We start from the raw sequence: 232,500 nt of genomic DNA, 5'->3' as shown, positions 1-232,500 counted from the left end.
CAAATGGCATACTTGATAGTTTTTATTGACACAAAAGATGCGATATACCACAATTGTTTTACAGGTTATTGTATTTTTAGTTATTAAAAATTTAATTGTTGTGTATGTGTAGAACAAACTACAGAGGGTTGTGTATGCATTGTCAAAGTATTTACTGCAATATTACCAGTAACTATGAAAATTGAGAATATCTGGCTTTTCCATTGATATACTGACAAGTAAATTAATATATAGTATAGAGTTTAAGTTATTTTTAATCATATTAACTAGGTAAATATTTGTTGTTCATCAAGTGGATGAATGGTATATTAATGCATATATATACTCGAGTTTTAATTTTTGTGGTCTGTGGTCTGTATTTACCCAATAATATGTAGGCCGTAGCTTTTTGATGAAGTGTTTGGCGTGTAGTTTCTCATTGCACTTTATTTGTTGCAGGAAAGTGTGCGAATGTTGGTGTACGATGGAAGAAGCGTTGCCAAGGGAGCATAACAAGTGAAACTTCGTCAGGAGAAGAAGACGCGCAACAGCAGCCACACAGATCTGTGAGAGAACGAAGATCAATTCATCACACTCCTGAAGCAGTCTCTCGTATATTGACGCGCTTGGAGAAACAGCAGCAGCAGCAGCAGCAGCAACAGCAGCACAGCATTGAGGACACCTCCTCAGGGAGCAGTAGCAGTGGCAATTCGACACCAGATCACCGACCAGTGCGGCGACCACACAGGAACAGTAAAGTACAAAACCTCATTACCCCAGGGCATCTCGAAGCTAAAATTAGTATAGGTGGTAGCACTGATACCGATACCAGTGTGAGTAATAACAGTAAAAGTGATACGAATTACAGTGGCAGCAGTAGTGGTAGTAACAGTGCAAGTAGCACCAGCACCAGCAGCAGTAGCACGCCGGAGCCTGAATTACCCTCTCGGCCTCCTTCAAGAAGAGTAGCAGCCGCTGCAGCTCTTCGCCACCAGAAGCCAAGTAGCCACAGGCTCAGGGGCAGCAAGAGAGCCAAGAACACTGGAACGCACCGTACCCGTCAGAGATGGCGTAGTGTTTCCCCAGTGACATCAGCTGGAAGCCCAACAGAGCTTAACCATTCTCGCTCTTCAACTGCTCACTATGCTACCAAAACTAAGAATAATGATGAAAATGTGAACAGTGCTGCAAACTGCGAGGACATTGGTACAAAGAGTCAGAAACGCAAGTATAACAGTCCAAATCGGTTATCAAGCAAGAACCATAACTGTAATTCAGGTCGAGATATATTGCGAAATAAAAAAGATCCCTTAGTTGAAAAGATACCTCAGCATTGCCGTAACAACGAAAGCAGGAAGGAACCGTCTGCTCATGTGTCTGATTCTGAGTCTGCAGAAGATCCTATTGTAGTGGTGTATGAAAAGACAAACTTTAAAAACAGGATTGCGAACAACAAAAAAAGTCCCAGTGATTGTCGTGCTCCCAGTACTAGAAGTAGTTCATTAAATGTTACAAAGTCCGTATCTTCCACTAAATCTCTTACCCCTGTATCACTAAGCAGGAATGAAATATCGGAAAGAATAATTAAGCATAATAAAACCCCTGAAAGAGAACAGCCTTCCCGAACATCATCATCAGCTAGAACTGGCCTAGATGATACACAGTCCACTGCCAGCAATGAGTCATCAAACCGAAGGGATGTCTCTGACCTTGCTGTTGTGAGAACGGATGCCCCAACCGACGTGAAAGATTCATCCTTGTTAAAAGGGTCACCTGTGAAAGAAGGGGAGTCATTGTCATCGACCATTCTCAAGGCGTCTGCTTGTGAATTGGAAACAGAGGACTCTTTGTGTAAACCCATCATAAATGTTAGTAGTCCATCAGATCAAGATAGTTTATCTCAGCCATCCCTTAATGGGCAAGATACTTGCAAAGCCAAGAGCGTAACTAGAAACTTGATATCTGACTCCTTAATATCATCTGACGAAGGACCAGATGACGAACTAAAGCGCAAGTTAGAAACCTCAGTTGATTTAATTGTAGCGTCCCTGAAAGACGAGTCGGAAAGTGAGAATTTGTGTGAATCTGATAAAGATTTAGCAAAGAAGCCAACATTGGAGTCTACTCCTCAGTTGGAAATTTTACCCTCTACCCGAACACCTTCTGACACTTCATGCACTTGTGCATCTTCTGGTAGTGCAACCAGTGATTCCTTAATAACTACAACAGCCATAGTGAACAAAGGTAGTGTTAGTCAGGATCATGAGCAAAAAGCTACTAGTGTTATACGAACAGTTGATAATAGTTTAAGTGTAATTGCTAGCCATTATGATTCAACCATTGAGAGTGGCATTGGGGGCCAAAATCTTAACAATGTTGTGGTGAGCAGCACTGCTGCAGTTTGTGGCTCAGTTGATACAATTAGTATAGTGACGACTGTAACAAGTGTAACCAGTGTAAGCAGTGTATCTGTAGTAACGGGCACCACCAGTGCCATTGTTAGTGCACCTCATGTCATTGGAATTTCAAAGCCTCTGGAGAACAGCAAACTGAACATTAGCAATAGTAGTGTTGCAGGCTGCTTTAGTAGTAGTATTAGTGATAGTCATAGCAACAGTCGTGGTTGTGCCGAGGTGGCGGGCGTGGTGAGCGGGCGGGCAGTCACCATCACAGCTACGAGCGGGCCGGGGCCCACTTGCAACACTCGTGTGGCCTCACCACCTTCGGTCAGCATCACGGCAGTGGTGCGCAGTCCTGCCCACCTCCAGCCCGCCAACCCTGATCCTGCCCACCCTGCCCCGCATCACCATGACGGGGCACCTAACACATCCCTTCATCACCAGCTTCAGCCGGCCAGTCATCATCATTACCAGCATCATCAGCAAATACAGCAGCATCAGTCTCAGCAGCTTACCACTGCATCAGCAGCCTCCAGGATGGATCACTGTGACGGCTCTAGTGACTCTGGTGTGAGTGTAACTGAGCGTTCTGTATCACGCTCGTCTGTGCTCAGTGATGACAGATCGTCTTCAGCTGAAGTGAAGCCCAACACACCAACTCCTATAACTCCAGGTCAGATTAAACCTTCACAACCGGCACTCTCGTTGGATCGTAAGGAACCCATACGTGTTTATAGAGATCCATCTCTCTTGTCCCAGTCCGAGCACTCTGTACGGCATATTCATTCGGTGCAGCATACCAGTATGTCACAACATTATCCAGGGGTGCCACCCCCTCACCATGCAGCTTCAGGAGCAGCTCCGGTTTCAGGGGCGTCACATGCCCCTAGCCATCATGGAGCACATGGTCAGCCTCCTGTATCTTTATCACATGGATTACCCCCAAATTTGCCCTATTCACCTCATCATCCTGCTGCAACAGCAGGAGTACCAGCTCCCATGCATTTACCACATGGTCTCCAGCAACCCATTCCTCCTGGATTATATCCGCCCCTTTCACACGATGTCTGGAAGCTAGGGCCAGTGCCTCCTATTCCACCGCATGCATATGCAGGCCTTCTCAGCCACCACCCAGAAGAAATTCTTCAAATGGAACGAGCCCGAGAAATGGATCGGGAGCGTGCCGAGCGTGCTGAGAGGGATAGGATTTTGAGGTGAGTAAAATTCAGCGAGAGTCTTTTTTAGTATTGTCCTCATATAGAACCGTGCTATTAGTATAATTTGTGCAGTAAGCAAAAGTAAAGTTGAGCCTGTCCGGTATTACAGGGAGAGGCACTTTGCATGAATGTCAGTTAAGTACACTATTTATCCCTGTCAGGTATCGAGCTGTGCATCAGTCTCTTTTATATACTCAAAAACTTGAGAGCCTTCCTTACTCTTAACCCTTTCACGGCATTCTGGTGACGTGAAAATGCTCAAAGAGTAATAAAAAACCTGCCACAATTATTTTTATATCAGGTAGAATTGAAATAACATTTGGATGGGAATTGTTGTGGGATTGTGTAACTCATGAAAGCAGGGCCTATTTTAAATAGAAAATCAATCCAATTTGCCCTAATTTTTCTGTCGGGTTTTATATTTGAAATAAAAGGCGTTGGTAGCAGTAATATACATTTATATTTACTGTTATTTTTCATCTTAGAGAATGTTTACAGAAGGTAAAGAAATGTCTGTATTTAGCTAATTTCACACATTTTATATAAAAAATATGTCGTGGTTTTTGTTTTTAAACATACTGTACACGTAACTACAATTGGCTGTTATATGGGGAGGTTTACGGAAGTTTTTTGGAAAATGCTCCTACAGATATTGTAGGCAGTTTGCACTAAAAAATTTGAGATTTTTTTGAAAATAGTTTGTTGTTTCCTAAATGAGTGACTTGAAATTGGTTAGTACAATTGGCTTGTACTCAGCAGATTGTTCAAAGATGGCTGTCAAGACTTTTCTCATGATCTTGCATTTGATTTCTCTCATAAATATCACATTTACATCTATTAATAGATGCATTAATAGATCCAAAGGGCCTGTGTAAAGTTTTGAAATACAGTATGGGAATGATCCTATGACTAGCAATGGCTATGGTACCACCAACTTTAGCCAAAATTTGTAGTCTTTTTGGCCAAGCATTTGTGAATGCTCCCTGAGTCAAACCTAAGGAATCTACAGAAGCAACATGCCACCACTCTAATACATATAAGAAGTCTGGTGAACTTGTAGTTCGTGAAATACACCCATTAATACTGCGCTCTACCAAGCAAAATGTCTCACTTTAGTCCTTTTTTTCCATGATAAGTGATTCATGTATTGGCCCACACAAGTGATTCAGGTGACCTTTTTGTCACCAAAAGCAGCCTACATCATGGCCTACACTGGTGATTTTGGTGACCCTTTGTCACAAACAGCATTCTGTCTGTTGGCCTACAAGTGACACAGGTGGCCTTTTTTCACGAAAGACGATATGCGTATTGGCGTACTCTAGTGAGTGATCCATGAAGTGTGCACAGAGAGCTGTATAGTAAATTACTGTACAGATCGTAATTTAAGGAGTGAATAGGGTAGTACTGTATTTAGTGCTGTTCACTAATGTGCAGTATAACATCAAAGTGAGAAACAAGTGAATACCAGATGGGAAACCCAAAAATTAATGAAATCTTGCGTAGCACTGTACTGAACATTGCAGTACCCTTTCCATTCTCTGCTTTATTTGTGAACCCTTTTTTTAGTTACATTCACACTAAGGTGTGGTGGAGTTTGGTAATGTACCCCTTAACACTAGCTCACCTGAATCTTGAAACAGACAACCAAAGAAAAGAAGCAGACATAAGTTTCTTTAATGTTTTACAGGAGAACTGTTGCCGATATTACTGTATGTCTGAAGTCGAGTCAGTTTTCCATTACACAAACAAATTTTCTTGACTGAACAGATGATTGGTGATTTGTAGCGTACAGCTGCTTGCCTAATTTAGTGCATCGCTTGCCAAAGCATAACCTGTCTATGCATGCATTGGTGTAAACATACATGCATTACAGCCAGTAAACTCGACTTGAGGCTGACTGCTTTGCAGACCTTGCTGAACCTGGTTATTTCAGTAGGAGCATCATAGATGTTTCATCATCATCATTAGCAGCCTAGCATTGGCATCAGTGGCAGAAGCAGCAGTGGTCTCTTCATCAGACTTGGTCTGGTACCCAGGATCACCACTGTCCTTCTCCAACCACTTATGGGCTGCCCATGAGCTAGAGCCCATGCTTAAATAATGTCAGCTATATCTGTAACCACCTCCTCTCATGAATTATGTACTTGTCTACTGCTGTCCAACTTTCTTGAGTCATTGTTGGAAACCATTATCCTCAAAACCTGGAAATTTGCCTGTAATATTCTTCTTCTTCTTCGTTTAACATGCTTTTTCCCATTTTTCATATGGGGTAAGCACGATGCCTTCTTTTGAAGGACTTTGATTTGGCGTTGGGGTAGGCCGTAGCCTCGATCGGCTGCCCTGCCTGACATCACTTAGACCCCAGTAGCACATGATTATATGTATCATACCAAATCCCCAGCTCCCTTTCTCCCAGCAGTGAGGAGACTTGAGCAGTTAGGCCGACAGAGGCCGACAGTTCGAGATGTGTGAGGTGTCTGTTATGTTTTTAGATGATGTTGGAGTGGCTTTGTTTGTGTGTGTATTAGTCTGTAACACCCATTTGCTTTCAGCAAACCTATCCATTGATTACATACTTAATCCCGAGGTGTCTACACGGATAGCAAAGTGTCTGCCTCTCTGACCGGTCGGCTGCGGAATTGAACCCACGCCACAGACTTCTATGAAGTCCGAGGCTGCTGTTCTGCCGACTGAGCCATCGAGGCTCTGGAAATTTGGCTGTAATATACCCTAAGTTATACAGCCTAAATAAAGCATGCTCCAAGATGTACAGTAGAGATATTCCAGAACCCTTAATTGTGGTAGTGTCCCTTCAGCCCATAGCTACACCTACTATTTAGCCTTTAACTCTACAGTACATCCATCCTGTCTGCCATCTTTCTGTCTTACTTCTCTAACAATTGCATCTTTGTGCAATTGTGGGGCTTCTCCCCGTTTCACTTTGTATTACTATTTTTTTTTTTTTTTTTTTTTTTTCCCTGGATCTTTAGCTTGTTGTCCAACCACTCAATTCCCACTTTTCACTGTCTTAAGCACTGAATGGCTGGAAGTGCCCCAATGCTTGGTTTTACAGTAAATTTCATGATTCATTTATTCCAAATAAAATCCCAGTTGTGGATCACTGACTTGGGGGACTAGTTTCTTTATTTCTTCAAAGAATGTTCGCATGATTTTCTTAACTACTGCTCTGTCTCCTTTTTCTTACACCACTATCGTAAGGAATCTCCGTAAGTAATATCTCTTTTCTGCCTCGGTATACACCACTATCACCGAGGAATCGCCATGGGTAATGTCGCTTTAGCTGCCACAGTAATGAAAAGGTCCATTGGCTTGTGGGTGGAAGTTGTTCTGAGGAGGGGAAAAAAAGTGTTTTATACTGCTGGTCTCTCCAACTAACTCTTGCATGGCAGAATGCAGGTGCATTTCTGATGTGCATTAGAGCTTTTAGCTGTTCTTGAGGAGTACCACCTTCACTGTTTTGTAAGAAATGACTTATTTACGGAATTTTCAACAATATTGGCTGTGAACAGTCTAAAGAACAGTACCAAGTTATGGTAATGAAGTTATCCCAAGTTTCAAAATCCACTCTGTTTGTACATAACTAGAGTTGGGGGTTAGGGGTCCCCGTAGGTCTTCTGCTGAGTCATCACAGCAAATTGAATGGCTCCCCTATGTCCCACGCACGTGGAGAGAGACTTAGCCTCTGATCATTTTGCCTTTGCTGCTCATTGGTGACCTTTAAACCTTCAGATCACACGAAGACAGTCAGTTATCCCACAAAGATACTGAAGCTACTTTGAGTGTCTAATCACCATAGATTTCAGCCTGTGTGTAACAAGGGGCTTTGCACAACATCAAACAGACACGTTATTTACCAAGCTTATCAACCAGATAATCTCGATCTATGACTTGTCAACCACCAGGGTACAGTATTAGTGGACACAAATAAGCAGAACAAGGCAGTTTTATCTATAGAATTTGGAACTACTGTAGTTAGTGAATCATTGTTGACTGCTTTAGGCAATAATGCTGAAACTAAACTTCCTCTGAAGCACCCAAAGCCTTGATATTAGTCATACAGTTTGTACCATGCCAAAGGTTGAACTAGAGAGCAACCTTCAGAAGGCTTGAAATCTTGTCAAACAGCCACAGAAACTTAACACCCGACACATCGTTGTTGATTTAACACTTAATGGTCTCCTGGTCTAGCCCCTCAGTGCCATACCTGCCGTGAGACAGTAATGAATCATTGATGTTCAAGTTGAACCTAATACTTTAGTCTGTAGTGGCATGTTAACAACACTGAGATATGCGTACACATGGCACGGGTATGAAACTACGTAAAATCACCATTTTTGCCGTACAGTGTACATATGCTTCAAAAGGCTACTCTGCAGTTTATACCTAAACAATTGAGATATACATTTATAATTTGATTATCAGCACTGTAATACTAATAACTTTAAATTACAAAACCTATTGTAAACAGTACAGTAACTTTAAATTACAAAGCATATTGTAAATAGTACAGTATTAAGTTACTAATTTTTGCACGTAAAAGGTTGATTTTACTGAATTTTTGTTTGAAGCAAAGTCGAAGAATAGACTGGGAGATTTATGACTCAGTTTAGTTAATATAGATGGCAAATAGTGCAGTTTGTAAAAGAAAATAGTTTCTTACTTTTATTAGTAATAAAATGCAGCCGAATAAAGGATTGGTTATGTATACATTCGTTTTGTAAGTGGTGTGTGGTCTAAAACAAAATCTGCAATACATATCTAAGCAAGCTCAAGGCATAGGTTGGGAGTTTTGTGACTCATTAGCTAGCGTATGAGTCTAATGCTCCCGTATATTTGACAAATTATAAGACTATTTATTAATTAAAATCATGTAGATGGAAAATTTCCAGTACATCTGCCCTCAGTGTTTGCTCTGCTACACACGATGAGTTTTCTTGTAAATTATCACTCTGTGTTTGACACAGTGTAAGCATATATATATATTTTTTTTTTTTTTTTTTTTTTTTTATCGTTAAGAGGGCATACCTTTCATGCAAAAATTTTAATGGTGTGTTGTTGTTACAGAAAAACTGGATAAACAAATTTCCATACGGCAGGGTACTTGAAATGAACGTGGATGTCATTTGAAATTAATTTAGTCATCTTGTACATGAAAGGGAAGAGTTATTATTGACAGAGCAGGGGATTGTTGCACATGTGCTAGGGGTTGCTTCTATTTGCTTGGTAATCAGAAGGCCATGGAAATAAGAGTGGTGGTGCCCTAATAGGAGACATGAGGCATTAGGAATGAGTTTGTGATATTTGAATGTTAATTGCAAGATCTTTCTAGAATACAGTGGACCCATGGATTCGCAGGGGATGCTTACCAGACCCCGCCTGGAATCGCTAAAATCCGCGAATACTTGACACCCCCTCAAAAAATGCTTATACCCGAGTATTTTAATAGTTTTATCACAAAAAGTGCGTTTTGTCATGAGAATATGAAAATAAAGGAAATAGTGAATATTTGTCCGTGAAAAATACTGCGAATAGGCGAATTTTCCACGAAATAATGCGTACATATGTTCCATAGAGAAACCTGCGTGGCGTGAGCACGCGAATCTGGGAGTTCACTGTGAACCTGTTAAATGAAAAAAACATATATAGTATGTGAAGTATTTATGGAAAAGTTCTTATACACTTGGACTTGGAAAAAATAGAGTTTGTTAGAGAACTAATGAAAAAGTAAGTTCAGTTACCGTGATATGGGCAACACCTTCACACTCCGCACACACCATCTGCCCTTAATCTCACTGTAATTTCACCTCTCTTCAGTCTCACTACTCCCGCTAAACTTCCTCTCCTTCTCTTTCCCTTATATTGGTGTATGTTTCTGGTGTCAGCCGTGACATCATGGTTCAAGTTATGTATGGTAGGGCCTTATTCCCCCCCCCCTCTCATTGGCATCATTTTCATTTCCATAGTTTATTTCACTAATTTTTGTTATTCATGGTCTCTTTATTCATCGTTCACTTTCTCACACCTGAGATATGGTTACTGTTTTTTCTTGGTGTTATATGCATACGCATATAGAGAGGCACCACCAGCTACTCTTCGGACCTCTTGGCCTCTCATAATGGCTTCACTGGCGAGAGATTATCACCTCTATCACCTTATTGACTACGTGTAACAGAATTATTAATATTACTACACATTATTACGTATTAATATTATTATTATTCAGAACGTGAACCCTGTTTATATGGAACAAGCACACAGGGACCATTGACGTGAAATTCATGTTTTCAAAGAATAGGTGTTCTTTTGAAATAAGTAACAGAAGGTAATAGGAAATGCAGAAAGAAGAGATGAGTTATTATAGGATATTAATGCGCTGCATCTTCGTTTGAACCTCTAAGGTTCCAGTTGCACAATATCCTCAGGGAGACTGTGCCACAGTCCAACGGTGTGAGGCATACAGGAAGTTCGACAACGAGGCACAACTTAAGTTTTGAATCTTGCAAGAAATATAAGCCATACCTCGCAATGGGAGAATTTTAGAGAAGGGTTTGTCACCTTACCCTCATATTTACACACAAGCCAGCTTTGTCAAATCACATATTGCTGTCTTATAGTTCATACCTCTTTGAGAACCCCTTTGTAATGTCGGGCTCATTTCCCTGGATACCTATTTTGGTTGTGGGCTGTTGGACCCTGCGAAACCTTGCCTTCTTAAGGTTTGTGATATCCCTGGCTTGGGTGCCTACAGACATTGGTTGCATATTACTGATATGGTTTCCCTTGTATGTATTTGAAACGCATTTTAAGTTGTTAAGCAACTTTTTCCATGATAACGTGAGTTATTCTGTTATCTAATCAACTCTGATACCGTGGTCTCAGTTTTTTGCTGCCTGTGTGTGTGTGGTCATGTTATCTTTGTAGTGTTCGAGATACTGTTGAGTTTCGTCTAACATTCAAAGGTTACCTGGGAAAATTGTTGACCCCAATAGAGTTCTTTTATTCCGCCATTACGGTCAGTGGATATGAAGTGATGGATAACCTCCTTTGGAATGAAGACTTTTTTTTAATTACTGAAGTAAGCATCTCATACGGTCCAGTGTAGGTACTAGTGAAGTTCTTTGCAGCGTCCCATCTGCCCCTAGCTGCGACCCCTTTCATTCCTTTGTAACTCCGTTCTTATTCTGTTTCTTCCATCTTACTTTCCACCTTCTCCTAACAATTGTTTCGTAGTGCAACTGCTTTGAGGTTTTCCTCCTGTTACACCTTTCAGACCTTTTTACTGTCAATATCCATTTCAGCGCTGAATGACCGCAGAGGTCCCAGCGATTGGCCTTTGGCTTAAATCCTGTATTCTATTCTATTCAATTTGATTACAAGCATAAAATTATAATGTAGATAGATAGGCCAGATTGATTAAATCCTTATGCTAATACACAGCTAAGATTTCAATACTTTTCACTTCGGCCATTTTTCCCGAGTCAAGATATTTCTTTTGACCAGAAAGTATAATGTATGGAAGTAAGGGTACAATAATGCAATGTTCAATTCAAACTATGTGCTTGAAGGATTCAACGATGACATCTTTTAGAGTCTCGTAGGATTTGAATTATACTTGAATGCGTCTGATCATTGTCTTCACGAAACTAACCTCCTTCACCACAAACTTGCAGATCTGGTATTGATCTTAATGCAAAGGTAGGCAACGTGAAATTTTATTATCCGTACCGTAATAGATAAGAAGGGGGAGTTGGTGATTTGGTACGATACATGTACTGCTCTACCGGGGTCTAAGTGATGTCAGGCAGGGCAGCCGATCGAGACTACGGTCTACCCCAGAGCCAAATCAAAGTCCTTCAAAAGAAGGCGTCGTGCTTATCCCATACAATAAATGGGAAAAAGCACGTTAAAAGAAATAGAATAGATATCGTTATTTGAAAATGGCGGACGTTACCTACGACAATTTCTTTTACATACCACTTGACTAGGAATAGTTGGTAAGACTTGGTGTGTCAGCAGTTGCGCCAGATCTTGGGTTTATTATTGTTAGCATCGCTCCACGAATCCGTCTGTTGCCTTGTTTATGAAGTGGATCAAGTTCAGAAGAGGGAGATGTGTTTGGCCATCATACTCAAGTTATGCTACTGTAGAGAATTTATTACTGTCGAGTAGAAGTGCCTCTACCTCCTAAAATTTATTCCCTTTGCTGCAATCTTATTTATATTGTGAGTGTTAGGTCATGAGTTGGAGGTAGGCTGTGATGCTGCTTTGAAGTTACCTTAGCCGGCGGCTCTTACGACTCCAGCCTTTGTGAATTGGCAGAATGTTTGTGTCACCCCTTAAGCAGATAACCCGGTACTCTTCGTGTACACTTCTTCGTTGGGTGAGCTAGCACTCTGCTGGCCGCGAGTTCGAATCTCCGACCGGCAAGTGAAGAATAAGAGGAATTTATTTCTGGTGATAGAAATTCATTTCTCGCTATAATGTGGTTCGGATTCCACAATGGTTGTATGTCCCGTTGCTAGGTAACCAATTGGTTCTAGCCACGTAAAATAAATCAATCCTCAGGCCAGCCTAGAGAGCTGTTAATCAGCTCAGTGGTCTGGTTAAACTAGGATATACTTTTTTTCTCTCTTCGTGTAGCCTACTTTAGTACATCGGTGGTTGGAAGTGTCATCGAATTTAGGTATCTGTGGTAAAAAAAAAAATGTAGATTTGAATTGAATTGTTTGTTGGAAAAGATGAACTACAGATAGCATATCACGCATGTGAATTGCTGTCTCAGTACGGCTGACTATAAATACAGCACTGCATATTTAAAAGACAAACGATTGATGGTTATCAAAGAGTAACAGCCAGAGCGCTGCAATTTGTTACGAGACGATAATCGAGGTTGAAACGAGAACGCAATTTGGTGTCCATTCATTCCGCCTCGAACACTCAACAAGTACTTTCATCAGAGAGAGAAGCATGGCCATGGAGTTGGCAACACGTCACCTTGCGTCATTAGGTTTTCAACAGGAAAGCAATCTGACGTCACTTCATTCCACTTGATATTCGAGACTTCCAACGAATCGCGCCCAGATCTTTGTATTCATTTAATGATGAGTGGCAACGCGCGCTGCTGCACATTTCCGTATTCAGCAGAAAGTGAGAAGAATGTTGCTTTGTATGTTTACATCAGCCTGGTATATCGGTATGCCTTAGGGGTATTTCCAGTTGCTCAAAAGTATTGTATGCAATTAAGGACACAGTTCACAGCATTTATACCCCCAGCAAAGTCCTAGTTATTTTGTAATTCAGTTTCTTTTCATTGACACAAAAATAGTTGGACTAAACGAAAGACTAACAGCTTACTGACGGGCATGTTTAACGGAATTACTATTACTCTTGACAGTTGTTAGAAAACTAGGGGTTCAGAATTGAATAACCAGCCCTGTTCATTGTTACTACGTGAGACCTGTCATTCCTTCTCGGTAATTCACTGATTCGTTTGTATGTAAATTTTATTCCTAGACCATCTCAAGTATAAGATCATATATGTTGTAACTACGGATTTCTTAGATCTTCGAATCTCTCTCTCTCTCTCTCTCTCTCTCTCTCTCTCTCTCTCTCTCTCTCTCTCTCTCTCTCTCTCTCTCTCTCTCTCTCTCTCTCTCTGAGTTCGTTTGTACGTGAATTTTACTCTTAGACCATCTTAAGTATAAGATCATATATGTTGTAACTACGGATTTCTGAGATCTTCGACAATCTCTCTCTCTCTCTCTCTCTCTCTCTCTCTCTCTCTCTTCTCTCTCATTATCAGTAATCTGGGTCTCCTAGAAGTTTAAGTTGTAACTTTTGCAAGTGAACTGTTCATCGTCGTGCTGTATATTTTTCAAATTTTTTAAAATTTTCATAATGCACTTAATTTTGTTGAAAGAAAGGCTTTCTGTTGTGCGTAAAAACAAACTTCTCCTCTCGAGCAGATTCCTGGGATAAATTGGTACAGTAATGAGAAATTGGTAGATTCTGACTATTTTGACCCATGTAAGTAGCAGAAGGGTAGGTATCATGACCCGTATTAAGTAGCAGCAGGGTAGGTATTTTGACCCATATAAGTAGCAGAAGGGTAGGCCTACGTAGATGAGTGGATGATAGTCGGATTCTAAAGTAACGTATGGCGAAATGCCGAGGCAAGAAGTAGGCTACTCTTCGAACAGAAGTTGAGAGAGGGTCCATTGGGTGGAATCCTTTTGGGAGTCTTTGTATCTATAACGGAATTCTTCCAAAAAAATTTTTCTCTTAGCTATACTAACAACAATCTGCATAGCTCCTTTTTGTCATCGTTTTATAGATCCTATGTCTAAACAGGCCTAAATGAATTGGGTAATGTAGTCTTCCCCTGAGCGTAGATAAACAATGCAACCTTTAACGAGGACAGATTTAAACACTCGAGTAAGTAATCGCGAAAACTTTGATCGCTGTGGAACACCAGACGACGTAGCTTGGGTCTACTGCTCCCAACTTAGTCCAAAGATCTGCTACTACTAGTAGCTTTGAATGCTGTGAGATTCTACACAGTAACAAAATCGAAGAGGACTTGACGGTCCCAAATATATATACTTCCATTAAAACCGAATATCTGTGCATCAGTTCCACCACATGATAAAAATGCCAGTAAAGATTCCTCGTGCGTCATATTTTCACTCATTGTCTAAATTTAACCCGTGGAACTAACTCCTCTCTCTGCATCTCGAAATATGATACATTGTTTAGCCAGAATATAACCGTGGTTTTATTTAGCCAAAATATAACCGTGGTTTTATTTAGCCAAAATATAACCGTGGTTTTATTTAGCCAAAATATAACCGTGGTTTTATTTAGCCAAAATATACCTGTGGTTTCCTTAACAGCCATTATCAGAAAACAAAATATAGGCCCGCATTTGATCCTAATCTGTATTGTGATCTCAGGCTAGATACTGTATAATTGTTTTCAAGTGCAGGGTGCTGTGTACTTAATTGTGATATAGGGAACGGCATAAATGAGATATAGATGTGAGTAGACATTTATATAAATTTAGTACTCATAAAGTATGAGCGGAATAAAAGTAAAATTGTATTTTGTAAGATAATTTTGAAAGTGAGAAAGTTGAACCACTGGAAACGTAGGTCTTTATGTCGTTATAGGATGATGTACAGAACCTATGTTTGCATTGTTGGATTTAGTCGAAAATGGACTGGTATAAGATCGATAAATAATTGTAGAAAACCCTTGAACTTGGTGGGTACCTTTTCCCTACTACCATTAATTACTTCTGTCTAATCTTGGGCGCTACCAGTTGCACAGAACATATATAATACAGAAACTCTTGAACTCAGTAGCTAGGATATCGTGTAGATGTGTTGTCACTCCTACATTAACTAACTATAAGGGCTCCTTGTGAAAAATGATGTGACTTGTGTGAAGGAAGACTAAGCAACTTCTTTACTGAAGCAACTTCTTTACTGGAATTCTTTGAGATCTGACAATAGAACCATCTCATTGGACCAAACCAGCTACTTCATTATTACAGAATGTTAATAATTTTTAGGACTTAATATTGTGAACAGAAGATTATCAGTCTTAGGAATATATTTTTTAGGACTTAATATTGTGAACAGCAGATTATCAGTCTTAGGAATATATTTTTTAGGACTTAATATTGTGAACAGATTATCAGCTTTAGGAAAAGTAGTGCAGTGTAGAAGATGCACCTTTTAACTTTAGATTTTAATTAGTTTTTTTTTTTTTTAGGTCTAATCTCAGGTTATTGTGTGTAAGTTTACGTACGTGTAACTGAAAATAACCATCGCATAAAGTGGGAATTTAGAATAAAAAAAAAACCGTCTCGACCCCTCAGCACCCCGACAGATAGATGTGACTTGACCGGGTTCAAGTCTTGAACCTAGTCAGGGGTGAACTGAAGGTTGCCATGTTTAGTCATTTTTGGGCTTTTTCCCATTATTGTTTGGCAGATGCTAAATAGGCAGTTGTCGTCTCTTGAGAGCGCACAAGGTTTCCTTTCCCTTCTAAAACCTTTCTATTAAGAAAAGCTGAATAACGTATGGTTTGTTCAGTCTGTCCGTCCTCTGCCTGCATCGCCCGCTTATGAGGGCTCACCGCATTCCCACTTTCTCTCCACCCCTTCGTTTCTCTCACCCACCTCTTCCCCAGTCACCAGTATCCCCCCCCCCCATACCACCCCCCACTACCATCCACTCAACCCGACACCTCCCCTGCATACCCTGGCTACTTGCCGCAGTAACAAAGTGGCCACAAAAACCCGTCATACGAGCACTCGCTGGCAAACCTATATCCCAACCCTGTTATATGGACGTCGGTTGTATTTTCCCTTTTATCCGATAGGGTTGGATTGTTCTGTAGTTGTTCGTGTCGTCGTTTGTACCGTAGAATATTTAGCGGCAAATTGCGGAAGTAACCGGAGTGGAAGAGGACGTGTCCGACACTTTCCTCGCCGTCTTGGTGAGGCTGTGATTCCAGGGGGAAGAGGCTGCAAGAACAAGTTACCTAAAAAGGGTGTGTGTTCAGGGCGTGTTGTACACTCACTCATGATACTGCTTATTCCTTCAACCTCTTTTTGCTCTCGATCCGCATACAAACGCACGTATCGGCTGTCGGTTTTTCACGTACTGTAGTAGTTTGCTTACTTAATCCCAAAATGGGTCCAGCCATTCAGGTTAGGAGATCATCTAATTAAGTCCAGAGAGTGAAATACAATGTGATATATTTTTTTTCATACTATCTACCTTTAGCGATTAAAGAAGTAACTTCTCCCATAACTTGAGATGTTGCAGAGTTTGGTCCTATAGCCTTCACTAGTGTTATCTGGTTGTAACCAAGGCAGTGCTTGCGCATGAGCCAAGAAAAACTTCAGTCATGATGAGAGAGAGAGAGAGAGAGAGAGAGAGAGAGAGAGAGAATCATTTGTGCCGGTTGCTGAGAACCTGGCCAAGGGCTGTACATTCGCCCGTGTATGTTAATAGAAACGAAGTCATGAAAACACTCGTTGATACATGCTTCCTAATAATGTTTTGTGTATATTAATCTTGTTAGGCTAATCAGTACGGTACACGGCTATTCAAACTCTTAAGATCAACGAAATCCCTCGTTTTCTTTATTGTTAAAACCTATAATCGCCTAATTTGGTTGAAATATATCATTTCCTCAATCAAGTTAGGCATGACTTAATAAAGCGTAGATTGTGTGAAGTGAACGCGTCACTTCATCAAAGTTTTATGTAAATAGGACTAAGTACCGAGAGCTGTGCAACGACTTTTTGAAGGAGGCTTGACTGTATTTGCTGGGCTGTGGTGCAGACTATATCAAGTAAATGAGAATTGCCGTTGATAACGATCGTATTTTTTAAAGTTCGTTTATGGTTGTGCCACCTCTTTCCAGAAAGATCAGACGAAGCTGTAGTCGAAAGCGATACTATGATGCCTCACGTTGTGTTTGTAACAGCGTCAGTGTATCTGTGTCTTGGGATACATTAGTTTTGTAATAAAGGTTCCCAGAGCAGCTGGCATTGCCGTGTTTAGTCACGTTGCCATTCCAAGTTCTCGTATGGGTAAGTTAGTCAGTCTGAATGAAGATTATGAAGGTTACACTGATTAAGCTGCCAACATTCTGCTCAGGTATCTCTTCATCCTGGCTGCTTCGTATCCGTATTGTACTTCCTGAAAGTATTGGATACATTTTACACTACCAGTGTTGATTTTATAATTTCTCTCTCTCTCCACACAAACTTTACACACACACACACACACACACACACACACACACACACACACACACACACACACACACACACATATATATATATGTTGCAGAGTAAATCATTAAAAGATATCTACCATCCGGTAGGTCCAGTATGATGACCTGACACTGGTATTGATCCCATAAAATAAAATTTGTTCAGGTTGTCGGCTAAAACGGCTCCACCTTCGAGGGCTGGCAAAATGTGTTAATCAGATAGAAGGCATTCACCACCGCGTCGTATAAAGTAAAACTTGAACATTTGTTTTGATTATATTCTAGATAAATCCCTAAAAGAATTAAAAATAAATCCAACAGCAACTCAGAGCCAGTCAGGATAAAACGGGAAACTCCATTAGGAACATTAAGGTCAGAAGAGCAAAAGTGAACAAAATCTGTTCATTTTGCTTTCCTCGGGGACTTCACCCAATTGTTCACGAGAAAACACCTGTCATGATATCAAACAGAAGCCGTATCCCCTAAAGGTGTGGACCTAGAGAAAAGACAGTTGTCACTGCCTCGTTCACATTGCGCCAACAGCCTCTCCTTAACCAGAAATTTGAAGAAAGACAAAGTAGAAGTGAAAAAATGCGAAAAAGTCAGTATCAAAGAAGTCAGTGCCACACGGGGGCGAATGGTTACAACAGCATATAGTATAAGTGTAGTCTTTACAGAATGACACGTGATTTAGTCTTTACAGAATGACACGTGATTTATATAAGCAACAACCAAATGAGAAGAAGAAAGAAAGGGTTGTACCACATACGTACATATTACATACATACATACAGAACGTTTGATATGGACACTCATTCAGAATTGGGTAAACGATGCTGCTACTGAATTGCTCGAGTGTCATTAGACTCATGTTTTAGCTACTGAATTGCTCGAGTGTCATTAGACTCATGTTTTATTCTTCGATGTTGATCATTTTAGTATTTAAAAAACTGCATTTCTTTTGGCGGGAATTGTTTAAATGGATACAGGTTGTGAATACAAACCAAGCTATAGTATCGTGTGTGTCGTGAAAAACTTCACCAGACAATGAATGGCCTACCATATAGTATAGTACTATGCTGCTTTTGTCATTGTCTCGGAGTTTCTAATTCTCTATCGCACCTCAGTAGTTTCAGCGTGTCATTAACCCATCGTTGTATTTCTTCCATGTGTCCTTTGCCGTACAGTTGTTATATCAAGGTCAATCCTCCATATAGGCCTATCGAGAAAATTCTCTCTCTCTCTCTCTCTCTCTCTCTCTCTCTCTCTCTCTCTCTCTCTCTCTCTCCTACGCGGTTGTTTTAGTTGTATACCAAAGTTTTGATTCTTGGAAGCGTGTGGGGTGGCTTCCTAGAGCTTGAGTCAACTGCCTTCTGTTATGATGTAGGCTTTATTTTTAGACGTCCCGTGCTTGATGTACAGTTTCTTTCATTTTTTACATTTCAGTACTTTGCTGCAAGCTTTTCGTCTTTTGTATAGACTTTCAGCGAGTTTTTACTAATTTATAATATAGCAGTAATTACCAAAGTTTACCTAGATTGGGGTAAAATATCTTGACTGCAGATACCCCGTAGCCAAACTGATGGAGAATGTATTCCACGTAATGGAACGTGGAGTGGTGTGCCAATTAATCTTTTCAAGAGTCAGACTGAGTACTGTATTGTTAAATTATTTTTTCAAGATTCACACTGAGTACTGCATTGTTATTCTCAAGTCGTCGTGACTTAGTGCAGAGGAAGAAGTGGTTAATTTTATTACGATCTATTTCTGTTTACTTCACGCAGCTGGTAAGCCTGCAATTGACCCAATAATACAAGTGCAAGATTATGCATTCAGTGATGAAAACACGTTCTTCACGTTTGTCTCGAATGGTTTAGAAAAAGCCACACGACACAAAAAAAATTTAAGAGAGTAAATACAGAACAGGAGCTCTCGACCTTCACTCAGGTCCTCTTCAGCTGTGCTGAGAAGAAATTACAAAGTTTACAGAGACATTAAAGCACAAGTACATAATTTTTAAAAAGGCAATTAAAATGGAAACTGGCAGTCTTGGGGTGTCTTCCTTGACCATCATCATTTCTTGAAGTCGTCCTCTTGTCTTTGTATAGGTAATTAAGTCTTTTGCTGGCCTAAGGAGCAATTTCTTCTAAAATATCCAATTGTAGGTTGGCTGTCAGGCATATCAATTGGTCTGTGAGAACTACTATGTTGAAATACAGCTTACGAAAAACTGACAGAGCATCTTTCACAGTCACAATTGACGAGAGCAACCAGATTCGCTGAACAGCAGCACCAGTGCAGAAATGCGCCTCGCTGTAGAACTTCTCTGTTCCAGAGGTCCTTTAATCCTCTCACCGTCGGACTGTGGAACAGCCTCCCAGAGGGTGATGCGCAATTGGAAATTCAGAATTTCAAGTGAAAATGCAATGCATTACTACGCTAGTACTATTCTTCTTTCATTTTGATACATTTTTATCTATTTTTTTTTCTTATTTTATACGTGGTATCTCATCTCCCCCTACTTCCTCTTTCTTCTTCCTAATGAACACCATATGCTTTGGAAACTTGAATCCAAGTCAGTGGCCTCTGTGGACTTGTTCCATACGAATAGGTTTCATCTACTGAATATAATAATAATAATAATAATAATAATAATAATAATGTCATCATCATCATCATCTTAAATGAACCATTGTTACTACCCCAAGAATCTTGTAGAAATTTACCATCAGCGTAGCTCCACAAGGATCGTTAGTAAGCACTTGATATGTATGTCCACAAATTAAGAAGCCATCGGTGTGCATTTGCTTGTTGATGGCTACTTCTCCAGTAGTGTTGTATTTTTGTAAGAAAACGTAAATCTGTGGTAATTAGGATCTTTTTTCATATTTATTCACTAACCTATTGAGTTCAATCTTTTTTTTCTAATTTATTTCCAGTTATGGTTTTTCTCCAGTTTTATATGATGTTTAAACGTCATCTCGGGCACAGATATGTGGTTCAAGGTCTCTTGTGAAAGTTCAAGGTCGTATGGATTTACTCTTTTATTGTTAGGTTACACGAGTTCACTTTTAATACCATTTACAATATTCAAGTTGTATACTGGTTCCATACGGGTATTTTATGTCACGCCTCATCCTCCTGAGGATTGAAAATAATACAATGCGTTTGCTCAGTGACGTCGCCTTTACATCCGCTCTCAATCCTCTCTTTCTCTGCTCCAAGAAGGCTTCTTCTTCTCTCTTCTATGGATTCGTTTTCGGTTACTGTTGTGTTGCAGGCGAACTCGTAACCACTCTTCGCGTGTACTTTGGAAATCCATATTGTTCTGCTAGGTTCACTAGCCTCTCCCCCTCTTAAGGTTTGGCACCCCCTCCGTGGTTCTTTTCTTCCTGATTTGAAAACAATCGTTTGTTCCCAAATTCCACTCTTCATTAGTAATGTGTTCAATCTCGGTGTGTGGCCTCAGCATCAAGTTTCAAGAGCAGACTTTGATCTTTAGAAGTTAGCTGTAGCAGCGTGTTATTTTTTCTAAAAAGTAAAGTTGGACAGCTTGCAGGCCATGCTGCACTTGTTGCTGTTATTTGCCACCACCTCCCCCTACCCCCCCTTGTGAAAGGACGTTGCCGCCGGCCGTAAGAAGAGATACGAAATGCTTGAGAAAGTAGGGTGGGTAGGTAGGCAAGAGGCTTGATCAGACTGGACTCAGCAGACTAAGGATATTGATTAACCGATCTCGCCCCATTTTCCTGCTCCTGTGCTCAGTGTATCAGTGTTCTGCTTGACGATTCGAGGACCTGAAGATACTTTGCAATGCCTTTTGACTCCAGGAATTTATTTATTTGTACAGCTATTGAAAATGTTCATGTAATAAGCCAGAAAACTTTCTTACACTGTGGCTGGCCCAGAGATTTTCCGGCGTCAGAGTTAGAGACACGACGAATCTATAGCAGTTTCACCTAATTTTGGATCTTTTGACGCTGAGCAGGAAAAGTGCGAGGAATATTAGAAACTTTTCTGTTGTTCCTAGCACTTTTCCTGTTAACAGTATTCTATTATTCCGGGCAGCTTTTGAAGCACAATCGTATGTATGTGGCTTTGCCTAATGCTTACTGTATTTTTTTATATATATACTTGTCATTTAGGGGTGTGGGCGTTTGTTTTATGGTGGCTCTGATCACCGAAAACTTTTCACAACATGGGTTTGGAAAAGATGGGATACAGTGCCGTAAAAAAGGACCTTATGAGATTCACTAGGGATAATAGCTAATTACTATTAGTGAGGATGACTTAAAGGCGGAAATGTATGTATCTATGGTTTAGTGATTTCAGCAAGGATTTCGATATGGGGCCCTGGTGAGAACTTAGGTGCAATCCTACACTAAAGTGAGATTATAATGTTGATATTATTATTATTATTATTATTATTATTATTATTATTATTATTATTATTATTGTTATTTGTTTAAAAGAAGAATTGAAAGCTTGGAAAACGCCGAGATACGTAGAAATGGTAAAAAGTTTAGCGTAGATGAAGAGTACACCTATTGTTTTGAGATGGTTTGGTCACGTGGAAAGAATGCAGGGCTATTTCTTGGCGCAAATAATGGAAAACTCGGAAGCATTACAGCGGTAGCGAGGTTCATTGACTCGGTATATGGTTGGAGTAATTATAGAAAATTAGAATTGATTAGGGCTTATAGAAAGAAGGTTTTGGTGAACCGAATTAGATCTGGGTGAATATATAATATGGAATGGGACATTGTATGAACGTGAACCCGAGAAGAAAACTCACAGTAGTTTTGTGTTAGTTTATCAGCAGAAAGATGAAGTATAATGAAAAGTAGAGCATACGAGGAATAAAAACATGCTTATAACGTTTGAAGGAGAAGGAGACCCTAACGACAGCGAGGCAAAGGAACTAGGAGGATAAATTTGTGGTTAAAAGACCCTGTAGGAAGGGCAGGAGGATAGTATTATTGTATAAATTAACCCCACATGAAATGGGAAAATGGCCCCGAGGAGAAATCTTTCATCATTGTTTCGTGGGTTTCACGGCAGACACAAAGGTATTAGTTTGTGGCATTTTGGTTTAATCGTGTATTTTAGAACCACGCCTGAGGCAGTGTTGCTTACTGAAAGAATATCTGAGAAACTGGCAGTGTCTCCTTTTAGTGCTCGTAGAATCAACGAATTGGCCATTACAAATGACGATAGGGATTATACTATGGCGGCCTTGATACTGCACCGACCTTGAGTTTTCTTAATCGTAATGTTCTGACGTATCTTCGCGAGTTGCCAATTAGATATTTATTACACTTGCGTTTGTCCGATTTCGCTTGCATCTACATCGTGCCCTTGACTTTATTACCCGAATCATTTTACGTCACAAAAAAATGCTTCTCTGCAAAATGAAGATACGTGTTCGTGACGATTATTGGCTAGTAAAAGAATGTCTGTCATTCTCGTTCTCCGCTGTAGAGGGGTACACGGGAAGTACGAATATTGAAGAGAAAGAAACGGTTCAAACTCGTAGCGAATTTGAAGGGACAATGGCTTTAGAGATACGCATTAGAATGAGTTTGCTCTTTGGTCATTTGGAAGGGAACGCGTTTTATTCAATTGTCTTTAGCTTTGTCAAGTTGCGCTTGAACCCCCAACGGTTCTTCAACTAATGTACAAACATTTGGTTAGCTCTGGAAAACATGTAGCTTAACATTTATAGATTTTTCAGAAGTTTTATGTTAACGTTTATACCTTGAGAACTGCTTTATTTATAGGCAGTGGGTCCTTAAAACAAAATGACCTTTCGGACCAGTCCCAGCTGTTAAGAGATCAGAAACGACTCGGACCTAATCGCTTCAACTCTGCTCGAAGCCGATCAACCCTTAAGCCTCTGTTTATATTTAGCCTGCTCTCATTTTTTGGTTTCGTTCGTTTGGTTGTTTCATGGTGCCTCAGTCTGGTGCACGCGAACTCGTGGTTCTACCATCCTTGGACAGAGGCTGACAAAATCACATTTGCTTGAATTTTGGTAAATTTGTTGGCAGGATGCCAAAAAATGCCAGGAAACTTGCTGTTGTGACGTACCGTTCACGTCTCTGAATATGGAATCTTTGTCGGCAACTCTTTCAAATATTTTCATTAGGGTTAAATCTCTCTCTCTCTCTCTCTCTCTCTCTCTCTCTCTCTCTCTCTCTCTCTCTCTCTCTCTCTGAATCATAGTTTTTCCCTTTTCTTGACGTTATTCTTATTATTGGTCGACCAAGGAAGTGGTGTTGTCATGATGTGTCTTGTTGGGGTCTCAGCTGGGAAAAGCCAGGTAAAGAAGAAGAAGAAAGAGAAGCAGTACCTCTGCCAAGGGCTGCCTGTGCCAAAGGTGCTATCTCCAACACACGAAGGGCTGGGTATTTTAGACTTCAGCCACACTGTGTATTTGATGCCTCTCTCTCTCTCTCTCTCTCTCTCTCTCTCTCTCTCTCTCTCTCTCTCTCTCTCTCTCTCTCTCGTATTTTGAAACGTTTCTCAATGTCTTGAGATTTGGTCCTCCTCAGTTGCAAGACTTGAGTAGTTGTAGGTCGTAGTGACCCCATCTTCAGTAGCTAATGTATACTCGTATTTGAGATATGTGTTTTATGAGCTGCACGACGACCTTAAACCTATTTCTGCACCCATTACCATTTAATTTGTCACGGGCGCTTTTGCATGCTTTATAAACCCTTACGTTTAATCGTCTTCCCGTGTTGGGTCGTCCCATGTTGGAAGCGCGGATGGGAAAAGAACTTGTAGAAAACTAAACAAAATTTTGCGCAACATAAACGTGATTCACAGGGGGCGGGGAGGAGGGAGTGAGTGCTGGAAGGTTCGCATGTAGGTGACCGTGAGCTCATGTACGGCATAGGCTTTAGGCAACTTCACACTGGCCCACTTCCGGTACTTGACTGTTCCCTTAATCGATTACACCTCCCTCTCATGATTTCATAACCTTGCCTTAGCTGCGTCCCCGTTAACGCATTCATTGAAGTATTTTTTTTTTATTCGTATTGGTGATACCGAATCTAATGATGAGAGGGAGATAACGATTGTAATGCGTATCGATATTGCGACGCACTTACGCGTGTTGTGTCTATTTACCTCTTGGAAGACTTTATTGTTGTAGTTAAGTCCTTGACTACACCGAGGGCCAAAGTATATGACTCCTTGTACCCGCGGTGACAAGGGTCGAACGTTACAGCGGAGAACCAGAAACTACCAAACGCGAAAAAGATGAGATTCGTAGTAAAGTCCTGCTGTAAATTACGCAGCATCTGAAAGATGCGTGATGAGTGACGGTGTTTTTGCCGTTGAAACCGCTGGCACCTTCTCTTATTTTGCCGGTATCTAGCACCCTTGGCTCGTAGCCAAAGATAACTGCCTACCAAAGTACCCATGCCGCCAATGGCTTCTTCTTAGCATGTGCGTGAATTTAGGGGAAGATTACCCTGGTACAACTACGCAAAAGGAGTAGGTTAGTGGCTCTCTCTCGTGCCAGACCTTCTGTATTTGATTAGCCCTTTTGATTTTTAAAGAGTAGTAGTTGATGTTGTTGTTGGGATAAGCGGCGTAATATGAGAATCTGTAACCATTTCCTGCGTCATCTCCGGATCATCTAGTTCCCTCCAACAGGTCGTTGTAGAGATTTTCATTTCCCTTGTGAAACGTTTCTCATCGACCGCCGGGTTAGCGAATAGTCTGCACAGCTACGAAGAGTTGAGACTTTCTTATAATTAGCGGCGTTGACACGTTTCTCATCTTGCCGAAGGGAGGTATTTGATCCTAATCCAAAATGGTACACATTCAGGGTTAGCCACACGGTTAAGGTTAATCCTGAAAATGGACGTATTCCAGCGTACCGCCCAGCTGTTTGTATTGGCTTGCAAGTGACTTCGATTTTAGGTAATGTATTCATATACATACATAGGCTATATATATATATATATATATATATATATATATATATATATATATATATATATATATATATAGTCTGCTAAAAAAATGCAAAAATCCATGAGATCATCATCACCTTTTTTCCTGAGAAGTTTGGTTGGCATAAAGAAAATATGGCAATAGGGTCTGCTCCAACTTTGGTCTTACGAAACTGTGGTTTCTTCATGGGTAAACCAATCGCTGGAACCTGCTGGCATTGGCGTTAACCTGAGGGAGCAAGTGTGAACTTGACTGATAATGTACAACTCTTAGCGTAGTGTCTCCAGACTTTCCAAATGGTAAATTATTGGTACCACAGTTCCGTCTCACGTGCAAACCTGGCGTCACGCTACTGGAAGGTGAACCTTTGTAGTATTCTTCCATGTGTTGGTTATTTACTGCGATGATTGGTCAAAGAATTTTACCAGAAAACGTGCTTGTGTGAATCACTCTCATTACACAGTTTTGCCTGAGATGATTAGAATACTCCAAGAATAGTCTTAGGTTATATAGGGTCATTGCTAGGGAATAGTGCTTATCTAGTCACATGAGATGATGCCATTACTTGTGTGTATAAAGTTGCCTGTTGTGTTTCAGCGAAAACCCATCAATTTTTGCAAGGTCAGCTTTATTAAGGGGCGAACAACAGTCATTCTAACTGAGTTGTTGCCAAGGTACTGTCAGTTGAGTACAATGCAAGTCTTCAAAAATAAGTTTGTCTTCTTAGGAGGCTTTCTGTACCCTGGCAACCACCATCAGCAGGTTGTTGGAAATGGCCTTCGGTTTATTCACTTCGGAACATTCTCATATCTCATTCCTTCACGCGCAACGTATCATACTCTTGCGATTATGGTAAGGTTTTGTAGTCTGTCTTAGATTAATGTGAACTGTTTTTCTGAGAGAGAGAGAGAGAGAGAGAGAGAGGTTGTGTAGGAGAGTTGGTCGTCTTTGCCGCACAACGGTGCACGGTTGGGTAAGGGGTTGTCGAATCTCGCCAGACACTCGGCAACCCCTCCTTTGCATCACAAGGAACAAAAGGAAAAAGGGTTACTCGTTTCCTCTAGATATGTTCATATGTGGTTATATATTTCTGTCCATGTAGGAATTGATACGGCTGCATTGGGATTTCCCGTGTTTTGAGAATGTCCCATAAAATGAAATCCAGTGTATGCAGTAAGGGTGCTCTGCCTGGGTTTGTAGGTGGTTGGGGGGGGGAAATGATAGGAGTGAGACACACTGGAGGGAGATAGCTAGACGGGATGTTGGGTTTTGGGTGGGGTCTCCCCAGAGGAGAGCGACCTGGCTACAAGGAAAGGATCTCTCTCTCTCTCTCTCTCTCTCTCTCACTAACAATAATAATGATAATATTTTCAAAGCCCTATCTTTGAAGTACTGTCGTGTCAGTAAAGGGACTGGATGTGGGTAATGAATTCTTAAGGTTATATCATATGGTTTTGTTATTTCATTCATATTAATGAAGCATTTTTGATGATTCGGAGAGATGTAGATTTGTGTGTGTATGTGTGTGTACGTTGCTGCTGCTGCTGCTGCTGCTGTTCCCTACCCCAGGCGTGGTGTGTGTGTCCCCACCATTCCTGTTCCTCCCCAGACCCCTCTGTCTGTCCCCACCAATACTCAGTCACCCCCTAGGAGCGCCGCTCTCCGGCCCGCGCCAGCCAACTAACAGCACAGCCACAGCAGCAGCAGCAGTCTCGCCACAGTGGACATACGGGACGGAGTGTGCTTTCAATTTCTCCTTAGGAAAGTCCGTCTCTAGTGTGATTTGAATCTAGACAAGTGCCGTGAAGACATGCCTTTGTGATGTGTAAGTGCTCGGTGATGTGAGTGAGTGCAGTGTTTTCGAGAATTTCCGAAGAACACAAGTTGGAAAGTGAATGAAGGTCAGAGAGGAAGGCCAAGCTAAGCGTCGTTCGTGTTTGCTGCTGCTGCTGTTAGAGGAGCCCCAGCGTGGTGTGGAAGCCTATAGAGCTTTGGGCTGCTACTGGCCATGAGTCATTTAAAGGTGAATATACAGTGGACACCATGAACTGTGTGGCTTAGTTTTGGTGTGTGTGCGCGCCTATGCCTCCACGGGTGTGTGTGTGGGTGGAAGGTGGAGGGATGAGTACGGTGTCCTTTGTTTGGGGCGTGGGCAGCTGCTGTAACAGCACCAGCAGGGCTCTCTCTCTCTCTCTCTCTCTCTCTCTCTCTCTCTCTGTCGCTCTCTTGCTCCCTTCTACGTCAATATTTGTTCCAACATCTCTCAGTGGCCCCTTTTCGTCTTTTCTTGCGTTGACGCATTCCTGCCCAGTTGTAGCGCTCGTTATCTTGGAAGGAAACAATGCAATGGGAGTGCGGCGGGTTGGTTGGAATTAAGGCCAGCTCCCGGGATTGATCATATCGTTGATGATGTACAGCAGAGGGGAGGAGGAGGAAGGAGGGTGGGGAGGGGTTCTGTGCTAGCCTAGTCAGCCAGCCACCTTCCTGCTCACATACACACAACCCCCGAGCCTCGGCCAGCATTCTTCACTCACAGCAATCGATCACCACGCCGGAATCACCCCTTTAGCAGCTATGGGGTGATACTGGAAGCAGCAGCAGTTTCCGATGAGAATATGCAGGAATTATGCGAGATTTAACCCCGCCAGCTGTTCTTATCGTTCGTAGGGTTGGCCTCAAAGAATGTCTTGGTGTCTCCCAAGGAAAGAACAGACCAGGGTCGTCTTGGATGACCGAAGCAACTTGGTACGGTGGTTGTTGAGTTCGGTTACGCGCCTTGCTTGCTGTACCATAACTGGGGAGCAGTTGTATTGATAAAATGTTCTGACAAATGGTTTTCTTCTCGATGTACAATGGTTAACATGGGAACGTGATGAAGATTTGTACTTAGCTGGCTGCCAATTCACAAGCACTTGTGTTTTGCTATGCATATCCCCTTTTCGCCATGTGTGATCATCTGAAGAGCTGAGACTGTCGCACACCTACTGTTGTTTGGGCGCCTTAACCTAAGTTTGTGAATGCTGATCAAAATTCCCAAAAGAACCTTTGATGTTACATTTGGAGAGAAACCTCGCAGTTGGCTAACCTCATTGGCGAGGCGGCCAACCCCAGATCTCCACAGCACTTTACCGTTTTGCTAAACGTATTGCAATAGAGTAGGCTGGCTGCGCATGTTTGAATGCATTTATCTTATCGGAAAAAAAGAGCATTTGAGCTCTTCGAACGTTAGCCACGAGGTGAGATAAATATTAAATTTATAAACATGATTCCCTTGTTCATAAATCCGCAGTGGTATTGTTGCATCTTGACCCTGAGAAATTATATATCGAAAACAGATTTATTCTCTCTTTGTATTAATTTGTATCTGAACACAATATTGAGACGTCTTGATCACCGTAGGTTGGTTGCACGCAAGTCACATCCTAGGCAACTTTTCTAATTGCAGAAGAATCCGATTTTACTTAGGATGACACATGTTCCAGTTTGGTTGGTTGACTGAAAACGTTCAGTATTGTTGAATTCTTCCATTTCATTTCATTGTTTATAATTGTAATAATGTATTAGTGAAACACTTGTGAAACAGAATGAACCTAGAATAGTGCTCTTTTAATTGACGTAAACGCCTCGAGGAGTGTCAAAATGTTAATCTCGTTCATATTTATATGTGTATATATATACACACATTCACATATATATATACAAGCCCGCTCGCAAGAGAAATAAATTGTTCTAGATAACTGGCCGTGGTGCCGTGGCATCTGCAAAGATATCTTCCATACCTTGTTTTACCAGATGGCCGAATCAAACAAACAGCGTTGTCGGTTAGGACATTACACAGCATCACTCCAAATGAAAAGCAGTTGTATTTTTTCATAAATGTACCATATCTTTAGTTGTTTCTTCTGATTAAAAAAAAAATGTGCACTGTACTTAGGGTGCAACCCCCCCCCAGTAAAAATTTATTTCCTAATTTTTAGAGGACATTTAGACTAATTTTGGGTATTCGGGTCGATTCTGAAGCTACGCGTCAAATAGAATAAAAAAAAAAAAAGGCAGTTCTGTTCCTAGATGTAGGTAAAAATATATTCTGGGCAAACTTACCTTAAAGGTGGCCGATTGGAATAGTCTTCCTTTGGCATTGGGTTGGCGAGACGTTTTCCCTTTGCTGTAACGTTGGTTTTGATATTTCAGAACCTTTCCTTTGTCGGTTGACAACCATGGCAGGTTCTTGGTAGGGTGGCGGAGGGGTGCTAGCTAATCCGTTTGCAGAGACTCATTTGAAATCGATTAGGCGACTTGATTGCCAAGAAGACCCTCCTAGACGATGACGGTGGTAGGGATTATCGTTGTTTGGATTTCGTTATATAGGTGATGTGCTTTGGGAGTAGACAAGTGGGTGATGGTGAAGTCCTTCCCATGACCTTCACAAACTCACCTGCCCTCCCCACCCCCATGTCACTCCTGCCGCACACACTGCCTCCCTCCCGCCCTCTGCACTTCAAATCCCCACCTCCCCCTTTTCATTGCCGTTTTAGATCCTTAACATTTTAAAACAGCGACGAGCGTGAACACTTTCGGTTGAATTTAATTCTCTATCCTAGGTGGTCGGGACTCAGATTGTTTCGGCGAATATTAACAGTAAGGGCTTGTTGTATACGTTGAAGGGGGTGAGAGGCCGAGATTTCCTTAGGCAAGATGCAGACGTTTCGAGGATCTTAAACCGGTTTGGAAGAGAGTGTGGAAGGTGTGTTTAGTAAAGAATACAATGCACTGCTGCATTGCTTGTGTTCTGAACGATCGAGCCAAGTACGCTTTGATTTGTAACATTGGGGAAGAAGCAGAGGTCTTTGCTGTGTTCAAAAAAAGAGAAAGAACTTCAGTATCAGTTATTACAACAAAAAGTTGTAAACTAAAGAGAATAAACTAACATGATGCTCACCTTCGGCGATTAGGAATGGTCAAAGAATACACGCGATTTTAATTCTGCTGAAAACATTCGAAACTTATCTTTATTGTGGTTCTGTGAGCTTCGAAGGCTAAATCAATAGTCGTAAGGGTTTTACGTGTAACTCCTGTGGACGTACTATAGAGGTTGTTCCTGGGACATGAGTTGTGGTGGAGAATGAAATACATTTAGCATTCGATTGGAGTCCGGTCATGTACTAGGCTTATAATGATTAAGAGACTGGAGAACGACTGTAGTAGAAAGAAAAAAATGAAAGGCTATGGGTTGAATGGCGGCCGGGGGTGTAGTGGTTTGCATTACGTCGGTAGCGTACCTGTGAACTAGGTTTTGAAGTACAGTAAATGGTGTGGCTGGGACCAGCTTAGCAAGGAAAAGGGATAGGTATTTCCGTTGGGTCTTGGGAGGGATGGAGCGTGAGGTGTTTGTTTTCGTGGGTGCTCGTGTATCAGTTGATCTTTACATAAAACCTTATGTATGTATGATTATGATATATATATATATATATATATATATATATATATATATATATATATATATATATATATATCCCTAACTACTTTTTGTATTGAAAGAGGAAAGGATGATTTGAGCTTATATAGCCCTAAATGTATGCCTATACCTGTATCTTTAGGTACTTTGAAGTTAGAATTTGAGTTGTATAAATTTCACGTGGTTTTAAGGTTAGTGTGCCCCCTCTATTCTTATAAGGTTAGATACTTCCATTTTAGGGGGATAGTGGTGATGTGTATTGTATAGTTACTCTAAGTGTTCGTATTGCAGAACTGACAAGCGTGACAAAACATAATGATCGCCTAGGCTTGGAACAAAACACCCCTGTGTATGATTGTGTGCAACTGAAGTACGGAGCTATGGGAGTGGAGCCATTCTTTTTATTTTTTGTAGAATCAGTAGTATAGTAACTCTTAAGACAGTTCGTATAGTTCATGATAGATACATTTTTTTTAAGGCTTTAGCAAGGAGCAGGGTTTGGTGTTAAAGTGTTTCCCGGAGTAGCGGTGACCCATCGTCACAATTTTGTACTGGTTGCCCAATTTAGTTACTTAAATGCCACAAAGCTGTTCATCTTGCTGGCTTTTATATCGTGAATTATTACGTGACCTCTAAGTCCACGCTGAGTAATGGTATGGCCGTCCTCTTTATGTGATTTAATTGAGTATCGTGATATGGAGGTAGAGTGCTTATTTATGCCTGCTTTTATAAATATAAGCATCAGTTTTTAGTACTTGTAACTGCTGATTGTGCAACATTTCCCTTAACTTCTTGGAAGTACTTAGTAGTGTTTGTCTCCCGTAATTAACGCAGGATTAACCTTGACTACGCAAGGCGAGGAAACCCAACTTAATTTTCTCGTGGCCGGTTCAGGATTAAATGCAGGCAGTGTTATACCCTCCCCCCTTTATTTTTTTTTTTTTCAAAGCTTTGAGATTTTGTGTTAGGCTCTTTTTTTTATTTATGCCGTGTCCACGCCAGTTATAAGGGATTTTAAAGTGCCCGTGCTATTCGTCTTATTAAAGGTAGAGCCCGTGGTCAGATTCGCCATTTTATTATTAATGGTAAACAAGGGTTGGTGACTTCAGTCGGAGAGCTTGTCCTGACAGGGGTAGGGTCAGGGTGGTTAAGGAAGACCGTTTGTGTGTCCAATATGCTCGAGCTGAGAGAATGTAGTCGCAAGAGAGAGAGAGGGAGATGGCGTGGTGTGGCTTGACCTTGGAATGTCCTAGCTCCCTCAACACCGCTGCCACCCGCCATATCTCTCCTCTCTCTCATTCCTCTCTCTCTCTCTCTCTCTCTCTCTCTCTCTCTCTCTCTCTCCTCTCTCGAGCGCGCGCCTTCGTCCTCGTTATAAAATTGCCTTGTGCTTGCTTGTCGTGGAAAGGTAGTTAATATTGGTTATTGAATTAGTCACAGCTGCATTTCCATAAGAAAGTGCGTCGGTACGGCAACACTTGTGTAATAGTTGTTTGCCATTTTATTAGTTTATTTTTCCTTTTTTTCGGGGCTTCCCTGACGAATTCGTCGTCAAGTCGATCTGTAGATTGCTGTGTGTGGAATATTTAGCACGATCCAGTTATTCTCAATTCAGTTGTAACCAATATAGGCAAGTAGACTGTTTGATTTAGTTTTAATCAAAATAGGTGGACGAAGTTTCATGTATTCTGTTATATACGTTACTCTTACTTTATTCTGTAAACTGAGAATGGGTGTGGAACTTTCAGACAGGCCTTGGTTGTGAAGGTAATTGGTTTTTATTCCTTATAGATATGTCTTATAGTGATGTATATTCCGAACAATTCTGTCCAAGGAAGACAGGGTTGTGTAAGTGTTTAGTTTAGTTTTTTACCAAAATGTGTTGCATGTTTCCATTCATGAGTATGATGCACATATTATTATTAATAGTATTACTATTTATTTATGTATTTATTAATAATAATAATAACTGCTGCTACTTGTCAGCCTCCTTCACAGACGTGATTTATTTTTGGATGAATGTCCGACATACTTAACCAGCTAGCATGTGTTTCCAAGGCTTCTTATCCCACATGACGTAGAACTTTTTGTTTTAACCTCTTCTGCAAAATTGGCGGCATTTGGAACCCTGTGAAATTAATTAATTTGAATAAATTCTGTCTATCTCTGTTTGGGGGGGGGCAGTTGCTGGGTCATTCTAGTTGCGCCAAGGTGCAGACATTTCGAATTGATTCCTTGCAACTCTTGTGATGTTCTAACACCAAGGAAAGTTTAAACTTGCATATTTTTGTAGTCATGACCATTGAATAGGCTACATGAAAATGTTTGCCAGTTTAAATCAGTCATTGAAATATTTCTCATGCAAGCCCCTTGGTGGAAAAAAGGTTGCAAAATGTGGAACGAGTCTTGCAAACGGTTGGTAATTGTTGGCCAAAAGCTTATGTTCTTAGAATACTGAATAGTGTTATGTTTTTTTATCATTGTGCCATTTTTTTTTATTTTTTTTTTTTTTCACTCCCAATCGGTGTTTTCAATATTGAAACTAATTTTGCAGGGAAAGGCGTGAGGCAGAAGCCAGGGAAAAAGAAAGGGCTGTTAAGGAGAAGATGGAACGTGATAAAATAGAGAGAGAACGCAGGGAACGGGAGGAAAGGGAGAGAAGAGAAAAGGAAAGGCGAGATCGAGAAGAGAAAGAGCGACAGCAGTATCAAGTTGATCAGCACTTCAACAAATCTTTTCGGTTGGCGCAGCAAAAGGTAATTTGATGTGAGGTGTTTTTTTTTCGTAACTGTTACACACCAAGTCTTTTTTTGGACATCAGATAAAAACCACAGCTTTGTTAAAATGTACATTAATGAAGCTTTTATAACAGTTGTGTATTATGGTTAACATTGTTACATACGTTAGCACTGTCTTGCACACAGATTTATTCAGTGCATTCAGCTGCATTTTTGTACAAGGAAACAATCCCTTGATTATTTGCACATTTATTTGTACAGTATATTGCACTACATTATATCATTCACAAGTATTTGAATATGTAACACACTTGACACTTCTAAATGCTCAGCCCAAGTAGTGGGACTTAGTCCCTAGAAATTATGCCCAAGTAATGGACTTAAGTTTCTGGAAATTTTGCTCAAGTAGTTGGACTGTTCTACAGATTTTGCCAGAGTACATAATTGGACTACATTCCTAGAGATTTCATTTCGTAAAAATATGGTCCAAGTACAGGAGTTATTGACACTCTTCCCAGGGATTTTGCCAAAGTATTGTATGTAGTGTTTCTAGAAAATTTTCCCAGGTACAAGGATGGCCTCTGTCCCTTAAAGTTTTGCTCAAGTACCTGGAATCAGGTCTTACAAAATTGTGCCCAAATAATATATTTGGAATCAGTTCACAAATTTTCCCCAGCATTTCGAATCTCTTACTGTAAATTGTATTTTAAGTACTTGGACTGTAAGCTATACACTTATTTTCCGGATTTTTTTTTTTTTTTTTTTTTTTATGCTCATTATTTGGATGCCAATGGGATACAGTACTGTACTTTGGAATTCCGAGTACTATATATTTTGTATGCTTAGCTGTTGCATATTTAAGATCAAGTAAGAATGACAGTGGTCACAAATCCAAATTTTTGTAATGACACTTACAAATATGTGCAAATTTTCTCTTTACAAATTTAGACAAACATTCAAGAGTGTAGTTCCCTTTTACATTATCAAACATATTTTCCATTGTTTGCAGTAAAACATTTTCGAATATTTTGTCATGGTGATTACTTACAAGTAGATGTTGGTATATTATAAATCTGGAAACCTGAAATTGTTGGGGATATGCATTTCATCTCTATAAACTTTCTTGCTAATATACATGGAGTTATTCAAAAATAATATGTGGTCTTTGCCCCTTTCATCTAAGTCAAAGATGGAAGGAAACCATTAAGATAATAGTAGTTGTCTTGCAGCATTCAGTTTTAGTCCATAATAAAAAATAAAAAAATTATGCGGTTAGAGTATTGTTCCAGGCACTTAATTCATATAGCAATAATGTAGTAAGGCCTTGTTTTCTTGGTAAGCAGTCAAATTGTAGTTACACTTGAAGGATTTAGTTTCCTGCTTTGTTTCCTGTAAGTGGCTTGAGCTCGATGATATTTCTGTATATCGTTTGGTCGCTGGCACCCAGAGAACGCACGAATCCTCTGTAGATTCGAGCCAGATATCTTCTGTTAGGCCAGTTACCACCAACCTCGCCGTGCTTTACCCTCATCCAGGTTTCCCATGGTCTTCCACCTTCCCTGTGTCTTTAGATCACCACTGTTGTGTCTTTGTGGTATCCAGCTAACTATAAGCTGCGCTAAGTAACTGTTCTTTACTGAACTACATGGTTTGTTTTGGTTAAGTGAAGGAACCAACATTTAAGAGACTAAGAACTGTATAGTTATTGCATCTATAATGCGTGGCTGGAATTCAGTACTCAAGGTTCTTACCAAACCTTCATCCGTGACTTGATTATTCGCATCCACTGGGACATTGTAATTGAGTTTAGTGTTTATTGGTGTTCCTGTCCTCTAATATGTCGGGATGTTCTTATTGTACCATATAGAGTACTTGATTTGCCTAAGATTGGAAATAGTGTTAGGCTAATTCTTTCAGACTAAATTTCCAAACTTATACTTCGTTGGTTCTTTTCTCAGCCTTGGGATAAGGGAATTAATCATTGTTACTAGTCATAAAATTTAAAAATTTTATGGCAACATTGTATCCTTGACAAAATCAGATGTGCCTTAACTGAGCTTTTTTTGTTTTGGTGTGGTTGATATTTTTTTTAATGGTCAATTACTGGTTTGTCAAGTATGTCAACTGTTGCATCTGTATCATGTGCAAGGTCATGGTCTTTATTTTTGTCCTTGCTTTCAGTGAAACATGGTTTCTCCCCTTGTTTGCTTGTCACCTGATGATCAGACATGAAAGCAGAAGATAAAGATGTCAGTATGAAAGCAGAAGATAAAGATGTCAGTCTGTTTCCTTATGAAATCTGGATTTACCTTGCAAGGTTTAATCATTTTTCCATCAAAATCTTATCCAGAATGGGTTTTTGATATAGGGTTACTGTATTTTAAATGGCAAATTATAAAAATTATATTGAACATATCAACGTATTTATCGCATTACAACATGAGATGGGAACTTTACGGTCATGTACTATATGCTTTATAGTAATAATTTTTATATTTCAAAATCATCAACTGATGAGTTTTAGCGGCGTGATCATATCTTATGTGATGCCAGTTGATAGCTAAGTACTACCGACATCTCACTGCCATTAGTTGTGAAATGAAACAACTGGGAGATACATTTTTGTAAATTAAGAAAGTGGGGTTTAGAAATTGCGGCCTACCCTTATCTAGCAATAAATTTTGAATTAAGTAAAGGTGTTATTTCTCTAAATTTGGACGTCATGCATTTCTTCAGCCACGTCTACAACTTGTGTAAATTTAGTGGTACAGTTGACCCATGCCTAGTCACTGTTCTGGATTCGCAGATGTTTTAGAAATATTCACTAATTATTGTATTTTCATAATTTTGACTAAATGCATTTTTAGAGAATTTTTTTTTGGTGTTTGAACTATCAAAATAGGCAGTTATATAAGCATTTTTAGGGGATTGTCAAGTATTCATGGATTTTAGTTATTCCCCGGGGTTGTTATTCATCCTCACAAATACCAGGGTCAACTGTCTGCTGGTTTAAGACCTCTCCTTTGCTGGAAGGATGAACATTTATTTTGATTTTACTTATGGAAGTCACCATTGAGAATTAGCAAGTCAACAACTGTAGAGCAACATTTAATGATGTGATATAGTTGAGGTAACTAACTTCTGCCAACAGCGGTTTCTCAATTAGGTTGTTGATATCAGGACTTGCTTTTGTTAATATCAGCATTTTGCACAAAATAAGAAGTGATTGTTAATTATGAGAAATAGCAATGAATTATTAAACAAACCATAGCTTTGGTAATGCAGGTTGAATGTATGTTGGTTGGCATTTATCCTGCTGAATGTTTAATTTGAGGCTTACTTTTAAGTAAGATGTATAGATAGATATGATTTGTCAGTTGGCACTGCTGGTACTCTGCGATGATTATTTTTATAGAAGGAGTAATAGTAATATCAGTAATGGTAGTGATTCATAAAGCAATAGTGATTATGTAGTTTAAGTAGGACTACGACGTAATTAACCATAAGGCATTAAAGTAGTCCACAGTAGCAAGTGTTAGGGATAACATTAACCTATTGGAGGTCAGCAAATATAACCCAGTATGATTTTTTAGAAAATTTTTGCATGATTGATATATATATATATATATATATATATATATATATATATATATATATATATATATATATATATATATATATATATATATATATATATATATATATAACAAAAAATTGGTGCTTTTTGTTTACTGTCTTCTTTGGAAAAAGTGCCAAAATCAATCCCATTTTCGGGTTTTCAATGATTTTCGGTTATCAATACAACCTCAGAATGGAACCCCACCATAACTGGGGACTGTTTTGTATCTATACATATATATATATATATATAATATATATATATATATATATATATATATATATTTTTTTTTTTTTTTTTTCTTCATCTGACTGCCACCAACCACCCTCTTAATTTCATTGGTAGTGATCAGAACTGTTGACAGTTCTTACTTCGGGAAGCCTCAGGATGTTGATTTTCTTTGTATGTTTTGTCAAAGAATCCAGTTTTGTGGTTTTGATGCATTTGAGGGGATACATTCCTTCAAAATAAGGAAAGTACCTTTCTTGAGGTCAGCAGTTGAAACTATTTCTGTTTCTTTGCTCTATCTTTTTACTTCATTTATTCGTAGTTACCAGTGATATGGTGCATGGTTTTGCAACCCCACACCACATACTAGTTGAAAGATTAAATAAGCAAGTTGATGAAGATGTATTGTTTTTGTACAATATCTTGTTTTTTGTGCACTAGTCTTGCAAAAGGTGGTTCTGATTTGAATGAAGATTCTTTAGAAGGATTAGGTAGATTCTCAGTACATTTTTGCTCAAAAATTGTTGTAATTTTGTAAATTTATGATGTATGTTTGATTTGTTATTGAATTTCACTCTGTACTAAAGGCAGAAAAGTGTCTAGGCATCCATAACTAGCCTGTAGGACATTTTCCTTAGGGTATACTATATATAAAATGACTTTAGTTGTCGCCAAGGAAACATGAATAATGGGTGAATCAAATCTTACTGTTTTGTCCATTTCTGCAAAATAGTTAACATATGACCCAAACTGGGAAATGGTTCTGTTAATTTTATAGTGAGTTTGTATTGTAGGTGAGGTTTTTCACGTAGTGCTCTATCAGTGGCATTGTTATATCAGAGTTTGAGTATTAAGAAAAATACAAAGAACATGAAGGTCACTGTTACTACTTTGAGAAATTCCACTGTATATTATTCTAATGGAAGTTACCTAAGTGGGATTTATTTTTTTGTGCTCTGTATTGTAAGTTTCCAGTTCATTTTTTTGCTAATTCTAGAAAATTTTACAGTAACAGTAATATTGTGTAATTTTTGAGATTGATTGAGCTGTATTTTATTCTCAGCTGAATGTTTTAATATTAAAAATTCCTGTTAAGGACTATTACTACACTTTCATTTTGTAATTGGAAATCCAGAATTCTAGCATTCATTTATAAATTTTATGCAATAATCTAAGTGCAGCTAATTCTTGATTTTATTTTGTGGATGTGGTTGAGATGACTTAGGCTTAACATTGGGTGGGGTCACTTTGTCTGATGAGGGGTGTATGGTTTGTTGTAGCATGGTGGAGAGAACGTGCGTCATTTGCCAGCCGAGCACCTCAACCAGGCTTATTACGTCCACGGCCTGACCAACCATCATCCCTCCAACCACCCATCTCACAACCACTCCCTTCTTATGACACAACATAGTAAAGCCTACCAGGCTCAAGCTCATGCTCAGGTACGACAGTGAGCAGCGTGTTCGTTCGCTGTGGCTACGACAGTAGTCGTCTTTTTCGTATGTGTGTACACTACTAAGATAGGACATGAAGTTAACATTTGTTCTTTGTCAGGCTTGGCAAGTTTATGTCTTGTTATGACGGCAGCCAGTCATTTTACCTTTTGTGAAAGACTGTGTGTTGCACAAAATAAAAGGGGTTGTGGGGAGTGCAATACTGTATGCTGTTTAGTGTAACCAACAATGCCGTATGTGTAATGTCTTGTTATTGTACTGTAGCCATTGAATGGGTAGCATGAGCAGTTGCATGTAAAAGGTCATCGTATACTTAGGAATGATTCCGTGAGGCATGAGAGGGTCATTGCTGATTTATCTGCTGTTTGTAGCTGGTTTTAAAATTTGGGGATCCAATTTAGAAATTAACTTTTGGGTTACTGCTTTAAATGTGACACACAATGACCGTAAAGCTTCTGTCATTACCGTTAGTGGTATTTATGTACAGTATTTGTGCTTTGAAGCGGGGTTATATCATTCTGTTTAGTAGGTTTATTATTAGGTTTTGAAATTACATTTCACTTAACACCTTGAAAAGAGATATAAATTTTGCATTTTTCATTCTATCCACTTTCTCTGCCAGCTTCTTTAACCTTTGATATGACTTATTGCTATGCACTTAATGTTATCAGGTATTTTTAAGGAATAGATCATTTGCATTGATACTTAAAATAACTTAATTTCAATTTCAGAAGGTGGCAGCAGGATGGAATCCACTAGGAATGGGGAAACCTGAAAGGGGCATTGATACTCTAGATGAGCGTCGTATTCTGGATCAGAGGCATGAGGAACCAACTTTACGCCATGTTCGTGAACCAGAAAAGATGGTGCAGGAAAGCATATACAAAGCTTTCCGTGACACTAACACAGACAGAGGCAGATATCCTCCTCCAGCACATACAAGCAGTAAACCACCTAGTGAAAAGGTAGCAGTGTCTGCAGGATTACCGAAGATTGCAGAGCCAAGCTTTAACCTCAGTTATCCTTCAAATTATATCACCAAAGAAGCCAAGCTTCCCCATTCTACAGAGAGAATCACTTATAAACAGTACCCAGATCATCGTGATAAGGGGTCTGTAATTATTCAACCAGAAATCAAATATGAAAAAGCCCCACCACCTCATTCTGTTAGTCCCAAACCCCGACCACCAGAAAGGTCTAGTCCATTCCCACCTGCCTCAGCGTACAAAACCCATGACCCATCCTCATCCATGCACAGAAGTAGTACCTCGCATCATTCTTCTTCTTTGCCCCATAGCATAGATCAGACAAAAACTAGACAACCTCAGTCCTCACCACATTCTACTCCCTCACCTGCTCATCCTGATTATTGTTATCCTGCTGTAGCAAAACCCCCTCCAACTACGTATCCTTCCAATTTTATTAATGCAGGGCTGGTTCCCAATCCAATGCATGTGTCATCAGTTTCTGCTAAAACAAAAGTCAGTTCACCCCCACCGCAAATGTATGGGAAACCTGGTATAACTACGGGTACTCCAGTGTGCCGTGTTGATTCAAGGCCTTCTCAGCCTATTCCTTTAACTAGTAAACCTTCCGTTGGTGTACCCCCTCCTGCTCACTCGGGGAGAGGATCTCACAGTGAAGCCAGACCTCCTATGCCTCCTCATGAGCAGAGAACACCATCATCTATGGACAGAGGAGTACCATTTGATGCTCGTATTTATCCGCCCACAGTACCTTCTCCGCATCATAAACATGTCGTAGCTCCTGGTCCTCCCCCTCCTACAAGGATGCCACCCGTTTCCTCACCACATGTGGCAACCCCACACATTCCTCCACATCCGTCACCTCATCCTTCTCCACAGCCGACTCAAACACAACCTCTAGATCTAGGAACTAGAGAAGATACAGCCTCTCCAAGTAAGAGGCGTACCCAGACACCTACTCCTCAAGATCCAAAGAAGCCTCGGTATGAAACGAGCAACACACAACCACTGTTAGCCCGGGTTTCTGAGCCAAGTCCATTGTATCCAACAGCTGCTACAACCATAACTACCGTCGAAAACACAGTGGCATTGGCAGCAAACCTTTCAAGAGTATCAAGCCCAGCTTCTCGTCCGCCCAGCCATCCTCCAGCCGCCACTACGCCAACACTCCAACGAACAGAAAATAGTTCTTCGCCTGGAGCTAATAAAATGACAGAGCCTGAGAAATCATGTAGTCCAGGTCCTGCTGGTGGCTATGTGCACAAACTCAAAAAAGCTTGGCTTCAGAGGCATGAGAGTGGTGTGGAGATTATTCCTGCAACAACCAGTACATCTTCGCCAGGTCTTTCAACTAGAGTAGCAACACCTCCTCCAGCTAGTAGTAGTAGTACGCCTGCATCTTCAAAACCAACTGCCGCCACCACCACTTCAGCTGCAACGGTCAAGTCAGAACCTAAACTCATTGCAAGGAAGCCAAGGGTAGCCAATAACATACCTAATGGGCATAGGGAAGATGTTAAAGATGGGGACTCCAGCTCAACAGATTCAGAAGGGAGTACTACTCAAAAGTCAAAAAGGGGTACAAAGGGAAAGAGAAAAGTGAACATTGCCAAGAAAGGTAGTGATAGTAACAGTGATAGTGATAAAGATAGTGATGCAAGTGAAACGGCAAAAAATTCGGGACGGTTATTGAATAAAGTGGATTCTGAACCCAAAAAAAAGCGGGGAAGGAAACCAAAAACAAATCAAGAGAAAGAAGAAGGTCCAAAGCCAAAAAAATCCAAAGAGGAGCCCCCACAAAATGATCCTCTTCAGAAACCTCCTGTGTCTCAGCTCAAGAAAACAGGTGAGAGCTTCTTGCAAGATGGATCATGTTATGAGGTGGCTCCCAAACTGCCTAAATGCCGTGAGTGCCGTTGGACTGCTCATCAGAGAAATAAAAAGATGCCTAACATATTCTGCCGATTTTATGCTTTTCGTCGGCTTCGTTATACAAAAAATGGGCAGCTTGCAGTTGCAGGATTTTCTGATCCTATAAAAGATGTTTCAGCAGAGGATTTGAAACTTTGGGTTCCAGATGTTGATAAGCCTCCTGAAGATCTTGATGTGGATACAAGCAAGTTTTTGTTAACACATGTTGGAGATCAGTTCTGTGACCTTGTTGAGCAAGAAAAGGAAGCAATGGCTCTACATATGGGGGATGGTAAGGTTTAGTTATCTGTTTTGTGACTTTTTTCTTAAATACGGCTTATGAAGATTACAAAGTGTTTCTCTTATCAACATTGCAAATTTTTATAACATCCTTGTTTAATAATTATTTACCTAATGAAATTATTTGGTTTTTCATATTTTATTTAAATGGAAAAATTGTAGCATTAAATTTTTTGTTTTTCCATTGAAAAAATTCAAAATGGAGCAGAAATCGTTCAAAGCCTGCTGCTAAGGAAAGCAGCTGGATATTATTAGGTACAGGGTTGTATGATGCTAATGTTAAACAGTATTTGTTCTCTCGTTTATTTAGAGTTTTATAAGCCCCACCCCCACCCGCTGTGCATTGCGGTTTGCCTGGTTTCACTTGATAATAGATAGTATTTCCACTGGACTTTATAGGAAATTTTTGAAAACATTTAAGCCAGCTGACATTCCAGTACAAGTTATGCATATTCTAATTTCCTGCAATAAATACAGTTTATTTTTTATCTCTTGGATTAACAGTGGTATACTAGTAATTCGGACCAAGTCATTGTTCAGTGGTTCTATCGTGTCACAGTGGTAAAATGTTAACCAGGGAAAATTATGTCATTGATTACATTTCAGCAAGATTGGTCACATTCCCTATCTAATTCATATTCAGTTTCCATTTAGGATGTTCAGATAAGGACAGTATTATTAAACTCAGTTTTTCATAAGGCTTCTTGAATTTTTAATTCCTTATAGTAACATTCAGTTTTATTAATGTTGTTACCATGTACTTCACTGAATTGATTAGTGGATTTTATTTGATCAGATTAATGTTCTGTTTAATTTTGTGTGTAAATGTATGACCTGAGATAGAAACAACTAAAATCTTCTGACCACACTTGATCTGCTTCAATAATATTAGAAGCATATTATTGTACATAAGTGTAGAAACAACAGAAATCTTTTAACAATATTAGAAGCATGTCATTGTTATAGATTCCTGAATATGTTTAGCAAAGACAGTTCACCTGTCTTTGTTTCAGGTGAAGAATGTTTGGAGACCTGTGGGTGGTAAGATAGATTACATAATTCAAAGTATGTGTTCAGTAGCTGATTTCAATATGATTTCTGATTGGCTGCTTTGCCAGATATATATATATATCTCTCTCTCTCTCTCTCTCTCTCTCTCTCTCTCTCTCTCTCTCTCTCTCTCTCTCTCTCTCTCTCTCTCTCTCTCTCTCTCTCTCTCTCTCTCTCTCTCTCTCTCTCTCTCGTTCCCAATTCTTGGAGCAGTCGGTCAAAAATATATTTGATAATACACTTATTTTTCCGAAGCATTATGATAGAGAGATTAAGTATAATCTTGAGCGGACATGCTTAAAAACAGGCGACTATTGTGATAACAATTTTATATGAAAACATTCTGAAGAAAATGTCCTTGTTTTAATTTCTACCAAACAAAACCTGCTAAGCAGTGTTTAAATGCAAGCCATGCTTCTGACCACATTTAGTTACATGCCACTTGCAAATATTACTAAATACTGTTCCAGTTTTGTAGCTACTTAGATTTTCTAAGTATCTATCCCCGGAAGGTAAACTGTATAAAGTAAGCAATTTTTGTCAACCGTAGTTTCAGAGGAATTACTTAAGAAACAAAGGACTCGTCAAATAAAAAATTTACAAAGCTTTATAGAAATTCAGCCTCTAGGTATAAAAATTCCCCAGGTCAGATCCAACTATCTCAGGAGATTGTTGTATTTTATTTTGAGTACGTTACCTGTAGTAAAAACCATCCATGACTTGGTTATTCAGCTGTGGCAAATAATTGAAGAGAATTTGGAGACAACTGTCATAAAATTTCTGAATGGGAAAATATAAGTTAATAATGATAACTGCTCCAGTGTACACCCTTTGATGAAGGGGGACACAGACAGAGGAGCTTAACATTTCCTCATTGCAATTAGAAAACAATTTGAATTAATTTGCCTTACCTTTTACAGGTCTCAGTGAGCCTTATACCTTGAACTTTCATTGTCAGTAACTACTATATGACAAATTTACCTTGTCATTAACTGCTGGTGACTTTATCAAGCTTTTATGAGACTTGGACTCTGAACTGTTGGAACCGGGAAGAAGTTTTAGATAAAAGTGTGTAAAATTTTCTTATTTTCTTTTCCCCAGATAATGTTGTGGCGTGGAAGCGTGTAGTCCAGGGTGTAAGAGAGATGTGTGATGTTTGTGAAACAACATTGTTCAATATCCATTGGGCATGTAGTAAATGTGGCTTTGTGGTTTGCATAGACTGCTATAAAGGACGGAAGAACGGAACGGTGAAAGTGTGGGATGAGGGTGGTAGTAAAGACCGTGACGAATACTCGTGGCTCTTGTGTGCTACAAGACTTCCACACGAACAGGATAAACTTATGCTAACTCAGATTATTTCTGGTAATGCTTTGCTTGATCTTGGAAGTAAAGTGCATGAGGTGCGACACCAGTGGAATATCCCTCAGTATTGTGATTGTCCGGAGGCTAGAAAGTACAAAGACCAAGCACCCCAAGATGACAAAAAGAAAGTCAACGGGGTTAATAAAGATCTGCTCAAGAATATGAAAAAGGAATCCAAGGATCAGTTAGTTAACGGAACCGTTAAGCAAGAAAAAAGTGACAAGTCTAACTGTAAGGATGAAGAGATGTCCAATTCCCCACTCAACTTCTTTGCAGACGTCGTTTTGTCCAGCGATAAAAGGGAGAGCGAGGTAAGTGTTTCTGGCGTAGCGCTTTGAAGCAAGGTTGCAGTATCTAAGTGTTTCTGGCGTAGTGCTTTAAAGCAAGGTTGCAGTATCTACGTTGAACAGTCATTTGAAAAAAAAAATTTCTTCCTGAAGATGTTTGTGGTTACTGCTGTTCAAAATGAGTAAAGCCAAAATGCGAGTGTCTGTGAAAGCCAAAATGCGAGTGTGTGTGATTTTCGTAGACTTCACGCAAGATATTGGTACTACTTTAATGAGTATTTATAGGTATCAGAAAATATTGCTTTGTGTTACCATACCTTGGAGAAATGGTAGTTTGGGATATCTTTGCTTTAATTTCATTTAGTGTCCTTGACCTGCTTAAACTCATATTTTTGTAATGGTTCTTCATTTCCCATAAATTACATCAACTACAAGTTTTAGTTAAATCTGTAACCACAAGTCTACAGTGAGATAATTGATGCTAAAAATGTATTGACATCATCATAAGCAATCAACATGTTTTGTAGTTTAAACTAAACATGCATAGAAGTTAAATAATAGTGGACCAAGAATACTACCCTGACATGCCTCAGAGAATACACTTCTGTAATAGCTGTATTGGCTATCAATAACTACACCATTAGTTAAAAATTCAGTAGTGGCACTCGGTGTTCTTCAGTTCCCTTGAAAGCAGGGTAATGCCCAATAGACTCACAAGAAGTACTAATGTCAAGACTAATCCTACAGAGTATGGCTGTACAACTCTGGAAATTTAAAGATATGAAGATGTGCATCACAAGTACACAGACGCTTGTGAATGCCAGACTGTAAACCGAGAATAGATTATTATTTTCAGCCTTGACATTACAAGTGTCGGCAAACATTTAAAAACGAGATATTAGAGTTATAAATTAGGAAGTAATTAATAAAAGATGCGTCTCAGAGCCTTGTTAAAAAATGTGTAGCACATGTATAATAGCAGCGCGATCAAGTGTTGTATGATGTGAAAACATGCTGGAATTTTTAGCTACCAGCGGGTTTGGAAGGAATTGTATGACTCTTTTGCTGTGGATAGCAACAGACAGTTACACAAGTCATTCATTTAAGAAAACCTAACATTTTGATTAGTTTAAACAGATAGGTTAGAGCCTTAAAACCTGATTAGGAGTCTAATTTGTATGTTTACTTTGTGAAAATTTCTTTGAGAGAAATACAGTACAATCACAAATTGTGTAGGAGGGATTGCAATTGAGACTGAACATAATTGTACTGTATATGTTGTTATGGATGATGAGCTCTTGTACAGTATGAATACTCCTGTCATTTTGCCACCCAATAAACAGTTGTGGAACAAGTTCTCTTAATTTCAGGAAATGAAAACCTACATAATGTTTGTAAGAAGCTTTCATCAAATATTTTATAAATCTCTACAACACAAAATTAAAATTATACACACACCACTTGACAGATCTCATCTAATGCTCTAAAATTATTACATTGCTGGTTTAAGGTCCTTTTATCTTATTTGTCATGCTGTCATTTCATGCAGATAGGAAGGACATCATAAAGCCTTTGTTCAGTCCAGACCTGGAGGGAAAAAAAAAAAAATTGTTTACTTTATAGGAGGGTTCCTTCTGCAGTATGCCATATATTACATCACAAGGCAATCCAAAGCTGCATATGCGCTTGAATAAAATGTTACATCACTTTGCCAAGCGAAGAGATTAGGTAGAGAAAAATTGCACCAATACTCACAGAGCAGAAATACCCGCTGCTAAGCTTTAATAACTTCGAAGAAAGCATGCGAACACAAAACCCCTGAATTTGAAGGATTCGGCATTATTAATTCTTTTCTGTTTATATACTCTTTCCTGATTACAGTTTCTTTTTAAATATATTTAGTGTCTCATCCCTGTAGATATATGATAAATTCTGTTAGTTTTGCAATGTTTTGCTAATTAAGACAGCATCGCTTGCTTATTGTTGTAAATATGTCAGTTTGATGTCATTTTTCCATTCCAAACATTCTCTACCATCTTTGACGACTTTTTCCATCGTCCATCGTAAAATCTGTGGGAAGGGCAAATAAGGTGAAATACTGTATTTATTGCAGTTTCTCTAGAATGACCCAATAACTGACTGCTCAAATTTAATGATTTTTTTGTCTTAAGGAAAATAACTTTTTATGTAATGACGTCTCACAGTGAAATTAATGCTAGTCTTTCAGACATTCTAATATCGCTAGGGTGGGGCCAGGAAAAGAAGATAGTGCTGCCAGATCTATTTATCCTTTTAAATGTCACCCTAGAGGTGAATCCCTTGTGTATGGCTTTGCCCAAGATCTGTCATATACTGTACTTCGTTTTCTCAAGACTCGGCGTTGAGCAAATTTTGGTCGTTTTTAATGATTTGTCTGTCTTTGTGTGCTTTTTGGAAATAATATTCATAGTTCTTATAATGCCATAATATGTTTTACGTATTAACACACTTAAAATTTGTGGGTGGTTTGGCAGGAATGGCTTTTTAAACCATTTGATTATTGTTATTTATAGGTTATCATTTAGGGGGAGAAAAATAATTTACCTTTAATTACAGGGCCCCTTTGTTGTTTCTTTAATATGAATAATTATCTTATTATTTTACAAACAGTGTACTTTACCTGGGAGTAAAGATGTCGGTGGGGAGCTTTTGATCTGCTTTGGCTATCCTTTGGGCAATCCATACTGTCCAGTGACTCTGGCTATTTGAGGTGACCACTGTTGTTATTGTTTTAGATTGAGTTGGCCATATAAATGCTGTAGCTGATCACGTCAGGGAAACTGAGGCAGCACGGTGGCCAAAAAGTATGCCGTGTCTCTTTGTTGTTGTGAAAATAAATTAGGTTTGTACTGCAAGTATGGGAAGCCAAATATGTTTCGATATTATCTTCAAACGAATCAAAAATTTCTTATTTCACCTGAGCAAGCTCTAACAAAGCAAAATTTTTAATTATAACAACGAGACTGAGAGTGCACGAATTCCCTACTCGCCCCACCCTAGCGATCTTAGAGTGCTTGAAAGACTATAGTGATGTCTTGAATGCAAGGATCATGGCCTGAGAGTTGTGGTCAGGGTAGCAGGGAGAAGCACTTTTTTTTATTTTTTTTTTTAGATTGTGAAAAGTGACATAATAGAACCAAGTAAATACTGCAAGATTATGCCAGGAAGATGGAGTAGCAAAGGTCAAGGCAGACAGTGGAAGATTGAAACTCCTCAATTTATGTAGTGATTTATGAGAAAATGAATGGATTTTGTAGAGCTGAGTGAAGGGGTAAATTACCATTGAAACTCAGGATCCTTAGCACAGCGTTAGAGTAATGGATGAATGAAATGATTTTGTTCCACCTCTGTATGAGAGTGAATTTAGATGCTGAGTGTGATTGGAAGAAAAGCTTTTTAGTATATTTAGAGTAACATGAGTTGAATTTGCACAGCATGCATGCTGTGATAGTAAAACCTTAATATCCGAGACTGATTTTTAGTTAGAAGAGAATGGCAGTTGGGGTGATGTTTCCTGTAGGTCAATGCGCAGTTGGTTTGTTTTGATTTTGAGGTGGATGAGTTTGGTGGTGAACTTTTTTTCCCTGGAGCCACCTCTAGTTAAGGTGAATGTCCTCTTGGTTAGAAGTGAATACTTTATTGTGTTTGGTTTGGGTATAGGTATGGTCTTTCCTAAATCAAAAATATAGTAAACTCCTGTAATGGAGTGGTGTATTTTCTCATATTTGGTACCAAAGCAGTATATTGTTTATGGTTGTTAAAGTGACATAACACTAGCTTTTCTATTTTCAGAGTTCTGATTCAGATTCAGATTCTGATTCTGATGACAAAGAAGGCAATTTTTCAACTTTGCGTGAACTTCTAATCCGGCCCAATGCTAAACCTAATGGTACGAAGGATGAGACGGGAGGTAATACAAAGCCTAGTAAGGATAGTACCAAAAAGAAACCGAAGCTGGAGACTGTGGATGATGTGATATCTTGTGTTATTGAGCATAGTCCTGACAAGGATGATGCTAAAGATAATAACCAGGTGGTGCTCAAACATTTCATTAGAAAGTAAGTAATATTTATTACTTGATGGAGAATTAGCACTAGTTTGTATTTGGTATAAATTCCGATATAAACAATGAAATATATTTGATTCTGTAAACAACTGACAATTTGAGTCTTTCAAGAGTTTATTTTATAATGAAATCATTTTTCAGGTACAACTATGGGCCTCGAGGCAGAGACCCACTACCGATACGAATCATGACCAAAACTGAAAGCAGTATGCTATACCCAGGGGTAGCGCATTCATGGTTGTGTGATGGTAAACTTCTAAGGTTGCTTGATCCTCTAGCACCCAATAACACGTCCTTGTTCCAGGATCAGTGGAAACGGGGTCAGCCTGTTCTAATATCTGGTGTTGGGCAGAAGCTTAATATGGATCTTTGGAAGCCACAGTCATTTTCTAAAGATTATGGAGATATTAAGAATGACCTAATTAACTGCCTTACAGGAAACATAGTTCCCAATCAGCCAATGAAGAAATTTTGGGATGGGTTTGAACACTATGGAAAGAGGTTAAAAGATGAAAAGGGCCAGCCAATGGTACTCAAACTGAAAGATTGGCCTCCCGGTGATGATTTTGCTGAAATGTTACCCAGCAGGTATGATGACCTGATAAGTGTCTTACCAATGGGTGAATACACCAGAAGAAATGGACGTTTAAATCTTGCAGGTCGTCTCCCTGAATGTTTCGTACGTCCTGATCTGGGACCAAAAATGTATATAGCGTATGGGTCAGCAATACATCCAAGCAGAGCTTCCACCAATCTACATTTGGACATCTCTGATGCTGTAAATGTTATGTGTTATGTTGGAATTCCCAAAGATGCTGACTATGAAGAACACATTAAGGGTTGGTATTAGTACTGTCTTGGTTGTTTTGTCAGTGGGTACTACTGCATGTTAGGGTAAGAGGAAGTGTTTTTCTTGTGTCATGTTGGGCTATTTGAGGTTGTGTATGGTTGGGCTTTTGCTGACTGTTGTGAAGGGATTATTGTCAGTTTTCCCAATGTTTTTTTAACCCTTTTCAGCAAGCTCCAGATGTCCTCTTCAAGTGCGCAACCTCCCTCTGAAATGCCATCCATATTTCTTTCCACATCTTAATTCTTTCCTTTAGGGTTAAGCCAGGAAAAGGTATAGAGAGATGGGAGGAAAAATGATAAATGGTGCATAGGGTGTTATAAAAGAAAACCTACTTATGAAAGGTGATATTGATAGTGAAATCATGGTTGGGACCAGAGGTTAGGTTACTTAGTAGTTAGTTCAGTGAATGAGGGTCCAAAGCTGCCTTAGTTTACTTAGTTGTTAGTTCAGTGAATGAGGGTCCAAAGCTGTCTTTGGTATTTAATTAAGCAATAGGAAAATTCCTAAATATGAACTGGTGGTATAGTTTTAAAATGTGGGGTTAGTATATTGATGAGAATTAAATGAAGCTTTTGAATTTAATCAGCTAACTTCAGTTAACTTTGAATTTACATGTGGAAAAGCAGTTACACAGATGTTTCATTTGTTAGTCTCCAGAGTGATGAATGTAGCTGTGGAATATGACCTTTAAAGTACTGTACATATTTCTTGAAACCAGTATTAAAGGAATAGGGGAAGTTATTAAAAACTTTGCAAGCTGTAGATTTGTTCTTCCATGGCTAGATTAATTAATTTCATGTTAAACTTTTGCAGAAGCACTAAAGGCAATAGATGAGGCTGGCTGTGACATATTAACAAGGAGAAGAGTACGTGAGAAGGATGAGGTACCAGGAGCATTGTGGCACATTTATCATGCACGAGATGCTGACAAAATTCGTGACTTGCTCAATAAAGTAGCTATTGAACGTGGTGATAAGCTTGAGCCTCATCATGACCCAATTCATGACCAGTCTTGGTACCTGGATGGCCATCTGCGCGATAGGTTGTATAAGGAATATGGTGTCGAAGGCTATGCTATTATTCAGTGTTTTGGTGATGCTGTCTTCATTCCAGCTGGAGCTCCACATCAGGTAATCCTTTTACATCTTCAATTTGTTGCTTTTTGATCCTCTGAAAGGTGAGGTTTCCTTTTATAAAAAAAACAAGGAAGATTGTTACTGGTAAATAAAAGTTTTTCATCAGTGATTAGCATTTTTGTAAGTGTGCAAGTTTTGGGTTGTAACGTACGTTACTGAAATGTCGACTCTACCATCTCTTGAATTTGGTAGCTAGATCCCAGTCCCAATTTAAATACAACGTAGGTGAAGAACTTACTAATAATCTAAACTATGCTGGATCAGTAATTAGGGGGAAAAAAAAAAAATTAACAAGGATTTGCTCTGAAATACGAAAGAATAATGGGAAAAAAAAGCAGATATTCACCATGTAACAGTTAAGAAAAAACCTGTAAGAGCAGGAAATTTTTAAAATACAGCTGACTATTATTAATATGGTCACTAAATCTATATTGCCCTCATCTTGAATGGAAGTAGTTTTATAATTCAGTTCCTACCAGTATTGAACTCATAATTCTTTTTTCCCTTGTTACAGGTACGTAATCTGCACAACTGTGTAAAAGTGGCGGAAGACTTTGTTTCTCCTGAAAACATAGCTTATTGCTTCCATTTGACGCAGGAATTCCGTCATTTAAGTGACACACACACAAATCATGAGGACAAACTTCAAATTAAGAATATTATTTATCATGATATGAAAGATTCATTAGCTTGTTTAATGGCTACAAGCAAAAAACTGCAGATGAAGACAGAAGTGAAAGAGGAAGTCGAGAAAACAGTGAAAAAGGAACCTGAGTCATGAAAGTAGCTCAAATAACTAGTAATGTGGAATCCATGATTCTGTTGAAAATGTGCATATTATGTGATGGAAATTGCAACAAGTGGACTACTGAAACAGACTCTTTTGCTTCAGTGGTCACAAAACTTTATTTTATATATAAACAATTTTCCTAATTTTGAGTGCAAATAAGTCTATTCCACTTACAATTTATAGCAGAAGGGTCAGTAATCTGTATGGAACAGTCCATTTTCTTTTCAGTGTTGATTAACAAGGTCATAACTTAGTAGAGATGATGTAATTATTTATTAATCTTATGTACTAATCACAGTGGACCAGGGTTATGAACCCCTGACTTTAACTTGTGTATCCACGGTGTACTTAAAGGTGATGATGCGATATTTGTGCACAGTAGTGTATGCCTTCTGAAGAAATAACCAGTGAGCAGGCACCTTGTGCTGTACTATGAAATGTGTGCTTTTGTGCAAGGAGTAGTAGTCCAATTGCTACTTGTGTGGAGGGGATGTCGGTGAAAATATGAGGGGTTTAGCAGTTACTGCTCCTTTCTTCCAGGCTCATTATTTTTTTCAAGCTCTAAAGAAGGTTTAAAATATTTTTTGTGTTGCACATGTAGATATGAGACACCGGTACACAGAGCAATGGCCTCTGTTATTAAAATGAGGCCGAAGCCTCAGTAACTCCATACAGATGGGACTATACCCCAGCGCTATATAACCAGTGGTTTAGTGATGATTGGGGCAGGGGGTTCCTTGTGGAATGGGGAGGGGGATCATGGCTGTGCCTCAGTGACATTTACCAAATCCCACAACGACCCTCAGCCCCCTCCCCCATTGCTGCTGCCATTCCAACCCCTCCCCCACCTCCCTGCCCTCTTTCCACCACTTGAATTTTCATTTTGTACATTGATCTCATTGTTGGTGTAAATGTGAGTAGTTTTGAGGGATGGATGTTTCTTGTAGTGTGTTTCTCACATGTCATGTTGTTATATTTGTTTAAATATTGAAATGTGTTTTCTTTAAGAAAAATACAAAACACAAGTGATAGGCATGTTGTTGCCATTGATCTTTCTTTTGGAATTTAAACTAAAGGGAGAAAATAATTTATTTGCTTTTTTCAACTGTGGGCGGATGTAGAAAATGTACATTGATGTAGCCTGTAGTATGCGATGGGTGATGAAAGCCCTTAAAGACTGCCCCCTCACCAGGAGGATGCAACTCTACTACTTTTTTGTACTGTCAAATATGTAAACAGATCACAATTTGAATAGGAAAATTGATGCCATGATGAGTAGTTTTATTTCTTCCTTTAATATATTTGTAATAATTGAAGTGGTTGAAATCTTTTAATGCAGTTCTAACTTTTTCTTCATATTGTTGCTACTGTAGTGACTTATAAACATAACCATTATAGCCCGCTTATCATAAGTGAGCTTTGTTCAAAAGGGGAATTTGTGAATTAAGAATAGGTTGCAGGTTATATCTGTAGAAGTAATTTAGCATATTGGAAAGAAAAATGGCTAATTTGTGTTGGAAGTAAATTTAGGCTATAAATTTTTCCACAGTAGTTTAAACCACAGTTTGTTGAAAATTCCTTGTTTGGCTGAAAAATCAAACTTGAATGTCTGCATTCTTATGAAATGCAACATAAGAGGTGTAATCAAGACTAAAAATGCTCGAGATGTATCACAATAAGCTGGTATACTGAAATATCATCAACTGCCTCATGAGATGCATTTATCAATCTTTAATCTTTTATTTTGGTTTGCACATAAACTTTAACTGGTTTTAAATCTAAAGGTACTGAGAACTGAAAGATTTTTTTTGGTTTTGTACATAAACTTAACCTTTTCAGGTATAGCTAAGTGGTTTTCTGAGCTCGAGCTTTAATTCAAAGCCCAGTTACCATTAATCCATCCAACATTGCCTTACAGGTACTTCACTTGATACTGTGGCCATGCCTTATAGTAAAAGGGGTTTGATTACGAATGCTCTAATGTAATATTTGTCATGGATATTACCCCCCCCCTTTTTTTTTTCTCCTAGTTCTGACAGGACACACTGTGCCCTGTATCTTGCAGCCTGCTCTGTCTGAACAGCAACTAGCATAGAAAACCCTAAGGTGAACATTTTTCTAGCTTACTGAATAACTTGCATCAGAAAATCCATGTACTGGCAGAAAAGTAGATTTTGCTCAAACTGTGTTAAGCCCAGTACTTATGAAAGGTTGTTCCACTATGCTACACCTCACAGGATGGGATGGGAGTGTCCAATAAACTAGCCTTTCACAAGGCACAGTTAAATTGAATTCCATACACGTAATAACACAAGTTGGAAGGAGAACCCCCTTCATCCCTTCACAGAAATAATGAACTTTGAATACTAAAATATGAAAACAGCATTCAAGAACTTACGAGAAGTCTACAGCAACTTCAACATCTGGGTGAGTCTTTGCGGAAGGAAAACAATTACAAGGAACTCACGGAAACAATCTGTGAAAGAGAGGATACTATCAGAAAAAGGGAAAAACAAAATTGGCAAGAGCTAACATGTGAATTGATAGTGATACAAAATTTATACTAAAAAATATTTTAGCAGACACTGAGCCCTCTGAAGACCAAAGTGAGGACAAGCAAACTAAAATTCACAATATTGCATTACAGTATTTCCAAAAAGATCTTACTTCTGCCTAATTTAGACCACTGAGCTGGTTAACAGCTCTCCTAGGGCTGGCCCGAAGGATTAGGTTTATTTTTACGTGGCTAAGAACCAACTGGTAAGGTACCTGATGAAGTTTGCTGTATAACTGATCAAATGGTTAATAAATGCAGAATAATGCAAATGTATGATCCTTATTTCAATATTTCAAAATGAGTTGTCAGCTCAGAGTTGGAATGTGAACATCCTTAAAAAACGTTCTATTGACGTACAGCAGTATGCCCTAGAAAATGACAAAGATATTTGCTTACAAGAGACAATAATGGACAGTTCCTTTGACCACCAATTCACAAATTATAAAAGGTTTATTCTTGACCATCAAAACATGGAAGGGATTAATTTCATAATCAAGCGATTAACAATGTATGTTGAGAATACTGTTCCAACTCTGCTGCTAAAAATTGACTTTGGAAATAATACAATGCATAGGAGCAAGAAGGGGGGGGGGAATTGAACAAATGCAAATTTCCCGACTTTATATAGTACATACAAAGAACCAACAATGTTAGCGGGGGATATTAGATGCATAACAACCTGCAAGGAGTTCTTCAGATCACCGTCACGAAAACTGAAGATGGTATGAAAACGCAGAACCGTGAACACATGGGGTCTTGGGTGATAATGTACCCACTCACAGGAAGGGAGGAAGGCTTTATTATTTATGCTTGTATAAAGATCCTTACAGGAGATACTGGGTTGAGATGGTGACTAATTTGGTCTCTGATTTTGCACTAAAAGATGCAACTGATGTTAAGAAAAGACCATAATTTAAAATCAGAAAACTGCTATTTACCTAATGATAAGGTTGCCACCTTTACCAAAGATATGGGGAAATGGTATAAAACATGAGGTGTCAGACACTAGGATCTTTGAATTTGCAAATGACTTACAGACCCAAATAGAAATAATTTTATCAAAACCAAACGGGAGATGAAAAATATTAAGGGTAATATTAACGGGTCTATAAATGACAAGTGGTACAAAGACGATCCCGATGTAAAGTGCTACAATACTGTAATGAATTATGCGTCCTGTAGGTGGTGCAAAAATAATACTGAAGAAAACTAAAGCGCTCTTCAATTTATGGCAGAGAAGTGTAGAGTAATTAAATTGAAAGCCAGAGAAAAACTTTTGGCCCATTTTGTAGGAACTATCCATCATAAAATATCCCAAAAAGTATGAAAAACACTGATGTTGCAAGAGGTGCCCGCACTCAGAAGGCCTCATGAAGACCCACTGGGCAAGGTAGAAGAGCTGGTGGAGGGATGGGCAACTGCATCATACATGAACACCCTGCCTGACAGAATCAGAAATAAAGGTAAACTTGGCACTTATGAATAATCATATATTAATATGGCCACCTCGACCTAGGATGACTCCTGTTTAGATATTACTGAGTTAGACATATTATCAGCATTGGTAATGGTGGAAGACAACCAGCTCCCTAACCTTTTCAACATGATTTACAGGAATGGAATGATACCATACTATTGGAAAAAGGCCACCATTGTACCTGTCCCTTAGACCAATATCTTTGGCTTCTTGTTTCTGTAAAATGCTGGAGTTTCTTGTTTCTGTAAAACGCTGGAGATAATAGCTCTGAACAGGCTGCTAGCCAAGATTGGTGTTCTATTTCATCCAAATCTACAAGGTTCATAAAAGGAAGAAGTACAGCTCCTGCATAACAATATTCACTGCTAATAACTCTGCAAAATAATCTGTGTTCTTAGACTTAAAAGATACTTTTGACAAAGCTAATAGACAAATAATCATGTACGAGTTGACAAAAATGGACGACGTAAAAGGTAAACTCTTGGTATGGGTTAAGGATTATCTAGCAAACAGGAAGGGTTATGTACTTTTTCAAGGGAAGAGACCCTCTGTAAAGGATTCCAAACTTAGCACACCTCAAGGTGGCGTTTTGAGTCCAATCTTGTTCAGTGTCCTTATTATCATTGTTTGTGCCAAGTTGCCCAGAGGAACCACAATTATTGCTTATGCAGATGATACCCTTATTCAGTCAAGAACTTATTTTCAAATGCAAAATTCACTGAATATTACGGGCAAAATTTATGATGAGCAAGGATTTGTGATAACTGAAAAAACAACAAGTTATGTGTACCAAATGGGGACACAGAGATGACCTGATACTGCAAGATTACAAGCTTGCATTATGTTACCAATATTTAGGGGTCTATGTAGGTGGTAATCATGGCAAGGACATGCTGATTCAGTATTTACTGTAATCACACCTCTAAAAGCCATGGGATATGGCTGCAAGGGAGCATTGGAAACTACTTCGTCAATATACGTGGCATACATGAGAAATGTGTATGACTGTGCTGCTCCTGCTCTTGTTTGCCTTTCAAAATCCAAACTGGCAAAGCTTGAAGCTATACAAAAGGAAGCAATGAGAATTATCTTGGGCTGTCCATTAACTGCAGGGGTACTGAATATGACAGTAGAGTTAGATTGGCTTCGATAGCAGAAAGAATTAATACCGTTATTGGCATTAAAGCGGTGAAAGATGACAGAGACCCTCTTCCAAAGACAGAACTGCTAAATGCTATTGGATTGGAGCCAATAGCAGGAAACAGCTGGACTGCAGTAACAGCTAAAGATAGTCAGCATTACAATGTTGTAGATTTTGGTCTCTTGACAAACACATTTGGTCAGCCACTTCCTCCCTGGGAGCAGATGCCCATTAACATGACTACAGACAGACCACCTTGTAAAAAGGCAGACATGTCTACTTATGAAATGAGACTGTATTATCAAGCAGCAATAGAAGAAAATATGGAGGAGGGGGGGAGCATACACAGACCAGCTGCATTATGACTGATCACTGAGAGCAGACACGGATTCCTCAATAATCACTGACAGAATGTCTGCCCTACACTCCTTAAAAAATTAGGTTTCTGTGTATGAAAAATTAGTCAGTGTAGTTAAAAGGAAAATAGGGAAACTGACAGTAGGGGGCATAAAAGTCAAGTTGATGTGGGTGACCTCTCCTAAAGAGGCTAGTCTAAAGGACACCACTGATTACATCCTTGGGTTATCAATAATGCAGATCAAGACAAGGATCAGGAGTCTTCAGATCTCGGAAACTAGCACAAAGCAGCAGATGGAACAGGAATCAAGCAGATCAACTCAGTTCTATAACAAGGAGCAATGCACACTACAAATACACACGGAAAAAATGGGTTAGTAGACACGAAGAATTGGTTAATGCTAGATTAAGGTTAGGATACAGCTACCCACAGCAGAGTATGGGAAACAAGGAGGGTAGCACAGGTGACTGTACACTATGCAATGAAATTGATGGCCATACAATTCACCACTAAATCATGAAGTGCCCTAAAATTCAGGAGTATAGTGATGATAATCTCAAGTTTGGAGGGCCAAGTACATCCTCTACTTACACGAGGGTCCATCAGTGACCTTCTTACAAGGTTTAAAAATTTTGCAATGCTCATATAGATTTTCAATGTGGTCCAGAAAAGGGACAAATTAGGGATATGCTCTCAGTTATGGCTATTTGGTAATTTTCATTCCTCACAAAATGTATTTCTTCCCCAAAACAGTAACAATTATTATCAATGCAATTATGATAATGCTTATTGAGTTTAAAACTGGTGATGCTGTTTTCAATCCTTGTCTATCTCCGCTGCATATGTGATTGTGTGTAGATTTTCACTGTGGTAATTAATGTAACCAAGACTATGAACATTGTAACTATCACTGCCTGGTATGTGGATGTATTTTTACCACTATTAATATTGTTATTATTTCTGCTGTCATGTATGTTATTATCTTATTGTTATTGCTATTATTCAACCTCAGACACATGTAACTTTATAAGGGGTTATCACTCCTTTTTTTCTATTTCTTTTTTTTAAAGAAATATAAATCTGATTTACATAAATAGGTTTAGCTCGGATTGTACTTACTTCAGTGTTAAAGCCCAGTACTTAAGACAGAGGTTGTTCCACTATGTGACTCCACCCTTTTGGGCATCCAATAAACCAGCCTCTCATCAGACAATCCAATTCAATTCCTGTGTCTCCTTCTTTCCCAAGGCCTCCTCTATCAGCTGTGTAGAGGAAGGCTCAGAGAAGGGGGTTGTTTTGGAAGGTGGATGGAGTTGGGAAGCAGTTTCTATGGCTGGGGGGAGTTGGGGATGCAGTGTTGGAAGGGTGAAGAGGGTTAGGTAGACCTGACTTGATAGAGCTTGTTTGGTTTCATGTTTTTACGTTTATGATACAGTAATTCACATTTTATTAAAGATACGAGAGAGAGAGAGAGAGAGAGAGAGAGAGAGAGAGAGAGAGAGAGAGAGAGAGAGAGAGAGAGAGAGAGAGAGAAGAACAATAACCGAGATATGTTTATATCAAAGGCTATGTACAGTCACACACATTTTTTATTCTTTCAAACCAAAAGATAAATGCAATCGTGTGCGTAGGGCACACGAGAGAGAGAGAGAGAGAGAGAGAGAGAGAGAGAGAGAGAGAGAGAGAGAGAGAGAGATAACCATGGTATTTTTACATCGAAGTCTAAGTACAGTAACTCATACACACACACGCCTTCACTTTTTCAATTGTGTTTTGGGCTACAGTATTCTCGTTTATATTTTTACTATATTTTCTCATTATTTATTTTTTCAAACCATAAGGTAAACGCATTCGTGTGCGCATGCTACAAGAGAAGAGAGAGAGAGAGAGAGAGAGAGAGAGAGAGAGAGAGAGAGAGAGAGAGAGAGAGAGAGAGAGAGGAGTATTTACATCTAAGCACAGTAAAACAAACATCCTTTACTTTTTTTAACTATATTTTATGCTACGGTATTCTTGTTTTTGTTTTTACTATATTTTCTATTTTTTTTTCTATTTTTTGAAACCAAAATATAAATGCAATTATGTGCATAGGGTATGTACGTATCCACACACTCATTCCATGCCGTCAATGAACTTGCTACAGCCTGTTTGGTTTTGTCTTGCCTACATGTGAAACTGACATTTTAAATATTTTTACAGAGATTAGGGATGAAATATCAACACTAATAAAACATTCTCTTGTGTACTGTTATATGTGTGACAATCATACTTAGTCAACAAAACTTGTAATGAAATACTGTACAGTAAATCAGCCAAAGCAAAAAATATGGAAACGTACCTACACATGCCTGCACTCATTCGATGGTGTCGTGAATTTCCTGGAGTTTTAGTTTCATGTTTTTATATTAGTACAGAGAGAGAGAGAGAGAGAGAGAGAGAGAGAGAGAGAGAGAGAGAGAGAGAGAGAGAGAGAGAGAGAGGTATATTTACATTGGTAAACAAACAAACGAATCAGGAAACAGCTGTTTTGCAATTCTGAAGGCTTTTACTTTAACATAAAGTATGTTAGTTTACCTTTGTATACCCATTTTACATTTATGTACAAAAATAAAAATAATAATCCCATCAATACATTTCTTTCTTTTAGCAACTAAAAAATTATTTTCCTAATTCTTTTGGTAGTAGGCCCAATCAGCTGATTCTGAGAATCCGACGGACCCTTGGCTTTATTAATCCAGATAACTGAAGGATTACTGTATAAATTAAAAAAAAGCGTAACGCCTCGAAACAAAAACTCTAGTAAGTCAGATGTCTACCTAGCCCTCTTCACCCATCCAACGTTGCATCCCCACCCGCTTCCATCCAGGGAAACTGCTCCCCAGCTCCACCCACCTTCCAAAACAGCCCCTTCTCTGAGTGAGTTGCTCTACACAGCCTTACTGCCCTCCTCTCCTGTGCCACCCAGCTACCTAACCCACCCCCAACCTTGGACACTTCCTCAGGCCTTCCCCACCCCCAAAGCCCTTCTCAGTCTGCGTATGAGTGTAAGCAATGTTATCAACGTCTTCTGATGGCTGCGCAGCACTGCCAACCATCGGAGAGCAGTTTTTTTACATTTCTAAAAATTCATGCATACATAACTTTGGGGCTTTGGTCCCTGGTTCCGGATAATGGTGATCCAGATAACTGGGATTACTATAATAGCAGGCCCTTGTCCAGCACCACCTCGTCAATCTCCCTCTGTGGAGAGGAAAGAAGATGGGGAGTTGGGAGTACAGTGATATCCCTCTCAGCACTCAGTGAGTTCCTACAACAAAACCCACTTGTATGAATTGAGTTTTAAGTTGTTTGAAGACCAAGGTGTTTGCTTTTCTTGTGGTAGTATTCCACAATCAACTCTATCAATCTATGACTCTTAGCAAGTAGGATGGGATTTATCACACCTAATCATATTTCAAGGTCTTACCAATTCTACCCTTGGAACATATTATACCACTGTAATCTAGGAATAAATCTAAGTTGTTGACTAGGATGGGAACTTCGCAAAACAATTTCTTTACATTTCCTTGATCCAGTATAACTTGGCATTATGATTAGAGTTAGCATCAGATTTCTTGAATTTATAGTAGGCTTTGAAAATGTAAGAGGTGACTCTAAAGAGTCTGTTGAGATCAGAGTACTTCTGAATGTCCACCAAATGTTCACAGTGTGGCCCTACATTGACACTGAAAGAAGCAGATACTTGAAGTTGAAAAAGTTACTTACAAGTATCCAAAAGACAGCCTAAGTTACTTTCAGGCCAAGTATTTTGATGAGGTGAAATCCACACAGCGCCATTTAACCAGACAGTATGCTCTTTGATGAAACTCAAAGAGAGAAAAACCCCTTGTTATGAGGTCACAAAGATTCTCTTCACCTTTGACATACTTGAAGTTGACTACGAATGACAAATTTTCAAAGTAATTTGTAATTTTCCTAACTATACAAACCTGAGGTCTTTACATAAGGAAAATGCTTCATGGCAGCTGGAAATAGTCGTTTCACTTTTAAACAAGGTTGTTGGGTAGTCAATTACCACCGTCCCACTGGCGGCAGTTTTGCCCACCAGACGGTAAGCATTCACTTTGCCTTTCGGCCCAGGTATCATAATGAGGGGTGGCATGAGGTGGGCATATAACTGTAAAGACCTCAGGTTTGTATAGTAAGGAAAAATACAAATTACTTTGAAAATTTGTAATTTGTCCCTACATAAAATACAAACCGTAAGTCTTTACATAAGGAAGACTTACTTTCTCGGAGGGAGAAATCTGAGTTAGTTTCAGAACTGACTGGTAGTTTGCCAAACCTGGGTCCCCTTCCTGGTTGAGTAATTCAATAAGAGTACCGTGGCTTAAATACTACCAGAAAGCAACGAAGCATCAGTGCTAATGAGCCAATCCAATACAGTAAAATTAAGGGGGGAGAAAAATGTCGGGAGGGTCCTCTTATTCTTAGCCGAGTGATCCTATCAGAGAATGAATTCTGGTGCTAAAACTGAAATATATACACATATATACTGCATATATACATACATAATTATATCTATACATACAAACACATACATACATAGACAGATATGCCTTATGAGCTAAGGCAGCTAAGAATTTTATTCCTACACGAATACAAATTCCTCCACCACTAATGTCAGACCTGGGGCTATACCAGACTGAACAGAGGAAGAGGACAACAGGCACAGATCCGCACCACTTTCTGACATGTCCAGGTTCCCTGTCACTCCAAGCTACAGGGGAGTGAGACAGGACATGTCCAGACAAGGCAATAAAAAGTGGGGTGTTGACCCTTCCTCCAACGCGGGAAACAACCTGAACTTACCTAAACTCTCGGGAGGGCGGCACAGAAAATAAAACACTAAAAGTAATAAGAGAAAATGACTAATGCCCTGAATCAATGGAAAGCTAATTTGGGGTAACAGATTGAAGAGAAATAGTAGAGGACCTAACCAGTTACTAAACGGGAAAGCAGACAAGACATGCATCCCTTAAGTCTTACTAGCCTCTACAGTTGTTTCTACAACCTAACAGGTTCTCTTCGTTAATGATCAATTAATGATCAGTTACTGTATTTCGTTCAATTATGATTCATATAGTTTTCCAATCTTAAATTTTCCTTCAGCAAAACATATCCTGAGGGTAATAAAACTGGAATAGTGCCTATTACGGCAACTCTTACCTTACAGAATAGTACTGAACGAATATAAAAAAATAAAACAAACCAACTGAAAAACCAAGCGCATCTGCTGAACTCCTACCGAAACCAGAGACAGAAGTAGAATATCGGCTACGGGTGTTTGTACCTATTGGTCCCCTGGTGGAGGTGGGGGATGTAGATGGATAGAAGAAGGATATTCATAGAAAACCATTGTTTCAACCTGTTGAACTCCCACTGGCGCAGAAGTAAAAGCTATATAATGGATATAATGGATGTAAGGTTCATTTCAAATATTAATACTCACAAAGGGCAAAACAAACATAACCTACACTAGACATGAAACTGAATTGAGTAGGTTAGGTCAAGCTAATTGAATGGGGCAAATGCTGAATGAGTAGCCAGGCTATGCTAATTGAAATGTCAAATCCTGAAAGAATAGCTGTGCTAGGTTAAATGAAATGACAAATGTTGAATGAATAGGCTAGGCTAGGCTACCTGAAATGTCGAATGCTGAAAAAATAGCCAGGCTACGTTGACTGCAATATCGAGGAATGTGAGAATTCGAACTCTCAGAAGTCGCAAAAGCACGAAAATTCTCGTTGGATATAATTACTGTCTATCTGAATTGCGACGGGTGAAGGTAACAGGTTAATTGACGAAAAAAAGGGATTCTCACAACAAGTAGGCTACTTAGGCTAAGTAGGTTCCTCCAACAATTTCTGCAAACCACCAACCTTTCTTTCATTGTTATTTCCAGGAGCTTCCAGCATTCTGTGATGAGAAGACTTCCAAAGAGTCCTTCTTAGGAATCAAGGGAGAACACAGGATGAAGAACACTCCCAGGGTGAGTTGAGTATTGTTGTTGCAGCTTGTCAGTCGCGGCAAGGATGAAGATTTTCCCGATCAGGGGAAGGAAAGCTATATTATATCGTCGTTCATCTGTTTTTTTTAAACAAGGAGCTTTTCCTTTACTACGGCTCCTCTTGAAATCCTCATCGCAGCAAGGACACAAAGGTATTACAGAATACTGGAAGAACAACTAGGAGGAAAGGATTAATTTGTGCAAAACAAATGGAATTAATTTATAAATGTTAGCAAACAAAATATTACTGAGGATAGATGATAACAGAATCTTTAAGGGATTGAGGCAATAAACGTGTTAAAATTCTCACAGAGGGGTTTATTCCACAGTAGAATATACTGTAGACAACAGCAGAGAGACGAGCAAATATTCACTACTCTTCTGATATATACATAACCGTCTTTTATTTTCATTGAATATTCAACTCTTAAGTATCTAACTTACACAAAGCATTTGTGAATCTTTGAGGATATATGATCCTGTATGGCACAATTAGATGCAGTAATACTAGAACAATAAGGTAAAGACAAGTGGACATCTACTTTGGACACCTTCTATATGGAAATATTTTTAAACGAAAGTGGTTAATTCTGCAATCACTTTTATGAATGAGTAACGTTTCCCCTTATAGACTTATTTCCTCATACATTTTAAAATGCAATATAGATTAATTCTTCTGTTCTGAGCCATTTGGTCACTTGTATGACCATTTTTTCTCCCATCTTGCACCAATTGCATCAGATTGATACTTAACTTTAAGCTTGGGCAATGGTCAGTTTAGTAGCCTCATGGAACTTCAGAGAAATGTAGGTTCTTCGGAATCTGGAGATGTGGCGAGTGAACGTTCAAAGGGAAGGAGTATGCCTGCCCGAAACGTGCAGGTTCTCATGAAGGAGAGAGAGGGAGGGGGGTTTACGGGCCCTCTCTTCTGAACTTGACAATTTTTGCCCTCTGACTTCCTCACCTGCAGTATTGAACTCGCCGCTGATCAGGCCTTCAGGTGAGGCCACAATCCATTTGTCTCTGGCTGTTGTTTTGGCTAGCTCATATTCTGGCCAAACACCTTCTTCTTCACGAATTTCCTCTATCTAGAGTCTAGACCAACGTGAATATCTTTGAAGGTGGGACTTAGGTGGATAATGTGTCCTTTCTCTTCAGACACAATATAATAATCTCTACACATCATGCCTATAAAATCTTATGTGGCTTGTCATCAATTTTTCTTTTAACAACTGGTACTCGTACAAAGTCAGTAAGAATTAATATTGTTGTTGATTGTTAACCAAACAAACATATGTGCCACTGTCATTTACACTGTCAGTACACACTCGCTTTAAAGTGAAAGTAAACGTAAAAGTAGGTCTAGTGAAGCATATCATCTCAATCCCTGACGATTGCAATTCTCTCTCTCTCTCTCTCTCTCTCTCTGTAACAGTGTTCAAGGATATTCCATTTTTAAACATAATTCGACATTGACAAACAACACTTATCACACGATTTCGTGTTTGTATAAAGTGATTAGATAACGTGGCTTCATCTTAAACGTCAATAGGGTACGGCATTATCAGTCACCTCCTGTGAAGTGTTATGCAATGCTGACTCCAAAAGAATGTGATATTTGGTGTCCAGTTTAATCTACCCTGAACTTGAAGTAGACAAGAAATTAATTTATAGGTATTCTGATCGTTTTAGTTTAAACAATTAAAAAACATGCGATTTTCATGAATCTGACGGTTTTTTTTTTTTATTTATGATGCTCGCTTTACATCACCAAAAGTAATAACCTAATGAAAACTATATACCTAATTTAGACGCGCATGATATCGGGATAAGGGACAATTATTTTGAAAGTAAAATCTGTATTATTATTATTATTATTATTATTATTATTATTATTATTATTATTATTATTATTATTATTATTCAGAAGATGAACACTATTCATATGGAACAAGCCCACCATAGGGGCCATTGACTTGAGGTTCAGGCTTACACAAAGCATATAATGTTCATTAGAAAGAAATAACAGAAGGTAATGGGAAATACAGAAAGATCACTTATTTAAAAAAAGGCTAAATTAACAAATAACTAAATAAATAAAAAAAATAAAAATTATGAAAATACAAGGAGAATTGTATAAGGGCAGTAATGCATTGCATCTTCGCTTGAACTTCTGTAGTTTCAAATGCGCGACATCCCCATGCAGGGAGACTGTTCCACAGTCGAACGGTGTGAAGCATAAAGGACCTCTGGAACTGAGAAGTTCGACAGCGAGGTACATTTACTGCATATTGGTGGTGCAGTTCGGCGAATCTGGTTGCTCTCAAGAGGAAAATGGGATCAGGAATCAACAGTTCTCAGAGTGTGAAAGATTTCTGTTAGAATGCAACTTACGAAAAACTGACAGGCAAGAGACTATCCGTCGATGGTCTAATCATGTAATATAATCCACTTTATAAATTGGGTTGTACCAAAGTTTATTTGATGATGCATGAACATACTTCAGTTACGAAGATTAATAAAATTAAGCTATTTAGAAACCAGACAAGACTAGCATAATCTCTGGTCCTGTTGCAAAGACTAGCGTCCCTTAGCGTCAGGGCTTCAATTAATCAAGCTGACCTCTTGTCGGGAAACGGTACTTTAGAAATTTCATAACTGATGCTCTAATGCACACTAAATGCATTGCTGCTTGCAAAACAATAGTGCTTTTACTGCGTTTAACTTTTATGAACAAATTTTGCCTTATATATATACATATATATATATATATATATATATATATATATATATATATATATATATATATATATATATATATATATATAAAATTACTATCACATAACTTTCTTCATAATAAACAACTTTACAACTTTTTTGCTTCCTGTAAGTGTGAATCCTCTTCTTGATAAAGATTAGGAAAAATATTAATGAAACAAAAAATAACATTTTTTTTTTTACAATATTTACTCTGCTTTACTCTTCAGCTTTCGTACTAAAGTTCTCAAAATATGTCAGTGCTAGATGGGATTGTTAGTACAAATAAGAAGAATGGACATTACAATACGTCGTTAGTATAAAATTTTTTTTCAATACAGCTGTTGGTATGTAATACATGCAATGATAATAATTTAGAACGTAACATAATAAAGACGTTCATCACAACGTTTTCAATGGAATCTACGATGGCTAAATTAATCTATCACCTCCAAGAGATAACTGAGATACATGGTCATTACTGGCTCTTACTTATCACTTTTGTTACGAACAGCAATGTAATAATCAGAATGATGATGCGGGATTTCAAAATGTACTTCCTTATAGATTAGTTATCACCTTATAAATAAACTACCTTCGTTACTTAGCCAGTTTAACTTCTTTATCTACCTTTCAACGGTGAATATTTCTTTATGCTGTCAAATGGGATTAGAACTTAATGTAATATTAGATGGACCTGAAATGCAGAATTTCTGTGTGGACTCAATAAAATACAGCATTGATGTGTAGACATGTTTAGGCACAGTACCCCTGTGTGTGGTCTTATAGAGAAGCAGTGCTTATGTATTAGCTCACTGAGATATAACATTTCCGTATGAACTGATTTATATGTGACACTCTAGATGGACTTAACTAAATGCACTTCTGTGTGGACATGCTGAGAAGCAGAAATGTGTGTTAATTCAGTGAGGAACTACACTTCTGTATGGACTCATTAAGAAGTAGCCCTCCTGTAAGGACCCACTGAGAAGTACCATTTCTTTGTGGACTTATCAAGAGGCGATGCTTATGTGTGAACCTGTTGATAAGCAGTGAACAGCATGAAGTTAACCTTTTGAGGGTTCCCATTTCTAGCATCTCCTCAACTTCTTCCTGGATCAGTTCCCTAGTACCATATGCTCTAACTGGCCGCTCTGCCATCACTCCGGCGCAGTGTCTCCTGAAAAAGTCTTTCCTGGTTCGCTGGTTAATATGTCTTGAAAGCTTATATGTCTTGACGATCTCCCAGCAACTGCAGCACATGCTTTATCTGCCGCTTGTATAGGTCATTGCTAATACTGACATCTTGGTATACGTCTGCGTCTTTCCATGGCTGAAATTCCAACCAGCCCTCATCCAGAATTACCTTGTCCCCATTAGCTTCCTCCTCAATGGTGGTCACACCCTTTTTTCATGATAACTGCTGCTACTTCATTCACTTCCCTCTTATTATAAACGGTCAAAATGTTTGCATGAAGGTTCTTCAGTGCGCCACCAAAATCAATCTTGGAATCCATGTGATTAACCACTTCCTTGGCTTCATATGGCCCTCACCACTGCAACGTCAGTTTGTTTACCTCTGTTGGTAATAGTAATAACAATTTTTGTCCCATCCTGAACGCGCCCCCCCCCCCTCGACTTGGGACCACCTTGATGTGGTGAGGAAGCTCTTGAACACCTGGAATTTGTTCCTGTTTCGAGGCCACGTGCCCTATACATTATTACTTTTTAATTTCGGTTAAGATCTCTCCCTTCCCCAGCAGAAGATTCGGTGAAGCTCTTTCAGGCAATATCTTTGCCAGATATAAGGGGAAGCTTCACCCAGCATCGAGTTACTATGTGCTCAAGATGTGCAGGTGTCTAACCTTGGTAGTTCACAATTTAATGATCGTAAAAAAAGGGAAACCCGCTTCCTTATCTCCCAAGTCAAAAAATTAAGGATTATCATCAACAGACAATCTCCACTGATATATAAGATCCACAAATGGTTTCAAGTCAATCAAAGTTGATGTTGAGATACACCATGCTCCCATTCGTGCTAAACGCAAGAAGATTGGTGACACTCCAAAGATCTCAAGACCTCCCTTATCCAGCGGATCTTCTAGTAGTATAACAAAAAAATTAAAAACCTTAATGAGAATTGTCAAGATCTGAGTGCTAAATATGACGAGCTGAATTACTTATTCACGAATACTCTCTCATAATTATATGTCCACAGGAAAGTAAATTTGACAATATTACTCCTTGCCCAGGGAATATTTAAGCCATAGGACTCCCTACAGCCAACAAATGGCTTGTCATGTGGAAGTTTCATATACGTCCACCGTGATATCACCCAGCTACCTCTCTCTCTACGTACTCTTCTGCAGGCAGTGGCTGTACAAACTGATACAGGCAGGAAATATACCATTTGCTCTCTATACTTGCCTCCAGACTGTATGGTTTCATGCAATGATATGGCTGAGGTGATTCATCAGCTCCCTAAACCATTCCTCCTACCCGGAGCTATGAATGGTAGACACCCTTTGTGGGGTGTTGTTCTAGTCAACACAAGGGGTGATCTTATACCATCACTTACAGGAAGCGAGAAAGTGGCACTCCTTGCTACATGGGGGCCCAGACACTTTCATAATTATTCAGACAGGTACACTATTATGTTCTGACCTCTCAGCTGTAAGTTCTAATTGCCTTATCGATCTTCAGTGGAGAACACTAGGTAACTGGCATGCAAGTGAGCATGTGCCAATTATCATCAACGCCAATGAAAGCCCGCCTATTCAGAGATAACCATGATGGTTGCTTGCAAGAGCAAACAGGAAGAAATTCCAGAAGTTAATCAATATAGAAAGCAATGTAGATGAATTTCAAAGTGTAGATGATGCTATTGACTTTCTCAATGGAGCAATTCATACAGCAGGCATTAACTGTCCCCAAAACTACAGGACTGTTTCGATAGCAACCAGTCCCGTAGTGGTCACCAGAACTATAACTGCCTTGTACCGAGCTACAAGCGGTCCTGGTCGTTTCGGCCGTATACAAGTCATTTAGGCCGTAGCATCCAAAACAACGTAAGACCTTATGTTTAAGGTAGTTACCGTCATTATTTTATGTTTTACGTACATCACCAAGGGGCTGGTACTAAACACAGCGCCCATTTTGCTCGTAGACGTGCTTTCGGCCTAAATGACTTAAGGCCGAAACGACCCGAACTCGCTACAAGGAGGGGTGCCGACTCTTGTCGCAGACACCGCACAGAAGAGTACAATAATTTGTAAGGAATGCAGAGCACTATTGTGTCGTGCAGTGAAAGCAGTTGGACGTAATTCATGGTCATCCTTTATTTGATTAGTAAACAGTATCTGCTGTTTGGAGGAAATTAAGAAAAACAGTGAGCAAATATACACCAAATCCACCTCCTACTTGACAAGTGAATGGTCAATACATGACAGGTGCATTCGACATCATCTTTAAGAATAAAGGGTGTATGCAGAGAAGAAAGCATAGATACAGACATAGGCTACACATACATTATATATATACATACACATACTATAATATATATATATATATATATATATATATATATATATATATATATATATATATATATATATATATATATATATATATATATATATATTTGTATGTATGTATATACAATGTTTACTGTACACCTTTACCTTGTAATTAGACATGGTTAAACGTTATTTTCAGTTATGACATGGAACTGTAAGGGGTTGTGATCTAACCGAGCGATTCCAGTGGTCATTCCGATAATTTAACGGAACAGACAGACTGAAGTCCAGTGTGATATCACAGAGTGTGTATATGACAATACGTAATTGATCATTACGCACTGCTTAACTTCCTGTGGTAAATAACAAAATGACTGAAAGAAGTTGTACGGGAGGTTGAGCAAGAAGATGCAGCAGCAATTCTGTTGAAATATCATTTTAGTTCTATCCTGCACCAGAAGAGTAAAATGCACGTGACTTCTTAGAACACATTTAATAACAGGCCATTGTCATAACAAAGCACACGCCATTCTGGGCTATTACTCAGTTAAGACAATTCGGGAGTGCATTTCCTTTCTGAACGGCACAATGAGCGGTTCCAGGAAAAGACGTGCTCAGTAAATCAAGTGGGTTCTCGTCATAGTATCACTGCGTTTTTGTTTATAGCTTTGTGGATGTAAGGAATGCAGATATTTACACTGCTGTATAGACATAATGAGCATTTGGTAGCGAAATTTTAACAAGAAATCACTACATATCTGCAACGTTGACAACCAACGAAGTTTGACACCACTTTGCACAGTTAAATCAACCAACCATACGTACTAGCGATGAGTTTAAGCGATATAGTGTCTGATATCAGTGCATATCGAGTACTAGCGTCAGTCTTGTTCCACTTTTGAAACTGTCAAGGTAAGGTCTTCAAAACACACGAATGGATTTACACACACCACACACACACACTCACATATAAACTTAATTCAATACGTACTACGATAGAGGTTACAATGTTTGTTGTGATTTTAAATTTTTTCGTCAAGACACGGTTTTCCTCGAGAATTATTTTGCTGAAAACTCTTAATCCCATATTTGTATTTTACGAAATTCTAAAAAAAATTCTTAAATGAGAAGTTTTGTCCCAGACCGGTCTACATTACTGCCGGTAAAGATGTAAAGTACATTAAATTACCTTACCTTGGTCATAGTAGCTATATGGTCTGAAGAAAGTTACGAGAGATACTTTATGCATAGCTTTCCTCAAATTGGGTTCCAATTTGTTTTTACTAACCCTTTTGCCATACGATCACTATTGAAGTAGACACCTACTCTTATTCATGGGTCGTTTACTTGTTTACTTGTTCGCAATGTGGTCTGCTTGTGCGTTACGTGGGATCCAGTTCTCGCTGGCTCAGACACAGGATATTGGAACACAGAGGTCTTTTTGTTAGCACAAAGCTTCCTCTTTCAAAAGCACCCTTTTCTGCCCTAAAATACACTGCAGTATCTGCAAAATTTTCGGCATTGAGATATGCTACCCATTGGACTCGTGTAACACTAATACACAAGTTACTGCTGTTTCAGAATGATTCGTCAATGCTTTCCACGAATATTTAGGAGGTACCATTTGCAGTATCAGCAAAATATATAGTAAGGCAAGAGTACCCACCATTTTTCTCAGCTTTGTATTTTTGCAGATACTGCAGTGTTCCATTTTAGGGCAGTTTTCAGTCATAAGGGAACACAGTTTGGCACAAGACCACCATTCACTGACCTGGATTTTAAAGTACTGTCTTTTTGTTTAAATAGACTGGACCTTCTGATTTCAGTCACTGGTTATTAAGAGGAGGAAACCGAAACTAAACAACAACTCGTCCGGTATTCAACGAGCAACTGTGATTTCTTAGTAGGTACGCAAAACATCATCAGACATTTTACTTTACGTGTGATTTTACCTCTTTTTATGTTGGAGTTTTTATTTTCGTATTTTTATCATTCATTGTTAGTTTGTACTTGCTACTCAATTTTTATGTTTTGATAGCTTTTTACCTATGGTTTTATTATGACAGTTTATTCATTTTATTGTAATTTCGGTATTTGTTTATTTACCTTTGTCAATTTTTCAGCATGATGGTGAGGTTATATGTACCTCTAAAGCTCGTGAAATAAATAATGTTCTACCTGGCCCTGGCAACATTATTTATTATCAAGCTATATATATATATATATATATATATATATATATATATATATATATATATATATGTATGAATATCTCTTACAGTAATCTTACAGTTCTGTATGAAGTTAGTAAGGTCAATAAAAACTATTTACACAAGAAAACCAAATATTTCCATTAACAAACCTCTATATTTCTCACCACTGGTGAATGTAGAAAGTTGGTACACGACTAGGTTATTCATATACCCTGCATAAGTGTGGTGATATGAAGCCAGTTGACCGGGAATGGAAAAGGCTTAAATTGCATCATATATATGAGATCAAACAGGAAAGAGAATAAATTATAGTAGTCATGTTAAAATGTTACTGCCATTGTAAAACTGTAATAAGAAAATTTTATGAACTAAGCATTCTTGCAAGTTCTGTGCGTGACCGTGGCGAAGTATGGCAGTGAATGCACAGCACAACGAAGTACGTTGTCTGCAGTGCGCTCAAGATTGGCGTTGTCACGTGATGATGAACCGTTGGTGGGTGAGGTGGAAATGGTGACCCGCCCTTTTTTTTTTTTATCAGAACCACATTAACTATTAAGCAAGTATTTTTTCATATGGTTGAAGGATAATATTTTGTTCTGAACAGTTTTGACATTTCTAACAGTGACAACAATGTTGTCTTTTTTTTCTTTTTTTTTTTATCTTCAGAAGCATATCGACAACGTCTGGGAAACGGAAATGTTTTAGACGTACTAAACAATTCAGTGGAAAGTATACCACATACGAAAATTACTAAGCAAAAATGACTCGCTTTATAGACCCAATGAAGAACAACGGAAAGGCTTCCAAACAAGGCGCTGATGTTCAGCAATGATTTAGTAAATTTGGAAGATTAATATCCAAAAAAATATATAAATCAAATTCCGAGAGGGGAGCGATGCAGTTTTATATTCTGAAACTTAAATTTCATTTAGAATTTTTTGGCTTCTTAACCAATTCAAGTGTATTCGGTGCCAACTTTTTTTCAAATCAACTCACACAATGCACTGACGCTGAAATCTTTTTAGCCCCTTCGCTGTTTTATTCCTCCTGTGATGCTTGAAAACTTGTGTCCTAAAGATGTGCATATCCCTAGCAAAAACAAAGGAACATCCTTGTGAAGACCTTGCTGTGTGGTGTCACAAAGTCCAGGAACAAATTGGTCTTTTGCACGCTAAAGTGTCCAGCCTAATATCGCGCCTGATTCACCATCATGCGAGCAGAATGTTTGGAAGTTTTCAAGACGTTTTTTGTGGTTCACTTTGTGAAATGATGGAAAATCCCCGTTAAGAATACTGGTAAAATATCCTTCGTAACCGGTGTACTGGAAAAACGATTTGATTTTTATTTTATCAAGACGTGAAGTTAGCCACTCGAAGTTGAGGTTATCTAGGCTCACGGTCTAGACCGAGTCTAGGATCAACTGTGCGTATGTAAGTACGTAAATGTAAGTAGGTGCGTAGTTCCGTAAACACGAATCAGACTGTTCGAGACGTGTACGACGACACGAGAGGGGAAAATAATTTAGCTCCCCTCGTTTTGCATTTGAAATGCAAAATGTAAAATGTATGCGCTTGTCTTAGTTGATGATGTACAGGTTGCCATAACACTTGTGTGTTCTTTGTTACTTTTACCTTGATGTCACAGCAAGTTACCAAGAATTGTTATGCTGATGTTACGTAAGTTGCCCCACGTTGAGCATGCATATGTGTTTGCAATTGTACCCCCATCTGTAGGGTAAGATGTGTACGATAATCTTCCATAAGCTTTTAGGAAAGTGTCAGATCTTGAGTTAAATGCCACTTACGTTATGGATGTAAAGCTTGACTGATTGTGCTGTGTAACAGTTAAGTTATGCAAGAGTACAGTATATATCCTAGGCTTAGGACTTCAAGCTGCTTGGCGCAAGAATGCTCCTGAACTAAATGCACTTTTGTATTACAGGGAACCATTTATAGGAACCTGTCATGGACACGAGTTCTAGACTGGTAAGAATCATATTTAAGCACCAGTTCTAGAAAGGAACAATTATTTGAAGGAACCCAATTGGGAGTAAAATGCTTGCCTCAACAATGTATTAAGCTACTGTAAACACTAAGACGTAATAAAGAAACCGCGGGAGTCAGACTTTCCATTCCTCAACCTTGACCTCAAAGCGAGGATTATATGAATTTAAATATGCATTGTCCTTTGCATTTGTAAATTCATCGTCCTAGACAATCTAGATTTTGTGATCGTCTATGATGCTCTCAGTACGTGAAAGATTATATGGAGGATTCGAGTAAGAAAATCTTAGAAAGCATCTACAGCTAGGATTTAACCTAAAATATGCGTGTAACAAATCACAAATCTGTAAGTTATTGTACGTTGAATTATTGAATATCACAGCGGCAGGAAAGAATGTTTTATTTGTTAATCACACACGCACTCATGTAGATGGTTTTATTAACTATGCATTTCTTTACTTTCCCGTCAACTGCTGAAATTATTATGTACCAAATCTCTCGTGTAGCTCGGAGACTGTCACAAATGTACCAAACAGATGTGGACGTTACCGTTGCAAATGACTAAAGTCGAAAAGGACCCAACGAAATCGAGAACGTAATCACAACACGCAAGAAGCGTAGAAAACCGAGGGACTTAAATAACTGGCCACCCCACAAAATCTAAGACGAAACAGGAGACGAAGAAAAAGCGCCAAAAAGAAGTGTACAGTGTACGTACGCAGTAACGGCAAGGTCATGACTTACAACCACCTGCTGTGTGTCGAATGAAACGCAACCACCGCCATCAGCTGATAGCTGTCACCAGTCGCCAAAACAAACCTCGTTCAGTTGCGATCCAGTGACTGCGATGGAAGCACGTCCCAACCACGGCGCGTGGTGCTTGACGGCATCGTTCAAACAGTACAAGGTTAAAAACGAGGGATATTTCCTGGAGATCAGTGCCGGAGGTCTGACTGTCGCGAGCAAAGAGGGAAATGCCCCGAAAGAGTTTTACGAGCCCTCGGATTTGATCGGCTGCGTCTGCATGCGATCGGGCCCCGAGGAACCGAGGAAACACTTGGCGTTCTTCACCGTCTACGCCTACCCGTTTGCCTCGTTATCCCGGAAGAAAAAGAGAACGAGGGTCGCCCTCTCGTTCGTCGTGGACAAGGAGGACACCTACGAGAGGAATTTAGCGATTGCCAACGAGTGGAGGTCCGCCGTGTACTCCGCAATTCGCGGAAAGGGTGAGCAAGCACGATTCCTGCACGCGTGCGACCCGTTTCTGTTCGGGCACAGAGTTGCTGTACGAATGCTGTGCGAATGCTGTGCGAATGCTGTCATGATGATAATAGCTAGGCCAGGGTAGCTCGGTCCCGAAACCTAATCATCCCGTATAGAGGGTAGTAAGTGCCGTCAGTGCACCTCATGCGGTGCACTGTAGGGATTACTTAAGGTTCTTTAGCAGCGTGCCTTAGGCCCCTTTTACCGTATGCCTCCTTTCATATACTCTTTCTTCCATCGTACTTTCCTTAACAAGTGTTTTATTGTGCAACTGCTTTGAGGATTTCCTCCTGTTAAACCTTTCGACACTTTTTTACTGTCGGTTTCCGTTTCAACGCTGATTAACCTCGTAGGCCCCAGTGCTTGGCCCCTGGCGTAAATTCTTTATTCAATTCAATCAATTCAGACTTAATAAAGGTGTCATTAGGTCTAAAAGTAGTTTAGCCGAGTCTCGTGACAGTTAATCGTAGGCTAGGTATGCAAGTTAGGTAAAGCCTAGGCTAACTGTGATATGGCAGGTTTGCCAAAGGCTTTCCTTGGATTATGTTAGTAACGAAATCTAATGTACGCCTACAGTGAATATACTTCTCACTGAGTGTCAGATGCATAGCCTAGCCTATACTGTGGTTTTCTGACCAGTCTTTGGTTATTATTTTATTTGCATGTTTTGTGCTGCAAAATACTGTCTGCGTAATGGATAACAATGGAAGTCGGGTTTTTTGGTTCGGATAAAGAAAACATAGACTTATGATTAGGCTACTGTCAGGACCGATGATTAAATAGGACTGCACTGGAAACGCAGGAGATGTTTTGTTTCTGTCGTCAGCAGTGAAGAGAAATTCACCCTGGGCAAAAAATTCTAAAATGGTACCGCAAAGGGATACATCCTAAGCTAACCTTTCATATGTTAGTTTATACATTTCCTGCAATTCTAAATGATGCATTGCACCTAGATTTATGGTTTTCCCCATATCAGACCTTTGGTTCTCACTGGGGTTGGGGTCACTCATAATTGTTGGATATAGATAGGAAGGAAAACAAAAACACTCCAACAATAATGGTCATAAATGCATAAAACCAGAGTTTCTCTGTATCACCGCCCCCCCCCCCCTTCCCCATGATGTATCCATTTTTCTCATTTTAGAGATTATCAGGTTGGCCTTTTTTATTCATAAGTTAGCCTACAGCCCAGAGTTTTTTTTTTTGTTGTAATCTGTTCTGCAGTATCACAAGTATTGGTGAATGAGTTTCTTGAATTTATTTTTGAAACCCCAATTTTTTACATCGTTTTAAGTCATGGGGCATTTCCTGAATACACTTCTGAGTAACGTTTGCCCAAGAGTTTCTTCTGATGCCTGTTACAGTATGGTACCATCAGTCTATATTAATCTTGCTCAAAAGTACAATTATAATTAATGTGTTGTATGTGTTAAGGAGGATATTTAAAACATTGCAGTTTCATATTCTGTATTGGTTAATTCTTCCCAATGAAGCAAAGGACACGATATTAGTAATTTAGATATTGACTTCTTGTTTGATTTTTCCATTGCCTTTTGATAACAAATAGCCTATAGTGTGTGAACAATTTGATATAATTTATTTGTCATCTCTTATTTAGTAATAGTTTGATAATGTTTTAAGCTAGTAAAGAATAGCAGTTTTTCATAGATGAGTTTCCAGGTATTTTCATGCCAATTTTTGACAATCCAGCATTTATTTCCGTGATGGCTTCATTGTGATGTGGTTGTTGAAACACTCTCTGGAGTATTATTGTATTACCAGATTTGATAACAAAAATGCTGAAGCCATACAATTTTTAAGTGATCATGAAGCTATCTTTCCAGCAATCAAATGACCAACCTGTTAAAAATTTATGTATCTATAGACATCAGTTAAATCATAGGGGATATACTCATTCGGTGAGGATTCATGAAAAAGCAAACATTGTGCTTGTTGCTTTTCGATTACCACTTTTATTATGCTCGTTGTTTTTCCATTACCACTTTTAAGGGAATTTTTTGGACCAGGCTTACACTGAGATTAAATTATCCTCTTTGTGAATCATACTCTTCTTTGATGATAACTATATCCCCAACCTAACTTCTCAAGTATAGTAGACCCTCATGCTGAAGATGGGAATTGTTGCTGATGCCTTTGATTTCTCAAGACTGGGGTAAGCAATATGCTAGGTGTGTAGGTTGAGGTTGGGTTCAGTCCCATGGTCATTTAGGATACTGTGCTATGGTTTAGCCTAGGTTAGCTTGGATTTAGCAAGGCAAGGAGTTAACCCTGTAAGTACTGTACTACTAGCATAAATTTTAGGGCAGGTCAAGAAGGGTCCCCCGGCAGGTTAAGCTCCGCTGGGTCAGGTGGGCTGGTGCACCCTAGATGTTAAATTGGGCGGTGTTTTTGTAGTTACCGCTACCACAATATCACTGTTATTTTTTCTGGTGAATACTGTACGAGGGATTACACACGATTTATGTACTTAGTAGCTGCTTTTGTGCTTGTTGAGGGTATTTTAACATTTCCGTTGGTGCTATTTACTGCCCCCCCCACATGTTAAGTGTTGAGGTAGTGGAAGCACAAAAGATACATATTTTAGTTAACTTTTTCCTTTAATAGTTATTCTCAGAAACTAGGTTACAATGGGTGTGACCCCATCATGGAGATTTGCTCATGAATGTGAGTGATTAATAAGTTCTCAGCTAAATAGTTTGTTATATAACATTATAAAAGCAAGTACGATAGTCGCGCCTTGTGATAAAGGTATCTACAAGAAATTTGAATGTATCTTGATTTATATAATAATTTTGTATGAAAGCAGCATCAGTCTAACTGGAAAGTCTTATTTTCCCAGCGTTGTTATCTGATAAGTCATATGAAGGTGCTTATCAATTAATACACTTACGTCTCCTTTTATTTATTTGTATGGCTGTGTTATCAAGCTTTTATAGATCTTTTTCTGATCTCTGTGATATGAGATCAGTTTTAATATTGTTTATGGTTGCCCTTTCTGTCTATCCATTTCCTTACATCCTCAGTTGTGGTTTTTTGACTCGATATTCTCAGCATTGTCATAGCCTGGTAAAACTGCTTATCATTTACAAAAATATCAAAATATATTTTTCCATAATCCTTGAAAGTTTGACTGTGTATATACTAAATCCAGTAGGCCTAGAATGCTGGATTAAGCTTTCTCAATCCTTAAATACAGCATTGCCATAGTTTGATAATACGGTGTGTATTTTGGAGACATCATTCACACACACACACACACACTTCCATATAAACCTTTTAGGTATTGGTGCTAATGTTCAGAACTGCAAAAGCAATTTCCACTCACCAGCTTATCAAATACTCTGTAAAAGTGGATAGAACCTAACAGGTATGCATCTTACAATTCTAGAGACTTGCCAGTTTTGCAAGTAATGCTGCTTTTCAGATTTAATGGCATGCCCTTCATGGTGAATACTCATTGATGTGTAATGGAGTCAGTGTAAAACTAAAGTCTGATGTTTAAACAATTTTATGGCTTTGAAGAACTAGTTCCTCCTTGTAATTTCATAAGGAGAAAATACAGCAATTATATTATCATTGATCCTCCTGCATGCTGTTCAGTTAGGCATTGGGGAGAAACTGACCTTTTACATGTTTACCAAAAGAGTGTAAGTTGTTGTTGATAGGACAACAGCCTAGGCATAGATTGCCTACTTGTGAAAGGATTGTAGGGAATTTGGATGGCCAGTTAATTTCTTGTCAAGATGTAATTGAATAGTCTTGATAAGTGAACATTTACTGAGGCATTGTGTTTCTTAAGTGTTGTGGCAAGTTAATGATAAAGAAGACATTTTTTGTGAACATTGTAAGAAACCACAAAGTTTCTAAACTAATTATTTGATCTTGACCTTAATCATACATTAGTTCTGAGCATGTTGTACTTACGGATGTAATTTTCAGAATTTTGTGTGCGGTGATTTGTGCCAACCAGGCGACAGCAAATGACAAAAATACTCGATGCATATTTTCTCAAAAACAGTACATTTTTGAGACAAAGCTATAGTTCTCATGTTGACTCTGTCACCAAAAAATTTGTGAAGTTTATTTTACAGTTGGTGAACATAAGATCTGTTCCATACCTGTTTCCATTCTCTTTCCAGTTGCAGTTTTTTGATAAGCAATTGAAAGTTGTCACTGAAATGTGAATACTCAGTCCAGAAAATAGTTTAGCTTTGGCTCAATTGCGTATGGGGGAATCTCAGCCTTCATCTTGCATACAATACTATAATATGAGGAGTATGTTCAAAAAGGGTTAAGAGTGGTGTTTGTCCCACCTCCACCCTCTTGGAAAAGGCAGTGTAGGTTAGGGTGTGTATGTGTATGTGTATGTATGTGAAGCCCACTTCCTTCTCTTGTCAAAGAAGGCATGATGTTAGAAGAGATATAGATGAGTCCCTGAATGATGTAAACCCCCTTACACACACACACACACGCTACAAGTCACTTAGGAGTTGATTCTGAGGTGAGATTAGGTTAGGATAGATTGCATTTAAGTAGTACATGTATTCCTTTAATTTTTCTGTCAAAGGTAGATATGAAACATTTTTTCCACAGCTTCCCGTGTACTTTGAGTATATACAGTCATCAGTGCTATTGCTAATCATTTGTTTTTTCTTCCCCACTGAAAACCTGGTTTCCTTGAGTGGTTCCTCCATTATTATTAGAAGGGTAGTTGAAGGGGAAAATACAAAAGCAAATGGTTTTCCCAGTAGTGATAATTTAAACTACAGGATAAATACTGTAGTTAGAAAAATAGGCTATACAATTTATGTTCTTTGCTATAATTTAGTATGTCATACAGTTACCAAATTTGTAAGGTATCCCATGAATAGAAATAGCTTTGTGAGTCAGGACCTTTCTGCTGATTAAAAAAGGGATTTCTAATCGGTTTTGAATTTTGGAATAAGTGGAGTTTTTGCTAGTATACAACCTGATCAGTGATAAATGGTTTCCATAAAATTACCCTGAAGCCTTTTGTATTGAACACAGCATACTTCACATGCCATCCATCATGAGCTGACTTGTGGTTTTACCCCTCATGCCTTCCAGTAAATTTTTTAAATACAGTACAGTATCTTAAAATTTTCCCTAATCAGTACATCCCAATCTAACTTATTCTTCCCTGTGAGGGGTTATGCTCACTTAGGGACCATTTTTGCCATATTTAAGTGTGGTGTTTTGGAAACCACTGTGATGCTGCTGTACAGCCTTTTAAAAGTTCTTAGCTTATGCCAATTATATGTTGCATGTGGGTCTCTTCAGTTACACTGCCAATCATGCATACATTTTAGATTTTCTATAGAATATCGTAAATGGAATATTTGTCATCATATACACCAATAATTACAGTAGGATGCATGAAATATAGTTTACTGAGTGTGCCCATGGTTGTTTTAAACAACTTACATCAGAAGGAGTAATTTTATAAATTGTAAGGAACAAGAGGTGAAGGTGAACACCTTACTTGGATGTCAAGGTTCTTGATATAGAAAACCAGGAAGTAACCAAGTGTAAAGTACAGCCCAGATTGGCAGATTCTACTCTTCAAGTACTTATCTACTCATCTGTGAAAGAGCAACCCATTTAGGTTTAACTTTGAAAATTGTATCTAATTTATGACAGTAACGTAAGCGGAGTCGTTTATAAGGGAAAATATGTATCTTAAGAAACAAATTAAAACTGTTGACTTTTATGAACCTATAACTTCAATATTGAAGAGTATGACATAATAGAAGAAATTGTCAAGATGAAAATCTTGCCCTTTCATGGGGATGAAAGTTGCTCTTTAAGTGGGTATAACTCTTTCTCACTCATTTTCCTCAGTTCGAAACTTGATTCTCAAGAGAATGAAACTGTTCCCAGTCAAAGTGGAAGGAGCAGGATCACTGATTAAAGGTGATGATTTATATTTAGGAAGCATAAAGTTTTTTTTACAAAAATGATCTGTGCACAAGTAACAAATCATTTCCTTACTTGAGCAAAACAGAGAAGAGCTTTCTGATTGGTTTGACCGTTAGATATACAGTAATGAACTTGGGCTAGTTAAGCTGTTAACCCACTGGAGAAAGGTGCAAATTATGCACTGCCAGTTTAGTAATGTTATTTTCAGGATAAAGTAATCGTTTAGGATTGACAGGGCTTCCTGTTGCACTATGACAGGAAGGGTTGGAGTTAGGAAGCTATTGAGTGTATTGACATTCCACTTGAAGAGATAGTCATTCAGTGTTTAGATTATGATTAAGTCACTGCTAACTTTATAATAAATACTGTACAGTATTCCAAAACATAGCAGATTGATCAAGGTTGATGTGATGTGATGTGATGCCCACTGTAGAAGGTATGGGTAAACAGCAGATTAACAGAGTGCTGCGGTAGCAGATGACCGTGGCAAAATGTGACTGGGTGCATGTTCATTTAATGTTTTACTTTGTAATACATCACATGCTACAATTTTGCAGCAGTATACTCACAGTCAAACCAGTCTTCCTCTTCAAGTAGGACAGAGAAACATAGGGGGTTTATCTAGGTTTTTCAGTCAGGTAGGACACTGCCCTTGGGCAGTAGAATGTTATTCACAGTTTTCTGTTCTAATAGGCCATTTATTGTTTGCCCTCTCCCTTGTCTGAGACATAGTAAGTTTGTAACTTAGATTTAGGGAAAACTATTTATTTACCATGTGCTGCAGTAGCTATGAGGCTAAGTTAAACATCTTAAGATAGAAGGAAAAGAAAATGAATCTGCACCTTTTAAATTGGTGCACATTTAATTAGATGTAGATTTATAGACTGGACAAGTTTAATTTTGAAAGTTTCTGAAATAAATAAGTCTTCAGAGTTGTTAACCTGTCCAATTATCGAGAAATCTTTGTATTCAATGGAAGTTTTAATGTTATAGAGTGATTTCTTATATTAGATGTTCCTGTGTTGGACAAGCTATGTATATATATATATATATATTATATATATATATATATATATATATATATATATATATATATATATATATATATATATATATATACACATAATATGTGTGCTTGTGTATTTATTGTCAGCAGTAATTAAATAACAGGCCTTACGAGGATTAGATTGTAAGGGTAAGAGGGCAAATTACCTTCTGATGAGGGTAAATGTTTGACAAAATTAAGTAGCAAGGTATAAAGTAAAACACTAGTGATTACGTGAGTGTACGTTCCATTTGCTTAAGCACAAGTCAAGCCAAGACAATGAACTATATTCATGGAAATCATTCTCCGTTCAGACATTTTCGAAAGCTTTCCACACCCGTCGTCTTAAATATTCAAAACTTTCATGTCTTGAATTAAAACTATCTCAAGTAGTCTCACGTCGTGGTAGGAAAATACAATATATATATATATATATATATATATATATATATATATATATATATATATATATATACTGTGGTTTTTGTATACTGTTTTCGCCTTGGAATTCCTGATTGACGTTTTAATTGAGCCTATCCACGTGTGCATCCGGAATCTTTCACAAACTTTGTATGTTGTGTACCCAATATAATTGAAGGAATTACTCTCTTTCCGGTCGCAACCAGTGTGTGTGTGTGTGTGTGTTTGTGTGTGTGGTGACGGTACGAATGAACAATCTCGTAAAGACTGTTTTGTTACGAAGACTTCCATTGTAGTTTTTTTTTTATGAGTCCGTTATGGTGTTGCTGTCGTACTGGTCATGAATTGGTTTTACACGACCTTGGACAAGATTGATTTGGTTTTCTTTTGTGGTTGGTCAAGGCTCTGTTAGATTCGTTTTTTATTCAGAAGTCGTATAATGTTATTGAGAAGAGAGTTACTGTTGTCTTCGGCTAACTTTAACAATATTCAATACGTTATAATTCCCGAACGCTTCTGGCCTTATGTACCCAGTGCGAAGTTAATATGAGTCGTGTACGAATTTTAACCCTCTGATAAAATAAGACGATGAATAGTTTTCTTTGTTCTATCGTTGCGGTCTAGAACGGGCCTCTTCCAAGAGCTTTACTGCCTAAGTGCAATGTCTGTTTAATACTTTAAAATACAGCTCTCTTGTTTTTACAGATTGACAAGCACCTAGTTACTATTCCTAGTGCATTTACCCTCTTTTGTTTGTGTATACTTTTATTTAGAATTCTCTGTACCCTAGTCAGTTAAAAGGTTTGTCAAGGGACGGTGAAGGTCAGTAGAACATTCCAAATGATTTTGCCTCATTTCCAAGTGGAGTCAATTGGTTAATTCACACGCTTCGTGACATTTAAGATTATAATATTTCATATCTTTTATATTTTTATTGTAGAATATTGTTGTAGTTCATAAAATCTTTTAAGTTTTGTATAATTAGCCTAAGTAGCACTGAAGCTTTTACGATATTTTGTGAATGGTGTATATATATATATATATATATATATATATATATATATATATATATATATATATATTTCATAAGTTGTATTTTAACAAAGATCTTTCACAATTGAGCCCTGATCCCCTTATCCTGCCGAGAGCAACTAGATTTGCTGAAGAGCTGCATAAATAGGCTATGCAGTAAATATGCCTCGCTGTCGAACTTCCCAGTTCCAGAGGTCCTTTATTCCAGTTTGTTGAGAACGTTATGCAACTGGAACCTCAAAAGTTCAAGCGAAGATGCAAGTATTTCTACCCTATTACAATTATTCTTGTATTTTAATCACTTACTTGCATTTTATCTTATGTATATTTATATGAGAAGTGATATCTTCTTTTTTTTTTTATTTCCCATTACCTCTTGTCGGGAGCTTGAATTTCAAGTCAGTGTCCCCTGTGAGGTTGTTCCATATAAATAGGGTTCATCTTCTAAATTTTATATATAGATATAATACATATACATATATGTATACATGTTATATATATATATATATATATATATATATATATATATATATATATATATATATATATATATATCGTAAGTCAGTGTTATACTTATTGCTTATCAAATACGCCTAATTTTCAGTAATAAATTGTTCATCTATATATAATATATTTGAAACGAGAGGTTATTTTCAAAATCATTTTCTAATTTATATTATGCAGAATTCTGCCTTGGTTGAACCTAAGGCATTTAACATAGCTCTGCAGTGTAAATCCAGATGATTGTTAATATTCTCAAACTGCGTTTTTATTGCACTTAATCACGACGATTATGATGTTGATGGTCATCATGCTTTCTAAATCGTTGGGAATTCGTAGGTTGTGGCTTAAGCTAGTTTCTATCAAGTCTGGAGACGTCGTCTTTGACACAGATTAGCTGTCGTACAGTGGTTGGCTTTTATCCGGATCAAGGAAGTTTCAACAGATATTCACCTCGGTTTCTCCTTGCCTCTGTTTAGGAAGATGACTTATAATTCTGCAGGTCTGTTGCTCTCTGTGAGCCAGATAGTTTACCCTCGGCTAAAACTTTGCATTCTTTCAGTCTCGAACAGTAGAGCCCATTACCGTGGCAACCCTTCTTCGCCATCCCACCATATCGCATGAATTAACTTATTTAATGAATAAAATTGTTATCCATACTCACACCAAAATCAGCACACCGTACGTGCAGAAATATTCTTTACAGACAAAGAACATATGAGAAGAATTAGATAAACATAATGAGATTAGACACATTGGTAATAATTATATGAAGACTTCTGCAAACTTTTGTTTTCACACTGTCATTGAGATGATCTAGCCGAGACAAAATTCATGACAGTCTTGCGGCACCCCTAAGAACTGTCTGTGGCAACCCAGTTTGAGAATCACTGCCACATCGGCTCTTCCATTCTGCTGACTTGTTAAAAAGCTGCTGTTGAGTGATGGTTGTGGAGTTTGGATCTAGAAACCACCTTCAGATTTGCTCAGTCGCCCAAGTTATAGGGTAAAAATTACAGCAGCTCTCCTTTTCTGAACAAGGGTGAGACTTGAGACCATACAAAGTGCTTATTCAGCATTCAGGAGGGCAACATGGTTTGCCTCGTGAGGGACAGTGTAAGCCTAGACTGTCCGAGTTTGTCTTTGAAAGTCACTAATTCACTAGTAGATTCATTCACATTCATAATTTCATTGTGGTAACAGACAGTAGTGCTTTTGAGTGAGAGTGCTTATATTTACAAAATTATTAAATTCTGGTTTTACCCATTGTATCCATTCACTGTGGTTTCAGCTGTCCTTTGAAAAAAACTCCCCGTAAGGGGCTAGTGCAGTCAGTACACCTCACGTGGTGTGCTGTAGGCATTACTTAAGGGTCTTTGCAGCGTCCCTTCGTCCCCTAGCTGCAACCCCTTTCATTCCTTTTACTGTACCTCCGTTCATTTACTCTTTCTTCCATCTTACTTTCCACCCTCTGCTAACTGTTTTCAACTGTATTTTCAGTGCTGAATGACCTTGTAGGTCCAGGCGCTTGACCTTTGGCCTCAATTTCATGTTCCAGTTCCGTTCATAAATGGTCCCATCTCACTTCCGTGACGGATGTCAGATGCCACCAATTCCTTGCATAAACAATTCATTTTTTTTAACCGGTTTCCAGCTGGCGCCAGAAGATTTATCCTAATGTTAAGACCGCAGGTGTTAGCTATGGAAAATACAAATTAATTTAAATTTGCCATTTCCCATGAAAGTCTCCAAGATAATTTGCCGCCTTACGTGAGACTTTCGTGTTATAAAGCGGCAGATGAGTTGGAATAATGTGTACCGACACATTTCTGTTGCAGGCGGACATAGGTGGTCGTAACTAGACTTCTCATGCATAATCATTCAGAAATTATATTTTAGAAGGAAACGATGCACATGAGTGTGCATACTGTGTCACATTACTAGTGGTGGAGAATATTCAGGTGCCATGTCGCAAGTACTTCAATTGGCAGGTGGGGTATCTCCTGCAGGGTAAAACTTACCTGCAATTCTATAGGTGAGGAGGACATGAATGCCCTTCATCCAATTTTAAAGGAGAATAGGTCTTTCCTATAAAACTGTAGTTTTTAGTTTTCTGTAAAGAAAGCTATTGTGCTGGCTTTTCCTGTCTGTCCGCTCTTTTCTGTCCACCTTCAGCTCTTAAAAACTACTGAGGCTAGGGGGCTGCAAATCGATATGTTGATTATTCACCTTTCAATCATCAAACATGCCAAATTGCAGCCTTCTAGCCTCAGCAGTTTTATTTTATTTAAGGTTAAAGTTAGCCATAATCGTGCGTCTGACAACGATGTAGGACATGCCACCACTGGGCCGTGGTTAAAGTTTCAAGGGCCGCGGCTCACACAGCATTATACCGAGACCACCGAAAGATAGATCTATTTTCAGTGGCCTTGACTATACGCTGCACAGAAAACTCGATTGCGCCGAAGAAACTGCGGCGAATTTTTTACTTGTTATGGATCACTTTTCATTCTATTTACAAGTATCTTCATCAGGTTTTATGGGTTGATGAATGCATTTTAATTCAAGGCAGCACATTGCTCCGGAACTCTTCATTAGCCACCACTTCCCTATCACGGGTTAGGCGACCAATGACCATTTCCTCTACAGGGCTTCCCGGGATTGGCCCTCAATACCCTGCGTGCATTCCTCCGTCGTATCTAGGTTTGTTAGGCGTTTATGACGACAGAAACCTGTAATTATATATGTATGCGTCGGTTTACTTATATACATCCGCCAATATTATGTATTAAGTTAAAAAAAGACAGTGACACAAATATAAAGCTGTGTAGTTTTGAAGACATGTATTTAAGTAGTATTAGAACATACTGTATATGAAAATCAGACTTTAAAAGTTGTGAAAACTTATTATACACCTTTCGTCTTTGGGACCTTTGTATGTATGTATGTATGTATGTATTAAGCCACAAATTTTGTTTAATATTTAATTCAGTATACCTCAGGAATAACTTACACCCAAGGGCAATCATAAGTGATAGGTGATTTGTCATCATTGGGATTCGAACTGGCTCCTGGGTGGGAAACTGCGAAGGTACAGTGACTATGACCACTTAGCCGTGAGAGTTGATTTCGACTCTGCCGTGCATATGCCTGTCGAAATCAGGTTTTACTTTTCTGAAAAGAAAGCTGTTGCACCGGCTTTGTCTGTCCGTCTGGGCTTTTTTCTGTCCACCCTCAGTTCTTAAGAACTAGTGACCCTAGAGGGCTGAAAATTGGTATGTTAATGATCCACCCTCTAATCATCAAACATACCAAATTGCAGCCCCCTAGCCTCAGTAGTTTTTATTTTATTTAAGGTTAAAGTTAGCCATAATCGTGCGTCTGGCAACAATATAGGCCAGGTCACCACTTTGCCGTGTTTAAAGTTTCATGTGCCGCGGCTCATAAAGCGTTATATCGAGACCACCGAAAGATAGATCTGTTTTCAGTGGCCTTGATTACACGATGTACAGAACACTCGATTGAGCCGAAGAAACTTCGGCGCATTTTTTACTTGTTTGTATTCTGCATCAACATCAACCCACCTACACCACGATAGCTGATTCGTAAGTTTGTACATGTAGCTGATCATGACTTTTTGTCACACACATTGTGACTTTTTTTTATATATAAATATTGATTCTAAGAACAAAACGTGACTGCAACAGGCGTATATGCAGTACAGCAGAGTCGACATAAACTTAGATCTCTTTTCTTTGTTTCTCAGCCAGACGGCAGTATGAATCATACTGTAACGAAGCACTTATCTTAAATAATTCTTCTTGGGCGCAAGTTATCCCCGAGGTATAGTGAGTTGGTATTAAACTGTACATATACATAAATGCATATATATTTATATATGTATATATACACATCTTCATTTAACGTGCTATTTCCCATTTTTCATATGGGGTAAGCACGATGCCTCTTTTGAAGGGCTTTTGATTTTGGCGTTGGGGCAGGCCGTAGCCTCGGATCGGTTGTCTCTGTTATATATATATATATATATATATATATATATATATATATATATATATATATATATATATATATATATATATATATTTCGTTGCCCCAACACCATGTGGAGCAAAGGGCTTCTGTGAAATTCTGCCGCTTGTACACGAGTCTTTCCTGTTGCCTGTCTTCCGCCTGGTCTTCCGGAAATCTCCAAGAGATCTCCAGACCACTCCCTTCTCATATAATTGTTCTCATCCAGGCAGGTTTCGATCTTCCAACTTTGAAAATAAGCAGGTTTTTGCCAGCACGGACTCTTGATCGTAGAACACCCCGTAAGAGTCATTCTGATGATATGCAAGTGATAAAGATGGTCCGGATTCAGAGTTATGTTTGATGACGTGAAAGCCAAAGGTGGCGCGCGACGGTTGTTTGGCATTTTTATGGATTTGGCGGTGCATAAATCGGAGAAATTTTCGAATTATTCTAGAGAAAATTTGCGAAATTCTGAAAAACACTGAAAGAAAAATGCGTGATTGAGGTGAATATAAGCTGAAGAGTGGGTTCTGTCGGTACAGACTTCGGAATGGATCTACAACTTCTCTTGCCTTCCTCAGCCTAGCAGAAGTAATTGGTGCGCCCTTTGGATCTACAACTTCTCTTGCCTTCCTCAGCGTAGCAGCAGTAATTGGTGCCTCTATTGGATCTACAACGTCTCTTGCCTTCCTCAGCTTAGCAGCAGTTTTTGGTGCGCCTTTTGGATCTACAACTTCTCTTGCCTTCCTCAGCCTAGCAGCAGTTTTTGGTGCGCCTTTTGGATCTACAACTTCTCTTGCCTTCCTCAGCCTAGCAGCAGTTTTTGGTGCGCCGTTTGGATCTACAACTTCTCATGCCTTCCTCAGCCTAGCAGCAGTTTTTGGTGCGCCTTTGTGCAGTGGAACTTCAGCGGAATCCGTCAAAATAGACTCAGGTCTGGAAACCGCCTTTGGAAACAAGGTTTTGCTTCTGGTTGCTGTTTTGGGATTGGCTAGAGCTGTAACAGGCAACGTACTGGACAAGATTAAGAAGCAGGAAATCGATGATGATGATGATGGTTACAATGGAAAAATTCAATCGCTGCAGGGACGAGTTCGTCTCGAAACCGAAGAGAGGAAGAATCTGACGCTGCTGAATGTCAACTTAACCAAGAGAGTTCATGATCTGGAAAGTGCTCTTCAAGAAAATAGAAAGGCAAAAGAAAAGGAGATGCAGAGAAAGGAACTGGAAAAAGAAAACGCACGAGATGCAGTCGTACACAGGACGGTTTAACAGGCAGAAGAAGGAACGGCGAGTCTTGAAAGACAAGATCCTTTTTACTTGAGAACGAAAAGCAGCTGATGCAGGAGATGACGGCTCAGGAAAATGCACGAAATGTGCTGGAAGGTGAGATAGCGACGATAGAAGCAGAAAATAAGCGACTGACTAAGAACGCTGCAGCTGTTCCCAGAGCAAAGTGATACCCTGAACAATCGAAGTAATGAGCTTGACTGCTCAGTTGGCAAAGCTCAGTTGTCAACTTCAACAAGAGGAAGTAGCAGCTCAGCTGGAGACGTAACTGCGTGAGATGGGGGAAGGAAAAATACTGATGACTAAAACGAATCTGAGGACTAGAAAGCGAACTCAGTATGGCTGAGAAAGAAAACTCCAATTCAACGTTCGAGAACTGCAGGAGCAAGTTGGAAATCTGTCGAAAGAAAATGGCCTTCCTCAAATGTCAGCTACGAGAGAAAGAAATGAAGCTTAGTCAGCAGGATAATTTACTGCAAGCGAAAGCAAGCGAAAGACCACCACCTGGAAGAGACGGCGAGGATGGCCAGCAGCATGGACGAGAATCTTCTTCTTTGAGGGTGAGCTGCGAAATCTGCAGGCGAAGAATGAAATGTTGCTCTGCGACTTCGAGAATCTCCCCATGACGAAGGAACACTTGGAAAAAGCGAACGAAAGACTACAGAAAAGACTTGCAGTACTGAAGAGCTGGCACGAGGCAGTAGGAGCCAGCCTCAATCGGACGGAAAGGAAATTTGAGTGAATCTCGGATAATGTAGGGCAGGAAGACTCACTTATGTTTGACGGAGGAACAGTGATGTTATTGACACACAAGAATCCATTCACTGGTTGTGTTTAGAAATTCTGGTCCTTTCGGCTGCTATCCAACCCCTATTGCACAGCGGTATAAACGATCTATAGGGGATCTTACAGTGCCCTAGAATTTGAAGTTGTTGGAATTAAATTATAGGGCTGAGAAATCTCAGAAGCACGTCATTGTCTAATCGAAGCTACAGTAATATTCTTGAGTGAACTACTGAGGTTTAATGACCTCTGGTTAGGGTTGAATTTACAAAGATGCGTTTTGCAGTGATGGTATTAAAACCTCTTCGGATTGGGGATGCATTTTTATCCAGCCAGTTTGCTTGTTAAGGGATTGATGCAGCTGAGTGTGCCTACAGTGGTACTGTGTTGATGGTAGAGTACGGGGGTTGCAGTGCTCCTGATGTCGACATTTTATGTATTTAAGAACCACCGGTATGTATCCACCTACTCCGAGGTGCTAGGATTAAACATGGCGGAAGCTCCTTGGGACGCCATATTTAGTACTAGCCCCTCGGCGATCAAAGTATAATATACACCCATTTGTATGTTGTGTGGTCGACAGATTATATTAATAGACCTTACTTAGCATGAGTATACCCTGGACTTTGACAAAGGTGGATACACACCGGGCTCAATCTGTCAGCTTTCGCCTCGACATATTAATGCAATTTAAATTAAACAGATTTCACGCCATTCATCTTTTTTTCTTCACACATTTTATGTCTATTACAGTACTCGATGATCTCATCCTTCTGCGTCTGGCTTTGGCTCTACGTTCCATTCATTCATTCATCCGACATGGAGAAAACTGACTTAACCTAATATATCAAATGAAGACTGCGTCATTCCAGCCTTCCCTCCTCAAAACACCACAGTATTTTTGCTGTAGTGAGAAGGGAGACCTCCTCATATTCTTGATAACATTCATTCAAGAATTTGCACTTGCAGGAGACGTGTTTACCTGTTGGGTTTCCCCCCCCCCAAAAAAAAAAACTTACTGCCTCATAATCAGACATAGGGCTCATTAGATATATGCATTGAACCTGTCCCCAGTCACCCTTAGCTTTCACTTCTGACACCACTTGTTACCGTAAACATGTGGAGAAGATTTAATGAGCAGAAAGAGAGAGAGAGAGAGAGAGAGATTGGGGGTGTTGGCTACTGACCGAACGCTGCCGATAAATTTTCATAATATGGTCTATATGTCTTCATATTGCTATGCCGTGAATAGTAAAATCGTTATTGTTGTTGAGCCGGCCTTCAGTGCATTATTGAATACCATTTTTTGCAGATCCGTATGCGCTACGTAGAGAGAGAGAGGGCGGGGGGTGGGGAGATAGCCTACCACAGGTTCGGTCGTTATCCGAAGCGTTAAAACCAAAGCAGAATTACGCCATGTCAGAATTCTAGATTTGATCTTGTAGCAATGTCTCTTTGGATTTTAAAGTTAAAAAAAAAGATTATTTACAGAGACCTTGAATCGTTATTCTTCGGGATATTGGCATAGTCCACAAACGCGCCGTTTCCCACACGGAATGGGAACTGGTGTTTGGTATTCTCTTGACGCGTGCATTTGAAATCCGTGCTGGCTTCCCAATTCTGCATAGGTGAATGCTGACGCGCAGTCTTATGTGCAAGTTTTAGACATTTCGTTCATACCGCTGAATATGCCTTTGTTTTCCTTTCTTGATTTGGTATGGTGTCGCATTCAACTGGCCTCTTTGTGTGCCTTCCACTTTCATGTGCTCCCAAATAGTTTGAAAAAAAAGAGAAAAGAACGGCTTGCTAGTTTTTTTGAATGACCGAAGTCTTGCCACAGAAATACTAATTCTTTTTTGAGCCTCTGTTTTTCCCAATAATTTCTCTCTTTTGTATTTGTTTTTCAGTAACTTTATCGCCCTTTGGTTTGTTTATTTTATTTTATTTTCCCTGTGCCTCTCATTTTGAACAAAAATTCACACCACTCTAGCAACATATTTTTTTTTTTGTATTAACCCTTATTCAGAATATTTTGCAACATTTACATATCCATGTGGCATCACATTTCTAGTAATCTCATTGTAGCCATTACTTCAGGTTCTTTGCAGCGTCCCTTCGGCCCCTAGCTGCAACCCCTTTCTTTTCTTTTACTATGCCTCTGTTCATATTCTCGTTTCTTCCATATGACTTTCCACCTCCTTCTAACAATTATGAAACTGATTAATAGGGAATTGACTGTACTTGAATATCTGCTAAATGGAAAGATCCGTTTTCTCAGCTAGTCACATACATTTTTATTACTTATGTAAAGCGAACTTTTTATTACTGAATTATCGTACTTTAAAATGATCTCGGCCTTGTCAAACCAGTTTTCACGAGATCACACTTTTACTCGTATGCATCCATGTGGCCTTTGGCCAAAATTCTTTTATTCTATTCCATCCACATGCTTGTCAAATAAGTATGCACGAAGTCAGTTGCTGTTTTGAAAAATATCTTTTGAATCCTGCATACCATAGCTTAACATTTGTACAAATGTATTTTCATCTTTAACTTTGTAGTTGCATTTTACTACTTTTGTATATATTGTTAGGTATATTATACGCATCCGTGATGCTTTATTTAACATATAAATAATCTCCATTATTAAAGAAATAATCTTCATTAAAAAACACACTCATTTCTGAACGACCAAAATTATCTAGCCTACCCAAAACTATATTATATCGTCTACACCAACAATCTTGATTCCGTATCCCTTAGCAAAAGGTTCTCTATGCACGCCCTGTAAAACCATCGTGCCCTGCATTCACAAACAGCGTTGAGTAGTTTTTGTTTGTTTCTTGTAGCGAGAAGTGGTATGCGCGTCTCCAAGAAAATGCAATAAAAGCCCCTTTGAATACAGCGATTTGTTTCATCATAAAACTCATTCGCTTAACATTTAACATATTCGAAACGGGGAGAACTCTTCTCAGCAATCTCTGTTCGACATGTGAGATCATATCATCGCAACTGCTTCGGTATCAAACGGATCATGTGCATTATAGATCCATTTTAACACTCCTAAGCATTTTTCTCAGTTGTCTAAAAATGCCGACCGTTCTTCCCGCACGTTTGTTATAGAACACCACTGTTTAGAATTCCCTAGTCCCTCTGTAACTTGTACAGTTGGTTTCGAGTTTTACGACTAGTTTTACATTGCCATACAGCATGTTAACCGTTCGTATTTGGCGGAGTTTGGAATTCAAACGGCGCTCATTCTTGGTGCCATGTACATCAGTAGTTTATTTCTTAAATAATTTTCACCTTATCATAACGTAGGGAAGCCATCTGAACTGTGCACGAATTTTCTAAAAGTGACGGTGGCTTCCACTATCGTGACGCATATTACTATGAACTTTATCATTCTAGGTGTGATATAGATTTCCCTTGAGCAAATGGAGAGAGATAGAATGTCAGTGTAAGCAAATACTATTAGCATTCACTCATTCGATGAGCACAAACAGCATATCACAGGAAGATAAGCGATCCTCGGAAACTTCAAGGCTAACCACTTTCTCTTTTTGTTGCGTACGTCTGTTTTGTTCCCATTGCCCCTTTTATCTGTCTATATTACTAAAGAACTTAAGCCATGTACTTAAGACGTAATTTTTATGCTACTCTTTATGTAGGTAATCGCCTTTACCAGCGTGTTTTTAAGAGAATCACCACTTTTAAGTGGAAAGAAGACAGTGACGAGTGCTCCTATAACCTGCTCATAATACATATAATATTATTATAAGACTTATAAACCCCAGAATGCTAAGAACACGATTAATTTTGCTTAAATGGAAAGAAACCAGACGTTGCCAAGTTTAACTTTTCCATCAAATTTTTACTCGCTTTGGATCCTGACAGCTTGTGTGAGGAGGTCTCAGTGACGATATAATGTATATAATTTCTCTCTCTCTCTCTCTCTCTCTCTCTCTCTCTCTCTCTCTCTCTCTCTCTCTATGCATATATATATATATATATATATATATATACACATACATACATACATATACACACACAAGTTCTTTGTTGGGTGAGTCAGTAGAGATGTCGGCTAGCACTCGCTACGCCTGAGTTCGAGTTTCTGGCCGGAAAATAAAGAATTAGAGGAATTTATTTCTGGTAATAGAAATTCATTTCTCTGTATAATGTGGTTCGGATTCCACAATAAGCTGTAGGTCCTGTTGCTAGGTAACCAATTGGTTCTTAGCCACGTAAAATAAGTCTAATTCTTTGGGCCAGCCCTAGGAGAGCTGTTAATCAGCTCAGTGGTCTGGTAAAACTAAGATATACTTAACTTATATATATATATATATATATATATATATATATATATATATATATATATATATATATATATATGTAATAATATATATATACATACATGATTTGAATCACACTGACAAGTGATTTATATCTCTCATAACCCCAGGTAAAAATGAAGTACTGGGTGTAGGTCCTGACCAGTTGCAGCTTCATTTCTAAGCCACTCTTTCCTGGGCTAGGTACCTTGTTTACAGCATTGTACTATCATCATTCATTTTTGTTTGATCTGAGTAGAATATTTGAAGAGTTCGTCTTTTGTTTGCTTGTATTATTATGTTACGGGTATAACTCAACATGTTTATGAGTTATATATGGTATGAAGGTTCTGTGTATATATAGGCATTCAGGTATATTGCTGAAGAAATATTTTTCATCTCTATCGTAGTAAGCCTACGATATTGGAAACTGATTTTAGCCAGTCACGAGCTAGCTATGAGTAATGCCTTGCCACATCTACCGAAAACCTATGTTGATGAGTGGACAGATGGTATGAAAGAGACTAGTAAACAAAGCACATGTGGCTTAAGTTTTTAACTGGAATTATAATCGGTACAGAATAACAAAGAGTACAAGACGGTAATGGACAACACAAATAAGAGGTGCACTTTTCCCAGAGAAAATCTATCAAGGCTTTAACTTCAGAATTTGACTTTATCTTAATTCAGTCATTGTTCAACCTATATAGATATGATGCTTGGTCTAGTACATCAGGCTAGCAGTCACACTTCTAACTCAAGCTTACTATCATTCTGCAGCCTGGAACAAGTAGTTAGCATGATAGATGTAATTACCAGGTCTTTTTATCTGTAGGTTTCATCCTTTCAGAAAGCCAATATCTACAGTACCTTGGTTGCCTTTACACCTGTGGGGCTGTTCAGCTGTGTAAGGCAATTGTTTGTTTCATGTGAATACTATAAACTTTTTCTTTCATTTTTCACACACATAAATCTATGTTCTGTATTTCCAGGTATCCTCTGTAACTTCTTTCAAGTGAACGTTATATTCTTTGGAAGCTTGAGTTTCAAGTCACTGGCCCCTGCAGGCTTGTTCCATATGAATAGGGGTGTATCTTCCGAATAATAATAATAATAATAATAATAATAATAATAATAATAATAATAATAATATAATAATAATAATAATAGTTTGTACGTACAAAACAAATGTTTTTTAAAGCAGTGAAAATATGTTTATATCCTGTAATAAACTAGAAACCAGTCTAGTTAGTTTAGAAATATAAAAATTATATAATCTGACCTCACATGACTGTCAGGCTCGTAGCTTAATTTATTATAACCCAATTTCTTTCGAAATTTGTCATTGTGTTTTAACTGAGGCTATTGGCCACGTTGATTTTGTTATAGCCCATTCTTAATTGACTGGTGTTATTATAAATTGTTTCAGTTGTAGTTCATGATCAAATGTCAGCATCAGAGGTAATTATATCATTCTTCCACAGAAGGTAGAATTTCCACAGGGAAAATGTCCTCATTGACTAGTTTTAACACAATCATATTTTTTATAAGCATTTAGGCTGGGAAAAGTTTTTCGTCTCGGTGGAAGTATGTCTAGCAGTCTTAATAAAAACAAAATTTTCAAGGTTTCAAACTCTTCCAGGGACAGCAAATCCTAGACTCTTGATGTTCAAAAGACTTTACAAAAAATATGAGCTGGTCTTAACCAAGAAAAATATAAAATCAGTAATGCAACATAAGTTAAAGACATGAATGTTCAAGTCCTGGACTGGCTTGGGACAGGCCCCAAATTGTTACGGCAATAAATGTCACAGAAGGTAAGACCAAAAACAAATAAATATACAAATTATAATGTTTTACATTGAATGTGTTCACAAAAATGTTTACAAAAAGCTGTTTACAGTAATTTACACTGACTCAAGATAAATGATGTGACTTCATGTCTAGTAATGATTGAATGATTTAAAAAGAGGAGCTTGTAGATGTGGGTTGATTGTTTTCTGTTAACCTCATAGGTATCCAGTGACCAGTTGCCAACAGTAGTGTGATATTACAGTATTCTCAGTAGGAGGTTTGAAAAGCTGGTTGAAGGACATCTTGATATGTTTCTTCTTAGGTGGGCTTTCTGCAAATAAACTTTAAAAAATCCAGGTATTTACCAAACTGTATTTATTCAAGAAGGTAACTCAGTTTAAAAGTAGCTTTATTTCTCAGAATTTCCGAAGAGATTATTTTGAAATGTATAAATCTTAACTGCTGAGACAAAAAGGACACGACTTTTGGTCGTTGAAATTTGCATGAGGAGGGACGCATTCATGGGAGTACCTTTCTGTATTCTTCATCTCATCTTAATCCCTAGTCAGGGCCTCTGTTTTTAATAAATGTTTTCCAGATGTCCCTATCTTGTGTCCTCCCTCCATCTGTTCTTTTTTTCTCTCATGCCTTCTCGAATGCAGTCCCTCCTCCTCATAGGCCTTTCCCCACCTCCCTCTAGGCCTTTCCCCACCTCCCCCTACCTGTCCCAGCACTTCCATTTCCACAATAATTCCTGCAACACCACAGACTGAGTTTAAGAGTTCTCAATGAATGGACTGTGAAAGTGAGGTTCTTGCCCTGCCTGTGCAAGTTCTACTTCTTCCTAAAGCAGGGCGATCTATTTTGTATACCATAAGTACATTATGATTCAGATTGCTCATGTCTGAACAGTTAATATTAGTTTGAATGAGGTAGCTTTGTGTCTTAAACACTTTTTTCAGTAATTTCCAGGATCCCCATTTATTTTATATTATTTTCAGGACATACAAGGAGTAGCATCAACAGAAGGAAAAAATTATTGATTGTTATCAATCCCAACTCAGGACCTGGAAAAGCCCATAGAATTTACAAAAAACAAGTAGCTTGTATTCTTGGAGAGGCTGAAGTACCTCATGAAGTTCTCATTACTAAAGCGGCAAATCATGCTTTGAATTTGGTCAGAAGTATGGACCTTGACCAGTATGCAGGTTTGGTCATTGTCTCAGGAGATGGCTTACTGTATGAGGTAAGTTTGATTTCCTATGCTGTATACAGTATGTCATTATATATATATAAAAAAACCAGTCTTGTCTGCATATTGGTTTATGCTCACATGATACTGAGAGATAATTCCATTAACAGTATAGTAAATCTTTTTGTAGATACTTCTAGGAAGTATCTATGATACTTCTGGAAGTTATTGGGAAAGAGATTCAAGTGAAATGTTCTCCATCCATCTTGTGGCATTTGGTTTGTGATTAAAAATATTATATTCCATAGGTGCAAACTACTGTACTGGTTACAAATGCCTTTCTTATCCTAATATGATTAGACTAATGACATAATTTAAACTCTCTGCTCACTTGCATAGCTAGAATATGGGCACTTTGCTTGTAGGGTGACGCAGAGTTTTCCACCTGGGGGAGATTGAAAGAGAATTAGTGAATCAGCAGTTTGAATCTATGGAAATCATCTTTTCTCTCTTATCTTTGTGTTATTACAGAGAACAAAGTATTGCTTTACATACGAAATGCAGCTATTGAGATGGAAGAAGATAGTTGGGTCGATTCTATAAGGACTGACTAGAGTTTTATCAAGTTTTTTGAGCCTTGGTAACTGAACTGTGTGGTCATTAAGTAGCCATTTCTAATATTGGCCACTGTGGTTGTGCTCACATACTTTTATCAAATTTTATAGGTAAAAAATGTATGAATAACTGCAAAATTAGTATTACTGACTGTCTGTCATTAGAATAGTTGGATATTAGGATGACTGATTTAATATCAGAGCCATTAGGGAACTATTTTATTCACCAGTGCCACAGAATTTATACAAAAAGTGTTGAGATACTTCTGCAAATGTTTATCAGATTAAAGAGGAAAGAGTAGGTTCATGTTTTCAATTAATTTTTTTGCCTGCTAAATTGTATTTAATGGTTAGTCTAGTCAAGACTTGTAGGAAGCTAGAGGTAGGAGTTAGTGAAAAGATTGGTGTCCAACCTAGAGGAAATTATAGGCGTGATTTGAGCATGGATATGGTGCACTGGTGGATATCACAGTGGTATCTAACAGGTAGAGGGATGCTCTTCAGAACAGGTGCTGAAACACACCTGCAGCAAGGTGATAGCAGTATTTGAAGAAGTGATTAGGGCCAAGTTGGTGATTAAATGAGTCACCTTACTTGTAGTTAATACAGTATGCAACTATGAGATCAGCATCCAAACTGGGAATAAGGGACTGATAGACTTGTATCAAACTTTAGTAATTTTTTAGAAGCAGATTTTGCATTGCTACCCTTTGAAGGTGTCGTTAATGTTCTTAAATCCAGTGTCATTTCAACAAATACTACAGTGAATTCAGTGTGGATTCTCTGATCAGCAGAATTAACATCGAGAGCCTCTTTGATCATATGATTGCAGAGAAGGCAGTGTTGGTTGATAAATGGAAAAAGCCTGTCTGTTATCAAGATATCACATTTTGAGGCTTTATTTCTGTCATTGCATTATGGATAAGGGAGGTATGGCAGTGTTCATGGGAGAATGTGGTTGGCAATACTAAGAAAATACTGGAAAAATTTTGAGACATAGCATTGCCAGTTAAGGCAATAATTTTTTGGTTCTTTTAATTGAGAAAGATATGTTACATAGTACAGTAGAGTGTCTTAGTCTTGAGTTCTTAGGCATTGAGGTTCCCCTTAGATGTGAATTATGTCTGGTTTTCTTTTCAAGGTATTTTGAAGGAAAAGTGCTTTTTATAACAGTAATTTAAAAATTTGTTGAAGCTGTTATCCTCATAAAACATGTAGGACTCAAACATCTAGATGCCTTTTTTGATAATTTTTTTATACTCAATTTTTTACCTGTAAGGGTTAGAGTATAAAATTGTTTTAAAAAATACTTTTTTTTTTGGAAGTGACAGTTATTGTTTTGGTGCTGTTTTCTGGTAAGAAATCAGTCAGTTATCTCCTTGAAGAGTGTACTAGTAAAAATTGTAAACACTGTATTAAAGAGAGTATTTCTTAGGATCTTTAACAATGACAAAAATTATTTAAAATGATGCTTCCATCCAAGCCATTTATAAGATAAAACTAAGATCATTTTGCATGGATTGAGAAGATCTACTGCATTATAGCTTCTAGACAAAGCATTGGATACAATCGTTTTAATTTGGAACCTGACTGATTCATTACCAAGGTGATTTTCTTTTATTTCATAAAATAATTTTTTTTTGTAGATATACAATGGGCTCTTATCCAGACCAGACTGGAATAAAGCTATAGAATATCCAGTTGGAGTGATTCCTGGTGGATCTGGGAATGGTTTAGCTAGATCACTGGCTCATTATTTAGGGTAAGTGTTTACATACAACTTGAGTGTTTGACGCTCTAAGCTAGTTGATTAACCACAGTTTTAATTTTAGTGTTTTAGGGAAAGATTATTCAGCAGAAACTAACTAAACTTAACTTTTTTTTTTAAATAAGACACTGTTTTTGAATAAGCTTTTCATGTCATTTTTGTCATTGTATATCAGCTAGCACCTTGAAATGCATTTTTGTTTTCAGTTAATTACCGTAACTGGATACTTATTTGCTTTACACCATAAGAATTATATTGCTAAGAGTGTTCATTATGAGGGTTGTTTGGCTCCGCAGTGTGAGATGTGTAGTTTTCATTATGTTTACCTCATGTAATTTCAGTTGTGGGATTCATTTCCAGTCGTTTAAGGGGATCGGCCGGTTTCCTACTTTTTTAATGACAGGTTGTTGATATATAGGGGGTTTGTTTAAGGACATTATGTGGAACTTTTGGGGAAAAAAATCTTTGGTCAATGACCTTAGGTTTTGTGACACCAGAGCAATTTTCGGCCAAAATTGGCCCTTTTCAAAATGCATCTTCTCCTTTGCTTTTAGTTTTTAATGATGGGATTTGAACCACGTATAAAACACATATGAACCTTCAATAAAATGCCAGGGATTTTTGATTTTCAATTCTTCTTTGAGATATGAATTTTTTTCTTTATGAAATTTTCCGGAAAAAATGACAGAAAAAATTGACCAAAAATCAGCAACTTCAAATATTAAAAATCTCCGGCATTTTATTAATCTACCATGTCTCCCCATGTTATATATAAATTTCATTTAGATTGGTCCAATACTAAGGGAGGAGATGCATTTTAAAGGCGAAAACTTGTTTTGAGAAATGGGCCTTCAAAGTTTTAGTTACATAAAAGTTGAAGTGGGCCTTTCAAAGACTGTTACAATTAATTTTATGGTTTTAATTTTTTATTTTTGGGTAGTAATTAATGCAAAATGATTATAAATAGAATATTAATTGATTATTTATGTGCCTAAACATTATTATAAATTTTAGGTTCCTGGTCCCTCTGTCTGGATCTTGTTGCAAGGTATTACTCTAGGGTATCATAGTTGCCTACACTTTTTATTAGTGTCTGAATCCATCCTTGCCGATGGATCCTGGGAATTACTTTACATTCAATTAGGGATTCGTGATTCAAGTAATTCATCAAGTCTGCTTCACTTATGATCATTTTATTTTCAGGATCGTCATAATATCAGCCTCCAGGCTACTGCTTTCTTCTTCTAAAATATCTTTGCCCTTTAGTAGTGACAAACGAATAAAGAGGCGTTTTAGGGTGGATGTGGCTGGTCTCTGGTCAGCAGAGATCGCTTCGCGCCCGCTTGCTGGCGACAGCTCTCTCTCTCTCCGTCGCTCCATTCCTCTATGACACTAATTTCTTGAATTCTTTCTTCTCATTTCTCGCCTGGACTTTTCCACTTGTCTTTTCTGCATTCTAGAAGCATGAAGTGAACTCTTTGACCTTTTAGGCATGGTGAAAACAAAAACACCGCAGAAAAATGCAGAGTTCAGTCAAGGCTAGCGAGTGTGAAAATCGTGACCTTATAGCTTGGAAATTTATAGCATCTCTCGTACAGTCGGCGTCATGGCATGACGGTGCATTGTCATGGCTAGAATAACTAAAAAAGGTGCAAGTAGGATATTAATGACATTATACATTTCATTTCAGAGGAAGTTTTGGTAACATATATCGCAAAAACTATACCATACTAAATCATTGTTACTGGTGTTTTATGGGTATAGAGTTATTGTTACATTTGAGGCCATAACTAGAGAAATAAGGCAAATTTTAGCATAATACTTGTGACATTCTTTGAACCCTATACGAAGCCATAGAATTTTTTCATAAATCGAATTTTTTAAAGATTTTGGGTTTTTAGGTGGCGATCCCTTTAAGGATTTCCATTTTTTGTTGTTTATAGCAGTATAAACCCTGTTGGTGGGTGGTGCCGTCAGTGCACCTCATGCAGTACTCTGTAGGCATTACTTAAGGTTCTTTACAGTGTTCCTTTGGCCCCTAGCAGTAACCCCTTTCATTCCTTTTACTAAGCCTCTGCTCATATTCTCTTTCTTCCATCTTACATTCCACCCTCTCCTAACAATTGTTTCTTAGTAGTGCAAGCGTGAGGTTTTCCCCCTGTTACACCTTTCAAACTTTTTTTACTCTGTGCTGCTTAGAACTTCAGTTGCTTTCGTTATTACTACAAAGTCAGAATGCTGTGAAATACTGTCTTGCAATATTTTGCATCCACTAGTATGGAATAGGATTTTCTGGAAGGTCCATCCTGAAGGGCTCAATAATATAAGTGATGAAAGTAGCCACCAAGAAACTGTAGATTCACATAAAAAGAACATGACATGCCCAAGAACACACAAATGTCATACTGCAGAGGGAGAAAGTAATCTTGTCATGAAATACTTTGGCAATAATATCAAGAGGAATTTCAAATTATGGGCTTCACAAGCCTAATGAAACTGGAGACAATGGGTCATCAGTGTGTGACAAGTGAGGATCAGCAGATGTTCAAGATCCATACAGGAACATACACAATAAAATGTGGTGAAAATAAGTGCTTGTTTATAAGACCACTTTTCAGGACATTTTTTATATGTCAAGGAAGATGGTGAAGAATGCACAGGAAAAGGTGACAGACAAAGTTACATGCATTCCTCATAACTGGGGCAGGTGGGAGTAAGCCACAGAAATCAAGGGAGAACAAGGCCAAATTGTAAATAACCACAAAAGATTTGTAGTGGTTGCATCACACTTCTGCCAGGAAAATTACTCTGATGTATCTCACTCCTAACTTTAAACATTACAAACACTGTGACTTATACATCATTTATTCAAAGATACTCCCCTGTTGAAAAGGACCAGAGTACAGTAATGTTACTATGGAGGTTATTCAGTATGAACTCAATACAGTATGCACTGCATTTGGAACTATGAAGAGAAATGTCTGCTACATGTGTGAGGTGCTTGAGGGTGCCCTGAAGGTACAAGGGTCGTTTCCAAAGAGCTAAACACATCATTCAAGAAATACAAAAGTCATTCAAAGGAAGATCATAAGGTTATAGTGTTTTAAAACATGGCCTGAGACAGATAACAACTTGCCGTCATTTGTTTTGGCTCCAATACAGTACAGTAATCCTTCCCTACACCTGTAAGAATAGTATTGTGCCACAAGCATAAGCATGGGGTATAGAAGTGGTAACCAATTTTAAAGAATAAAGATTCAACAATGAACCTGGGGATGCTCCACCTTTGCTTATACCTTAGTCCCTTCCCTGCTTTTGCTTTCCCTGCTCACTTTCCCTCAGTCTTGGTAAGAAGACAACAATTGTAATTGTGTGAAAATATGAACACAATCACAGTCAACACCACATAGCCATAAACACATACTATGCTTATAAACAACAGCCTACTTTATGCAAAAGGCAGTTGTCTACCTTATTTTGTCTTATCTTTAACAGAATATACTGTATAAATACACTTTGAAAAAAAAGTAACCCCTTCTTTTTATCTCTCTCTCATAAATGATGCACAATTCAATAGGTAGGTAGACTACCTATGTTTCCCCACAGCCTGCCGTGGTTTTATCACCATTAATGTATATTTATACAGAAACTTTCCTGTCAGTGGTTACCATATGGTATTATATTTCATTTGTTTTACTTGTAATGTGATAAGTTTGCCTTTTTTATTCATAGTGTTTCCGTACCGTGAATTACGCAAAGTATTACATCATTCATGTTGCACTGTGGAATGGGTTCTATCAGTATGTTATTTTTAAGAACATTCTTTAAAAAGTTACCATTAATTTTCTGTGTTCTTATGATCACTGATTTCTCATTTTCCCTTATCATGGGAACTGTGTGTATGTGCGTAAAACACCGTGTTTATATCATTTGTACATACGGCATTTCTGATTGATGACATGGCCAAAGCAAATTCATTTTAAGAGCATTACTAAAAAGTAACTAATAATTTTCTGTTAATGATTTTTCATTTCACCTCATAATATCGTGGAAGCTGTATTTGTATGCATGACTGTGCGTGTTCGTGTGTTTATGTCTGCATGTGGCATTTCATCAATGTAGACATCATTGTTTAGCTCTTTTTGTTCAGTTGGCTCTTAATATGGTTATCACACATACCATAACAGTACACAAGAGATTATCTTATCACTACAGTATAGATACAGTATTATAATTCATCTCAAATATATATAATGTTCACATTCACAGTAAAATTAATTATTTTCATCATGAATTTTGTTGTAGATGTTGGCAATATGTTGAAATATGTGTAACTCCTCTCCTTTCCTCAACAAAGGGAAGAGTGTGTATGTATATATGTGACAAAAATGCACATGGTAGGGGCTGTCAAATTCATTTCTGTCTCTTTTGGGCAGTAAATTTATTATTTTTTCAGCTTTTATGAAATAAAATGATGACAAAACACATAAAAATAACAAATGAAAAATACGGTAAAAATAAAAATGAGAATAGTATAAAATAAAAATAAAAAATGGAGAGGAGCGTGTCTGCCTGTGTGTTACAGGCTTAACATTATTATTATTATCCAGTAGATGAAACCTATTCTTATGGAACAAGCCCACAGGAGCAATTGACTTAAAATTCAAGCTTCCAAAGAATATTAAGGTGTTCATGAGGAAGAAGTAAGAGGAAGTCAAGGGAAATACAGAAAGAAGAGATACCACTACGTACTTGTAACCACAAAGCTTAGAATTTCAGAACACATGCTTCCAAAAGGAAACACAGAAGAATGGCAAAATCACTAAAAAAAAAAAAATTGCAAGCAAAGGTTCCATAGTACACATAGTGTAATAATATTTCTGTTAACCTCAAAGCTTAGAATTTGAGAGCTCATGCCTGCACAGTGATGCAAAGAAGCATGACATGATCACTTGAAAACAAAAAGTCACATAAAGAACTGTTTTTTATACATTGAATTCCTATTCTGCAGTACACATTCGATTGTAATTACTTTTAACCATATATCTTAGAATTTCAGAACATGTGCTCAAACAAAGAAACAAAGACGCATGGTGCGATCAATTTAAAGAAGTAAGGAATAATTTTTAAACTATACATTATATTGGAAGTGATTTGCAGCACTGTGATTGCGATTGCATGCAGTTACATTTTATTAAACCAATCATCCCAGCATTTTAGGCATGTGACTGAGATGAACAGAGTGACCCTGTTGCTTAAAAAAATGTTTTCACAGGCAAATTTAAAAACACACTACAAGCACATTACATTTCATCGCCGTATTTTACATTTTATAAAGAAGTTTTCATGCACAAGGTAAATAACCTCATATATTTTCTGTGCAAAAGCAAGCACCCAAAAAATTGCTTTGATAATAGAGCACAGTTTCTTCACTGGTCAGACTACTGATGCTCAATGACTGATTGAAGTATAGAAATACTTGTAGTGCAGCACGCTGAGTCACTTACCCGGGAAACAAAGGGTCTACTCTGACAGGCTCAAGCAGGAAATCGTCAATCGTATGCGTGCACGCGTTTGTTCACCTTCCATCCCCACAGGCACAAAGAGGAAAGCATCGTCACATGCGCGTTTATGCATTCGTTCACCGTCCACCCTTACATGCACAAAGAGGAGCATAATTCTAACGATATTGTGCGTTTGTTCATTTACTGTCCACCCTCACAGGCACAAACAGGAAATCCTGTCATTCGTGATGTGTTCATTTGTTCATTGTCTGATATAGTGTCTTAGTATGCAGGTCGTCTGTTTTGGCGCTTTTCGGTCTACCATTCAGTAACCTGTTGTACTTACCAGATTTCTGGCAGAAGTACAAAATATTTTATATTTTTATTGGACTCTGGCAAGTCCGTTAAGTAACAAAATCCAGTAAGTTGAGATCGGTTAAGTTGAGGAGCCACTTATATCATAATACATTTATGATCTAAACTTGAAAGTGTGCCAGATAAAAACCTTAATTGTTTATCAAAGTATACGGAGAAAGCTGCAAAAGCGTACAGGGAGTTAGGCCCTTGGAACTTGCTCTGTGTAACATGTTAACAGTAAAATGAAATGAAGACGGCTTTAACGTTTTTCAAAATGGAGGATTGGAACAGACAATGAAAATTTGAAAATCACTGTAAACAAAATCAAGTTTATGGTAATCTGACAGTAAAGGAAAAAAGACCTTCTGAGAAAGTAAGTGTAAAATGCTGTGGGGAAAGTTGTAAGATTAAATAAAATGCTGTGGATTTAATGGATTAAATATTGTCTGATAGCTTAGATTATAAAAATGAAACTGGGTTAGGAATTTTTAATGAATGATTACATAAGTAGTAAAGGGAAAAAGAGGAGAGATAGGCCATGTTTGGGTGGAAGGGAGGCCTGAGGAAGGGAAAGCATTTTCTCACCTTAAGAACTTACTGGATTGTGAAGCAGTTCTTCAGTGACCAATAAGTGGTAAATTAAGTACTGGACTACTGGTAGGAGTATCCTGTGTAAACTGAACCAACATGTTTGGTGTGTGGAAGGCCATATTTTTATCTGGGCGTGAAGTCATGGCCACTTACAAAGGAAGTGGAGGGAACTGTAAGAGGTGAGAATGGAGAGATCATATTGCAAATAAGTATTTTGAGAAATGTGAGAGGCTGCAATTGAGGTGGCTTGAACAAGTAATCAGGAGGGAATAAGCCCAAAAACTATGGGACAAGGGTATAGGCAGTCATGGGCCTGATGGGAATTTAGGCAGAAAGTACAAGAAGGAAACTGGTGGGTGATAACTCATTACTCTCTGTCCCCAGGAAAGGACAAATAACGTGGCTTACTGATGTAGTGTAATGATGAATGGTAAAGATGAACCTTATTATGATGACTGCTTTAGTCCGTTTTCTGGGAGCATTCGCAGTCCGGTTGCTCAAGTATTTTGGAACTGAGAGTCTTCTATCTCATGTTCCGACGGAATTTACATCAAGGTCAGGGAATATGGTGTACTGTAGTGCAGTAATTTTAGGTTCATGCATTTGGTGGTCTTTTGCACCGTACATCCTTTAAATCATTATATTTAGGTGTATAGTCTGTTGTTATAATTTTGTGTCTGCTTGGAAGGTTCCTTTATCGCCTGTGTGTTTATGTCAGTAGGATATATAAAAAACAGAAGAACGGATTTAATTGAAAATAGATGACAACATCCACTGGGTAACCCTTTGGGTTCTTCACTTTAGGCAGACATTGATGAGGATTTGAGAAGAAATCAAACTTCAAAATATCTCGTCATAACCGAAGGCAATCATCATAAATGCTACACAGAACTTTCATTAAGAAAGTTTGGCTGAAGCCATGTCTTCTCTCAGGAAATAAGATTTCGTGTGGATTTGGATAGTTTGCTGTTCTGGTGGATAAAAGTTTTAGTAATTTTCGATTGCACTTTGTACTCTCTGTGTAGTACTCTTGCTTCATTTGAAACAGTGAAATAGGTTATGATGTATATTGTTTTATATTACCTTTTCTCAAGAGCTTTATGTTTTTAATAGTAACATAAGCCTTTAGTTTCAGTAAACCTTGGCAGCTAAACATAGTTATTTCGAATCATTCATTCCTTAGTCAATTTTTTTTTTTATTATTCTTTCATATTTCATGTAACACAGTTCCTTGGGCTTGGATCTGAGATCTTCTAGTTAATAAATATAGTTTGCTCTTGCTTTAAATTAGTCATGAAATTATGATTTATCCAGGTTGATTTTGGAATCCTTAAAGTCCTTTTCCTTTAAGCATCTCTTAATATTGAGTGATATAAACTGAAAAGACTTAATTAATATTCTGCTTACTGACTTATTATATCTGTTATAATAGATGACCTGGATGCAGTTATATCTGTTATAATAGATGATCTGGATGCAATTGGAATTTTATCATAAACCATTTCGATGCTTAGAGACAGAAGTCTTTTATTTACTTGATCTGTCAGCCATATTAGTGTGACTTTTCTGATTTTAACCCTTATTTGCTAGCTGGAATTTTCCTACATCTTCCAAAAGTTTTGGTTCAAGGAACATTGCTTCCTTAGCCAAATCATTCATACAAGACTTTGTGGTAACAATTCTCTTTCAAGGTTGCATAGAAAATAAATATTCAGAAAGGCGTTTGTTTTGTTATGATTTTGATGTTAGAGTGAAAGTACTCAGGTTACTCATATGTTATTTGTTTATATGTATATTCTCAGTCTTTTTGTGTGGGACTCTGTATAGTATGAGATAACATATGTCATTAGTTGAACATTAAGTCATTAGTGTGTTCCAGTGACACATAAAGGTACTTCCCTTTTTGTAAAGTTTATAAAGTGTGAAATTTTTCATTACCAGTACTATACAGGATTTGTTTATGAGATTACCGTGTATTATATGTTGGTGAAGACATTTACTTACTTGGATTCATAACTTCAATACCTTATATACATCTCTCCCATCCAGTGAACCTTTACCTGGCAAATCCTGTCCTGGTGTCTACGCTAATCTTGCATATGGATATACTTCACCAATGGACTCCTGTGCTTGTTCACACTCCTGATGCTCAAAGTAAGATGATGCTACAGTAAATTTCTTTAAGGTTTTACTTTTCATTATGTTTAAGATTGCTAGTGAATACAAAATTACTTTTAAATATTTGGGCAATATTTACACAAGAGGTAAAATATTGAACATTGAGTCTTAATAACATTGGAAGAAGCACCTGGACTTATGTAGTCACAGATTTAAACAAAACAGCTTCTTCAAAGCTAGAATGTCCTATTTAGGTTATATATGAAGTAAGAGAATGCTATCTTATGTGCTTTTTATAAAAGAAAAATTATTGAAGATGTTGAGTTGAATTCTTTGCAAAGCATATGGGGTATAAGAAAAATGTAAAAATAGGGAAATATAGAAGAAATTCTAAAAAGATTAGTGTAAGTGAAAGTATAAACTAGATTGTTCTGAGGTAGTTTGGTCTGTGAAAGAATAGATGATCATAGGCCCTTTTGTCTGCTGTTGAGTTTATTGTTAAAAACTGCGTATGTGTTGTTAAGATGCTGTAACTTTTTTCTTCTCAGTTTTTTTTTTTAAAGTTACGTAAGACTTATTCATCACTGGTTTAAGAATTGCTGTCATGATTGGAATGCTTCAACTTTTGTTTTCCTCTTCAGGCAGTATTTTTGGTCTTTGACTCTCCTCTCACCTCCCCTTTTGATCCTCTTCCTCTCTGCTGCTATGTGGCATCTCAGTCTCTTTTCTGCAGGTACTATTTGGGTTCCTGGTCTGTGAAGCTCAAGGGGAGAACTCATTCTCCTCTGGGTCACATTCTTAACAACTACCAGTAAAACATCCCACACTTAGGTTGGAAGTTGATGATCTCAGATTACACTATTCAGTGATTTTTCTCCTTCTGTTGCCATTCTATGGAATACTTTTCATGCTTATGTGTTTCCTGACTAACATACCGCTTCCTTTTTTTCCATTTCTGATTTTTTTTTGTGTTGCACTAGAAAAGGGCATTACGTTGCCGATCCCATGAGCATTTACATTAAACAGAAGTATGCATCGAAATGAATTATAGGACTACATTATTGTATGAATCTTGTGGTATAAAAGAGTTTTCATAGATTTATTGTAGTTCATATAACAAGTGATTTTGTTTTGGTGTTTATGGCACTAGTTGATGTTACACCACTTTGCTAGTGAAAATGAGTTAGTCGGCCAATGCACTCATGTCTAATTCATAAGTGTAAAACAAGTTTAGTTTTCTTTGTAGAGAACTTTTGCAAACTCAGAATGCCGAAAAATTATAATGCATTTTATTCTGTTTACAGAGGCTGTCTTTCCTGTCAATTGGCCTAGGATTACTTTCTGATATAGATATTGAAAGTGAGAGGCTAAGAAGCATAGGAGAGTCAAGATTTGCTTTGTGGGCCATTGCACGGATTGCAAGTATGTACTGTACAAATACTGAATAATTTGTTGCCATCTGGAATATTTTTTTAAATATTCTTTCAGAAATATATAAAGGAAGCTCATTTGTTTTGTCATGAAGTACAGTAACTATAAAATGGCTAGATGACAGTGCATATGTTCATGTGCATTTGTGAACCTTGATTTTACCCATGTTTGAGAAAATTAAGGCTAATGTTCAATTATCTTTACTAGTTACTTTTAGTTGTGTTGGTGAAATAATGATTGTTATAGTTCATTCCTTATTACTTATTAATGCACGTCAATCATTTTTTAGCTTGTGAATCTTAAGTTTGTGTTCTTGGAACTTTTTTGAATTGGTTTACATCTTGCCATACCACTTAGGCCAATGCAATGGCCAGTTTGATCGCTGTACGGACATAAAAAAAAACGAGAAGGGTAGTCATGTCGAGTGGGAACGCTTTCCTCTCAAAGGGAAGGACAAGTGTTGCCCTTTCCTTTGTAGAACTGTCAGATACTGGGATGGCAGAAACAAATGGCTTTATTTCTGCCATTAACTCTCATTTCCGAGTCACTACAAAATTCTGAAATTCCATCTTCATATGACAGATTGTTTTAAATGTGAAGGGACAGAAAGCTAGAGCCTCCTGGAGAGGTTACTGGTTCAGTAATCTCTTCTTGCCATAGTCCTACTGGACTCGTAGAGACAGCTTAAAATGAGCCCTTTTATTATTTAAGCTTGCTGCCAGGAGCATGTTGCATATTTCACAGATGTCTGGCAACCAACCAAAATCTCCTTTTTTCCTACAGGGGCTGGCTCATGGCAAGTAGTACTGAGCCATTTGCACAGGCAAAAAGCAGATTGAGCAATTTGCTGTGGTGCAGGTAATCTGTGGGTTCTGTGTTACAGCAGCCCAGCAATGAAAAAAATAAGTGTTTAAGAAAAACTACCTAGTATTAGTTACCTGTATCACTGTATAGGCAGCAAACGCTTCAAATTAAAACAGGCTGACGTGGCCACAAGTACGTGTACATATAAGTTAGGTCAGGTGATCAGTGGGTCATAACCACAAATGCATCTAAACTCTATTAAAGCAAAACTAAATTGGATACCCATACAGTGTATTTCTATACATTTCATAACTTTTGATTACCCAGTCTATTCCCAAGCACCAGGTAAAGGTTACAGGCTATGTTAGAGATAGTATGTAATTAAATTCATTAATTATTGGAATTATCATACCAAATATATGTGAAATCAGCATCTCTAGATTTTGATATGTTTGGCAAAGATCACCATCATGAAAAAGTAATTTTCAAATTCCTGTTGGAAAAAGAAGAGTGTCACTACCGGCGGAGTAATACCTAGTGGAAGTAGATCTACATTATGTAATGTATTTCTTGTAACACTTGAAAGTGTTAAAAGAAATAACTGGGGAACTTTCTATATCACAAAATCAGTTTAGTTTGATTATAAAATACTGTACTACAAAGGAAATACTGGCCTTCATTCAACACAAAGGCTTGTAAGTCAAGCATGATTGGGACCTATGGTCATGGCTGTCTCATAAACAAGAAGTTAGGCTAACCTGATTTACCCTTTTGGTAACTTCAAATTATCTGTCAATGTTAAAAAGTCACTGACTAATGAACTTCAGTAACAGTCTAATACTGTATTGCATTAATGCTAATTTTTTGTCTTGTCTGACAGGCAAAAAAAACAGCACAGCAATTACAGCATAGCCTAGTGATTTAATCCTAACTTCACACATTGTAGGAGACCTACTGGGTCCCAATTTTAACAAATGTCAGCCCATCTGTTAAAATTTTAAGAAAGTTTTCACTGGGTCTTGTACCTATGTACTTAGCTTTAAAGTTATGACGATGATTATGGTAATTGGAACAATCACTGGGGACGATGAACTCTGCAATGGACCAGAGTGTAATGGGGAAGATAGCCTACATACTCTATAGTTGTCACGTCTAAGTGAGTAAAACAAAAGAAAGAGCTGAGGCAGTTGATGTGTGGGCAGGAGGTAAAGCCCTCGGTCCCGAGTCCTGTATATTCTATCACTGTGCCAACATGCACTATTCTGGCCGAGATTGGTTGGTCTGTCTTATGGAGCCTTGGGGGGAGGGGGGACCAGTGAGAGTGTAACTTCTTAGAGGATGAACAGCGGCTACGCTATCAAAAATAGGCTTTTCCTACTCAAAACCTATTTTTTTTTTATGGTTAATCCATACCTTCTTTTCCTCTCCTTTTTCATGTTCAGAGGCCCCTGGCTACTGAATGAATTAGTTTTACCAGTCGTTATTGTTCAAGAGTATCTTCTTTTCTTTTTGTGATATGTCCTTTTCTAAATTGTTTAGAAAATATTTTTTATTCATATGAAAGTACTACAACAATAGCTTGTGAGTTGAACATACTTTTACAGTATAATTTTATTTTTTATGTACAGACTTGCGAAGGTACCGTGCTAAGTTATCATTCCGCCGTTTACATAAGGCTTTGGTGAATAATAATCATAAAAGACATACAATTCAGCGGTCTCACACAGTGGAGGAAGAACCTAACACAGAAAGTAGAGGAGAAGTGGGCCAGCTGTCAAGAAGTCACAGTGTAGCACAAGTAGTATGTATATTATTCTTCTCTTTTTTATGTTCAGTATTTGCAACACAATAATCATGTTTTTAAGATTTGTTTGATTATGAATTTACACTTGGATATACTGTAGATTTAATAATAATAATAATAATAATAATAATAATAATAATAATAATAATAATAATAATAATAATAATAAATAATAACAACAACAAATGGAACATTTTTACTGTACTTGCTATTCATAACACCTCATTTACACTTTTAAGACACAGCATGCCTTTGAAGTTAAAGGAACAGCGTGCTGTTTTGGTTAGGTCTGTATTTGAAGTCTTCTTGTGGAATCTTTAATGAGTAGCTGACACAAAACAAAATGTCCTATTACGTATGCTTATTGAAATTAGACCCACTTAAAATTAGTTTTTAGGAATTGAATTGTAAGTAATGGATTATTCCTTGTGCTATTTAATCCAGAGCTGCATGAACTCAACTTTCTTATAATTGTCAGCACTGTAGTGCCATGTTGAGCGACCAAATGCCGCTACATACTTGGTTTAGGGTGAAGAAAAAATAATGAGACTAAATATATAGAAAAGTCAAGAGAGAGGCAGAAAATGAAATTAACTCTAAGAAAAGTGCATAACCTACTGTTAAGGAGGATTTTTCATAATAAGGTAAAAAGAAGCTGGAGAAACTTTCAGAAGTTAGATTATTGTGAAAAGCAACACTCACTGAATCAATAAATGTGAGAGCTTATAGCTCGATATGACTGATGGTTTAATCCTTTACTAATGCTTTATCACATTGACAAGGTAATACATTGCCTTCATGTTTATATCACTTGTATCCAGTGTTGCTACATTGTTCACAACACTCTTAGAGTTACGGCATACTCCCAGGAATTTACTGACCGATGAGGTATGGTGTGAAGATCTTGTTGCAGTTTCTTCTGTTATTTCTGTTGCCTGAAGTTAGTGATGTTCAGTGTTTTGGTGCATCTCGGTCTTTGCAGAGAAAAGAGAGTTGGCTGGGTTAAGAGCATGGTCGTCATTCCCATGAAAAAGCATATTAGAACAGCTCACATATGGAAGGGCTGTTGATTGTTTTGAGTTGGTTGGCAGTGTTCTTAGTAAAGTTGTGTTATCCTGTTAAAAACCAAATTTACTTTAAGGTTCTGAAGCAGATGAAGGAGCCAGTGCAAAGTAAGAGGCTTGAGGAATTGACTGACAGGAATTGGATACTGTACCACAACGATGTACCTGTGCTATTCCCTGTTTTGTGAAGTATGAAACTGCTGTCTTTCCCTAATCTTCCTCCTCTTGGAATTTGGCCAGTCACTTATTTTCTGATTGCAGAGGGTCAGTAACCCACAAAACATGTTCCAGGATGCATTTTGTGGCTATAAAAACATGCTAAATTATGTATCAACACTGGATGGAAATAATTTGAAAGAGGTAAATCACATTAACTTGAACATGAGGCAGTAAATATACTTTACAAAATTTATTTTATGTACTATAAATACAAACAATTTATTTTCATTTAGTCTGAATACTAATTACTTCATATACAGTATTTCTGATGAGTTACTACCAATTATCAGGTGACAAACAGACCTTCAGTATTGTTCCAATTGGAGATTGATACAGTTGGTAATATCCAGGTTCAAGGATCTTAAGGTATATTTATGGTTTCTGGTATCATGGATCTTGCACAATAATAATAATATGCATCAGAAATGTTGCAAGAATTAAAGAATAAAATGCTGTATGTAAGAGAAATAACAAAGATAAGGAAGTTAAATAAAAAAGAAAAATAAATAAACTATGAAGTGAGACACTTGTGAGCCTGCTTAACTAAGTAGCACTTGCGCTCAGTTTGAAAGGAAGTTCCGACGATTCTGATACATAATTATTCCATACTTTAATTACAAAAGAAATAAAACATATAGTAAACATCATATAGTAAAACCAAAATCGAGTGGCAGGGCAGACCTAAGGTAGATTAGTAGTGTCAGATCTATGAAATTCATAGTATATAAATTGCACTGAATAGGGAATTTTTAAAAAGAATTCTTAAATAGATTTGCCCCAGATTTTTTTTATTTTTCTACAAAAATGTTGTCCATTCCATTTCCATTACCACAAGATAACAAAAAACTAGTACGTTTCACAAATGTGGCATAGTTTTTTGAAGAGCATCGCCAAATGTACTGTATGGTGAAGAAGTATTCTAATCTTATTTATAAATAAAAGACCCTAACAACCCTACAAGACAATGGAGTATCCTTTTAAAGTATGTTTAAGCACCCAGGCAAAGGAAGTCGCCTACATTGTTTTCAAGTGTTTTCAGCAGGTGAAAAAAAAAGCTTAATCTTTGATATATCAAGATTGAGGAATCGTTTGACTGCTGCAACAGGAGTGAGTGAAAGAACTACAGTACATTTTGGTTGCATAGAGAAGTTTAAGATGAAGACCAGACAATTTTTCATGAACCAACAAACCCTCGTTTAAAAACTGACTTTGCTTGATTACCAAAAATCTACACACACAAATGTACTATTATATAAAGTTCCAGCCCCTCATAGTGTCAAAGGAATTGTAATGAATCCGACCAGGTATTGATAGAACAGATTAGGCACAGCATACCAGGAAATTGAAGACCAGTTACCTGGAATGATGAATCATCCAGAACTTTAAACCTAGGATATTTTGTGTCCTCTTACGAGTCTTTCCTTTGCCCCGAAATTACAATAAAAGAAAGATGGCATGTCTCATAGGTGTCTCGGGGTAATGAAAAGTAGAAAAGTGTGGAAAGCACAAGTTGGCTGCTTTTGATCATGATGCACTTGGTGTCTCATAGCTTCTTCATAGCAAGTTAGCCTCAGCTATTTCTGATGACTGCTTAAGCCCTTTGACTCCATGCTGTTTGCTTGTCAAGTTTCCCACTTGATGTAAGAGTGCATTTCATCTCTCTGAGTCATAGTGTTTAAAATTAGTTTTCACTCAGTATCCTTGAGGGGTGATAAGGACATAACTGTCCGGGCAACTGACCCATACAAAATTATGTTGTGTGTCTATAAGCTACATCTTATTTTTCAGGATTTGGTTTCTAATTCAGTGACAAATTATCTGTAATATGAAGTTGTTCTGTTATAGAATACAAATAAAAAATTTCATCCTTCTCATCTAAGTAGATATTTTTATATGCCCTGTAATATATTCTAGAAGGGAGGAAAAGATGAGAGAAATGATATGACCACAATTTTTCAATCATCTGCCAAATGGTATTGCATGAAATGTGTAGGTTTATTCACTTCAACATGTTGTTGTGATAACTAAAAATATGACGGGCAGTAAATCTTAATCTGCAGTTGTACTCAAAGGTCACTCATTTTTATTTACCTTAATTGACAGGAAGAGGACGAGTTTGATATGAACGCTTCATTAGTAAAAGTAGACCCAGTTAAAGCAGGAGAAAATTCCGAAGATGAGTTCTTGTTGAATGGAAAACCAGAGTATGAGAAACAAAGTGACGAATTCAGTAAAGACATCACTGCACAACTACAAGGTGGATGTCACATGCCAAAGCTAGGAGAATCGTTGCCTAATGACTGGGAAACTGTTGAAGGTGAGGAAAAGATTTGCATATTAACTTTCCAAGACTATCATGAAAAAATATTTTCAACACAGGTGTTACTTCATACTAACCCATTAACTATATATGCCTGTTATGTGTTTGTGGAAAAAATATTCCAAGTTTCACCAGTTGTTTGTCTGTTGGACAGATCATGTTTACTGTGTAGGCACCATGTGAAACATTACGTATATATCAGTTCTCCAGCTAACCTTTTGAATAAACTGTAATTGAGAAAGTGAGAATATTGGGGATTGTAGGGTGCTTAATATATGATCAATGGGTTTGGTTTAAAAACTCTTTCCCTGAAACCATAGTGTACTTCATTGTAACCACCTTAATCACACATATGCTTGAATTGCTACATAAGTGGAAGGCTTAGATGCTGAATGAACGAGAGTATTTGTGAATCCCTGTAGGATCCAGAAGAATACTCGAAAGTTGCTGCATGAAAACTCACTAATGGTCATAAAACCATGGTACCAGGCTGTGGTAAACACAGGTAGGCTACCTGCCTACTGAACTGTGTCATTTACGGGGGGGAGAGAGAAAAAGAAGGGGTTGCATTTTTTCAGAGTGTATTTATGCAGTATATTTTGTTACAAATACAAGGGAAAAAGGGAGTTAATTGCCCTTTGCGTAAAGTTTTCAGTTTTAAAGTGTGTTGGTTGTTGTTTATAAGCATAATGAGTGTTAACAGTTATGTGGTATGACAAGGTTAGGTGAGGAAGTGGACAGAGTTGCCTACTAATCCGGATAATTGAAGGATTTCTGTTTGGTACTTAGTACAGCAATAACAATGAAGCTAAGCATATATAGCATCTCCTATTGAAATAAGATTGATACCCTCCCTTAAGAATCTTATGTTGAAATATAGTGCTTATTACATAAGCACTTTATTGTTGCTTGTGTATTGGTTATTTAGGTTGAAGTAAGCATCCTTCAGAATTATGACTTAAGATATTGTTCACCGCAGAATGTATTGTTCCAGTGGTATATGCTAATCATATGACATACTGTAATTGCATGAGCAAACATGGAAGCATCCAATTATGAACAGTAGTAAGTTACTACATATTGTATTACAGGGTATGGTAGAAGAAAATTATTTTTACTATATATAATTACTGTAATTTTTTCCTTCTTGGGAAGCAGGTTCAAACTTAAACTTTTTTTTTTTTTTTTAATATTTTTACAGTAGCCTTTTTCTTTTACAGAAATGTACAAGAAGTACTAAACGTTTTATTATAAAATACAATATTTATGTCCAGTTTCTTTGAGTTCATAAAATATTTCTTGGAACTATTGGTTCAACGTAATGACATAGCATTCATACTAATTGTGTAATGCATCCTTACTTGCCTTTTATATTGTTTTATTGAAGCAGACTGTCTGATGTCGAAAAGCTGGAATTGAGAGAAATAAGACAATCAGATAGCTATTGTACTTAAAGTTTATATTTTGTCACATGTATTGACTGGATTTTTTTATTGGTGAGACATTTGTTTCACACTGTATAAAGACTTTGCTTATATTTTTTCTTGATGTACTTATGTACCAAAAATGTGTATTTATTTCTGATGACTTTATCATGATATATGCAGTTTATCAGAGTCATTTTATTGGTGAGACATTTGTTTCACACTCTGTATAAAGACTGCTTATATTTTTTCTTGATGTACTTGTACCAAAAATGTGTATTTTTTTCAGATGACTTTATCATAATATATGCAGTTTATCAGAGTCATATTGGGACTGACGTATTTCTTGCTCCAAATGCGGCTTTGAATGATGGAATCATTTGGTTACTTATGGTCCGTGGAGATGCTACTAAATCCAGTATTACCAAAGTAAGTGCCATTGAAGAGTATTTTTCTGACATTTTTATTTTTTTATGGTGTTGGCTAATGTTCTCATATATGCAAGTTAGGAATTAGTAAGCGTTAGTGACAAAAGAAATGTTCTTTTGAATGTAGCATTGTCTTTAGCAGTCATTTGACAGAATGCACAGTTAAGTGACAGAGAAAAGGTATTTTTATATTTGTAGGGTTGTATTTTTTTGTGTACAATGTATTTTAAAGTTTTTTGGCAAAATGAAAAATTGTGTAACCTGCTGTATTGCATGTTGCATACACAAAAGAAAAGGGTTTGCTTTTTGTTAAGTGTATTTATACAGTATATTTTGTTATATGGGAAAACAATTGCTTTTGCTTAAAGTTTTCAGTTTACAGCGTGATGATTTTTGTTCGTAAGCATATTTAGTGTTTACAGTTGTGGTATTGACAAGGCTGGGGGAGAAAATCATTGGAGAACCTAGTCATGCCTTACAGATAGGGTAACAGGTTGGAAGGCAGGAAAAATCTGGGTCAATTATAAATGGATTGGTTTAGATGATAGGCTTACCACTGCCTCCCCAACCCCCGTTGTTAAAAGCAAAGCTGAGGAAATGACACCTTATGAGCCAAAGCCACGAGAGGATGCCCAGTTGTGACGTCTACTATCATCATAGCCTATCCTGGCTGTACTCAGCCTGACTGCTGCCTTGCAAAGGAAATAAGAAAGAAGAGGGACTTACTTGTTGAGCAGCCACCACAGGTCCTAAGAAGGAGTCAAGGACTTGTGGGAGATATCTCTTTGCAAGCAGGTACCTAACACCAAGGATATAAAGCAGCCAAACACCCACTCACCACCTCCATTCTTCCATTGTTCACTTTCTCATTCATATCCATGTTGAACATAAAACAAACACCATATGTGCAACAAGAAAAGATGAAGGAAGTTCCAACTTGATGGTTAGGCATCAAGACATCTTAACTCAACCACAGCTGAAGAAAAAATGCTTGCTACAATGAGTGGTTGCCTACCTCCAATTAACACCTTGTTACCAAATTTCAATGACGATTCGAGCTGGTGCTGAGGATTACTCCTCCACAAAAGGCAATGGTTTTTATCCCCTTGGGAACAATCTCATTTTGTATTTATCAAAATCATTTTTTGTCTTTCTTGATTCAAGCATTCAGGTGTATGTAAAGGCTGTATTATAAAATGTGCTTAGCATCTTACTCGTTTTAATTTTTTCAGTTCCTGCTTGGAATGGATGGAAGTCACATAAATATTCCAGGGGTAGAAATGATACCTGTAGAAGCCTTTAGGGTTGAACCCTCAGGAAAATCTGGATACCTCACTGTAGATGGTGAAGTCATTCCATGGGGTCCTTTGCAAGCTCAAATACTTCCAAGTAAAGGGAGAATAATCACCCGGTGATGTACTGTATTACTTCTTATCCAACTTGTACTGTCAAAGTATTTTGAAAGGTTCTATAAATTTCAAGCAGGGTGAGTATGTCTCTGGCGTAGTCTTATTTGTTTTTTGTCAGTTTTTATTTTAGTTGTATTTACTATAACACAATGCTCAACTCTGAGGGCAAACATTCCTTTTACATTTGTTGTGATATTAATTTTTGAAAGCTTGGAAAAGATTTTGTTACAAATCTAAGAAAAGCACAAACTTAAGGTGTATTTTCCCGTATACTGTAGTGTAGTATGTATATTTGTAATTATTATACTATATTTTTTACTGTCGTATTAACTGAAGGTAGTAGATAATAGAATATTTATTATGAATTATGTTAAAATTTTCTCTTAAGTTTGCAAGGGTACATTGTATTTGGATGTATGAGGGCATTGTAACTTTCCAACATTCAGAAGCTCAAGTAAAATTTGGTAGCAATTTTCATCCATGTATGTTGAACCATTGTAGAACTACTATTGCAATGTATCTTAGGCTGTTATGAAGTTCTAGATTTGTTGCACATTCCTTTTAATATACAATTGTAAATTTCTGTATTTTAATCATTGGCGATTCATAAGGGAGAGAATACAATTGTGTATTAAAGGAAGTGTATTAAATTAGCCATTCTGGTTTTAATTGTTTATTTGTATTTATTAATCATATATATTTCACTGGATGAAAGCACAAAATTAGAGGGTAATTTTTAATAGAAGTTTGCTTTTATATTTTTTGAATTTTATTTTGCAAGAGTACCATAGCTGTGATTGCCATTTTGCCAACTATTTTCTCTGTAGGTGTAAATACTGTAGCTACTTTTTAGGATAACCTTAAATTTACCTTTACAACCAGTGTAGTTGAGCAGATAGCTTGACATGGCTTGGAAGGGTTCCTTCGTAAGACATTTTCCATAAATTTCCCTCAGGAATGAGAGTAATATAAATTTCTGTCAGGAATGAGTTACTCTCAAATTGTACACAAAATATAGTGTGCAAGTAATCCGTGAGGTCCTACCTTAATTTTAGGATTTTTACCATGCTGGTTCTATGATGGACATCAACTTGTTGGTCAGTAGTGTTCAAAGTGCAATGGCTCCTTGGTATACGAATGTAATTCGTTCCAAATTCCAATTTATGTATCAAAATATTCGTACTGTACATCGATCTGAATATTCCCATAATGAATAATTGGAATTCAGTTAATTCGTCCTACACTCAAGAATTTCCCCCATATCCACCTTTTGTACCAGCTTTTAACAGTGCAAGCACAAAATATAGTTTAATGATAACCATATACTGTTGAGGAGAGGAGAAGAGACTGTAAAAATATTACAGTACTGTATGTGCGTAAAAGCAGTAATAATTCACATAAATGAAGGGAATTTCACAAAGTTAACGACATACAATTTAAAAACCTGCAATACAGTAACAATAAAAAATCAAGAGTCAAACTGCACCAAGTTAGACAGTAGAGAGGAGTGGAGAGCACAGGTGGTTGGGTGAGATATGGGTCCGCTTCCCACTGACTTCCAAGCTGGGGCTGGGCTCGGATGATTTTTCCTCTTTCACTACATTTCGCCCGTTTCTTTCACTTACACTCAATTTGCCTGAATCACTTCTTTTTCTTACAGTAAAATACCTATTGAGTGACACGTACTTATGGTTGTTTTAGCATTGTAAAAGTAACTCATCCCCACATCATGAAACACGCTGGCGCTGTGTTCAGCTTCTGCATGCCTTGGATTGTTTAAACAACTTCCTTGTGAAAAGTGATTTGATCTCTTTCTTTTTCTTAGTTGCATTCTTTACTCATTACTTATTTGTTTGCAAAATCCTCATGTTTATTGGATTATAATAATTTTAAATAATGCTGTTTTCCAACAGTAAGTTAATGTGTTGTGGCATAATTAATCTACTCCTTGCACTCAAGATCTGGATCTTAAGTGTAAAAAACTTGTCGATAGTCATACACGTGTGAGGGATTGTTTTCTCATCTGCCAGATGCTGATTTCTCTCTCTCTCTAACACGCATGCACACAAACACACAATCGGACACACACTGGCTATTCCTTTGATTATCTATGCAAAATGTTAATAAAATTTTGTCAACCTTTGCCTACTGTGACCATTTCGGTTTCCTTGAGAGGAAACCGTCTCTCCTCCTTCAATCCCGGCTGGCAGTGCACCATTTTCCACCAAATAGCTCATGAATCGAATTTTTAGCTCGTACTTGGAAACAAAATTTTTCTAAAATTTTACATAGTATAATGAAAATCCGAATAATGAATCATTCGTATGTCAAGGAACCACTATATATATATATATATTAAGATGGGTTCTTACCATCAACTTGATCCTGTAATAAACCTGAAATATGTATCTTTATCATGATACAAAGGTATGTAGTCCCAAGGTATAAATTATTTTTACATCAGTATGCATGGGTATTGTCCATCAATCTCAGATATACATTGAATGAGTATTTAGAGATTAGTATATGATTTAGTTTCAAGTTTTTCAGACAATCTGAAACATCATAACCATAGCTTTCAGCACAGACTATTTTTTTGTAGTCTATGCTTCAAGATGCAGATACCAATTGTATGTTTTGGAATATCATGCTTAGGTTATAATCTATTCTGTTTCTTAATTGATATTGTGTTATACAATGTTAAATCATGTAATCTAATATCGTGGTCTTATTCAGAAAAATTGTTCTTTTATCAATAAAATTTTTAAATCAGTAGCTTGAACTTTCCTCCCCTCAGAATTGATCTTCACTTGTAGAGCACTGGTCAGTCACAGTCATCAAGAACTCCAGATTCAAAAACTATTCACCAGTTCATGATCACCAGGTAGGAAAAGAATAAAGTTGCGGGCCCACCAACTGCTGAGATCTACCGAGGAACTCTTGTAATGAACTGGAATTCCTACTGAAGGAGGGGAAACTGGCACATCACAATGTAGATGAAGGGATCCGCTATATGGCGTATAAATCTGCCTCAACCATGTGGGCTGAGGGAAGATTAATGGAAAATGGGAACCAACACAAAGCAGGAACAGTCACTTAGCTGAGCTGAGTGTTAGCCTAGAGCTGCCAGAAAATCAGTCACAGTCAGTAAAGAGGATCACTGGAAAATCATCATAACTATGGTGGATGTGGGGCACAACACCCTGAATATTGTTTTGAAGAGTTGCCAGCACTGTATTGGGACCCACCTAGAATGGGGACAGTCTCTCAGCAGAAACAGTAACCAGAACAAGGGTGGTCAGTGCCTAAAAAACAGTAACCATCCAAAACCCTGAGAGAAATGACCATACGTGTGATGAAAACCAGGCACTACAAAATCAGGAGTTGAGCATAAAACCTTTTCTTAAACTGCCATAAAGTATACATCCTATATAACATTGCTTGATAGTGCCTCATCACCAAAAAAAAAAAAAAAAAAGTAATGACAAGCCAGATCTAACCAAGATACCAAAAGTATACACAAAATCTAGAATGCAGAAGATGAGATTACACTATCCCTAGTAATACAAAAAAACTTAAGATATAGGGGAGAAAAACTAAAGAAACAAGTACTGATAGACACAAGACTCCAACCTAAAAGGAATAAGGTGTTACCTTAACTATCAATAGAATAGAATTTAGGCCAAAGGCCAAGCGCTGGACCTACGAGGTCTTGCAGTGCTTAAACGGAAATTAACAATAAAAAGGTTTGAAACGTGTAACAGGATGAAAACCTGGCAGTTGCAATATGAATCAATTGTTAGGAGAGGGTGGAAAGTAATATGGAAGATAGATTATATAAATGGATTGAAAGGAGTTGCAGTTAGGGGCTGAAGGGATGCTGCAAAGAACCTAAGTAATGCCTACAGTGCACCCCATGCTAATCAGAGGAACAAACCCTTTTAACTCTGGCAACATCAGTTTGGGAGGTGATTGTAGCAGGTAGGATAAATTATGAGTGGAAATCTAATGAATTTTGTATCTTTCAAATACTGAAGAAAATGATAACTTGAAATTTACTAGAGATAAACTGTTCAGAAACAACCTCTTCTGCATAAAATGTGTTAACAGCTTAAGGAACTTATGTACTCCTCAATATAAATAAGCATGACCTAAAAGGTAGTTACTGAGTTTATAATAGCAGAAACTCTCAAAACATGTGGCTTATGTGCAGACAATGGAAACAAAAAGTCAAGTCTCTAGCTGGAAACATAAATTACTGATTAAGTAACAGGTGAAATATACTAGCAAATAATAATGAACATCAATGTCAAAATGTACAGTGCATGACACTGCAGTGAAATGTATAAATGCAGATGAAAACAGAATCCTTCAGAATAAAGAATAAATGCAAAATAAGGATTAAAACTTCCTTGGGTTCACTTCCCTAAATTTAAATCTGTGCAGTTCAATGGACTGAATGGCTTTTAAAACCAGAATTAGTTATAATTTAAACTTTTAATGTCTAAACATAATTCCTATTGCTTGAACAAAAAGTATGCTAGCACCTTTAGTATGTTTGAATGGAAAGTCAAAGTCTTCTGGTGACTTTTCAATTCTCTGACTGAGCGACTAGTATTGTCGGCAGTGAAGTTTTCCCAATACATAAAATTTGCTGAATATCATTTCAGCAGGATGGGCATTTATTTGTTCTCTGGGCACAGCATGAAGGCCAAGAAGGACCCAGAGTAGTTATGCCTTCTGATTAGAGCTATTACATCTGGTGTGCCAACTTGAGGGATCTGTTGGCAGCAAGGTTTTAACTCTACGTATTGGTATTCTGGAATCTACTGTAGGTGGCATTTATTCGTGGGTCCTGCCATTGAGATGGGTGGCAACTTTGGGGCCCAAGCTGGTAGGAGACTGTTTGGTATGAGGATTGTCCAAGAGCAACATCCACAAGCAGCTCATAGTGCCTGATGAAGTCTGCAGTGAGTGGTGGCATCTGGAAGTATATAAAAATTAAAAAGATAGATAATAATGTTTCAAGTTTGAGATGCAGAAGTTACTCCAACTATTTTCCTGTATTTAAACAAGGCACATCAGCACTGAATAATAAATGACATACATCCTGTGAGAGAGTGAACCTAAACACTTGTATTTTCTAATGAAAACTCCCTATGTAAAGATATCCAAAGTAATAGTGACATTCTAATGAACATGTACTTTAGATACAGAGTAATAATCTGTTAAGATATCGCACCTAGAAATGAATTTCATGGAGAGGTTCAACAGTGGTTAAGGTCATTTATAATATTAGAAAAGTACGAATGTGAAATGTTATTATGAATAGTCAAACATAAAAAAAATGAACGAAAGTCTTCCATAAAGTGATAAAATTTCGTAAATGATGGTTCAACAAATGTTCCATTCTTGTTGCAATGAGACTTTTTCAGGGAATCATGCACTCAGATTAAAAGCAATTAATTAATCAAAATTTTGTGTGTTTAGGATGCACATGGAAAAGTTTAGTTTGCAATATGCCATGAATTAATAATCATTTGAATTTACTCATTGTAAAAAATAAAATACCAAAGTACATGGCATTGCTGAATAATATTGAAATGAATTCACTTGTAAACGTGAATAAAATGGATCAAATCAAGGGATGAAATGCTGATAGGGAGTACAAGTACTGTTTATGGAAGTTGTACATAAATTAAACAGGGTTTATTTTTGAACGCACAAGCCAACTAATAACTAAATTATTACTTTATAATTTGTCACATGCTTGTATTTTCAAGAGTTTTGATCTTTGTTATTGTCTACATCAACCAACGCACATTTAGCAGTGTCCCCTCGAATCAATTTGCGTAGATATTATTTTGTGGAACCCTGTAAACAGCTTATTGCGTGAATGTAATGCGCACTATTTTTGTCACCCATACCTTAACAATAACTCAAGTTTATCTGTTCACTTGTCAGAGTCAGCTTTTGAATCATCATTGCTGTCATCATCTCCCTCTTCAACTTCAACATTGCCGCTGTTGTCATCGTCATTTTCTTCATCCTCCTCATCTTCACCAGAGAAAAAGGTGCCTTCTTCAGCCCCCTCTTCTTCGTACACATCACTGGAATCAGTGGCTGATGTAGGCTGGGTGCTGGTGGCATAGCCAAAAGTATGATCACTCCTGTGCGTTGTAGTGGGTGTATGCTCTGGAAGGCTACTGGATGGCCGGACCTTAGAAGGAGGAAGCTGTGGTACACCTGGAAGGGTGACTGATCCCATTTTGCTGCGGAGAGCGCTGATCTCGTGTCTTCCCAGGAAAAAGAAATAAAGGTGGATATAAGAAAAGGAGGTTGGAACTTTGGTGACACTGGAGACTACAATTTTGAATTTTATGAAGGATAACAGGTATGTATTACAGTATTTTCAAGTTTGAAAACTACGGTTTTCTCAAAATTTGAAAAAATGGGTAAAATGTGGATTTGAATAATTTTTCATTTTATCCTATTTTATAAGCCAATCAAGAGTGCACTCCTCTCCAGGTAGCCAATCGAGAGTGCCAAGACGATACATCTTTGTACACCCAAAGTTATAACATCAGAACTACCATTGAGACCCCGACCCAGTTAAGGTCCCAGCCAAGGCCAGGCTACTGACTTCTATGTTTACAAAACTGGGCTTTTAAGTACAGTAATGAAAAAATATTTGGTCTTCCATATTTTTGAAAGATCAAGAATACTTCTTTGCTACTTTAGCTCCACTGCATGATGAGGCCATTTCTTTTTTGATAACATTCAGAAAGCAGGGGAGCTGGTTTTCCTGTTCTGGCTGTAGTTAATCTTAGTCCTGTAAAAGTTTGGTTATGGAATACACAAGGCATTAGTCTTTTATATATCCAGCATACTCTAACAGGGATATTTTGGTTTTTACAAAAGCTCCACCCATTGTTAAGCTGTAGGAAATAATTTCAGAGTAGGGATTTATAACAATGGAAATTATATACCATCACGTCAGTAAAGAAATTACTGTATATACAATGCACGTCAGTAAAGAAATTACTGTATATACAATGCACGTCAGTAAAGAAATTATACACAATGCACGTCAATCAAGAAACTAATAATAGAAAGCTCAATTCATCTAAGAAAAACATTAATGACAATTGCTAACAGTGAATGAACATGAAGCTGGCAATGCAGCTTTTATCGGAAACAAGTGCAAAAGTTTTGAAAGATTAATTCTGATCACACACTGGAAGATTACAAAGTACAGGTAGACCTCCTTTTCTCCAGTCCTCCAGGAATTTGTGCATTTGATACAAATAGGAATAATTACTAGATACTGTACTACTGAAATGAAAGAAGTCATCAAGTCTTGCAATTTGAAATGACTTAAAATGAATTTTTATGTACAATAAAAATACTGTAAATCTGTCACCTAAACCACTTACCAAATGTACTTATTGTCTTGAAGAGAATCCTTATCCAGGGTAATTCAATTTCAACTCTTAAAAAATAACTTTCAAGTAATAGCTACTTACAGTTGAAGAAACCTTATGTGCTATAGTAAAACAAATTGGAGGTTGATTAGGAGTAGCCAAGATTACCTCAAAGCAGATATTGTTGTGTCTTGTTGTGAAACAAATGCCCTTAAACGATCGAGTTCTCCCACTTGTCCCATTATCCTGCCACCTGACTTTGAGGATTTTCCTTTCTGTTTTAAAAGAAATCGTGCCACAACTTAATTCATCATCTACTCTACAATCTGTAATGTTATGAAAAATTGTAATGAATAAAAACTGAAACACATGAAAATTTATGGCCTTCTCTTGATTTCAAAGATAAACAATTTTGTAGACTGGAACAACGTTTTCTTGTCGTTATGGTACGCACCACTGATGCACTAAAAGAAGATGCCTGAGCTAAATGGTATAACAGATGGTCTTTCTCCTGCCTCAGTGCTAAAATGTGGGCTGCCAATGCTGCCTCTTCCTTCTGTAGAGCTCTCAGTTCTCTTGTTCTTCCAGCAGCATCTTTCTGAAATTCACCAAGATCAAGTAAAATACTAGGTAGATATTTCTTATGAAGAACCATAATCCATTTTTCTAATCTGTCAACAAACTATGTTTTCACACTTAGTAAATCTTTAGATATTCATGTTTTCATATAAAGAGGGATAAAATAATAGTGTCTGTCTTGATCATGAAAAGTTTAATCTCAATTAACAGCTTCCGCCTTAAAATAAACCTAACCTTTTCTCGACAATGTTCATTAATTACTGAACCAAGAGACAGAAAAACCCAAGTTACGAAATTATTTGGTAATTTCATCATTTTTCAGTCAGCCTCTGGTTGGGAAGTAATTACATCTGAATTATTATTATTATATTTTTATTTTTTGGTCTATCACAGTCATCCTATTTGACTGGGTGGTTTTTATAGTGTGGGGTTCCAAGTTGCATCCTGCCTCCTTAGGAGTCCATCACTTTTCTCACTATGTGCACTGTTTGTATTACACACTTTTCTGCACGAGTCCTGAGCCACTTTTGGCATCTAGTTTTTCCAGATTCCTTCTCAGGGATTGGGATCGTGCCTAGTGTTCCATGATTATGGGCAATTTCCACTGGCACATTCCCATATCCTTATTTTCCTGGTTTTCAGGTCTTGATACTTAATTTTTTCTTTCTCATCTACTTGGTGTCCCATGGTACTGGTGACATCAATGAGTGATACTTTCTTCTTGATTTTGTCAATCAACGTCATTGCCTGGTCTATTGGCACGATCACCTTATCTATTCTGATACCGTGACTCCAGAGGATCTTTTTTGATTGCTTATCACCTTCAGGTTGCACTTATTACTGCAAGCTAGCTGATGTTTCTTGCACAGGCTCCAGTGGAGGGCTTTTGCTACTGAAAACAATTGCTTTTGGCATTTAGCTTATACAGTCTCTATATTTTTCTTATTGTGGTGTTCTCAAGAACAGATAGAAGTTATAACATCTTCCCAAAGGACATGGAAAGATACACTGTGGTCATCCACAGTGAGAATGAATAAAATACAGGTCACTCTAGATTAAGCTTGCCATATGACAGCATGGGCTCTTGCTCTTTTGTAGCCTATACTGTGAAATAAAATACAAAGGTGTACTGGTATGAATAACAGAGAAGTAGTCTAAAGTTAGTTGAAGCCCATACAAGTTAAAATTTCACTGGGCAACAGCTTTCCTTGGTTGTGTTGAGTGTCTTACACACTTTCATTCTACAGTCCTCCTTGAGAGGCAAGCACAGGCCAAGTACCAATGAATGCTCTGACGGTACACAGTTCTCTTAGAGAGAGGCACACACAACCATATGTCTTCCCTCAGTTAAGAAAAAAAAAAAAAAAAGCTTTCTCTCCTGAAAATTTTCTCCCCTTCCCTCCCTCCATCAAGATCGGTGTTCATTAGTTTGCTTTTCTCAGCAGGTTAAATATGGTATGTAATCTCAGTAGATTTTTTCATTTTCCCTGCTATTTCTCTTAGCATAAATTTCTTTTTCAGTTTTCGTTATTCCCCAGAACTCCCTACTATCACCAAGTTATCACACTTTCTCCACTACTGACGGATTTAAAGGGGTTTAATCCTACTTGCAGAAATTTTCATTTCACATGACCAATTTTCACTTGCATATCATCAATTCTTACTCATTTTATCCATGACCGTTTCACCACTTTAAATCTCTGAATAACATTTATGAGGGGCTGTAAGAGCAAGAGCCCTCGCTGGTATAGCACCAGCTCAGTCACAAACAACAACTACAACAAATGTGTTGAGCGGGGAGGTTGAAAGGTTTCTGCTGATGAGGTTCCTACCAGTGTAACTGGTGCAATGGATTGCTCAGGTATCTCTCTCTCTCTTTCACTAGTGTTGAAATCAGCCTATTTACTGTGTTCCTTCATTTGTTTACTGTTACTTTAGAGATGGCAGTCTGTTCCTTTCTTTCACTCTCAGTGGTATTTGGAAGCTGCTGGTTTCCTACATTTATCTCTATGATAATTGGGAGTAATCCTATTTATTTAAAACATTTATACTAATGCATGTTGGGCCTTTTCTTTCTCTCCAGGTTAAGCATTGAGAAGGCGCAAGAGTCGACAGTCTGGTGTGGTGCCATACCTCTAATTTTCACAGCCTTGATTAATTTTTCTCTAACACAAATGGAGTATACTCCTTAGAAGAACTTCCAGTGAAAGGCCCATATTCTGATCCCCTTGTAGATTTCAAGAAGGATTACCAAGGTCAAGTAATTAGCTAACTCTTTTCTTGTCTAAAGACTTGAATCGGCATAAGGAATTGACACAGCTTTTATTTCTATTTAAATGTACCCTTTTTAGATTCAGCACCTCAAAGTGTAATTATTATTGAAATAAACCTACCCATTGAAATGAACCAAGAAACAAAATAAAAGAAAGTTTTCATATCTAATTTTCTTTAAATAGCCTCAAACTTTTTAACAACTTTCTGAGTATAATATCTGTTGCTATATTCTAAGCAATTATTTATCAAGACTGAATCTGAACACCGTGCTACAAACTTGTAATTTGAATGCATAAATCTTTCATAAATTCCTTCCCATACAAAATAAAGAAAAACTTCACCTGGAGTTGATTGATGTTATTTTCATGCCGATTCATTTGACTGGCAACCTTGCCAGGCCATCGTAGGTCAAGCTCTGTTTCTAGTTTGGCCTTCACATCCTCTAGGCCAGCTTGTGCACCCATTCCAAGTTTGCAAGCTCTTGTCACCTTATGAAGACATGAAACACTCAGTTATTTTTTATGGGCACTTCAAACTATGAAACAATCCAGTAAATTATAATAATGAAAATGAAATACAGAATAAAAACTAAAAGGTATGAGATCAGATTGCAATATTACTCCATTACCAAGAATTTTCTTCCCAGGTCTCAAGTGCGGGTGATTTTTATGCTAATTCTTGCATTAGTGATGATAAAATATTCTTACTTGGTAAGTCTGTTCCAGTGATGCAAGTTCCTGCCGGAGCTCATTTATCTGTTTGTTAAGAGACCTACGTTCTGTACGGCTCTCTCTGTTTGGATAAAAGTGTATGAAATGATTATTACTTAAAGACAACTAGTTAAGGTCAAAAGTATCTGCAGTCACTCTTAATTTCCCAAGACCTTCACAAGCTCCTTTTAGCTGGATAATAGCCATAGCATATGCAGAATTTTAAATGCAATACAAACCTGTGCTTGCGAATAGCTAACTCCTGAGCTTTCTTGGCTTTGGCTAACTGTTGCTCTAATTGCTGCAGATGTTCTTTTGTAAGGAGATTAGCTGAGGCGCACTTTCCCTCCTGCGGCCACTGTACTGCTGCTAAACTGTCAGGCTGAATGATATGATAGATCAGAATGTGATACCATAATTTTTATAAACCACTACTTACAATATTTATATATAATAGTCATTCATAATGTTAGGTTTTCCAAGCAATATTATAAATGTGCATTTAGTATACAAATGAACTGAATTTACCTGGGTATTGGGGTAAGGTAAAACAGTAACTGTACCCAAGTCTCCACTGGTCTGACTTTTCCGCAGCCAAACAACTGATGGAATTGCGCCTAGCTCCTTCTCGCGGTTATTCTTTTATAAAATACCAAGAAATATTAGTTTCACATGGCAGAGTTCAAGAAACTTGCAGCCTAAAATTAACATGCACTAAATTCTTCCTTATGCAGGTCACACAGGACCTATCTGTAGTATACAACTCCCTCTCATAGTAATTTTGGTTGTTAGTTACCATTCATGATTACACAGGCAAAGGTCATGAAATAACTTCATTCTTTTATATAAAACTATAATGGATTACAATCAAGCTTTGTACAAGACTTCTTCATGGCAATCAGTAAGGCACAAGACTAGGTTATGTGACTTAAATAATGAAGATCAAATAATAAGTAGGAACACTCACTGGATATTGAGACCAGCATTTGAATGTTCTTGTTCCTAAAAGGTTTTAAGTTGTTAAGGTGTATCAACTGTATTATAATAAAAAAAGTTGACACATCTATATGGAGGATCAATACATATACCATTAACAGGCTTAGCAACCTTCCACTGCATAGAATGTCCATGTGTAAAAAGAGAAAAATAGAGCTGAAAGAAAAGAGGACTCTTCAGAAACAAAGTAAATCAACAAACAAGTCAAGGTCTATCAGCAAATACTGTAGACGAATGTATGCAGAAATGGAGCAATTTAGAAGCCAGCCAGAAAATCGAGACAAGTGATGCATAATAGATTATAACAGCACTGCAGCCTCCTTTGAATTCGAGATTCAACAGTTTTGCAGTCTGTATGAAAGACTCTGATGCTGGAAAGTGTGACATCATGGCACCCAAACAAATGGATGCTGGTACTCTACAAAGCGAGCAGCGTGCTCGCTTAATGGTGCATCAGTAAATGCAATGAGGGAAAGAGGGTATTACGGAAGATGGACAAACAGGATATCTTCAGATGAGGGCCTGAATCGTAAGTGCCTTTATCATCTGAACACTTTCACCATCTCTATAGACAGATGAAGCATGTAATTAATTCCTGAAACTCTGGCAACATTAGATAACATTTTTATTTAATGTGAGGCAGAATTTTAAGTCTTGAGTCGAAACCAAGATTACCAATATTCATAACAATTAGGCTTTTTGTATATCAGGGTTGGAAGCCCAGCATGAAATAATTAAATCAAAATAGTCTTACATATTCTAAAGTTTGTGCTGTCATTCTTAAAAATTTTAACGAGTGAAATCAAAACTGGATTTTTTGAAAAACTTATTTAACAACTCATTATTATTAAATAGCTGGAAAAATTGTCATACTGACTCAAAAGTATCATCAAAGGGAGTATAGTGTGCAAAAAAATTTTAAAAGTTTTTCAAATATTTTAATTTTTCCACTTTTATCCCATTTTAAAAACGAACTTATTTCAAATTTTGTAATAACTGAATTATTGCAAAGATAGCCACATGAACTCCAAAATAGAAAGGTTGTGTTCCAATAACATTTATAAAGAGGTATGATGGGTATCCAGTAGGCTGAACAAGAATTCGCACAACAAAATGGTGACTCCCGATATTTCGCTGGATATTTAAACAAAAGTACAATTAAACAAATTCTAGATTGTTTAAAAAATTATGTTGAATATTTGTCAAAAATATTTTCTTCAGGCAACACAGAAATTACACTAACTACCATTTAGAATTTGAAAGTTGTAGTGCAGCACACAGACCAACATACCTGTAATGTGGTCAAAGAAGAGAGGGCTGAGTGGGTGAGATGTGTAGCACGTACAAGACGACGGAGAACTGCTGCGTGACGTCTTTCTTCTCCTGTCCTCTCACGGCGACTCTTTTCCACAGTACCTGCCACTCTCCACCTTTCATTCAACAGGTGAAGGAAGAATTTTGGTTGACAATGTGGTGACAAAATTCTACAACCACAAAATTCTACATCAAATAACAAAAGAAATATCATAAAACTACTTAATGAATACAGACTAATTCCATGGGACAATTTAAAAAAGCTCTCTCTTTTAACAGATTTTTTAATGGTCGTCGTTAACACAAGAAAGCAATTCTAACAATAAGAAGACACTCACTGTAGGTATTTAATGCAATTCTCTTTACTAAAATGATTAAAATCGGTAAGAAATATACTATCTTTGACGTTGTCATTCAAAATATTTGGGGTCCTTGAATTTCTTCACCTGAAGGTTAATAAGTCTCAGACAATAGGCTTAGACTTTCCCAGCAACAAAAGAAATCTTACTCCTTTCTTCTGACATGGTAAAATAGTAACAGCATTGTTTTGGTAACATGCATCTAAAAAGATTCTACACCACATGATCATATTCCTCTGATTTCAAGATGGCACCATACTCCCCTCTCGTTACATTAAAATAGGATGCATTTTGAACTTTAGTTATCAGTTCTTTCAGCTGTGCTGCTGCCACTTCATCTGGTTCAAGAACTTTCTACTGGCCTGATATAGTCATGCCTGACTACCATTTCAAATACATGGCCAGCTGCCAAACCTGCACGTTACATACGAGTATATCCTAGTTTCATGTGGTTTGACTCATTGACCAAGTTATAGCAAAATTACAACACAAGATTTAACACATTTGCAGAAGCCTATTTGACTGCTAAAGAGGAACTTGTTTAAGTATCATTGAATATGTAGTTCAAGACACTATACTCACTGAGGACTGTCATAAAAAATCAATCAAAGATCTGTAATCTTACAATTAATGTGCATGCTGAGGGAGGGATAGCCTACACAAGTGGACAACACCAGCATCAAAACAGTCAAGAAACTCCTAAAGTCACTTACTGTAACTAATGGATATCTTCTACCACAATCCAAGCAAAGGATTTTAAAGAATTAAGAAGGGCAAGTTCTATAACTTCTACTCTTTGGTTACTCTGAAATGCAACATGCAAGAATCTAGAACATCCACTGGTTTATTGACATGGCACAGACAAGGACTCTGAGTAACAAAGCCAAAAGCCATGGATGTCACAACAGAAACCTAAGAGTATTCTGCACCTGGACAGCAGAATTAACTTCAAAGGAAGCAAACAGTTGGTTTTGATCAAATATTACATAAAAAAAATCATGAAATTGTTCAGCTAATTTAACATGAACCTGAGTGGTGATAGATCTTCAACAAAGGGCACTCTGATTATCACTTTGCCTCAGTAGCTGACAGTGCCACAACATTTCACAAAAAGAGATCCAGGCTTGGTTTTAAGAGAAAAGCACAAAACACTTGATGGGAAAATTGTATCACTGCTACCAATGGAAATGTTGAACTTCAAATGTGCACTTCATAAGCCTTGGCTACCCTCAAGAATAGCCTTACACAGGAAAATATGATAACTTCAGGTATAAAGATAACTTCATTTATAAAGAACATTTACTTGAACAGATATATTATTGACCCTGATGCTGCTAACCCCCTGACAGCAATCATCAAATACCAAGCATAGCAACAAAATCTTCAATATGCAATGTGCATCATGCTTATTTCTCTCACATTTTGTTCTGGATTTATAAGGATTTATTTTGATCTCGAAATATTGTATCTAGCTTGTGCATGGAATGTTTATTTCATGGGAAAGAATGAAAACAATGAGAATGATAGAATGATACCAGTAAAGATAAGAATTACCAAAGGTGAAGGGTAAGGGCAGGATCTAAACCTCACCCCTACCCCAATGTGCGTAGTGGAAAGATGGTGTGGATGATGGCTATAACCACACCCACACACCAAAACCCTCAGGGCTCGGCTTAATCCTTAAGTCAGCGACGCATGATAACGAACTTACGAGATTTCCAGTATCCTTTCAACTCATGTTATGGCTCACCTGAGATCCCTCAGAAGAGTTACGAGTGAGAAAACAGCCGGGTCACACCCTGGTGGTCTAGGGCCATTCTCATCCATTCTCGCTTCATCGGTACCAAGTCCCGAATCATTGTCTCCACTGTCATCACCTTCATCGTTACCATCACTATCACCACCCTCACTACTACTTGAAACTGAGAGAAATTTTCATCATAAAAGAAAAGGAAAATTAAGTTAAAGGTAAACTATGAAAAATTCTTCATAAGATGGAATACTATATATATATATATATATATATATATATATATATATATATATATATATATATATATATATATATATATATACGATATATATATATATATATATATATATATATATATATATATATGTATACTCTGAAATATCAAGATTGTATCAGAAGCTACATTCCTTATACTCCTATGACATACCAGATTGCCTGTGAGTTGGACCAGGCGTGGTGCGGGATTCAAAATATCGAGTAAGCTGTACTTCAAACTGAGCATTGTCTGTCACTAAGTGGCTGAAAGCTCTTTCAACTTCTCCTTCCAATTCTACCAGACACTCTAATTCGTGGTCATAGTCTTGTATTCTCTTTCGTAGCGCCAACACCTAAACATCGTGCATAAATATAGAAACATTTGCTTTTCAGTCATAAAATTTTCAGGACCTGCATAATTTTTTAGGCATTTCCAGTAGTACGTGTATTATTTCTAAATATAAACCATAAAAATGTCTAAGTATAACCAATTAATTGTTTAAAGTATCAGTTCAAAAGTGTCATAATGATTTTTTTGTTTGACAGTATATTTCGGCAATGGAAAGACTGAACAGCTTAAATTTCTAAGGTATAAAGTTCCCTAAGTTGCCTTTATCTTGTTTGGCGGCAATCAGTATGACAGAGGGTACAAGGTCATATGGAGAGAGGAACAATATACTTGGACATGAAAAAGCAGGATTAGTAACAATGGTGTACCATTTTCAATGACAGCTTGATATGATCTATATACAAGCTGATTCATTTTCTTTCCCTACTAAAAGATACACAGAAATCTGTCACATCTAAATTTGTTGCAAGCAGAATACTGTGTTGTGCTTTTTTGTAATGGTTACAAGAGCCACAGTTATATAAACAAGTGAATTTGTGATTATCATAAGAGGAGGTATCGCATGTTATCCAACACACCTCTCCAGCTGCAAAATGAAATATGAAAATTGTTTGAAAGTAAAGAAGCAGAGGCGAAAGTGTTCTAAAATTGAGTAATAAAAATAGTTAAAAAGGCATTTCAAAGGTTATGCTACAGGTGAATTGTCAATTCCTGTTATTATTTGTAAAAAAACTGTGGATCTTTTAACCACATCTGAATTTTTTGCCATCGTTATCGATGGGAAGATTGTTTCGAGAATCCCTAATAGTATCTGAAAAATATCGCCCTTGAGTTTCACATGAGAATTTTGTATTTCCTCCATGTAGAATATGAGGGGAACAATGAAGATAAATGCATTCCTTTTTGACCTTGAAATGGATCCTTGCGCAATGCTTTACCTTTTCTTTCACAACTTGTCTTTCCTTGAGCCTTTCCCTTAAACTCATCCTAAGCTTCTTTTCGGTGTCCCTGTAGTGTACTCTCACGGCCACTGTCTTCACCAACTGCCCTGCCTGTAACACTGCCCACGCCAGTCTCCAACGCTCGTCAACCACTTGGCGCGCAATGTCATCCAGTATTTTATCAGCTTCCTTACCAGTATCTTGGACTGCTTCTGGAATCTGGAAAGAAAAAAAATACCTATAATGAAAGCTTTCTTTTCAAAAGATGACCAGCAAACAACAACTTTTACAGGTGCATCTCCCGTTCTGTTATTATTACTGTTTATAATGATTATATATTCTCGTGGAGCACACCAAACAATGTAAACTCTTCAGGTAAGCTTATACAAAGTCAAATGATCATTTTTCAGTTAAAGCAAAGCAAACGGCAAGGAAGGGAGTATAAATGGAAACAGTAGAAGCATCTGTATATTGTCTATTGATATCATTAATGGCAAATCACAATGATTACAACCCAAACCATGTAATAATATAAGGAAAATGAAATAACCATTCAGTGAATAAAAGTTGTAAATACATGAGAGTACACTTCAAGTATACCATCAAGTAACTGAACAAATCACTTGTCAAGACATTCCTGTGTCCTCCTAAACCTAATATTTTGTCAGTCACAGGGTCCATAACATTTTTCATGGTACTGCTACAAACATACAAGCAAACCAGACTAAAAACATAACCTCCCTGGCAGAAGTAATGATAAATAAAAGAGAAGAAATGGGTCTTAACCAAATGCAGCACTGTAATAGACTGCATATAATGTAAGCTCAACAAAGGCATCTAAGAAATTTCAACAAAGGTGCTATTAATTTCTAACAAGTTTGTGCATAGCAATCTGCAAATAGGCTATTGGCAAGAGGGCACAAGACATTTTAAATAACTTTGGTGCTGCCTCTACTGAAGAGGTCATACATTTTTGGGTACTTTTTTAACAGTCTTGCAGGCAGCCATTTCTACATACTGAGAATATATTTGTGGACTCCCCAATCCTCAGCCTTGACAGTATGTCTCTTATGACACTCCTTTTGGAGGGCTAGATGTCAACACACTTCAAGACCAAAATGTTGGAAATGAGCATTCCCTATATCCATCAGAGGTGAATCGGTGCAAGCAAATATGGACTATGTTGATGCTACACTGCAGAAGCACCTAAAACTAGATGTCTCATTATAACTTCAAATAACTCTAACCTCTTGATAGCTTAATAAACCCTGGGTACATGAATGTTTCTGAGGAATACTTCAAATATCTCTGAGGTAAAGTTGGTGTCATTATCTGAGACTGTATTGAAGAACGCAACAGTTTCTTAACTATCTGAGAGATGCTTGCGTGAACAACCTGTAAGTGGCATTTCACACATTTAGTAGCAACATCACAAATTAGGTATCGCTTACCACAGTGAGAGTTAACAGGTACCACATTATTCACTGGCCATTTGTAGAAAGGAACTGAATAAAAAAAAGAAATTTCCAGGGGCTCCTCTGAAACTCTAAGAAATATTAGTTGGCAAGGTTTACTTGAGATTACTGTATATATAATTAAATTTTGAGACAAACTTGGCCATGCATAGTATCAAACGATGAGATAGGTGGTCTTAGTGACACCAGTATTTACTGATGGGTTTCTGATGTATGAAATACAGCACCTCAAAAAGTGAGCACTGAAAAATACAAGGGATTTGTGTCATTAATCATGCAGGCCTCAAGCGTTCCCTTGCCAGAGACAATATAATTTTTCATCTCCCAGGGGAGCCTTGATCCAGGTTTGCAATATAGTGCCCTGCTACTGTACCTAAGAGAATCATCAAAGGTCAGCTATGACACTGAGTTAAAAAAAAAAAAGTTATTTTTTTCAGTGCACAGTGTTTCAACTGAAATAACGAGGGTGCAGGCGTGTGGCGTGCAAATTAGCGCTATTTAATTCCTTCTTGTTTTTAAAGTATGAGCGTCTACCGAGAAAAAATGTGAAAAATGTATTCTAAATCTAAATCTTTCGTCTCAAGTTAGCATGTTTAAAAGAAAAAGAAATGATTTTGTTTTAATAAAAATTAAAACCTCAAAAATTTTATAAACACAAATTCAAATATAAATAAGGTTGTAGGACTTAAAATGTCTCGCCGATTTCAATTGTCTTAAAATGATCAAAATTTTATGATTTTCATTAATAAGCAAAATTGTGATTTTTAATGGTTTGCTTAAAATCATATGAAGTATTAGGCTTGAAAAATGTGGAAGATTGCCAGAATAGAAAGCCGGATCCATTCCTGTTATCTGTGGCACCGTCAGCTGTTACATTGTTTCTGATCTAAAAAAAAAAAATAAAACAGCACACACAGCCATTGCTTTTCTCCTCTTGCATTTTTAGCCCTTGATCTTTGTCTACACCAACTATGAACAGCTTATCACATCTATTAAATATCCTCTCCTTTTTCTATACTGAACAACAATGACTAAAAAGGTTGTTCTCCTGGCTGCGCTATCATTTTTTTGTCAAATTCATTTTTACTTCAAACAAATCCCTCATTGCTATACTTTCTGTAATACTCTAACAGTATTTTCTGGAGGGGAAGGTGGGGCGGGGGAAGGGTTTGTAATAGTACTTCAGCTTGTTTTACCAAGATCATAACCTTGGCTTTTGAGCGTCTCTCCAGTGCTATAATCATTCTCCTCTCGTAGGGACAAGGTCAAAATACGTATTAGCAATACGAATGCCCCAGTACACATGTAAGGATACTTTATTACTTTCAAGTCAGCACATTGTGCAAGTAATTTAATGCAATGATACTTCGAAATTGCCAACACTGTTTCACAATCTTAAGTCTTCATGAACAACCCTGAAGACCTTTTTGAATTGGGGGTATAAATGCAGGAAAGGAACTCATTGGTTGTGGGTTAAGCAACAAGTCTAAGGAGAACAACATATAGGACTATAACTTGTGGTAAGGAAGAACCTACAGTAATTTTACAGCTAAAAAGGACAGTCGTGGGTGGGGCTTAAGGTACAGCTCATAATAAAACATTATGCTACCCAAGTGAAAAACCAGTGAAAATGGAACAAATACAGAAACGAATACACACTGTTAATATACCTGGCTAAGTTCTGTGAGGTAACCAATCCTTCGTCGTTGAATTTGCTGCACCTGATCTAAGGACATGGGTGGACGGGGCATTGGTGTTGGGTTAGGCGAGTATCTCCCGCTCTTTCGTCCTTTCCCACTGTATAAAGTTTTTGGAGTCCGGGTTGTGGTAGCCCCCGTCCGTCCTGTGCGGACGCTCCGGGATGTTGTTAGAGAACGGGAAGTGGTCCCCGTTTGAGGAGTTTTGCTAGATTTGGCCATTCTTGGTGACCCCGCAAGACTCAAAGGAGGTACATCCGTCTGGAAAAGCGTGTCATTTTAGTTCCAAGTAATTATCAGCTTAACCTTTAAGAAAACATTCCACTTATCATAACAGTAATTTAGGTATCAAGCAATATAACTTTCTAACATTCAAGTTACAGCCCCTCGCCTAATATTTCTCACAAAGGCTATGCCTTGGAAAACATTTGGACAATCCCTCAAATGTCACACAGGGAAAGGATTGAGATCAATAAGTGCCTCTCTGAAAAATAGCAATAATATTCTTAATCAGTTTCTGGAGTATCTCTTTTCGCACATGTTCAAGATAAATCCCTACTAAATCACTTCCTGTTTTCTTGTAAACAGCTATATTTTTATTAATGAATTACATCTTAAATGTTTCTCTCCTTTCACAGGGACAAGATTTTAGTATTATTTTGTATTTACATCATATATTTAAATATCTCTCATGGTACTGTATATACAGGTGAAGTATCTATGTTTATGAATTAACAAAAAATGGAAATGAAATGAAGCCTCCCCAAAGAATCGTAAGCATAGAAATCTCAGTTCCCAGCGTAAATAAATCATACAACTTAATGAAGGTTCCTCAGAATGCTGGCGAAGGAAATTCTTTTTCTTTGATTCTTATTGAATTAAAATACTATAACAACCTATTTGAATATATGGAACCTATCGTTAGTACAGAAAAACTCAACCTTGATATAACAAAATTGAAAAAAAAGGAAAATAAGAAGCATTTACACATCTCTTACAAATAGACTTAAAAGCCACATTACGGGAGTGAGAACCACTATGAAGATTCCTAAGGAAATGCTTTAACCATTACCAATCACCTCTTAGTATGTCATCTTCTAACTCCTTACCCCTTCACTGTCTCTTTTGACATTATGATAAGACGACCTCTTGTCAGCTTCAGTAGTTGGCATTCTTGGTGAGGATTTGGTTCTCCTGCTAGTACTGGTTCCTCTCTGAGTGCTGTTGTCTGCTCCTAGGCGTCCTGAGGTTTCTAGGGGTCCATCTAAATCTAAGAGGTCACAATAGAATTCATTTACCAGCTCATCTGATATCTGTGAAACAAGAAGAAAGTTAAGAAAATGTTGAAAACGCTTGAGTACAGCCAGAATTATGAGAAATTTCTAAAAAAAAAAAATATCATGTTAATAATCTTCGGTTTCAAGGAATTTTCTAGTTAGTGTAGGCTGAAAGTATGGTGCAGAATACATTCCAGTTCATTAACTAATTAGGCGGTTAACTTTCCAGGGTGTGTCAATGTACATGGGGAAAGAATGAATACATACATAGATAGAAAAGTGATAAACATTGGCTGTTAATGGCATTAACCAACAAGCATTCTTGCAAAAAAACTGTCACTTATGTGGTAAATTTACTGGGTTCAAAAATGTTATTGACATCCATAAGAAAATACTTTGGTTTTCACAAACTCTTAAGTGACTGACACAGCCCAGAAGCATTCAATTTGTTTGATGCTTGATTGGATACTGATTGGGAATCTGAAATTTCATTATTGAGTGGTGTCAATGTGCTTCACATAAGTGATAATGATTCTGTTCAAAGTTGCAATAATGTATGGTATGAAAAACATGAATATGCACTGAAAACTCAATCATTACTTTACAGCAGTCACTGGATACTATCATAAAGTCATGTTAATGAGCAACTTGTGTACTCGTAAATATGAAAAAGACCGAAAATGTAATTATTTTTTCCAGTTGTCTTTGTTTTAACTAAATCCTCCTGCTTACACTATACAAATAACTGTCTCATTTTCCGAGTCATACAGAGCTGAAAATAGAACACTGAAATGCTCGTACACTGACCTCATGCCCCAAATCCTGGTGCTCCCAACTAGGCCAGCTTAACTTGGTGCTCATTAAAGGCAAGGGATGAAATTCCCTGAAGACACTTATTTTCTAGTTTCCTATTTCAGTACATCACATTTTAACAGAAGGTACACGTTTTAACCATAAAAGGAGTGCTTATTCACTGCCTGAGAAGTTCATGAATGAACTGCTATGGAAGTTTATCCAAATGCTATGGATTCATATACTGTACTGTACAATACTGTATATGTTTCACAGCAAGACATTCACTGCAAGATTAGAATGATGATAAAATTCTATCATATGCAAATTCACCTCATGTTGCAACCTGTGTAGCAATAAAACTTAACCATACATCTGTAGGTGATAGAACTCTGAGTAAAATGAAGTACAGGTAGCCATGCACTTTATCTAATATCCAAACATTAAGAATATTTCTGTGCAGGAAGAAATTAAAGGGGTTTGTGCTTTGTGTACTAAGACCCTAATACTGTATTGACTATACAATAATTTTTGTAACAGTTCTGTCAGCCATGGAAGTGACTGTTCCTACACATCGATTGCAGAAGCACTCTGATTGACATTAAGAATGGATGAACATTCTATTACAAATCTGCTAAGCTTTTTAAGGTAGAATCAGCAAGCTCAAAAAGGGCAAAAGATAATCTTATGTATTCTTCAGTAAAAATAAAGTTAGAGGTCAAGTACTGTACCTTACAAGCAAAACATTTCTTTATTTATAAGACAAGTCAGTTAACTCTCCCCAGGCATGAAACCAGCATTTAAAGGCATTCTTGACACTGATGCCACATGATAATACCTGTAAATGCAATTTGTGCTTCAAAGATAAGTCTGTTGGGTATAATACCAATATCAGGCCAGCCACTTATATTGTAAACTGACAACATCTAGTCAATCAGAACCTTTTTTAGGGTGAACAGGTGGAAAAACAAAGTTTCCTGGCTAGTCCATGGGCTCAGGAAAGCCAAATTAAAAGGTTATACTGTAGTAATCTTCCTATCCTAACGCACTCTGACCAAGGCTTTCACTAGAGTATCAATTATCATTTCCAGGTGACATAATGTCTCCTGTTGGATTGACTTTCTCTGAGTAAACAATACTAGATGCCTTAAAAGGTCCATAACAAAATTCTTATTTCCTGTATTGAATTGAGGGAATTAAATATCACTGCAATCTTCTGACTAAAGATTAGCTATCATTACTCCACAGACAGGATCTCTTGTTGTCTCCCATCAAAACGACGTTTATAAGTGCTCTCTGATTGTTTAGTTTGGTACAATCTATCTTTTGATGTCCCATGTTAGAGGTCTTGGTATTCTGCTTAGCACCGAGACCCCATTAACTCCATTGGTTCTACAATATTAGATGTCAGGTAGCTCTAAGGACAAATGCTAGAAGAACCATTGGCCAAAGTTATAGAAGGATGAATGACCAATTGGTAAGTGGAAAAAGAGTCCATTTGACATTTTATTCAGCATTTTTCTCTTTTTAGTATTGCAGTATTACAATAGTATAGTAGTTGGAGTAGCTCCAAGATTCAAAATAGGTATGGGATTCCTGAGGCTGGTATATTGCTACATGCCAGACAATGAACTCACGACAAAACTCCTGTTATTGTGCACAGTCCAGTGATATATTTTCTTCAGACCTCTCCAATTCTTTAACAACATTGTGCAGTCTTTAGGATGATTGAGAGAACTGAGATTACTGAAACCTTTCTTTCATAATAGCAGGCCAAGGAATGGAACACAGAATTTAGGCCAAAGGCCTAGCACTCGGACCCATGAGGTCATTCAGCACTGAAACAGAAATTGAGAGTAGAAAGGTTTCAAAGGTGTAACAGGAGGAAAACCTCAAAGCAGCTGTACTATGAAACAATTGTTAGGGAGGGTGGAAGCAGGATAGAAGAAAGAGAATATAAATGGAGGTACAGTAAAAGGAATTAAAGGGGTTGCAGCTAGAGGCTGAAGGGACTCTGCAAAGACCCTTAAGTAATGCCTACAGTGCACTGCATGAGGTGCACTGACAGCACTACCCTCCTACAGGGAATAGCAGGTTACATTTAAAAAGAACTTGTAAAGACAATTTCCTATGCTGAAGTTTTTTTGAGTACCTCATACTGAATGATCATATTGTATTGCTTTCTAGACATTTCACTTTATTTAGTTTTTTTAATCTTTCTCTCCTCTAACTGATCCATAAAATGTTTGGGAAACAAATGCCATGTCCTTGCTGTCACAGAAGCAAAAAAATGTTTTTGCAAACAGGACATTTCATTTGGATATACCTTTCAGACAGACATTTGAACTTATTGCATTTTTCAAGTATAAACGTGAAGATGTTTCATCTATTAACCCATGCTTTGTCTAGAGCCTCAAATAAATTGCTACTTAATCTTATGGTTTCATGTTTCCACCACAGCAGTTAACATAAATCAGGATTAAAGTATTAAAACCTTAATGGGATTCAAATCTGGCACAATGTTAACCAAAATCGTGAGTGTCAGCAAAATTTATAATAATATTCTTATCTTCTAATTCTTACTTTTCCACTAGATTTATGGATTTTCATTTGTGAATTGAAAACATCAAACAAAGCTGCTTTCCTTAACGCTTCCCCGGTTTTTCCGATTCTGTTCTCACAATTTGTAAAAAACATTCAATATTACCTTAAAGGGCTAGGCTGTTGCATTACATACTCAACATACAGCTTACATCCTACATCCTTTGTTTAGCTTAAGAACATACTTTACCAAATCCAACCTTGACACTCAGATGTAGCTGTTGATGCGTTAAGTTGAGGGAAGGGTGACCCCACTCTGCCCGATGAAGATTTACTTGCTGTAAAACTGCTGACTGAGCTTCAGCTGCGTCTTGTAACTTCTCCCTGGATCTTTTGCTCTCTACTTCGACCTGGAAATATTATCCTTGGTCATATGGTCAATTTCAGTATATTGGAGGAGAAGTTAGAATTATCACTGGACTGGATATGTTATAAGAATGGGTCATACTACCAAGTATGTATGCTTTACCCGTCCTAGAAGACTCCACAGTTTGTTTTCAACTTCTTCAACAGTGACACTGGCCGGGGGCACAGTCACTTCATCTTTGATAACTTGATCATGGTCCTCCTCTCCTTGCACCCCCTTACCATTTCCATCATCACCTTCATTCGTAAGAGGCAGGTTATGCTCTATTTTGTATGACGTCAGCTGCCAAAAGCAATGGTAGTATGGTTAGAACTGCCACCTCAAATTTGTTGGGAAAACTTGGGAATAAACTTTTGCAACTGCAAAAAATCTATGAAACTAAAAAACTGTCATATTTACAAACTGATACTTAAATTGACCTAGCACAGACTTGAAAGAACCAATGAAGAGAGAAAAACATACCTGAGCACTTCTAGCATCTTCTCTTGCTCGATATCCTTCTAAGCGATTAAAGGCAGTCCTCCTCCATTTCAACTCCCTCCCAACATCGAGATCAGCTTCTGAGAGTCCACCCTCACCACCCACACCCCTCCCAGCTGCACCAACGCGTCCTACAACTTCACGAACCTGGTTAAAATAATGCAGCGATTACCGGTAAGTTGCCAAAAGAGACCCATACTTTTTTATTTATGAATGTTTGCAAGTCGATTATATAAACAAAAAACATACCACAGAACAAAAGACTCAATACACATTTTTCTTAATTTTCTCTATTTTCTAAAAGTGAAAATTTATATAACAGGAAGTATACTTATTTTACATTAATTTCACTCATCAAATTTTATCTTTCATTGTCCCCCTTATCATTTCATCAACTGTTTTTAGTATTCATGTTCAAATTTACAAGACTGAAAGCAATATACCACACGCTAACAAACATGATATCAAAATTACATACCACATTAACAAACATTTACTGAACTAGTATTGTACAAAATTCCATACCAAAATGCCAGCCTTGGTTCAAACAAAGCAAACTTGTTTCTCTTCTACAATATTTCATTGCTTTCCAATTTGTTTTCTGGAAGACTGCTCAGTTTTCAGACTCAACTGGTAAACTGACATGTATACTTTGAAGAACATACTGTACTGAACAGTTTCCAATTTTGATTTGGTGTATATTTATAAAAGATATTCCCGTAGAGAGGGAAGCGTATTATTTCTCTATTGGACAGACTGAGGTAGGTATGACAGTCCATATCTGGTTGTTAAACCCCCAAGACCCATAACTGCCATGAAAGGGTTTTTGATATCTGTTAAGGCTGAGACAATGGGGAGGACAACATCATGGTGACCAAAATCTCTTATGGAAATTGACATCAAGGGCCACTGAGAGAGAGAGAGAGAGAGAGAGAGAGAGAGAGAGAGAGAGAGAGAGAGAGAGAGAGAGAGAGAGAGAGAGAGAGAGGTGCAATTAACTTCACTGATGATTGGTGATTTTGATAGTTCGTATATGTCGAGAGACTATTGCCATGTTGGTCCCACTCGGATTGTCTGTGGTGCATTCATACAGAATTGGAACTGTTCTAGTTGTTTGATGCTAACTATTTTGTATTTCATTTTGTTTGAGTTATCAATTTGCCTTTTACCAAAATATCATGACTTCCCAGCTGCACAGAATAAATTAAATAAACAATTAGTGTTTTCTTTGTAAATCATCCTTAGAAAGATATAAAGTTTGAAAGTAAATTAAATGAACCAGACAGAAAGGAACTACCGATCAGTAAAAGCCCCAGTCACTTAGGGAGGTGGAGTGCATATTTCAGTACACCATTAGAAATGACTGGGAAGGAAGGACTAATTCTTATCTACTACCACTGCTCGTTTGAAAAATAGTGATACCTGTGGCAATAACAATATTTTATTATTACTAGGAATACGTGTGTTAACTGTTGTTCTGTTGCTGTTAAACCTCTTGTGCTTCACACTATTGGAAAATAGCAAGAAAGACGATATAGGTTAAGCCCTATTCTACAATAAATGGCCATACTTTGTTCATGTGCCCTGCTGTTAGATACCATTTTCTGATTATTGAAACTTCTAGAGCTTGGTGAAAAACAAGAGTTTATTGGCTTTTTAATATATCTGTATTTGTCTAATGTTACCATTGTATTTGTGGTGTAATTTATTCACCAGCATGTACAACTTACTTGAGCCTGCAAACTGGCAAGGGAATCCCGCTCATCCTCTTCACTGGTTGCATCATCCCGACTGCAGGATACGTAAAAAAAAAAAAAAAAATTAGTGTTCTAATGAACTTATGGGATATGGGAAATCTTTGAATATCAAAAGACTCTTCTAAAGGTTTCTCATCCCACAAAGAGGTACTACGAGTACACGAAAAGTTAGCAATACAAAACTGGCGCCAAGTTACTAAAATTTTGGTAACTCTTACCCTGTATATGCAAATACAATGCCTATTAGGTCATTATTGAAGGCCATGATTAATAATTAAACTTATGAAATATGACAAATTTTAAGAGTAATTTGTATTATGTTTATCTGCAGGTCATTTTACTTACGAGTAGATTACTGGGCAAACACCCGCTCTTAAAATATGGAACTAAATTGTTAACGTTATTTAACTGGCATGAGATACCACAGAGTATATAATAGAAATTGATATTAATAGTGTGACATATATGAATAAAACAGAAGAAAATACCTTTGTCAAGAGAATAAAATACACAGGAAAGTAATGATCAAGACCTCGGTAATGACGTACAAGAAACGAGGGAAGAACAAAGAAATAGGCATTAGTTTCACCTGACAACCTCCTTATTTAGGCTGTAAAGAATGATATACAAGAGATGGTTTACCTGCCAGGTGGTGCACTGTCTCCGTGATCTTGCTCATTTTCCGTTTTCACACCTTCAGTAGTTAAGACAAACTTCTGATTGCTTTTGTTGGTTTCAGGTGCTTCACTTTCTCTGTAACAAAAATCTGCATTGTTAGTAGTGTACAGTCGTAAACATAGCCACAACATGTAAAAAAAGCTTCATAAGAAATGTGTATAACCATTCAGTATTACTAGAGCGTGGAATTTTATTAGATCCATATTTTGTTTTAAAATTATGTACAGTACTTTTCATGACAGCAAGATCATTTCTGTCCTCAAATTTCATTTAAAGCATCCCTCCTCACTGAAAAGTGTTTAATCAGTAAAAGGATGTCGATAGTTCTGTATTCAGCAGATGTCATGCAAAGTGCAAAGTAGAAGTTCATGACTCATTCACTCACTGGTTTTCTGGATTTCTTCTATCTTTGCCTGTTTGGCCTGAGCGAATGGATTCTAACCAGTAAGTGAGAAGGTTTCTGACCTGAAAGAAAAAAAACACTCAATATCATTGCGTTCCTCTACTGAGCTAATTCTGATTCAAAAACACATTCTAAACACAAAGTTAGATTTAAAATACTAACATATATTCCATCTAAAGTTAGAATGGTTTGCTCTGATTTATGTTCTTAGTGGCTCCCCTATAACTCACCTCTGACACTGTGGCTGCAGCTCCACTTGTTTCATCAGTTGAACTTGCTCGAACCTACAGAAAAATAAATATCATCGGTTTGCAAAGACTTGAACACCATGCCTTTGTTGATTTATTACTGCCACCACCATTAAGGATATGGTCACAATAATAGCAGCAGTTACTTAATTTAATAAAACAAATGATTACCATAATGGGAGACCAAATAAAGGTGCTGTTTAAATCAATGAAAACTTTGCTGTATCGCAAATAAAATTAATTTAAGAAATTCATTACTGAATAACGTAATATATACAGCATTAGTCTAAGTGACCTCAAGAAACCTTAATCCAGCTGAAAAAAATTACATGTCAAAACGAGATGAAGTATTTTTCTTTTGAACTACTTTTAGCTTTTAAAACATGGAGGGAAAATTCATAGTGGTGAGTTATGTAAATTTCCATCATTAAAGCTCTGATAACTCTTATTAAGGCACTGCAAACGATTTTTTAACGTTTAAAGAAAAGAACAAAATAAAAAAGACCCTATTACTTTTCTCTAAGTTATTTATCACTGATTTACAAGAACTTTATTTCATTTGCTTTATTGCAAGAATATTTGCTTGTGTTTAAAGATACTACAGAGCTAAAAAAAAACAAATGAACTCTGTGTCTTCTAGACCAGTGGTTCTCAACCTTTTTTTGGCCCATGCACCCTTTCACCATGTGTCAGAATGTAAATCCCTCCCTTTCCAAATTGTTTGCCTCAAAAGGTGCATTCCAAATAATATGCCTATGTAATACTGAAAATCCTAGGTCACAATTCCCCCCCTGAAACTTTGAAATTCCCCCCTGGTTGAGAACCACTGTTCTAAACGAACTCTTGTAATCTACCTGTGCAAGCTTAGTCAACAAAGCGTAGACTTCCTCTGAAAAGTTCACTTCGAGCAGTTCTTTGTCTGATCTGCAAAAAACCAAACAAAAAATTAATTTTTCATCAGATTCAGCCTTCTTAACAACTAATAGTATACCTTTCTTTCCATAAATATTCTAATTCTATGCACTTAACATAACCATCATTCAGGAGTAAATAATTCTTCTGATGTAAGTGAAGAGAGTGAAGAGACCAACAGACAATATTCATCAATAAATCAGTGGATTTCTATCGTCTTGAATTGTGAGATGTAACTGTATTTTCTTCAAGTTACGACCATCATTAAGAGTGATTACTCATTTAACACTGTAGTTAAACCCCTTGAACTATATATTGCCTTTGTTAATCACGTTCATTATATTTAGTAAGATGAAAAAAAGATTTAAGTCTGAATCTATTAGAGATATTCCTGATGACAACGTTTCCATTTTTATACACTTCAGTTGGCAGTATTGAGCGCATACTGGTGTTCCCTATTCTGGCTTCTCATGCACAGCTGAATTCCAAAAATCAAATCATAAAATCTGGATTTGAGTAAAACTCCAGTTATGTAATAATACGCATAATTACCACATTGAAAGTTTCAAGCTTCTTAAATCATAATAATTTTTGGTAAAACATAATGCTTTTATGTAAATAAAAGTGATATAAATGAAGTCAAGAAGCACATAACTTACCTTGGTTTATATCTTGAAAAAAATTACTAATATAAGCACAATGGATTGTTATCTACCATAAAATGTTTTGCTTTGCAAAACAGAAAAAGTGAATCAAGACTAATCACTACTTATTTTGTGTAAATATATCCCTGAGTGGCACTTGGGACACTTGAAATATGAGTACTAACTGCTCTCATTTCCTGCTTCCACTGAGAGTAAGTGCAGTAATAAATACATAAAAATTATCGCATTCAATGTAACATGAAATTTCAAAATGTCACAAGTACTGCAAAGTATGCAGCATTTGTAAATTAAAATACAGTACTAAAATATGTGTGGCTCAGCAAGGTAATCATCTTCATAGGGGAATAAGTTGCAAAAGTTAAGTGTAAAAAGAAAGGGATGGAACTCATGCAGAAGAAATCAAAACCATATAATGAACTATGATTATCAATATACACTTGCTTGACAAGGAGGAGAAAAAATGCACTTGTGCTTCACCATCTTGCTCATTGCTTGTGCCGTACTCTCCGCTGGTGCGGAACTGGCCAAGAAGATAACCACAAGTGTAAATGAGGACCCAGCCATGGTAAATATACTGGGGCATCTTCCATGGGAAAGACGACTCCTACTGGAGGCTAAAAAGACTGAGCACTTTAGCAAGAGCCGTAGCAGCAGCAGCAGATGGTGGCTTGTCTGACTTAGCCAAAGCAATTGGTTGAGGAATGCTAAAAATGATGGGCTCCCCAGAACACCAGAGGGTACTCAGTCGATGAAGAGAACCCAAGAGAAAGCTATACAGTAGGAGTATGTGGTGATAAGGCATGTGCACATGCCATGTTCTCTCCTGGATGAGCCCAGCACTCCCATCTGACATGCCACTAGAATAGAAGATCTGGAGGTCACTCATCTTCCTGTGCATATCCTCTCAAGACCTCTCAAGACAGAAAGAGAGAGCAGCATGTGTGGAGTAAGCAGGGAAGGGTCCCAGGAGGGGAAAGGCCTGAAAGGTTTCATTGGTGTTTCCAGGGAAGTGTCTTGTTACAATACCTACAAGTGCTTCTTAGCCTTCTTCCTCTTACTGTGAAACCTTTTCCACAGTGAAGTCAACCACTTCACACCCTCCTTGCAAGACAAATCAGACTAAAAGGCCTACCCCTACATGTGGAGCAATAATGGTGTGGATCTACAAAGATGGGAAACATGTGCTCAACTGCTCATCCTCCTTGTACAAACCAAATACAGCAGGAACAGTTTAAACTTAGCAATTAAGCTTGAGTGAGCAAAATGTCTTCACTTGACAGCGACCAATGAAAAAGTGCTTGGAGACAGCAGGTGAGTGGGGGTTTCCACCCAACTCACCCTTCACCACCCAATAAGCACCTTGTTTCCAAGTTCCAACAACCAATTCCAGCTGGGACTAAGGAATATTCCTGACATAAAAGGTGATGGTTTACATTTATGTAGGAACAAATCTCCTTTACTATTAGCATACAGCACTTATGAGGAACATGTTCCTTACTAATAGTTACCTTAAATAAAGGTAACATCAAGTATTGCCAGTTTACATTTAGCTTTTCTCTGGTATCTAGCAACGGAATTACCTAGAAATAAGTGCTGAATGAATTATTTCACCGGGTGACACGGGCCCCTCCCCAGAAATAGATTTTTCCTTTGTCAAAATCCTTTTTGAATGGCCCAGTAATTCATCTGTGTAGTAAAGCTAGGAATTATATTACCTGTTTCAAACTTATCAAAAATAATGAGCTTAATATAAAATTCTACCTCTGTGCATTCCCTAAATAGAGAGGCCTCAATAAGTTTCAGTTAATGATGTCACCAAGGATCAAGCAGAAGGAAGTAGGCTAACCATCTCCGGAAACAGAAAAAACTTGGTTTACATCCTTTTCAGGGAACTTTCATCTAAAGCGGTTTGTCTGCTATTGAGGTGAACCTTCTTAATAATGCAGAACATCCACACTGTTGAATTTGAGTCTCTAAATGGCTTCCAAAGAGTATAGATCTTTAACAGCTCCTAACTCTAGAAACTTAAAAGCTACATAATCTATACCATGTTCTTAGTTCTTAGCAACCAATGAAAAAATGGAACCAGCAGAAATTGGCGGATAGTTACCCAAAAGCCTTGACAACCAATGAAGAAACCACAGGATTCCAGGAATATAGAGTTCGGAGCTTACCCAAAAGGACTTCAAGACGTTCAATTTCATAACTGCTTCCTCGTACAACCTGTGCAGAAAATATATTTATATGAAATAATGAATCTATTCACAGCACTTATTTGATTTTATACGTATACAGTTAAACAGAATAGGACGCAATTCTAATCTGTCGCACATTAGCTTTTCTCATTGAATATAGATCTAAAAGAAGAACCTTATTCATGTTTTGAGTGGTTTGTGCATTCAAGGATGAAGTAATAACTGCATGCAGTGGAAGGTCTTCTAACAGCTGCTGGCCTCCTTCCAACTGATCTCCCCTGTTGAATAAAAACAATTAAATGTAGTAGCTGAATTTCAGATCCAAAGCATATTACTTTTCTTTAACATTTTCATGACAATTCACTTTTTTTTTATCAAATTCAAAAAATATTTCAGAAGTGTATACTGTGCATACACACACATACACACATATATAATTCTGTGATCATAAAAAACTAGACACTAATAACCAATGATGCTGAGATACTAGTTTGCTTTCATTCCTCAACTTCAGATTAATATTTGGTATTTTTCAAAAGTTTGACTTCAGTGAATTCTTCTATTTATATTAAAAAATAATTACTAAATTCTGAAAGGCCATTGTATTATATCTATATACACTAAATATATCCTTTAGGATACAGTTGTTTTCTCAATTTTGTTGTTATTATAAACTGCTTTTATTTTTGCTTGGACTCATCACTTGAGCGGAAAATCACTGTTGCATACACACTATTTCATCATTTACCTTTGAAACTTCTGCTATGCACATACTGAGTATAAAATGTACCTTCCTTGTTTAGACATGATGCAATTGCCAAAGAAGTTGCAAGAATTACAGATGTAATAATCAGGCTAATATAGAACTAGATGAACAAATTTATATTGTAAAATGAAGTTCATGACGAAAGTACTTGGCAAACAAGAAAATTTAAGATTTAACTTTTCATTTGAGCTAACAAAATGACTGTAATTTTACTTGTTTACTGCAATGAAACACTTTATGTCCATCACTCTGCCAATGCCTCATATTCTATAACATTACAAAGATTCTGATGATATAGAAGTATAAAGTGCATATTACAAGTCCATTTAAAGAAAATTACCTGAGAGAGAGCTTTCTAAAATCCCACTTCAATTTAGAGAGTTTCTGTTGGAGCAAAGAAGCTGCCTCTTCCATGGCCACCTTCAGCCTCTCACCGGCTTCTTTTTGAGCCCGCTGTTCTAAGCTTGGACCAGGCTCTGCAATCACGACTCCTCGAATGCCCTGTCGTTGAGATGGAATAAATCATTACAGCATAAGCACACACTGTAAAGGCTTGAATTCTTGAAGTAAAGCAAGGTTAAGTATGTTTTTGGCATCAGTTATTTAAAAATATTCGAAGTTTTTTTAGAAGTGAAGTACACTGGCTATGAGCAAACAAAGTCCGACTAACTTAGGCTAAATGAAACCATAGACATTCCTGCACACACCGACCATAATGCTCTTAAGCCGAAGCACACATATTATTCTAACTATTCCCCATTTCCCTGTGCTTGAAAGGCCCTATTACCCTACCAGTCATTTCCAGGTAAGGAATATTCCGTGCATGAGACTACTAGCCCTTCCTTCCAATTAGCAGAAGGCCATGGAGGATGGTTCTATGACAAAAAACTATCTCTCAATGGGCTAGTAAGGCCCATTAACCTAACATATCAAGAGATGGAACTTCTATTGTAAACCCATAACCACATAAAATGTAATATATATACAGTACATATATTACATAATATATATATATATATATATATATATATATATATATATATATATATATATATATATATATATATATATATATAATATATATATATATATATATATATATATATATATATATATATATATATATATATATATATATATATATATATATATATATATATATATATAGTGACAATCTCACCTTTACCATACATGACTCCATTTCTTGAGTCGCTCTGGGTAGTAACCCCAGATTTACTTTTAGCTTTTCTCTGGTATCTAGCAACGGAATTACCTAGAAATGGATTATTTCACCGGGTGACACGGGCCCTCCTCAGAAATAGATTTTTCCTTTGTCAAAATCCTTTATTATATATATATATATATATATATATATATATATATATATATATATATATATATATATATATATATATATATATATATATATATATATATATATATATATATATATATATATATATATATATATATATATATACACATGATGTACAGTATATGAAATTATTACTGTAAATTGCATCCCAGTGTCTATTGGAGCTTGGCCTCACTTCCAAGGATGTCCAGGTTAGGATGATGATGTTTTTCCTTTTTAGTAGTATTTTTGTATACAGTACAGTATTTCTAAATGTCTGAAAGGCTAGTGTTTGAAAGCACAGTGTTTATTTTTAGTGCTGAAACTTGTATTGATAATCAATTTCTTATTTCTGCACAAAAATGCCCATTGAAGTACTATTGATTATCCTTCTAATGTGGATCACCCAGCACCACAGATGCAGGTTCACTGATTTTGTCTGGTGTTCTGATATTTCTCAGACAAATTCCAATATTTTCTTTCAGAGATAATATAGCATTTATGCCTCTAATGACTTTGTTAGATCTCTCTCTCTCTCTCTCTCTCTCTCTCTCTCTCTCTCTCTCTCTCTCTCTCTCTCTCTTATTTCTTATGTACGACATTGCTACTCTATTACTGTACAAAAGGCTTACTTTTTACTTCATCAGATACACTGTCCTCTCAATAGCACCCATTAACACCAAAGATTTCCATTCTCCTCAAAGCTCCAAATAATATTCAAAGACAATGCATTTCTAAATTATGAATATTTTCCAGATGCACTACAGTAAACCTAAGAAAGAAACTTTATGATCAACTAACCACTTGACGGAGCTGCAGGTCGCAGGAGCTGGAACTGGAGAACGAAGATCCACGGGCACAGTAGAGAGTCAGATCATTCCCTTCGACCCAGGCTGCTACCCACATGCCGTCCTTGCTTAAGCAGCCTATGACATTCCTTTTGCTCCCAAGGTCACTTTTGACCTGAGGCTCTTCGTCTTGGCTCACTGCAAGAAGTAGCCCTTTGTTAATGATTGAAGAAAAAAATAACTGAACATCTAAGAAAGTATTTTGGGTATGCACACACACACACCTCCACACACACATATACGTATATATACACACACACACACATGCAGAATTGTTTGGTATGAGTGCCTCAACAATTTTTTATTAGAAAACTATTAGATTTTGTTTAAGGTCAAAGTGTTATGTTCCACGTTCTTACCATCAGAAATGACACTTGATGGCCTTTCTCCATAAAGAAGCTCTGCATGATCTGACTGTCTCTTAGAATTGGGACTTAGACTACTAATTCTGAGATCTGATGCACTCTTTTGTTCTTCCCTTGGCGTATCACCTGCTCTGAGTGTCTTATAGGATCGCCGAGGACTAACGCTAGACCGCTGAGGACTAACTGATGGTTCTTTGGAAAGCCGGACACTGTAGGACTCCTGTGACTGATGCAGATGTACCACTTGCCCAAGTGATGTGACTCCTAGCATGGTTTTTCCGTCTAGTCTGAAGAGTACAGGAATGACTAAGTATTCAAGATACTGCAAAAAAGGTTGTGGAAGATGCAAATGTCAAAGGAGCGAAGACAAATAATTGCTAAAGATAATGATTAAAAAGAGAATGGTAATGATGCTTTGCCACATTTATCTGAGCAATGTGGATCTATAGGGTTACAGGGTGTACCATGGGGAGTTCAGGGGTTACTGTATTTAATTACTCTTGTACATTTATTTGTTCCATAAATTTTCCCTCATTCATTCATTGGTTTTCTGTAACTCAAATTCATTAGGAGAAATGTGCTATGAAATTATAAAACAAACAGGTTTTCCAGTTTTCAAATGGGAAACAAACTTGTTTTTTGTCACTCTTGGAGTGGTTGCTGATTCGTAGCTTGTATTTGTAGTTTGTTGTACAATAAAATATCGGAGTAACACCAATATAAAAATAAGAAAATCACCTTATATAAAAATGGGAATAAATCAGATCCTTACAATTTTACACACAAATGCACATACACACACAAATGAAGTTGTGAATGAAGTTGTGACCCTAAAGGTAAACAAAATAAGTCACCATCACATTCACAACACCCCCACTTTCTTAACCTTTCTGCAGAGCTGGAAAACAAAGTCAGTGGATATGACCTTCACTGAACCAGTTTGGAACAAACTGGCATTGACAGTTCTTAGGGAGTGGTAATCATCTGATTAAATACAAATCCAAAGATCTTTATATAGTAATTATTTTCTAATTTAGAATCCTTCGTTCTTCTATCATCAGTTTCATTCTAAATATGAACAATTTTTCCATATGTAAAGAATATCACACTTACCTTGTTGCCATTTATAAACCTCGCATATTTCTTTATAGTTGGAAATACAACATTACATCTAAGTATGTGGTACTTACGACGGCACAGTCAAGATTAGTGTGTGATGTTCTCCAGGCCAATAACCCTGTGCTACTTCTTCAAGCAATTCTTTTCTCACAATGGTAGAGCCTTTCCAGACCTCCTTGCAGTCAGAGTGATGCTGAAGCAACCACGAATCTGGAGATTCTCTGTATCCCACAGTGGAGGCATCACCAGTGAGAGACGACATTTCTGAGGATTCTATTTTGGCTTGCACAGATGAGATTGGGATCTCTATTGCCAAGCCATCCCTCTGGTGCACTATAATGACTGTCTGTTGAATAATAAAGCATTAAGTAAACAGGGAGTTATTTCAATAAACACATTCTTTCGAAAGATCCTTTTCAAAGGTAGTTTGAATATCCTGATATCAAACTACTTTTATATCTACTTTCATATTATACTAGATCATCCCTCAAACCTTTAGCCCATAACAAATTTCATTCATCATGAAGAAGTCTATTGATGATTTGCTCTAACCTCCCTAATTTCTACTCTATCAGGAACGGCTTCAAGTTGGTGAAATCCAAAAGGTTCCAGTTTGGTGATTTTTCCGGCCCTCGTCAGATGGAATATAAAGATCCTGCAATCTTCACTAGCAGTTATTACAAGAGACATTCGCCCACTACTTTCTGGCTCATATCTTTGGGAGGCTGTGACGTAAACTACGGGAGATTCATGAGGCCTTTCCGTCTGGACAAGTGTGAGCTGAGTATTGGAGGTCTTCAGAGAGGCATGAAGCAGATAAAGAATGACTGATCCATCTTCCAGACCAACCACCAATAGATTATCATCTTCTGCCACCTGATATGGATAGGTATTGAAAATACTGTTTAAGAATAATAAAATGTATGCTGTAGAGGCTCTTAGAAATTACCATAGAGATATATGTGATAAACTGAATAGCACAACAATTCTTTCAAAATCCAAGAAACAAAATGACCCATCCTCCCCCTGAATTTTGTAAATCATTCTGCCATTGAAGGTAATTTCTCAAATTCCTTCCAAATACATACTAAACATATTGTTAACAACAGACTCTAAATGCTTCAAAGTTTTCACTATTATACCAATAAAGACATGAATCAACATGAAATTATGTCATATGAGATACCTGACAGATAGCCCACGTGACACACTGAGGTGCTCCAGGAACCTCTGCTTGAGCTATAGTTGTTGGGACTATAATTCTGCGGTCAGCATCGTCATGGACTGCACTCTCGCTGAGCCTCTGAAAAGAAAAGTAACTCTAGTATGTAGTTAGAAGCAGCTTCATGTTATGTCACTTACCTGAATAACTCACCTAACCTTCATTCAGTTGTACAGGTTTCAAACCAGTTCTGTCCTTATAACGGGTTCAGAGGTCTGGTTAAACAAATCATTTATAACCAACTGTCCTCATAACAATCACTAGAAGCCAAAAGTTTACTTGAGTTTCCTACCTTTATGGTTGTGAAGAATACAGTACACATAGAAAAACCAAATAAAATCAAAGAACCTATTGTACATAGTTTTGACATATCCGCCAAGAGGTATGACCTGGTCATTTTAAGAATATATCTGTTAAAACCATTTATCTTGAAGAGCTCCTGAACTAAACTTCAGAAATGGCTGTTTTGTTTGTCTGTGTAAAGCCAGTGTATTCACCTGAAACAAAACCGATATAAAACTGACCTGGGGAAGAGCTGCAACTTGAAGATATCGATGATGGGTGGTGGTGGCTACGAGAGGATGATTCGGAGCCATGGCAACACCAGACACGTTCCCACTGGGCCCTTGGTGCAGGACGCAGTTGTGCCAGTCTCCTTCCCACACAGCATAAATAACACCTGTGTTTGTCTGGGAAGAGATGGGGACTGAAGTCATTCACTTTGGACGTGAGGTTTTTATTGCAATATTGAGATCTGATTGGAATATGCTGTGGGTAAGGATGTAAAGTCAGAGACCAAATTACCATTATGAGTCATTTGGACGTGAGGTTTTTATTGCAATATTGAGATCTGATTGGAATATGCTTTGGGTAAGGATGTAAAGTCAGAGACCAAATTACCATTATGAGTCATTTGGTGACAACTGAAAAAAAAATGTTTAAGTGCATATGGAAGGAAGGTTTATCTTTTTGTGTTTTGTGAGTAATGGTCATCCGATACTATTGTAAGTCCCACAATTAAGTAAAAGTCTTGTTTTTCATAAAGTTCTTACTTCACAAATTTTAGGTTTAACAGTAACATGTCCATTCTTTGCCCTAGAGAAAATTTTTGTTTTGGAAGTTGACATAAGTCTGAGAAAATCTATAAAATTCAAGAGACTACTATTTTGCCCAGTGGACAGCTGCTGGCCTATTAGAATAACTACCATGAAAGTCCTGGAAGGGGAGGGAAGGGGAGGGGAGGGGGGGGGGGAGGAAGAGAAAAACTCTGAAATCTCTCCTCAGGTACCAATAGGTTCTGAGCTTTCGCTACCAACTCGGGAACGAACGAGAATGAGAGAGAGGTCCACCCCTCCCAGTCGGACAGGATAGATGGGATAGGACTGGCTAAAAGGCAGTATCAAAGGCAGAGTAATCACTTTTGAAGAAAATGACAAGCACCTTTTTGCCTTCTGATGCAGCTGAACCTCTCCATTGCAAGGGAGAGCAGCCAGCACACTCCTTACCGGACCCACCACTTAAGTACAAAATATTAGCACAAGAACACCAAGGATGTAAGTTGGCCAGACATGTCCTTTACACCTTTCATTGCTTACTTTTCTTATTCAAAGCCATGTTGAACAAAACACACGAACACCATACATAGATATGACAGACATAGATATGACAGAAGTTTAAACTTGATGGTCAGTCCCCGTGGGTAAGTCAGAAGACAAGACGTCTTACAAACTTGTTACCAGGTTTTGACAGTTAATTCCAGCTTCAGCTAGGGAACACTCCTATATAAAAGCCTGATGAATACACTGAATATTAGGATAATAAATAAAAAACAGACTGACTAGCCCAGACTTTTGACTCTTGTCCTGTGGTGATTATACCAAGACTAAGGTTGCTTAGAAAGTGATTATGTGAACTGCAATTGCAATCCAGCACTCACATTAAAAATAATATACAAGTGAAATGACACAATAATATTCCTCTACTGTACTGCGATTTAAGTCTGTGGTAACGTAAGTCTACTCGAACATAGATTGTTGCTGAAAGATCTTACCTGTATGATCCAAGCTGTATGCTGCCTGACGAAGGGCAGAAGAGTGACAGGAAAACCTGGCCCTCTGTGGACATGTATCTCCCTCAGGAGCTGCAGCCAGGCTTTTGTGATGCTCGTCTCACTCCACCCCCTGGTCAGCAAATCTGATCCTATAAACAAAGCAAGAACAATGACTTATTAAAAAAAAAAAGGTCCTCTTATAAACAGCTGGTCTTCTTCAGTATGCTGCCGAGTTGATCTGACTGTTTGATGAATATTGATCTCGCTCAAGAAGAAATTTTTGTTTTATGATGGTAATGGGCATTACTCTTAATAATTATGCTACCTGACATGATTTATTATTATCATCATCATCATTCATGACTTTCGCCTCACCAATAAAGCTATCATGGGGTCTCACCCAAATGGGTAATCAGTAATTCGGTATCTCAGATTCGTTAATAGTATTAGAACTTAATTTTGAAAAGAAAAAAAATACAGGTATACAGTTTTTGGAATTCGTGAAAAATCATATCGAGGAAAGACTGAGGACTCTCTGCTACCTATAGCACCTGATGTTAGAAGGATGCTTTTGCATGATACAGTTCATTTGCAGAATGATGAATTATGGACATTTTACAGTCCCAATATCATCATTATTCAGCATGTGATGAACAATTACGTAAGAAAAAAAATAAGCAGAAAAACTATTAAAAGCTCGAGTATCAAAGGCTCTAATGAAAATTGCAATATCCTCTTAAGACTAATGATTACTTTTAAGCCTTACTGCAATACTCTATTTTCAAAAGGTATTCTTCAATAGATGTGCAACACTGACTTGGAACAAGTGCAGAAGATCATAACTATGAAAAGTAAGCTTCCAGCATTTCCATAAGATATCAATGAAAGATAGATCTGTTTTCGGTGGCTTTGATTATATGCTGTAGCGGCCGTACAGAAAACTCTATTGCACAGCGCATTTTTTACTTGTTATATCTTAAGAGGACTCTGGGGAGGAATATACACTTCACAGAGAACGTACTGAATATTCAGAAGGACGCTGCCTGCGACCAGGAAAGTTGACAATAAACTGGTTAACAAAGAGTACTCAGTGACCACAAAAGCATCAACAAACGTCTGACTCACCTGTTGCTTTTATGGCCGCTTCTTCTAGGGTCTCTGCTTCCCAAACCCTTAGCCATCCATCTCCACCTTTTCAGAAGCACAATACAGTAAATTTTAATATTAATTTTACAAAAAAAAAAAAATATATGATATCTTGAGATGTAAAACAACAAACATGGCCAGATTTCTCTAAAAACTATAAATCAAAGATCTTAGAAACCAAATGCTATAGGTATAAATCACAGTACAGTACTAATATGATTTTTTTTATCCTAGTCAAAGCCATCATTATGATCACGGGTACAGATTACTTAAAAAGGGATTTTGACAAAGGAAAAATCTATTTCTGAGGAAGGTCCCGTGTCACCCGGTGAAATTCCATTACAGCACGAATTTCTAGGTATAACATTGCTAGATATACCAGAGAAAAAGAGCTTTCAGGAAAGCTGGGGTTACTACCCCCAGTCGAGCGTCTTCTAGGAAGACGTCGGTATAAGGCGGGGTGAGTGAAATACCACTACCACGGAAACCTACTCGAAAGATCTCTCCCTATCAAAATCCCCGGAACAGAGCGGTGAGCCGTTACAGCCCCCACACCAGACACCCGCCAGGACGGCGACACCAGCGCCACCTACCTCATTCCATGCTAGCACTAACCCCAGACTTGGCATGTGCAAGAGGGGGAGAGTACTAGGTGATTCAGGGAGGGTCACGGGTGACACGGGACCTTCCTCAGAAATAGATTTTTCCTTTGTCAAAATCCCTTTTCTGAGTCCAGTCCCGTGTCAGCCGGTGAAATCGTGATAGAGAATCATGCCAAGGCTGCAACTACCAGGAAAAAGAAATGGGGGGTAATCTGAAGAAAAAGGCAAAAGTTTTACCAAAATAATTTTAATTAAGCAATCTCTTCCGTGTAGCAAGAATATTAAGACTAAGGCATACTAAATCTAAGGCACATCAAAAAACTTAATACTATGAAACGTGGGGAGGTCCCCGCACGACGGAGAAGAAGCCCCAAAAACCTTAAAATTACTTAAAGCAAGGTGAAACATGAAAAGCGTGAAAATAACTGCAAATATAACCTTAATACTATACACGCAAAACTTAGGCTAAACACGTAAGAGACAAAATCAATGAGCATTAACATATACATATATCTGGGGTACGTGGAGCCAAATAAAAACTGTCCAGTACCCCATACGAAAAACAATCATGGCATGTCAGATTACACTTTTTCCATCAACAGATACAAGAAACATCAATATGAGGAGCCAGGCAGTGAGGTATAATCAACCAGGAGAATAAGCAGAGAAGTAAATGAGGCAGGCGGGCGGGGGGGAAAGGAAAGGATAAGGATATGATTAATTAAGGTGGGGAGATGACACTTCCCACAGCTATGGTAGAAAATTTCAGGGCTTCGAGCGATTTTAAATAGTGGCGTTTAAACACTAGAGGTGATTTCCAACCCGTAAATTTAGATAACTGAAAAGTCCATATTATGAAAGTAATTAATGGAAGTAGCAACTGCTCGAATATCATGAACCTTGGGAACTGAATCTGGGTTGGCCTGTTTAATGAAATATAGAATTTGTTGTCTTATAGCATTTAGTGAAAGAGTACCACCTTTCTCCCTGATAAAAAGAGGACCCGACTTACTCTGTGGAGTTCTTAAAAGGTAAGATTTAAGTGTATAAACTGGACATAAAGACTGGTCTTGAGGAAGGGGCACCACCTTCCAAGGAGACCACCTGTCCTGTGGGTCTTCGTTCTTAGCTAAAAATCTAGGGTCAGGGGAAAGGAGGACCTCTCCAGACGGGAGGAAGTTCACATAATTATCACCTCTAGTGAGAGCCGACAGCTCTGAGATTCTAGCACCTGAAGCCAAGCTAATCAAAAATAAAGTCTTCCTTAACAGATCCTGATAAGAGCAATGAAAGTTATCCATCTCTGATGCTAACTTGAGGACGTCATTGAGAAACCACGTAACAGACTGTGGGCGTGATACTGGTCTCAGACGAGCGCATGCTCTGGGGATAGATGAAAAGTAGGAATCTGTAAGGTCGATTTTAAAGCCGTAAAGAAATACTTTCTTTAATGCTGACTTGACTGTGGTAATAGTGGCCGGAGCAAGGCCTTTTCAAACAATGATCTAAAGAAGGAAACTCCTAAATTAGCTGTCATGATTTTGGCTTCAGATGCTTTTAGGAAGGAGGCTAATTTTTTGACTGCTGAGTCATACTGTCTAATAGTAGAATCTCTTTTATCTGATTCTAAAAACAGAGTGTTGACAGGGTCAATGTTCGCTCCTTTTGGGCTGCGAATTTTATAAAGTCCATAAAACTAGGGCATTCTGAATTCTTGAGGAAGCTGACACAGTCTTGGTTTGTACTGTCTGAGTCAGAATGGGCTTGGGAACCGAAGACTCCGTAATCCCAGTTCCTGAAGAAGAGGGAACCAATTGCTCTTCGGCCAATAGGGGCTACTAGGCTAATTGACCTTTGAATGTCCTGAGTTTGTGTAAAACTTTCAGCAGTAAATTTATTGGGGGAAAAGATAAATCTTCTCCCAATTGTTCCAATCTACTGTCATTGCGTCATGGCGCACGCCTGAGGGTCCAGGTTGGGGGCCACATAACAGGGGAGCTTGAAGTTGCTCTCCGTTGCGAACAGATCCACTTGGAGGCCCGGAACCCGGCGGCAAATCCATTTGAAAGATTCCACGTCCAGGGACCACTCCGTCTCCAACGGAGTAGTCCTGGACAGGGAATCCGCCACCACGTTCCGCACCCCGCTAGGTGGGTGGCTGACAGGTGCCAGCCGTGCTTGTTCGCCAGGGAGAAGATAGCAACCATTACTTGGTTTACTCGGCCTGATTTGGAGCCGCCCCTGTTGATGCAATGAACTACCACTGCGCTGTCCAATACCAACCTGATATGAACCGGTTGGGGCGGATTTTCTTCAGAGTTAGAAAGACCGCCATAGCTTCCAGGGTATTTATATGGAACTGCTGAAACATTGTGGACCACGTTCCTTGTACTTTTGTTTTGGTGAATATCCCCCAGCCGCTTAGGGAAGCGTCTGTGTGAACAACTAGTGCCGGAGGGGGAAATTGAAGCGGAACTGTATTGACAGGCCTCTGACCGAGGTCCAAGGTCGCAATCTTGTCTTTAAGATTTGAGGAATAGAGGAGACCTTGTCTCTGAGCTTGACATTGGCTCGACTCCGCCACACTCTGTTTATGTCTTTTAATTTCGCTTTTAATAGCAGGTCTGTCACTGAGGCAAACTGAAGAGATCCAAGGACCCTTTCTTGGGACCGGCGGGATGCTGATGGATTTTTGAGGAATCTCCTGGTGAGAGATGCTATCTCTTTCCTCTTGGGAGGCGGAAGAGACAGCGTGTGAGATGACAGATCCCACTGGAGACCCAACCACTGAAACCGGGACTCCGAGTCAGGCGGGACTTCTCTCTGTTCAGTTGAAAACCTAGCGACTCCAGGAAATTGATGACTATGGACGTAGCTTTCTGACACTCCGAACTGTTGGTGCCCAAATTATCCAATCGTCCAAATATGCTGCTAGGGATATCCTCGAGACCGGAGTTGTTGTACTACCGTGTCCGCCAGCTTTGTGAATATCCTGGGCGCAATGTTCAGACCGAAGGGCATGACCCTGAAGGAGTAGGCTTGATTCCGAGTCTGAAACCGAGGAACTGAGAGAAGTTCCGCGCAACCGGACGTGATAATAAGCGTCTGAAAGATCGATAGAGGTGGTGACGGCTCCACGCCGGAAGTAGAGTCCGTACTTGAGCTACCGTAAGCATGCGAAATTTGTCGCATTTTTATGTAGAGATTTAGACGCGACAGATCCAGGATCACTCTTTGCTGATCGGAGTCTTTTTGGGAACAGTGAATAACCTGCCTTGAAACTTTAGGGTGCCTTACTTTCTTTATTGCTCGTTTGTTGAGCAATTCTGTCACATAATCCTTTAGGATTGATGTGGGTGGCTGGTAAAACCTGGTTAGAGGAGGAGGGTTTTTGATCCAGCTCCATCCTAGTCCTTTGGACACAATGCTGTGTGCCCAAGGGCTGAAGGTCCATTGGTCCCTGAACCAAAACAGGCGACCACCTACCTGTGTTTCTCTCAGTGGGAGGGGTGGGTTTATTCCCCTACCACGTCCAGGTCTTCCCTTGGGGTGGTGTTGGGCTTCCCTCTATGAGGGGCTTTGCCTCTTCCTCCCCTTGCAACCCTATTAAGGCCGTGAAAGTAACCACGGCCCTCATATGTGGGGTTGTACGCCGGTGAAGCCACATAGGAGGGTGCAGCTGGTTGGACCAGCACATACTGTTGGGGGTGAGCCTTGGAAGTAGAAGGCTGTGCTACTGCCGAGACCGGGATGGCTTGGACTACCGCCTGATGGTGGGGCCTCTTATGCCTCCTGAAGCGTTTACCTCCTCTCGATTGGGGGCCGGCCGATTCTGGGGTCTTACGCTTATAGGCAGAAATGCCCCAGCGAGAACGAAGACTCTGGTTGGCCCGTGTAGCCTCGGCCATAACGTTCGTGACCTCCTCTTCAGGGAAGAGGTTAGGTCCCCAGATCGAGCTTTTAACGAGCTTGTTAGGCTCGTGGCGGATAGTCGCATCGGCAAAGATGAACTTCCTACATTCCAGTCTGGCCATGATAAATTCAAACAAGTCAGACTGGAAGCCAGCCAGCAAGGATTTAGCCAAAACTTGGAAGAATGGCTCGTCCGAGCAGGAGACGGCAGTAGCTTCCGTAAGGCATACGGAGTTCAAGGACCGGGCTAACTTAACCCGAGCATCAAACTCCGCTTTCAATAAAGCTTCCGGCAGCTTGGGGAGCTGCTCACTGAATTGCGTGGAAGCGCAGAAGGGGTCCAGCTTCCCGACCGTGAAAGTGGACGGGGCGTCTAACCAGAACTCATTACTTCCTGGGAATACCAGGGAAGTAGGGTCTGTCTCCCTTAGCTGTGGTAACGGATTACCATCGAAGCACGCTCGGGCCGTAGCCAGAGCGACTTTGTCCAAGCAAGGGGTGGGTAGGTTGTCTCCCAGGGCGAACATAGTAAAGTTGCCCTTGAAAGGAGTCAACTTCGTATTGTCTGCCTGCCACTCCGTCAGAGTGCGCAGAAGAGCCGACTGAGCTTGGTCCCTAGGGACGATGACAGTCTCCCTAGGAACCTTGTCTGACCGAATCCAAGCTTCCTCCGTAAGCCTCACGAAGCCTGGGTAAGGGGGCAGGAGATCGGGGGGGAAGAACTCCAATTCCTCCAACCGTCTCGTGCCAAGACCATCAAGTGTCAGCTTGCCATCATGTTGGATGGCCCGGAGTGCGAAGCGCCAAGGGTTACCGACATCGAACGGCGGGAGGTCCGCAGTGTCGGGGATAACATACTGTGGTTCGGCTGGGGGTGGGTGAGCCATTCCCGCCAGTATGTTATCATGACTGGCCAACTTCTCAGAGATTTTATTAAATCTCGAATCTAGGTCCTCTGTAAACCGCTTATAGAGCTGATTGGCAAAGGCCTCTGCGTCGAAAGCAGGTTGGCGAGGAGGGCTTGGTTTTGCAGCCCTCTTACTCGCGCCTTTGCTGGAGGAACCAGACTTGCTCCCGGAGGCTACAGGTCCTGAAACCTTAGCCTTCGACGGGGGGAAGGGCGATGCCTTCTTGGAAGTCGAGGACTTGTAGCCCTTCGCCTTCCATGAAGTCTTCAACTTCAACTTGGGGATAGCAGACGGAGCTCTATCACCCAAGGAGGAAGACTTCACAAAACCTGCAAAGGAAGAAATGGATGAAGCAGGGGAGTCAAATAAAGGGGGGCCCGCCCCAACAACCTCACTTACCTCACCACTTACCACCTGGTCCTGCTCTATGTTCATCGGTTCCAGGTTAAGATCCATGGCGGCTACATCCTCCGAGACCTCAGCGTAGAGGATATCCGCTTGGGGTGGCTGGGTCTCATCCCGGATTTGCTGGATGATAGGGGTGGCAAGGTCTTCAGGCACTGCGGCCGCCACCCCGTGCGCCGGGTAGAGCAAGTCCTCAACCTGGCGCCGAGGACGAGGGGCTTCCCGACGGAACGTTCCTGCCAAACCCAGCCACCCAGGCCCGGAGGGATTCCAAGGCAGACTTCTTGGAAGCTTCGTCCGCCTGTAAGAAAACCAACAATTAGCTAAGAACGAAAACCATTCCGGGAACCTCCTAAACAATATACAATATGAGGAGCATAAAGCAGGAGTAATTTAAAGACTGTCACTTACCGACTCATCCTGGACAGTTGTGCAGAGAGCGAAGCAAACCTCACAACCATCAGGGTGCCAGACAACCAGGTCATCCAGTCAGACCGCACAACCAGCGTGGGTCCGGCAAACTACGTGACCGTAAGGTTGTTGGAGGGAGGCGGTGCACCCCGGCTCCTCACAGCGAACAGTCTGTAAGTAGAAAAGTACATGAACCTCCCACCCTAAGCAAACTAAAGCTGGCAAGGCCGGGAAACTCAACTACAACCGGAATACTCCGGCGGAGAAGAACTCCCTTATCATAAACTGGGCCAATAAGCTCTAAATTACATAGAGTGGAAGGTAAAGGTTTTCAGACCCCGGAGTACTCCGGGGAATGAAGGAAAGAGAGACCAGGAACTAACCATAAGGGCTGCCAGTAAAATAACGGCGGAGCCCCCGGGTATAGGACCGGACTCACGTATATAATATATATAATGAATTAAGGAGAGTACTCCTGTAGATAAACAGACTTATCTAAAAAACAATAACAAAAATAATAACAGTAACAAGTGATGGTAAAAACTCAAGAGGACGGAAGGATCCGCTCCTCTATAAAATGAAAAACCTTCCGCCCTTACTTCCCCGCCGGAGAAACAAGACGGGTAAAATGCTCGTATGTTCATAACATAGGCTGAAGCAATATATATTACCGTATCAACGTAACCCGACGGGGAGACGAGAGGAATGGATAGTGACTCGAACACGTTCGAGTAAACGAACCACCAACCCCAATACAGCGAAGCTAGGGACGATATGGGAGGGAGCGAATCCCTCAACCAACAGGAGAAGTCCCTGAACTCGGAGAAAACGCCATCTAGCGTCACCCGCACGAGTAGAGCAAGGCTGGAGAGAGGAGGAGGGGGGGGGGAAGGAGGAGTAGGCTACCAGGAAGGAACAGGAGACGGGGAGAAACTCACCCGTTCAACTGCACCATACCTCCCAGACAATGAATCTTGGAAGGGTATTACGACTGGAAGCAACGCAACCCGAAGCCCGACTCCTACCTAGGCGAAGCCTAATATGGACCTAACCTAATATAGGCTAGGAAAAGGAGGGCAGAAGGGAGGAGGAAGCAACAGGGAGAGAAATTTTGTGCCGAGAACCAACCGGGATCGAGAATGGCGGGCAAGGGGGCGACTAGCCTAGAGGAGACACATCCAAAGAACTCGATTCCCCCAAATGGAGGAAGAGAACTAAGGGGCTCACTCTGCCCACCAAAAACGATCCCGGAGGAAACAGCAACTAAAACTCCTCAACCTGAACTCCCACCCAGGGCAAGGGGATGGAAGCAAACAAGCCTACTCCACAAAATAACCATCACACATAAAAAACTAAAATGTGCTCAACAGAGAGCGTAGCCTACCACGGGGAAGCGGTTAGATCTGAGGCTGCCGCCAGCACACCGAGGTAAACCACCCAATAAAATAATAAAAATAAAACTAAAAGAGAGCACCATCTTCAAGCAAAAATTAATTAGCCTAGTAAGACCAAAAATAAACAGGAACCCAACCTGGAGGGGGGGGTACCTAGACGGGGCATCACTCCCACAAAGGCCGGTAGGCCAATTGAACGTAATTCATAAGGGGGGGAGCCACCGCAAGGAACCACCAGGAAGGGAACCAAGGGGGCAAAATCTATCTATAACGACGAGGAGACAACTCCAACTGAAAAGAACAGAAGGAGTCGCCTCGCGGTCGACATGGCTGGCGGGGGACGCCGTGGCGACATAATAAGATCTCAATATTTATGAAAATACGAGACCGTAACAGCCAAAAAATAGAACAAAACCCCACAAGAAGATGGTACTTAACTTGGAAATGGTAAAGCTGCTCGACGCCATCACAGAATGCAGAAAATTCCAAAATAATGGAGACGAGCACACAAAAGAAACAGCGAATTCACGTGCTAGAAAATGGAATGAGGTAGGTGGCGCTGGTGTCGCCGTCCTGGCGGGTGTCTGGTGTGGGGGCTGTAACGGCTCACCGCTCTGTTCCGGGGATTTTGATAGGGAGAGATCTTTCGAGTAGGTTTCCGTGGTAGTGGTATTTCACTCACCCCGCCTTATACCGACGTCTTCCTAGAAGACGCTCGACTGGGGGTAGTAACCCCAGCTTTCCTGAAAGCTCTTTTTCTCTGGTATATCTAGCAATGTTATACCTAGAAATTCGTGCTGTAATGGAATTTCACCGGCTGACACGGGACTGGACTCAGAAAATGTCTCATGAATGCTTCATGTGGTGTCAACATCATTAGTCCATAAAACAAAACAATACAAATTTATTAACATAAATATATATAAAAATGAGAGAATACTTAGCTTCGTAACCAGACCATACCTAAACTGAAAGTTGCTCCTCGTTGTCGTCTAGTTTTCAAATATTATTTTGGTTAATAAACTTTCAAAGGAGCACTGCTTAATCACAATGAGTTTTCACGCTTGCTAGCAGATTCAGTACAAAGGTATCAGTTCCGACATGTAAAACACTTCCATTTATGATTAAAATTTAGAAATTAATCGTATGGACATTATATTCTTCCCTCTTGAAATTTCAGGATATTGTATTAGAGTAAGATCTATGACAATTCTGTTGAGAGAGAGAGAGAGAGAGAGAGAGAGAGAGAGAGAGAGAGAGAGAGAGAGAGAGAGAGAGAGAGAGAGACTGACTGGAACACTGTACTGTCTCAGCCTTATCCACAGAGGAGATCCCCAAAAAAGGTATCTTTGCCCGCCACGTCATACCTTAGGTAAAATTCTCATAAAATTCCATAGATCACTTACTGGATAATCATGCTAACATAGACAAACAAACAAACTGAACTTGAACCTTGACAAACTTAATGGTACTCCTCTGGCTTATCTACGAGTCACCTACTCCAAGGTGCTGGTACTAGACGCGGTAGAAGCTCCCTGGGACACCATGTTTAATACTAGCCCCTAGGGGATCAAAATATTATATGCGCCCATTTCTATACTGTGTAGTCGATGAATTATATTAATAAATGATATCTTCGTGTGGCCGTCTACTTTAAAGTTACCCAAGCATTTACCATAAGGTGTTTAGTACTAGCACCTCGGAGTAGGTGACGTGTAAGTAACAAGAAAGTAGCACCAACTTAATTATAGAAACCAAATATAGAGAGCTACAATACTATTGTTTTTTTTTTGCAAGACTTTCTGAAAAAAAAAATTGTGAACAACAAGACATGAATTTTATAATAGTTGAGTTGTATTGTCTTCACTTTTCATTATAGTCTTTGGTTTTAATAGATTTTTACTTGCAACAAAACCTTACTCTGTAACCTATGGAGTTGGGGTTTGGTCATGTCCATTGGTCTACCTGCTGGAGTCATCAGCAACCATGCATTTGGTTCCCAAAAGTCCTAACAGGAGTGAAAGGCAGGCTTTGGCACAGATCACATGCGCAAATTCCGTTCTCTGGGGTAGCATGAGACTGTGCTATACTCTGTTCCTTGCCTCTGCATGTTATCAGCATTCTTCATACATTAAACTGTAGTCATACACGCACACATGATAGGAGTGGTTAAAAAATAGGCACAAGACAAGTCATTACAAACAATGACAGGAAAACAAACAAAATCTGGATAAATATGGAATGGAATATAGAGTTTAGGCCAAGGGCCAAGCACTGGGAACTATGAGGCCATTCAGCGCTGGAAAGGAAATTGAGAGTAAGTAGGTCTGAAAGGTGCAACAGGAGGAAAACCTTGCAGTTGCACTATGAAATAATTGTTCGGAGATAGTGGATAGCAAGTTGGAAAAAAGAGAATATGAATGGCGGGACAGTAAAAGGAACAAAAGGGGTTGCAGCTAGGGGTCTGAGGAAGGACACTGCAAAGAACCTTTAGTAATGCCTACAGTGCATCCTGTGAGGTGCACTGACGGCACTAACCCCCTACAGTGCTGGACACATAATGATAACTATTCTTCCTTACAATACTGAAACAAGATTCTTTTTCGCAAAGCCTCTAAGAACTGGACGCAAAAGACACAACACTGACCGACTGTGTATAAATGGGACCCGTATAAGTGAAGGTCCGTCACTGGTCCCTGATGACAAGGGCGGCAGCCACCACCGCCTAACCACACCCTCAGCTCCCCATCCACGCCCACAACTACCCATCCACCACCCACGCCCAGGGCAAACTGTCAAAAGAAAAAACTCAATCTTTTAGTATAAAAGTGCAACTTGCCTATCACAATAATATTGTTATCTAAGGCAACAAGGTTCGGCAATCGTATTTCCAAACTCAACTTACAGGAAAGAAAAAATGGAGGATAAGTAAAAGGAGGAGAATGGGAAAGAAGAGAGGCTGGAGAAAAAGGAAAAGGAAGAAAGCAGAAATAACGAAATAAGAGGCAAAGAAAACAAAGGGGAAAAAGAGAGACGGCTAAAGGAGAAAGTGAAGATAAAAAAAAGAAAAGAAAGGCAAGTGTTTAAAGACTGAAGAGGAAAAAAGCAAAGGAGGGGTGGAGAGGCTGAATGACAAGGAAAAGGTGGAGTAAAGGAGAGAGTACAAGAAAGAGACGTTTCTGAAAGAAAAAAAAAATGGAGAATATGAAAAAGAAAAGGGAAGAATTGGAAGAATAGACGGAGAACAAGGAAAAAGATGTAAGAATAATGTGTGTGTGTGTATAAAACCACAAATAACCCATTGATATCTACTTCCCATTATACTGAGAATAACTTACACCCAAAGGGCGATGTCTCATGAGTCCACCTACCAAAACACGAGATCAACCCATACTTATTTTTGTTGATAAGGCAGTGACTTGATGAAGTCAGCTATCAAGAGCGATGTAAGCTGATTGCAATCCTACTGTACATATTCCTGCCGAATTCGGGTTATGTACTTAAGAGTTCAACCTGTATTCATTATGATAATCAGATATCTTGATGAAGATGGATTTATCATGATTCCAAGTACAAAATCTGAATTCGCCAGGAACATGTAAATGGAGTCGAAATCTATTAATAGCTGACTGGATAAAGTCAGTCATTCGTAACCAGACCAAATGGCGCAGGTTCGAATTCTGCTAAGGGTATACGTATATGTGCATGGCAATCTGTTTATATACTTGTAATGGTAAAATAAATCATGGCAATCTGTTTACACACTTGTAACAGTAAAATAAATAAGTTTTTCACATACCGCATCTGTGGCTAAGCAATACATTGAGTATACGCGATCTGGTTTCATCAAGCCAAAACCAATGGTGGACATCTGAACTCTCTGGCCTAGGGGTCCGTTTGTAACTTGCCATACGGAGAGCTCGTCCTCAGCTGAAATAGCGAATCAGCGTCTATTGCAATACAACATGCTCTCGCCCCGACCTGTTATACTGACAGATCTCTACATTCATATAAAAGTTTTATCTCATCCAAATTAAAAGCTCCCTAAAATTATATAAAACAGCAACGTAATTAATTCTCTGTTCGAAAACTAGCAGATGCACTTCCGAACATATCAATTACTTGCAATCATAGCAGCAATAATCTTGTCAGGTAAACCTCGCGATAACGACATACGGTAAACCTGCTGAGGCTTCATTTGGGGTAATGTTGTTACCAGCAACTGTTCTGGGAAAGTAACAGGTGTGTCTTGGGACTTGTCTCTTGCATCAAATGCTTCAGCTGCTGCTCCTAAATCGCGTGAAACTTGCATCGGAAGCTGACTTGTTCCTCCGTCTTCGTCCTCCGTGGGCCACTTCCATAAAGTCAGCATCAACTCACCATCTCCGTCTTCATCTCTGACATCCGTTTTCTTGCTTTCAGGAACAGAGAGCACACCAAGGTAGTCGCCTTTAGAACTATAATGAAGGAGGGAGGTGTGATCTGTTTTAGATATTTTCTACCCCCTGTACATGCTCAATATTTTGCTACTTTTAAAGTGATCATGTCATTTTTCCTTAGGTATGAATAAAATGTCTGCTGAACACATTATATTCAGGATCATGAACCTCAAAATTAAGAGACATTGATTAATAATCTAATGTTAGTAGGTCCTATATCTAAGCTATACCATCTAATTTGCAATTTTATCATCTAACATCCTTGGAAAACTCCTTAACAAAATTTGCCTTTGGCTTCTAATTCTTTATACAGCGTGATACATTTCTACGCAGCAGCATTCCTGTGGAAATTCTAACCAGCTAAATAATAATTATCATAAGATCTGGCAAAGTGAAAATGATCTTTTCCAACCAGAGATCCAAATGTCAAGTATGAGTTTACACTCAATAAAAATATGACATTCAAAAGGGAGGTAGTTGGGTGAATGAAGCTAATTTCCTCTCTTTGGATAAAGAGGCTTATTCAATACTGCCCTAAAATGGAAGACTGTAGTATCTGCAAAAATACCAAACTGAGAAAAATGGTAGAGACTGCAGTTTTCCCTTGCCTTACTACGGATTTTGCAGATACTGCAAATGGGACCCCTACATAAAAGCACTGAACCATCATTTTGAAACTGCAGTAACTTGTGTATTAGTGTTTAATGAGCCCAGTAGGCGGCATATCTCAATTTCGAAAATTCTGCAGATCCTGCAGTTTTCCATTTTCGGGCAGAATAGTCAACTGACCTGAATTCAATGTGGTAAATAACATGGCCTGACATGAGAGTATGTGGGGGAGAGTTTTTCACCAGCGGCCACTTCTTCCACATGAGATGGCTCACGCCACCTGCCTTCTTGCCACCCACTACTACAGTCCTCCCACTTGGACTCATCTGTTCCGTTGAAAGAAAGGACCTTTCAGTTATTGAAATTCATGGGAGTGACTTAGCTTTCAATGTATAATTTTCTCAGCCCATTATCATTATTTTTATTATTAAAGTGGTGTAACAGATTATGCATTAAAACTTTACTATCAGAATAGAATGATGTTGCTGAAATGAATAATTGTTTGTACAGAGTAAGTAATGTAAGGCTGCATTCACACAGCCTCTACTGATCACATGGAAAAGCTGACAGTCACTGAAGTTCTGTAAAAGAAAAAAATATCAAGGCTAACATGTATGCAGTACACCAAGAAACGATACACTCACCTCGATGGCGTCAAGACTCACTAAAGGTGGAAACATCAGGAAATGAGAAGTATCTTGGCGATCTTCAAAGGACTTTGCTCTTGGAATTTCTGTCGCATCTCCAGGAGCAGAGTTTCCAGTGGGATCTCCAAAAGCATATTCATCATCCTTGACTCTGACCTGCTGATGGACAGCAGAAGAACTGCTGCGAGGATTTTTAACAGGTGTTGTGACTAAACCACTTCTAGCTGCCCAGACCACACTCGCGCTGGCTGCCCTAATGGCCCCAACAGACCATGGGCCGACCAGCACACCTCTGTGATTTCCGGTGTAAGGATCATAATTACAAAGATTTTGAATGGCATAAATGATCAGTGTAATTTGCACCATATCCACTACGCGATGCTTTGGCTCGCCAATCAACGAACAACGACACTAAAGAAAACCAATGCTGAAAATCCTCTCAATTAAGGTATCGTCAATTGTTTAAGGTCAAAGTATATTATGTCCATTGTAATTATGTCGTAAAAACAAGAGGAAGAATATTAACAAAATAAAAATAAAAATTTAAAGAAATAAGTACATTAAGTTCATTGAAATTATGTTGTAAAACTAAAAAGATTGAAAAAACATTTACAAGAAACACCCGAATGATCACATGGTTCAGCATTGATGATCTTTGATTTTGTCAGTCATTTTAATCATCCAGACAGTTGATGCACAGTCACAGGATGATTAAAATTGCACAGCATTTCAAATGCACTCATAATAACGAACATACCAATGTGAATGCTTCTGAATATTTCTCCTTGTATTGTTTCTAATATGTTCCCTTTCTGTTACATGAAAGACAACTCACCAATGACTTCCCATAATTACATCTTTAATTGTAGTATAACATTACATCTATATTAGATCCACTTACATTCAAAACTCAAAAACTACTTGGCATTTAGTAATCGTTGGTGTATTCCAGCAGTTATAAAGCACAGACCTGTAAACCTTGCTCCCAGGTATTTGATGTTTTTAGGATCGCACAAATCGGCAGGGATGCTTTAATTTCAGTGACGGTCACCCGGCAAGATCAATTAATATTTGCATCCATTTTATTTCCCACTGGTCTTCCATTCCTTACAGTGTGCTCTCCTCTCCTACAGCATGATGTCTTAAGTGTTCCACTAGTTAGGTAGTAAAGCCTACATCACACTGACAAATTCGAGACTGACCTAACTTTACTGAATTGAATATAGAGTTTAGGCAAAAGGCCAAGCACTGGGACCTATGGGGTCATTCAGCGCTGCAAAGGAAATTGAGAGGGGGTAGGTCTGAAAGGTGTAACAGGGGGAAAACCTCGCGGTTCCACTATGAAACAATTGTTATGAGAGGGTGGATAGCAAGCAAGAAGGAAGAAAGATATGAACGGAGGTACAGGTGGCGTGACGGCTTTGATGTTAGTCTAGTGCACTAGCCGGGACAATCGTTGTGAATTGCTCTCATGTCAACGATCAGGAGTAAAAGGTTATAGCATGAAAACTACTTTTTCCGACAACGATTAATAATAGAGATATTCGATATATTCGGCACCTTAAAAAAAAAAAGACTTAAACATTTGTACAAAAATTTTTTTGATTTCAGTACAGGAAAGTACTCGGTTCATAGTTTATTTAGACGTCTATCACAACAGCAGCTCCCACGCAAAAAAGTTAATGCTTTACATGCAAGGAATATCAATATTTCAGTGTTAATAAGGTCATATGAGTAACTGTATATGTCATAAGTTAAAATGAAGTGAAAAAGTTTAAAGCATTTCGATAGAATTTGCTATTCATTCCTACTCATATTCTACAATACACCACTTTCCTCAAAATCTTCTATTTACAAATTAACCTTTCTGTTTGTTCGGTAAAGTCTTAACCTCTTCGTTTGAACACGAGCTTTTTTCAGTTCACCCTTCGATGACACGAGAGCAGATGATTCTTTTCACTGTCACTTCGTTTCATTGGGATTCCAAATGAAAAGTTATTTAAACAATAGCCCTTAAAATGCTTCATAAAAGGATACAGTGTTTCCATGAAGTTGTGAGGGTCGCTCCACAGTTACTACGATGAAAATTCAACAATAACGACGCCGTTACTATGGCAACCGTGAGACGCCTCATGACGTAACATGACTGGTGTCCGAGGTTCACGGGCGGGGCTTTGCCTTTGCAACGGCGCCTCAATTGCTTCAGTGGTGTTTTTCCGACTTTTTTTACGTGTTTTTCTATTACGTTTTAATTCTTTGTCACATGTGAAATAGCATTTTTTTTTTATCAACATTGGATTCTCTAAGTTAAAGGTTACCCATTTAATTCCTGTTTAGCCTCTTCTTACAGTTACTGCAACTCAAGTATTGCACCTCTTTCTCGCTGGGTAAAATAAAAACAAAATATATGAATCTCTTATATTTTCTCGTCTGCGACCGGTAAGATAAATCAAGATATTCATTCGTGGTTTCTAATAACACACAGTTCAGGCACATACATAAATTATTCTAGTACTAAATGCATAAAGTCTGATTCAAACAAGCAGCGGAAATTGTGATGTGTGAGACCGGAACTAATATCAGTTAATTACCTTAAAATTACGCCAACTTACGTGAATTGAAGTGGGTTAAGCAAAGAACAGCTTAGTAAGTGGGGAAGGTCCCCTTTTTCATGGTTAAACTGTGACAATAGTACTTATTAAGTCAGCATAATCGCAGATCCTTTTTGCTATTTTTGATAATCAAATCCATAAACTAAATCTGATTTGTGTATCAATTCATAAGTAACACCTCGACTTGACAGACCCCACCTTAGTGGACTTCTGTACTTACCAGCCACCTTTTTGTGTTATTTTCACTTATAACTGAATTGAATACAGAATTTAGGCCAAAGGCCAAGCACTGGGACCTATGAGGTCATTCAGCGCTGACACGGAAATTGACAGTAAAAGGTTTGAAAGGTGTAACAGGAGGAAAACCTCAAAGCAGTTGCACTACGAATCAATTGCTAGGAGAGGGTTAAGGAAAGTAAGATGGAAGAAAGAGAATATGAACGGAGGTACTGTACTTCAAATAAAGGTGCGACCCTATTTCAAATAAAGGTGCTACCGTATTTCAAATAAAGGTGCGACCCTATTTCAAATAAAGGTGCTACCGTATTTCAAATAAAGGTGCTACCGTATTTCAAATAAAGGTGCTACCGTATTTCAAATAAAGGTGCTACCGTATTTCAAATAAAGGTGCGACCGTATTTCAAATAAAGGTGCGACCCTATTTCAAATAAAGGTGCTACCGTATTTCAAATAAAGGTGCTACCGTATTTCAAATAAAGGTGCGACCCTATTTCAAATAAAGGTGCTACCGTATTTCAAATAAAGGTGCTACCGTATTTCAAATAAAGGTGCGACCCTATTTCAAATAAAGGTGCTACCGTATTTCAAATAAAGGTGCTACCGTATTTCAAATAAAGGTGCTACCGTATTTCAAATAAAGGTGCGACCGTATTTCAAATAAAGGTGCTACCGTATTTCAAATAAAGGTGCTACCGTATTTCAAATAAAGGTGCGACCCTATTTCAAATAAAGGTGCGACCTTATTTCAAATAAAGGTGCGACCCTATTTCAAATAAAGGTGCGACCCTATTTCAAATAAGGTGCTATGCATTTCAAATAAAGGTGCTACTCTATTTCAAATAAATATAAACCAAAGTGGTAACTGAAAATACATATATATAATTCATTTAGAGGAAAACAGACACCAAATAATGGCAAAGATTAACAAATCGGTTTAAGATGTTTATGCTGATTTCATATAATAACACGACTAAGTTAAAAGTTAAGTGTACCTTAGTTTAACCAGACCACTGAGCTGATTAACAGCTCTCCTATAGGGCTGGCCCGAAGGATTAGACTTATTTTACGTGGCTAAGAACCAATTGGTTACCTAGCAACGGGACCTACAGCTTATTGTGGAATCCGAACCACATTATAGCGAGAAATAAATTCCTCTAATTCTTCATTGGCCGGCCGGAAACTCGAACTCGGGCCTAGCAGAGTGCTAGCCGAGAACTCTACCGATTCGTCCAACGAGGAACATAATAACACGACTAACACACCGGCGTACTTTGCAGGCAGCAATATTTGCTATAGACGCTATGAGACCAGAGAGACACATTCCTAATTATTCTAATAAAATAAAATATCTAATATATACTACGTTTATTTGTTATCACACAATACATCGAGATACTGACGTGCTCGTGACATTCGACAACTGTAAATAGCATTATCACGGTCTGCAAAAATAATTTGCTTATGAAAGCAAGAAAAATAATATGAAAGTTGTATTCTGATCTGCACTGAGATAAACAATATGAAATTGAATAGTGTATCTACAGGATGGCTGGTGTTGCTTTATATTAAATTGACATATGGAATATAGAATTTAGGCCAGAGGCCAAGCGCTGGGACCTATGTGGTCATTCAGCGCTGAAAGGGAAACTCGACAGTAAAAAGGATTGAAAGGTGTAACAGGAGGAAAACCTCGCAGTTACACTACGAAACAATGTTATGAGAGGGTGGACAGCAAGACGGAAGAAAGAGAATATGAATGGAGGTACAGTAAAAGGAATGAAAGGGGTTGCAGCTTGGGGCCGAAGGGACGCCGCAAAGAACCTTAATTATTGCCTACAATGCACCGCCTGAGGGGCACTGACGGCACTAACCCTCTGCGGGGTATATAAAATTGTTTTAACCAGCTTGGGTCCTTGCCCTGCGCGTGGTTTGGTCGTTGAAGGGGAAGTTGAGTTACAAAGGTGATTTTGTCTTTGCAGGTTAAAGAAAATAAATTTTGCACAGTAAAATGAGAAGCCCGTTACCGGGACTTTGTTTCTTTCTTTTTGTAAGTAATTCTCTCCGTAAAAGTCGTCTGGATAAAACATCAACAAAATATTGCTCGAGTGACAAAATTCAAACTAGAAAATTATTTTTTCCGCATCAGTAAATAAAAAAAAAAGGGCATTTGTGTTCCTCAAATTAGTGGTAATCATTTAGGACTGCGTGCAAACTTCTACAAGACTTGTCTTCAAAGCCATTTGAGGGTATGTGAATGATTTCGACTTTGACATAAAACAGATATACTGTTTAATCGAGTTATATCACTGGATGAAAAAGCCTTTTTTTGCACTGACACTTCAAGAACAGTACATGAACGAAAGAATTATATCAAAATCATTACTGAAGGACTTTTATCTTTGCACATATGTCCGTAAATGGGTAAAGTGAAATGATAGCAATCAAAACATTGGAATAGCAGCTGCGTAAAAAACAAGGAGGTATAATGATCTGATTGTCTGGTTACCTTCTGGATGGAATTTCTCGGATACCTAGAACTGCTGAAATATCTTCAGCACTGTATACATATAATAATCTCTACAGAAAGATATGTTCACCTGGCCCTACAGCTTTCAGTAATATTTCCATTCCATCCCATACTTCTTCGCTACATGGCTTGATTTGATCTGGCGGCAGAACGAATCCTCTAGTTACTTCGTCTCTTAGCTCTACGGTATAGGAATAGTTCACTTTTAGTACAGCTTTTGCCCAATCATCAGTGGCTCCAGAAGCTAGATATAGACCACTTCCTGAATTGGTCACTTTATACACTGTCCCATACCTTTTCTTGGCGGCAGCCGCCCAGAGTTCTCCCCTGTTGATCATTTTCGGAGTGTCAGGCGCTGGTTCCGCAGTCCATCCCCAAGGGTACAGAAAGTATTGGCCGAAGCTGTGAAAGGTCATCACCATCAAGAGGTTGGACGTTTTTGCAACTGCCAACATGGCATCGCTGAGGGCTTGGGTTTCTGGTTCCGAGAATCCGGCCGAGCCTTTATAATCATCCGCGCAAGGGTCATCTGATGCAAATAGGCCGAACTTGTAATCCCAATTGCGGTTCAGATCAACGCCATCACAAGTACCGTTATTTTTTCTTCTGTTTTTCCGCCAGTACCGATCATTTGTCCACGTATAGAGGTACCCATCAGGATTAGCCATTGGAACGATGTAAATGTCCAGCGTTCCAATTCGGGAGCAGTCCTCTAAGAGCAGGGGAATCATCTGAAGAGCCACCGCTGGCGCTATCCATTCCCGGGCGTGAATACCTATATAAGGGTACTGCAGTCAGATCATGGCGAGTCACTAGTTTTCAATACAATGTTTATGATATACGTCACACACCAAATCGGACAAAATCCAGGTTTTGATAATCAAAAGCAAATTTTGTTTCTTTCTGAGTTTTGGTGCCATAAAAAGTACTAAGCAGGATTATGTACCCCTATTACGCATGAAAATGTGAAAAATTTGCTTATACCACCAGTCATCATTATTCAATACAACGTCAATTTTCTATGCTTAGTCAACAGAATAAGGAAGATAATTTGAAACATTAAAATGGAAGCACCGTAACTTTGAGTCTTCTTTGAAATTGTCTCTACTGTGTAAGTAGCAAAGATGTAGTGAACAGATGTTCATACTGACTGTCCTATATTTACGCTATCAGAAAACGGTAAAATTATATATAGGGAGGTCATTTACATATAATCCTCCCCAGTGTATTTATGCTACAAGCAGTTAGCGAAACCAGGCGCTTCAATTTCAGGCAGACAGCGAAATGCACTTAGGGACATTTGATCCCCCAGGGGCTAGTACTAAACAAGGCGAAATACATTTGGCGCCCCCCAGGGGCTAGTACTAAACACGGCGAAACAGCGTAGGTGAGTCACGCTGTCGCCGTGTTTAGTATAGCATCTGGGGGGGATCAAATGTCCCTAAGTGCATTTCCGTATCTGTCTGAAATTTCAGGCAGTTCGCGAAATGCCTGGTTTCGATATCTGCCTGTAACATATATATACATAATATATATATACATCTGAAAAATATAAAAATATGGTAGTAGCTAGGGGGACTGAGTACTGTTTGAATCACTACCGAATTCGCTTCTGATTTCTGCATCAAGTGCCTCATGCCCATATATGAAATGTCGTCTCTCAGTAATACAATACTGAGTGAGTTTGTAAGGTCTGTGATCCAAGGTTATCTCCAATAACATTCTCATTCATTAATCTGACGCGCTGACGGGCTGCACAAGTGCTTTGCTACGAGGAACAGGTGTTGTGACTAAACCAGATCTCACTTGCACTGGTTACCTTGATGGCACCATCCGACCATATGTATCAAATTACATTTCAAGGATTTTACCTTCTCACGCCATGTCTGCATTTTCCTAAGCCAGCACTCTTTCCAACTTCCGCCTATCTTCTGAAGATCTGACTTCATGAGTTCTACAAATGTGTTCTACAAATGTTTTCTACAAATGCTCTGTGGTGTTACCATACGTAGCCTTGTCATACGCAAATTCCTGGACATTACTTTTGATCTCTCGATTTACATCCAACTATTGCAACATCTTGTTCTTTCCTGTTCCGGATTCTGCTGTGATACCGGTTTAAATAGTGTAAGGGCAAGATGAGGCTACCTGCTTTAAAGGAAAGATGAGGCTACCTGCTTTTCAGGAAAGATGAGGCTACCTGCTTTACAGGAAAGATGAGGCTACCTGCTTTACAGGAAAGATGAGGCTACCTGCTTTACAGGAAAGATGAGGCTACCTGCTTTTCAGGAAAGATGAGGCTACCTACCTGCTTTACAGGAAAGATGAGGCTACTTGCTTTACAGGAAAGATGAGGCTACCTGCTTTTCAGGAAAGATGAGGCTACCTGCTTTACAGGAAAGATGAGGCTACCTACCTGCTTTACAGGAAAGATGAGGCTACTTGCTTTACAGGAAAGATGAGGCTACCTGCTTTACAGGAAAGATGAGGCTACCTGCTTTAAGCTACTTAGTAGAGGGTGTAGCACACGGCATGACAACAAGGCAACATCTCTTCATTTTAAATAAAGATGGATTTGATCTACATCACATACTGTACTGGCGAGAGAGAGAGAGAGAGAGAGAGAGAGAGAGAGAGCACTGCATTCTACTATCAAAACCTGCAGAGAAGAGATGGGAAAGAGGCACTTAGCAGGATAACTAAGAGAGAGAGAGAGAGAGAGAGAGAGAGAGAGAGAGAGAGAGAGAGAGAGAGAGAGAGAGAGAGAGAGAGTAGAGACTTGCATTCTAGTACTAACAAACTTGCAGGAAGAGATGGAAATGAGACTCTAGCAGGCTAACTGTGTGTGTGTGTGTGTGTGTGTGTGTGTGTGTGTGTGTGTGTGTGTATGTGTGTGTGTGTGAGAGAGAGAGAGAGAGAGAGAGAGAGAGAGAGAGAGAGAGAGAGAGAGAGAGAGAGAGAGAGAGAGAGAGAGAGAGAGAGAGAGACTGCATTCTAGTACTAAATAAACTTGCAGGAAGAGATGGGAATGAGACCTAGCAGGCTAACTGTGTGTGTGTGTGTGTGTGTGTGTGTGTGTGTGTGTGTGTGTGTGTGTGTGTGTGTGTGTGTGAGAGAGAGAGAGAGAGAGAGAGAGAGAGAGAGAGAGAGAGAGAGACTCTGCATTCTAGTACTAACAAACTTGCAGGAAAGAGATGGGAATGAGACCTTAGCAGGGGCTAACTGTGTGTGTGTGTGTGTGTGTGTGTGTGTGTGTGTGTGTGTGTGTGAGAGAGAGAGAGAGAGAGAGAGAGAGAGAGAGAGAGAGAGAGAGAGAGAGAGAGAGAGAGAGAGAGAGACTCTCTGCATTCTAGTACTAACAAACTTGCAGGAAGAGATGGAATGAGACCTTAGCAGGCTAACTGTGTGTGTGTGTGTGTGAGAGAGAGAGAGAGAGAGAGAGAGAGAGAGAGAGAGAGAGAGAGAGAGAGAGAGAGAGAGAGAGAGAGAGAGAGAGAGACTCTGCATTCTAGTACTAACAAACTTGCAGGAAGAGATGGGAATGAGACTCTTAGCAGGCTAACTGTGTGTGTGTGTGTGTGTGTGTGTGTGTGTGTGTGTGTGTGTGTGTGTGTGTGTGTGTGTGTGAGGAGAGAGAGAGAGAGAGAGAGAGAGAGAGAGAGAGAGAGAGAGAGAGAGAGAGAGAGAGAATGCTCGGTCACGTGAAGAAAGTTTAAATAAAAAATAAACAACTTCTTCGGCAGATCAATTTCAATTACGATAATTACTTACAGAGATTTCACAAGTCACATTCCCCATCCGATGACCTATATATTCTTTATTTACCTAATCTTTTCGGATCATGAGGATACTGAGAAGTTAAGAAGTAAGAGTGGCTACAGGAATCTACTGTAAATGTTATCATCAGTGCAAAACAATACCACTCTAAATCTAACATCCATAATATACCTTACCCGCTTCTATCCAAACCGAACTACCCACACTGCAACTTTGCGGCCTAATGTGCACTTGCCAGATGTCGCGTCCTTCTATGGATTTGCCAATGGAAGTTACGCTCAGTCGGGAAGAATATGTAATGTTGATCTCTTTCAAGTACCATTCGATCTGAACGTAAAGTGAAGCAGGCGTAAAAGCTACGAATAGACTCTGCTACATGATACTTTGTTAATTTTGCGTTTCCATTCTCTATGAAATTCTGGTGAACTAGATTCACACTCCATTTAATAGGCCTACCTGATCGAGGGTCATGTAAGCATCCGACAACGGTTGAGGGCAAGATACATTAGAACAGGTGCTCGAACTTTTTGTTTTTCTTTTTCTCTGTCCTTCCTTCTCCTGCAATAAATTAAAAAATATATATATATATATATATATATATATATATATATATATATATATATATATATATATTCCTTAACCAGCAATAAATTAAAAACTATTTAATATATATATATGGAAGCCATGATTCTAGTACCTCTCATTACAATGAAATTGTGGAGGGAGTTGTGGTGAGTATGAAATGGAGTATTATATATTCGTCATCGTCAGATGTATGAGCAAACAAGGGAATGAGCCCTGAATATGCCAGACTATTCAGTGTATGCAAAGTGGGGCTGTGATTAGAGGCAATCGATAGTTCACAGGTTATGTTATCTCCAGCAATGGTTTAGTTAAACTGATGTGAGTTAGCAGAGATAGACTAATTACATTTGCTCATTATTTACAAACCCTCAATCATGCTATAACTTAAGTTACTATTTTGTTCTAATCACTCGCAAACATAGTAACTTGAGGAATAATATGATTGACTGGTTTGTGATAAATGAGAGCAAATGCTTAAATGTTAGACTATCTCCTACTAACTCACATCGAGTATAGGCTGGCTTAGACACCAATGCTGGAGATAAGCATAGCCCCTGTGACAGTCTAAATCGATTGCCTCTAATGTACAGCCCCCTTCCTTTATCTTCACACACACTGAGTAGTCTGACATATTGCGTTATTCTTCCTGCAGAAAGTGATAAAGAAATCACCTCCATCCTGACCTTCAGGTAAGAGGCAAGATCCTCCACCAGAACCTTGTAGGGCAGCTTGTTCTGAAGCAACGTTAACAGGACTTCTGTCGAGTGTCTATCACGGACTCGAATCACCCTCCTGGGTCCAGATTCGTCCAATATATCAACGAACCCTTTGCCATAAAGCATTGTTGACACAAGTCCAACCTCTCCTTGTATTTCCCATATCTACAAGAAAAAAAAAGTGACAATAGTCTATGGACGATGGATCAGTTCACTAGTCTAAAAGCTATTTCCATATGCATACCGTTAAAATTGGGTCTATTTTATCGTTATCAATCCACGCTTTGTGGGGAGTTCAATTATCATTTCTCACACATAGTTTCCAAATTTTGACAAAAAAAAAAAAAAAAAAAAAAAAAAAAAGGATAGGCCATTGACAACATTAAACACCATGAATGAGGCTGGAAGCTCCCAGAACCACCTAACTGTATGCCACTGCCGAGCTCCATACTATATATGAAAAAATAAACTTTTAAACCTTACTTTTGTCGTGTCCTTCAATTTAGGCAAATTAATTCTTTTTAATCCAAAACTTTTATCACACTGTAAATTATGATTTGGAAAGAAGGCCCCATCTGATCTCATCATCCTCTTTTCTGTGGTACAATTATTCCGGAGTCGGCCTACATTCACCCGACCCCAGAGTGTGGAGAGAGCTCGGGAGACGGTTGATTTTATTTTTCTTCCTTTGCTTTCACAAAATCTCATAGTTCCTTAAGTCAAGGGAAATATACTTCCATCCACATCACCGGGTAGGAATAAATATAGAATGACATCTTTTCCATCCTTACTTGATCACCCGAGAGCGCTTCGTACTGAGACCAGCAAAGGTGAGGGAAAATGATGACAAATCCCAAAATGCTTGTAGGACAAAGTTGCATCTGCAGTGAAAGAAATGAAGGTCCGTGAATATTAGAAGTTTGTTCATAATGAAATTGTATAAATTTATCATAAATTTCATGACACGACTTGGTACATTTAATGATAAAATTTATGATAACACTAACAAGCTTTCGTAACTATTTTGTTTCCGTAGATCTAACATCTGAAAGAGACTGAAACAACTTTCTCTCTCTCTCTCTCTCTGGCTGATTCCCATTTTGTCCTTGAAATTAGGTAAACGATTCCTGTGTTAATTATTATATAGTGTACATTAATGAATATTTTATATAATTATTGTAACTTTCCAAGAATTCAAAAAAGGTTTAGGATGTGCACTACAGTTTAGGCTCTGGATTTGGTGACGTCAGCGATGTTGCGGAGACGATAGCATTCCAGTCTGGTGTTCAGCGCGATCTTTGATGCGTTTAACTATTTTTTCAAAGCAATTTTCTAGTTAAAAGACTCTTCAAAACCTTCAATATCTACTCCTCATTTCGTAAGAATTGCCACATATCTGTCTGGTCGTTTGCTTTTGTAATACATTTTTTAAATATATATAATGTACAGTATATCTATAGACATATATACTGTATATATGTGTATAACTCCTATCACGGGGACAGCCACGTGATGTAAAATATAAACAGAGTATATGACCAGGAGAAAAATGAAACAACGGGATACTGAATTCACTATACTGGACCGTAGGAGTATCTTGCACACAATGGACGTTATATACAGTACAGTATATTATGATAAGTGTACATAACCTGTCCAGGATTCGAACAGACGCCTTTCTGGTTGGTATATGGACGACAGTACACTAAATGCACTTAAAGCCGTAGAGTTAAGGGAAAAGATCTGGCACGCACGTGCACACACACATACATATACTCGTACATATATGTGTGTGTGTGTAAATCTATAGTGTTAAACATGGCCCAGAGCAAAACACAGATGATTTCCTTGAGTTTACTGTTTCAGCTCCATAGTAGTGCTGATGATTGACTTGTGATAGCTAGAATGCCACAAGTGTTAAATACCTAACTTATACAAGTACTGTCGGTAAGTGAAAGGATAGTAAACAACACAGCTGTTTACCTGAAAGTTACACAGTCCAATAATCATAAAAAAAAACTGTTGTAGTGCAAACAACTTGGTGAGAAGAGGTATCTATCGAACAATAAGCTATCAGCCATGAACTAATATATATATATATATTGCTCACAAATATATATATATATATATATATATATATATATATATATATATATATATATATATATAATTTATATATATATAATTTATGTATTTGTTGCTTATCACATATATACACGAGTATTAAGCCACAAATACTCCTTAATATCGAATTCACTATATCTTGGGAATAACTTACACCCAAGGAGAATTATTACTGATGAGTGCTTCTGCGCCAGCCAGGATTCGAACCATGTGAAATAACTGCGTACACCAGCGTACTCCATGGCTACGGAATTCTATTACCAGACTGTAGAAGATCATTGTACACAGGATATGGCATACCCAAAGTTTTGAGAACGTGTTGACTGGTCAAAACCCTGGGTGCAGAAACCGGAAATGGAGGCACCATTCTTTAAAATAACTCAGCCAACTATACTTGATAGGAAGGGACATTAACCGCCTAAACTATCTTTACCTCCGTACATGAGAAACAATTTGAACAATAAGCATATCAACTCAGAAAGCCAAGGGAAGTATGCTCAGTACCGAACATTGCAAACGCCCAAGTGGAAATGTTTTGGAACCGATGGCAAAAAGTTATACTTATCTACAATACTACTAAAACGCACCAACTAAAAGGCAAGGAAAACAACATTAAACAACCAGTGAACAATGCGATCTAGATATTTGAATGACCCAAAACGACTAAAACCTGATAGGAATGAGCGGGCAATATATGAATCACAACCCACTTTACAAGTTCAATTAAAGCTCCGAAGATTCCTTTAAAAATAAAATCCCGTTGTATTTTGCTAAGAGATATATTAAAAACGCTAAAATCCACTCCAGTTGTTAAATATTCAACGACCTGACAATCTTGTTAAGGCTGACTGCTTGAAATACAGAATTCTGTCATCACCAGAAGAGGAGACCACTCGGTCTTGAAACTGTAGTGAATTTTAACGTTTTTAATATATTTCCTAAATACAACGGGATTTTATTTATTCTTACAGCGCGGCAAGTCTGAAGTTCCAATAGCTTGAAGTTATGTAGTACTAGCAAACTGCGCTCTGAAGTTCCAATAGCTTGAAGTTATGTAGTACTAGCAAACTGCGCTCTGAAGTTCTAATAGCTTGAAGTTATGTAGTACTCGCAAACTGCGCTCTGAAGTTCCAGTAGCTTGAAGTTATGCAGTACTAGCAAACTGCGCTCTGAAGTTCCAAGTTCAGAAGTATATATTGTAAAATTCCAACATTACACCTAATTTCGAGCTGATTAAAGAACTCCACGAGTGAATATACGAAAACTAATTTTATTTAAGAGACTTTCCGTGGGGGGCCCTGCTTCCCTGAAATATTTTCATGGTAGCCTGAATAATACACAGGAGTTCTCAAAACTTAATTCATCACTGTGAGCGTCAATCCTAATACCAAGAAAAACCTTTGCAAGTCAGAAGCCTGAGGATATTTAACATTTCGGCAAAGAACACATCATATCCTACATTACTCATGAATTCAAAGACAACGTTTGAAATCCCAATAGCTCAGTGTTCTTGGGATACTGTTATGAAAATACTGTACACAAATTCTATTGGTAATACCAAGGGAAAAACACAAGCGTACTGCTTACACTTTCTTGGGCAAAACGAATGCATCATGTAAATTAATGGTTGTTAACCATTTACATCGCTTTTAACAACTTGGAAGGAAGGAAGGAAGGAATATTTAGGCCAAAGGCCAAGGCCTGGGACCTATGATGTCATTCAGCGCTGGAAAGGATACTGAGAGCAGAAAGGTTTCATAGGCGTAACAGGAGGAAATCGGGGCAGTTACACTATGAAACTATTGTTAGGAGGAGAGGGTGGATAGGAAGATGGAAGAAAGAGAATATGAATGGAGGTTCAATAAAATGGCATGAAAGGGGTTGTAGCAGTATGTGTAAAACTGGCTTCTCTCAGGAATCATGTTGTACTCAGTTTTAATCAGAATAGAATTTCACCCTAAATCTGGTCTATTGCAAGTCCAATTATCCCTACTACCTCTTCAAAATCTTCTTCCGGTCTTGTTTAATGTACCCGTCGACGACTCGTCCACATTCTAAACCTATGCAACATCAAGACGACTCGTCAGATGTCGAGAAAAAACACCCATCTCTTGTCGAATGGCATTTGGTGGTGGTTGGCAAACTTCACCATACTTGAGCGACTTCTTACTAGTTAAGTTCACGTTGCTCCAACCGTGATAACTAACGCGATAACTAACGCGATAACTAACGTGATAACTAACCAGTAAGGCAAACATTAGGAACAATGAATGGGATGACGAGCCTGTCACAAAAGGCAATATTGTCCATACACCAATCACCCTATCCTGGGCAAGATCCCTATTCAGTTACGCATTGTAGAGTGAACTGAATAGAGAATTTAGACCAAAGGCCAAGCACTAGGACCTATGAGGTGTAACAGGAGGAAAACCTCAAAGTAGTTGCACTATTGAAGCAACTGCTAGGAGAGGGTTGAGGAAAGTAAGATGGGAAGAAAGAGAATATGAAAGGAGAGACAGCAGCTAGGGGCCGAAGGCACGCTGCAAAGAAACTAAAGTAATGCCTGGAGTGCAACTTCACTGACGGCTCGACCCCCCTACGAGGAGCATTGTAGAGACGCAATATTAATCAAGTTTGTGATGGCGATTAGACAGCGGTCTCTCACAACAAGAAAAAAGGTATTGCTCACGCGCCAATCCCTGTATCATGAATCACTCGGCGACTAGGAAAGGCTATGACGCCGATAACGACTGCAGATTCGCGGCAAGTGTCCAGTGAACGTTTTGACGTCACCAGAGCTCGGAGAAATCTCGTTGCCGAGACTCACAGGCATTACATGCAATCAACAAATAGTGTGCAAGCAGAAAGTAAATGAGTTCAAACGAAACAAACAGCAGCATCGAACAAATAATTCAGCAAAGACCTAATTCATCTTATCATAAAAGAATGGTTAATGTCGAGAACAACAAACAACTGAAGTCAGGGAAACAGGGTACGGACAAGTTATGGCCTAGCTTCGGCATACAGAAAGAACAGTCCTGATCCACACATGTGGAAGCTCACAGATGTACTCTAACAAAGGGAGGCGATAAATACATGACAGATATTACGAATATACGCTTGCATTTGTATCACCCGACAGCGGTTTGACAATAAACCACTGATATCTGTTATGTAACTAAAAAGAACTACCGTTTACACGTAGAGTGTTGAAAACAACTAGTAGTCTTTATAACTCAACGCTAGATGTATAAATATTATTTTCTTATTTTTGTTATTCTCATTCTTCTCTGTATTTTAACCTGCAGTAACTGCAATAATTACGACGGCAGAGTTTCGAATATGGCAACACAATAGGACCATCATGGGGATGCGAAAGTTCCAAATCACCACCTATACCTCTGCATTACCTAACAAGAAAAAAAAATTAAAATCTGGAACAGCCAAAACCAATAAAGGGATCATTTAAAAAAAATTTCAGTTAACCTCAGGTTGAGTTCGAGTTTGAGAGAGAGAGAGAGAGAGAGAGAGAGAGAGAGAGAGAGAGAGAGAGGATTTTACATGAAATGAAAGGCATTATGGTTGACAACTAAAGATGAAATTATCCATAAATTATCGCTAAAGCGAATGGTGATTACTATCAGTATTTTATGTTTTCCTAAAATTTTGTACCTGACCTTTGACCTTCGAGGATTATTCGCCTTTTGAACTACTTTTACCTGGACTGCATAACAAAGGTATCAAAAGATAGACTTTTCCGACTTTGTAAATGCCGTGTTGAAATTATCATAGTTGTACGGTATAACCTCTATAATACTGTACTCCTGACTGAACACTTAACTCAAAAAATCTAAAAAATATCTGTTAAAACATGGAATTATTTTAAACTTAACATTTCTCGTGTAAAAAAAAAAAAAATTAAATAAACTATGTCTCATCATTCCTGGTCGTGTGGCTGTTCGAGTATATCAGCATTTATAAGTTTTGATAAAATTCAGAGGCGCAGGAGGACTTTAACTTTAACTTTAAAGTCATAATTCTAAAGCGTAAAACATTAACTCCAAAATTAGATTAAGCATTAAGGTCTCAGCGAGGTTATTAAAGGACTTCTTTTTTCTGTTTATTTCATCAACATCAGAGGACTTCTTTTTTCTGTTTATTTCATTAACATCAAAATTTAATAACATTAAGCGACTACTGGGCGAACTTACTCTTAAGAGCATTTCTGAGGCCAATCAGAACAGATTAATTCAATCATCCTGCATTCGATCCCTATCTAATATCGCATGCACTTGAAATCATTTTCTAAATAATTTCAACAAAGAGTTCATTTTATTGAAGACTTCATGTGGTCTACCGCCATACTTCCTTTCTACCTGGCAGAATTGAATATAGTTGACTGAATATAGTGTTTAGGCCAAAGGCCAAGCACTGGGACCTATGAGGTCATTGAGCACTGGAAAGGAAACTGAGAGTAGGTATGTTTGAAAAGTGTAACAGGAGGTAAACCTCAAAGCAGTTGCATTATGAAATATTTGTTAAGAGAGAGGGAAGATAGATAATGGGAATGGAGGTACAGTAAAATGAATGAAAGGGGTTGCAGCTAGGGGCCAAAGGGACGCTGCAAAGAACCATTAGTAAAGCCTACAGTACACCGCATGAGGTGCACTGACGGCCCTACCCCACTACGAGGCCTACCTGGCAGACGACTAAATCAGTTGCTGGAATCACCATGCCAGCGGTAACCCCTGGGGTAGATTTCCACTTTTTAACAATCTAACCTCCATGGGCATTCAACTGACCTTCAAAGGCACGCCAGACATCCTTCAAAGCATCCAATTCAGAAGTCTTGCTTTAAAAGTCTAGGGTTTTGTTAATCTAGACTTATAACTGCTGAAATTTCACTGAAAGAAAACTAACAACACCACTCGTACCTGTCACATTCAGTTCTCAGCCAAGACACCTATAAGCCATTTCATACCCTTCATCCTCTACAACATACCCTTTTATCATTCATATAAAACAATCAACAATTTATTCAAGCTCTCCTTTTTTCTGTTGTCTTGAGGACGCTCAAATCTGGAAAAACCAACTTTTGTTCCTTCGTGTTTCTATAGATACAGATTTTCGACATTCCTAATGTTCCCGAGTTACTTCCCATCACAGGTCTCAATCGGCCTTCAGTTGTTGCACCAATAATTGACGAGCTTATAACCTTCCTCAGTGTTGAACGTCGTGTGTCAGTCTTTCAGTTGATCACCTCTCCTCAGAATTGCATTTTTGCATTCCTGTTTCTGGCGCGGGATTTCTATGGGACCTCTGCAACACTCCCTATTGGCGACCTTGAACATTTACACGATCTCCGACTTCGCCTTTTCAACGATGGCAACAGCTTTTCCTCCTTTGTAAAATGACCTTATTCCATGAGCTTCGCAAATTCTTATATAATTATCAATTGGCATTTAATTTAAAGTTTTTGTGTCCTCAATTTTGCCATCGACATAGGAGACGAATACATGGCACTTTATATTACATAAAAAGCAATGCGCATTACACTGAGATAGGTAGGCCTACGTATACTCAATATACGACGGACAAATTACGTTGAATGATGTATGTTCATATTTGGTTAATTAGTCGAACGCACTCCATCATTATCTACTCAGAAGACTATGAGTTTAACGAATGAAAAAAAAAATAAATGAATAAATATGAATTGTTTCTTACCGTTACAAACTCTGATGTCGCAGAGTTATGCAGACGACTTCAATGGCATCTGTGTAGCTACTGAACTCATTCAGCTCTCTCGCATTGCCTAACCGCTATCGTTACTCTCTCTCTCTCTCTCTCTCTCTCTCTCTCTCTCTAAACCTATACACAAAAGAAACTGTTATACGGGACCTGTTCATTTTTGTTTTCGAGTTTAGGTGGTAATTTTATTATCCGTAACTCAGGGACTGGGACAAAGAATAATTCTTGTTATATTAATTCTTACTACATAAATATAAACTTAAAATAAACTCAGCGTCAATCGAGGTCTAGATTATTCTCTAGACCTTGGTGTCAATAAGGTGATGGTTGAAGAGCTACAGCTGGCAACAAATGGTTTGACAAGGGACGCGAGTAGCGAGGCAAAACACTAATGCCTTGTACTTTTTATTTTCACTTTTCCTTGCACATATTTTTAACTCCACCTTTATTCATATGCTTATTCCCGGTTGTATATCACTTTTACAGCGCATATCTTTCTGCCTCTTTGCTGACTTCGACAATCAAGCGCATTCAGAGAACACACTTTACACTCAGGTAGATAACTCCCAAACCTTACTTCCTTGAGTATAAGTCATCACAATTCTAATCCTTGTTCTTTCAGCTAAATAAAAAAGGACGCTATTTCATTGTCTCGGGACTCTGCTTCCATGTAGAAGCAATGGACAACCTTAAGACTTCTACAGTATTAATTAAACTTTGAAGGGAGGCCATCACCCCCTAGGCCATCACCTCCCGCCTTATATTCAGAAGGCGGGGAAACGATGCAGGGGGCGATGTGTGCCATAGTACTATGAAAATTCAGTGTTACTGCTCGGGTCTGACATTAGGTCTACCCCCCGTAAAGTATCTTGCTCCTCCAATGACACGGATTAATAGATCACCGGATACAACTTATTCAAACCATTGTTAAATCTCTACATGTCTGTTGTAAAACTGCAACATCTTCAAGATAAATTATTCTGAAAAACACCATCATACGTCACACCTTCATACCTACTAAGCAGCGCCTTAAACAAGCACCCAATGTTGCCTGTATCTCCTTTTGCTTTTTTTTACATATACTTGTCAGTCAGGGTCAGTGACGTCCAAAGTTAATACATTGTAATGCAAAACTTATCATGTGTGTAATTCGGAGTAAGCCTTGTCACGACGCTGCAGGACAAGCACGGCAGGAGTGGCAGGCGCGGAGCTCCAATGACCCATCCGCGGGTAAAGCCCGTAATGCGGTGACAACTCTGGAAGGCACAGGGGCGTAGCCCGGTTTACGGGTCAAAGAAGTGAAGTAATCCTCTAAAAGTGCGTGCAAGGGTACAAAAGCCACGGCAAGCAACGAGGCGTCTCAAAAAAATTAAAGGCCGCGATCTCTCTCCCAAAAGCACTGCCAAAGCAAAGCCGCAGATCAAACCGTCCTCCCAAAACAGAGGAGCCGAGCGAACTCCAAAACGCTCGCCCACAAGTTTCCCACAATGTAAACAAGATAAAAAGCGATGGGCAGACGAGCCGTCGAACGACCATAACAAACAAACAAAAACAATTCAGCTTTTCGTGAACTGAGCAGAGCAAAGCAAAAAATACCACGTTAAAGTCACGAATAATTTGAAGTTAATAATTTATATGCAATTATTGCTATATATATATATACACATATATATCATATACATACAATATACATACAATATATATATATATATATATATATATATATATATATATATATATATATATATATATATATATATATATATATATAAAGGATAGTCGTGTAACACGCGAACTTGTGTATCGTGCTACCCCAATATTTTCAGACAAACAATTATCTTATCATGTATCTCGTGTATCATGCGATGTCCTTTTTTGAGAGACCAAAGTACCGCTATGCTTGTTGTGAAAACGCGTACAGCCATGAACAACCGAACGAGAAACAGCTGTTTTGCTAAGAACAAACCAATCGGATAACGTCAGCGGTTTTCAACCATCGTACGATAGTAAAAGATTACCATATTTATGTTAAAATGACGTTAAATACAACAGGGCTGATATACAGGTATTTATAAATCTCTGTACTCGCTATGGAGAAAAGATCGGCAAGGAAATATACTGCTAAATTTAAGCCGCTGCAAGTTGTAGCTGAAGCTGACAAAACAATGTTCAAGCTGCTAATGACTATTGTGCATCGGCAACATGGATCAAACTTTCCCTAACCTTAGACATGCCAACAAAACTCGACCGTCAATGAAATTCGAAAGAAAAGTATTCAACTGAAAACTACTGGGCATGAAAGCACACATTTTACTTTTGTTTTAAGATGTATGGCAGATGGGACGAAACTTTCCCCCCATGGTTATCTTTAAACGGAAACTGATGCCTACAAAATTTCCGAATGGTATCGTTGTTGGTCATTTTTCGGAAGATTCCAGCCAGCCATTTCGAAAGACTCCAGCTAGCCATTTTTGGGTATTATTTTACTTATGGACATTAATTGCTTTCAACATAAAATAGGTTTTCTGATGTATTATGATGTGATTTGAATGATTTTGAGGTTTATTTCATCGCAAATGAATACTTATCCTTCGGCAATGATATACTGTATACAAAAAATTACTGTACGACTTGTCAAGAATACTGCACCTCTCCATAGCTAATACGGCAAAACTGTAATCAGTAAACACAGTTTTGCCGTATTAGCTATGGAGAGGGGTGCAGTACCTGACAAGTCGTAATTTTATTAATTTTGTATACAATATATCATTTGCCGGGGAAGGATAGTATTCATTTGCGATGGAAATAAAACCTCAAAATCATGCAAATCACATCATAATACAACAGAAAAACCTATATTTTATGTTGAAAGCAATTAATGTCCATAAGTAAAATAATACCCATTTTTGTATGAAAAACAATTTGGGGTTTTCATGCAAAATTGGGTAGGAAATGATAGGGTACGTAAAGAACCCAAAAATACCAACCTAAAGTAACCTAGGGGTGTTTACTGGTTACAATTTTGCCGTATTAGCTATGGAGGAGGTGGGAGACCGTTTATAGAACAGAGTTTATTCCGGCTGTATGTAGAGTACGAGTAAATCAATGGCATTATCCAGTTAGAAATTCTTTGACATTTCCCCCTACATAACCTAGCTATCCAAATTTTTGGCCAGTCTTTTTTTCTAGGCATCACCTACGCAAATTTTACACTGGTCAGCAATCATAGTATTGATAATAATAGGTGTACGACCACTTACTTGCCAATCGTCCAGTCCCCATACGTATAATGGTAATGTGTGGGTCCACCAGTGTTCAGTAACCCAATACCTTCATTTTCCTTTGGAGTCGGCTACAGCATCTTGCCATAGGGTATGCCCAGTACTATTTATATCTCCAAGCAAGGGGAATGGTTGAGAAAACAGGTTAATCAACCATATCACATCTGGTGGAATCATTTGGTGATCAGTAAAGCAGATTTGCAAGGCTACTCCTTGAAGAGGAGTTTGCAGGCAGGTTGCCTTGTATTGTAAGAAAATTAAATGATTTATCCTACATCCTAAATAAGCAATATCACAAAATATTTAAAACCAAATGAATTAATAGACAACTACCAACTGCTCCGAAATTGCACTGTCCAAATTCACTAGAGAAGCCCTCAATATATATACGTCTACAATCTAGGCCTAAAGTAGCAACCATATATTGCACTTATCTTATTCCTTTCTGAACTAATTCTGTCCAGAAGCGGAGCGAGGAGTTTCTCAAGCACTAACACCATCACACTAAGGGGTGCCCCGATAAAACAGTCGAACTGAAGTTTGCGTCCTGCACCTAGGTTAAGCCCAGTCGTAAAGTCAATGGTGTTTCGTGTGCAATTTTAACTTATCTTTTATTTATGAATCTTACATATCATTTATTAGAATATTTCGATTAATATAAATATTACATTCACATTATTATGAATATATTTATTTAACAATAATTACTTCATCTTATCTTGACGGATAATGCCATTACTTTAAGGTATTTAAGAATCGCATAACTGATTATTTGCCCTCAGAAAACACCGTAAACCAATTTAAAACGCATAATGTTAACCATTCGTTTAGAATGACTACACAAGCAGAAGTTCACATTTATTTAACGTTAATAATGAACAAAGCAACATATTTACACAATATATTTATTCATTTACCAATGAGGCTTAATTTATCCGTCCTTAATCGCCCGTTATTACTATTTATTAATATTTACGTATAGACTTACACTTATCTACCTAAACAGGAATTACTCATTATTTAATCATAATTATTATAATTTTACCCAACGTAAATATTAAGTCCCTCTATTCAACCCAATAGTTGGGAATAAAATTTAATATCTAACAGTATCTGAGGAATTACATGACAAACCATGACTTCCTGCCTGCGAGTAGGCCTATGTGATGTTCTATAACCTATGTACAGTAGGCCTACTCTCGTGGACATGGCTTATTTTATGCAGCATGTTTTCCAGTAGACAGGAGGTTATAGGTCCATGTTCACATATCAAAAGCTTCAACTCCTCACATTATCTCTAGACCCTGACAGCTCCTTTGGAAAATTCAGTGAGAAGCCATTGTTTTCTTCTAAAATCTTTTCAAGTTGGTAATCTAAGTCTGCTGTGCTTTCCTTCAGATTTTAAAGATGGTCTTGTAATATTTGGCTTGTCACTTTTTTTTAATGTCAAATTTATTATTGCTTGTATCTATCAAAAACAAAAAATTAAAAGAATGTCTGAAAAAAAAAAAAACACCACTAGCTTTTCACATCAATTACCTGACGTACCCCCAAAGGTGTGACACCAACATGGTTAGGGTGGCTCAAGTGTAGGCTAAACCTGCTTGATGAAACTGTTAATATTACATGAAAACAATCATCCCCACTCTAATCATATTGGTAGGCAAGCCAGATGGAAACCTGAGTCTACATTCCCAAGAAAACAGCCCGCCCTTGTAATCAATCAGTTATTTCGAGGGATAGTCTCACCCCTGAGATATCAGTAAGACTAGCATACTCATACGTCTTCTGTCCAAACATTATTGGCTAGGTGAAGAGATACCACAGCTCCTACTTTGTAAATGAACCCCACCCTAGCAATGGTATCTCTTCTTGATAATCAAGTCATTGAAGAGAATGTTGGAGAGGTTGGCCAGCAAGACAGAAAACGCTGATAAAATCTGAGATTGACTGAAGTAATAATAAGAAAAACAGATTATACGGGGACATTAGAATTAATTATGGGGTAAAGCGATTCCTGTTTGAGAGCCCTCTTGCCAATCTCAAGACTCCAATATTCACTATTACATTCCACGGAGAGGCCATGTGACTTCAAGAAGGCATTCTCTCAATAAGAGGGTGAAGCACACTAAGAATAGCCAAAGTGCTGTCTGTATGGCTTGACAACATAAATAAGTACTAATAATACTGTGAAATACTACTAAACCTTTATCAAGAAATGGAGTATAACATGAGTAAAATACAAGGTACCTTATAAATGTTGCAAAGATACACAAGAATTCTTATCAAGTTTATTGAAAACCCACCAGTTATAAACTGTCAGTAATACCTGACATTGCAGTATTGTATACCATGTTATACAAAGTACAGTACTTAGTTTAAAATAAAAAAATGGATTACCTAATTCTCACTCTTCTATAATAAAAATTTTTCAATTCTGGTTGATGACAATATAATTCCATCCCCAACATTTATGAACATTTTGTGTTCAGGTTACTTCACATTTTCTTGGCAAAAGCTCACATTTTCAATTGGCATATATAATAAATAATTACTACATTACTTGTCTACATATCACATATTTGTTATTAAAGCTGTAAAGATAGTCTTCTCAATCCCTTTTTGGAATCCTGGTCTTACTTATGGGGTGATTCATCTTTTTGTTTCCATTCTTTAAGGACTGACTCAATGACAATTTCTGTAATCCATTGTCTCTTCCATGAATTACCTTTCTCTACACCACAAGGTAGCCCTGTTGTCTCTTATATTTCTTTAGGTACTATTCTGATCTCTTGTGAGATCAAGGAAAGAGTTCCTGCTTCGATGAAGTCGCAAAACATCCGTAAAGTTAGCCCCTCCACTTACTTTCTTGAAATTTGTAATCCTTGAACTGCATAGCTTGGTGACTACTCCGCTCTACTGACAGGCTTTGGAATTCTCTGCAACATCCATTTTCCCCTGATTCTTCCATCCTTCATGAAGAAAATATATTGCTCTTCCATTATAATCAACCATTGTTTTTTCTTTCACTTCATACCTCTTCTTCTTGTTTCAATCAGGGCTGTGTTAGGCGTAGGCATTAAGGTTCCTATCCCAATGGGCTTATTTAAAAAAACATGTCTGATAACATTGGTTTCCTAACTAAAAAAAAAAAAAAAGCCACTAAATCTCTTAGCAACTGTTTATTGACAAACAAAACTAAAAGCTTTAATTTGTCACAGTCAACTGTGAACCTGGAACAACAACACTGGATCATTAAAAACCAAGTATCCATACTGTACAGTACAACTTTTATGTACCACCAAATTCTTTCTCTTCCTATGCACCAGTGAGTTTTGTACAGCATACTTCCAAAACCGTATTTACTAACTTCAATGCATGTAACTATCGGTTAGTGTCAATGATAACTTGATATGCCTTCATGTTAGCTGGCAATGTTGAAGAAAGGGCTGGAGATTTCGGAATGGTGGATGGATATTTCTTTACTATGGTTGCAAGGATTTCCAATGGTATCTTTCGTGTATTAAAAAGATCATCAGATGATGAAAAATATGTCACTTAATCAACAACTTACACTAATGCACATCGCTCTCTCCTATTACAAAGGCAAAACACTTACTTTTCAGAAGTTTCACTGAGCACCTGGTAGCTACTGTAGTAAACACTGCAGCCAAGTATCATTGGACACTTGAGCCTAGCCACAATCTTTGTTCAAAACATTCCTCACCTCTCTATGCTTGTTGGAAGCTTTTTCTTACTAAAAACCTCAACAAAAATCCAGGAAGGATAAGAGTATAAGAGCAGTTTGATCACACTTCGAACTACACGAATAATGACAGGAAGAGAGTAAAACAGAATAACATTAAGAAATATTCCTGCCACCAGCTATTCTCTCTCTTTAACCCATTACACTGCTTTGCATACTGTAAACTTTCTAATACACATATAAACTATTGAGGAAATGTTGCATACCAAAAAGTTTCTTTTCCTACTATCACAAACAGCACCATGAAAGCCATAACAGAAAATTAGTCAAGACATTCAACGCAAACCTGTGGAAATGCTGCTAGTGCTGTACTGTGCTGAACAGAAATGTTTTATATTTAAAATATATATGGATGTATATTTTGAAAAAACAATGAATAAAGAATTGAGAGACACTGCAAATATGTACTACAACATTATTTATTGCATGTTATACAAAAAATGGTCTGATGACTTGTATGAACTGAACCCTAATTCTCCTGAAAGGTTAGGTATTATTCTCAAAACTGTGATTCGCAACAACTTTCGAGTACCCTGAAGGATACTGGGGAATGATAAACAAAATACCATCACCAACTGGAAAGGTGCATCACTCAAGCAATAATTAAAAGAATTCTTTGTGTACAGAAGATAATAAAAATTTTCCTAAAATGGGAAAATACGTTCTCTGTCAGTTCTTTATATTCTATGGAGTGTACTAGTTAAACAAACCACTATAAAAAAACTCCAATTCCAGTAAATTGGTTTTCTTAATTTTATATAAACAAAAGAAAATTTAAATACTGTAAAATAAAATCATAATTTTTTTAAATATACTTAGCAAATATTGCTAAACTAAAAATATGCCACAGAGGCTGGGTATCCCAAGATTCAACAGTAAAAGGCTACTGTATCATAAATGGATCTGCCAGACCAGTGACAACTTACTAAATAATTAGTTTATAAAATAATTAGAATTCTGATGTTTCCACCTACTGGATGTTATCAGTAATATATATGGTATATTAGTGTTTAATGATAGGGACAACTGACAACTAGATCTAGAAATAAACTTGTAGTTGTCAACTCTATTAATTGTTTGTATCATAACAAATTCCAAAGTATTTGGGTAATAAAAAAGAATACACCCACAAGCTATCACCAAAATAAAACTGCCATGATCTACAATTAAAATAACATTGGTTAATTTTCTAGAGATAAAATTTTCATTGAAATAACTCTAAATCAGAGTGCTATTGTAATTACATAGAAAAATTACTGTTTGCGTACTTTTCTTTGAGAATAATCTTTAAAAAAGTTTGATATGTGATACAAAAATGCTATTTACATATGGCGTAAGTAGGTTTGTATGCTACGAACAAGGAAAAAGCACATCTCTAAAAGCTATGGCTGAAACAGCTTTTTGATGGCCAGAGTACTCCCTTTTAACTTCACCAGTTTCCACTGACCAAAGGCGTGCCAAGTTATCCGAGGAACCTACAACATAAATTAGAAAGTAGATTAGCATATTATATTGACGGGCACAGATATGCCGTAACATGTGTGTGTTATGATACATGTAATACAGAACGTGTAATATAAAGTTAAACTATATTTAATATTATCGTACAGACAGTCCCTGACTTATGGCATGGGTTCCGTTCGAGCAACATGCTGTAAGTCGATTCCTGCCGTAAGTCGGTGATGATTGTGCAGGTATTAATTCTGATAGACTGAGCCTTAAATAAACTGTACTGCACAGACTTTCTTACAGTAAAATAATATAAAATAATTAACCTTCCTGAAATCAGGAATATGGTTTAAAAGAATAATCGTTACCTAGCAAGTGGTCATCACAAGCAAGACAGTAGCATTTGATTATGAGAAACCTAACAATACAACCACAAAACATCTGAAAATGTAATGCCATAACATTTCTAAATAAAATTTTAAAATATGGCAAACCTGTTTTCAAGCTAGATCAATACACAATAAACAGGCTTTGACACACACAAACACACAAACACATTCTACTACTAATAATGCAATTTCAGCACATTAAGAGATAATTTACAATGTTAACACATAAAAGTGAAATATTGTATAAAGTAAAGGACGTCAATAATAATGCAACCATGTTGGAGGTTACTGAAGGAGCTGTGGACAAATTCAGGGAGCTGACAATAAATAACAAAAAGCAATATTCCTTAAACAAACATAATGGCTGTTACCTAACAATTAGGATTCATAAAATTTGAAGCTAGTTGTTTATTACATAGATAATGGATGATTACGATTATTATGTATGAAGAAAAAACGTTTGCTATGTGTTGTTACATAATAGCTACTGACAGCTGTGAACTACAGTGTACTAGTTACTAATACTGTATAGCAAATGATAAAATGTTTTCATATCAAGACAAAACTTATTTGATTCTCTTCATTTAGCTCTATTTCACTGTTTCATATTAACTCTGTGATGGGAAACAAAAGAAGATGACTCTTGTATCTGGTAAATCTCATTTAGTACATACATGGCATGACCACAGCAGCCTGTGTTTACACCTAAAGGTGATATTTGTTACCGTAATTGTCAGTTGACTGTAACCTGCAGACTTAACTTCATCATATATGGTGCACCATGAACTTTCCTCACCTTTCTTTTTGGAGAAATGCTTGTTTTATAAATCCACAAGAAAGTATTCTGGTGGCTCAGTGATTCTAAAACGCCAAAATCAAAATATAAACAGGGGTGCATCAAGTTAACTGACTTTGTTCTTGTCAGCTACCATATTCTGATTATTTTTTCTACTCTACTGTTTCTAGATAAATCTTTTTATTACTTAACAGACTTTGTTACTACTTGTCCGACAAGCCAGACCTACAAAGTGTCTGTTACGTATTACATGGTAAATAGGTAGGGAATGTTACCTGTTATCACATGTTGAGAATCTGCAGAAAAGGCAACATCCCAAACCCATCTTTGGTTGCTATCACGGAGTTCTGTCATCTGCTGGAAATCTGCAGTTTTCCAGATTCGTGCCGTGTGATCAGCAGAGGTTGTTATCATCATTCTGCAAATTATGAACACAGGTACTGTACTAAAATATAACAAAATTTTTTAAATGCAAACAAGGCAATTCTCTACTTTAATAATCTGGCTTATTTTCTGTAATTTTAAACTCAACACAACAGACCAAAATACACTGTTAATATGCAAAGGAAAAAAAAAAAAGACATTTGAACAATAGCACAAGGTAATTGTCTTTTGCATAAAGTTTTCAGTTTAAAGTATGATGGGTATTGTTTATAAGTATACTGAATGTTTACAGTTATGTAGTATTGACAACAACCCTAGATTTTTTTACTTGCCATTATTCGGATTTCGCCATTATCCGACAGACCACTGGCTCTATTAATCATACTCAGAACAAAACCATTTAAAAACTTAAGAATATTAAAAAAACATTATTGTAGTGCACGACGTTCTAGTTCCAGTGTTCTGCCTTCTGTTAGCACTAGTTCTTGGCAGCTGAGTCAAATGTGTGCTCATGGCTCACAAGCATGTTACGTTCAGTGTCTTATTTACATTGAATTTGCGCCTTGAATAATATTGCCACGGCTTCCAAGAAAGTTTCTAGTGCTAGTAATAGCAAGCATAACGTTATTCTGTTGGAAAATTTGGTGGCAATGACAAAATGCCAAGAAAAAGGTGAAAAGATTGCTACCATAGCTCACTGGCTCGGCCTGAGTCACATGATTGTATCAACAATCACTCAAAACAAATTTCATGAGCCCATGGAATCTATCCACTAGATTTTGAACATTCTCTATAGCAACTTTTATGAAACACCTTAACCCAGTAAAATTGAAACTTAACCTAGGTCTTAATTTGCTACAAAAAAAAAAAATATATGGCAATACTCACGTAGAATCAGGACTAAATTTCACTTTCAAAGCGTATGTGTTGTGCGCAACAATGGATCGAGCTGGTGTAAGGGTGATGGGAGTATCCCCTGTCCCTCCAGATAGCCGCCATACATAAACTTTTCCCTTGTTATTAACAGCTGCCATGTAAGTTCCTTCAGGATCAATTGCAATGCTTTGTATGCTGGCCTCTGGTTCTGGAATCTGAATAGTTCACTTGTGATGATACAAAAGTTTTCTTCTTCATTAGAATTTGCATATCATCTTATGATACTCCCTGGAAATAAGTAAATTTTCATTGAAAAAAATTAATTTTAGCACTACAAGTCCATGTTCTTTAACTTCGCCTAATCGTGTGACATGAGTAAATCCCAGACACCTCAACTCACTTATAGAGGAAAAAAGATGACTGGGTGGCTTAGGTAGGTCGGTGCATGCGCTGACAGTCCCTCAGACCTCAGTAGTAACTGAATCATTCTTAAGGTACAGTAGTATGAACTAGCTGTGGAGCTAGGAGGAAGGCAATTAGACTTACCTATCCTGAATGTGGGCTCAGGAAGGAGTAATGCTGAGATGTTGATGCTCTTACAATTTGAGAAAGGCCTGAGAACAAAGGGGCTCTGGGCACAGGTGTATGGAAGCCAAGGATCCAAGGGAGAGATGGACTAGAACCCAGTTTGAAAAACTGGAAGAGGGTCAGAATGGATACGAGAACCCAAACAACAGGGGTATGAGTTCCCAAATCATAAGATCATTTTGATGATAAGTAACTTTGCATTTCTACTGTGGTCAGTTATTTTGCTAACATATTGGCACTATGCTGTGCACAACTTTTTAGAAAAATAAATGTGTGCGAGAGAGAGAGCAAGAGAGGGGAAACTAGATGCAACGTACATTATGTATCATAACTACGGGCTCAGACAAGATCCTGAGACATCCATATGTACACATATATGTACAATTTTAGTCTGTTCATTACAACTAATTAACACTAGATGCTTTATACCATGTAAAGCTAACTGCAGTCACGCTAAACTTACATACTGACAGAGCACATACGCTCCACCTGGCCAAAGTTCCTCGTTGGACCTGTCGATATCGTTCTCGGCTAGCACTTTGCTGGGCCTGCGTTTGATTCTCTGGCCGGCCAATGAAGAACTAGAGGAATTTATTTCCGGTGACAGAAATTCATTTCTCGCTATAATGTGGTTCGGATTCCACAATAAGCTGTAGGTCCTGTTGCTAGGTAACCAATTGGTTCTTAGCCACGTAAAATAAGTCTAATCCTTTGGGCCAGCCCTAGGAGAGCTGCTAATCAGCTCAGTGGTCTGGTTAAACTAAGGTGTACTTATTTTTTCCACCTGGCCAGACCCACTCCTATACTCGACACTCAGTCTGTTGTGCAACTTTGTAGTACATATTCCCACCTCAGCCTCTTTCTCCTTGATCATCTTTGTGTTAATATTGCTCTATGTGCCAGCTGCCTTCCTGTAAGTAGCTTTCTTTACTGTCTCATTATTTTCATTAATGTTTGTTCGATTTATTGTGTGATGAGTGAGCATATGTGTGAAGGAAACCATCAGTATCCCCTTTTGAAATATTGGGGAAATACTCATTCATTTGTTGTTTTCAGATATGCATGGCATTTTGTGAAGAACAGTAACTTCTTTTTCAACCCCCTTTCCTTCCTAAGCGTGCAGTTTTTAACATGGGTGCTGAGTTGTGGGCTTTTCTATGGTTTAAAGTGCCCTAGAGTTCACAAAAACTTGGAGTGTAGTTGCTACGAAGTGCTTTGTTTTAAGACTTTCAGTAAGTTCTACAGTGATTATGTATTTCGGTATACTGCAATACAAATATCAACAATTCTCCCTGTGGATTTCATCAAGCTGTTGCATGAGGTCAAGCTCAAAAAGGGAAACACAGAGGATATTACTGAGCTAATAGAGAGCTAAAAGGAGAGCTCCTGAAGTCTTCCCACTGATAGGGCAAAGTGTGGGACACAAGAGTTTTCACTCTTATCAAGATGAAAAGTCCTTATTGCATAATTCACTGATCTGAGTAAGTGTAGGCATGCATTCAACACTTAACACCAACGCAAAAGGCTATCTAAGGCAATGGTTTGTCTGATATGAATACATGTTACTACTTTTGCTGATCGTTGCTGCACGTATTGCTCCAAGGGTTATAAGAAACAAAAATCATAGGATGTGAAACATTTAAAGTAAACTCTTTGTAATTTAAGGAATGGCAATTGCTTCAATGAATGTCAAAGAGTTCAGTGTAAAAAAATAAAAACTTACCAGCTGTTCATTATTCTCTGTTTTGACATCCCAAATATGTATTACACCTGACTGATCTCCAACGAACAATTCAGCTTGGTTTGGGTGTAAGCAAGCGCAATTCACGGGAGCATTCAACTGGAATATTCTTGACACATGTAAATTCCGGGATCTAAAAATAAGATTTGATATGAAAAACCTCTTCAAGCAAGTTTCCCTTGTTCTTTGTATTTTTAGGATGAAATTCATTAATACATATGAGGCTATCAGTCGAGAAACATGCCAAGCGCCATCCTAGGTCACGGTATCTTTTAATTTAATTTATTATATTCTAAAAATGGCACTTGGCATGTTTCTCGACTGAAAAGCTCATATATAGCCTTGAGACTTAAATAAAAAGCAACTCCATCTATCCATTTTGAGGCAGAGGTGTAAAACAATCTCTGAATGTGCTGGTAAATACTTACAAGTTAAATTATGAAATACTTCACTCCACCCTTTATCATACAATATACACAAGGTGAGAAGGCCATGTAAGAAAAAATGGACAAAATATGGAGTAGGGTAGAAATGTTTGGAGGAAGCCTGAGACTGCTTGTGAAGGTGATGTTGAGGTCATAGGAAGGGGAATTGAGAAACTGAAGTATGGAATGACACCAGGACTGATGGGAATACAAGAGATGCAGTGGTATGGTGAAGATAGTGTGACTGATTGGATGACCAGGGTTTTTAAGATATGTCTGGATAAGGAAACGGTTGTAAAGGAGCGGGTGACAAGAATAATTGTTCTTTTACATAAAAGTGCAAGCAACAAAGACAACAGTAAGAATTAGGAGGGCATAATATTACTTGGAATACCAAGGGAAGCTGTATGGTAGAAATTTGGCTGAGAATGGAAGGTAGACGACAGAGGGATTGACAGAGAAAGAACAGTGCAGGGTTAGTTGAGGATGAGGGTGTAATGCTTTTAATACAACTATTAGATGAGCAGTTTGAAAGAAAAATGAAAAAGCTCCAAGCGACATACAGGAAGCTTGAAAAACATAATGTGAAGGGAGTTGAGGATGCATTTTACAGAAGACATGTTTCCATGACTGCTCAATATATTCATGGACGTAGTGATGCAAGAAGACAAAGGACAGCAGATTTAGCTGCAAAATTGTGCATAAGAAATTGACTCATAAATGGAGCATGGAATGGTTGATGTTTGTGTATGGTATAATACTGATTGGACACAGTGAGGAAAAACTGCAGCAACTAGTGTTTGGAGAGGGAGAAAACTGAAGTACACATGAGTACGTAACAGTAAGGTTGGAGGGTACGTGGAAAAGCAGAGATGGCACAATGAATATTAATATGGATATGGAAGAATGTATGTGCTTGGGTGAAGTAGATATTTTTATGATTTTTATGAAGCTTTGTAAGTAAACTGAAATCAAATGTATTTTCAAACTAAATATTAATAATAATAATAATAATAATAATAATAATAATATAATAATAATAATAATAATGATGAAGGAAACAGAATGAATGCTGACAGTGGCACAAGATCAGGCCATATATACAATATCTAACTACGTGCCATACATTAATATTGAAAGGTTCCAATACCCAGTGCTTGGGGGCACAAAAGTGACGAGTGCTCGAGACAGCTGCCTTCTAAATGCCACATAGTACCAAATATTATAGCACTACACCATTTCTTTCATTATCAAACCTTACAAACACAAAGAACACAGTAGTATAGACTTGTACACAACAAAAAACTAACATATTATATACAGTATTGACAGAATACCTTAGATCCCAAATCTTAGCTGTACAGTCCTCTCCTCCTGTATACATCCACTTTCCATCTTCTTGGAAGCCAACTGCTGTCACATTCTTGCTAATACCTTCATAGTTAATGACTGGGTTTGGAGCTGATGAATTTATATCATACATACGAATGTGTTGGTAACCAGCAGCTGCTAATAACTGACGATCTGGTGTTATCTCCATGGCATTGACTTGCTGCTCAAGAACGTTAAGGAAGGCAACATAGTATTGGAAACAGCAATATTTAAGCTTCGTAATGAATGTTTATAATAGACTGGTTTTAGAGTAATCAATCAAAAGTACAGATGGGATTACATATTCACTTTGATCTAAAGTAGAGGTAATACTGTTAGAAAGTTGTGTTAAGAATAGTGCTGAAATATTCTGAATGTCAAGATTTAGAGGGTTCTGGCTGAATAAAACATCCATAGCTCCTTTTTGGCTACTTGAATAATTTCACAAGCAGCCTACTAGGGAAGAGTCATTCTGAGTTGCATCAATGTATGTATTGATTTGATAAAATAGAAATTATAATAACAAACTCTATTTTTTAAGTATTTACCTCCATTCTGATAGCCATAAATGTCCCGCGCAAGCCAAAAGATGACCGAGTAAAAAAAAAATTATCTAGATCATCTAGAATATGAACACAAGTAACGCACGTACACATGCAGAGATTATGCTATAACATGACGAACTTGAAACCTTCCTTAAAGCCTATACCATACAGATACAGGTCACTGCTAGAGAAACAAAATCAAATGTAATGACCATTACTACAGTACTCCTAACTTACTGAACTGCCAATAATCACAAAAACAATAAAAGACTGTACAATGTCACATTTCAGAGCCCAGTTGAGAACTGACCCCAAAAGAAAAGAGCAACGTAAACTTGACATTTATTATTATTATTTTCAGACGATAACCCTATTCATATGGAACAAGCCCAAAGGGGGCATTTACTTGAAATTCAAGCCTCCACACAATGCGGTGTTCATTCGAAAGAAGTAACAGAAGGTATAGTGGGAAATAGTAGGGAAAGAAGAGATCTCACCTGCTAAAAGAAAAAATAAATTAGCAAAAAGGTAAAAATGTATTAAAATGCAAGGAGAATAACATTACGGTAGTAACGCATTGCAATTCAACTGAACTTTTGAAATGACAATTGCACAACACCCTCAGGGAGACTGTTCTACAGTCCAACGGTCTGAGGAATAAAGGACCTCTGGCACTGAGAGGTTCGACAGCCAGGCACATTTAAACAGCATATTGGTGCTGCTGTTCAGCAAATCTGGTTGCTCTCAACAGGAAACGGGGATCAGGGATCAACTGTGAATGTGTACGATCTTTATACATAGCATATGGATTACTTTTTTTACGGGGGGGGGGGGTTGCAAAGGCCAGGTTAGGCAAAGGTTTCAGTCTGGTTAGGCTATATTCCTGGCTAGCCTGCCCACAATATCTACCTTCATTTTCCTTTCCATCGAGGACCTAAAGACTCTCCTATCCTGCAGGAGCTTACGATACGGACGAGAAAACACTGAAAGCCAATTATAAAATATATAAGCAGCACCTTATCTTGAAATCGTACACGAGCCCGCCAGGGGGGGGGGAATTATCCCCGTGGAGGGTGGCTGCACACGAAACCAAACAGAGTGAAACAAAGTGAAACAAAGTGAAAGTGAGTTGCAAAAAAGGATACAGACTCGGCATGTTGGAGAGTCCGCTGGCAAATGCCACTGTGGGCCTGCCACAACTTGATGGTGTGGTCGTAACTTGCCGTAGCCAAGATGACTTGGTCGCCCGCCTCTTCACACGACATTTCTTGTGCGATTAATTTGACCTGGCTTCACTTTGAATGCGTGTGTATGGCGGTGCTCGCTGCCAGGTGCTTGAAAGTCGCTTGCGGTACAATGATTAATGGTGTTTAAGGTCACTCGCCGACGAATACTTCACAGTTTGTCAACACAGCAACTTAGTTGCAGGAGAAAGACTCTCCCTATGTAACGGCACCTCACTTTGCTAACTTGGCGTTTATTTCGTTTTCTGTGTTGAATTCTTTCGTGCTATCTTCATACGAGCATCATCCTCGTTTATTGTTGAATAATGTTCTTTTTATTCTAGTCCAATGCTGTATTTATGTCCTCTAAGCATTTCTGTAGACAAATGAATACTGTCACCCAAATGTCTGTTCCATATTTCATGCTGTGAGATATTTCATAGTTTGTGCAGCAAATATGTTGCCATATATCTCTTCTCATTTTCAGATATCTTGTAAAAGCAACACACTTTATACCATAACTATGTGCACGGGTCCCACGTTCTGTGTTTATTTATTTTTGTAGTCTTTGGCATTTCTTTAAATTTTTTTACTCATATCTTCGTGTTCCAAATATATTACCACTGACCAAATACTTTCATTATTTTGTTTCTTGCATTTCCATGATTAGCTTTTCCCGCACTTCTTCCCCAGTAGATTCCATTTATATGCTGTTATTTCCCCATTATATACTGTTACTACCTTGTGTCCTTGAAAACTTCAAAACTCATCAAAACGCTTCGCAGTCGAACGTTTGTCTATTTGAGTTCCTTCAGCAAGTGTGGTGTGATTGATTGTCTGAATTATGATTACAGTGTTCCTGCTCGCTGAATGCTATCGATAGCTTCATCGCTGTAAGACACACGAATGATGTCCTCAGGAATTCTGAATACATATGCAAAATGGTGTTTTCCTATTCTGAATACAGCATTCATGTCTCCCGACTTGTTACAGAGGCTTATATCCCAAAACTAGCTAACTTGACGCTAATAGAACTAGTCATCATTTTGGAATTTTGTTTCATAATTACTAGGATGGTTTTGGCTTCGATAAGGGCCTGCCGACCCATCCCCAATTCGATCCTCATCAACCTCACTCCAGCTCCCCGACAGCCCTTGAGCACCGGGGTGGTTTTCTTCAGTTTTATGATCGATACCAAGATGTATGAAGATAAAGTGAGTTACGGTAGCTTTTGGGCAAGTTGTAGTAAAAGCCAAGGTTTTTTGCAGCTAAGCCTCGCCCACTGCACGCTAGTGATTAACTACTGTAGATCTCGAAAGGGGAATGGCGTCACACCAACAGTTCATATGATTAGTTGATTACCAGTATGGATTTGACTTCGTTTCGTTAATGATGACACCACAGACTTGAGTTCCCGGAGTTGTGAAGTCCGTAACTGGTACCTCCGATAAAAGATATATTAAGTTATAAAATATTATTATGAGATCTTGGATCATTCTGTCCGTGCATCTTTTTTTTGTTACAATGCGCAACTTAAATGCACAAGCATTTTGCTTCTTTTTTTTAAATGGGTGTTGGCCTACATAAGCGATCCTGCACTGTGAGATCAGGCCTACATCTCAGGCCTATACGTCATTGTGTTGAGGTAATGACAGGACATAGGCCTACACGTCAATTTCTTTTTGAGGTACTGACGGGACATGGGCCTACACGTCAGTTCCTTATATGTATAATCCTACACCAAATTTTTATATTTTGAGGCAATGACATTGCACAGGCCTACACGTCAATTTCTTATTGTAAATAGTTTTCTACCCGCATCTGTTAGAAACAGAGAAGCTTAACAGTAGCTCCGACAGCACGATATATGATGTATATGCATACGGTGAAATGTACACGTACAATCACGTGCATATACACGCAAATGTGTACGTGCGTCGATGGCCATAGTAAATGTAACGCCACTTATACCACAGAGAATAAAAGTAAAATTTGTGGGCACACGTGCACCAATCATAGGGATGTCTCAGCCTTACACATAACTATCCAACTGCTGTCAATGAATTATATTGAAAATATATTTACAAAAGGGGTAACAAATTATATTCCTGTAATGAGCAAATATAAGGCTGCTGTAGCATTTCTATGAAAATGAAGGCTATGGTAGGAAGGCATAATGAAATACTTAACGAAATAAGAAAAAAAAAAACGATAGCTGAAAAAGTTAAGTATGGGATGATCCAAAAACGTCGGCTTGTAGTCCATGAGTCATTTGATTTTGGGGACATTCTTGTAGATTACCCTGTTGGAAAAAAGGGTACATAAGATTCAGCAAATTCTCTCTCTCTCTCTCTCTCTCTCTCTTGTTAGGAGAATATTCTAGCGTAGACTATATTAATAAAGATCTAGATTACTTTTGAGTAAAACAAATAACTAAATTTCAATTAACAATAGTAGGCAGATAATTCTTTACACTAATGAATAGGTCTATGTTAATTCTGCATTCTTAGACGCTACAAGCACGATACCAGCAGGAACAAAAACCAGAATAACCACCACATGAACCGCAAATAAAAAGGCTGAATATAAGATAGGCCTATAATCCAAAGTCATTAGCTACGTAAATCGACAAAAAGACATAGGACATTATAGGTCTACGTCATTTTTTACGACCCTGTTATTTCGAAAGGGGATAATGTCCTTGAAGGAAATTCCCAGCAAATTGTATCCAGTATGACTAGCCTATCATACTGAAACTTTAAGTTAAACGTAGGCATACTCTGGTTTTGTAGAGTGCAGTCACTGCTTGTCATCCCACCGAATGTGTACACGATTGCAATGAAATCGATTTAATGACTATTATAAAATGTAGAAAAATTTCCTAAAATCAATATGAAATACCAGTCTGCTTAGCTCTGAAACAGTCTTTGTGTTTAAATTTAAAATGGAGAACAGGCTTGACAAAATCAGACGATAATGATTATTGTCCTGTGATTTAAGTGCATCGATTCGAACGCAGACATTCACTTGTGCCCTCTCCGGAGTCAGGTGAACTTCATTTACGAAAAACAATAGTGCAGCAACACTCCTGACTTCATTCATATTTTCCTTTTTTTTACCATTTTTAGGGAGACGTGTATTATGATTTTATTTCAGGGGATAATTCAACGTTTCCTTTTGATAATCAGCAGAGCTTGTTTTAGTTCAGTACAACAACCATTGCTAAATTAAAGATGTTAAAAACCACAGATTAACCATCTTTTCGGAACCATTACCAACCAATCAGCTTCAAGGAATGGTCGTGACGTAAGCAGTGGGCCGGGGTTAGCTCAAAGAGCGGTGGATTTTTTTAGTAGTAAATTAGTACCTTATTTCCCTTGTTTGTGATAATAACCCGACAGGAGTTTTCGCGAATTTGTGACAATTCTTAGGGTTTTTGGAATTTAAGGCGTTATTGCCATGGTGATATGTGCTATTTATGGATGGTGTAACACAGAAAGGGGCAATGTTGGAAGTGAAATGGCTAGCTTTTGTCGTTTCACTAAAGAGCCCGAAATCTGCAGAAGTGACCATATAAACACCAAAAAACTCAAAAAAACGTGTTCAGAAATCTGCAGAAGAAATGACCATACAAACACCAAAAAACTCAAGAGTGTCTTCGGTTCATTTTCAACGAAGCGATTATGCAAGAAACTTCGGGCATGAATTGCTTCATTATTGCCCTGCAAATGCAAGAAAACTGAAGGATGATGCCATGCCGAACCAACGTTGACCTCTGCGTGGTAGCACCACTGTTGACACAGGTATTTGACATCTTGATTCTAGTTGGTTGGGTCCACCTGCTCCATTGAAAATTGTGGATAAATATAATAACTGTAGGCTTACATGAATATTTCTGTCAATTAAAGTGCACAAATGTATCATCCGTTCTATTCCTAATGCAAGCAAACCATATTTGACTGGTTAAGAGTGATGAGATTGAAATTAGGCCTAGGCTTGTGTATAATGTATAATTAGGAATAAAAACAAATGGAATATATTAGTCAACACGAGAGACACACAAGCGAACATTTTATTAAAATTGCTTTCATGCGCATGAAATGGACCTATCTATTATGTGTCGGGCAAAAGAAGGGAACAGCTATTTTCGACAGAGAGAGAGAGAGAGAGAGAGAGAGAGAGAGAGAGAGAGAGAGAGAGAGAGAGCGTTTCCGGTAGCTCTCGGGCCTCGTGGTGGCCCATGGCCGCTTGCACCAGATACCTCGCCACGTTCCCCTGTTGAGTGCTGCATCTCTCCAGTTATTCTCAGGATCCTCCTCCACTCCCAATTCTCTTAAATCTCATAACACATTATCTACCCATCTTATTCTCTGTTTCCACCCACCGGTCTTCTCCCCTTCTGCTGATCCTTCCATGCCATCGGGATATTATCTAACATGCCGGGTCCAAGCCCCAAAAAAGCATATTGAGAGGGGGAGCTTTATGCATAACTGAATGCACCGTAGGTTTATAAGGATAATTCTGGCAATTAAAGAGAATATACAGTAGGTAATATCTTCCACTCGATTCCTAATGCAAGTAAACCACGTTCACTGGTTAAGATTGACAAAATTGGAATTAGACCTAGACCCGTGTTTGTTGAGAATAACTGCAAAGAGAAAATGGTATTCGACACGAAAGCGAGAGAGAGGGCAAAATTTTATTAGAATTATTTTCATGTGTATGAAACAGCCAGTTATTTGTTTGGTAAAGGAAGGGGAAGATAATGAGAGAGAGAGAGAAAGAGAGAGAGAGATTCTTGCATATAAATAAGCCTGCTTTTATCAGGGGGTTAGGAAGATGGAAAATGATAGCTAATCATATATATATATATATATATATATATATATATATATATATATATATATATATATTATTCTTTGACCAAGCAGGCGCTGCCCGGATACTCTGACAGTTGATCATTTACCTTAAAAAGGAATTAACATGTGGTGTGGTTTTGATTAACATGTCCACGTTAAACCGAAAACAGCCCCCACTAAACCTAAACACCCTCTAAATCAAAACGCACCTCCCACTAAACCTAAACACATGCCCTACTTAACTGAAACACCCCACTAAAGCTAAGCACAACCCACTAAACCAAAACACACTCCCACTAATTGTAAACACATCCCTCCCACCAAACCTAAATACACCCCCACCAAACCAGAACACACCCCTACTTAACTTTAACACACTGTCCACTAAACCTAACCACGTGTCTGCTAAATCTAAACACCCATCCCACCAAACCTAAACACAACCCTACTAAACCTAAACACACACCCCCCACTTAACTTAAATGCACCCCCACTAAATGTAAACACAATCCCAACTAAGCCTAAACACACCCACACTAAACTAAACACATCTCCCACAAAACCTCAACACATCCACTACTAAACCTAAACACACCTCCCACAAAACCTAAACACATCCTCCACTAAACCTAAACACACCTCCACTAAACCTAAACACACACCAAACCACAAAGCTTAAAAGCACACTCATCAGTAAACCTAAGTGCACCCCCCACTGTGCTTAAACTCACCCCCACTAAACCTAAACACAACCCCACTAAACTTAAACACAACCCCACTAAACCTAAACACACCCCTCACTAAACCTAAATGCAACTCCAATAAACCTAAACACATGTCCCCACTAAAGCTAAAGACACCTCCCACCAAATTTAAACACACCCCCACTAAACCTAACCACCTCCTAAATCAAAACACAATCCCCACTAAACCTAAACACATCCCCCACTAAGCCTAAACACATCCCTCACCAAACCTAAACACACACCCACTAAACCTAAACTCATCCCCCCACTAAACCTAAACACACTCCCACGAAATCAGAACACACCCTCACTAAACCTAAACACACCATCCACTAAACCTAAACACTCCATCCACTAAACCTAAACACCCCTCCTTCCAAAGTGCTTTTTCTTTTGGTTTTCAGTTCTAATGTATGTAAGTTTCTAAAGAAATAATTATAATATTAAAAACAATTCTAAGTATGTAAGTTTCTAAAGAAATAATTATAATATTAAAAACAATTCTATAAACTCAAAGAGGCGCCAGTATGTCGTATAAACGCTCAACACCCAAGCGAGCCGTGTGACGTCATTGAGCACAGCCATCCTCTCGGCAGCTTGCGCGGTAACTCACCTTTCATCTTTTTACATCTTGATCGATACTACGTAATCTCTCGTTGATACAACGACTGTTTTTCCCTTGACAAATGGAAATCCTTTTTATTGACAATATTGGGCTCCAGTTTTCCTTACCTAGATTAAGCTAAATACTGCAGAATTGTTGAAATATCTTTGAGCAAGGAAATTCCTACTTTCGCCTCTTTGTGGATGGTATTTCCCACTGAGTTGAAGTATCCGGACTAAAAAAGGTACGAAGAAAGAAAGAAGGAAAGACAAACGAACGTCTTCGAAAGAAGAGAGATAAAGCAGATTTTCTCCGAAGGTTTATGGCTTTTCTTGGAGATGGTTCGAGTGCAGTTCTCTGCAACATCTGGCCCTCTTTATGACCCCAGCTGGTGGCCGTCTTTGTCCGAGCGTTAGACGAGAGATGATAACTTTTCAAGGATGACGCTTCTCACTGCTGCACCTCCGAGGGTGATGACTGAGGATGACAATCATTATCAAGTGAAGGGTCATCACCGGGGCATCAGTATCCAGGGACACGTAGGAGCAGTCCCATAGAGGCATCCTTTTGTTAAAAGAGAGAGAATATAAAAAACTTCTTGTTCACTGGGTTATATCATCCTGGAGAGTGGGAATGAAAATTGTTATGTAGTAATCGCCGAGACTTTTAACCGTTCATCTTTTTTTATTTTACAGTCTTCATAAAGGTTCTGTTTTTAAATTTTTTTTACAGAAATGTCTGTCACCAAGTTTGTGCTTGAAGATATGACGATTTTTCATACGCATATCACAGGTGATTTAGTTTTTTTAACCTCACCAACCCAAGGTATACACCTTACACCAACCCAGTGCGCGCGGGTTCGATTCTCCGCCCTGGTAGTTAAGGTTTCTTCATTGGATCTTCGTTTCGGACTCAAGACTTCGTAATGACAAAGAGTATAAAAAAAAAGATTGTGAAGAAATCGAGAAGTTAAGAGGTCAATACTGCCATTACAAGTACACCTCTTATGAATGTACATAGACCGAGGCTCCGCTGAAGATGAATTATTCCAGAGGTATTAAACGCATCGATGTACAGTCTTTTGTTTTTCGTTCCGCACTGATGTCTGTGCAGTTCATGTTTGTCTATATCTGTCATCTAAGTCCATATGTTTAATGCACCAGGTCTTTAAACAGATCAGATCTATAATTTTAACACAGTGTAAAGGTCAGGGCAGTACGCGGAATTCAACAAAATCGCCGAAAGCAAGATAATCTGAAATGCGTTAAAAGTTTTGCAAGGAACAGAAGACTAAATTTTCACTAAGGATTTACCAACATAGCATTCAATGAAAGAAAAAATGGAACGGACGTGAAATCAAATAGATGATTTTTAGTTTTCTGAAAAGAAAACTATTGTGCCGGCTTTGTCTGCCCGTCCGCACTTTATTCTGTCCGCACTTTTTCTGTCCGCCCTTAGATCTTAAACATTGGCCAGAGGGCTGCCAGCATGCTGATCATCCACCCTCCAATCATCAAGCACCAAATTGCAGCCCTCTAGCCTCAGTAGTTTTTATTTTAGTCAGGGTTAAAGTTAGCCATAATCATGCGTCTGGCAACGATATAGGCCAGGCCGTGGTTAAAGCGGCGGCTCATACGGCATTATACCGAGACCACCGAAAGATAGATCTATTTTCGGTGGCCTTGATTATACGTTGTACATGAAACTTGATTGCGACAAAGAAACTTCGGCACATATTTTACTTGTTCTTAATAAAGCGCTCTCGCATCAGATTCTAAAACCGATTATAAAATAAATAAGATGAAAGAACGAAATAAGAGAAAATAGAGTATATACGAAGACCTCGACCATCAAAGTTAGAATGGAGTTAATTTTTTTTATTCGGTTTTCCGATTCGGGAGCCATAGAACCATCAGAATAGATTTGTTTTGTATTGATTATCAATTCCCATTAATTTTTTTTTCGCAAAACTTTCCAGGAAACAAGGAACCAATTCCCGAATTTCTCCTTTAAATCACTTGGCTCGCCGTTAACGGTTTTCCCCCGGGGGGAAATGTTTTCACTTTTATTCAGATTCCGCTCGGAGATTTCAGGTTTTTTGATTTAAAATTTCTATTCCCTCTCTTTAAGAGTTCCCGTTGTTTCCAAGGGAATGCTCTATAAATGGCGAATTCCTCCTCTCTGAACTCCCGAGGAGAGAAAAGTGTCGATTAAGTTCAGTGGCTTCGTGCAGGGTCTGTGTAGACTTTTAGCTACAGACCTTGGGTTTCGCGTATGACAGGTATTTGAGGCGCCCATCAAACGGATATAAAATTGAAGTAACTCAGTTCTCTGACGCAAAGTATAATCCACACACATATATATACAATATATATATATATATATATATATATATATATATAGATATATATGTACATATGTATATATAATATATAAAATATATATTTATAAATATTATATATATATAATATTTATAATATACTGTATATAATATATATATATATATATATATATATATATATATATATATATATATGCATATATAATAAATGAACACCATATTCTTCATAAGCTTAAATATCAAGTTAATGACCCCTGTGGGCTTGTTCCATATGAATAGGGTTCATCTTCTAAATAATAATAATAATAATAATAATAATAATAATAATAATAATAATACGTAATGACATGGTTAAATTTGTCTACTGATATAATTTTCATTGAATTTACAATCTTCCTAAGTTTTATGTTTGCTAATCTACAGCCAACCATTAGAATGATTGTACGTTCAGGCAATTTTATATAAACATACATATATACAGTATATATATATATATATATATATATATATATATATATATATATATATATATATATACAGTATATACAATGTGTCTGTGATCTGAGTAGTGCTGGTCGGTCAGTCATCAAGGAGATAATTATTTTCAGTTAAACGAGTTGCGAAAAGTTTTCCATTGCATCGCCTTGTTGTGTCTGGATACACTCCAGTTCTAGTACAGAAGAGCAAGTGGACATAATTACATTGTAGTCTGGTGATTAACCTCAAGTTATATTAGTTATATATATATATATATATACGCATACATATATATGGATATATGTATATATATCTATATCTATATATCTATATATATATATATATATATATATATATATATATATATATATATATATATATATATATATATATATAGGCTACATCAACATCAGGCTTGCACTGGGGTAGGGTGTCACCCGAGAAAAAAACAAGACAAATATCACTGCCACGCTCACAGCATCACCGCGGAACTATGGATGAACCCACCGCGCAGAAAACTTGCACAACATGAGCTGATTCATTCCTGCACAGAAGGTCAATCTGCAGCCGATCGAACCCCCTACACACAAACTGCAATATACAATTCTATCTTGGATGCTGAGGATCTTTCCAGTTCATTTTCCCGCAATCTATTCAGACCCCTCTTAGGTCTTCCTATATTCCTCGCCTCCAGTACTCTAGAATTATACCTCCTCCTCTCATCCTCCACCCCTTTCCTAAAGCATTTTTTTTTTATATATTATTAGAAAAATACATTAATGCAGGTTTACAGTTATTTCATAGTATTAACATAATTTTACAATGATAATTTTTCTTCTTACCAGACCTCTTACTTTTTTTTAAACAAAACATTACATAGTTTGTCAGAAAAGTGAGTTTTACATTTACACCCCTCAGTTTTCTTCTATTACTGAACACTAGGCTTCTAATAATTTCAATAATTTTTCTGTCAAGGCCGTAAATGCCTAATTTATATCCTAACCAAATTCCATTTATATAATCTGCAATTAACGTTACTGGTGTATTTCGATCTTTCTTTGAATAAGCCTTCAAATCTAATTTTAAAACCTTTAATGGTTGCTTCATATTTATTCTGCACATATTACCGAGGTGTGACAAAAACCATTTGTAGACCCCATCAATACCCTTAAAGTCAAATGCATCACAGTCTCGGTTTGTTCACACGATACACGCAATATAGAATCTGATACACGCATCTGGAAGAGCCTGTCTTTAGTTGCGTGGACTTCATGTACATTTTTGAATACTATTTCCCCATTGAATGTATTTGAGGTGATAGCGCTTGATTTCAGATTGACTCCACGTGACGGAGATGTTCAGCTCAGTTTGTTGCAGAGACTCTTGCTCTTGCTATACAACAATTTCGTTGTATCACAAAGAAAGTTAAAAGGAAAACGAAGAAATATAAGAGAAACGAAAGTCGAAGTATAAAAGGAACCCAGAACTGAAATCAATTTGAAAACTGCCAATAAAAAGTTGGGAAAAAGAAACTATCTTTTATTTTGTGTTCTTTATACCATCAGTTATCAAATTTACCCAAGTTGCTTTAGCAGTAAAATGCAGCCCTTTGTACTACGTAAGTCTTGTGCCAGACCAGTGATGCTAGCCAACCCCTGGGTATATAACAGCTTTCAGCCTGGTTCCTGCCTTTGCTCTTCGTGGCATTAAAGTTAAACATAGAAAACAACCTGCACTATCACTAAGTAACTTGAAACAAGGTAACAAATGAACCTATTTCAATCACACGCGGCGCTACCGTACCGGTACGCAATCCCATTTAGGACTGCTTATGTTCTTCCTACCTGCATGAAGGCGCAATCATAATGATAACCTTCTGCCTTCTGCCATTTCTAACACAGAATCTTTAACGAACACATTTCCGCACCCCCATATTTGTAACGCTACTCCAGACGATTCACTTAGATGCCAGATACGATACGGGGCCTATTTATGACCCCGTGGCCTTTGAAAATGTGTATGATGCGTGAAAGAGTCAGATGCGCGGGTTACTCAGTGTGCATATTGGTATGCGCGAGATTCCTCTTTCTTCCTCTGTTCTAATTCTTTCCAACTTGCGCCTTCTTTCCGACAGCCAGAGAGAAATTGCCGTGGCTTTCTTTTGGCGGTGTCATTCATTAGTATTCAAAGCAGCGTCTCACGTGTAATAAATGCAAATGTTAGGATTCCTGGAGGGAACTCTCAGCGTCAAGGCGACATTACGAAAACCTTCGCAGGGACATTGAACGAACAGCATTCTGAGCTTCGCTGCTCTACACGAAGTTGCTTCACAACTTCCGGAATTCAGTTGAAATAATATTACATCTATGATAATAATCCAATCAGGTTTGTTATTCTGGTGACCGCCATGTTATTCTTTGGAGAGATGCGAAAATCTAGAAAGTAATCTTAAGGAAATTGTTGAGAATATCGCCATACTTTTTAAACATTTTGTGTACGCATTATTTGATGGCCTTTCTTTATATGCTAATGCGTAATTGTGTTCTAATCTTAGACTATTTGTGTCTTTTTATTCGAGTAAATAAATTATATATATATATGTACATATATATATTTATATATATTTAGTGTTTTTATTCGAGTAAATAAATTATATATATATATATATATATATATATATATATATATATATATTTTTATATATTTAACATATATATATATATATATACACATACATATATATACATTGCACGCATACTAGTTACTTTATATATATGTGTATATATATATATATATATACGCACACATATATATATGAAGTAACTAGTATGCGCGCAGTAATGTAATATAATATACCAGAGGCCCTGTGCGTCGTTCATTGCACTGTTATTGACCTTGGCTGCTATCAAGAGTGGCCATCATAAGACGCATGTAGTTGACTATGAATTGGTGAATATTGTAAATTGTACAAGAAATTAGATTATACACTTTATATTACCTTTTTCTCGAGGTATACTTGCTTATGGGCGAGAACAATACTGATTAGGCTGATGTCAAGCGCAACAATCAATTTAAACAGTCAGAGTAAGGGCAAGGCTACGATGGCAGGGATAATACTAAGAAGATCATCAGTTGCTAGAGCAAAGAATGGACTGTCCATTCGAGCGCCAGAGTATAGCATTCACTCACAACGGCCTCTCTCTGATATGAATAAGACTGATGGCACATTTTCCATTCACGAACAGCTTTATTCTCCTACCATCAAGTTACGAGTGATTTGTCAGATCATTCAAGCAAAACGAGCTCTGTCTTTTATCTCAGTGAGTTATTCTTTCCCGTGTTTTTTTCCAACTCGGAGGGAAGCGAGGGGCGGCGAAATTTACGACCTCCGATGGTGCTTTCTACTCGCGTGATTTCGTGTTGATTCGCCCTGAATCACCACGGACCTAGAGGAGTCGTCGGCATTCCTAATTTGTAAGATGCATTACCATGAATGCGCTGGAATATACAGTCAGTGCTGTAAACAACTGGAAAATTCAGCACTGTGCACCTCCTCGGCAAGTTCGTTCGCTCTGCAAGCATTGCTTACGGCCCTTTGCAGCGTCCCTTCGGCCACCAGCTGCAACCCCTTTCATTCCTTTTACTGTACCTCCATTCATATTCTCTTTCTTCCATCTTACTTTCCACCCTCTCCTAACAATTGTTTCTTAGTGCAACTGCTGAGAGGTTTTCCCTCCTGTTACACCTTTCAAACCTTTCTGCTCCCAATTTCCTTTTCACCGCTGAATGACCTCGTAGGTCCCAGTGCTTGGTCAAAATTCAGTATTCTATTATTCTTGCATTCTGAGCCACATTTGATACTGCAGCGTTCTGGTATAAGTTATACACGAAGATTTATGTCCCCAGTTACGCACACAAACTAATGCGTAAACCTATATTTGTCTTTATTTATATTTAGTTTAGTTCTCCAAGTCGTTGTTCATACAGAGAATGTTTTATTGCCTTATGTAGGATGTGAGTATGGTTTGCGGGACACGGATCTGTGGCTGTTTCTGTGTGACTTGAAAAACCAGTCTGATTAAAATGAGAAACTTCCGAAAAGTAATCTAGTGCCACAGTTGTGGCATAATACGTCCACTCACAGCCGAAATAAAGATGAAAGCCTAATGCCGGAGGCTTCCAGGCTTTCAAAGGAGCGTCGTAAACCTTAGCAAATATCTTATCAGTCATTGTCCCCAAAATATATCGCGTCATTCTGTTACAAAACTGATAATATAAAGTGAGTTACAAGACCGTCTTATCATCCTCAGGAAACTAAATCTCTCTCTCTCTCTCTCTCTCTCTCTCTCTCTCTCTCTCATTTGTTTTCTCATTTGTTTTCTTTCATGTTATACCCGTGAGCCGAGAGACTGACGCCACGAGAAAGGAAATGGGTTGTGATGAATTTAGTCACAAATATTTTACTGGGAATTGTGCCAATGCTATTTCAGTGGTTTGACCCTCTTGTCAGTACTGTAAATGTACTATCAGGTTATTATATATATATATATATATATATATATATATATTATATATATACGTTTGTATATGTATGTATGTATGTATGTATCCTGAATTCATATATATGTGTTTCCAGGTATTTGTGTACGTGTTTATATATATATATATATATATATATATATATATATATATATATATATATATATATATATATATATATATGTGTATGTGTGTGTGTGTGTGTGTGTGTGTAAACATATACAGTATATGTATGCATGTATGTGTATAATGTATGTATGTATCCGTAAATTCATATGTATGTGTTTCAGTGTATTTGTGTGTATTTATATATATATATATATATATATATATATATATATATATATATATATATATATATATATATATAGATATATATATATATATAAATATATATATATATATATATATATATATATATATAATGTGTGTATATATATATATATATATGTATATATATGTATGTATGTATGTATGTATATGTATGTATATATATGTATGTATGTATATGTATGTATGTATATATGTATGTATGTCCAATTACAGTATATGTATGTATGTATGTATGTATGTATTTGTATCTATCTCTGTGTATGTATGTATGTATGTATGGCAATCTTGCAATAAACTGTAATACTATTCTCGATTTCCCTGTATTTTGAAAACGTTTTCTCACGGCAAACCTTCAATCTGAATTTGAGAATGAACAGGAGAAATAACTTCCTTCTCACCAGGATTCGAAGCTGCGTTAGGAGAGAGACACCGTTCTGTGCTGTACGCCCCAAACTCACGGATGGAATGGAAAGCCTTCATTTTATGCTTAGGTGATATTGCTGGCGGAGAGAGAGAGAGAGAGAGAGAGAGAGAGAGAGAGAGAGAGAGAGAGAGAGAAGTTTTTTCATCTCATTTCAAATTCGGACTCCAGGTTTTAAGTGGACAACGTATCGAAAAATTTTATGGAATTGCGGAGTCAAGAAGTCACTTCACGCTGGACGTTGTACGCTTCTGGGTTACCGGGTCTAATGAATGTTACTGTAATGTAATATATGTACATTATATATATATATATATATATATATATATATATATATATATATATATCTATATATATGTATGTATGTATATAAGTACTGAGCTCTTTGCCCTAACAACGAGTTGCCCCAGAGAAAAGAACAGGACAGTTATTATTGCCATATTCAGATCTAAACTGTGCTAGTGATGAATCCTGTGTGCTGACAACATCCACAATATTCGTCACTTCTTACAGTAGCCCACAGCACGTTGAGCCATTTTACATCCCAAGGATTATTAACCTTTTCTTTATTCCTCTCTCTTCCTGGGTGTTGAGGTCACTCCTTTCCAATAGTAATTTTGCACATCTATTTCATACCTCTCTACGTTATCCTTTCCTCATTTCTCCAACACTCCAGTTGTAGATTCGCTTAGCCAACCTCTCCGACGTTTATGGAGCTCTACCTCTGCAGGCACATCCCAGAACCTTCTCAGTTCAGCTCGCAGGTCTTGGTACTTTTCTATGTTCTCTCTCTTTTCTCTTCTCTGCTCAGGAGTCCTACGATGCAACGACATCTACGAGCGATACTTTAACTTTGGTTTTGTCTATCATAGTTTAATCAAAAGTCCCTGCTAAATGATTCAGCGCTGTCCGCAGGATTTGCTAAAAGTTCCTCATCTTTAGCTAAGAAAGGAGGAATAATAGCAAATAAGGGGGGAGTAGACCCGCAAGATCAAAACTCGAAGGGGAGATTTCAACTTGGTTCACCAAAGATGTCAGACTCTCCACTTGAAAAGTCTGAGGCATAGTATTCACCGCCGACCTTCCTTGGTTAAGGAAGTACAGTGTTGGACCATAACAAGGTCTAACGCATATATAAGCTTTTCAAACAAGTTATAAATTCCCATTATGACACTGTGAAAAAATGAAAACTGACTTAGCGCTATGTGGTATGAGCCAAAGAGAAGAGAAAACGTATGCAATTCAAGAGAGAAAGGAAATCTCTCTCTCTCTCTCTCTCTCTTCTCTCTTCTTCTTCTTCTCTCTCTTCTCCTGAAATATACCTGAAGTGTAAAATATAACAAATTCAGAGTACTTTCTATGTTGATTTGTATCTGCCCCGAAATCACGAACATTAAAATGTGCACACTGTCAAGAATGAGCGTTTGTGATCGAGCAATCGAGAGAAATGGAAACAAATAGCTGGATTCGTCGTCAGTGAAAACAATTAGAATGAAAGTAAAAAAAAAGAAAAACTCATTCTATGCGAAAAAAAAAAAATCCAGCGATTTGTTTCCATTTCTCTTGATGGCTCGATCACAAACTCTCATTCTTGACAATGATTTCGGGGCAGGTACAAATCAACATAGAAAGCACCCTGAATTTGTTATATTCTACGCTTGAGGTATGTTTCAGGAGAGAGAGAGAGAGAGAGAGAGAGAGAGAGAGAGAGAGACTGACTTCGCTTTCTCCGTATGAGCTCAATTCGATTTACAATAGAAATATCTGTGATAGCAGCGTGCACGAAGTCTCAAAGATATCAAGCCAACACTGAACCTTTCGAGGAAACATGTGCATCAGCCAAAGACAACAAACTGGAATGGGGTCTCAGCTTTAAAGACATTCGCCTGAAGCACAAAATGGAATGATTTCTCAAGTGGAATTGGCCACGAGATTAACCTGGACACGTGGAAAGATGGATATGAGCAATGAACGACATGATATTGTCGAATATATTCCAGCAATGAAAGTTTTATGACACGCTGGGTAAATATTTAAAGCGATAACTCTGACCCCAGGTCAACGAAAAGCGTTGCATACTGAATGTAGATGTAATCAGACAGTCATTAGGTGAAGAGGACAAGGCCGATAAAATTTGGTGGTAGTAGTAGATCCATGTTAATATTAAAGAAATAATGCTGTCAACAGATGCAAAGAACATCGTGAACATATTGCATATCTGTATGTATATATATTATATATACGTATATATATATATATATATATATATATATATATATATATATATATATATATATATATATATATATATATATATACTGTATATATATACTTGTTGGCCGTGGGCAAAGGCGTCACTGTAGTCCTGAGTTCTTGTCTTTCGTTGGTTGAGCCCACGGGACGACGAACTTATTATCAACTAAAAAATTCCCCTTCGGTAACATATATATTAAGATATATTATTTCCGAGGTAGAGGAATTGGATATTAGGACGTTTGTAGCTTAATGCTTGTATATGAATCACGGTGTGATAAAAGTCATTATATATATATATATATATATATATATATATATATATATATATATATATATATATATATATATATATATATATATATATATATGAATTTAAACTTAGTGCAGATGGTTTTTAGTTTTCTGTAAAGGAAAATTATTATTGAAATGGCTATTTGTCTGTCCGCCCTCAGATCTTAAAAACTACTGAGGCTAGAGGGCTGCAAATTGGTATGTTAAGCATCCACCCTTCAGTCATCAAATATACCATATTGCAGCCCTCTAGGCTCAGTAGATTTTATTTTATCTAAGGTTAAAGTTAGCCATGATCGCGCGTCTGGCAACGCTATAAGTGCCAAGAACACAGGCCACCGCCGGGCCGTGGCTGAAAGTTTCATGGGCCGTGGTTGAGAGTTTCATACAGCATTATACGCTGTATAGAAAACTCGATTGGGCCGAAGAAACTTCGGCGCATTTTTTACTTGTTTATTGTTGAGCAGGCTGCCATGAGTTTCGCTTCAAGGTTTGAATGTTATTTGTCATATTTATTTACTTTTTTTAATTTATTTCATATGTTGCTAATTGTCTTATTTGCTCCTCTTTTTTCTCTCTTTCATAGTTTATTCTTGACGTCTCCATTGTTTGTGTTAGGCTACATTACCTATTGTGGCGCAGGAGCTTATAAATTTCTGTTTCTCTGACTAGCCTTGCAGTTTGTACATAATAATAAAATAACACACATAACACACACACACAATTACTAATAAAAGCTTTAATCATCTCTTCTTTTTTCTGAGATTCCAACATCACACTCCCATCGTTACCCATTCGTAACTGGCAGTTTGCTTCACAGAGATATTCTTTCTTTCCAAATCTTTTCGCCCTCAACTGAGAGATTTGGAAAAGAAAGGAATATCTATGGAGGTCAAAACTGGAACGTACGAATGGAGTAACGATGGGAAGTGTGGATGTTGAATCCAAGAGAAAGAAGAGATGGTTGAAGCTTTTATAATAATGATAATAATAATAATAATAATAATAATAATAATAATAGTTATATTATTATTATTATTATTATTATTATTATTATTATTATTATTATTATTATTATTATTATTATTATTATTATTATTACCTCTGACGTTTCAGACGGGCTCTGGCGATTATTTTCAAAGAGTGACTGGATTGACATCCAAGTTACATAGGTATGTATAGCAACGGGGGTTTTTGGGGGTGGGTGTACAGTTGACAGATCGGTTGTCAAGCTTCATTTTGGTTGGTCACGGGTTGGTGACGAAATCGGTCCCGGCGTTGAGATCTTCTCGGCCTAATCGGTATTATTATTATTATTACTACCACTACAAGTCAAGCTGCGGTATTATTATTATTATTATTATTATTATTATTATTATTATTATTATTATTACAAGTCAAGCTGCAAGACTAGTCGAAAAAATAGAATGTTACAGGTCCTAGGGCGCCAATAGGAAATGCAGCCCAGCGCAAGCAATTGAGCTTTTACAGTTTCTCTGTACTATTTCCAATCAAACTACAAATCAGTTAAAACATCAATCATTTCCAAAACCAGCGTTCGCGACCCATTTTCTTTGTACCTACATCTATATATATATATATATATATATATATATATATATATATATATATATATATATATATATATATATATATATATATATATAATATATATATAAATAATATATTTATATATATTATGTAAATATATATATATATATATATATATATATATATATATATATATATATATATATATATAAATATATAATATAATATATATATAAATAAATATATTTATATATATATTATGTAAATATATATATATATATATATATATATATATATATATATATATTTAAATATATATAAATACATGTATATTTTATATAAAATATATATATATATATACATACATATACATACATACATATATGTACGTATATATACAGTGTGTGTTTCTGCGAATGAATGAAGATAATTTCCACCCTCTTCCCTTCATATATAGGAAGAACGTTGGTACGAACCTCATGGCCAGTATTTTCCCGCTCCCTCCCACTGACACGAAGCGGCCTCCTTTTCCCATCCCCGGAGCTGGAAACTCGTTCATCCAGCTATGGTCTCCACTGTAAGGATCATTATGATATCCCATACTTTTTATATATAAAGGAAAATATACGCACGAACATTTGTGGGTAAATAAAGTGTTACAAGAGTGGGCATTTGTGTGTACTTCATTTTACTTTAGTTTAAGGCAATCCACTAATCTCTGGAACCGCTTCGTAATAATTGCAGTTATGAGAAGTTTCTCATTTTGTTTTTCCTTTATAGGTTTCTGAAGAGAAAGCTGTCGTGCCGGCTTTGTCTGTCCGTCCGCACTTTTTTCCGTCCGCCCTCAGATCTTAAACACTACTGAGGCTAGAGGGCTGCAAATTGGTATGTTGATTATTCACCCTCCTATCATCAAACATACCAAATTGCAGCCCTCTAGCCTCATTAGTTTTTATTTTATTTAAGGTTAAAGTTCGCCATAATCGTGCTTCTGGCAACGATATAGGATAGGCCGCCACTGGGCCGTGGTTAAATTTCATGGGCCGCCGTTCATACAGCATTATACCGAGACCACCGAAAGATTGATCTATTTTCGGTGGCCTTGATTATACGCTGTAGCGGCTGTACAGAAAACTCGATTACGCCGAAGAAACTTCGGGGCATTTTTAACTTGTTTGGGTCATATGCCTGATAGGGCAAGAACGAAGAAAATGAAGATTCACAGAATGAACGGAACCTCAGCCACTGAGTCCATTTCCCGGGGCAAAATGCTTTAATTTGTCGTCCAAGATGACGTTCCCCTCCTCCAGTCGCCTCGCGAGTCTCCCTGTCAGGGCCAGATCCATTTATTATGGTATCGGTGATCAACAGACACTTCCCGCTCGCTGTCTTGTCTTTCCTAAGCCGCCTTTACTCGGAAATCATTCCTCTACAGTACAGCCATATAACATTTTTTATATTCACCCTTCCTTTTTTTTTTATCAGAGGGAACCCATTTCTATATTTCATGTTTGACATAATAGCAGCGTTATTTACTGAATACGTTGAAAAAAAATTTAGTCCTATATATATATTATGAGCGGAAAAAATTGCCGTGGAATATATGGGGGGAATTTCCGATAATCTAGGTGCTGTCGGTTACAAACGCTATTCCTTTATGGCAAATGGCAGCTATCTTACGAACGTCGCCAGATATTTTCTGTTTTCTTTTTCCTTATCATAGGAGGTGTAATCTTCCAGAGTCGTGCCTTTTGTATCGCTAGCCTGCAACGGACAGCAGTTTCTTTTAGGCTGTTTGCCCTAACAGGAGTGGCCGTAGAGGGGAAAAAATAGCACAACAATTACTGCCACATCCATGTCTTAACTGCTGAATCTTGGATGAACTTACTGTGCAGAAAAATTCCATGGCATTAGCCACTTCGTACACCTCAAGAAGCCCATCAGTACAGCATCGAACAATCACCCACACAGGGGCATTCACTTCTATCTTGGTCGAGCTCTCGCATTTCCTAGGGTACATTTTGTTTCTTTTGTATCGTTTCTGTTAATTGTGAAAGTTAAGATTCACAACCAGCCACTTAGGGGCTTATGTAAAGGACATCGTAAGCTTAAATTACTAATAATTTCTTGCGCCCTGAAATTTGCGATAACATTCAGAGTTAGTAAATCTTGACTACAGGGAAACTAAGCAGATAATCCCTGAGTATCCTCTTGTGACACAATCTGCCGAACAACAACTCTTCCTACAGAGTAGTGAATGATGAGTCGTGTTCTCTTTGATTCACTGAGCTGGTAAGCATATATTTCTTTATAATAAGGGCTGGAACCTCTAAATATGAAGAGGCTGGAACCTCCAAATATCAAGAGGTTGGAACCTCAAAATATCAAGAAGCTGGAACCTCTAAATATCAAGAAGTTGGAACCTGTAATATCAAGAGGCTGGAATCTCTACATATGAAGAGGCTGGAACCTCTGAATATCAAGAAGCTGGAACCTCTAAATATGAAGAGGCTGGAACCTCTAAATATGAAGAGGCTGGAACCTCTAAATGTCAAGAAGCTGGAACCTCTAAATATTAAGAGGCTGCAACCTCTAAATATCAAGAGGATGGAGCCTCTAAATATGAAGAGGCTGGAACCTCTAAATGTCAAGAAGCTGGAACCTCTAAATATTAAGAGGCTGCAACCTCTAAATATCAAGAGGCTGGAACCTCAAAATATCAAGAGGCTGGAACCTCTGAATATCAAGAAGCTGGAACCTCTAAATATCAAGAGGCTGGACCCTCTAAATACCAAGAAGCTGGAACCTCTAAATATCAAGAGGCTGGAACCTCTAAATGTCAAGAAGCTGGAACCTCTAAATATCAAGAGGCTGGAACCTTTGAATATGAAGAGGCCGGAACCTCAAAATATGAAGAGGCTGGAACCTCTAAATATAAAGATGCTGGAACCTCCAAATATCAAAAGTCTGCTCTGTAATTTATAACATCAAATCACAGATGCTGTTTCGTATTTGTTAAGAATCCCTTTGTAATGTAATCTACCATGGAAATTCAGTCGGGTGAAGCGGGTGATGGAAGTCCAAGTAGTCATTATCCTAAGTCTCTGAGCTCTGATTAAATATCACGAGCGATCTCATTATGCAGACACGCTTCAGTACATCTCTCGCCCCTTATTGGAATTCTTCAATTACGTTATCTTTAACCTCAGTAATACCAACAAGAAATGTTAATATAAAATGCCTTATATACTTAACTGCGCATTCTTATAGATGAATTATTCAGTGTCTAAAGATCAATTCAGAAAATGCAGCGCCCTTTGTTGTATTTCGGTAACGAGCTTTTCTTTTGCCAAGAGAAACATTCCACGATATTCAGTAATTCGATAGTGTGATGCAAAATAGGCACTGGGTTTTCAACGAAATTGGTTTCCGCAGTCGTATGAATTGCAAAACCCTTTATGGCGAATCTTTTTATTTTTATCCATTATTTCAGGGATTACTTTGTAATTTGGGGTATGAAAAAGTTGCAGAAAAAAATATTTCATATTCCCCACGTTTAAAAAATAAAAAGTTCCGCCTTTTTTTACGAGTTGAAATTAGAGAGAGAGAGAGAGAGAGAGAGAAAAACGATTCCCAGTAACTGAAATATCAGAGAGGGGGGAAAAATGGCTGGGTAACGTTATTATGAATTCAGATGCCAAACAGGCGTCTTGTAAACGTCAGGGGAGAGGCGTCGGGGCGCGATTCCGGTGATTTCACGCAGCCGTGGCAGGTGACAAGACGCCCGCCCGCCGCCGCTGCTCCTGCGAATTTTGTCATCTTCCACATTCTTCTTCTTCTTCTGTCGGTTCTTCGAGGCGTCTGCTGCTGCTGCTGCTGCTGATGATGATGATGATGATGATGATGATGATGCTGCTGATGATGATGATGCTGCTGATGATGATGCTGATGATGATGCTGATGATGATGATGATGATGATGCTGATGATGATGATGATGATGTGATGCTGCTGCTGCTGCTGATGATGATGATGATGATGCTACTACTGTTGCTGCTGCTGCTGCTGATGATGATGATGATGATGCTGATGATGCTGCTGCTGATGATGATGATGATGATGATGCTCCTGCTGCTGATGATGATGATGATGATGCTGCTGCTGATGATGCTCCGGCTGATGATGATGGTAATGATGATGCTCCTGCTAATGATGATGATGATGATGCTGCTGGTGATGATGATGATGATGATGATGCTGCTGCTACTGTTGCTGCTGATGACGATGATGATGATGATGCTGCAGCTGATGATGCTGCTGCTGCTGCTGCTGATGATGATGATGTAGCTGATGATGATGATGATGATGCTGATGATGCTGATGATGCTGCTGCTGCTGATGATGATGTAGCTGATGATGATGATGATGATGCTGATGATGCTCCTGCTGATGATGATGATAATGATGATGCTTCTGCTGATGATGATGATAATGATGCTAATGCTGCTGCTGCCGCTGCCGCTGCTGTTGCAAATTGAAATGGGGGATGAGGGAAGTTTTCAGGTATGTAAATATTCCTGATGACTTCGCCCTCATTTTTTTTTATCTTCCTCTAGCGAGAATTAACTTCTACATTTATCTCTCCTTTATAAAACGAGGAAAGTTAAGTTAAGTATACCTTAGTTTAACCAGACCACTGAGCTGATTAACAGCTCTCCTAGGGCTGGCCCGAAGGATTAGATTTATTTTCGAGATGGCTATTTGTCTGTTCGTCCGCACTTTTTCTGTCCGCCCTCAGATCATAAAGACTACTGGGGCTAGAGGGCTGCAAACTGGTATGTTGATCATCCACCCTCCAATCATCAAACACACCAAATTGCAGCCCTCTAGCCTCAGTAGTTTTTATTTGATTTAAGGTTAAAGCTAGCCACGATCGTGCGCCTGGCAGCGCTATAGGTGCCAACAACACAGGCC

At 38.0% G+C, this 232,500-nt stretch overlaps 5 protein-coding genes and 1 long non-coding RNA gene across 11 annotated transcripts in view; 2 read left to right on the top strand and 4 right to left on the bottom strand.

The window, feature by feature from the left end:
• Kdm3 (Lysine demethylase 3) overlaps positions 1-52,924 on the top strand; it is a 686,187-nt gene extending 633,263 nt beyond the window's left edge. Inside the window, exons 8-16 of one of the 2 annotated variants that reach the window (XM_067118767.1) lie at positions 439-3,592; positions 33,388-33,589; positions 38,699-38,860; positions 39,604-42,061; positions 44,221-44,795; positions 48,603-48,868; positions 49,018-49,715; positions 50,540-50,856; positions 51,377-52,924. In XM_067118767.1, the coding sequence (XP_066974868.1) occupies positions 439-3,592; positions 33,388-33,589; positions 38,699-38,860; positions 39,604-42,061; positions 44,221-44,795; positions 48,603-48,868; positions 49,018-49,715; positions 50,540-50,856; positions 51,377-51,643 (8,099 nt within the window). In that variant the 3' untranslated portion in view covers positions 51,644-52,924. The remainder of the gene's footprint in view (positions 1-438; positions 3,593-33,387; positions 33,590-38,698; positions 38,861-39,603; positions 42,062-44,220; positions 44,796-48,602; positions 48,869-49,017; positions 49,716-50,539; positions 50,857-51,376) is intronic. The other variant, XM_067118768.1, reaches the window with a different exon arrangement.
• On the bottom strand, positions 50,758-63,376 carry LOC136847257 (uncharacterized). Its single transcript, XR_010855676.1, has 3 exons — positions 63,128-63,376; positions 54,051-54,128; positions 50,758-50,896 (listed from the first exon to the last, which is right to left on the bottom strand). It is a non-coding gene; the product is annotated as an uncharacterized lncRNA (long non-coding RNA).
• An 11,162-nt stretch (positions 63,377-74,538) lies between these two features.
• LOC136847255 (sphingosine kinase 1-like) lies at positions 74,539-122,018 on the top strand. The gene is made up of 9 exons (XM_067118766.1): positions 74,539-74,969; positions 97,200-97,444; positions 99,651-99,759; positions 108,259-108,379; positions 109,649-109,764; positions 112,206-112,378; positions 115,768-115,981; positions 117,698-117,837; positions 119,069-122,018. The coding sequence occupies exons 1-9, from the start codon at positions 74,591-74,593 to the stop codon at positions 119,249-119,251; spliced, it is 1,680 nt and encodes a 559-aa protein (XP_066974867.1). The 5' UTR covers positions 74,539-74,590; the 3' UTR covers positions 119,252-122,018.
• A 1,464-nt stretch (positions 122,019-123,482) lies between these two features.
• LOC136847254 (cilia- and flagella-associated protein 44-like) lies at positions 123,483-174,444 on the bottom strand. The gene is made up of 38 exons (XM_067118765.1): positions 173,941-174,444; positions 173,477-173,622; positions 172,371-172,705; positions 172,048-172,178; positions 170,896-171,040; positions 160,596-160,661; positions 159,471-159,619; positions 157,945-158,109; positions 157,385-157,501; positions 156,751-157,074; positions 156,270-156,544; positions 155,074-155,366; positions 154,668-154,852; positions 152,853-153,013; positions 151,922-152,024; positions 151,662-151,774; positions 148,829-148,898; positions 147,957-148,010; positions 147,709-147,788; positions 147,288-147,398; positions 146,619-146,679; positions 144,871-145,035; positions 144,511-144,690; positions 144,242-144,391; positions 140,481-140,684; positions 139,345-139,632; positions 136,197-136,418; positions 135,082-135,262; positions 134,652-134,823; positions 132,520-132,658; positions 130,761-130,871; positions 130,472-130,614; positions 130,230-130,314; positions 129,864-130,010; positions 127,124-127,267; positions 126,838-126,944; positions 125,173-125,541; positions 123,483-124,229 (listed from the first exon to the last, which is right to left on the bottom strand). The coding sequence occupies exons 1-37, from the start codon at positions 174,307-174,309 to the stop codon at positions 125,199-125,201; spliced, it is 6,234 nt and encodes a 2,077-aa protein (XP_066974866.1). The 5' UTR covers positions 174,310-174,444; the 3' UTR covers positions 123,483-124,229; positions 125,173-125,198.
• Positions 174,445-178,143: 3,699 nt separating this feature from the next.
• Positions 178,144-196,052, bottom strand: LOC136847253 (carboxypeptidase B-like). 5 transcript variants are annotated; one of them, XM_067118763.1, is made up of 7 exons: positions 195,890-196,052; positions 195,536-195,720; positions 185,192-185,281; positions 184,368-184,565; positions 183,556-183,657; positions 183,276-183,426; positions 178,144-180,097 (listed from the first exon to the last, which is right to left on the bottom strand). In XM_067118763.1, the coding sequence occupies exons 3-7, from the start codon at positions 185,279-185,281 to the stop codon at positions 179,373-179,375; spliced, it is 1,266 nt and encodes a 421-aa protein (XP_066974864.1). In that variant the 5' UTR covers positions 195,536-195,720; positions 195,890-196,052; the 3' UTR covers positions 178,144-179,372. The 5 variants fall into 5 exon arrangements, with proteins under 5 accessions (XP_066974864.1, XP_066974862.1, XP_066974861.1 ...); XM_067118761.1 differs by having other exon boundaries at positions 195,536-196,052; XM_067118760.1 differs by lacking the exons at positions 195,536-195,720; positions 195,890-196,052 and adding an exon at positions 193,290-193,813.
• Positions 196,053-197,835: 1,783 nt separating this feature from the next.
• On the bottom strand, positions 197,836-209,323 carry Lst8 (MTOR associated protein, LST8). The gene is made up of 6 exons (XM_067118758.1): positions 209,032-209,323; positions 207,308-207,522; positions 205,528-205,678; positions 203,229-203,431; positions 202,232-202,374; positions 197,836-200,797 (listed from the first exon to the last, which is right to left on the bottom strand). The coding sequence occupies exons 1-6, from the start codon at positions 209,149-209,151 to the stop codon at positions 200,673-200,675; spliced, it is 957 nt and encodes a 318-aa protein (XP_066974859.1). The 5' UTR covers positions 209,152-209,323; the 3' UTR covers positions 197,836-200,672.
• Between the last annotated feature and the right edge of the window lie 23,177 nt (positions 209,324-232,500).

The sequence above is a fragment of the Macrobrachium rosenbergii genome, chromosome 16 (assembly GCF_040412425.1).
Source record: "Macrobrachium rosenbergii isolate ZJJX-2024 chromosome 16, ASM4041242v1, whole genome shotgun sequence".
Lineage (NCBI taxonomy): Eukaryota > Metazoa > Arthropoda > Malacostraca > Decapoda > Palaemonidae > Macrobrachium > Macrobrachium rosenbergii.
This window is presented reverse-complemented; position numbering and strand designations above follow the sequence as displayed.

Excerpts from the sequence above, each read along its gene's own strand:
- LOC136847255 (XM_067118766.1), top strand. The coding sequence starts at position 74,591 with ATGGAAGCACGTCCCAACCACGGCGCGTGGTGCTTGACGGCATCGTTC. Across the intron at positions 99,760-108,258 it reads AGCTAGATCACTGGCTCATT|ATCTCTCCCATCCAGTGAAC; the intron begins ATTTAGGGTAAG and ends TACCTTATATAC. Across the intron at positions 109,765-112,205 it reads GGCCATTGCACGGATTGCAA|ACTTGCGAAGGTACCGTGCT; the intron begins GTATGTACTGTA and ends TTTTATGTACAG.
- LOC136847254 (XM_067118765.1), bottom strand. The coding sequence starts at position 174,309 with ATGGTGCAAATTACACTGATCATTTATGCCATTCAAAATCTTTGTAAT. Across the intron at positions 145,036-146,618 it reads TTGCCAGTTTGCAGGCTCAA|GTTCGTGAAGTTGTAGGACG; the intron begins GTAAGTTGTACA and ends TATTTTAACCAG. Across the intron at positions 134,824-135,081 it reads TCCAACTCACAGGCAATCTG|TTTCAAGTAGTAGTGAGGGT; the intron begins GTATGTCATAGG and ends AATTTCTCTCAG.
- LOC136847253 (XM_067118759.1), bottom strand. The coding sequence starts at position 185,108 with ATGAGATTTTGTGAAAGCAAAGGAAGAAAAATAAAATCAACCGTCTCC. Across the intron at positions 183,658-184,367 it reads ATCTTGCCTCTTACCTGAAG|GAGAAGGAAGGACAGAGAAA; the intron begins GTCAGGATGGAG and ends AATTTATTGCAG. Across the intron at positions 183,427-183,555 it reads CTTACATGACCCTCGATCAG|ATCGAATGGTACTTGAAAGA; the intron begins GTAGGCCTATTA and ends CTTTACGTTCAG.
- Lst8 (XM_067118758.1), bottom strand. The coding sequence starts at position 209,151 with ATGTCGTGTGAAGAGGCGGGCGACCAAGTCATCTTGGCTACGGCAAGT. Across the intron at positions 207,523-209,031 it reads CTCTCCAACATGCCGAGTCT|CAAGTCAATGCCATGGAGAT; the intron begins GTATCCTTTTTT and ends GTTCTTGAGCAG. Across the intron at positions 200,798-202,231 it reads TTCTCAACATGTGATAACAG|GTTCCTCGGATAACTTGGCA; the intron begins GTAACATTCCCT and ends TTTATGTTGTAG.